Source organism: Fundulus heteroclitus, chromosome 5 (assembly GCF_011125445.2).
Source record: "Fundulus heteroclitus isolate FHET01 chromosome 5, MU-UCD_Fhet_4.1, whole genome shotgun sequence".
Lineage (NCBI taxonomy): Eukaryota > Metazoa > Chordata > Actinopteri > Cyprinodontiformes > Fundulidae > Fundulus > Fundulus heteroclitus.
In genome coordinates this window covers 22,518,721-22,783,589 of record NC_046365.1, presented here as the reverse complement: position 1 = coordinate 22,783,589, position 264,869 = coordinate 22,518,721, and the positions used below count along the sequence as shown (strand labels likewise).

The 264,869-nt window shown below is 40.6% G+C and overlaps 14 protein-coding genes across 28 annotated transcripts; 5 read left to right on the top strand and 9 right to left on the bottom strand.

Annotated features, from left to right (window-relative positions):
- Positions 1-3,481: 3,481 nt before the first annotated feature.
- On the bottom strand, positions 3,482-23,603 carry bmerb1 (bMERB domain containing 1). Its single transcript, XM_012870154.3, has 6 exons — positions 23,301-23,603; positions 17,068-17,188; positions 11,632-11,705; positions 8,210-8,324; positions 5,301-5,383; positions 3,482-5,193 (listed from the first exon to the last, which is right to left on the bottom strand). The coding sequence occupies exons 1-6, from the start codon at positions 23,386-23,388 to the stop codon at positions 5,075-5,077; spliced, it is 600 nt and encodes a 199-aa protein (XP_012725608.1). The 5' UTR covers positions 23,389-23,603; the 3' UTR covers positions 3,482-5,074.
- A 6,925-nt stretch (positions 23,604-30,528) lies between these two features.
- On the bottom strand, positions 30,529-38,786 carry LOC105931475 (mpv17-like protein). The gene is made up of 4 exons (XM_012870153.3): positions 38,150-38,786; positions 33,650-33,720; positions 32,297-32,326; positions 30,529-31,185 (listed from the first exon to the last, which is right to left on the bottom strand). Exons 1-4 carry the CDS (start codon positions 38,451-38,453, stop codon positions 30,955-30,957), a joined length of 636 nt encoding a protein of 211 aa, XP_012725607.2. The 5' UTR covers positions 38,454-38,786; the 3' UTR covers positions 30,529-30,954.
- A 4,108-nt stretch (positions 38,787-42,894) lies between these two features.
- ntan1 (N-terminal asparagine amidase) lies at positions 42,895-48,371 on the bottom strand. Its single transcript, XM_012870152.3, has 10 exons — positions 48,111-48,371; positions 46,653-46,755; positions 45,511-45,576; positions 45,317-45,422; positions 45,166-45,239; positions 45,034-45,087; positions 44,902-44,955; positions 44,724-44,821; positions 43,931-44,044; positions 42,895-43,818 (listed from the first exon to the last, which is right to left on the bottom strand). The coding sequence occupies exons 1-10, from the start codon at positions 48,189-48,191 to the stop codon at positions 43,648-43,650; spliced, it is 921 nt and encodes a 306-aa protein (XP_012725606.2). The 5' UTR covers positions 48,192-48,371; the 3' UTR covers positions 42,895-43,647.
- Positions 48,372-48,610: 239 nt separating this feature from the next.
- On the top strand, positions 48,611-60,731 carry si:dkey-156n14.5 (probable ATP-dependent RNA helicase DDX17). 2 transcript variants are annotated; one of them, XM_036137215.1, is made up of 13 exons: positions 48,611-48,964; positions 51,055-51,217; positions 51,342-51,438; positions 51,595-51,728; positions 52,223-52,288; positions 52,387-52,528; positions 52,609-52,769; positions 52,870-53,042; positions 53,114-53,224; positions 53,327-53,388; positions 54,414-54,473; positions 57,328-57,561; positions 59,514-60,731. In XM_036137215.1, the coding sequence occupies exons 1-13, from the start codon at positions 48,906-48,908 to the stop codon at positions 60,029-60,031; spliced, it is 1,980 nt and encodes a 659-aa protein (XP_035993108.1). In that variant the 5' UTR covers positions 48,611-48,905; the 3' UTR covers positions 60,032-60,731. The 2 variants fall into 2 exon arrangements, with proteins under 2 accessions (XP_035993108.1, XP_035993109.1); XM_036137216.1 differs by lacking the exon at positions 48,611-48,964 and adding an exon at positions 50,582-50,606.
- A 2,704-nt stretch (positions 60,732-63,435) lies between these two features.
- On the bottom strand, positions 63,436-76,180 carry LOC105931510 (ADP-ribosylation factor-binding protein GGA1). Its single transcript, XM_036137214.1, has 17 exons — positions 76,048-76,180; positions 75,536-75,620; positions 73,999-74,074; positions 73,824-73,922; positions 71,647-71,770; positions 70,987-71,087; positions 70,708-70,788; positions 70,121-70,258; positions 67,977-68,058; positions 67,791-67,901; positions 67,555-67,695; positions 67,404-67,447; positions 67,117-67,295; positions 66,023-66,258; positions 65,601-65,770; positions 64,946-65,056; positions 63,436-64,827 (listed from the first exon to the last, which is right to left on the bottom strand). Exons 1-17 carry the CDS (start codon positions 76,091-76,093, stop codon positions 64,549-64,551), a joined length of 2,103 nt encoding a protein of 700 aa, XP_035993107.1. The 5' UTR covers positions 76,094-76,180; the 3' UTR covers positions 63,436-64,548.
- Positions 76,181-77,360: 1,180 nt separating this feature from the next.
- On the top strand, positions 77,361-102,506 carry micall1a (MICAL-like 1a). Of its 3 annotated transcripts, XM_021320280.2 has the most exons (17): positions 77,361-77,431; positions 77,522-78,224; positions 85,283-85,331; positions 87,042-87,183; positions 87,286-87,386; positions 88,490-88,620; positions 90,621-91,183; positions 91,265-91,325; positions 93,511-93,923; positions 96,034-96,398; positions 96,470-96,604; positions 96,723-96,849; positions 97,996-98,086; positions 100,221-100,294; positions 100,623-100,737; positions 100,829-100,875; positions 100,969-102,506. In XM_021320280.2, exons 2-17 carry the CDS (start codon positions 78,082-78,084, stop codon positions 101,100-101,102), a joined length of 2,691 nt encoding a protein of 896 aa, XP_021175955.2. In that variant the 5' UTR covers positions 77,361-77,431; positions 77,522-78,081; the 3' UTR covers positions 101,103-102,506. The 3 variants fall into 3 exon arrangements, with proteins under 3 accessions (XP_021175955.2, XP_012725670.2, XP_012725669.2); XM_012870216.3 differs by lacking the exon at positions 77,361-77,431 and having other exon boundaries at positions 77,469-78,224; positions 96,076-96,398; XM_012870215.3 differs by lacking the exon at positions 77,361-77,431 and having other exon boundaries at positions 77,469-78,224.
- Positions 102,507-102,657: 151 nt separating this feature from the next.
- On the bottom strand, positions 102,658-167,079 carry c5h22orf23 (chromosome 5 C22orf23 homolog). 4 transcript variants are annotated; one of them, XM_036137211.1, is made up of 8 exons: positions 167,030-167,079; positions 115,202-115,339; positions 106,716-106,809; positions 106,389-106,451; positions 105,289-105,447; positions 105,004-105,141; positions 104,738-104,838; positions 102,658-103,669 (listed from the first exon to the last, which is right to left on the bottom strand). In XM_036137211.1, the coding sequence occupies exons 1-8, from the start codon at positions 167,075-167,077 to the stop codon at positions 103,607-103,609; spliced, it is 804 nt and encodes a 267-aa protein (XP_035993104.1). In that variant the 5' UTR covers positions 167,078-167,079; the 3' UTR covers positions 102,658-103,606. The 4 variants fall into 4 exon arrangements, with proteins under 4 accessions (XP_035993104.1, XP_035993106.1, XP_035993105.1 ...); XM_036137213.1 differs by lacking the exon at positions 115,202-115,339 and having other exon boundaries at positions 106,716-106,816; positions 167,030-167,069; XM_036137212.1 differs by lacking the exon at positions 115,202-115,339 and having other exon boundaries at positions 167,030-167,068.
- LOC105931519 (NFIL3 like protein) lies at positions 123,863-127,233 on the top strand. The gene is made up of 2 exons (XM_036137210.1): positions 123,863-123,992; positions 125,786-127,233. The coding sequence occupies exon 2, from the start codon at positions 125,936-125,938 to the stop codon at positions 126,935-126,937; it is 1,002 nt and encodes a 333-aa protein (XP_035993103.1). The 5' UTR covers positions 123,863-123,992; positions 125,786-125,935; the 3' UTR covers positions 126,938-127,233.
- Positions 134,816-147,117, top strand: nfil3-5 (nuclear factor, interleukin 3 regulated, member 5). Of its 3 annotated transcripts, none has more exons than XM_012870172.3 (2): positions 134,816-135,318; positions 141,709-147,117. In XM_012870172.3, exon 2 carries the CDS (start codon positions 142,268-142,270, stop codon positions 144,119-144,121), a length of 1,854 nt encoding a protein of 617 aa, XP_012725626.2. In that variant the 5' UTR covers positions 134,816-135,318; positions 141,709-142,267; the 3' UTR covers positions 144,122-147,117. The 3 variants fall into 3 exon arrangements, with proteins under 3 accessions (XP_012725626.2, XP_035993102.1, XP_035993101.1); XM_036137209.1 differs by lacking the exon at positions 134,816-135,318 and adding an exon at positions 139,342-139,581; XM_036137208.1 differs by lacking the exon at positions 134,816-135,318 and adding an exon at positions 139,601-140,253.
- Positions 167,080-169,641: 2,562 nt separating the features above from the next.
- Positions 169,642-191,499, bottom strand: rgl3a (ral guanine nucleotide dissociation stimulator-like 3a). Of its 5 annotated transcripts, none has more exons than XM_012870227.3 (18): positions 191,289-191,499; positions 190,839-191,035; positions 189,123-189,388; positions 182,508-182,797; positions 179,350-179,394; positions 179,066-179,235; positions 178,657-178,808; positions 178,255-178,566; positions 178,063-178,166; positions 177,862-177,946; positions 174,927-175,013; positions 174,808-174,840; positions 173,819-173,940; positions 173,615-173,710; positions 173,423-173,534; positions 173,053-173,334; positions 172,353-172,467; positions 169,642-171,307 (listed from the first exon to the last, which is right to left on the bottom strand). In XM_012870227.3, exons 3-18 carry the CDS (start codon positions 189,312-189,314, stop codon positions 171,153-171,155), a joined length of 2,352 nt encoding a protein of 783 aa, XP_012725681.2. In that variant the 5' UTR covers positions 189,315-189,388; positions 190,839-191,035; positions 191,289-191,499; the 3' UTR covers positions 169,642-171,152. The 5 variants fall into 5 exon arrangements, with proteins under 5 accessions (XP_012725681.2, XP_021175973.2, XP_021175975.2 ...); XM_021320298.2 differs by having other exon boundaries at positions 190,839-191,030; XM_021320300.2 differs by lacking the exon at positions 190,839-191,035.
- A 4,747-nt stretch (positions 191,500-196,246) lies between these two features.
- Positions 196,247-207,838, bottom strand: ccdc151 (coiled-coil domain containing 151). The gene is made up of 13 exons (XM_036137207.1): positions 207,637-207,838; positions 207,331-207,452; positions 205,950-206,027; positions 205,618-205,809; positions 204,466-204,567; positions 200,810-200,935; positions 200,562-200,684; positions 200,297-200,446; positions 200,049-200,209; positions 199,787-199,943; positions 199,549-199,698; positions 196,531-196,618; positions 196,247-196,429 (listed from the first exon to the last, which is right to left on the bottom strand). The coding sequence occupies exons 1-13, from the start codon at positions 207,713-207,715 to the stop codon at positions 196,314-196,316; spliced, it is 1,644 nt and encodes a 547-aa protein (XP_035993100.1). The 5' UTR covers positions 207,716-207,838; the 3' UTR covers positions 196,247-196,313.
- Positions 207,839-210,203: 2,365 nt separating this feature from the next.
- Positions 210,204-237,230, bottom strand: slc44a2 (solute carrier family 44 member 2). Of its 3 annotated transcripts, none has more exons than XM_036137206.1 (22): positions 237,010-237,230; positions 227,032-227,080; positions 226,839-226,912; positions 226,067-226,151; positions 223,767-223,851; positions 223,558-223,677; positions 223,399-223,459; positions 223,154-223,280; positions 221,964-222,047; positions 221,624-221,736; positions 221,409-221,540; positions 221,233-221,332; positions 219,603-219,695; positions 219,401-219,485; positions 218,998-219,260; positions 218,687-218,781; positions 217,171-217,274; positions 217,016-217,089; positions 216,864-216,934; positions 216,666-216,754; positions 214,636-214,720; positions 210,204-211,041 (listed from the first exon to the last, which is right to left on the bottom strand). In XM_036137206.1, exons 1-22 carry the CDS (start codon positions 237,044-237,046, stop codon positions 210,932-210,934), a joined length of 2,136 nt encoding a protein of 711 aa, XP_035993099.1. In that variant the 5' UTR covers positions 237,047-237,230; the 3' UTR covers positions 210,204-210,931. The 3 variants fall into 3 exon arrangements, with proteins under 3 accessions (XP_035993099.1, XP_035993097.1, XP_035993098.1); XM_036137204.1 differs by lacking the exon at positions 210,204-211,041 and adding an exon at positions 212,828-214,407 and having other exon boundaries at positions 237,010-237,229; XM_036137205.1 differs by lacking the exons at positions 210,204-211,041; positions 237,010-237,230 and adding exons at positions 212,828-214,407; positions 230,393-230,517.
- Positions 237,231-243,438: 6,208 nt separating this feature from the next.
- Positions 243,439-250,997, top strand: LOC105931436 (glutaryl-CoA dehydrogenase, mitochondrial). The gene is made up of 12 exons (XM_021320318.2): positions 243,439-243,544; positions 243,954-244,066; positions 244,203-244,235; positions 244,336-244,476; positions 244,612-244,674; positions 245,671-245,841; positions 245,935-246,064; positions 247,975-248,191; positions 248,283-248,386; positions 248,468-248,593; positions 248,685-248,845; positions 250,579-250,997. Exons 2-12 carry the CDS (start codon positions 243,964-243,966, stop codon positions 250,650-250,652), a joined length of 1,323 nt encoding a protein of 440 aa, XP_021175993.2. The 5' UTR covers positions 243,439-243,544; positions 243,954-243,963; the 3' UTR covers positions 250,653-250,997.
- A 151-nt stretch (positions 250,998-251,148) lies between these two features.
- On the bottom strand, positions 251,149-255,282 carry syce2 (synaptonemal complex central element protein 2). The gene is made up of 5 exons (XM_036137203.1): positions 255,160-255,282; positions 252,232-252,316; positions 251,874-251,953; positions 251,669-251,783; positions 251,149-251,545 (listed from the first exon to the last, which is right to left on the bottom strand). The coding sequence occupies exons 2-5, from the start codon at positions 252,304-252,306 to the stop codon at positions 251,345-251,347; spliced, it is 471 nt and encodes a 156-aa protein (XP_035993096.1). The 5' UTR covers positions 252,307-252,316; positions 255,160-255,282; the 3' UTR covers positions 251,149-251,344.
- Between the last annotated feature and the right edge of the window lie 9,587 nt (positions 255,283-264,869).

Here is a 264,869-nt window from a genome sequence, read left to right as displayed (position 1 = left end):
TGAGTTCTCAGTTATTCTCTGAAGACTTCAGGGGAACTTTATTCATTCGACCCGTTTTCCTTGAAGCTTTACGTTGTTATGAGTGTTTCGTTTACCTGTTCAACAGCTGTCTGAGTGATTCGTTGTCTCTACAGTCGTCTGCCCCTTTGTTCAGTTTTTTTTTTTTTTGTTTTTGTTTTTTAACTGCCTTGCTGCTCCTACGCTGGGTGGCAACAGTCAAATGATGTTGAAGCGACCAAAAAGAAGCGATTTAATAAAATTCACAAGCATCTGTTTGGTTTTGTACGTTTGTGTGTGTGTGTGTGTGTGTTCATGAATCGTATTCCAGGTGCGGCTGAATAAATTAGAATAGCGGCTGAGTTAATTTATTTACAGCGGTTCAATTAGGACGGTGGACTTCACGAGCTCAGCTAGGCTGGTTGTGTTTTCGGTGCTTTATTTCAGTTAATTAGGATGATTACAGCTTACAGATGATTAAAAGCCAACATTGAGTTGGTCAGAAAAGGGAGAATGCTATTTATTACGAGACTTTTAGTGCAGAAATGTGCTGCTGCCAATAATTGGATTCCATTTTGGTTTGGGAGTCCTTCTGCATAAATTACAGCATCAAAGCAGGGTGATATAGATGTCGGCGTGTGGCTCTGCTGGGATTTTCAGGACGCTCGTACTCCGGGTATTCTGAGGTTTCAAACGGACCATATGCAGCCCAGTCAGTCAGGAGATTCAACCAGCTTTTGGTACAGAGTGGGCCGGCACCAGGTCCAGATGGAAAATGAAATCGGCCTGAAGCTCGTCAGCAGAGGGAAGCATGAAGTGCTGTAAACGGTCCTGGTAGACGGTTGTGTTGATTGTAGACTTCAGGAAACCCAGCGGACCAGCAGCTGAGGCGGCGTCCCAAATCATCCTGACTGTGGAGACTTTGCAACTGGACTTAAAGCAACATGTCCTGTGCCTCTCCACTCTTAAATCAGACTCTGGGACACCGATTTCCTAGTGAAATGCAAAGTTTACTGGTACCGCTTTACAATACGGCTGAGGCTCCCCTTATAGTTGGATGTTAGATAGTTTTTTAGATAATTAATCTGTAAACACTTTGTTACGCATTCATACATGTTCATTATGCATTAATTAAAGGCGAGCAAGACACAAGACTAACCAGTTTGAACGTAAAAGGTAGTAACTTAGTCTGAAATGTTTAGTTTTAAGAAACTAGATGAAATGTATAGTTGAACAGATCATGCTCAGTATTTGGCAAGAAACACTCAGTTTTGTTTCTTGATTGCCCTTGATGCATAATAAACATAATAATGCGTTTATAAAGTTTATACAGATTAATAAATATATCTATAAACTACTTATCAGCCATCTATAAGGGGAGCCGTACTGTAAAGTGATACCAATTTGCTTTTCTCTTGACCACTTGGCCACAGTCCACTTCTTTTTCTCCTTGGCCCAGGTCAGACACTTTCAGCGCCTCCAGCTCAGTATTGATTTAACACTATGTGACAGACGTAATGACTGCTGTGTGTTGGTTCTGGAAGCGCTAAGTCCAGCTACAGTCCTCCACTGTGATGGATACCAACACACGATCCACACTCCGCTCAGTGCTGTAGATACTCCTGTTACTTGCTTGTGCAACTTTTCCTGATGCCCTTTTTCCATCCACTAAACTTTCTGTGAATATGCTGGGATATAGACAGCTTCTGTGTGGCTTTCCCTCCTTGTGGGAGACGTGAAACCAGCAGTATTCTCCCTAACCCTTTTTTAAAAAATTTTTTTTTTTTGTCAAGTTTAGAATTTTCCTTAGTAGCTGTGAGCCATAATCTTCAAAATGAAGAGAGTATTTGAAATGTATGATACTAATAAATGTTTAATTCGTTAAACTGAATTAAATGCACATTCTCATTTGTAGATACACTTGAGGACAAAAACGAAGCAGTGCGTTCTTGAAAGATGCTCTTTATTTAAACATATATTTACAAGTAGTTTCAGCTTATTTTCTGCCTGTTTGATTTCATCAGCAGGACTTTCATAGATTCACTACACTAACAGAACGCCAAGTTATCAGAAGAAACAAGTTATAGAGTTCAACAGTTTGCTTGACGCGAGTCACTAAAAGTCCTAAATACACTCGAGCATACACTAGTGGAGGCGTTCACAAGAGCTTCATTCCTTTCCTGGTGTTAATCATACAAATGCAAGATTAAATTTAAAGGATGCAACTTGTTTTGAGTGTTTGATGATCACCACAAATGAGGTTTTAATACCTGGTATCAGCTGGTTGTTGTTGATGGCTTTTACGGGTGACTCTGCAGATTGAGTAAGCGTGACGACAAGTGATTGGAGGCATTTAAAGACGTGGATCTGAATAAACCATAAACAACAAAATATTGACAGCAGACTTCATGCCAGTTAGCATTTCCGACTCGACCTTCCTCTCTGTGTTTAAATCAAATAAAAGCCCGGAGAGCAGGAGGACCCAGCATCATCGGCCGGGTTTTTTGTTTCAGTGGATTTACGTCTTTGAAAGGACGTTCAGGAAATCAGAGCTGCACATCACCTGGAAACTACTGTAGTAACCAGCCATTTGTAGTTATGGCCATGGAAACAAGGTTATTTATTTTATTCTTTTTAAATCTCTAAGAAAAGAAAAATTACCTTGATCACTTCAACAGTAATAAGTTGGTTAATGATTGCTGGTCCTCAAAGTAAAATTTTCATTTGAATCGGCTGCCAGCAAGACTATACTGATGGGGTTAATTAACCAACAATATTGACTTATGACATTAAATTCATATCATGAGATGGGGAGCAACATTATCTCAAGACAGTGACATTGTTCCAACAGGAGTTTCATTATCTTGAGAAAATTAAACTCAAACAAGCTGCACTGGTATCTGGATTCAATTCAAGCTTTCCTGACGAGACGCTCTTCGTTATGTTGAGATATTATTAAAATCAAGTTGAATAAATGAAGTGCACAAAGTGGATCATCAAGTCCATAAAGTTTATCACATTTTATTTATCCCACTGTTGTATAGTATGTGTGTGTTGGGATAAAGGGTGTCAAATTCACTGCATTACTAATATATTCTTTCCATATTTTTTCCATATTTGGGGTTAAATTCACCATTTGGGGCAGAAAGTCCAATATTCTGAGGACCGTGACATCGTAAAATTAATTTAACTGTGTCAATCAGAAAGTAGGTTGGGCTGCTGGAAGGAGGAGCCGCTCCGATCGTTCAGTATACAACGTGAATTTTCAGCAGCGCAGACGGAGCATCTGCATAGCGTAGCATAAGGAGTTACAGCTGCTGCATTTGACAGGCATTTGCGTAAACTTTGTAGCAGTGGAGCAGATGTGGGGTATATGTAGCATCTTCAGGTTAGGGTGTCACAGACTTCAACATTACATTATCAAATGCAAAGATAACCTGATTATACTCAAAATGCAAAGTGTTTATGTGATTATTAAATTTTGAGGGGTAATATTCTGTCCAATCCAGTGGAATGAGTGAATTACTTTGCTAAATCATGAAGTGATTCTCATTAGCCAGTTTTTTTGTAAAGCTGAGTTTCTAAAAATAAAATAAGATGAGGCCTCTTTACCACCAGAACTGTAAGAAATTGCTTAAATGAAACTTGTCTGGCAACACAAAGGAGCCTAATAGGGCTTAAACTGCAACACATCCTCCATTCAATCTATAAGAAAAAAAGTGTCTTGTAAGTGCCTCAAGAAATAACAATGAAGGTTGTGGAGCCTGGTCAAAGTCAGGAATCAATCCAACCAATCCAATGCTGATGGGGTAAAGATGCAAAACTGAAAACACTCCAATGTGGCTGAATTTCAACAATTCTGCAAAGAAGAGTGGACTAAAACTCCTCCACCACTATGATAAAGACTCATTTTTTGCAAATGCATGACGGCTGTAGTTGCTGCAAAGGGTGCAGTGAGTTATTACATTTAGGGGGCATTTGTTTTTCCACATCATTGAGACTTTTTCTCTTAATACAGAAATCATTATATGAAATCTGCTCTTTGTATTTACTCTGGTTAATCGGAAACATTTCAGCAGGACAAAGAAGAACGAAGACAGAAGAGGATTAATCTTTCCTACTGAAACAAGTTGAAACGAAACACTACGGCAAAGGAGCATAGATGATTTCATGACAAAACGAGCTCCGTTATCCTCCAACATTGAGATAAAACAGTTTTTGTGAGGAAAAAAAAAAAGCTCTTTAACAATCGAGACCATGAGATAAATAACTGATTATCTCAAGAGGAAGTTATTGGAATCGACGTTCATAGATGCTTAATAAACTCACCACAATAATTTTTGCAGACTGGCATGAAGTCTGATTGGATCCAGCATTCACACTGATGTATGCATTTTCACCCGGTCAGTTATTCTTACATGTGTTTGAACATTTCTAAGCTCTTTTTTATTTATTTTTTATTTGCTACTGCAGAGAATGTTCGCTTGTAAACTCCTTAATGTACAAAAGTATCCAACGCAAACTGACCTTTTAAACAATGGATAATGGACCAAATTTGCTCTTCAGAACCATTCAGCTTCACACACTGGGATAAATAGTAGGAAAAGAGAGTTTCTGAGCTCCTGAGAAGCAGAGATGCTCCGGATGAATGAAGGCTGATGCCATAAGTGAAGGGAGGCTTTGTGTTCATGTCACAGAACCCCAATTAATTATTGATGCAATGGATATTGTGCTTTTAGGGGTTTGTTTTCTCCAATCGGACACATCCCCACTTTAAGGGAACGCAATCCAGGAATGACCCGGTCTGCCTCTGCGTAAATACATCAACCGTACAGTTATCCGACTTTATTTACAGCTATGTTTAGTTCATGTACAGTCCTGGGAGATGATTATTTCCCCCCCCCCCCCCCTTGAGTACTGATCAGGGATCAGTCCCCCCACGCGCCTGCCGTTAGGAAATGGATCTGATTTCTGAACAGGCTTCAAGGGCGAGTGCCGCTCTCTGTGGGTGTCTGAGAAACAGGAAGTGACTGGTTCATGTGACGTGAGGGTTTGCGGCGGTCGTTACAGAGGTCGGTTACATCACAGCACACTGGGTGGCTCCGCAGCAGTCCTTGATGATGGCCGCTCCCGACTTGGTGATGAACGGCTTGTTGGGAGGCGGCTCTGGGATCTGTCGCTTGGGCTTTGGAGGATCTGTGTTAAAATTTAAGAAAATAGAGGTCATAAGCAGTAGATTTTGGTCTCAATAAGACAGATTTATTTATTTATTTATTTATTTTTTTTTTGAAGCTCCAACTCACTCGCTGTTGCTTTGAGTTTCTGCTCCAGAGGCCTGAGCTTCAGCCGGAGGAACTCCGCCATCTCCTTGTCCTCCTCCTTCTCCCTGTGGAGCGACACGATCACATCTCTGAGAAACGTCAGCGTTTATCCGACCAGGCCGCTTATCTGTGACCCGGTCCGAGCTTTATCAAACATCGCAGAGCAAATCAGCAATTAGCTCTGACAGCAAGAACTCATTTAGCTCTGACAGCGTCTTCCAGAAGCATGTCGTTATGGTCACATAATGACAGTAAAGGTTATTGATTATTTTCTATGAGCAACGTCAAATCAGAATAACATTCTTCATGCAAAAAGTGTTGTGATGCAAAACAACTCCTAGAAGTAATTTTTTTTTTTTATTAATTACTGAACCTTGTTACCAACCTCTGCCACGGCAAGCCTCTGCTGCGTAAAATCAGACGAGTGGACTGCAAAGTCCCACATTTAACTGAAATCAACGCAAAAGCTGGGACACTTTTAGGATGTATCTATTCACGTTTTGGATGCTGACCCAGCATTAGGTGTCCATCTGTTAAAAATTAGTTTCGCCCTCTAATTTCTTTATAATGAAATCAAAAATGGATGTTTGTGGCCATCTGTGTTGTGCAGAGAATCTGGAGACAATCTGTCCGTTGCTGGGCCACAATCTTGCAGTTTTATTTGCCTTTGCTTCTTTTATCCTTGAAATCTTTTATGCAGGAAGACCAAGTGTTTTTTTTTTAACCTGGCTGTATTTATCTTTTGTTACCAAAATGTGTTTTTTGGATGGGGCTTTTGCTGAATTCAAACTCTGACATGCTATTTAAATGTTGACTGTACTAATTTAACTAATTAAAATCTCTGGCATAAATGGATGTGTAAATAATAGGTAAAATAAGGATTTGAGTTTTAAAAAGAGGTTACACCTGGATATCAAAACTTTTCGAGTATTGGAAGAAAATCCAAGAGAAAAAAAACAAGTTTTCTGGAGGTTCTTAAAGATGTCTGACATTTGAGTTATGTTACTGCAAAGGCACGGTCAGCCCTGTGCTTGTGTCTGGTTTGCAAACCAGACTGGTTAGCAGTCATCTAGTCAGGGTATGATGAGATAGAAGATCCTTCAGATGAACAGGGCCGGCCCACGATGGGCTTTAAATGCAATCAATCAATTAGGAAGATGTTTTCTGCAGCGAACCTGAAGCCATAACTGATCTAATAGGTTCATTCTCTCCCTCTCCCCAGTAATTATAGTCAGACAGTGACATTTCGACTTGGGCCGGGGCTTATGGAAGACCATAGGGGCTTGCCATTGAAAAGCATATTAAAATATTGGTTTGTGTTAGAAATGCATTTTTTACATTACATATATTTCTTGTGCTCTAGTGTAAAAATAATATCTAATATCACGTCTAAATAATTTAGTAGGCATTCAGCACACTGCTCTGGACTGGTTTAGGTCCTACCTGGCCAATCGATCTTTCTCTGTCAGCATTTCAAACACTGAATCCTCTTGCGCTCATTTATAATGTGGGGTCCCACAGGGCTCAATTTTAGGACCTCCACACTTTTCTTTATACTTATTGCCTTTAGGCGCCGTTCTCAGGAGAAATTAAACTCCTTCCCATTCCTATGCTGACGATTGTCAGCTCTTACTGCCCCTGAAGCAGGGCGACAGCTTCTGAGTGAAGGCCCCTGATGGACTGCCTGGAAGACATTAAAGTTTGGCTAGCCCTGAACATTTAAAATTTTAACAATAAGAAAACTGACTGTTTGGACCAAGTCGCTCCTGTGACCCTAGCACCGTTGATTTGGGACCCCTGACAGCATATTTTAAATGTAGTGTCACTGACTTGGGTTTTAAGTTAGAGAGTGGTTTTAAATTACATGGTCAGATCACAGCATTTGTCTGTCAGCCTGCACCAGGGCAGCTGTGGCTACTAACATAGCTCACCACCGTCAGGGTGTGAATGGGTGCGCTTTGGAGGTCATCAAGACTAGTTAAAAGCGCTATACAAGTACAAGCCATTTACCATTTGGTTCAAAACGCTGCTGCGCACCTTTAAACAGGTACTCCAACAACAGAGCATATTACCTCTATTCTGGCCTCACTCCATTGGCTCCCAGTACAGTTTAGAGTTCATTTTAAAATTCTTATTTTCGTTTTTTAAGTGTTTGAATGACCTAGCTCCACCATACCTCTCTGAGCTTCCTCATCCCTACTCGCTTATTAAAGAGGCTCCTTCACTGCCTACCTTTAAAACTCGCCTTAAACCCCACGATTATTCTCTGGCCTTTACCACTAGCGAGACGTAGTTTTCATTTTAAATTGATTTTTGATTTCTTTTAAGGGTTTTCGTGCATTATCTTTTTATCTTAAATGCATGGCTGTTTTTAAGTGCTTTATAAATAAAGATTGTATGGTATGGCAAGAACTAATTAAATGTTGGGTATTATTGCATCTCCTGTCACATTAACATATTTTCTTTACTTGTAAATTAGATGTTGTTTTTTTTAACTGTGGCTTGTGTTATTTTTACCTGAATAAACAGATGAATAAAAATCTTTCAACACCATTAAATTTATTGCTTAACAAAACTGGAGACGTGGCTGTAAATTTTTCCGTGCCGTGTGATTTTAAATAAATAAACGAAAACATCAGTTCTCTGCCTGAGCGCCAAAGATGAACAACAAGCACATCATTTCCCATTTTGTGAGAAATGTCCCTCCTATGCAGCTTACATGCACGGCATCTCATCCTGCATGTAATATCCAGACTTATCCATCACATCTCCTCGGTTTCCCCCGCCGTCCCGCCTGTGTGTGTCACCAGCCTGTAAGCCCAGCCGCACCAGCAGCTGTCTCTGAGAGACAAAATCCCGGATATTAACACTGCTCGTCGTCAGGCTTGTACCTTAATCTTTCCACCTCAGCGTCGTCCACCAGGAAATCCCTTTTCTGCACCAGTTTATGGATCTTCAGGATCAGCTCCTCCTCCCGCTGCTTCTGCTTCTTGTTCTTTTCTTTCTCTTTTGACAAACAAGACATTTGTGTCAATGACGGCGTGCAGACTACAGAGACGCCATCAGACAGATCCTCGATCCTCATTGATTATTTATGGCAAATAAGGCAGTAACTTCATTAAGGCAAAAAAAAAACAAGAGCTTGCTTTGTTTTTAGGGGGGAACTTGTTTTTGCCACATCTATTTTGGCCTTGTCTGACCTCCACGCGCCAGAGCAAAAAAATAGGAACACCTACATGCACGTATGCACATTCGCAGCTGAATCGGCAGGTTGTGTCAGGATTTAAAGAAAGAGAAATAAAAAGGAGTCATCTGGAAAGTGACTGCCCAAAGTGGGGCAGTGCAGCTGCAGAAAGCATCCCCACGGGGGCAGAGCGACATGAGGGGGGCACCACGCAGGGTGGGGGAGGCTCTCATTGTCCAGAGCTGAAATAACTGGATGCCAGAAGACCCCCCCCCCCCCCCCCCCCCCCCTCCAGCTCACCCAGCGCAATTCATCATCTGCCACTAAAATACAGCAAGCAAGAGGCCCCAGAGGATCATGGGAATGCCAGGCAAGGAGGAGGACTTCATTGTGTGTGACAGGCTGACCCTACAGGAGCAGCCGTGACAATCTAAAGATCGTTGATGGTAGAAATTTTACTTTAGATCATAAATTCACACTTATTTTTTGGAAGTCGAATATGTTTAAAGCATGACAACCACGAGGAAAATGAAAGGCGGTACAGATTAAACTTTTTTTTATTCATGACATAAAATAAATGAAAACCTGTAGATAGAGTAAAAGTTTGTGCTCTTTAATATTCATTTCTTTATTTAGCACTTTTTTTTTGTTGAAATCAGCAGGGGTTGATTGCCCAGGGTGTTTTTACTTGGAACAAAATCTCAATTCTGAAAAAAACATCTCTCTTTTATTTGCAGTGTGAACTTTTGGTACTTCAACAAAAGAAGAATTTATCACAAGCCAGACGGCATGTGCGCATCTTCACCGGATGCTCCGGTAAACGTGGCCCGCTCTCTCCTCGCTTTGAAGCGCGAACGCTGCATAAATCTGAGGCGCAGCTCTCGACCTTCGGCAGAAGCACAGACGCTCAGGGAAGGCCATGAAATCTTTTTTTTTTTTTTTTCCAGGAGAACAGAGTCATAGCAACTGTGACAGAAATAAAGCTGCGCTGGCCTGCGTACTGGGAGGCAGCTCGAATCAAATCCTGCAGCAGAGAGCGCTGCGTTATGTCGGGCCATCTGCATGAGCGCCTGGGCTGATGAGGATCATCAGAACAAGAGCAGATCCACTGAGAAGCGGGTCGAAAAGAAGAAACAGGGGGTAGAGATTACCTCTGTCTTGATTTCACATGCACACTGCAAAAACGGAACTAAAAATAAGTAAAATTTTCTTGAAATGAGTGTCTCTGTCCTTGATTTGAGCAGGTAAATAAGATTATCTGCCAATTGAAGGAGTCATTTTACCCCTATACTAAGATAATTAGACATAATGCACTTGAAATAAGTTGATGGAGATGAGCTCTTCCTATTTTAAGTGCAAAAATCTTATTCCATTGGCAGATTATCTTATTTACCTGCTCAAATAAAGTACAAATACATTCATTTCAAGAAAATGTTAACTTATTTTTCGTTACGTTTAGTCTGTTTTTTGCCGTGCACGTCTTGAGATTGCTGTAATCACTCATGGTCAGGCTGCTGGTAAACATGAGCATCCCGTCACGAATGCACGTTTTCAGCAGAGACTGTCAGCTGATTGGCCAATCCTCCCCGCCTGCTTTAAAATAAAAATGGACGTCACAAACGCGTGCCGTGGCGTGCGTCCTTGAATGCGGCACACAGGCAGCCTCTGACATGTGACCAGCAGCGCAGTGATGTACGTCCTCTCCCAGGAGACCTGCTCTCCTCCTGTTGCCTGGTTTTATCTCCCCTCGCTGCTTCGTGGACCGCATGTGTTACTATGGGAGATGCTGCTGACGTCAGAGAAGCGCTGCGCCGCGCTCAGGGTGCTCGAGTCCAGAGTTATGCCTATATTTGAGTTTTCTTCTTCTAATTTTAAAGCTATGTGATATTTTCCCCCCTGGATACGTGTTGCTTTTTCCCCTTATGAATATATGTGCTTTGATAATGCTCATCCAGAGAAACCTCCTTTCTCAATCCCTTGCAGAAGTACTTATTACCCTTTTTCACATTGTGCCCCATTACTACAGAGCATTTTACTGTAATTTTGTTTTCATCTGTAGAGCATAGCTGCAAAGGTGAAGAAAAGGGATGCACATTTTTTTTACCAATTAAAACCTGAAAACACGCTCAGCATTAGTACAAAGAATGGAGTCCATCTGTGTGCGAGAAGCGGTCAAGAGACCTGTAACTCTGAGGGAGCAACAGAGATCCACAGCTCAGGTGGAAACATCCAAACATCTGGCTTTTATTTTGCAGCAGCAAGAAGAAAGCCTTGTTGAGACGTCAACAGAAGTCTTGTTTAAATTTGGCTGAAGGCCGGAACTGTTTGACATGATAAACAATATATATATAGAACAATATATATATCCCCCCAACACACCATTGTCAAGCATGGTGGTGGCAGTGTAATGCTACAAGGACGCTTTAAATCAGCAGGGAAACGGATGCTGATCACAGCTCTTTCTCGTCGTCTTTAATTTGGAATTAGCAGCAGTTCCCCTGCAGCTCTACATTTAACAAAAACAACTTAAAAAGTACACGAGAAACGTGAATCACCGCAAAGAGAGTCAATGGGGAAATGGACGCAGCTAAACAGAGGGTGGTCCGGAGATAAAAGCCTGTTAGAGGCTGCAGAAGACCTGAGACTAAGGTGGAGGTTTAACCAGCAGCACATCCAGCCAGAGGATGTTGGTGTGTGAGGATGGCCTAGTCAAAGTCCAGTTCGGACCCTCTGGTTCCAATATGACTGATCTAGAGCTAAACATTTGTGTGGTGGTGCAAAGCCGGTGGAGAAACGGCACCACAAAAGACGTGCAGCTGTGATTTCGATTAAAGGTGGCCCTACAAAATACTCATGCTTTTCAGATTTTATCGGATAGATTATTTTAAAGCAATGTAATATGTATCTTCCACATTAAAATTACACATAAATTTGCACATAAATATGATTCAAGGGGCGTTGATACTTTTACAAGGAGTTGTAACTTTTTCCAGTGTTCACTTCAAATGAATCCTCTGTCCTTTGGTGTAATGTGTACTTCTTTTAAAAAGTATTATTTTGGTTCTGGACGTGATCAGTTCTTGGTTTATCTAAATTTGCTGCCTTTGCAGAAGTGTGCATAAACTGTACCTGATATGGAAACAATTTGTCTCAGCTCCTGCTTCAGGCTCATGATGTCTTTGCAGAGCTGTATGTCATCCATCCTGAGATTAAAAAAGAAAAAAGAAAAGAGAGACAGAACAATGAATCAACGGCTTCCGTCAGACTAAAGGCTCGCTGATATTATTAGCTCGGTATATTTTGGAAATCAGACTGAACTGAGTTCAGAGTGTCTTGTTTTATTCAGAGGATCCTGGAAATGTGCAAAGGAGAAGCTTTAGCAGAGACGATGTGGTCTGCACAATGTTCTGGATTAAAAGAAAAATACGTTTACAGGTTCAACAAGAGGCAAGAAATCATATTTTAAATGAAGGAGCAAAGGTGACTTCTGGATGATTTACTCTTGTCTCAACAGTTTTGTTCTTTTTCACCAAACAGATTTCACCAAGAGAGCATGAACCGATTGACAGAGATTAGTTGTTTTCTCTTTGACATTTAAACAATCTGTCAGGTGTTCCTCAATCGAGTTTGACTCAGCCTCAGGCATCTGTCATAAATCACAACTAAATATGAACGAGGAGAGACGAAGAAAAGAAAAAACAAAAATAAAGAGATCATGCCTTCGGAGAACTCTTTAACGCTCCCGCAGTGCTGACATCTCGCTGTCCCTCGGCTCGCTGACATCCTCCCCAGATTTACTTCATGCTGGGAGATCAGACCTATGACTCATCCTCACCCTCCCTCCTCTTCCTCCTCTTCTTCTTCTTCGACTTCTCACTGTCGCTCTGATTAACACCTCCCTCCCTCCCTTCACTGTTTTCCCTCACTTGCGCTGCCTTGTGTGTTTCACCCTTCAAACGCTATCTGTGGATTCCAGCCGCTTCTGTACGCTGACGCCCACTCAGAGTCATTTTTCCGGGGTTATCTGAAGTCATGCATCCGCAGAGCCGGACGTCAGCGGCTCCAAACAAGCCTTTAAGCAACAAACACGGTGGACAAAGCTCTATAACTTTTGTCCGCCGTTATCTGACATCTTAAGCATCGTGCTGCAGATGTCAGGTATGGTACCAAGTCACAAAAGATAGTTTTCAAGGTGGGGGCTTAGCTCTGAGGGAAAAACGAGTTTCCTCACATTTTCCTCCATGTCAAAAATGAATTCAGCCTTAGTTTAAACCCCATTTCACCTTCTTCATTGCAAAAAGGGAACTAAAAGTAAGACTTAGACTTAGACAACTTTATTGTCATTTTGTATGCACAAAGTGAGTGCTGAACGAAATTTCGTTTGCATACAGCTTGAAAAATCATGGTAAATTGCAGTAGATTTCAGGATAAAGATGCAGCAGTGGTTTATGTAAACACTTGAAATGTAAACAATGTAAAACTAAACAGTGCAAGGGAAAGTTCAGAGTCCCTTTTGTGGCTTCAGCAGTTCTAGCAGTTCAACAGTCTGATGGCAGCAGGGAAAAAGCTTTTGCAGAACCTGGAGGACCTACAGTGGATGCTGCGGAACCTCTTCCCAGATGGCAGTAGGGAGAACAGTCCATGGTGGGGGGGTGAGGGATCCCCGATGATGTTACAGGCTCGGGACACACAGCGCTGTGATGAGATGTCCTTGATGGAGGAAAGAGGAGCCCGGATGATCCCTTCTGCTGTCCTCACCACTCTCCTCACGTTCTTCCAGTCGGCGGCACTGCAGCCTCCACCCCACACAGTTAGACAGCTGGTCAGAATGCTCTCTATGGTGCTTCTGTAGAAGGACTTGAGGATGGGCGGGGGCAGGTGGGCTCCCTCATCCTCCGCAGGAAGTACAGTCTTTTCTGTGCCTTCTTCACCAGTGACGTGGTGTTCACAGACCAGGTGAGGTTATCTGTGATGTGCACCCCAAGGAACTAAGTACATTTTTCTTGAAATTTGTATATTTTTCCTTGATTTAAGCAGCGAAATAAGACTATTTGCCAATGGAAGAAGTATTTTTACCCCTACAATAAGATAATTAGATATCCTGCACTTGAAATAAGATGATAGACATGAATTGTTCTTATTTTAAGTGCAAAAATATCATTCCATTGGCAAATAGTCTTAGTTACCTGCTCAAATTAAGGAAAAAGACACTAATTTCAAGAAATTTTTATCTACTTTTAGTTCCTTTTTTTGCAATGTTGTTGCCTTCCTGTCGGAGCAGACTGGATTTGGGGTGCTATTGCACATTATTGTGGCGTAATTATTACTGTTTTTGTCAGCAGTAACGAATAGCTGTCAGAAACAGAAAGTTGAAGCCGTCTTTGGACAAAGAGGCAGAAGCGCTCGTAACTCTACAGCCATTAGATCGAAATAAATCCGGCTGCCTTGTATATAATATTTGTCTTAAGAGGGCTATTAAGGAAGAGAAGGGTAGAAACCACACTGAACATCTATCTAATGCTGCAATAGGAGACACCTGGCTGCTGGTGCACTTTCAGCCGCATCGCTCTCGTCCTCATCCACATTCTCGCACTTCATCAGTCGCGCTTTCTCCTGGCAATAATTGCTCGTCATCTTCATCTCTGCTTTATTCTCATCCATCTCCACTACGTTCGACTGGGAGTTGGATTTCTGCTGTTTTTCTTCCACAAAGAGGTAGATGAGACGATCAGCTGGGGGATGTCACTCTTCGGGTCTCTGCTGGATTTTCCTGTTTCTGGTTCTTTAAATCAGTCTTTCTACCGTTCTGTCTGTGCAGACAGGAGTTGGCCGGTTTCATCGCTCTCACTTCTTTGGCCTCAACTTGTCAGTTTCACAATTGTTTTTTTTTTTAACAATGGCTGCACATTCTGCTGTGCAACCCTCCAAACACTGGACATCAATAGAGATACTGTATATTCATGGCATTTTAGGGCTTGTTTTTATTTAGCCCAGAAAAAATGTGTTAAAAGCTGGTCAAGAATGTATTCTTAGATAAAAGTCAAGCTTGGTTGGCCCACTTGATCTACCCTAAAAGCTTTCATCTACCGATGACTGCACGGGACGTTTCCTCTCCTTTTTGCTTTTTAGCCACATTTTCATGTTCACGGCATCTCGCCCTTCAAAACCTGTTTAGAAGGCAAACACTTGAAAGCAAACAAGAAAGTCATGAATAGGGGTTTAAAACCTTTGCACGGTACCATTCTTCGTGTTTTGAGGAGGATCTTGAGAAGATGCTGGCTGAAGCTGATAGGAGAGCGTCATCCTCCACAGTGAAACAGATCCTGTACAAATTTGGGCACTACCTCAAAATTAACACAAAAAGCTGCAAATGTGCTCCAGGAAAAATACCTTTTTAGCAATTTCCTGTAGGTTAATGAAACTAATAACATTTTGGGATGTACAGGAACAACATCCTAGCTGCGAAGTACGGGGGTGGCAGCATCATGTTTTCAGGTTATTTTGCTGCAGGAGAGACTGGTGCACTTCACGAACTAGATGGCATCATGAGGAAATGTCAGAGCAACGTCTAACGACATCCGTCAGGAAGTCAAATGGGTCCTCCTAATAGACGTTGACCCAAATCGTGCCACCCAATTAGTTACAAACTGGCTTAAAGACAACAGAGTCCATGTTCTGCAGGAACTGTCATAAATCCCTGATCTTACCCCCAAAATTCATGCAAACTATTTGAGTAAACTGGTCAAGTGAAATGCCAGACGTTTGACCCAAGCCAAACAGTTTTAAAGGCAACTCTAAATACTAAGTATCTAAACTGCTGATGTTGAATAAACTTTTTTTTAAAAATCTGCCAAAACGGTTCTCTCTGTCTCTCTCATCATTCAGACATTTAACAAACAGAACTAATTTTATAGCCTCGTGAGACCATCCTGATCTCGTGAGCTTTCAAGGTTTCACTCGCAGATCAGTCTGGCTACTTTCCGTTAAAGAAAATTTGGAGCCGTTCACCAAACGAACGTCCAATCAGCGTTGGCTTTGAGGCGGGTTGAGGTGTGACGCAACGAGAAGCGCGACAGTTCAGTCTAAAGAACATGGCGGCTTCAGCCCACAGACATCATATACGTAGACGCGTCATAGGGCGCAGGTTCGCACGTCAACGTCACCGCCATATTGTATGTGGCAGAAAAAAGTTGAGTTCTGTTATTGTGAACGTGAATCAGAAAAGATGCCTCACTCCTGTGCTGCAATAAATACACACACACACACACGCATATATATATATATATATATATATATATATATATATATATATATATATATATATATATATATATATATGTGTGAGTGTGTGTGTGTGTGTGTGTGTTATGAATATAAGGATCAATTTGTTAAATCTAAACATTGTGGTCTTCATTGTTTCATAAAACCGTGTCACATGTGAACCTTTAGGAACAGACTTTTTGGGTGAGTATTAAAGAGGTAAAATTAATAATATAAGGAAAAAAAGTCCTAAAGTAAAAATAAACTAGCAAACACAGAAGTGATAATGTTATGATAAAAACATCATATTATGAGAATTAAGGGGGAACATTTCCAGAATAATCACAGTTTGCAGAATTATTTCACTCCTGGAGTAATAGGGCCAGGTTAGATTATTTTAATTATTTTTATTCTTTAGGAGAATAAATTCAGGAGAATGTAGCTAAAGGGATACGAAAATAAACTTGTAATATCACAAAAAAGAAATACTACGAATACAAAGTATATTCAGAGATTAAAGTCCCTCTGATACTGTTTAAGTGACTGAGTAACTGCAGATTTGCCACATTTAAGATGGCGGACGCTCTGACGCATCGCAGCATAGGCAGAACCCGCCCAATGACGCGTCTACTCTTATATTATGTCTATGGCTTCAGCCGATGAAACTAGCGTTAGCGTGGCTATCGAGCAAGTTTTATCGGAATTACAGAGTATTTCTTCACTGAAAGAAGAGCAAAACACTGCTCTGGAGGCTTTTCTCAGAGGAAAAGATGTTTTTGCTCTTCTCCCGACTGGTTTCGGCAAGAGCTTGTGGTTGTGTTTTCGTCGTCGCTGTTAGTACGTCATATGCTTCGTTGATCTGATTGGTTTATTTGGCCCGTCTATCACCAACATAGGCCAATCAGCTAACCAGTATTTTCGCCCCTTCCCAAAATTACTTCAACGGAAGGTTTCCAGATGGACATGCGGAGCAAATCCATCTGGCGGCGTCAGGTTACTAATTTTAAGCTCCCTGCCCTGAAACGGATGAAGGTTTGAGTTTGGTTCGATGTCGGACAGAGAGGAAAACAGCCAGGTATCCTTACCTAGATATTTACATAAAGTCTACCTGGGTTCAACTGTCTGTTACAAAACCCCAGCTCAGACTTGTTTCTGCCGGAGGGAAACATTCTCCTTGCGACAAGACGAAGCTCATTACCCCCCCGCTGAGGAGCACCGCAGGAACCGTTATGCCACTCTGCTGATGAACTGTTGCCACCTTCTGCTTACGGCGGCGTGAAAATAACACGGCGAAGGCGCACTCACATGAAGCGCAGCTCCGACTCCCTGCGCACCAGGACCTCCCGCAGGCGCTGGATGCGAGCCATCTCCACCTCGATCTCCTCCGGAGACATGGTGCTCTCCGCCATGGACACGTCCGAGTGACCTGGGAGGCAGAGACAGCAGCGGGGTGAAAAAAACGGACCGCTTACAGTGGGAATGGAAACAGAGAGGGACGCCATACATTTGGCCCGTTTTCTCGTTACTTTGAATGCAGTGTTATATGGAGGACCAAGTCTTCCATAATTAAAAATAAATACAGAAATAAATAAATGCTCAACAAATAACTAATTGGCACCAAAAATACAATACACAAATAAATGTAGGTAGAAATTAAATTATACAGTCAGACATAAATGTATATATATCTCTTTTAATTAGCTACTTTATTTATTAATTACTCATTTCTTTGTAGTTTTTATTTATTTCTTCCATGCTATTTATTTCTGCCTGTCCGTTTTACATTTCTGTATGCATTTCTGCCTCATTATGCAAATGAGGAAGGGGCGGGTCTTAAGGGGTAAACTTCTGCCCATTGGTTGGTTAGCATTTTACTGCATCCTTCGAATCTACATCACTTTTTCCCCGCCATAAAGCATTCCTCCTTTATTTAGCAATGTCGGACTCAGCAGTGAGACGTTCAGTGTCCGACCTCTTAAGGGAAGCTGCTAATAGATGGGAAGAATTAGAACGCTGTATGTTTGGGATCTGAAATGTTTTTCTGTGGTGCTTTAAATTTTTTTTTTAAATGCATACAGAAATGTAAAAAGGACAGGCAGAAATGTAAAACTGAAGAAGAAATAAATAGGGCAAAAAACTACGAAGAAAGAATAAAACAGACAAAAATATTATAACATGCACATAAATAAATAATAAAAAATAAGTTATTAATAAATAAAGTCGCCAATTAAAAGAGATATATACATTTATGTCTGACTGTATAATTTAATTTCTACTTACATTTATTTGTGTATTGTATTTTTGGTGCCAATTAATCGTGTGCATATCTATTTATTGAGCATTTATTTATTTCTGTATTTATTTTTAATTATGGAAGAATTGGTCCTCCATAATAATAGAGTAATTGCAGGAAAAAAAATAAAAGAAGCTCCAGTGACAGGACAGCAGCGTCTGATTCAGGATGACGTGTTTTTCCCTTCATTTCTGACTTTCACTTCTTGGAAACTTCGCAGTGATTTCAGCGACAGCGCCCTTCTCATGTGACGCGTGTTTTCACACAGCCTGAGAGGGTGAGATTTCTGGAGAGAGCAGCGTGTGTTTGTTTCTAAAGTTTTAATGATTTAGTCTGAAGGCGGGCTGAATAATCGTCCAGAAGTAATTGTTGTTATTGTTGCAGAAGGGGAGGAACCCCCCCTCAGTGCGAGCATCGATTTCACACACCATATCTGCCAATTATGTGCACAAACTGCAGCCTCTGGCGACAATCTTTGCAAACCACTTAATCCGCTGATCAATTTACTGACTTGCTGTAAATGCTCCAGGACCTGCAGCCACGAGCTCAAGCTGTGACCTTTCCAGCACGCAAACAACAGCACGGCTCTCAGGAAGCAGCCCATGTCTCGGTACCTGAGCTACAGCTGTAGCCTACGAAGCTTCCTGCTTTTCACCGGGATTTCATGTAATAGGATAAAAAAAAATAATCCATGATTTTAAGGTGGAGGAAAAAATATAGATGATTTAAAGGTAAACATTTGAAAAATGTGATCTGCATCAATGTTCGCCCCCTTTGCTCCGATACCCCTAAATTAATGGCAGCCAGCTGTCGCCAGAGGTCGCCTTGTTAGTAAAGAGAGTCAATCTCTTTTTAAATTATTCTCAGTGTAGTTGCAGTCGTTCTGTGAAGGTCTCAGAGGGTCGGTTGAGATCATTAGTTAACAAAAGGCTCACTGAAGTCCGTGGAACACAGCAGGCAGGTCAGTGGAGAAGTTTAAAGCAGGCTTAGGTCCTAAAAACAATATCAGTCATCAGAATGTAGACGTGGTTGTCCCCTGACAGGACGGGCAAGGAGAGCATTAATCAGAGAAGAAGCATGTTGTAACTCTGGAGGAGATGCAGAGGTCCACAGCTAGGCTGGGTAAAATGTTGTCAGAACACCAGTTTATTTGTTCTCTACGCCACAAATCAAAGAAATTCATAATAAGTCGTACTTTTCGGTTTGTCACAAACCATTGAAGGGGCCTTGCAAATGAACTGATGTGGAGAAGGTTCCCCCAGTTAGATGAAACCAAAACTGAACTTTTCAGACTACATGCAAAAAGCTGTGCGTGGGAAACCCAACACCCCACATAACCCTGAACACACCATCCTCATAGAGGACCGTTTTGGCTGAACCGTGCCCTGGGGGTGCCGTTCTCTAGCAAGGCCAGGGAGGCTGGTGAGAGTTGATGGGATGCAGCTTAATGCTGGTCTATCCAAGAGGAAAACCTGTCAACAGCAAACACACCCAGAGCTACTAAGGAAAGGTTTAGATTAAAGCAAATTAATTTGTTAGGATGACAAATGAATTCATGAAAATTAATGAAGAGCTAAATCCAGGTGAGAATCGGGAAAAGTATTTCAGAGTGTCCTTGATCTATGTTACAAGGAAGAGTGAACTGCTTCCAGCTGGACGCCCAAAGTCAACCAGACAGACACAAAGGCTGAGGCTTTGGCAGGGTTAGGCAGGGAAAGTCACATTTTTTATTTAAAATGTTTTTTACTATTTTGTTTTAAGGTTTGACTTATTACATTTCCTGGAGCTCATAGGCTAGCTTCCGCTAGCATTCATGGAAACCAAGCTTTGCTGATGTGGTTCGAGTGTGTTTTTACTGTTATAGCAAACTTTATTTCCATGAGGGTTTTATCCATTGATGGGATATTAATGTTTGTGTTTTCTGGTCCGCTCATTACGACCAAATGGAGCTTAAAGTTTTTTTAAATTAGCGCCAAATATACGCTAGCATAACGCTATTAGCTTCCCGGATAACATTAGTGCTACCACCGAGTAAACGCAACTTCGGTTCGTTTTAAACATAATGCTTCGTTTCACTCCGTCATTATTCAATAGTTCTATGAGCATTAATATGGAACATTAATGTTGATTTTAATGCTGTTTTGCATAACTTTAGGGTTAAGTTAACCCATCACTACAGCGCCCCTACCGTCCCAGAGGAATAATCGCATAAATACAATCAAGCGTCCTTAGGGTTACTGATTTTCATTGAGCAAATCATTCTTTTAAATGTAATTTTCTCAAATAATGTTTTGTTTAACTCAGGATCTGCATTGTGAATGGGTTGAAACACATACCAAATGTTGTTCTGAATTAGTTAAGCTAATTTAACCACATTCCACATTCTTTAAGATAAACTTTGGTTCTTTAACTTAGATCTGCAGTGAACCAGGATTGACTGAATTATAATGATGATGGTTTTCACCCATTTTATTTGTCCTTTCTTTTGTGTGTATATAGTTTCTTCCTGTTATCTTAATTTTGCTTAGTAGTTTTGATTAAGCTTCACCAGCCTAGTAGAGAGGATTTGTTGATTGAAATATAGAATTAATTCAGATAAACATAATTCTATAGCAATGTTCTCTGAATGTTCGTTTATTTCTGTTAATAAATTCTTGAACTTGAAGAGAGTTTGCTGTTAAAAGAACGCCAGTGCTCGAATCGTCCTAATATCAGCTGTTCGCAAACTCAGACAGAGACAAGGTTCGTTGGTGGCCCAAGATGGCATCCGAGGACAGCTTTTAGCTTAAATAATTTGCTGAGTTTCCCAGAAGCTGTAAGACCGTGATGATTCACATTACATTGCTGGGAATCCTAAATGACCGATGAGAACTGTAACAGCGGTTATAAAGGTGGTTCTACAAAGCATATGAAGATATGAATGTATGCCACAGAGATTAAACTACACACAGATTGACTCTATTTACATACGTAGTTTAGTGACTCCTGGAGGAAACTGGTTGAACTGGGGTTTATTTGGCTTGCTTCAGAGTAAAGGCAACTAAATACAAATGCATTAACACTTTTCAGACACATACTTACAAATTAATTATTATTCCACCCTTGGCCTACTGTAATCAATATTTCTTGTCGTTTAAGCTGTTTTTTTTTTGTTTTTTTTTGTTACTTCTGGAGTTTAGATGACTGTAAGGAAACCTGGTCAACAACAACACATCCGGACTATGCTGATTTGCGAGATTTTTCAAGTATTAAGGTTCACAAGTTTTGTTTTGTACTATTTCCACTGATAAATCACCTTTACAGAAACATTACATATTCTAGTGCTCTTGGGGGGCCTCTGTTGGTTTGGGGGCACCATAGCTGCTGCTTTGTATAATAATGCCTTGAGCCGGCTATAACTCCTCATGTTATAAAATGTTACATCTTTTTGTATTAAACCTTTAAAAGCATCCACCTGATCATGTGACCATTGCTATCATCGATCCTGGCTGTGAAGAACCCCCCCCACTATAACAGAAATACACTGATAAACAGCAACAGCTTCCATATAACTTAGTGAACAACCCATTTGTCCTGTTTTTCCTGAGTAAACAATCATGGTGGATCCACAGTTCATGCTGTAGCGCTGGAGGACCAGCTGGCCGGGCTCTGGAGTCTGTTTCTGCTCGTAGATGGAGCTGACTCACCACAGAAACGTCTGTGCAGGACGACTCAGTTTGTTTGTCTGTTTATGATCTCAGATCATCATCTGACGTGTCGGTAGATGATAAACACCGATGCCTGGTTAAAGTGAAAGCTAAAGTTTCTTGTTTTCTTTCTTTCCTCTCCCTTGCTAGAGGCCTTTTGTTTATTATCAGACAGACCAAACTGCAGTGAACCTATACTTTACCATTAAAGATGGCCAAACGGCCAATAAATGATACCCCAACAGTTTCCCCTCATATCTACAAAAGCACAAACGTCTATTAACCACCAACGGTTAAAGTAGTCTCATTTCACACTGAATTATTCAGGTTTATTTGTCCCTGTTTAATTAAAAGGGCGTGTTCCTTATCAGAGTCAAACTGCCCTGAAACTCTGCAGCAGCCCCACTGGGCTCCATAACATAGAAATGTCACCCGGCGCACGCCCCACTAACACATCCTGCAGTCACGCTGAATGCTCTGATGCTGCCAGCTGCTGCTGCTGGACCACCCCTCCCTCCATTTGGAGGAAAAAACCTGGTGAGCACAAACTACAATGTGCATTATTATTGTAGGGATAAAGAAACACAAATATAGAGCAACTCAGTTAAGATTTGGGTGAAATAACCACTGCATGGTAAGTGTTCTTCCTAGAATTTAGTATCTGGAAGTTTCCTCACACCTTGGTGAGTGGTCTCCATCAGGACCAACAGGGATCCATCTGAAACAGCATCTTCAGCTGGGATCCGTGTCATCGATCGCTCTTTACAGGTGTGGATTTTAGAGCAGGAGAAAAATCACTGAAACATCTCATGCGGTGTGACCAAACTGTGCATGCCTAAAGCCATTTTTGCTTCTTCTTTTTTTTTTTTTTTTTTCCCTGGTCCAGCTCAGTTCAAACATTCAAGTGACAGAAAAACAATTTAAAAAATTTATATTTCTTGTAGGTTTTAGCAGGGGAATTAAAAAAATAATCACAAAAACAAGTATTTAATCTACAATAAATTGCAGCTCATATCCGTATTTGTTAAATCAAAGCATCATGAGGTTGCATGGGGACGTTTTTTTTATTTTTTATTATTATGTTTTATTTGTAACGTCACGTCAATGAGAGCTGCTGTAAACCCTTGTTTAGTCTGCTGAGCCTGAGTCATCAGCACCATGCAAACTCTCCTCCTCAGCTCACAGTTACCAGCGTATCGATCTGAAACATGCACCGGGGACACGTCAAAGATTAACTGCTGCATGTTTGGTCTGTGCAATCATGAGTTTAAGTTGTAGGGTAGGAAAAAAAAAAACCCGTATGGGCTCTAACTCGTCCACAGCCGCCTATTGCCCGCCGTGGTCATCTGGGTAAGTAATAGGCCTTAATGGCACTAAAGCAGCGTCAGGCTGTCGATACATCAAAACCCTTCTGTGAGTCACGCTTTTAACTATTTCAGCGCTGCTCTCTGAACGCTGCTCATATTAAAACTATGAACTGGTCCAGCATTAAATTAAAGAAAAAAAAAAAAAGGAGCCCCGCGTTAAAACATCGCTCCATCCGGACGCGCGTTGCCCACCTTTGTCCGTCGTCCACGCCGTTTCCGACACGGCGCCGTAGCTCCGGAGCGCTCGCTCGGTGTCCGAGAAAGATTTCTTCATCTCCATGTTGGAGGCGAGAGGAAGGGAGGGGAAAGGAGAAAGATCCGGCGAAGCGAGTGAGAACCTTCGGGTGAAATCTGCCGCCTTCTCCGCTCTGTCTGCGCTCCTCCGGACGAGTCAGTGTGCAGCCGGTGGCAAGCGACCAGCGACCCGATGCGCCCAGAGCATCTTCAGCCGAGGCTTCTAATCCTGCTGGATGGAGGGGATGCAGGGAGCATGCGCAGTGCGGGCAGGGGATGTGGGGACCCGGGAGAGACGAACTAACGCTAGGATGATGGCGAAAGGTGATAAAAATAAAACAACTGGCTGACACGCAGTCACAGTGAAACACATTTGGGTTATTGGACAAAGTGCTTAGCAGATAAGGTTCACATGCAGGTCTGATCTTTTGCTTACGTTTCTCGGTAAACAGACAATATTAAAAAATAAATAAAAAATAAAAAAGAGAGAGAATGCCCCCCAAAAAAACATGGAGTCCAGTTAAACATTTCTGATGTGACCATTCCCCCTTTAGGGGAGGGGTGTCAAACTCATTTTTGTATTGGGCCACTTTGGTATCATGGAGTCATTAAAAGGGCCGGTTGATACTTTTGATTTCATAATTTCATTCCAGTTCACATAAAAGTGCAAAACATTTCACAGTGACGTAATATGAGCACCCTTAGGCGCAATTTAAACAGCTGATCTTCAAAAAAAAAGTTGATATTGGGGCGAGTTACACTTTAAACTCTCATCATTCTGCATCGCTATTTCTCTTTGGACATTTCTGGGTTGTTTTAAGGTGTTGTGGAAAAGCTGACATCTAGTGGCAGAATGATGTTACTACACAATTAAAAACATTCGCCACAAGACACAGTTTTTATCCACTTTAAAAGGATATATGCCTCTACTTTATGACATTATATGCTTTTTTGGCTCTTGAGGGCCGTATAAATTGCCTTGACGGGCCAGATTCGGCCCCCGGACCTTGAGTTTGACACATGTGCTCTAGGGCATGTTTTTCCAAAGCTCTTCAAAAAAACAACTTTAGTGAGCTTAAAAAATATTAGTATGTGCAAGTTGCAAACATTAAGTCTGCACAACTCTTTAAACTTAATCATTTTGAGTAGACTTAACTTCATAGTGACAGTAAGCTCTTTTTCAGGAATCAGCCTTTAGAGGAAGAATCCAGTCTGGGTCCCAAGTTACTTTTCATATTTCCTTACGTTTCCATATTGTTGACCATACAAGTCGGCATTTTTAACTTTACAAGGCCTATTTCTCAAGACACCGGGACTCTTAATCTGTGTGGCGCATTTCAAACAACCAGCAGACCACAGTGTTCAACTTCTTAGGAAGCACTCTATAATTTTGCATACAAATCCCATTAATCGTAACATGAACTTCGCTCATGGTTTTATGTGGTATAAAACGGATATAAACAACAAGTTGATGCGAATTGGGTTCTACTCACTTGAAGGTTTTAGATAAACCGAACGTTGCATTTTACAGTGCATGACACTGTTGATTCATGATAATTAATCTAAAGAATGTGTCTTGTTATCACAACAGACAGGAAGATAGTTTTTCGTGAACAGACCGTATTCAACGACTTGCTGCGTTTGGTACAGTGGTGCATAGAAGGTAAGGCAAGGCAAATTTATTTATATAGCACAATTCAGTACAGAGACAATGCAAAGTGCTTTACATGATTATAATATAGGAATAAAAGTAAGTAGGGATAGAATGTAGAAACAAAAAAGAACATTAAAAACAGTAAAACAGTTTAACTGGAACATTCAAAGGCAATTTTAAACAAATGTGTTTTTAATCTTGATTTAAAGGAACTCAGGCTTTCAGCACTTTTACAATTTTCTGGAAGTTTGTTCCAGATAAGCGGAGCATAGGAACTAAATGATGCTTCTCCTTGTTTAGTTCTGGTTCTAGGTATGCAGAGTAGACTGGAGCCAGAAGACCTTAGTGGTCTGGAGGGTTGATACACTGATAACAAGTCTGTGATGTATTTAGGTGCTAAACCGTTCAGGGATTTATAGACTAACAGAAGTATTTTAAAGTCTATTCTCTGAGATACAGGGAGCCAGTGTAAGGACTTTAGAACTGGGGTGATGTGCTCTACTTTCTTAGTCTTAGTGAGGACGCGGGCAGCAGCGTTCTGGATCAGCTGCAGCTGTCTGATCCACTTTTTAGGAAGACCTGTGAAAACACCGTTGCAGTAATCAATTCTACTAAAAATAAACGCATGGATTAGTTTTTCCAGATCCTTCTGAGTCATTAGTCCTTTAATCCTGGAAATGTTCCTCAGGTGATAGAAGCTGTGGATGTCTGCTTAATCCAACTAGTTTTTGGCCTGTCCTGTTTGTACTGAGGTGTGAAGTTTACCACTCCTCCCCAGGGCATCATGACACATCAGAAGCATAGCGCCGTATTGTCCTGTTAGTAACCTTGGACTTGAACTCTTCTCTGACCTGAGATGTTTGCGCGCCAGAAATTGCTGGCATGTTGTGTCTCGTGTTGCTGTTGAGTCCGGGAAGTGCTGCTCTCCTGTCCAGGTGGAGTGTTTTAGCGGGTCTGTGCGTATCAGTTGCCCTTTCCTCTGTACTGGGCTTTGAAGTTAAATTGCCAACTTGTTGATTGCAACAGTTCTGTTTTCAGGCAGTGAAGCGGTTGTAGCTCCAGAGGACACTGTGCTACTTACAGGTGTTTATCTGTTCCTCTGTTGTTTGGCTTAGCTCACTCAGCGTTGCTTTGAGGACGGGGGCCTTAATCGTTTATTTGTGTATCAAAGATGAGCTTAACTTTGTATTATTTTCATTTGATCAAGCATTGTTTCAACTTTTCTTTTGGATTCTGTGATTCGTTTAGAGCTATTTGGGTTAATGTCAGAGGTTTTACTCAGTTACATTTACTTGAGTAACATTTTGAGCAAAATGCACTTTTAGTAGTTTTACTGCACTGTACTTTTTACTTTTTCTCAAGTATCGCTACTCTTACTTGAGTAGCGTTTCTGGCTACTCTACCTACTGTGAGTAGCTTCACGAATAAAGAACATACTTGTTTTAACCAAAAATGCATCAGCGAGACCAAAACCTACAGTTCATGTTAAAGTGAGACCTCATATTTGTACAACAGCTTTAATATTTAATGTTATTTTCTATCTACTGAGCTCATTGAGCTTTTGGAGGTCAAATGAACCCACAGTAAACAATAGATTTTGTCATTGAAAGTACTTTGCACTGTTCTAACATACTATAAATACATTAACTGCTGTAAGTATGCTTTCAAGTTCAATGTTGAAAAAATTATTAAGAAATTTGTCTTTTGTCTTTAAAGTACCAGAATTTGCACGTAACCTTATGTTTCTGTCTGTCCGATTACATCCTTTTTAAATATTAAACAATCAATTATAATTAGTTACTCAGTACTTGAGTAGCATTCTTAATGAATACTTTTTTACTTACTTGAGTAATTTCTAGGCTGAAATGTGATAAAACACTCTATATGTTGGCCTCATTAGAAAGGATCTTGAAAGAGATGGTGACCCAGGCAAGTCACAGGATGCTTGGTGGATCCTTAACGCCTCCAGTGGTGTGTTGTCACAATAATAACCTCTTCCATTCCATGTGGACAAAGCATTCTGGATGAGATCTGTCTACATAAGACTTGGTGTATTTTCTCAGAACTTGGATTAGTTTCTGAAACTTTCCCTGGAAAATTCAGAACCTTTTTTTTTAGGTCTGTTTAGGTTCCCAAAAGCTTTCCCACAACTTAATGGTTAATTTGCTGGAGTTTAGAGATTACGTTCTGGTTTTTTACCCGAACTTAGCAGGCAGTTCTTAGAACTTTCTCGTAACTTGCATTTTGGTCACCTTTCCCACAACATACTGGTTACTCTTCAGTACTTTCCACAAATCTCGCTGGTTATTTATTGGTTTTCCAGTCATTCTAAGCAGACTTTAACAAAACCTACTTGTTACTTTGCTGGAACTTTTCCAGAACTTAGTGGTAGCTTGTACTGTAATCTTCAGGGCATTTTAAGAAATTTTCTAAAAAGCACTTAAAAATATCATGCAGTATCCAGAAAGTAATCACTAAGCACCAGGAAAGTTTTGGTAAAGGTGAGAAAAGTGGTCCATTCCTGTAACCCTTGTTGCTTTTTTTCCCAGTTGTCGTGGAAATAATTAAAGACTATTATGTGCCTCAGTCTGGCTATGGTCTTAATACATTTCATTCACGTTGCGATCTGCTTAGTTCTAAACTTGGTCGATCTGATATCTCTATATAAACCCGATGAAAATCACAAGTCAAAACAAAGTTTATTTTTATTCACTCCTCGCCCTTTTTAATTAGTGCAACTAATGCAAGACAAGCTCATATATTGTAACTATTTAATAGCACCAGTCTGTTTTCACTAAAGTCCATAAAATAAAATAAAAAGTCAGAGATTTCTGTGCAAACCAAATCTTAAATTAGCTGCTAAAATGACCCAGCAGATATTAACAAAGGGAATATTCAATGCTATGACATCTCATTTCCAGTGTAGCAAAAAAAAAAAAAAATACAAATACTCACTGAAGAAAATATCAAAAGCACAATATACCAATATTACACGGATAATAAATTCATACCTCCAAGGATGCAATTAAAACATAAATAGGACCGTAGCGTTTGTATTGCTTCCTCCACACTCCAAATCATACACCTTTCAAAGCAATACAACCATATCAACTTAATTTAGTTGTGAGAGACACAAGAAATGTTACAATAACATAGTAATGGTGCTGATGTCTTCTCTGCACTTATAAAAACCAGAGATGCAAATGTTTCTGTAATGCAAGCAGGAATAGGAACGGAAATCAAATGTTTGTCGTAGCATAACTTAAAATCAGGATCTAAAGTTGTGTCTCTTTAAAAACAATGCAGGTGAGACCTCCTCATACGCGTAACATTTGAAGGTCGACAGAAAGCATTAGAACGGCTGCGTTGGAGAGTTAAAACGGCAGAAATGCAAAGAAAGCAAAAGAAACGATGATGCGCTCATGTGACGTGGAGGAACGAGTGCGCAGCATTTTTTGAAATTCAAGTAAACTTCTTCAAACGGGTGGAAAAGAATCACAAATCGCCTTTCACATAAGTAGCAGATTTAAAATTTCAATATTTTTCTTCTGCCGGTAAGAGCCTAAAGAAATACTGTTTTCTATTAAAGGGGCCGTGACAAATTTCCTTTTCCTGAGGTTTTGGGGGTATAATATGATCTGCTGTGCACTGATAAAGCGGTGTGAATGTTATAAAAGTGAATACCAAAGGGTTGCTTTGCTCCAAAAGAAAGTACCTGCTAATACAACCCCGTATAAAACATGACAAATCAACAGAGCTCAGTGATTCTCTGCTTTTCTCCGCACACATATTAGGGACATGGCACGCTTTGACACCATGACTGTGCTTCACTGGTTCATCCCTACGTTCCTTCCAGCAATCTTTAAACTGTGTTGAAAAAAATGCCGTTGGTGCTTTTTTTAGGTGCAGAATTTCAACCCCTGCGATTCCAGTCTATGCTGCGCGTGCAGCAAGGATAAACAGAACCCGAATAAATTAACTCGTTAAAGAAGGTCTGCGTGTTTTGGGCGACCCGGGAGAGGCACACTGGGGGACGCCTGTCCTGCTCCGATGTAGCATCCGAGGGCGGGTCCAGATGAGACGGGACGCCGTGGCGTGGAAGATTAATGTGTGGGTGTGGCCAGAGGGAGTGAGCGCGATGCCCCCTATTCATTTATTAAAAAGACATTAACAGGATGTAATCGCATTCACGTGCATCTTTTTCTATCTGCTTTTGTCAAAGGTCAGCAAAACTGCATTTACATTTCTGTTTTTTGATCCTGCTACGTTGGTTTTATTCAATCAATTCTTTTTATCTTTAAATGAAAGCCAAAAAAAGAAGGACAATCTGCTGCATCACCTTTTGCTTAAAAAAAAAACTTTGTTCCAGCTTTTTTCCTTCAGTCAGATGTTATTAAATAATTAAAAAAAAAGTATTTTCAGTTCAGGATCTGGACTTCTCTACTAATCAACGTAATAAAAAGGTAAAACACTCTTCCCTACCCATCATATCCCCTCTGCGTATGCTGTGCTTGCAGCTAAAGAGAGAACTGCAACTCGCTGGAAAAGACGGGGGCCGTGAATTGCTCCGTCTGCTGGACGTGCTGGGTGTGCACTGCAAAAAGAGAACTAAAAATAAGTAAAATTTTCTTGAAATGAATGTATTTGCCCTTGATTTTAGCAGGTAAATAAGATTATTTGCCAATGGAATGAGTATTTTTACCCCTAAAATAAGATAATTAGAAATACTGCACTTGAAATAAGGTGATGGAGATGACTTGTTTCTATTTTAAGTGCAAAAATCTTATTCCATTGGCAAATAGTCCTATTTATCTGCTCAAATCAAGGAAAAATACTTTAATTTCAAGAAAAAAAATCTTATTTTTAGGTCTATTTTTACAGTGTGTCGGCTTCTCCGTGTCTTAGATCTGGCGAGGAAAGCGATTACGACGGATGGGAAGAGATCGCGCTGATTGACGACATCCACCGTTAAAACAGGAGCTGGGGGTCCAAGTAATGCTGACAAATGTGTGAGGCAGTTTTCTGAGCTGATTAAAAACAACACTTCTGTTTAAAAAAAAAAACACAGACTGGATGAGCTCCCCCCTGCAGTACGCAATGCCATCTAGCAGCTGAACGAGTTTGGGGGAATTTCTCTGCAGAAAAGGTGGACGGAGAAAGTCCACGGTGGGAAGCTGTAATTCTTCATCAGCCGGCGGTTTCGGTGCCATAAGCTGTGAGAGGGAAAGGCGACTCCGTAATGCGGTAAAACCGGCCACAGCCCAACCTCTTCTTGGAATGTGTCGCTGCTCCGAAATGCAGGAACCAGAAGATACTGGCGAGGGAAATTAGGCTGATGTGACTAATGGTAATAAACTTCACAACCGGTCCGGTTTTAGCAAACGGAAACTGAAAGAAGTGAAGCCGGTAGAGACTGGCTCTTATCTAAATGTTGACGTTTGCTTTAAGGTTTAAAAGTTCTGATCAAATTAACCGAACCCCACCGGCTCCACACAGTGGCAGTGATGCTTCGTTGGACATTACAGTTTTCGTCCCGACGCCTGAGGGAAACCGAAGACGTGCTCGCGAATGTTTTCAACATTTGTTCAGCTGAGCAAAGCGCTCGCCTGGTTGAGTTAAAGCAGAACAATAATGGATGCCAACCTGATGAAATAAAAAAAAAATTTAAAAAGTGTTATGAGGATAAGTAAGATGTGAACTTGTCTCTGACCTGGTATGTTTTACCACTTTTGCAGTTTGAAGACATTCAACGAGCTGGTGGAGGTTTGCAGCATCAGTGAGGACTCAGCACATGAGTCTGGCAGTAATTGTTTGTTTTTTTTGCTTCTTTTTGCAAAACCAGGCCATGAGACGTGAGAGGACAGCTCTGAGCGTCTGTCCCCTGGACCCAGCGTGCGTCTTTTTCAGACCAGTTTCTAACCCTCTGTCCTCTTCCCTGCAGAACGGCTGCCAGTTCTGCTATTTCCCGTTCCTGGATGCTGCCGCTTGCTCTACCTGGAGCTTCGGCTCCGCTTTCTCTTTGGCTTGTTCGGCCGCGTCGTCTTTGGGTGGGAACATCCACGCCAGAGCGGCTCCGGCTGTGCCGTCGCCAGTCTGACGCGAGAAGCAGAGGAAGGTGGCCCAGACGAAGGCGCAGCAGCCGGTGAAGGTGGTCCGCACGTACAGGGGCACCAAGGCGAAGTTCAGAAACTAGCAGAAACAGACAGACGCCTCTTATGAGATGAACAACACAGCTGCATGGACGTGTATGTGCAGGAGCTGAGAGGTAAGTAAGCACCACTGAATTTCTCTACATTTGTACTTTAATCTGTGTATCTAAAACAAAATAATGAATAAATGTTCTACATAATATTATAACAGTAATAATGAATATTTTAACTCACTTTATCAACAGCTAGAATAACTATTGCTGCTTATATTACACCAACTACATCCTGATTTAATTTCATATAAATAGCATTAAATAATATGCAAGCCCATATCTGGGCACATTTTCACTTTGATAACTGATCCTGACTTTATTTTAGCTTCTATATCTATAGGATAGTTACGTTAATATTATTTTGGGACTCTCTATATTTTTGAACTGGTCTACAATGTATACAGCTTTGCACTATAAGTCCAGCTAACTTGTTTTTTTAGAAATATTGTTATAAGGTAACGTTTGGGAACAGTTTATTCTGAGACTCTGTTTCCAGTTGGTGTTAATCTGCTTGTAGGGTAATCTGATAAGGAGCAGGCAGAGTTAAATACATGTGTGAAAGCGTCCAGGACGCTTTCAGGTCCAAACGCTCATGACCACATTTAGACATGATCCAGAGGATTTATGCAACGCTTACGGTTAAATAAAAAATAAAAAAAGGAACATTTCTTATGTCGATATGTAGAAGAATGGTGGTTGACTGCGATGATGGAAGAGAAGGAGAATAGTGAGAAAAATTCAGGCTATTGTTCCTGTGGAACTAAATCTATAAGTTGTTTTTTAGTTGTTTTTTTTAGAAATGTCAGTACACCTGATTCTTCCAATGCTGACAGTTGATTTAAGAAAGGTTACATGTTCGTTTATATATAGAAGAGGTAACTAGGTACAGTTACAAGGACACATTGTTCTCCTAGATATGTAGACCGATGTTAACCACCTTCTTGCTAGCTGGAATCAACAACATGTTAATTGCAAATGTAAGCTTAACATGAATTTTTCCATTCTGAACCTTGGAGTTCAAGGTTTTGTTTTGTTTCTTACCCACACACACACACACACACAAATACAAAGTCGCTCACACAGGATGTTAATAATTACCTGCATGAAGGGCCAGAACATCAGCCCGGTCTGTAAGGAGAAGATCAGACGCCAGTTTACTTCCAAACAATGAAACAGAGTCACTTCAACACACCTGCAGGGATCGTTCAGCGCGCATCAATATGCCTGTAAGCGTACAGCAGGAGAACGCCCTGCATTTTTGGAAACAAGTGCATGCAGGCAGCTTCCTGGTGTTTTAATGTCCCCACTGGCAAAAAAAACAACCCGTTCCCCTGCGTTCCTCCGGTTACTAATTACAAAGTCTAGACATTTCTGGACCAGCAGCTCCAGATCTCCTGACTGCCGTTTCAATACGTTCCTGAAATCTGAAAGCGAAAGCGTTTGTATGCAAAGGATTGCCCTGTTGCTTTAAAACAGCTTTACTGAAACAAGCTTTTAAAAAAGGAACCCAATGCTGTTTGCACAGGTAAAGGTAAATTTATCTACCAGTTAGTGAATGTTAATTTCCCTCCGACCCTTACATCTCTGGCATACTGATAAGTGTCGCCCTCTCCAAAAGCCATGAAAATACAATGAAAAAACATAACTAGAAATTAGTGAGGTTTTCTTGAAATTGGTGTTTTTTTTCCTTGATTTGAGCAGATAAATAAGATTATCTGCCAATGCAATGAGTATTTTTACCCCTAAAATCAGATAATTAGATAAACTACACTTGAAATGAGATGATGGAGATGACTTGTTCCTATTGTAAGTGTAAAACTCTTATTCCATTAGCAAATAATCTTATTTACCTGCTCAAATCAAGGAATAATACACAAAATTAAAGAAAAAATGTCTTGTTTTTATCTGTATTTTTGCAGTGTACCCACCGCCTTCAAGGGAAGTGGATCCAAAAGCGCTTTAAAGCTTCATTTTTACGCAAAAACAAAGTAGAAATGAACTGCGCAGCTGCAACATTTCCCTGGGATCCTGTAGAAAACATCAGCAGAGGTCCAGCTGTAGAAAAGCGGGTGATGTTTGGTTAACCTGATCCTGTGGAAAGCCAGCGTGCTGAACAGCGACTCTTTTGACGCGTGCAGAAGCTGTGGAATGGAAAGCAAACCGTGCGGCTGTACCGGCCTTTTACCTCCGCTCCAATCACTTCTTCATGTCAGGGGTCCAGAACAACGATGGAGGAAACAGGCTTTAAGGTGGAGGAAGGCGACGTCCTAACAGACGCCACCACCCACAAACCTGAGCAGCAGTCTGCTTTTCCCCTAAGCTAATGAGGGGAAATATTACCCTTCTTCTCTGATAGTCGGAAGTGAACCGAGTACGTTTACATCAGCCATAATTTTCAGCCTGTCTAGGGACAAAAATGATACAAATTCACACCTTTCAGCTCTGACCCACCTTATACGTGTTCAGGAACTTTTCCCTCCAGTCCTCCAAGATGTCTTCTTTGCCCTCCAGAAAGCTGACACCTGGTTGGAGCAGAAGAACAGATAAATCATTGGAACCACTGCTAAAGACAATAACTCACGTCATCGAACAAATCCTAAACAGAAGTATCGATATATTCCTGTAGAATATATTAACGACAGCATGTTTCACGATTTTCCTCAAACTGGCAGGTTTTATATGACAGGCGTTGATGTTTTGACTCCGCAGCTTGAAGAACCGTAACTCGTTCAAGCAAAGAACTTCCCTACCAAGCACGCAGCAGATATCCACATCCATTTATTTTCTTTCTAATAGTGACGCTTCAAATGAGGCAACAGAAAACAAGCTATCGATGCGGCTACAGGTTTAGATGCACTTTGAGGCATCAAAGTCAAATTCAGAGATTTTAATGGTTCGTGTCGGCGCTTCCTCGTCACACAACTAACGACTTAGGCCACGTTCACACTGCAGGTCTTAATGCTCAATTCCGATTTTTTTGTGTAATTTTTTTGCGTGGTCGTTCACATTTCCAAATATATGCGACTTGTATGTGATCTCCTGTGTGAACTGAAAGCGTTCAAGCTTTCCCTCCATTGACTGCTCTTCTCATCGTAGTTGTTTTTCTTCCCGCTTTCTGCATAGCAGGACGCAGAATAGTGACGTTTGTTGAGTATCGGTGACGTACAGGTCGGATAAATGCGACAGACACAGGTCACATTTGAAAAGATCAGATACGTATCGAATTCAGGACCATATATCCAAGTGGCCTGGGTCTCATTTGAAAAAACCCAATCTGTGTTGTTCAGACTGTCATAAAAAGATCAGATCCAGGTCGCATATGGGCAAAAAAATCGGAATTGGGTCACTTCAGACTGCAGTGTGAACGTAGCCTTAGATCGCTTCCAATAAGGAGAACATAATTACGCATTCAGCCACAAACGTGTGCAACATTTTGTCAACATGTATGTTTTCATTTGCAGGACTCTGAGGAGAGTGTAGGGCTAGACGATAGATCGATTTAATCGATTAATTTCGATTCACAATTTATTAAGATGTCATTTTTGGACAATCTGGATTTTATTTTGCCAACAGACTTATTGAGCTTCCATTAAGAGAATAGCAGCAATGATGAATAGATGTTTAGGGAAATATATTGTCAAAACATTGTAAAGCGGAAACTTTCCCCCACCCATAATACAAGACACTTTAATGAATTCCTTTTTAGTTTTGTTTCAGTTAGTTTGAAGTTACACAAGTGAAGTGAAGCCTGTTCTTGGCTCACTGTGTCACACCAGTAGCAGCAAACATTTAATTATATTTTTATCGTTTACTACGGCAGGGACGCCGTCTTGTTTTACAAGCCTGTTTCACAGCTTGCATTTAGTTGCACCTCTGATTCAGGTCAACTCCCGGACAAAATGCTTGAAATAAAAGCAAGTTTTTAAAATAATTTATTTTTGTGAAATGAAAAGAAAAATAAATCAATTCATCTGATTTGATCTAATGAAATCAGAGATTTTATTTTTGAGCCGTATTGCCCAGCCCTAGGTGATTCCCTGCCTCGCCAGTTCAAACGGTCCCGGGTGTGATGGGTCAGAGGAGTTTTTTTTCCCCCCTCAGCTCTTCTCTTTGTCCCTGAAACATGCAGCTCCTAGATGGGGGTTACTGGAACAACTTTGTTTCCTGTAGCGCTCCAGAATGTTTTTTTTACAGAATTGTAATGCCAGATTTAGTGTTCAAAAACTAAGCCAGACTAATACAGAAGGGCAAAGCACAGCCTTGTTGGGAGGCTGAATAGCACAGCACCAACTGGACCAGGAAGTAGAGCTCCAAGTTGTCACTTTAGTGCCGTGTTGCCAGCTGTGCCACCAATGTCCTGTATACAGACACGACTCCTGGACAGATTAAGTTTAAGGAAAAGAAGTTAAGCAGGGTTGTGTGCAGTCGTTGGTGCGAAGGGAGAAGATTAGGGGGGGCGAATACACGCCCCTGAGGAGCACCTGTGCACATTGTCCAGGTTCTGGCTGCAGAGCATCCCCTGTCTCTCTAGGTGTTGTCTGTCTTTCAGAGGGTTCTTGGTCAGGTGGCAGGCAGAGACAGGAACAGCAAGCTTAGAGAGTTTATCATTGAGGAGATCAGGGATGACGATATTTAAAGCACCGCTGTAGTGTAAAGAGGATCTGTACGTATCTACCTGGCAGCTCAAGATGTTGCGAGAAGATGATGCGGCCCCGAGGTAATAGTTTCATCCCCCGACCTTCCGCTGAAGGCATTGGTCCAATGGTCTTATTTAGGTCAGCCAACACTAGTCTCCTAAAGGATTTAATGATTACAGATGTTGCAAAAAACAGGCCTGTAGTCATTTAGTTTGCTGAGCGTGATTTTCATGGAGACACAGAATAGCTACAATGATCTTCTGAAGATCTTGGTCAAGACAGCTGGTCAGAACAAGTGGACGAAACTGAAACACGGTCTGGGGTTTATTAAATGTAATAAACGTTATTATTAGCGCGTTCCGTTTCTCGAAATATTATCGAAATCGTGCGTTAGCCAACCTGGTAAGGACACAGATGTCCTCGAACAAACTTACAAGAAAAGATAGGACTTATATTATTCCTCCCCCAAGAGGGAAACTGAATAGTCACAGCAGCAAGACAAAGCAAAAGGTGTACGTCTAGAAATATAATTTAAAGAAAACTTGATAAAAAAGCAAGCAGTGCAAGCAAACTAATAAAGTAGAAAGGCATGTCTAAAATAAAAAGTCACTATAAAAATGAAGAGTATATACAAAGAAATAACGAGATACAAATCAGGTGAAACACATATGGGCGGTAAGTAACAGTTTCTGTAAATTCCTCAATGTCCCCCCCACTAAGGAGAGGCTATCAGGTCTTGGTCTTGTCCCTTTTAGACACATTCTTGAACCATCAGCATCTCTTGTTAAAAGAATTAAGCTGGGGACACATACGATGATTTTTTTGTTTGTTTGTTTTGACAGATTTTTATCCAAGATTCCCAGTTGAGAGAAGTCTGGATCAGTTTGCAAAAGTTAGGAGAGGTGGCAAGTTAAAAAAAAAAAAAAAAAACTTTGTGACGGGGGTTAAGGGTAGTAGTCTACAAGTGTGTAAGGGGAGCAAACTAGACCTTAGTCACATTCAGTACAATATGTTTGAATATTCAGAACCGAATATATATATATATATATATATATATATATATATAGATAGATAGATAGATAGATAGATAGATAGATAGCTAGATAGAGAGAGAGAGAGACTGTCGCGTGTATCAATATTTCTACATTTAAAAAGTTTTAATGTTAAAGTTTTTGGCCTTTTACGCATGGTTTGTAAACTCTGTTATTCATGTCAACTCTGTTCACATCACTGTCAACTCTGTTTCACCACGTTTTGTTTTAAAAAAAAAAAAAAAAAAATGTATTATTGTTGACAAATTAACCAGAGGCTGTGTCATAACTAACATTCTCACTACATGAAATTTCAAAGCATTTAATTCATTTTTGGAGCTATATTTAGAGAAAATGCAAACTGTTTTGGTAACTTTCCAATTAAATGTGTCAACGTTTTTACTCCTGAAAAAAAAAAGAGTCTTTATCTTAGAAAACTTAAAGTTGAATTAGTGGATGTAAAGACAAAAGTTCTCTTAGGAAAGACATGGTTTTAAAATGTATTACATTTGAGAACTATAAATATTTACCCTAAATTTGTCTGCAACAGAGTTGACAGATTTTACTGTTACTACAATGATTTTCAGATTAAATATTTTAAATCTTAATTACATGTTTAAGCTTGGCAAATGCTGAAAGTATTACATTTTAAGTATTCTCTATGGGAATAAAAAAGGTTTTACTAAAAAAAAAAAATTTAAAAAATCATATTTTATCTAAACTTGAAATGTACCCGCAATTCTGAAATGGGCCTTATATATATATATATATATATATATATATATATATATATATATATATATATATATATATATATATTAATTACACAGTTGGTACCAAATTGGACTGAACTGGAAGAGAAACCAGAGGATGAAAAAGAAGAAGACACCATGATGTTTCATCTGGACCAGCTCTAGCAACCAACAACAATGGGCAATAGAAGCAAGAAATTAATAATAATTATATTACAGTCACATGAGGAAAAAAGCAAGGGATAAATCATGAGAAAGCCTCCTCAGATGTCTCTAAAACAAATAACGAAGGGTTCATTGGGTTCTCCGATCTTCCGCGCAAAAACAAAGCTGGTTGTAAACAGATCTCAGATTTACTTTTAATTCAAGATCAGCGCTGTCAATCACAGCCGAGATTGTCTTCCCTGACCTCAAACTATTCTTATCCGGACGTGCCGGGGCCCAGGAGAGGAGCACGCCGTGTCCTGTGTGTCAGGTTAACCATTAACAGCGCAGGACCCTTCCCGGAGGGGCGGTGGTGCGTTCACTGACCCGTGTAGAAGACGCTGGTGGCCAGCGGCGCCGCCGTCGTCTGGTCCAGGAACAGCTTCCTCATCACCATCCCGGCGGAGTTGCCCGGGAACCTGCGCTCCAGCAGGCGCATCCAGAAGAAATTGAAGTTGCCGTGGAAAGTGAAGGCGACCACCGCGACGTTGCGCGTCTGCCTCCAGTCCATTCGGTCCCTGGCGGAGAACCACTGGTGGACCAGGTCCCCGCCGGCGAACAGGCAGCCGTACAGCGTGACATTGGTGACCCACGGGAAGCGGCGGACGTGCCTCAGAAACGCCTGCAGCATGATTCGGTCTGCGCTGGCGGCGGGTTGCCCAACATGAAGGGGAGTGAAAGGCGTCGTTGTTCGGGCTGGAAGTCAGCTAAAAACGGGACGTTAAACCGTCGTTCTCCCTTCTCTCCTTCTCCCTGGAGGACTTAGCATCAGTAAAGAAAAAAAAAACGTACGCAGCCGTACGCTTCCGCTTTAAGGTTTAACAAATCACTATAATAATCAAAAAATAGCGAACATCTCCCACAGTAATGTCACACAGTACAGGTTCCCTGCTTGTCAAACTCCTTCTAGTGCTCAGAAGAACGGGAGCCACCGCCTGCCTTCCACCGGCTCCAGTTGGCTCCCTCCCTCTGCTGCGTATGCTCCTTACGTGAAAAACCTTACGTAAAGGAAACCTTACGTAAAAAAAATGGAATGGGTGGGACACGCTTCCAGGGCTTTACAGAAATTTCTCCAGTCAGTTTTCGAGTCGGGTGGGCCAAAAAGTGCAATAATCCACCAAATGCATCATTTAATAAATAAAGATATGACGATAAAATTAAGAATAGGCTATATTAAATAAAATAAAATAAAAACATTTCCACAAATATATTTGCGTCAATAATTTCTAATCATATAATTTAACGTCAAATCCTTAATATTTTTGAATCACTGCGTGTCAAAATCAAAAATATTTTACTATTATATATTTGAAGTAGTCTGTCATGAAATAACTTTAAACTGTCAAGTGACTCATCACATCAGGGTTGCCAACTGACCCTTGGGGAAAAAAAGGGACTGACTCATATTTGGAAACAAAAATATATTTAATTAAATAAATTAAATAAACGTTTGGGTAAATGTTTATAAAATCATTTCATACAAAGAAGAAAAGGCAAAAAAAAAAAAAAAAAAAAAACTTTATCATGTCAGTAGGGTGGAAGACAACAGCTGTCCACAAAGTGTCCCCTATTTATTTTTCAAAGGAGTTGGCAACCCTATATAGGCCACTGACTTAGACGGGTAAGGATGACTGATTCCATATATCCATATTAAGCTGATGTGCAGCAACACAAAACAATGAAATAATTAAAGGAAATGTTTTCATTTGATTTTAACGTACAATGTATTGCATTTTTTCCGAAATATTTCCTAGAAAACAGCCAATATGTAAAAGTAAACAATGAGAGTGAGTGAATACAGATGGTCAAGCACACTTTGACTGCATGTACCTCATTTTTTGATAAATGAGACAAAAACTCTTAAATTGTGTGATGAAATGATTACAATATTAACAATCAGAAACTTTGAAAAGAATGCTTTTTTGGGCCTAAATCCACTCCTTTAAACTTTATCTTGGAAACTCTGACAGGGGGCCTTCATATTTCATATGTCCTATTTACAGGTATTTTTCCAAGATGCATAGAAACTTCACAGCTTATACAGGTTACACTTAAAGATGCACCATGCAGTCAGTTGGCCTCAGATGACCTCAGATCTGTGAGCAGCAGGTCAAATACGCCAAAGAATAAGTGTTTTCTTTCTTTTTTAAGTATTACATTCTTTGATTCAAACAATCCCCATAAACTAAAAGACAGCCGTTTTCCCCCCTCACTGTCTGACATTAGACTAAACGTTTCCTGTTTTAGATATGATACCAACAGATTTATGAGCTAAATGGCAAAAATTTAATATTATTTTACTATTTTCTTCTTAGTTTCTTTAAAGTCAGACGTTTATTTGCTGGGAAGGTAAAGTATGGATAAAAAACCTAACCCTTAGCATACAGTAGTAGATTAGTTACAACAAAGCAATGCCTTTGGATCATAAAGCCCCGTTCTCAGTTCCATAGAAAACCTGCTGACAGAGCTAAAAAAAAACAAAAAGGTGTGTGAGAGCAGGGCAGTGAACCTGAGTTAGTTACAATAGTAGTATCAGGAGGAACGGGTCAGAACTGAAACAGACGTGTGGAAGGAAACCCAAAATGTCTGACCAAGTCATACAGTTGGAAATTCTATTTAAACAATTTAAATGTATGCAAACATCTGAATGACCTAAAAACAAAATAAGGTCAACTGAATTTAATGTCAAACAGTAAGAAACCAATGTGTATTTTCATGCAGTGTGTAAACATCTGGTCTCAAATGAAAACACACCGACCAATCATTCAACAGCATGTGCTTTGATCCTATTAACATCGTTTGAAAAAAAAAAAAAAAAAAAAAAAAAAAAAAGCACAAGTAAAGGTTGGGGAGGTAAGCTTTGATGGATAAATGGGGATAATAACTGTAATATAATTTTCTGGGAATATCAAAACTATTAGTACTCCTATCACAGAACGTGTGACACATTTTCCCCTCTTTTTGTATTATAGTCCACAGAAAACGCAAAAAAATACCCCTGAAAATCTGAATTGGTCAGGAAGAGTAGAATCTGTGCGTCTTCAAGATGCACTCAATGCTTAAAGCAGCCTACGATGTTTCAGAAAAAAAACAAATCATCAGAAGGCCGTGTCTTTAGAGTTAAACTCATATTTTTATTGCTTTCAGCCACAACGCGCCTCCCATAATTTTTTAACAGAAGATATTGATGGACATGAACATGTGAACATTTTTAAAACAAAACACATTCATCCCCAAGCGTACATCATGATCAGGAGCACACGATCAACCATAACAGACAACTATATCTGATAAGGAACATTTGAACAGAAAAATATAATCTTTTATTTTTTTAAACCTTTTAACAACATTATTTCGGACACCGTTGTTACAGCAAACAGAACACCTGTAATTAATTCACTTAGCAAAAAGTTACATTTGGTGCACTTTAGAACAGTACATATTGTTAAGGGTTTATGAATGCAGACGTGTTTTTAAATCGACTCTTCTGCTACACAGACGATTGTTAGCTGGCTTTCTGAAAGGATGATCTTACAATGACGCTGTTGGTGGTAATACCTGCGGTTCTCTTCAGAGATCCTGTGTGGTCAACGCTTCTCTCGAGGGTCGGATGTTTTGGCAGCAGAAACGGTCCATTCTCACACTGCGCTAACATAAGCCAAAACTACCACTGGAGCAAGTAGACCCAGTTTCCGTGGAATGGAAAACATGTCTCACGGTTCAGTTAAAATAAAAAACAGTTAAGGAAAAAATAAAAACAAGTTTTATGCACCACAGGAGGCGAGTTAAGGTGCGCTTGTTTTCAGGAAACGTGCCACTCATCACCAAGAGACCACAGCACGCTTCAAAGTTGTGGCAAAAAAGCCCCTCGTTTCAAAGCCTTAACAAAAGCGAGTGCAACAGGCCTCCTGCCTCCTGTTGGGCTGGAGTGTAAAACGAGGACAACGCTGAGGCAAAGTTAAACCAACGTTTATTATTATGATAACCTGACCCTAGCCAGATGAATTTCGTTCAGCTTAGCTCTGCCTAGCTCCACTCGCATCCATCTGGGACCTCTCCCATAGAGAGTGATTTCTCCAAACAACTTTATTGTCCAGCCAATCAGGACGCAGGTCTGGAGTTTCATAGATGTGACGCAGTGGAGAAGCGACCGTGACGTGAGACTGTTTTGATTTAGACAACAATGGCGGCTCGCATCGAGGAAGCAAGCATTAACATTGATGCTGCTATTTCTTCCGTGTTGTCCAATCTACCTAATATTGTTTCATTAAAAGAACATCAGAGAACGGCTCTGAAGGCTTTTGCTGGTGGAAACGATGTTTTCACCCTTCTCCCGACCGGATTTGGCAAGTTTTGTTATCCGGGGCGCGCCCGTGGCGGAGCGGTTAGCGGTTAGCATGAACCATGTTAGGAGGCCTTTAGTCCTCGACGGGTCGGCCCGGGATCGACTCCGACCTGCGGCGCTTTGCCGCCTGTCTTCCCCCCTCTTCCTGTCAGCTCACTGTCAATAAAACGCGTGCCACTAGAGCCGCAAACACATTAAAAAAAAAAGTTTTGTTTTTTCCTGCGTCGCTCTCATCAGCGTCACGGGTTAGCTTCGGTGTGAGTGGTTGAAATAGCACGTCGATAAAGGTGACAGACAAGTGGCTTATCCAATCATATGCAAAGATTTTTGATAAGGCCCAGCCTTCTGAAACGCCATTCCTATGGATCTGTTCCAGATGGATGAGTGGAGCTAGGCGGAGCGAAAGTCATCTGGCTAGGTTCAGGTTATTATTATGACCCCATGCAGCAGAATCGAGCAGATTTGCCTACGTGGATGCGTCGTATCGTCAGCAGAGCCGGTGTCCTGACGGTTCACCGTACCCATGGGAGCGGCACACCCTCCGTTAATGCGCAGGCGCTGCGATGAAACCCGCATAATTGCGCGAATGCGTTAAATTCCATTCACCATTTCAGCTTTCCTCCAACTAAGAGCGGTTCACGTGTATTATATCGCGTATCAATCACACATTACTTGATTGCATGCCTTGTGAGAAAGGTACATTGAAGGTTTTCTATCATTTTTTTTCTTTTTTAGCAAGTGGAGCCGTAACATCGTTTCATTTCCTGTTTAATCGTTCACTGTGGCTTCCATAGGGTGTCGGATCGAGTTGTTAGATCGAAAGTCAACGCGTCAAACTCTGTCAAAACAGCGGTCTCTTTCATAAACCGTATTCTCCAACGAGCACCATCAGCACCGCTTCACAAACGTATGCTGGTTTTACACCGACAGACTGACAGGGTAGGCTACACCGACAGAACACCGGGAGAGCTGACGCGCCGTGTCTTGCTAAAGCAGCTCTGATTCGTTTAGGCAGACAGACCAACATAAAGTACAGCATCACTGTGACGTGGAAGGATAATGATCTGTTTTCTAACACAGGCCAATTATTTTCTAAAACCCAGAGCAACCAAACTTCACCTAATTGATAAAGTCCTCCTATGAGTAAATGGAACCCAGTATACATGTCGCTGTTCGGTGAAGGCCTCGGAGGTTTGTTAGAGAAAACTAGAGGACTAACAGCCTCGCTAAGACCAAGGAACAAAGCAGACTTTAAAACTTTAAAGCAGGGTTAAGTTTTAACACGAAACTTGACTTTATCCACATCAGCCAGCGGCGTTGATGAAATGCTGGTTCATAACTAGGGCTCCTCTGGATAAAATACTTTTGAGTGGAGGGTAAGAAGGGGTCACAGTGTTTCCCTTGAGCTGAGGAGCTAAAATAAAAAAAATAAAAAGTCAGATACACTTGAAAGGTTCAGTTGGAGAAATGAAAAGGCCTCTTATGATTGGACAAGTCTCTCCCAGGCACCGCTCTCCGACCGGCGGTAGAGCTGTGGCTGACCCCCTGGGAACAGGCTGTCAGAGTCTGGGTGTGACAAAAGGAACTGGATGGTGGATTTCATGTGCTGGACAAAGTGTGGCGGTTCAGCCTCTGGAGACGTGGACAGGTACTACAATATGAAAGAAAAAAATAACTTTAAAGATACGTCTTTAAATCACTCATTCTCAAGACTTTGTCCCGATCACCTTCAGAGGCTCCTTACTTCCCAGATATTACATTACCTTTAAAATTGTGTCATCACTTTGTGACAACCAGAAGGCAATGTCCATGTCGGGGGTCCAGTGGCATGGTCCGATTTCAACAAGCCCACGACTTGAGTCGTAAATGCCGGCCATCTGCAAGGAACAAACAGCCGTTTTAAGAAAATTAAATCTAGCTTCGGTCCCTTTAAAATCAGACAATGGCTACAAATACAAGAACACCGGAATCATAAGACAACTACATTTACAACCGAAGTGGGTTTTTAACAATAACCTAAAAGCAAAGATGTGTCCATAAGTAATAAGCTTATAAGACTGTTAATAATCCTTGACTTATCAGAAGTTTTGTCACGTAACAACAATGCAACGTTTTTTGTTGGGATTTTATGTGACAGAACAAAACAACGTGCCGCATAATGGCATAGTGCAAGGACAATAATACAAGTTTTTATTTTTTTATATAATATATATATATATATATATATATATATATATATATATATATATATATATATATATATATATATATATATAAAAAAAAAAATCTGAAAAGGTGTTTTGTGCCTATGTATTCCACCACTCACACACACACACACACACCCTTGTTTAAAGTGCATAGTGAGGACTGTGCCTTGACTTCCATAGACTTCTATTCATCTTCAAGCATTTCCATGGCCTAACCTAATCTTTAGGGGTTTGTCTCTAAGCCTAAACCTAAACCTCTGCATGGGGGGGGGGGGGGGGGGAGTGGGGGGAAAATTGCCGTCTTTATTCTTGATTTGAGGTTGCATTTTCTTTTTTTTGCCCCGGGTACCTCTCCTCCGGTGAAGGTCCGTGCTGACCGCAGCTCCTCCGCAGGTCCTTTGTGAGGGAAGGAGGCAGGAAACACTTCCCCTGTTTTAACATTTACACCTATACGGAATCACACGACAGCGTATTACCAACACGTTCAAATCTGTTTCTTGCGTCTCTGAACCATACGCGCCACTCACCTATCCCATACACCGTCGGTCGATGGATTCCATTCACGACCGCGTCGTTCATCTCTACAACAGAACGAGTTTCATTAGAAAGAACCCTGACCTGGAAACTATGTAACAAACGACATAAAAACGGATACAAACCTGTGATGCAACATGTCTCCAGGTGAATCTCCTCCTCCAGTTTCTGGAACGCCGCTATAAAGTGAAAACGTGAGAAGTCTGAACTCTCGTCTCTGAGCAACGCGCTACAGAGAAGCTCATGGAGGAACATACCCAGTATGCTGAGGCTGAGCTTTTGAGATGTTTTTGCGTCGTCGTTAAACCCGCCAACGAGATGCAGCTCAAATCTAGAAGTGAGAAGTCAAAGACAGTCAAACCATATTGTGAACGGGAAAGTATGGACTCTACATTTGCTCCTGCACACCTTCCATCACAGACGTTACTCAGGGATGTGACGGCTTTCGTAATGAGCTGGATCTCAGACCAGGTGCTGGAGCCGTCGCAGTGAGCGAGGCAGACGGCTCCACTACCTCCAAAAGAAGAGAAAGAACTTAGCGGCTTGTGCGGACCCTTCACTTGAAGGCAGACACAGCGCGACTCCGGCGGAGGAGGCGTTACCAGTGTGTCGCAGCACGACCAAGTGGCAGGTGGTGGCATCATCCGATCCAATGACCGAAACACAGTCTGTGGAAGATTACACCAGAGCGGGAGAAACTATAAGGATCAAGTTCTAAAAAGCACACAAAACGAAAGCGCAGATCTTCAACTACAGAGAGGAAGGAGTAGGTGTGAAATCATTTCATCCATTGGTGAAGAAAATATAGTCAATAGCCCTTAAACCTCTTCACACTTTGACCACTTCCCAACTTAATGGGGGGGGGGGGGGGGGTATAATGAATAGCAATTAAAAGTTGTACAGCTAAAAATTTAAAAAAAAAAGTGTGCTGAAATTTTCTATGCAATTCAATTCTGCTGGCTCGCACTTGAGCAACCTGAAGTTCTCCTGGATTGGTGTCGAAACGTTTTCATACAAACTGAGCGAAAGTCCAGTTGCCTTCGATTTAAGCTTGTTTGCTACTTCCAATTACAGAAGATTATTTTTTGGGAAAATCAGGACTTTCTTTTGCCAATGCACCTCTTGGGTTTTCATGAGTCTTTTCCGATCCCAAAAACAGGAAATTGTTTTAGTTATAGCATGCAATGTTGAATATATGTTTAGAAAAAATATTTTGTCAAACTACTCTAAAGATAAACATCTGGATCATCTGAAAGATGATTCATTTACTTATTTTGTTTTTTTTTTTTTTTCCTAAGTTAGTCGGAAGTTACACAAGTGAAGTCAAACCTGTTTACAGCTGATGAGATTTAAATGTTTGAGCCAAAAGACAGATAGCAGTCACTTTATAGTACAATGTAGATTACAGAGCAATTGCATAAATGTATCAGACAAACAGTCTCTGAGAAGTTAAAAAGTTTGCAAATAGACATTAGCAAAATTTTAATTGTTACTTATTTGCACACTTTTTTAACTTCTCTGGGAATGTTTGTCTGATACATTTATGCAGTTGCACAGTAAAAATGTGAAAAAAAGGTTAAGGGATAGGAGCACCGTATGGTTTATTATTTGGATGATACAGGAACATGGTTTGGATTTCGCTCAGCTGGGATGTTTGTGATTTGATGCGACCATTTTCACAGAGGTCCTCTACTCAGCAATACACAGAGGAAAAGTGGATTCTGCTTCTTGTCGCTGTACTCACTGTCTGCTGGCGTCGTTGCTGCAAACTCTCTCTGCTGAACGTACAGAAGGCACTTTGGATCTACTTCAACGAGTGGCTTGGAGCGAAACGCTTTCGCATTTTCCTGTCAAACAAGATTAAACAGTTTTTTTCCCCCCAAAAAGTAAGCATCCTGAACTTAACTTATTCTAGTCACACCATGCATTTTTTTTATTTTTTTTTATTTGGATGACTCAGAAATAGATTTGTCAAAGAGAAATAGTCTTTCTTGCAATTCTATTTGATTGCTATACGTTTTCATTGTAATTTTGTTTTGGTAATTCCATATTACATCCAAAAATTACTTTTCTTGAACAATTTTAGAAAAATAACAAATAGGTATGGCTTTCCTACATATTTTTTCATGGTTAAAACGTCATGTTTTTCTCTGCTTTGATTCTGTACGTTTTTGATTTCTTTTTACCCATTTTTTAAAAGTACACGAACAGTAGTTGAGTAGCTATATACTTAATATTTTTCTGCAGCAGCTTAGCTTCAAATACAGAATCTGTTAAACCGATCTAATATAAGATTGGTGGAGATATATGATAGACGGACAGATGGCTGGATAGATTGAGCTGGAGGGTTTTTTTTCTGTCAAAATTATTTTTTCTGGGTGGAGTGTGGCATGGCGGTTAAGCAAGAGCCCCATATATGGAGGTTATTTATTTGAGGCAGCCATCCAGGATCTGGTATCCGACCTCAGAGCCTTTGCTTTGCTCATGCTACCCCTGCACTTTTCTCTCTGTGCATTTCCTGTCTGAAACACTATGAATAAAGTCCACTAGTGCCACAAAAAAGGAAAGTTTTTGCATTCTCAGTCACCTCAACCATTTCCAGTATGGGTGATTGCTGCAAAGGCATGTGTGTTTAACAGCCCTAAACTCTTGCAAGAGAAGGGATTGCTGGAAAATCCGTGACTTGCAGCTATTGGCTTTAATTCCTTAAACGGATACCTCTTTATATATATATATATATATATATATATATATATATATATATATATATATATATATATATATAATTGGTGCGATAAACAGAACTTGACTGAACTACATGGAATGCATTTACAAGGTATTTTAGGTTATGGAATTATTTAATGAATGGATAGATAACAGGATGGATAAACAGGTGCAACAGTTAAACAATATTTAAATATTTGTTCAGATCATTTGTAATTAGAAACCTTTTTCTGCATTTTCCCTTCTTTACCATATTTATCCAGACCTAGAGAATACATAAAATCGCTTGAAAACTGATAATAAAACCAGCCAAGCATCTCAATATCTCAAAGAGGCGTTTTGTATATGATCACTTATTTTTAATGGTGCCATGCAAACATTGTCTGTTAGTGTCAAAACAGTTTCATTATAGAGGCGGCAGTAATGTAAGTGTGACCATCAACACCTTGAGTCATGAGCAGGTGGGGAAGAAACAAACCTGTAAATGTGGGTATCTGCCGAACACTTCCGCTGTGGTTCTGAAGCGATCAGTTGCTCTGTCCTGAATAAACAAAGGCATGTCCTTCAACCCGATCTGTCCCAAACCAGCTCAGCAGTGTGCTACAAAAACTTCAAAACGACAGAGTTCATTATAGAATAGAACTTCCTGGAATGCTCTTCTTCTTTTTAATGTGCCGTATCGGGTGTTAATTATTAGCCGTGGCATTATCGCCACCTACTGGCTGCTTATAATATTGTTATGTTTGTTTTTTCCTTTAGATGTGTACAATTTAATTATGTTTAATGAAAGAAATTTTCAGACAAAGTTAGGATGATTTTATTCATGTCGTATATTGCTCACATGCTGCTTTTGAGCCACAGAAGAGGGCCGGATACCGAGATTTACTTTGAAGCGCCGACGTTTTCACGGAGCGCGATTCTCCATTGTTACTTGGTGGAATTGCGTACGTCCGGGCGTTTGTTTTGAAGCGGCGCTACGCAGTTTTACCAGCTGCCAAGGCCGAAGCCGTCGGTTGTCTTTTCGCTGGGAGGAAACGAGCAAGGCGACTGTCAGCTAGCTACGTGACCTCCGTATGCGTTGCTTAACAATTGCCATGTTAATCGTCTTCATCTTCTTGCGGTAGCAAACAGTAAACACGTCATTGGTTTTGCACTCCCTCGGTTTTTTTTGCGCTTCTTTTTCCGTTTGTGTCGTCGAGCCGAACGCGGCTAACCCGTCGTCCTACTAGCTAGCTTGTTATCTACAAAAGGGGCCAACACAGCTTGGTCGAAAATGAGAGGGGGATCCTCGTACGGAGACAGGGACAGGGACAGAGATCGTGGACGAGACAGGTACGTAGTTTAGATTTCGCCAAAAAAATAAAGCTAAACAAAAAACGTGTTGACAAATGTGTGACTGGAGTAAAGCAACACACAAAACAAAAGCGAACGCCTCCAGTTAATGTTTACGTCCCCAGCAAAATGGCCGCTCTGTGGATAAACAAAGCTGGATTCGGTGAAGCTAAAAGCTACTATTAACACCAAGGGGCGTAAATGATCCCAAGAAAGCGCTTGTTGAGCACAAGCAAGTAATCAAATTTGTCCCGACGGTGTTTTTATTTTTTATTTTGTTATTGCACGTCTGGTTTGTAAACCAATTGCCTTAGACGCCAGCTTGCATGGGAATACTCGTGTTTTGATTTAGGTAATCGTAATTTTTGAAGAAATTGCAAGTAGCCTGTGCTTTGTGCGTGATATATGTTTTTATTATTATTTTTTTTTTGGCGTCTGCAGCCGCTTATCTACTTCTACTCCTTCACTATCTGAAATTTTACAGCCACCCCTCCATGGGGCCCGCTGAGGACAAATGCTGTCAAGACACTTGAGACGCGTCAGACGGGCCCAGTTTACATTCAATAAACCTGCAATTCAGTTGAATTGATTGTTGTGGTTTCACTCATTAACAGTCTGGACTTTATACAATTAAATTAAATACAGTTTTATTTACATAGCCCATTTGTTGTGACTTTTTTTGGTCAAAAAGTTAATTGTCTATATTAAAGTACAGTCAAATGTGTCCGTTATATTGTACCTTTATGTTTAATTTTGAATCATTCTGGTCACACACGCACGTACAAATACTATTATTTGTACTTGATTTTGAAATGTGTTGAATGCCATTTAGGGCTGCTTTTGGAAAGAGGGATGTTTCGTAAAATGAACATAATTATCCTCTCTGGTCCTGCGGGGATTACGCAACACCAGCGAGTGTTTTGTCAGGGGCTTCCTCAGGTCATCTGCAACACAGACCACCGCAGGAGATCCGTTCTGCCTGCAGCGATAACCGTCCATAACCGCTGTTTAAATTAAGACGTGTGGATTGAGGGTTGCTCGGTTATCTAATTCCTCTTGTTGGATCGTTGGGAGTTGGAATTTAATTTCAGTTCTTAGGAATGTAATGCAGGCTGTTTGGGGGCCCAGGTGGTGTACCCAGGCCCCAAAACATTAGTAAGGCTGAATTTATTCTATCGATTTAATTTTGAATTTGCTTTTTATGAAGATTTAATATTTGGAAAATCAATTTTTTTTATTTATTTATTTTTTTTTTTTTTTTGCTAATGCTCCCCTTGGGCTTCCATGTAACTTTGCAAAGCTTTGCATCAGCTCTTAAAGAGGAAATTGTTTTGGTAAAAAACGATGCAATGTTGAATATGTGTTTAAGAAAATATATTGTGGAAATACTCTAAAGAGGGAACATTTTACTGTCAGATGAGGCACCTTAATTTATTCATTAATTAAAGTTTGAAGTTAAGTAAAGAATTTTTTTTAGTATACTCAAACTAGCTGATTGTGTTAATAACCTAGAAGCAAACTTTTCTTTTTTTTTTTTCATTGTTTACAATCTACCATCTTGTATGGTAAGCATGTTTCCCAGCTTGTATTTAACTGTGCTCTGAATTTAGGTCAACTCTCAGGCAACATAATTGGAAAAAAAGTAGGTTTAAAAAATGTGTTTTTACAAACAGTAGAGCTATTTTGTTTTATGCTCTCCACTGAAAAGACACAAATTGCAAACACGTTTTATATTCTGTTTTTGTTAAATAACTAGGCCTGAGGGGGAAACAAAGATGACTGTAACCTATTTATTTATTTTTTCTGATGAAAAATCTTTACTTGTGCCCCGATAAACCCTTTCAAGGGTCAGATTTTGATTCTTTGATGTTCAGTAGAACAAAGCATTCACTCAAAACTCACTTTTGAGACGCTGGTTAAAAACACTTATGATTTTAAGTCCTAGTTCTGGAGGGTTATGTGCTTTACTTATAGATTTAAAGCGATGGGTAATGGGCTTGAGCAAATAAAGGACCTCTATAAAGTTAATCTGTGGAATAATTAGCTTACATCTCAGTTTCCCCTTACGTCTTGATGCATTTGTCTATAAGGCCACGGTTTGGAGGGGGCATGGGTGGCCGCGGCGGACCCCCGCCTATGAAGTTTGGAAATCCTGGGGAGCGTCTGCGCAAAAAGAGGTGGAACCTCGATGAGCTGCCAAAATTCGAAAAGAACTTCTACACCGAGCATGTTGAAGTCCAGCACATGGGTCAGGTACGTTTCTTCATTTATTTTTTTCTTGCTCGCATCATCATTAAACCCCAAAACATCTATAATAAGCTGATTGTAATTTGTGTGTGTGTGTTTTTGTGTGTCTCTTCGTTGTTTCCGTATCCAGTTTGAGGTGGAGGAGTTTCGCAGGAAGAAGGAGATCACCATCAGAGGCTCTGGCTGTCCCAAACCCGTCACCGCTTTCCACCACGCTCAGTTTCCTCGTGAGTTGGTTGCGTTTTGCTCAGGCTTTCGTTCGAATGTAAAAAAAACAACAAAATCTCATTTTAGTTAGACGCCGCGCACAAACCAGCAGCATCTTTTTGTGAGACGGAGATTTCAGCCGTCGAGTTAAATCGTCTCCTGCCTCCGCCCTGCAGAGTACGTGATAGATGTCCTGGTGCAGCAGAACTTCAAGGAGCCCACGGCCATCCAAGCTCAAGGTTTCCCCGTGGCCTTGAGCGGCAAAGACATGGTGGGAATCGCACAGACCGGGTCTGGAAAAACTCTGGCGGTGAGGAGTTCTCTCCACCATCCTGTCAATAGCATATTTAAATCTAGATTTTTTTTTTTTTTTTTTTTTTGAAATTGGTCTCCAGTCACTGGAAATCTGACTGGAATATCAAAAAAATTTGTAAAAGAGACAACTTAAAGTAAAGCGTGGTGTATCATAAGTATAACTATGATACACCATAACTATATTTGAGGGAGTGGTGGCCTAGTGGTTAGAGCACAGAGCTTCAGTCCCAGAGGTTCTGAGTTCAACTCCCACAAGCTGCCATTCTGGGTCCCTGAGCAAGACCCTTAACCCCCAGTTGCTCCCCAGGCGCCGCACTGTGGCAGCCCACTGCTCCCCAAGGGGATGTGTTAAGATGCAGAAGTGAATTTCTCCATTGTGAGATCAATAAAGTTCAATTATTATTATTATTATTATTATTTTAGGTTTGGAATCAAGAGATTTTGGAAACAGAGTTTTTAACCACTTATTGCTTCTATTTGTCCTTGCAGTATCTCCTTCCAGCTATTGTACATATTAACCACCAGCCCTATCTGGAGAGAGGGGATGGTCCTATAGTGAGTGGAAATTTACATAACCTTAAAATAAAGAGTCAAATTTAAAGGTTTCATACACAGAGTTCCTGTATCTTATTCCTTCCTCCCTCTGTTTTCAGTGTCTGGTCCTTGCACCGACCAGAGAGCTGGCCCAGCAGGTTCAGCAGGTCGCCTACGACTACGGCAAGTCGTCCCGGATCAAAAGCACCTGCGTTTACGGCGGCGCGCCTAAAGGGCCGCAGATCCGGGACCTCGAGAGGGGTAGGTGTGGTACGGTTGGTTGCTGCCGTGGGTAAAGTTTGATCGTTTTTGACGTGCGGGCTGATCGCGTCTGACTGTAGGGGTGGAGATCTGCATCGCCACGCCCGGTCGCCTCATTGACTTCCTGGAGGCGGGGAAGACCAACCTGCGCCGCTGCACCTACTTAGTCCTGGACGAGGCCGACCGCATGCTGGACATGGGCTTTGAGCCGCAGATTCGCAAGATTGTTGAACAAATCAGAGTAAGGCCGCCGTCTTTGCTGTTTTTTTTAGATGACCGTCGATAAGTGAGCGCGTCGAGGTGCTTTTTAAACATTCATGTCAACCTGCCGCCTCTTTCAGCCGGACAGACAGACCCTGATGTGGAGCGCCACGTGGCCAAAAGAGGTTCGGCAGCTCGCCGAGGACTTCTTGCGGGAGTACATCCAGATTAACATCGGCGCTCTGGAGCTCAGCGCCAACCACAACATTCTTCAGATAGTCGACGTCTGCATGGAGAATGAAAAGGACAACAAGTAAGACGGAGCGGGATTAAATGCGCCTGCTTTTGTCCGTTGCCGCGATCTAAAAGCTTCTCTGCGTTCAGACTCATTCAGCTGATGGAGGAGATAATGGCCGAGAAGGAGAACAAAACCATCATCTTCGTGGAGACCAAAAAACGATGCGACGACTTAACTCGGAGGATGCGGCGCGACGGGTGAGGAGGAATTATTTGACTCCTTGCAATCGGCCACAGTCACAGGGTAGAAAGCTTTCAGCGCGTGCATTTAAACTCCACCAATGTGGCTTTGTTATGCAGGTGGCCGGCCATGTGTATCCATGGAGACAAGAGCCAGCCAGAGAGAGACTGGGTGCTCACTGGTAAGAAGACGTCCCCAGCAGCGTTGTCCCTTCAGGTTTTAGACATCTGAGTGAGTCGGTGTCTCGACAGGTCAGATTTCCAATCAGAGAGTATTAAGATCAACTTAACCCACACAGTCTTCAAAATAGATGAATTTAAATATCTTTCAGCGTTGAATGCGTGAGAAAATGGACAAATATCTGTAGCTCCTGTAGGGCTGGGTGACTATGGACCAAAAACAGTATCTCAATATGTTTAGGCTGAATGGCCTAAAAGTTTTTCTTTTCATAAAGTAATCAGAAAAGGGCATCTCTAAATCAAAGCTTTATCCCAAATGTCTCACAGACACATTTTTTTAACAAACAGCTGTAGATAAATGTGAGAAACAGCTAAAAAAAAATACCTTACTGGAATACATAAAAGTATAATTGTAATTCAACACAGACCATCTGGATATAAACACTAGAGTCTCATCTTATATCTCTTTTTTTTTTTTTTTTTTCAATATTTTTAAGACCTTGATAAATTGCCAAGCCTTCTTTTCCGTATCCCAATTCTCTAAAAGTTATCTCCATCTGTCCGTCAGTAATAGCATGTTTTAATTTGCTCGTTATCCATCTGTCACCATCAATCAATCCATCGTTTAAAACATTTATAGTGATCTTTCTATTTTTACACTTTTTAAATGTCCTTAAGGGAAACTATAAAAGTATTTCATTCTGACATGTTGAATTAGGAGCCCTATTTTAAGTATATTACCTTTTACTGGTTAGAGGAGGAAAAACCATAGATCCAGAGTGCACTTACTGCAATATACTTAAAAAAACACACATCCTAAAGTAATAATTAATTTATCACTTAGAGAAAAACAAAAAGTCACATTCATTCACAGCTAAAATAATTAACTCTTAAACCATATTTGAACCATTTTTTTAAATCCATTCCCTGGAGACGTTTATTTGAAGCTTCGGCTACTTTTGTTCATCAACTATTTAGCAGCTTTCTTCTCTTAGCTGACGTCTTTTCCTTCGGTTTGACTCCACAGAGTTCAGGAGCGGCAAGGCCCCCATCCTGATAGCGACGGACGTGGCGTCTCGGGGTCTGGGTATGTCCATGATCACATTGTCTACATCATAAGATTTCTGGTCTGAGCGTCTTTTTTTTTTTTTTTTTTTTTTTTTTCATCTAATTTGTTCCTCCAATAATAATAATAATAATAATAATAATATTAATGTATGACAACCATAATCACTGTTAATGCACTGAGTTAAATTAAGCAGGTGGTAAGTATGATTAGGTCGGTAAAACGACTCCTGTAGCTTATTAATGAGTCATTTTTGACAAAATAAGAGAAGTCGTGTTTGCTTTTGAATTAGTTTGTTAGGTTTAACGTTGGTAAAATTGGATTTTTCTTGATTTTTTTATATAAAAAAAAACGTGAAACAACTTGAAAGTCCAGGTGTCAGGCAGATGTGTGAAAAATGCACAGAAGATAAAACCAGATTGGGTCTAAATATGACCTCCTGAGCGGGTCAGCGCACATCCAGGGTTCTGCTCAGGCTTCAAGCCTTTTCCGACCCAGCCGGTTCATAGTCTGTTTCTTGTTACCGCAGTGAAAAAGCTTCCTTCATGCGGGGCTCTTTGGCACGCTGCCTGAAAAGGAGGGGTGCGTGGGCCACGACGCCCTGCGCACCTTTCCTCACGTCTCCTAGTGTGGCGTCAGGAAAAAATGCTTTGATGCTGCTCATGTCTCAGTTGTTTTTTTTATTTTATTTTTTTAGAGATCTCTGAACGCTCACTTTCAGGACAGCAGTAGTAGGTTTTAAAGTAGGGCTGAACGATTTTGGAAAATAATCTAATTGCGATTTTTTTTTTCTTAATATTGCGATTTAATGCGATTTTTTTTTTTTAAATTTTTTTTTCAGTTTAATTTATCGTGTCTTTTTAAACATATACAAACAGCAAATAATTTTGTTTCCTCGCTGTGCAGACTAGGTGCTAAAAGACCCACAGCATCTAAACTCAGAAATTATTGTGTTCTGCCTACAATATATTTCAACCAAAATTGCAATTTTGACTTTTCTCTGCATTAACCACAAGCAACAAAAATGGCGTCTAAATAAAGACGTTTGTAAACAAGGGCTATTCAAAACAAGAACTTTTAATGTTTCTATTAATCAGAATATTATTCAAGAGAACAGCTTTTAGTTGATTTGGACATCAATCCTTGTTGAACACAAAGTCCAACCAACAAACAAGTCTATGTATTAAACTGATTGACCTGTACTTGATGCTATGTATGATTATATAAACTCTAAAACAAGTAATAAAATTAGATTATCTCATTGCTGCAACTGTCTTCCCTTCCATGTGGAGCAAACCCACTTTAAACATTTTACCAACACCTAATAGACGCGTCTAATTCCCTGATTGTTACATAGCCAAAAATTGCAGACTCTGCGATTTGGAAATTGCGTTTTTTTTAAATTGCGGTTATATTGAAAATGCGATTAATTGTTCAGCCCTATTTTAAAGGAAGAAAGGAGGGGGAAAAAACGCAGTTTGACATCTTGATCTTTCTGTAGGGTGTTCTGAGAAGGGGGGAAAAGTAGAGTTTTGTATCTTTTGCCAAATTTCGATGACTTTATCCTTGTTTTCTTCTCCCCTCTTCTCCTCTCAGGGTTTGGCAGCACACGGCAGCTGTAACAGTCTGCGCTGCTGTCTCTGCCCCCCTCAGTCACAGTATAAAAGGCACGCTTTGTGAGCTTTAGCGGGATTAAAGCCCCTATTACTCTCCTGAGCTAAAAAAAAAAAAAGAGAAAAGAGAGACCCCGCCCCGTCCCATTAATGTCAGTTTGCAAATCCAACGAGCCTTCCTTGGGAGCATCCTGAGGTTCCTGTATGTCTGCCCGTCGGTCCCAAAAAAAAAGCAGACAGACAGGGGAGAGAGAATTAGACGGGCTCGTCTGGATCCAGTCCTGGCCAGGGTCTGAGGAGGGTTCCCCGCAACGCGACGAGAGAGCAACAGAACCAGCCATTGGGTGTGTGTGTGTGTGTGTGTGTGTGTGTGTGTGTGTGTGTGTGTGTGTGTGTGTGTGTGTGTGTGTGCGCGGTGGGGTGTGTCCTTTGGGTTTAACGGTTCTGCTCCCGTCTGACGTTGCTGGAGTGAGCAGAAGGTGAGGGAGGAACCCAGTCTCCCTCTCCCTCAGCCCTTCCCTGTGAACCAGGACTGATCAGGGGGAACTGTGACAACCTTTGTAAAAACAACTTGCAGGGGGTAAGTACCGCAACACCCCTTTACCTTAACTCCTTCACGGCTCACCCTACAGTCAGCTTCTGCCTTTGTGATCATATATATATATATATAAAAAAAACAAACAGCAACCCAGAATCATAATGCAGTAATCATAGCACACTATTATATCTGTGTAATAGACGATTAAAATGGCTTCCCTCTCGTGATGGAGGGGAGATGGGAGACTTATTGATCAGCAGTGCTGTCAGAGCCCCACGTCTTCTGTAATGAGAAACAGACTTTTTTTTTTTTTTTTTTTTTTTTTTACCTTCCACCCTGTTTGGCCGGTTAACAAAGAGTCCTCTGCAAACCACAGAGGCCTAAAAACGGGTTCTATCACATGCCGGTGCTCCCTATCAAATCAAGTGAGTACACAGCATTGAAAGGCATGTTGAATAGTAAAGCTGTTTTCACTGAAAATGAGTCTTGGGATGTGCGGATTGTTGCACGGTGTCTGATAAAGCAGGTGAGTGCCTCCCATTTGTTTTCAAAGTGAAATAGGTCATTGCATTCATACATGACTGCAGCCCTTCACATGCATAAAGCTCCCAGCTTACCTTAAATCAGACCCCCCCCTGCCCCGCCCCCCCTGTTCTCTCAAAGCCTTTTTCCCCCTTCTTGAATTGTTCAAAATGCTAAAAGTCTTTCGCTGTCTATCCCAAAGACGTGGAAGACGTGAAGTTCGTCATCAACTATGACTATCCCAGCTCCTCTGAGGATTATGTCCACCGTATCGGCCGCACGGCCCGCAGCACCAATAAGGGCACAGCCTACACCTTCTTCACCCCGGGGAACCTGCGGCAGGCCAGAGACCTGGTGCGGGTCCTGGAGGAGGCCCGGCAGGCCATAAACCCCAAGCTGCTTCAGCTCGTGGACTCCAGCCGCGGAGGCGGAGGAGGTAGGAGGAGCCATGTTGTTGACAAATGTGCATTGATTTGACTTCTGTGTTAATTTGCTCTGACATGATGGCATAAGAGTTTTGGGGTGTGAGTTATGCGTTTAAACAGTCGTCAGCAATTTCTAAAAACAAGAACTAGCTGCAAAGGCTTGATTCTGCTTTATCCATTTCAAGACCAGTTTTCATGTATATTTGAGATCACTTCACTGCAAAAACAGTTCTAAAAATAAGTAATATTTTCTTAAAATGAGTGTATCTGTCCTTGATTTGAACAGGTAAATAAGATGATCTGCCAATGGAATAAGATTTTTGCACTTAAAATAGGAACAAATTATCTCCATCTTATTTAAAGTGCGAGATATCTAATTATCTTATTTTAGGGGTCAAAATACTCATTCCATCGGCAGATGATAATATTTACCTGCTCAAATCAAGGACAAAAACAAAAATTTTAAGAACATTTTACTCATTTTTAGATCCGTTTTTGCAGTGTTCTCCCGTTTAAACTCCCAACTGTGTCGGCGTCTCAACCATCTAATCCATTTAATATAAAGTTAAAGAATTTGGAGCTAGCACTCCTAGTTACTATTACACCCACCACTGGAGGCTAAAGCCTGGTTTATGCTTGACGCATCCACGAGGTCTGCGTGTCCGTATTACAAAAAACATAAAGTTTATGCTCCGTGCCACTAGGAATACTACTAATAGTCCCGTGAGCGGAAATACACGGCGGACGAGCAAGCGCTCCTGGCAGAGGTTCCGAAATATAGACATGTTTCTGATTTGGCCCATAAAGATCACGGTGATCAACTAACAAATCGCTCTTGGAAGAAAAGAAGTAGCTTTAAAATGTTGGGAACAACTGTGTCTTCTATTCCTATGTGTATTTGGGTGTGATACGCTTGGCATAAGAGCACAACGCCGCCCTCTAGAGCCTTGGAGAATAATGCTACTTCAGAGGAAAAGCCGCACGGAGCGTAAATGCTGCAGAAGTTGTGTCCGCACATCTCATTCAAGCATAAACCTGCCTTAAGGGACCCCCAGCCATGATGCTGCCTCCACCGTACCTAAAAGTCGGCGCAGTGGATTTTAAAGCCTGACATTGACTCCTCCAAACATTTATCTCATAGTCGTGGCCAAAAAAACGCTCGATCTTTGTTTCGCCTACCGATGACAACCTTTCCAGAAGACGTTTGGCTTGTATATGTTGAGCAGCTTTACATTTCAGTCGTGAAAGGTGCCAGGTCTGGAGCAGCGGCTTCTTTCTGGGTCGTATCCTCTTAGTCCACCTTAGCATTAACCTATAGACAGTGCCACTGGTGTAGAGGTTTATTATAATGGGCTTCTAGGTTATTCTCACTGGGTTGTTTTCTTTCAAGTTTGCTGAAGTTTCAACCATCAGTCCGATGGTTGAAACTTCAGCAAAGAACAAGGATCCAAAAACGCTTCAGAAGCTGGTTTTGGAGGAAATAAAGCAGGCAAACATCAAGCTTCTAGAATGTCTTTAAAATGTATAGATTGGTCCTAAAGCCTGGTTTTTGACAGGTAATTGATTTTAAATAGGCTATGTCGTCTCTGATGGGATGATTGGTGAAATATCCGGCCTGAATTAAGTCAGGATTTTGATGATGATGGTATCTCAACAGCTTGCTAAAGGACTTCTCTACATATTATCATCAGGGTTGTATGCGGATATTAGAGCCTGTATGTGTCATTTTGATTCTGTTTGAGTTTAAAGAAAAAAAAATTACTGCAAATTTAAACTTAGGAACCAAATTATTCTTTTTTTTTTTTTTTTTTTACAGTCCTTGAATTGTAATTCAATCTGTAAAAGAGCAGTTCAAACGCATCAATAAGATCCCCAAAATAACCACGTTCATGTAATTGAGTGGATGCAAATTTTTGGCCAAAGATCAACAGCTCGTTTTAAACGTTTTTATTTTTATATGCAGGTGGCAGAATGCGATACCGTGGCGGCAGCTCCAACAACCCTAACCTGATGTATCAGGATGAGTGCGATCGCCGCATGCGCTCCGGCGGAGGAGGCGGCGGCGGCAGCAAAGACAGCCGCGGGGGCTTCAACCGCGACGGACGCAACAACCGCGAAGAGGAGCGCTCTTCGTCGTCCTCCTACAGAGACAGGAACCGGGACAACAGGAACAACAACAACTACAACTCGGGCTCCGATCAGTACCAGAACTACAACAACAACAACGGGGGGTACAACTCTCGCGGCGCCGGAGGCCAGTCGGCCGGCGGCGCCCAGGATCAAGCCAACCAGCAGCAGAGTCAGTTCGGCCAGGGTCCTCCTCCCCCCCCGCAGCCGACGGGGGCCCCGCAGCCGCTGATGGCGCAGCAGTTCCCCCCGCCGCCGCAGCCCCCACTCATGGGCTTCATGGCGCAGCCGCCCTACCCTCCCTTCCCCAATGCGCCCCCGCCTCCCCCAGGCCAGCAACTCCCCCGAAAGTAGTCACAATAAACATTTACTGAGTTAATTTGTTCAACTGCGTGTTAGTAGCCGTCTTTACTGTCGTGGTCTCCGGCACCCAGGAGTGTAAACAGTGTTTTATCCAAGGAGGTGAGGCCCTGTGCCGTATTTTTCGGGCCTTAAGGCGCACCATCGATTTTTGAGAAGATTTAAGGGATTTTTTTAAGTGCGCCTTATAGTCCGAAAAATACGGTATGTTTTTACATGTGAAAATTTAAGCATCGAATGAGCAATTAAAACACCTGAATAATAAAACTACCCAACCGCGTGTTGAATTGGAGGAAAAAAGGGCGTTTTACTCTTGTTTCTTTTGTTTCACCCGCTCCAGAGTCCATCCAAGAAATCTGAGCCGAGACGTTCTTGGAAAAGAAAATGATGTTCAGAGGATCACATTCCAATCACTTCCTTGATCTTTGTGCTTATTCAACCAGCTTTTTGTTAATAACTTTTAATTTTGGCTTCGCCCGTTTTAATAATGGCCCTTAGATTACTTTTCTCTTACCTTTTATAATCTACTGTGTTAGATTTAGACACATCCAGTCGTGCATGCCTCCACATTCTTTGTGTACCGAGTCAGAAAGTAGTGTTTTATTGAGCTTTGTTAACTAAAAAATATATTTGCTTGTTTTCTCAGCTATGCTCTTTTTACAGTGTTTTCCTAAATAAATAAATGAAATAAAATGTCTTGTTTTGCTAATTATTCTGAAGTCACACCAGGTAACTTAACAGTTGTGTCCAAAATAATACCGGTCCCACATCACTAGCTAGATAAATCGCCGTTTTTAAGAATTTCAACTTCTGCACGGCAAGTAAGTTTCCAGGAGGTTCAGTAAAGGTTATAGAAAACCAACAGGGCGTGACATGTTTGCTGCTGCTCCTGTGAAACTGATTCATTTACTGAAAGGGACATGTTAAAAAAACAGTGCCTACTTCAGTGAGTGAGGTGATTAAGAAATCAATAACAGAGGGGAAAACCTTTAAAGAAGTACAGAAAATGATGAAAATGACATCAAACGCTTTAAAATAGCAGCCAAAACCAGAAAGGCGAGGTAGAAAACGACTGTACAAATGGGTCGTAGAATAACTAAAACGGCAAAGGCTCGGCCAGTGATCAGCTCCAGGAGGATCAGAGGAGATCTAAGATTGGCTGTGAGTGCTGTAACAATCAGATGTCGTCTATGTGAAGCCAATCTCCTATTGTTTAAAAAATAAAAACTACATGTGCTGAAGCGGTTACAATTTGCCAAAGAACACATTGATATTTTCTGCACTGATGAGAGTAAGATTGTTCTTTTTGGGTTTAAGGGTCACTGACAGTTTGTCAGACATCCTGCAAACACTGAATTGGAACCACAGCACACCGTGGAGACGGTGAAGCACGGTGGTGTAAGCATCCTGATATGGGGATGTTTTTCTTATACCATGGTGCTGGTCCTGTTAATGGCATACCAGGGATCGTGGATCAGTTTGAGAGCATCAGAATACTGGAAGACGTCATGTTTTGCGGTAAGCTGAAGAGGAGACGCCCTTGAAACGGACGTTTCAACAAGACGGTGACCCCAAACGCACCAGCAAGCGAGCAAAAAATCATGCTTCCAGGCAGAATTCAAGTAATGGAGTGCATGGCCGGCACAATCCTGGATATTAATCCCAGAGAAAACGCGTGGGCATTAAAAAAAATGAGGCTCATGAGGCAAAACCAAGAAATGCGAAGGAATTGTGAAACGTATTACAATTGTCCTGGGCTGCAGTACCTGTTGACCGGTGCCAGGACCTGGTCCACTCCATGTACCACAGATGTGAAGCAGTTCTCAGAAACCATGGCTATGCAACTAAATATTAGTTTATGATCCTCAGGAAAGTTGCATTTAAGTTTCTTGCACAAGTCACTACCACTTTACTTGGATCTGTAGTTATACACATGTATATATATACATGTATATATATATATATATATATATATACTTATATATATATATATATATAGACTTATATATGTATATATTACCTTGTATGGAATGTTGTAAATATATATAAAAATGTGTGTATATCTGGAGCATGTAACAAAAGTAATTTCCCTCTGGGATTATTAAAGTATGTCTGATTCTGAATCTTCCAGCATTTCTTAGTTTATACAGTACATTTTGTCCACGCTGCTATTCTGTTGAACATTGTATTTCTTTCTAATACTTTTTCCAATTTTCCTGCTTTGAAATAGAATGTGTGCAGTGTTCCCAAAGCCTTTGTGTTAATCAAAATACAATTAATTTGAAGAATTTTGAGGCTTACTCAAAATTCTTCTATTATGAACGTAACTGTATATGATCTGTTTCACACACATTTATAGGACATTGTTGCTTGGAATTAACAAAACGGTATTTTGATTGCAGAAGCAGTGTTTGTTCATTGACCTCGAAAAGTTTGAGTCAAGATCAGACTGAGAATCCTAGACAAAGCCCAACGCAGCAGCCAAAAGCTGGATGAAATGTCACATCCAGCTTGTCCGGTTTGCCGCTTCATACTCTCCCCCTTGCATCAGAAAACCCATCAACATTACAGAAAATAGTTTTAACATCCTTTGTAAAAGTACCAGCTGTTTCATCCCCCGCCCTCAATGAAGGCACTTAGTGTCAGACACTAAAAAACCTGCACAACCCTGAAAAACACTTTGTCCAGCAGCAGTAAATGCATTAAGGGTTTTGGCAGTAGATCCAGTGAGGGCAATGTTTGTAAAGATGTGTAAATAATTGTGTTTTATCCAATTTTTTATTTATTTCCCACTGAATTTGGACTCAACATCGTTATTCCAGATGAGTTACAGTGGCGATATAGGTGTTATTTTCTCTTCATACGGCCCCAGGTTTTGCATCAGGTTTGTCAGCAAAACTCAACATTTTTAGTTAAACTTTTATTTCAGAGTTCAAGATGCTGTGAAGTCTTCAAATTATCGTCTCAGCAGAGTTCAGCTCTAATCTGAAACTGGATCCTATCGCCTGATGGATGTTACGGCCACTCAGTGATGATGGCTTTGCTTTACTGCCGTTTTCTGAATTTATGCCTTTTTTAAACCCCACTTTTAATCCTTGTCGCCTTATTGCCTAGAAGAACCGGGCGTTTCCTGAAAGTCGAGAATGAATCAGAAATTTCTAGAACCGATCAACTTAAAATGTATCAAGTTAATATATTATTAATAAATTGCTTTGATTACATTTATTTCAAAGGGACTTGTAGAGATAGCAACATGTGTAGGATTTTTATTTTCCATCTTAATTTAAAAAATAAATAAATTATATGTTAGATTTCTCAACATTTTTTCCCCTTCACAATTTAAGGCTTTTTAGCCTTAAAATAGGTTTTTCCCACATCTTTTCCAGATCTGAGCCTAATTACTTTCATCTGTTTTTATTGTCATCTTTCTGAACCCCAGAGAAGTTTATAGATTTCTGCTCCCAAACCACACAACATCTAAAAAAAAAAAAGGTAATTTAACACATGATGGATCTTATGCTTAAAAAAAAGAAGAAAAAAAATTCTGGTAAAGACAAACATGAAAAATTCCCCAAGAATACTTAATTTAGACACGTACAAAACAACAAACAAAACTCCATCTTAGGCACATGTGGCAGAATCAAACTCGGCGTGACGTGAACATATATTAGTCCTTCTTTGGGCTGATCAGTAGTAGAAAAACAAAAAGGTGACAACAGATGGAAGAACAAGAATGAGCTCATGTGCAAAATATGAACAAAATAAGTGCGTACACATTTAAATAAAGGAAAAAAGGAAAATAATCCTGAGTGAAAAGGTAAAAAAAAAAAGAAAAAGAAAAAGTGCAGAAATAAAGAGAAGGTACAGTTTTGCTTTTAAGGGGACGGAGGGAGACTCGACGACTTTCCATTACATGAGAAAAAAAAAAAAAACGAGGAGTAAATAACGTTAATGGCTCATTGATTTTCTGGATCAGTGTTAGTGACATTAGTTAGCTGCAGTGAAAAAGCTCGAGATCACCCAGACACAACAAACCCAGCAGCTTTGGTTACAGCCTTCCACATTACTTCCTCCTACTCTGAAGACATTAAACCCAAAAAGTTTCATATGTGGGAGTCCACGCTCAGCTTTAACTCGCTGTTGCCTGAAAAAGTGTGCGAGAGACACACATCACTGCTTTCATTTTAGATTATTTTGGATTAGGGGGGAGGAAACCGATTCTAATTCTCGCAACAACAAAAAAAAAATATTTAACATAACAGAAACCAAGAATATTTTAATCTTATCTTTTGGTTTAACATGCAGCTGATTGTACCGGATGTCGTTTAGGAATGGATCACACTGATGTGTGTGTGTGTGTGTGTGGGGGGGGGGTACATATATCTATATGACTGACAAAATAATGAGAGAAATAATAGGTTGTATGTAAATGAAACAAATTCACATTTCTGAAAACCAACATCCAATCTAGAAACACTGACAGGATCAAATAAGGAGGAGAAGGCACGAGGTCAACTGGTTTCAGCCGCTGCTCTCAGGTCCGTCCGTTTTTGCAACAGCAGAGTCTGAAACCGCTTCGTCGTAACGAGGTCCTTTTCCCCCCTTCCGGAGGAAAACTTTGACCTAAACGTAAAGGACGCTGCAGATCTGATGACAGGAGGCCAAGTTCTCGCCCTCTCTAAAGGTTTCCCCACGCCTCCGGAGGGCGGGAACTCGTCCACGTCGCCGGACTCGTCGTGCGACTCGTCCCCCAAGTTGAAAGTTAGTTTGTAGCGCAGGCGGACCTTTTCCTGAAAGAAGAGCACAAACGACAGTCCACACCACGTTTTTTAGGGGCGAGTCCGATTCTGCTGCGCGCGGCTAAAAAAATGCACGGGCGGATGTTCTCTGAGGGTAAAGGTGGAGCACCTTGTGAGGGTTGGCCAACAGCAGAACCTGTGTGACAGCGGCTGGAGGGAGGATGGGGTTGAAGGCGGGCAGATCGGTGCAGGAGGGAGGCTGCAGCCTCACTCGCATCGCCTAGGAAACACAAACCCAGTGATAAATTTAAAGTTCAGGAATCTCACATTTATAAACATGACACACATGATGTCTATTTGTTCTTCTGAGTTTGTTAAAACTGAGCAGGCAGAGCTGCACATAGAGAGTTAATGGGGTATAATTAGCAGGGATTTCTGGCATTCTTTATGGTTTTGACAAAGTCGGATAATTTTTTTCTAATTTTTTAAAACACATAGGAGGAAAAGGTTTGCTTCAGATCCTTTTAATCCATCAGGAACTGAAAAAATTACAATATTATCCCCATTTCTCCTTTAAAAATATGTCCCTCTCCTTTGGTGTTTATTAAACAACAAAAAGTGCAATTAAACATTAAAAATGGAGGGACTTCCTAGTTTTAATGCATTTAAAAATAAACAACAACAAAAGCTAATTGAGCTTACAATTAGAGCCCATCACAGCAAAACTATCCCGATTTCGGGCCGATTATAATGTAGTCCTCCCTGTTTTTTTTTTCTTGGATTGGTGTCATGAGCAACAAGAGCCCAAAAAAGCCTGAACGTACTCTGGGAACAGCTGCCTGGAAGCGGATGTTGGTGACGGGAACAGGAGCAGAGGACAGCATGGAGATGATCACCACCAGCACGTCGGGCCTCGACGGCGGACAGTCGCGCGCAAACGTGAACAAAACCCGGAGGCTGTGCTTGTCGAATACGGTCACTGGTAACACGGTGCCTGAAATAACAACAAGAAACCATAAGCGTCGCTAACGTTTCAGCTAGCTGGGTCAACCGCAGGTCATACACTTGATTGGGTCAGAGCGTTTACATTCAGTGTCCATAAGACTGAATTTATGGCATTTTACAGCAAAAAAACCCCCAAAAAAACACCTTTATGGAAGGAAACTCTACTTAAAAGGCGTTGCATTCATGTTCCTTCATTTGCATCAACATAAAAGTCCCTCTAGGTTGGAGTTTTGGAGCTTACTGGGTTTGATGGACTCCAGAGGCACTGTGACGTCTGCTAATGAGACGCCGGCGTACGGGTCAGCAGCCGACGACGAGCTTTTGTCTGCGAGACCGGAGAGGGGGACACCATCGGGCTGCTCCGAGTAGACGAGGAGGCCGGGCGTCGGCCCGGCAGCAGGAGGGGGCCTGCAGCTCGCGCCGGACTTTGCTTGGAGATCTCGCAGAGGGACCTTAGAGTGAGGCTGGAGCTTATCCCTGCAGGGAACACAGACAAAGAAGAAACTGAAGGGTGGACAGCTGTGGAGACGGATGGATTAACGATGACTTGATGGGTTAATGCTTAGACAGATTTATCAAATAAAAAAAAAAAAAAAAGGTAGAACAAAAACAGATCTGAACTAGAAAAAGCTGTTCCTGCGTAACAGCGAGTGAGAATGCTAATCTGCCGAATTATTTGAGCAGAAGCTGCAGAAGATCCCTGCAGAAGAGAAAAAGTAGCTGAAAAACATTGAAATCAGATTTAAAGAATTTGAAAAAAAAAAAAAAAAGAATTTGAAGGGATTTGAATAATTTGAAAGAAAGAAAAATGTGAAAAATGTGAAGGAATTTGAAAAATTTGAAGGAGTTTAAAAAATTTGAAGGAATTTGAAGAATTTGAAAAAATTGAAGAATTTGAAAATATTTAAAAAAAAAATTGAAAAATTTGAAGAATGTGAAGGAATTTGTATCAATTTGCATTGATTTCAATGGGAACAGCCAAAAAAAAAAATCGTACAAAAAGTGAAATATTTTAAAAATTGTAAAAGTTAGAATAACCGTGAGCTATAGCAGGCATGCCGGGAACGAGTCGAACATTTTAAAACCAAAATTGTTGAAATCGGTTGAAGTATGCGGGAGTAGTTAGACTTCGACGGAATAATAATAATAATAAAGAAAGACAGGAAAACAATAAGTGAGAATGCTGTATAGCATTCTCACTGATAATGAATAAAGTGTCGGAATACAAAGGTTTTTTGTCTTTAAAAAAACAAACAAATCCAGACCTTCACCTCAGCACAGCGGGACACGGCTCTGCTTACGAACCTTTCAGGGTTGGCGGCCACTTTCACTCACCATTTCACCTGCTTGCTTTCTGGAGGTAGAGACTGTTGCATCAAGGTTTTTCCCAGCAAATCCAGCTCTTCCATGGCTTTCGGTGTGGCAGCGGTGCCCCCTGCTGGTGGAGCCTGGGCCGCCTGGACCGCAGCCGGCTGCAGCGCCGCCGCCGCGCCTGGAGCCGAAGACTCTGAGGACTGACGACAAATCAGAACAATATGGTTTTCTTTGGCTTTTCTGGCTTCATGTTGGTCAATTTTTAAAACTCAAATAAAAATGCGTTGGCTTGGGCATTAATCCCCAACCTGACAGAAGAGTTTGGTGTCACAGTTTTCCGATACATTCAATCCTGAAACAACAGGAACAAAAGAAGATATTTTTAGCGATGGGAAATTTAGAAAAAGAAAAAAGGAGTCCCAGAATGAAAACATCTACAGCCAGTTAAAGGGGGTTTACCCAGAGACATGAGCTCATCATCCAAGAGGCTCAGGCCCAGGTTCTGAGGCCCAGCCTGTGGGTTGGAGGACTTTGTCTTGTCAGAGACGTCCAGACCCGTCAGGTCCAACAGTGCCGAGCTGCCGCCGCCCGCTTTTGAGTCTGTGGAGGATTAAAAAAACAAAAGTAGATTAAACGGACAAGAGACAGAGTAGCTTTGGGGTTTTTAATGGCGACTCCCGAAAAGGAGAAAGCACCTTGCTGCGAGGGCGGAGCCGGTCCCTCTTTTGACACCTCCTCGCCCTTAACCAGCTGCCTGTACAGATTGATGACCTGCGTCAGGCTGTCGTTGGCCTCCAGGATGTCCGCTGCAAGGCGTAAAAACACGTCAGCAACGTCGCGCGCGGGGGGCTTCAAACGCTCGACTTTAAACCCAAACCTACCCAGAGCTTCGTCGTTGTCTTCCGTGTCGCTGGCTAATCTGAATAACGTAGGCCTCATCTTTTCACAGCGCTGGTACAGATCCTGCAACCAAAAACACGTTAGAAGACGCAGATAGCATGGCGGAGCCGGCCTGATAAAACAAACACTGCACAGTTATTGCCATTCACTGTAAATATAAGCAAAAAGCCTTAATGCCCGTTGAGGTGTAGTGATATAATCTCACATGAAACGTTGAGAAAAATCTAACTATTAAATGCATTCCGTTTATTTAATGGGGCTAAAAATACCAAATTATTAATGTGAGTGCAGGAAGAGAGCTTACTCTGTGTGGTGAAGCATTTTGTTTTCATTTGGCCTTAGGAGTTGGATCACTAACCTACTGAAAGACACCGCCCCGTTTTCCCCTCAGTAACATCTGATTTTCCTTTATAACGTTCTGGTATTTTCAGTCTCCATGACTCTGTGGACCATCAAGATCCCCAGAATTAGGCCCACAGGATCACAGGTTCCTCCACTGAACCTCACTGTGGGCACGAGGGGCTTTTCTAAACGCTCAGCCTGCGTTTCAGGCCAGAAAATCTCCACCTTAGTCTCAACTGGCCGAACACGCGGCTCCACAATGAGTCCCTGCAGAGTTTAGCTAACTTCACCGTATGACAGTAAAACAGAACCACCGCTTCACTGGTGCTGACCTAAAACTCCCGTAAGTCGATTCAACAGTTCCAGTTGTCTTAAACCTTTTTATTTATTGCTCCGACTGTAGATCTGGACCACTTCCCTAATTTATATAGATGAAAACAAACAACCGAAACACTTCCAAGGCATTCCTACTGGTCTTTCCGGGGAAATGGACCCCTGCACTGCAAAAACGGATCTAAAAATAAGCAAAATGTTCTTAAACATAGTGTTTTTGTCCTTGATCTGAGCAGGTAAATATGATCATTTGCCAATGGAATGAGTATTTTGACCCCTAAATCAAGATAATTAGACATCCTGCACTTGAAATAAGATGATGGTGATGAATTGTTCCTATTTTAAGTGCAAAAATCTTATTCTATTGGCAGATCATCTTATTTACCTGCTCAAATCAAGGACAGATACACTAATTTTAAGAAAATTTAACTTTTTTTTAGTTCCGTTTTTGCAGTGTGCATTAGATCCTATTCATACCCAAGGGAAACAGTAGGTGATAGAAAACTGCTAAAAGCTATTTAGGAATAAAAGAGCTTAATCTACGTTGGAGGGTTTTTAGATGTTTCAACAAACAGTACCAAAATAAAAATAAAAAAATTGACTTTTTCAACGTTGGATTTTCTTAAAAATATAAATATTCTTAAATCAAAAGGTTCCAATTTATCAGCACGACATTATGGAGCCGCAATACAAGGCGGATTTATTTCAAGGCTTAACTTTTAAAACAAGACACATTATCTAACACTTCTAATGCTAATTTATTTGATCTAGGTAAGAACCAAATAATTTGCAGTGTAGTGAAATGGTGAGGGAATGTCTTGTGGCGTAGTTAAAAAAAACTAAGATAAGCTAATATTTTACACTTAGTAGCTTTACAGAAAGTTTGAAAGTCTACCGAAGCGGGATTTTAATGTTCCATAAAGACGACCCCTTCTCTCAACTGTGTGCGCTGCTTCGTCAACAGTCCTGTCTTTTCTTCCAAAAACTATGAGCAACACCCCCACTGAAGAAAATAATTATAGAATCCAAATAAAAAGCAATTTAGAGCAATCAAAACAAAGTCTGCTGCCACACTTAAACCCCACCACCTGGGCTGCAGGCTCACTGGACAACCAGCAGGCGGCACCCTGTGCATCTGGATGTGGTTTGTGTGAAACGTAAAGCTGCTCTAAGATCATGTGGCCGAAAAAAAAAAAAATGAAAATAAAAGATTTTCTCATGTTAACATTTCATTTGTCCAATCTGAGCCACTCTTGCAACCTTAAAAAGCAGCAGGAACTAAAGCTTCAGAAGAGGACTCACACTGCAGTAATGGACTACAGGTGAACAATTATTAGTCTACACATTTAAAAATGCAAACCCATTAAAGCTGCACTGTAAAAAAAGAAAAAAGAAATAGAAACCCCTCAGGCTGTAAATGAGGGTGAGCTCGTTAATGAGCTCTACGGACCCTAATGAGCTCCTGGTTGCTGTGGGAGCAGCTGTCCCTGCTGTAGCCCTCCAGCAGCTGGCTCAGCAGGCTCACGCTCTCCTTCACCTCCTGGATGGCGTTCACCCGCTTGGAAACTTTCTCCACCCGCTTCTGATCCTGGGGAGACAAAAGGAAATTAAAAAAATAAAAAATAAAAAAAAGAGAGGGGAGGTTTTCATAACAGGACTCCAGTGTCCTTGTGATTATCTTTCGCTCATTACTTACAATAATAAATAAAGTCTGTGCACACAATTAGTTTTACCTCTTAAAAAGAAGACTTTACATTGTACTCTTCCCTCCAGTTACTTTAAAAAAACAGTTTAACAATTATGTGATTCTATTTATCATGTACTTGTCCTGTAAGACACTTCTTAATTTTTCTTAAATCTTGACATCGAACAAAAAAATAAAAGGTTAAGATCATTAAAATCAACGGGATTCGGGTTTTTCTGCATGAGCGACAAACAAAAACCGAGGTAAAACTGGACTTTGGTTTCAGCAGAAATAAAAACGCCTCGACGTGCCGTAGCAGAGATACGCTGCAGCCTGTGACCCGAGCCACTCACTTCTTGAACCATTTCCTTGATGAGCTTGTTTGCCGCTCGTAAATCATCGGGGTGGGTGCTCTTTAACAGGCGGGACAGCGTCTGCAATAACAGGATGAGACGGAGGAGAGGGGGGGAAAAAAGAAAGACGAATGAATGCGTATGCGGCGAGTTCCCAGGAGCTCAGTTTCACATGACCTGATGGATCTTTGGTCCTCTGAGCTTATGCATGGAAAATAAAAATAAAAATAATTCTACATCATCGTGACACACGCGGCTTTCTGATCGCTCGTCACGCACCTTGGATTTCTCCTCATCCTCAAAGACGGCACTTGTGGCCCTGGGTGGAGGCGGTGGGAGGGGCTTGTCACCAGGAAGCGCGGGGTCCTGCTTTACAATGCCTGGAAACGACAGGAGCATCCATTAACCTTCCACCAGACGCACTCCTAGCAGGATTCCTGTTTCAGACATTAACTCAGGGTGTGTTAATGCCTGAAACAGGATCAAATACAGATAAAAAACACCTCCTTTCCCTGCTCTAACACGGTACCTCGCTTCTTCCGGACTGATTAACGGACTAACAAGTGGAAAACGGAGGATTTTGTTCCAAAGTACACATTAAGTCATATGAGACTTCAGCTTTAAGTGGGAAGTCCATTTTTACCATCACACTGGACTCAACTACACATGACCCAGGACATTAGTCTCGTGCTTGTGCTGAAAGCAGAACTGATTCCACCTGCCTGCATGCAGGAGAAAACTAAATATGGAGAACTAAAATTGTCATTATCGCCTCAGGAAGGGAACTAAAAATGCCCACGAGATCCTCTTTGGCTAATTTACAGCATAAAACATTACATATGTAAAGAGGAAGCTGTCAACGTAAAAGAAATATGAATTAGCAAATTAATCAAATGAATTTGCAGTTGAAGAAAAAAAATTAAAATAAATTAAGCTCACCCTGTTTTTTCAGCATCTGATAAGCTTCCGCTATCTTTGGCTCATCTGGATGCCACACGGTCCAGCTGTACATCATCTCTAAAACCTTTGTCTTCACCGGCTCCGGAGCCCGAGACCCTAGATACTACAAGGAGGGAAAATCACTCCTTTTAGAACAAGGTTGGAGACACAATGCATTCAAGTCATATTTTCACAGTTTCCACTCCTTTTGAATCAATTCAATTTGTATGGATAGATGGAACATGCTTTAGACATTGGAATAGGGAAAAAGTATTGATATACATATGAAGAGTTCATTTGCAAAAACAGATGACTCCGTTTTTAGCCAGAAAACTAAAATGTAAGTGGTGGTGGTTGGGGGAGGGGGGGGGGGTCCTTTTAATAAAGGTAGATTTTCGAGATGCCATTATTTTGTTATGTCACTCTTGATCAAATTCACCAACCTTTAGTTTGACTGGTATCACCTTAACTAAATAATAAAAAGTATGTTTTTGTTTTTTTAAAAAATGTATAAAAACGGAGTTCTCTGTTTTTGCAAATGAACTCTTCATATATTATTCTACGCGCTACTTTCCATTTCCATGCTTATACAGAGCTAAAAGGATACTTTAAATACTGAGATAATTGAGATGTTTAGTTATTATTTGTCTAATATATATGTTTTTATTTCTCTCTGGAAAAGAAAGTGATGTAACTTCAGGAAAACAGTAAAACAAAAAATTAACATTACATTTTAACATCATCACACCAAAGAATTCAACAAAAATGTGTTTTAAAGCCATCGCTCTCATCGTGAGCACCAGGTGTGACACGCCCGTGTGTGTTTAAGCGTTTTCAGTTGGAATAAATCTTGTGCTGTTCTGATTTTCTCCCCAACCAAAAATAGCATTTTTTTAAATTAAATTATACAGCCATTTTCAAAATCTCTTTTCTTTAATTTTGTTTATTTATAACTCTGGCTGCACAGTGGCGCATCTGGTAGCACTGCTGCCTTGCATGTTCTCCCTGTGCACATGTGGTTTCTCTCTGGGTACTCCGACTTCTTCCCACAGTCCAAAAACATTTAGGCTGTTGGGTTCTCTCTAAATTGCCATTAGGTGTGAATGAATGGTTGCCTGCTCCGTGTGTCTATAGGTTGCCCTGTGATGGACAGGTGACCTGGCCAGAGTTCACCCCGCCTCTCGCCCAATGACCACCGGAGATGGGCCTACCTCCCGTGATCCTGCATGTATATGTGCGTATAGACAATGGATTGACGGAAGACTGATTTTAAATATCCTTATATCCAAAATACTACAAAAAAAAAAAAAAAAAAACCCACAGGCCTTCAAAGTTCTGTAAAACAGAGGCTACTCCTCTAGACTGAAGGAACCCTGGTATTTGTACTTATGCTGCTATAGGCTAAGACTGCTGGAGGATATCAGGGTCTATTTTATTCACTGCTGTGTTCTCCTACTGTTCTGCAACTTTGCTTTATTTGTTGTTATTTCAACTTTATGTTCTTTCTCTTTTTTTTCTTCATAGAAGGCACACCTGGTCTTGTGTTCTGTTAGCTGTCACCATCCAGGGAAGGCAGATCATCCTCTATTACCATATAACATAGAAAGGATTCCTGGATCAATGTGTGCTTCTGTGCTTTTTTGTGTCTCTGCTCTGTCTTCTCTAACCCCCAGTCGGTCGAGGCAGATGACCGTTCACACTCAGCCTGGTTCTGCTGGAGGTTTTCCTTCCTGTTAATGAGGAGTTTTTCTTTCCACTGTCGCTTCATGCTTGCTCAGTATGAGGGATTGCTGCAAAGCCATGTACAATGCAGACGTCTCTGTGGCTCCAGGAGTGAATGCTGCTTGTCAGGACTTGATGCAATCTACTGGGTTTCCTTAGATAGGAAACTTTTTGACCAATCTGTATGATTTGATTGAATTTGACTTTGTAAAGTGCCTTGAGATGACGTGTGTTGTGAATTAGAGCTATAAAAATAAAATTGAATTGAATTGTTATGAGAACAAAGAGCAATTGTTTTTTTTACATTATAATATCTTTAATGCTTCATCCATACGGAGTCTATCCTACTACATATTGCATGATGAAGTACATAGTCTCTGCTTTCTTATTCTAGCTAAAAATCAAGGTGTATCAAGGTGCTACTAAACTAGTGTGACAAGAGATAAGGACGTTACCTTAGGTGAGACCACCTTGATGAGCTCGTTGAGAAAGCGAAACTTTCCCACTTCACCGTGAAACCTGTTTCCACAGTTCTTCATACATGTCTCGAGCACCTGGGAAAATTGAAATGACCAAAGGCTTAACGCTCATTTTTACTGAAACACTGATGCTTATAGACTAAACTCTTACCAGCAGTGCTTGCATCGCCTCCCACTCCTGAGGAGACTGGATTTTGTGGGCCAGAAGTCTGGTTGCAAGCTGAGGCCTGATATTAATGAAAATAAGAACGATAGGAAGAAGCCATTTAGGAGCTGAGAGCGTCGATGCAACCCTTTAGACCTCAAAATGTGATTTTAAATGAATATACGTTTGAGTTAAACTTCACCTAAGTGAACAAAAAGCAAGAAAACTGTACAGAGTTTACAAAAACTGAAAGACAACAATAAGATGCATTTCTTTACTTCAACATAAAATTGTGTAGTTCATTGTGTGAAGGTTTACGTTGTGCTTCCAATCAGCCAGACTTTTTGTAATTTCTCAACAACTCAAAGCTATGAAAGGTATTTACCCCCTCTCAAGTTTGCTTTTCTTCCACAAATGTCTGTGATGAAACCAATTTTAATACCTGACAAAGATAGCCTGAGTAACACCACAATGCGTTTTTTTTAAACGATTATTTCATTCATTAAAAAGGACCATCCAAATTCTCCTGGCAGTAAGTGGACACATAGTTGCCTCCCTTGTTCAATCCTGAACCAACTCTGATAAGTCAGGTTTTTATGGGTTCTATTTGACCAGGCCTCGAGAAACTCTAAAAAAAAACCTGTCTTGACATCAAAAAGTAGCCTAAAAGAACTCAAAAAGCCATTTCTAAGGCTTTGGTACTCCAGCAAGCCACAGTGACAACCATTATGCACAATTGGAGAAAACGTTGAAAATTGGTTGACCTTCACAGAGTTAGCTGGCCAATCAAACTTACTCCAAAGAGCGGATTGACAATTCAGCCATAAAAGCCCAAGAAAAAAACCCAGAATCACATCAAGCCTCACTGCAGTTTAGACCAGTGTTTATGATTCATCAATAAGAAAAACAGACCGGGCAAAAAGAGGAGCGTTCAAAGGCCATAGTCACTGCTGACAAAAGAAGAACCCAGCCAACATTTGCGGAAAAAAAAAAAAAAAAAAAAAACGCCCAGATGATTCAGAAGACTTTTGGGAAAAATCATTCTGCTGACTGAGGTAGAAGTTGGAACTTCTGGACTGATAAGTAGTTGAGACGTTGTGGAAAGTGGCATGACCTCAAACGGGCCGTTAGAAATAATCATTACAGTTGAGTTAAAGCATTTCTGCAAAGAACAGTTGGTCCTTATTCCTCCACATGAATTTTATGGACGCATTGCCAGTCATCTTAAATTCTTGATGGTACTTGTTGCAGGACGTGATGCCAAGCGTGTCAGGGCTAGTTAATAGGTTTTAGGGGCCGATGAGTCTTTTCCATAGTGTTCCAGATAACTTATTCTCCAAACAAATTAAATCAACATCTAAAAACAGCTTTTTGCATTTACTCAGCTTGTCTTTGTCTGAAGGTAAATTTGTGTCATGGCCTGAAACATGATAGTGTAGCTAAAAAGCAAAACAAACAAACAAACAAACAAAAAAAAAAAAACAGAAGAAATCTTTATAAGGGAGAATAAGTTTTAAGAGCATATCTTGTTTCACCATCTTACCCATCTGGTTCATTGTCGACTTTATCACAAAATCCCTTGATATTGTCCCAGTCAGTCTCTTTATTCAGAGGATTGGTGGCTTTATCTGTGTGTGAGAAAATCACATTCAATTCAAACTCTTGGATCACCTTGTCAGCTGGAAAAAAAAAAATCATCAATCAGGAAAATCTGTGTTTGCAGAAGTTCCTGAAGTTGAGCTCATTGGGGTCTAGTTAGCATCAACTGGACGCTTAATTTACATTTATTAGATTATTCCGAGTATCACGACGGTGTACACATAAAGTAGGGGGGGGGGGGGGCAGCACAGGTTCTACTTGTCTTCCTAGTCACCAACTGCACTTTGCTGATTTGTTATTTTGACAGTGACAGCAACTCATTAGCTTGTAGAAGAGGTTATCTGTGACAACCGGAAATGAGACGCCAGTTCAAACAAATGGATCACTCTAAAGCAGCGTCTTGGTTCGTAATAGCGTTTAAAACCTAATCAGGTGCTGTAGGGTGTGATGACTTACTGATTAGAGACTGAAGGCTGGTCTCATCCGAGAGGGCCGCCGCCATCTTTACAGGACTCTTACCACCTGGCTACTATCGCGTGACTTTTGTAACATCGCGTGGATAGCGGCTGTCGTACGGTCCCGTGGTTCCGTCAACGTCGCCATCATGTTGTGAGTGGCAGTTGTCGCCACTCATTTGAAACAGCAACAACAAAATTATTATTATTAATTATTATTATTATTAATAATAATAATTATTATTATTATAATATAAAAAACGTATCGATAAAATAGAAATTATAGTGATCAATATCAATAATTATTAACAAATTAAAATTTTATGTTGTTGCTTAGTAACCTATTTGTAGATACAGAACACACAGACACTGCATTCATACTCAATTCTTTATTCAACAAAATTTTAACCAAAACTGCAAGTTTTTAAAAAGAAAAAAGAACGCGTGCTCTCTGAACTCTGTGAAGGGGGTGGAGCTTGGTTTTTGAGTCTTTTTGCGTTTGTGATTGGATGGGAGGATGACTGTAATATTAACCTACATGGCTAGAAAGCAAAAGGAAGGGAAACTATTATACTATTGAACTTATTGACCCTTTTTTCTATCATCGATATAGGTCTATCAATCGATATATATTGTTAATGAATTATCGCCCACCCCTAATTCTAACCCTGGTCTCCTCTGTACCAACGTAAAGTCCCATTGTATTATTAAACTGCAATTTTTAATTTTGACACATTGCACTTTATTATTATTTCATTGTTGTTTGAATACATGTAGCCCCAACAAGAATTTTCATGAATATCATAATTATCTTTATTAATTGATGTTTTTAGCAGCAGTTTTTACTTTAGTCATTTGCATTGTATTGTTCATTGTTTCTGTTAGAATTCAACTGTAATCCCAACAAGCGTTCGTATCAGCCTAATAATATTACAAGCAAGTGGATGTGTTATGAGCATGTGTTGGTTGGATTCACATTTATTATGTGTACTTCACTGACCTTACACTTTCTTGCTCCTTGTTTCTGTTCGATTCACTTCAGTTCAGCTAATTCATACAGCAATTCACAACAGAAACGTCATCTCAAGGCATATTACAAGACTTAAATCTAATTTATACAGAATGAATGTAATAGTGTAATCGATCCTATCATTTGGACAAATTTAATGGCACCGCTAGGTCCTACAAGTCATTTTTATTTATAACGTTTACTCCCAACGAGAGTACAATAAAATGAACAAGAAAAACTCATAATATGGCGGACGCGCTGACGTAACTGTTTTACGTCCCTGGTGGTGCAGCGCCCCCCGGTGGCTGAGACGAGGAACAACAGAGTGCTTCAGGGAAGAAAGGTTATAACAGGTGTGCTTCCGCACCCATTTTAGGTAAAATAGACAGCAGCAACGTCACTGGTTTGAATTGTATCACGTGCACAGGGTTTTTTTTCCTTTCTAATTTTCCGTTTCAAACTTTAGGTTCTGACTAAACTTTTGGAGTAAACCCCGCGTCAGCTGCGGTGACTGTAGCAACAACAACAAAAAAAAAGGCGGTGTGGTCCACATCATATAGCCCGTGGCACCAGAAAAGAAGAAGCGTCTGAACGTGGGTGCCTTAAGTTTGTCTGTAAGCCTCCTTTTTACCACGTCCGGGCACCTCCTAAACAACAACAACAACAGACGCCAGGTTACATACAGCCGTCAGTGTCTCGGTGGTTTCGCACGGGAAGCGAACTCGAGCTCGGCGTTTTTTTTTGCAGCAGTTAGCTAACTGGTCGCGCGGCCGCGAGCCACGTTTCTGTGTTTCTAACGTGACTCAGTGGGTGAATGCTACGCCTCGTTTCTGTTCGGGTGTTGCCTGCCTGCCTGTTTGGCTGGCTGGCTGGCTGCCGAGCCTCTGCAGCAGCAACGCCGCGCTCCTGCCGCTCCTGCTGCGGTTTCCTGTCCCTCCTGACGCCGCCGTTCGCCACTGAACGACGTCGACCTTTATTTGCTTTGAGCGCAGATGCCCATGTGCGCCCAGCACCAGCAGTAGCGCGATGGGATCCCTGAAGGCTCTCCAGGAGTGGTGTCGGATACAGTGCGAGAACTACAGCGATGTGGAGGTCAGGGACATGTCCTCGTCCTTTCGCGACGGGCTGGCGTTTTGTGCCATCATCCACCGCCACAGACCAGATCTGATGTAAGTAAACCACAGAGAAAGCTCACCGTGTACATTTCGCCTGTGTCTTTAGACAATTATACATGCTTTAAACCCCATCTAGCCTAAAGGAACCTCAAAATCTAGCTGCTAAAAGTAGGAAAACTGGAAAAAGGGGTCTGCTAGCTACGTTTTACAAACAGCTGCATTTAATTTAGACACAAATTCACTTCCGAGTTTAATCAGATCAGAATTAGAAACACTTTCTCACGTCTGTGGTGAATGGCAAACAACCAGAAAAATACAAACATGAAAAGATGTGGTCGCCAGTGATTATTCTGACAGATTCTTTTTTTTTTTAAGGTTTAATTCTTTTTTGTTGTTGTTGTTGATTTGTAATTTGAATTCACAACTGTGATCTCGGACTAATTAACAAGACAATGTAAATACCATGTAATAATCAAGTCAACTCAATCATAAAGACGGATTCACTTACATTCCGTTTTGAGCCTATTTATGACACAAAGCAGTCATAATAAGTTTATAACACCAACAGGTTTAATTAAAAGCAGCCAATTAGTGCTGGTTCTGTTTATGTCCAGTCTTTAATCAATCCGATGAGCTGGTTAACATGTGGTGGGACAAGCCTTACTGTCTGTGATAAACATCGCTCTTCTCTACATTTCAAACCCACACAAGCTACCACAACATCGTCTGAGGCATTTAGGTGGGCTTTTTTTTATAGGGAAGGGGCAGGAACCACTTGTCTGTGCTTTAGTCGGGATTTAGAACAGGAATTTCTCTCACATCTGAGTTTTTTTATTTTATTTTATTTTTTAAAACCTTTTCTGTGTAGCAGTTGTTGTTGTTTTTTCTTCTCTCTCTCCCAAAACGTTTGATTCCTAGAATAAATAGCCATGACCAGGTTATATAGAGATGAACTATTGAATAGGGATCTTTCTTCCCTATTAAGTAAATGCATTAAAAGTGCTGGAAGTACTAAAAGGAGTGCATCACTACTAAAAGTACTACTAAAAGACAACGCACAGAAATAACCTTGATATATTCCTTCATATTTCAGTTAAGCTCAAAAACGCTACCATTGTTCTGAAACCATCAGCTTTTTTTTGGAGCTGGAGCTCCTCATTGACCAGGAAAAGCCTGATTTCTGCGCCTCTAGTCGCATGTTTAAAACCTTGCCGGGCTTTTTCTTGGTTTTTAAACGTCACTGCGTTTGCTAGAAATACGAGAACTGTTAAGTGACGATACTTTGCACCGTGGTCCACTATTGTCGATTCAAATTCCAAGATAATTCAAGGAAACCTTTTGAAACAGCTGGTAGGACAGAAAATAATTTCTCAAATCAAATAAGTCTTCTAAATACTTAAGATGTTGTAATCCGCTAGACAGCTTTCTATGCATGGCCTATCTGTTATTGTCATCATTATTAAGCATGTTTTCATCTGAAACTCGTCTGATTATGTTTTTTTTAATAGTGCTTTAGTGCAACACTGACCTTTTTACTCTTGCACACTGAAAGCAAAAGCTGCCACCAAACCCAACATCGTCTTAGTAATTTGGTTTGTTATACGGAAGAGGTTTGGGACGACTCACCGTTGGTTTGGTTGAGGTCCACAGCAAGAGATTTTTCCCACAATTCAATTTCGTTTTGTAGCAATAATTGACTGCAGTTGTCGTCTCGAGGCCATTTACAAGACATGTCGGTTTAATTTCCAGCAATGTGTAAATATATGTAGATAAATGTATTCATACCAGTGCAATTCAAGCATATAGACAGATTCAGAATCAACCAGCATGCAGTCCTCTTCCATCATAACTCTAAAAATCCAACAGATTTTAGGTGGTGGCAATTGGTAAGACGTTTTCTTTGCAGCAATCCCCCATCGTGACCCAGACTGTGGTGGCAGAGGACAGGGGAGGGACGTTTTGGTGGAACCACTTGAATGTCTCTTCGTCTTTCAGTCACACATGGACTGATCATGACCCGGTTGCTCGTCTGTGGGGATCAGATTAGTTGCCTGTTTTCGGGTTGATAGAGATCCAGATTAAAACACATGATTGGTTCTGGCAGGCAGCTCATTTGCGGTCTTCTAGTTTACACTGTCACCTCTAACGCGTGTAATCAAGCCAGAAATCGACAGTAAGCTTTAGAAAAATGATGTGCCTGAAAACAAAACCTGGAGGCATCAAATTAGAGATGCAACGATAAGGCTGCTTGTCGCCTAATTCCTCCTTTTGTTCAGGTCTGACCTGCGGATTCTTATTTTTAACATTTTTCTTAGCACTATAACATACAAAATATACACTAGTTGAGCTTCAGTTTTTTATATAGTTTGCATGTTTGGCATCCAACAGAAAACGAAGGAATTGGAGCTTTATCCCCTTCTCAGTTGCTCACCTCTTTAACCTTTAGATTATGCCATTTAATAACTGTAGAGTATTTTGTTGTTAGATTGTAAATGCGCTTTTACTTCAGTCTCCTATTCTTATTTTTTGTCTTTATAATTTTAACGTTGTGTTTATCCACATGCTTCCATTTACGTTTCACGTTGCTGCTGGGACACAGGACTATCCCCTGTGGGACCATAAATGGATATTTCTGTCTTAATTCTATTCATCCCAGTTATTCTACCAAAAACATTTTCTCTGATTTTTATTAAACTCCTAAAAGTGCACAGCATTTAGGCTGTTGGTTTATGTTATCACAGGCCAAAAAGCAGTCTCCATGCTCCTAGTTGGTCTTCATTTAATAAGCAGGACAGAAATCAGATTTTTCCATTTCTGACCTGCAGATGATGGGAAAATTGACCAATGACAACCGTTTGGTGCATCTCTACAACAAACGCAACATAACTGCTACAGAGCCGGCATGTCTCTTTAAAAACACTATTTTAAGATGCCCATTGTCCGTGCTGAGCTGCCTAATAGCCAAAGGAATGAGGGGCTTGGAACAGCTGCTGGTTCTTGCTTTGTGTAACATCAGCCTTAGCTCTGCTCAGATTAGCATAGCAGCGACATTCCTGCGTTGGCGTGCCCACGTGATGCAGTTTCATGCAAACACATCGTGCCGCAAAGCTGGTTCTACCCAGATCATTGATAATTGGTGACCAAAAAAAAAAAAAGAAACCAGAGCAGTGTGTGGTGGCGGATATAAAAAAAAATGCATCACGGATCACGTGATGCATAACAATGTTTTGTTTGATGAGAGCAAAAGTAAAACTAGATTCCATCTAAAACAGAAAGCCTTCCCCCATCAGCAGCAATCTCACATCAGAACCCAGGTGACACCGCTCTGAGTTTCACACTAGAGGCATTTTCTCCTTAAATTAAAATAGTTTTATATGTCACTGTTAATTCATTTGTATGTCCCTAAAAAGTATCAGATATTTATTCTAATCTGTTTCTGCCATCTTTTTACATTGTCGCACAGCTGAAAATGTAAATATTGTATTTGCGCCCATCCGCCGTTGCTTCAACAATCCCCTTTCTTTGCTCGGTGACAGCGAACCATTGACAGAAAATCTGCGCAGCACACCGCTCACTTCAGAAGTCCTTTCTGTGTCGCATAATGCTGCTCTGTCGGTACGGCCAGCGCTGGACAGCGTTAGGATTTCCTGCCGGAGCAAGTCAACGGCCTCCATTGTTGTGGCTGGATTGTACGCAGGCCTTCTGTAAATCATACGTTTGTGTCCTTCCCCTGGTCCTTGGAGACAAACAGAAAACATCTGGTGGGCTGAGTGTTTCTTTTTTTTTTTTTGGACCGTCAGCGTCTTGCCTCTTTTCTGGGTGCAAACTAGACTCTGCATGAATTCAACAGAGTAAATATTGTCTGATCAGATCTCCGACAAGCCAGCGGAGAGGAATATAACTAGCCAAGGAGGCCGGCTGATAGGGCTTAGACAGGAATCCATGAATCCTAAATATTTCTCTTTCTGTGTCCCTGAAAGCCTCGCTGTTTAACTTTCTGATTTGCTGCAGCCGATCAGCCAGATTCACGCTGATCCAGACCGACAGCCCCGTTAGTCTAATCCGCGCAGGAGACCTCTCCCTCCCGCCTCTCGGACTGGATTTGTGTCTCCAGGCCATTGTTGCCCTGCGCTGTACGCCGCAGCCCGACCGTGTTCATCCAAATGAAGCGGCAGCGATGCGAAGGAGAGGAGGCGGCGGCGTCATTCCTGCGGCACAGGCCGACCGTTACTGCTGCAGAGGGAGCAGCGGCGTGTACGGCCAAACTCTAAGCTACAGTGCCCTGCAGAAAGTATGGATGACCCTTGTGTTTTGTCGCTTTGAAACCTCGAATGTGTTTTTGTTGGGATTTTATGTGATGGGTAGATGCAAGAGAAGTGGAACATGTTTTTTTTTTTTACTTTTAAAGTGTGGCTGCTTGCATCGCATTCGGCTCTTTATGCCGTGCAGAGCCACCATTCACTGCAGGTAGCTGCCAGCGTTTGCTACATGGACGCAATATTTGAGTGTTTGCATATTCAGGGTGATGTGCTGCTGTAAGGGTCGGCAACAAAAAGCGTTTTTTTGTTTGTTTGTTTTTCTGACCAGAGCACTTTCCTCCACATGGTTGCTTCAATGATGTCTTGTCTTTGCTGCCCTTGCACAAAGGCCAGACTTACGGAGTGCACAACTAATAGTCACCGCTTATACTAAATTTTCCCACCTGAGCTGTGGCTCTTTGCAGCTCCTCCAGAGTTACGCACTGCAAAAATGGAACTAAAAATAAGTCAAATGTTCTTAAAATTAGTGTATTTTCCCTTGATTTTAACAGGTAAATAAGATGATCTGCCAATAGAATAAGATTTTTGCACTTAAAATGGGAACAATTCATCTCGATCCTCTTATTTCAAGTGCAGTCTAATAATTTTATTTTAGGGGTCAAAATACTCATTCCATTGGCAGATAATCTTATTTACCTGCTCAAATCTAGGACAAAAACACAAATTTTAAGAACATTTTACTTATATTTAGATCCGTTTTTTCAGTGCGATGCCTCCAATCACCTTCTCACTAAGTCAAGCTGTGCAGAGACCTGGTTGTACACCATTCGTGTTGCTTCAGTCAAACGTCTCAAACACCAGCAGGTGAGGACGGTAGTCTGACATCCCTGGGATTCCTATGAGCCTCGTTGGCCGCTGCCACAAAGTCCTGCTGCAGGGTTTTCCAGGCGTCGGTCGAACTTAGCTTCATCCTCCTGCCACACTTCCAAGTGGTGTAGCCTCTTATCATTTAACTTTGAGCCCGTGAAATGTGCTTCCAGCGGGATCTCCAGGAGCATTCAGGGCATTTGTTGAGTTTGCTTCCTTTGCAAGGCAATGATATCTGGTTTTCTTTTTGGGTTGACTTGAGCATAAACTTAGATTTTCAGACAGCTGTAGATGTCGGTACTAGTGTGTGGTGTTGAATAATTATCGGCGCTATTTAAATGGCTCGTTATTTCTATCATAACTTGAGCCCAAGTTTTCCTTTTTCTGTGTGTAAATCTTTTTTTTTTTTCTCCACTGAACTGAATTTAACAGATGTTCTGACACAGCCAGGTTCGCATCATGAGGATTTTAAACGGCCAACACAGTCAAAGACAACACTGTTCCTCAGCATTACTCAATCCCAAAATAAACCCCGTGAGACTGAGTCGCAGGAGATTAGGGCTGCTTCTCCAGTCGCACGCCTCGCCTCGCCTCGTCGTATACGTCTGTATCAGCTGGGCCGGTTGTGAGGATCTAGAACATGAACCCTGCCCAACGGTCTCTGGGAGTGTTTGAGGCCACTCTTGATCCATTCTGCCGCGTTGCAGGAGTTCAACACCGCCTTGATATTAGAGCTGCTGTGCGTTCGCGGCCTTGGGAGCCAGATTAGAGAGAACAGAGGTCGCTCTGTGAGCCTCCAACACGCAGCTCATTCAGAGGATTTTGCCTTCTCGAAAGAACCACATGGTTTCCACAAGGCTGCGCCAAGTTTTTACGCAGACAGTCATCCCAGAGCTGCTCAGGCGTTTTTACCAGTTTTACTGCAGGAAGTTTGCTGGCAGGAGACCGGCTGTTCTTCAATGCACTTCAAAGCCCAGCCCTGTAATTATCAGCCCCCTCGCTAGTTAGCTGCTGCTGTTTCTTTCCTTTTGTTCAGGCAGTTTATCAGCCTCACATGGCGTTCATGTGGCGATTGGGCAGCCGTGGTGTTTGTGAAGGAGACCAACTCATCATTGCTGTATGCCTAGCTGTCCGGCCAATTATAGAAAGTTGATGAGTACGACTTTGTCAGCAGGCTAAATGCAGCCTGACTGCAAAGATTCTTTAACCTTCAGGGGTTTCTTAATCTTTATCTTCCCATATCTGCACTGCAAAAACGGAACTAGAAATAAGTAAAATGTTCTCAAAATCTGTGTATTTGTCCTTGATTTGAGCAGGTAAATAAGATGATTTGCCAATGGAATAAGAATTTTGCACTTAAAATAGGAACAATTCATCTCAATCATCTTATTTCAAGTGCAGTATGTCTAATTATCTTCTTTTAGGGGTCAAAATACTCATTCAATTGGCAGATAATCTTATTTACCCGCTCAAATTAAGGATACATACACTAACTTTAAGAACATTTTACTTATTTTTAGATCCGTTTTTGCAGTGTGTGGCCCTGGGATAGGAAGAAAAATATCTGAGCCTAGAAGGGTGAAAACGTTAGCAGTAATGGGATCGTGTTTTTTTTTTTTTTTTTTTTTTTTTTTTTTTTCAAAATCAATGCTTTAAAAAAGTTTAGCAGAACTTTTCTTTGCACCGACCCGTTTATCCAAGTTGTTAGACTTATAAGGCGTGAAAAATATCTTCACCCAGCATAAGTTTTAAATGGATTTCAATACCAGGGAAGGAAGGAAAAGAAATCAAATAGCAATGGTAGTATTGAAATTCTGTGCAAAATACACAATGGTATGAAATTTGAATCAATACCACCATAATTCTGCTTAAATTAAGCAAGGTACCCAGAAGGGTTAACTTACAACTTGTAATATTTTTTAAAAAGGGCTATAATTACAGTGGCGAAATGTTAATTTTGCATCTCTTTTCTTTTTTATATTTCAGAGACTTTGACTCACTTTCTAAAGAAAACGTCTATGAGAACAACCGACTGGTGAGTCACATAAAGTTTCATCTCATGATGTCATTTTTTTTGCAGAATAGTTTTACTGTTGGTGGAATTGGCTAATTTCTAGCTAGCTTGCTGCTAGGCGTTGTGCCTGTTAGCCGCCTCTTCCCCCTGGGTGCATGCAGTCACTGCTGGCACGACTTTGATTTGTCTAAGCGCTTACGTACGGTGAACGTTGCTTAATCCTGGTGGAGCCTGACTAAGGCTCAGACTGTGAGGGAGAAGGGCGGTGCAGTCAAGGTCAGAAGCAAACGCTCTTCACACAGGCCTAGAGAAGTCATGAAGAGAGCAAATAAGCGCAATTTGCAACTCGTTTGGTCTTTATCTGTCCAGCTGTTTGTAAATTAGTTACAGGGAGACTAAAGTTGACCCTCCTCTGAAGACTCCGGTTGTCAGTAGTTCTTGTATAGAAATTATTACTAATCTTTAAAATCAGTCAAGATGTCTCGTCCAACATCTTCTTTATCCCTAATGCTGATTCAAATCAATAAAGATTAGACATTTTCTGATACCTAGTCCACATCTACCCGTCTTCCCATCTTCCCTACTGAGGATTTTGCATAACAACCATAATGTGCTGCCTTCACACAGGAATAACTAGGAAAGTTATAACGTTCTAATGACATGAACGTTAGCCATCCATAACATTATGATGGGGTTATATATCTGACTGGACACACGGCTACAGTGGATAAAGACGCACAAGGTTTCCACGCGTTTTCTGAAGTGCTAGGCTAATGTTAGCATGCTTACTCCATGTTTTCATATGACCTGTTGATTATCTACAGTAGCTCATAACGTATTTCAATGCAGTTCCGGGTAAAAGTTAGGCGATACGGCTTACAGAAAAGTTTCTTTTTCTGCTTCATAAACTTGCTGCTTTGGGTTGAACATCGTAGCATTTAACAACTTCTGCTGTTAAATGGGAAGGCGTCTGCAGTTAGCCTCAAAATTATTCACACCCCTTGTAGATTTAGATTTACAATTATTTTTTATTTAATTTATTCAACCTGAATCAGATTCTTAGAGGAAATTGGTAACGATGTAAAATAAGTCAAAATTAAAAATTAAACAGGAAGCAGAAAATCATTCACATCCTTTACACTCTGTGGAAAAATCTTTAATGGCATGATGACAATTATTTGAATTGCTTGTCAGCTTTTTACTGGTTGACGTTGGTATTTTGAAAACGTATCTTTTGCAACGAGATCCAGGTTTTTGAGGCTGAAAGGCCTCAAAAGCTTTGGTACAGACATGACTCCTCATGTGTGTAGCTTGATGCTTTAAAGGTCATGTGAGACCTCAGCCAAAACTTTCCAGGGAGAGTCAGATCACTGACAAGCGTGGCCAAAAAACAGGAAATGAGAAAAGAAATTGGGGGCCCTAACTCTATCACACGAACCTTTAGTTCCCTCCACAAATTGGATTAAAGTTGCTATTCTGGCCCGGCCGCTCCAAAATATTGACATCACATCCAGCCAGAAGAAACGTGTTGGTAAAATGAAAAGATGGCGTTAATCTTACCTATGCCAAGGGGATGGTTAATTTTGGCTTTAAATGTAGACAACATTAGCTCACATGACCCGGACAGGCTGCGGCAGCCAACGCTGTCTCTCTTTCACCTGCCGTTCCTCAGGTACTCGGCTATCAGATAATTTCCCGTCTCTTCCCTCCCATTTAAATGTTTTGCCGCAGGCGTTCGAGGTGGCAGAGACGGAGCTGGGAATCCCAGCCCTACTGGACCCAGAGGACATGGTGTCCATGAAAGTGCCCGACCGGCTGAGCGTCATCACATACGTGTCTCAGTACTACAACTTCTTTAACAACAAGTCACAAGGTGAGTTCGCTTCATCCTCCTTGCCTCTGCCATGAGACTGAGCTTTTTAGCGCCGGGGATCCTGAAGACTGATGCCGACTCCTTTTGCTTTCTCTTCCACAGCAAACCCCCCTTCTATGAAGAGGCTAGGTACAGGTGCTCATGATGAACCAGCCCAGAAAAGGCCGGCGACTCCTTCAGAAGACAAAGAGCTCGATCCTGAGGTAAGCGTATATAATAATGACGGGAAAGCACATTAAGATTTACTCGTTTCTGTGTACTTGTTGCTTTTTTACTCCACCCTGGACTGTTGCTATCGATGGGGACCAAATTCCATCTATTAGAAATGCATGATGGCAACAAGTATTTTTCAGTTAAATTTTTTAAAAGTTCACGTTTGCTTTTTTTCAAAATATAAATGTTTATTTCTATTAAATAATGTTAATTTATATCAAATTTGGCACGTTTTGCATGAAATGTTTGGTATTAATTGTAAAAGCCAACACTACACCAATCCTGTACTTCCCTGTGTGGGTGTTGTTATCTCAGCATGGCGTTCGGGGGGGGATTGGGCTGAACCTTAGCGATAGAATAAGTCTATAAAGATAGCCTCTGTATCCTGTCTTTCTTTTTTCTCGCATGGCTCCAACCTCTTTCCTCCGCCCCATACTGGCATCATTACCCTCCCACCCCCTCCTCGTGTCTATAGATGGAAATTAATTCCTCTTCCTGTTCTTCATCCTCACATCTGGCCCCCCCTTCACTCTCTGGTCCTAAGCCTAGGCAGTAGTGTGGGGGGGTTGGGGTTGGGTTAGTAAGTAAAGGAAAACCTTTTAGGTCAGTGTTTTCTAATCATCTTTTGTACATAAAAACGACTAACAGTGTTACTGGCCTAACAGCCTGTGTGGCAGGCATGCAGTGTGTTGCTTTTTTGAGCTCTTTTACATAACAGGTAACTCTCCTGGAAGGCCTACAAATATTATAACAAACATAAATTTCAGTCGTACCAAAAGTATTCGGGTACTAATCTCTTTTTTTTTTTTTTTTTTTTTTTACTAATAATTACTTTAAATCCTTCTTTTTGTAACTAAACGCCGTTTTAAGCCGTGCAGACATGAATCAGCGAGCTGTAGATGTAGCCAGATAACGCAGAATGAATAATCCACACCCTCAAATCCTGACTCCATGTATGATCTGATCTCCCCTTCCCTCATCCATCATGCCCCTTCCCCTGATGTCTTTCCCTTGTCTACACACCCCCTCCGCCCCTCCACCTCCTGCGGACAACATCCTGGATCTGCCGCGCCGTTGGGTGCCGCCTGCGCAGACGCGTGCAGAGGTGGTCGCAGCCGCCAAGCGCAGCTCTCTGAGCAGCACTTGCGCTGCTTGTCAGAAGCACGTTCACCTGGTGCAGAGGTTTCTCATCGACGGCAAGCTTTACCATCGGAGCTGCTTCAGGTGAGTCCCGTGACCATGACTGCTGGACGTTAGTGGAATCGACCCAATTCTGGCGTAAAAACCAACTCTTCAATTAATGAAAAATCCACTTATGCTGATTACTGAAGATGCCATTTAACACGAATCTCGTACATTGCTGTTAGGAACATTTTATTCCAGTCCTGGATGTAAATGCTGGACTTATAAACCAAAAAGAGTGATTCATAACCACAGCAAAGCCGTGATTCATAAAAAAAAAAATATATATATATATATATATATATATATATATATATATATATATATATAGATATATTATATATATATATATATAGATATATATATATATATATATATATATAATAGATAGATAGAACAGGTCACCAGAAAGGCCGCCGTAGTCCGACATTTATGTTTAGCAGTGCAACTGCACGACATCATTGGATTCAATCATATTTTTAAATGTAAACAAGCAATTACTCATAAAAACCTGTGAAAAATGGTTTCACAGCTGATCAAATATCCTGCCTCATCACTAGTTTTTTGGATTATAACAATATATGTTTCTCTTTTCAAGATGACCATAAACAGAAGGAGTCATATTTGATATCATAGTTGAGTTAAGCAGGAAGTGATGCGTTTTTAAAAGCCATCATCATTAATATTTATAGATTATTCCACTGGCTTAATTAAGCTAGTCATATATATAATTTATAAATGTCTGTCATAGGCGTAGTAGGTGTGCACCATTTGTCACCCAGCAAGGCAAATATGCAGAATATTTCAAACAGAGCTGTGGATGCCAGCTTCAACCATAAATAAATAATAAATAAAGTCTGTAAATCTGCAGGATATGATTCATTCATGGCTGTGTTTTAACTGTTATTCTGTGTGAGGTAGTTTTTAAATGACATCATTTCACATTTGTGTTTTTGCTGAGTTAATAGACGCAGATTATTGCGGCAGATTAATTTGTTGTAAGAACTGACACGGCCGCGTTGCACAAAGCAGTTTCTCGTGATTGTTTAAACTCACAAGAGGAAAAAGTAAATGTTTGACAGCAGTCTGAGTGATGAAAGCTGTGCAGTTACGGTGATTTTATTTTGAATGTCTGGCTCGTCCTGCGAGCCTCTCGAATCCTCTGAAGAAGACATTTTCACCTCTGTTCGTCTGCACCGATTCCCCAGCCACTGCCATCTTATTAAGACTTAAAAACGTTCACATTGTAACAATAAAACCTTTTTAAAACCTTCTTTCTAATATATATTACTGCTTTTTTATTATTTTCAATCCAAATATACAGTAATGTCAAAAGGTATTTTCAGGATGTGCTTTGTGTGAATTATAACATGATGATGCATAAGATTAACCTGACGCCGCCAGATAGATTTGCTTCGCATATCCATCTGGAAACCTTCCGTTGAAGTAATTTTGGGAAGGGGCGAAAATACTGGTTAGCTAATTGGCCTATGTTTGTGATAGACGGGCCAAATAAACCAATCAGATCAACGAAGCATATGACGTACTCGTCAACATGCTTCGTCGTCGCTCTGTTACGAGCGACGACGAAAACACAACCACAAGCCAAGCTACTCTTGCTGCTGCAGGTAAAGGCTCGTTAGCTCAGCAAAGAAATACTCTGTAATTCCGATAAAACTTGTTCGATAGCCACGCTAACGCTAGTTTCATCGGCTGAAACCGCCATGTTCTTTAGACTGAACTGTTGCGCGTCTCGTTGCGTCACACCTCAACCCGCCTCAAAGCCAACGCTGATTGGACGTTCGTTTGGTGAATGGCTCCAAATTTTCTTTAACGGAAAGTAGCCAGACTGATCTGCGAGTGAAACCTTGAAAGCTCGCGAGATCCGGATGGTCTCACGAGGCTAGCATAAGATATACTGTAAAAGGTATACTGTTCAAACCAGAAGATTTAATAATATGATGCAGTTTTTTTGTTACATTTTTAAAGCGACGGCTCTTTCCTTCTGTAAGAAAATCTTTAAGTTGTTTTTCTTGTCTCAGGTGCACAGAGTGTCGCAGCACCCTGCTTCCTGGGTCCTACAAAGGAAACGAGTCGGGGGCCTTGGTTTGTACGCGCCATCTTTCACGCCACACTTCAGCCAATCAGAACGGTCGTCCAGACCTCAGTAAAAAACCCGAGCAGCTTCGGTCTGCTAGGACCGGTCGCAGCGCAGCTCTTCAGCCCGTTCTTCCCGAGAGGGATGAGACAAAGAGCCCGTCTCCATCGCGCTCGACAAACACTCCAGCTGACGACTCCGCCTCAGCGCCTGCTGCAATGACGACTACGGAGGAGTCCTTGGACCAGGACAAAGAGGAGGAAGCACGTCCTTCCTCTCCTCCTAACCCTTTTGATGAGAGTGATGAAGAGGAGGATGAGGGGGAAAAAGAGGAAGAAGGGCAGACTGTAGCAACATCAAATGGGGATCTTCCTCCTGCCTCTGACGGTAAGGCTGCTGAAGTCAGTCGACCTGTGCCTGCACCCAGAAGGGTGTCAGAAGCCGCCCCCCCACCTCGCCCAGCCCCTCGTGTTCGGCCACCCGGCACCGCAAACAGCTCTCCAGCCGGTAAGTTCCTTCCCCAGGACACGAATGTACTCCTATAGATTCATGGACGTCTGTTGAGATGCATTTATTTTGGAATGACAGGTGAACATCTGAAGCCTCCAACTCCCCCCAAGCCCAGAGAGAGATCACAGTCTCCTGGAAGGTGGGCAACGTTTCTGTCATTCACCCGCTCCTCCTGGCACCATTTTTACATTCCTGAATCGTGTCATCAGCAGTCGGTTGTCACAGTTCTTGAATACATTTTGTCTCAGCGTGAACCACCACTGTTTGTGCCTTGCAAAAGTATTCTTACCCGCACGGCTGTTGCTTCTTTTGTCAAGTTACAACCACAAACTTTAGTCTATTTTAGGTGACAGACCAACACAAAGTGTTGCATGATTCTTAAGTTGAAGGAATAGGATACACAGATCCATTTTTTACTAATAAAACGGTGTGATGCTCGTTCTCCCTGAATCAATACTTTGAAACATCACCTTTTGTTGCAGTTCCAGCTGTTAATTTCTGGGGGTATTTCTCTACCAAGTCCCCATTCCACTTTTTAAACTAGTTTAAGGTCTGTCAGCTGAGATGAAGAGTGTCTCAAAACATCAACCATAGTCTCTTGGCACAGATTCTCAATTGGATTCAGGTCTAAACTTTGTCCTGACCGTTTCAAGACATCCTGAGACATCTCTGCACTAGGGCTGCACAATTAATCGCATTTGCAATATAATATGCAGAGGTCTGCAATTTTTGGCTACGTAACAATTTGTGAATCAGACGCATCCTTTAGGAGTCAGTAATATGTTTAAAGTGGGTTTGCCTCCTCATGGAAGGGAAGAGAGCTGCAGCAGTGAGGTAATCTAATTTTATTACTTGTTTTAGAGTTTATATAATCATACAGTTTTAACATAAACTTTCAGGAATCTCACCATAGCATTAAGTTCTGGTCAATCAGTTTAATACATAAACTTGCTTGTTGGTTGCACTTTATGTTCAACAAGGATTGATGTCCAAATAAATTAAAAGCTGTTTTCTTGAATAATATTCTGATTAATAAAAACATTAAATGTTCTTGTTTTAAATATTCCTTGTTTACAATCATCTTTATTTAGAGGCCATTTTGTTGCTTATGGTTAATGCAGAGAAAAGTCTAAATCAAATCGCAGTTTTGGTTGAAATATATTGTAGTCAGACGCAGCGGCTCTTTTAGCACCTGATCTGCACAGCGATGAAACAGATTGATTTGTTGTTTGTATGTTTAAAAAGACATGATAAATTAAACTGAAAAAAAATAATAATCGTATTAAATCGCAATATTAAGATTGAATAAAGCGCAATTAGATTATTTTCCAAAATCGTTCAGTCCTACTCTGCACACCCCAAACAGACCTGGACACAAGCTGCTTAGACGTTTACTTTCATGTCGGCGCTGTTTGATAAAACCAGCAACCAGGTTTTTTGTTTGTTTGTCCCCCCCCCCCCCCCCCCCCCGGCTGTCACGCTAATGAACACTTGACGGGCAGAGTATCCGGATCGATACCATGCTTACTTTCCAACATTTCCAATACCCTTTTGTTAAAATGTATATATTCATATTTACAATAAACACATTTCTTTTTATCATTTTAGTATATTGTACTTAAAACCTCTTTATTGAGAGCAACGTGAAATCAAACTCAAATTCCTTGTTGTATGAAGCAACTTGCCGATTAAACCTGATAACGATATTCTGTTTGAATGTAAAACTTTGCATTGTAGCTCTGTTGATATGGTTCAGGTTTTTGTCCCACCATAAGGTGAACGTCTACCTCTCAAGTTTTTAGCACCCTCTAAAAACAAATGTTCTTTCAGGTCCTATATTTAGCTCAGTTTATCGTCCCGGTCGGCTCTGACCACCTTGCCTGTTCCTGCTGAAGGAAAGGACACCCGTGGCATTTTGTTACCACCACGTGTTTCACCGTCGTATTCGGGTTGTGTTCAGGGGGATGTGTGGAGTTTTCCTCCACAGACTGCATGCAGCTGGTTTGGGCAGCTTCTTCTATACGTGTTTACCGTGTTCCTGACGTGGCTTGTGGCGAAACTGCAAACAGGATTTCTTCTTTTTTCCAATGAGGCTAGATGTGGACTGTGTATCATTTTCCTTCCACTTGCAATTTATGCAAAAAAAAAAAAAATTGGTGTATTTTGTTTGCGGTTGTTGCGTGACAAGAACAAGTTCACAAAGTGCAGAAAGGTCTGGAGGTGTTTATACTTTTATAAGGTACTGTGATTGTCTATATGGGTGTTGTTGTTTTTTTCCTCTGTGTGACCCCCCACTCCATCACTGTCTGTGTCTCATGGTTCAGTGGCACCCATAAACCTAAAGACCCACCTTGGCTTGCCCTGGTCCAATCAGAATCTAAGAGGAAGAAAGCCCCTCCCCCACCCCCTCCTGGAATGGCAACACCTCCAGACACGGGCTCTCTGTCTTCTCTCCAAGCGGATGCCCCGGAGCGCACGTCCCCTCAGCCCCCCAACCCATTTGAGGATGAGGAGGATGATGAAGTGAACGAAGAAGAGGGTAGCGAGGGAGGGGCGGTTCCACCCGCAGTGGCGGCCACCCACCCGTGGTACAAAATCACTCAGACGTCCGATGCAGCAGGTGCAGACGTCACGCCCACAAAGGGAAGTTCGTCCCGTTCTGCCAGCCCAGGGAGCGCTAAGAGCAAGAAACGGCCAGCGCCTCGTGCTCCACCCCAGCCGCCCGCTGGTAACCAAGGTGTGTTTGATCACAGCTGGAAACTCCACCCAGCTGGATATTAGGGCTGGGATATAAATGCATTTAATCGATTCATCCAAATTTACAACTTTGGGCGTCCGTGAAGAGAGTAGCAGCAATCCTGAGTATATGTTTAGGAAATGATGTTGTCAAAATATTGTAAAGAGGAAACTTTTACCATAATACGATGCACTTTAATCTACTCATTTACTTTATTAGTAAATAAGTAGATAGTTTGAAGTTACACAAGTGCAGTGAAGCCTGTTCTAGGCTCATTGTGTAACACCACTAGCAGCAAACATTTAATTATATTTTCTTTGTTTAGAAACGGCAGGGCCGCCATCTTGTTTTACAAGTATGTTTCACAGCTTGTATTTAGCTGCAGTTTGAATTCAGCTCCCAGATGAAATACTTGACATAAAAGCAGGTTTTAAAAGAATTTATTTTGTGAAGCAAGAGGGAATATACCATATCGCCCAACCCTACTGGATATTTACAGACTCGTATCATCAAACCCATAGCAGCTTTATGTCTTTTGTGCTGAATGTCAATACTGATTATAGCATAAAGATTGCTGTTTTTCTAGAGGGTTTTTACCCCCAAATTTTGGGCTTTACTTTAATACTGTTTTAAACTTTTATAGTTTACGCATGTGCAGGTGCCATGTTTCAGTCAAGTGCTGGGACCTCCCTCGTTTGCTTTTGTTGATTGCAAGATTATTTTGTCTAGAGAAGGGGTTCCCCGTGGGACTTTTCCATGACCACTGTCTTACCCGCACCGCTCTACTCCTGATCTCTGCTCCACTCTACCGCAGCAGACCCGGTAACACGGTGGCTTTAAGCCTGGGTTTTGCGCCTTGCTGCTATTAAGTACTACTGTGCGGCAATAACTCTGAAGAAATATGTGACAAAACAGTAGAATAAATATTCAAGAAATCACAAACAAAAACATAAATAAAACAACAAATTCAAAAAAATGTAAATGCAAGGATTTCTTGAATGCATTTTAAGGATAAAACGGTGAATCCAGTGTTTTCCTCTCCCTAGCATTGAGCGGGCAAATCATGCTTGATTTTTAATTTATTTATCCCCCCACACTCCACTGTCCGCTCCTTTTGCATAGAGCACTTATGGTATGAGAGCTCTACTCTACTCGATAACCACCGTACTACCTGTTGAGTGGGTTAGAAAAAAAACAGCCGGGTAGAAAAACTCTCAAAGCGTGCGATGTGGAGTAGAGTACGGTCCAGTGGGGTCCATGGAAAAGTCCCAGAAGTCTCCTCCTAAAAGACCTATTCTCAGTATCTATTAGGTCTTTTTGAAATGATGTCTGAGGAAGCACAGAGGTGAAGTCATTAAAAAGGTGTTTTTATGACACAGAGACGAGTGTTCAGTTCCTGCAGGCTGAGAGAAAGGCCGAGGCTTTGAGCAGATAACAGAAAGGCTTAACTGTTTTTATCTTTTGAGCCTTAAATCTCTGTTGTGGAACAAAAGAGGATTTGGGAATGATGGCAAGCTTTTCTCTAGCTCGTAGAAATCGGTCTTCTCAAAGGAATGCGTACGGAAGCTGCTGATTTTTGTAATTCTTGTGGAGCTAACTATGCTAATTTCTAAGATGCTAAAGCAAGGGGACCCTCTACTCCAGTCTTTGGGAGACGCTTTAAAATGTATCCCTGCTGCGGCACACCTGAATAAAATGGCTGAAATGTTTCCTTATCATGTGATCAAGTACTGCAGAGGCTTGGTACTGAGCCATTACTTGGATTCATGTGTGCTGGAACACAGATTCGTCTAAAAGCTGCAGGACAGCAGATCTCAAGGAAGTTAATGTCACCTGGCTACAGGCTGTTTAGAATATGATATAAATTGTGTTTAACAAGTATTAATGAACTTCAGATGTGTATGGTTCCTGTGTCCAGCGGTCTGATCTTTGAAATGCTGAACCAAAACAACAAAAATGGCCCACGGCCGAACAAAGACCAACTAAAGACAATGTGCCGCAAATGGATATTAACTTTAACCTTTTGCTTCTATTTTATCCCCCTTGCTTCTTTTATTACTATTTCATTTATGCTTTCTTGCCTTTCTTTTTGCAAAACTACCCTCTTCAGCTCTGTCTCACTCGCAGCCCTCCTCCTGTTCTCCCTCTCCAGCTCTCAGCATAGAGAGTTTGTCCTCCGCCTCAGACCACAGCTCCTCCCAGCTCCCCCTGGGGGCCAGTGCCAGCAGCGACCAGGAACAGAGCTTCACCAAGAGCGTCTCCGAGCCTTCCATCTCTTCGCCCGCCGACAACCCGTCTTCCTCGTCCTCCTCGACAGATTTCCTAAACCACGCCTCCCAAAGCTCTTCCCCCTCTCCCATGCCTCCAAATGCCAGCTCCGCTCCGGCCACTCCGCAGACCAGCCGCAACTCGGCGGCCAAGCCACCGCGACCGGCCACCACTCCCAGCCCACTGGCCACGCAGTCACACAACAAAGTAATGATATCACATGGAGAATTAGGTCCCTCTGTGTTATGTCAAAGCACTAATGCCTTCTGTTTCTTCAGCGGTTCTGTAAGGAGAATCCATTTAACCGGAAAGCATCGTCGCCCAGCGCTACGTCTGAACCCCGGCCTTCAAGAGGTCCTCGTCCTGCCAGACCCCCGGCACCAGGACACGGCTTCCCACTTATCAAACGCAAGGTATAGAAAAGCTTGGCTGATAATGTGTTTTTTTTGTTTTTTAAGTGTTACCCACAGATGATGCGACTTTGGGTCCAACACAGACCAGTTCTCACCGGGCTCTGAACCACCCTTGCAGGTGCAGTCGGATGAGTACATCCCCGTAGAGGACATCAACGCCGAGCTGCTGCAGCTGGAGAAACATCTGGATGAGTTGGAGCATAGAGGAGTGGAACTGGAGAAGAAGCTGAGGGACAACCCTAACGGTATCACACGTGTCATTTTTAGTTCATTTCATGTGACGTTTCAACGTCATACGTAGAATATAAAAAGCCTGCACACCTTTTGAAACCTAAAGTTTTTAGTGAGGTAAAAAAAAAAAGATAAATAATTTCAGAACATATATCACCTTTATTGAGACCTTTATCCTGTACAATTCAACAAAAACGACAAGGCGCACAAAAGAAAAAGTAGTCCAGTTGCATAAATTTGCTCACCCTTAAAGTAATACTGTTGAAACATAATTTGATTCGATTCCAGTCTCTAATGTCTTCTCTGACTTTTGTAGTTGGATTTTTCTCTACATTTGCATCATTTTGCTAAACCAATAATTTGTAGAGAGCTTGCAAAGGATCAGAAATATCTAAATGTGCAAAACTTTTCAATCAGGAAATAACAGGAAAAAACCCACAGCATTATACATATGCACTGTAAAGACAGTGATCAGAAATAATCACTAAAGCTGTATGCTTCGTGTAGGTGGAGAACACCAGATCCCTGTTGAGATGCACGGTGATGGCAGCGTCATGCTGGGGGGGATAGCTTACCTTCACAAGGAAACGAGTATTTCTCAAAGTTGATGAAATATTTGAATATTTCTAAACAGTAGTTGATTTTGCACAATGACTGTAAAAATGGCGATACAAAGCTGAAGATTAGGAGAGATTTTAGTTTTCAGCATCACTCTGGAGTCAAGAGGTGTTGAAATCAAAATTACGACTCCAGCAGAGGAAAATCTTTGGCGTTTCCAAACCAGAATTCAGATCCAAGTTTTACAAAATCTGTGCGTTCACCTGAAAACTACCATGCTCACAGTGTGATAGATGAACTCCTACCAAAGATGACTGAATGCTGAATCGAATCAAATGTCGGGTCAAAAAAAGTCTTAGTTTGATTGTTTACACACATACGACCAGCTCTTCTCTACATTTCCCCTTCAATTTTACCAGATACATGTCACATTAATGGCAGAATAAAAAGTCTGAAATTATCATGGTGTCAATTTTTTTTCCTCTCGTCACAAAAACCTTTCAGCTGGTGTGCGGAGAACATTTCTATTCAATGCAAGTGTTCAAAGATGTGGTCATTTCACAATGTAACAACCTGCTGAAGCGTTTCTTTGTTCTGTGAAGATGAGGACGAGGAGCGCCTCCTGGTGGACTGGTTCACTCTGATCCACGATAAACATCATTTAGTGCGACGTGAAGCCGAGCTGGTCTACACGTAAGTCTCACACTGCAGCCCGACACAAATGTTACGAAAATAAAACCTCAAACGTTTTCGCTTTTATCATCAGACCTGAAAGGAAAACCGAGTGAGACTCACAGGTGTGACAGCAGAAACAAAAATAACCTCAGCCGTCAGCTGCAAGGCTAAGAATACTTTAGAAATGCATAAAGATAGAGCAGCAGGAGCTTTTGCAATTTCCTTTTATTGTCAGAGTTGCATGAATTACACAAAAGCACCATTTCTTTTCCGATCAGTGTTTTTTTTTTTTTCTTAACTTCATCTACATAAAAATTCCTGAAACAGGTTAAGCTTGATGCAGGAACTAAAATACAATAATTGTAAAACGGCGCTCAGAATCAATCTGTTCAGACTTGGATTATTATTAAAACCCTGGGCAGATTTTGACTTAAAACTCTTTGTATATTCAACAAGATGTTTGTTTCTGGTAGAAAATGAGACTTTAATGAGATTTTAATAAAAAAAATGTCATGTGTGAAAACTATTTACATTCTTTACTGGAAATACAGCGATCCAGCTCTCCTTGTAGTTGCTGAGCAGCTTTCTGCAGGTTTCAATAGATATTTTAACACTTTTTCTTTGGCAATTAGCTACAATTTTTTTATTTATTTTTTTTATTTTTATTATTATTTTTTTTATTTAGATTTGAAGGCTTCCTCGCGATCATCCTAATCTTCACCTAAGATCCTGTTTAAGATTAGAGCCAGAATCTGGCTGGGCCGCTCTATAATAAATAATTTTTAGCTTCACGGTAATATTAACAGGCCCAAACTGTTGATCGTTGTAGATTTGGAGGTAAAGCTTTTTTTTATATAACTTTCAGCAAATGAAGATCTCAAAGAGCTTCACAATCGGCATTAACAACAAAAGCAGATTTGAAAAGATGAGTTGCTGCCACTGAACTCGGTGAAAAGACAGAAAAACCTACAGTGTCTGAAGTAGCATCTCCAGTTCAGACACAATGGGGCTGAGTTAGGCAGTATTTCTTCACTGATGAAAGGAGCCTGAAGCCAAGTTGGTTATGCTTTTATTTCTAGCTGGACAGAATGTCTATTTTATTTGGGTGGATTTGTTTCTCCTATTTCTGTGGTTTTTAATAGTTTAACAGTTTTCTAAGTTACTCTTTGTAAAGCCCTGTGGTCAGTGAAGAGTGTGCCGCTGACGGAGCACTTCATTCAGATCTCACTACGTGTCAAATCCCAGCCATGAACCTGTTTGGATATTTACTGATAAAAACTGCTAATGAACTGAATGAACTTATGTTAAGGCTAAAGCTAGAAACAGCCAAATACCGCCATGGTAGCAGTGTCGCAATATAAACCTATGAATGAAACATTTTATATTTTGCTGTCCAGCTCTGAGTAACACATGACAACAGTTTTAAAGTGATTAGTCTAGAAATTGCCTGTATTCTATTGTTTCAAATAATCAGTGGTATATCTTACCTTGTTACTATGAAGAGGGACATTTAACCCTAATTACTAGGACAATAGAAACATTCTGTAGTGTAACTGTGACACATAATCACCTTCAATTGGGTTATAAAGAGTATAACAATTATTGATGCTCTCGTTAAGTCAACACTGGGGAAAACGGTTGAAAAAGGCTAATATAACTGTTCCAGTCGTACTTTCAGCTTTCCTGGGTTTGCTGATGCTATCAGTTGGAGTTATTATTGCAGGATGGCCCACCTTTACCTAAATATATATTTTTCAATAATAGGTTGACTGCCCATCCATAACTGGCAGCGTTCTGAGCGCGGTCTCAGTCGACCTGGAAAATAAACTCAACAGGAGGAGGCAGAGATAATGGTGGACTTGGACAGATGCAGAAACCATCCGCAAGCTTTTAATTGGCACACGTTGATTCATATAAATTTACCCGGATTGTTGATACTTCTCTAAATCAACCTTTCAAAAGTCGTTTTATCTTGTTTTTTCTGTAACAACAGAAACATTCCAATGGATAACCCTAGAAGGAGACGAGGTTACTGTGCAACTAATAAAAATGTTTTCTCTACTGCAGCTTCTTCACTGCACTGACCTTCCAGTAAAGGGTTAGAACGAAGCGTTTTTTTTGTTTTGTTTCTGACACCATGTTCTCCACGCAGGGCAAAGCAGCAGAACCTGGAGGAGAGGCAAGCTGACGTGGAGTATGAGCTGAGGTGTCTCCTCAACAAACCAGGTCTTTATAGTCTCATTATCCCCTCTCTCGTCTACAGCTACCCGTTTCATTCACAAGATTTGTGCAAATGAAACGGCTCAAGATTGACTAAAAATCTAAATAAAAAACCCCAGTGCTTTTAGAAAGTATAATTAAAACCTTGTTTTTATTTCTGCTCTTAAAATTTGGAAAATGGCTGCATCTAATGTTTGTTGAAACTATTATTCACAACCCTACTGTGTACCAGGAAGTCAAAAATATCCTGGAATTACTGCAATAGGGACGAGAGGGTAAAGTGTGAAATATTAAACTGGTTACTCTCTTTTCTTTTTTTTTTTTTTTAAACCAGAGAAAGACTGGACTGAGGAGGACAAGAGTCGGGAGCAGGACCTAATGGCTGAGCTGGTCACCATCATCGAACAGCGCAACCAAATAGTTAACAACATGGATCAGGAGCGGCAGAGGTAGCCGGCAGCATCCTTTCTCTGGCAGCACATAAGTGCCTGCTGTAATAGTCGGTACTGATTAGTCGTATTTATGGTCACCTCTCTACAGGGAAGAAGAGGAAGACAAACTAATGGAGGCCATGCTGAAGAAAAAAGGTTGGATGACGATGATTATTAGGCGCTGAGCTTCTAAATCCTTTCCTGATTATTTGCAATTGACCTTTTTCTTTTCTTTCCTCCCCTGGCCAGACTTTCACAAGGATCCAGACGGCGACCACCAGAAGAAAAAAGGGAAAAAGTTTAAGCCCATCAAGGTGCTGAAGAGGCTGAGCCATAAAGGAGAAGCAGGAAAGAGCCACAGCCCTCATAAGGAGAAGAGCTGAGGCGCATCAAGAGGATGCTAGACTTTTTTAACAAGACTAAAGGAGTTTTTATTAAGAGGGATTATGAAACTAATCAGGTCAAGAAGAGCACCTTCACATGCAACATTGCATCTGCTCGCGCTCCTAAAACCTCTGCAGTGACTTTTTCCATCTGCCTCAGTGTATTTTAAAGTGAAAGTCTAACAAGCAAGTGCTTTATGAGCTTCTAGCTCCGAGTATTGAACACGGTAAGGACATTTTTATCGTGCTGCACTGATTTGTTTTACGTCCAAGCTTTACTCTTCCAGTGTTGCTCAGTGACCACGCTTCATGAAGGCTGAAAGGACCAGGCATTAAGCTTGCTCTTAGTTTTAAACCTGAGATCCAGGTTTATTTTAGAGATCTGAACTTTGTAGTCCGAGCTCATGTTCCCGTGGAGCTTTGACCTGCTAAACCCGTTTTTAACAAAATTCAGTTTCACTTTGGGAAAAAAATATATAAGAAAATATAAGAACTGCGTTCAAATGATTATTTTCCACCTTTCTTTTCCCTGAGCGGTCAGTGACGGTTAATCTTAGGAGCAGAGGTCATTTCAGGCTGTATGTGAGAAAGCAGTTGCTGTAAAACAGGGTAATACTTGTCTTAAAATTATTATAAAGTTGACATTTAAGTTGTATTTAGTTGTTTTATAGCATTTAGCATGGTTGTGTGTGTGGCTGGAATTACAAAAACAGTTTTTAATTTTTTAGAAAATGTCAATCTGTTCTTGAATGTTGGGATTTCCAGCAATTCCAACTCCTGCATATTCAATAACGGATCGATATTTAAAGCTACAATAGAGCAGAACAACTATGATGTGTTCAGCCTTCCTGTTATCTGCTGAATGTGTCACTCTCTCTCGATCTCTGTCAACCTGTATGCTGTGGGAAAAGGTTTTCGTTTTGAATATTTTCTCAGATGATTCAATCTTCCTCTAATTGCACACCTCAGCGATGAGGAAAATGGTCTGCATACAGTAACAGTTTCCACGCCTGAGCTTGTTGTAACCGAGACATGATGGTGCCGAAGGACGGTACATCTCTGTTTTACACAATTTGATTTAACTTGCACTTCCTCAGTATCACCTGGACTCACCTTATCTTTTTCATCCTGTCTGGTTTGAACTTGTTCAATTAAAATGTAATGTATTTTTTTTTGTAGGATTTATTTTTGTTCTTTTTACTTTAAACTACCATATTTTTTCAAACCATAAGGCGTACCGGATTATAAGACGCACTGTGAATTAACGTGTCTATGTGCGTCTTTATCCACACATAAGGTGCACCAGATTTATAAGGCGCATTAAATATTCTTCCCAAGTGTGTAATATCACTGCTCCACGAACACGGCTTTCTCCTGAGAGGGAGAGTTATACGTCTCTGCCGGTAGGACCGAGTAGTTGCACTATACTGCTCTGTTTCTAACAGAAGGCCAAAATAAACGTAAACTTTTATCTTTTAATTAACTTACTAGTTTTATTGTTGCTAGCGCGTACTCCGGGTACGGGCTGCCTTACATGAATGCACTTCTAGTTTAGACATTACAGTCAGGCAGTCTTGTAGACAGCTCAGGGGTCCTACCAGGCAGTGACACAGCGTACCGTAATCCTCTGAATATCTGTTGAGCGGAGCAGCTTTATTGCAAAAGTCGTACTTACAGATTTTAACAGCTTTTTGAGCGCATTGTACCACATGCAATCGGTCGGTAACCATATATTGGGTGCACCATCCATTTTTGAGAAATATTTAAGGGATTTTAAGTGCGCCTTATAGTCTGAAAAATACGGTACAGCATTTTCCATTGCAAAGCTCAGGCAGCGAGGTATACCAAAAGAAGTCCAGCTGCTACACTGCGTCTGAAATCCTAGTGTCAGCTGTGTCTCTGCCAGCTGCGCTGACCCTCAGTATTTATGAGAAGTGTTTGAAGAACATGAAAGAAAGAAAATGTGTTTTTAAATAACCTGTAGATTTATTGTAGCTTTTATAACTGTGCGTCACCCATGCAATAATTAGAAGAGGAAAGCGTATTAGTGAACAAAATACCATTTCACAGAAGCTTTAGCCATCAGGGCTAGCTTGGCTTGTATATGCAATGGTTAACGTTCACATTAAAAAGCCTTTTGTCTGTTTATTGCCTTAAGAATGATAGGAAACTGTATTTATGATCATGTTGTTTCAGTGCAATTTATTTAACTGAGCATGTGGATAATGGTCTGTAGAGTTCATGTAAATGTGGTTGTAGTCGCTCTGTTCACGTTTTGCCATTTAGCATCACACCTGTGTTATCTCTGTACCTGCCTTCATGTCCGGCTTAAACCAAGAGCTCTGTAGCTCCACGTTTCTCATCTGTTCTGTGTTCAGCAACAGCAGCAGGATTATTTAAAGTACTGACAGGTGCAGAGAGAATAAACTAAGTTTATTACATATCACGTTTGTTTGTTTTTTTTCACTGATGTATAAACTTGGAGCATGAGGCAGACGTGATCTTCAGTCGTCTGCTCCCTGCTTGGAGGCGTCGGCCTGATCCAGAATGTCCAGCTCACGAAGCCTCTGTTGGTAGCAGAGGAGAGAAAACGAGCCGTTAGCTTAATGCTATTTACATGCGCTCCTCTGGAACTGAGATCAATGAAGAGTTCAATTACTAAAACTCAGTTATTGTAGAGATGTTGATATATTTTAAACATTTCTGTTAATTTAGTGCTTCTCAAATAGAGGTTTTTAATAGAAATGTTGACTTGTTCAAAGGTATTGAAGTCATTATGACGGAAAGGTTTTGTGAAAGAGGCCATGACTGTAGAAACGTCATACTAGACTAACCTGGATTCTGTGAAAATTTACTTTCACTGATAATATAATTTAGGACCACTGAGCAATAGTCCACCCCTGTTTTTTTTTTTGTTTTTGTTTTTTTCCTGTGCCCAGGACAGACGTGTCTGGTAGTACGGAAAGCAACAGTTCGAGCTCATGTCCTGGACAGTCGCAGTGTGTGCAGTGGCTCTTTAAGCATTGAATCCAAACCCTCTTGCCCCGAACACTTGAACGCACTTTTCTTCCCCACAGTTTTTTCTTCAACTCAACTTTCCATTGATATCTTTGGATGCAGCACTGTAATCAGCCATAATCTTTCACTATAACGTTTTACAGGTTATCCTCTTACAGGATGTCAATTGCTGCAAAGCCATGGACAATGCAGACGACTCTCCCTGTGGCTCTACGCTCCTTCAGGAGGAGTTAAAGCTGCTTGTCAAGACTTGATGCAATCTACTGGGTTTCCTCAATAGGACAATTTTTTTTTTTTGTATAATCTGATTGAATTTGACTTTGGAAAGTGCCTTGAGATGACATGTTTCATGAATTGGAGCTTTATAAATAACATTTTATTGAAAACTTAATTGAATTGACCATAACCATAACATTTCTGTATTAAAAATCAGTTTCTATTGCTCTTTTATTATTCAAATTTTCTGAGACGTTGTATTGATGTTTCATTAGCCTTGAATAAATCATCCAACTGAACAAAAATAAACACTTAAAATATACTGATAAGCAACTTATGTGTTCGCTAGCACACGTGTACAAATCCATAATTACTTTTAAAAGCATGAGCTACTTGCTTACCTGCGATATCTCTGCATTGATGATGCCGATGTACTGGTGCTCCTGGCCCAAAGCTGCCATATCTGCTAGAAACTGTCTCCTTTCTTCGATTTCATTTAAAACTACAGAAAAGGGAAAGGCTTCATGTGTGGCGCACAGGAACGGCATAGAGAAATGCAAAGGCTCCTAGAGAATATGGAGACTAATTCACTACAACCATGACTCAGCCTCAGTTGATTGTTCTCGTAACATTCCTGCCACATCTGGATCTGTGCGCCAAGCGTTACCTTCCTGATAGCGCTCCATCTCCTCTGATTCATCTGGTGTGCAACATTCAGACGTTTCTCCAGGCGATCCAGCTGCAGGCTCTTCTTCTCCTGTTGCCAAGATATTCTGAAGCCTCCTCTTCTCCTTCTCCAAATCTCCTGTGAGTGCAAGCCGAGAACAGGGATCAGCATGACCAGAACTGATCTGGATGTAGAGAGATCACTTAACATCTTTTCCCCCCACTGCATACACAGGAGAATTTGAGAAGTAATATTCTTAGGTAAATCATAACTTCAGTTCCGTACGTGTGGGACCAGGGTGAAACTTTTCCCTCACGTAGCTGTCCCCAGCCCGACAAGATTCAGCACTGCGTCTACAAGGCTTTACAGGCGTCAGTCGCTGAGCACATTTACTCAGAGGAAAAGACGGTCCAGAAGCCGGAGTCTGAGACGAAACCGCTCCACCTTAGGGGGGAAAAGATTTAATTTAGACACAAATGAGTAGCAATACTAGGTTAAGATAAGAGATAAGATAGGCTTTATTGATCTCACATTGGAGAAATTCACTTGCCACATCGGCTCATTAGTCAATAATCAGAAGAAGGTGCAAAAGTAGGAAAGGTGCATCAGTTATATACAGTGTATCTTCATATATACAGTGGATCAAAGAAAAAGAGAAAAATAAGAATAAAAATACAAAAAGAAATAGGAATGGGCAGATGATGTCTTATGATGATGTTCTGAGGTAAATTTTGTTTATATGGAATCTTTCACAGGATTAAAAACCGGTGCGCGGCAAAATAAAATAAAAGAATCATAAAACATACAGAACACACTGTATTTTCAGCAATGCAGACGTTATAATTAAAATATGTGAACATTTCACGGCAAATACATTAAGTATCCCCGCTATGTATAAAAACATAATTTAACAACCAAACAGTGTATCATTATGAGTTGAAAATAAATCCACATAAAACTTAAAGATTTTTTTTTTTTTTTACGTTTTTCATTTGTGCCATACTCTTTCCGTTTTCCAATTACTAAGCGGATGATTTCTGAAGGTAATTGTTTGTTGCATCAGAGTAAAGGGAGCTTAGTAGAACTATTATTTTCAGATTAGTATTTGTAAAAAGTCTAATAAGAAATGTGTATTTGTATATGATTACTGAGGTGATGTGATATGTGAACTTCTCCAATGTGAGATCAATAAAGCCTATCTTATTTTATCTTATCTTATTTCCCCTTCAACATTACAATTATGCACTGTTGGTCTGTCACATAAGATCTGAAGAATCTACAGAACATTGTTGGTTTGTAATGTAACAAAATGTGAAAAAAGTCAATGCCTAGTAATACTTTTCTGTGGTACTGTTTTACTGCGTCTGACTTTGAAAGAGACTTACGCTTTGTGCGTCTGTTGATCTGTTTTCTCTGGAGGCATGCAAGCTTTGATTCCTCTTTCATCACTGAACAAATCAAACAAACAGAAAAGCACAAGCGAGATCAAGGAGGACTGACTTTACAGCACAATAACCCAATCTCAGCTTCCCTGAGGCCAGACAGACAAAGCCAAGTGGTTGTTTTTAAATGAATTGTCTATGAAGGTCTAATCAACTTGCACTGTCCAACTTTGTGCATCTGATATCAAATAGAGATTTTTCTAACAAATGTTCTATCATATAGTTTTTATTTCATCATCATTGAAATATAAACAAAGTCCATCTACTCACATTTCAGCATTTCCTGTGTCTCCTTACTGCACTGTGTGGGTCTGGGGTTATTCCACAGTCCCCTGGCTCCTGGAGTTTTGAAGGAGGACTGCATCTGTAAACTCAACACACAAGACTTAAAATGCCAGGCTTCAACAGGAAACCACCAACCCTAGTATTAACTATGGGGGACCGTGCTGACAGAATTAAAAACAAAACCAGAAATACGATAAAAGGGACAGTAAATTAAGCAATACACTTAATGAAGACATATCATTCTTAGAATACAGGAAACTAAAAAGGCTTGTCTGAAAAAAAAATACAAGGTAAAGAAAATTCAAGGGGTAAATAAAAGAGAAGGCATCTATAAATCAAAAACATTAAAAACTGTTAAATTAAAATCCAGTGCTTTACTAAATGGAATGGAAATAAATAAAGAGAAAAAATGTGACGGTTAAATAAATCATTAAACATGTAGTAAAGTAATTACATTGAATATCTTAAACAAAGACATATTAATGGATGTAAAGTAATTGCTCTTATTTTCTTTTTTTCTTTTTTTTCCCCCCTTAATAATAATAATTACGAAAATTGCTCATTTTTAAATTACTTGGTACATTTTGGTTTATTTTATGGATCAGTTCATTTATTTCTGCTTTGATCAATTCTGTCACTTTCAGGCCTCCGTATACACACAACAACCCCCAAAGGATCATGGTGTTTTTATTGGTACATATATGGTACAGATGTGTAGGTAAGTGTGCCAGGATGCTAATGATATTTAAATAACTTCTAATAATCTTTATCAATATCTAGCTCGTTTTACTAGTGGTTGTCTAACACCTGATACCTGTTGCTGCATACCATTAAATGGCACAAGAGAACTAATAATAAGCTATACTGGCTGAAGTTGCCAAACTTGCGATAAATACAGCTAAATCTCACCTTCTTTTATGGTTGAAACTCTTGTGGTTGAAGTTTTTATGCTTTAAAACACGCGAGTCCCTCACGACGCTCAGGAAGTTGTCGAATACATGTTGCCACGGCAACAGCGTCACGCCACGAGCGTCTGCTCACGTCGGACGTTAAAATGGCTGCTCAGTTTCACTTTTTAAATTATTTTATTCAAGCCTGTTTAGTTGTTGAAGCCAATGTTCACTGTAAAAAAAAAAAAAGAAAAAAAAAAAAGAAAAGTAGTCATTTTGGACTTCTTAATTTCATGAGATTTAAAATCGTATCTGTTACTGTCTGTGTCTTAAATCATGGTTAAGATTCAAAGTCAAAAAAGCTTTAAAAGTCGTAATTTTTATTTTTAGTCATAATTGTAAGTTTCAAAGTAATTATCAGATAAAATGTCAAAGTAATGAGTTACAAAGTCATAACTGTTTTTTAAAGTTATGATCAGATGTCTAGTCTTAATTATGAGGCACAAAATTGTAATAATAGGTTTCAAAATCATGATTATGATATACAAAGTCGCCTTTATAATAAATAAGAGTAGTTGGGTCAGAGTAGTTGGGTCTTTGAATCCCATATTTATGAGTCTAAATCTGATCATTTGGAACCTATATTTATTACTTTGAAACGATTTTGCCTTTCAGCTGTTGAAAAAGGCCTTCCATATTGAACATCACAAGTATGAAAAGTGTGAAATAGGCGCAAAAATAAACATGTGTACTGCAATACAGTTTGTCAACTTATGCAGTCAAGCAATAACTTTTTAAATTTTTAAAACTTAAAAAAAGCAATTGAAATTATAGTAGCTGTACAGTAAACGACATGTAAGATAACAAATGGTTTGTCTTAATAAATTGCCCTATAAAAATTTTCACTTGATTTTTTTGCAGTTAATAGGACTTTTATGATACATATTTTAACAATTTTCTTCCTACATTTAAAAGCACTACTGTGTATATTTTTTTTTTTAGCAGACCATTTACTCGCATCCTGGTAGTTTTAAAGTATGAAGTTATCTAACATATTTTCTATGTTCAAATTAAATGTTAGCATTTTTAAAAGTTTTCACATTTTTCAACTACATGCAGTTTTTAAACTTTGGCTTTCAGAGGGACACAATGTTGTTGTTTTTTTTAGTCCTTGTTGATTGTCCCTTATTTGAATAAGGAAATTAAACACTAAATAAATCTTTCTGTTGTATACCTCAAAACATGTTTCAGGTGTTTCTAGTTGTATGATTAAAAACCAGATGTCAGACTTACGCATACCATCAGCTGAATATTAGTTATAAGAAAGGAGAGAAACCCTAAAGGGTTATGGTCCAGTAACCTCTTCACTGTGTTTAATTTCTAAAAACATCTGTATAACAGGCATTTATACACCTCAAAGTAATTCAAGCATCTGCCTTTATGCAGGCAGGTGTTTTGCGATCCATAGAGACTTGTTCCCTTAAAGTGTTTTTCAGTGAACCTCCTTGTATCAAACAAGCTTTTAGCTCTCATCATAAATGTGTGCTGTAATCATCTTTCGAATGGAAAGAGAGTCTTTATCAGTGGCGGGCTCGTCATCAGGGATCAGCAGCAGCCTTTATCTGCGAGGAGGCAGCAGGCTGCCTTAAGCCCGCGTCCACAGATAAACAGCCGCCAGAATATAATCACCTTTCACACACAGGTCTTCTCAGAAGCTGCACGTCCGCACCAAGAATATACAGACGGGCCTGCGTAAATTACTGGGCTGAACTTTTAGCAAAAAAAAACAAAAGAAGCCGCCATTGTACAGAAAACATACAGCTTTAAGGTGTTAAAATTTAGTTGTTTTCTTTTTTTTGTTGTTTACTTTTCCATATTTTTTTATTTTGTTTATGATATTTTTTACTTATCAAGTAAATGTACTCTTTCAAAAAAATAAAAATAAAAAAATAAATAAAAATAGGCCAACAGGAAATTTATGGATTTTCATTTTTTAATGACTTCACATTCAGATTTTATCTACATTATGGACTCTGTTTCCAGTCTTTTTGACTCAGACTCAACCATACTTTAATGATCCCAGGGGGAAATTACTTTTGTTACATGCTCCAGAATACACACATTGTTATATATATATATTTACAACATTCCATACAAGGTATTACCATATCACAATAGTCATATCACTTCCCTTTGGAATCCCAGTGAAGTGATGGTGACTTGTGCAATAATTGGATATAATCTAAAGGAAATCTACTTGTAAAACGCAGATAACATAACAACACAAATGAATAAAAACAAGGTAAATTTTATCAACTTTTTTTTTTTTTGGTAATTGTTAATTTATTTATTCTTGATTTCCCCAATTTTCTCTAACATATATTCTCTTCAATCGTTCAGTTTCAAGGATGGACTTCTTACAAACATACAGCAATTAAAATCATTTAAAAAGCTTCCCCTACGACTTTTGTGATCATAACCATTTAATGCGATTTAATTTTCAAACATGCTGCAGGATCAGAGAAAAACTGATGCATTTTGAATTTATTTTAATTATATTTTGACAACAGATCCCTTGCTTTTTTCTTTTTTTTCTCTTTGCTCTAAATTCTTCAGAACAGGAAGACAGAGAGTTGAGTAAAGGAAAGGACAAAGTAATTCACACTAGTGCTCCTCCTCCTTCTAACGGTCCAAAGCGACATGAAAAAGAGAGATTTGAAGTTAGACTACCAGCTGACAGAGACAGACAAGAGACATGAGGAAAGATAGTGATGAGCACTGAGGAGACCTCACTTCTCTGAGGCCCTCAGGCTCTGAGGGGACCAGGACAGAGTCGAGAGGCCTCATAATATTAAATAGAAGAAGAGATAGTCATGAGAAATTAAAAAAAAAAAAATTTTTTTTTTTTTAGAACCCCCCCCCACCAGATGTAAGTTTTTCTGAATTGTTTTAGTTTTATGTTCCTGCTATCTGCTTCATCAAAGAGCTTGATGGCTGTTACTCGGGCTGCTCTCCCTTCCTTCAGCTCTTTCTCCAGCCTTTCTCACTCCACCGACACAATGAAAGTGAGTATTATAATGACTTTACATGTTTTAATTACACTCATTGGCGAAACAACATAAAAAAAGCATTAAATATGCACATTTGGGGGGTGGGGAGAAGATGACAGTTGGAGCCAAAACAAAAGAAAAATGCAAAAGTTATTTTGTGCTTTGTGTGAGTGTGCATTCAGTACTATAAATGAAATGTATTTTACATGTAGCATTTTTATTAGTCTTCTTAAATTCTGTCGGTCATTGTGTTGCTTTGTTTGGAAAAAGTTACAAAATTGTGATTATTTCAGTAAAAATAATCTTGCCCTTTTTTTTTTAGTTTTTCCTTCTAATTGTAAACGGCTTTTGATTGAGATGATATTTACTGTCATGAGTTTAACGTCTTTTTTTCAAATGTTGGGATTAGATTGAATTTTTCTTTTAAAAAATAAACGTGCGCAAAGCTGCTCAAGGTATGTGCAAGCTAAGTTATTGCCACATAGTTTTATTAAAGTTGTTTTCAAACTAGGAGATTCTAAAGGTTCTAATGTTTTTACTAATTGAAATGTATTAGTATAACGTTATCCTGCATATGAAATGTAAAATAACTCACAGTTATACTCTTTTTAAACATAAAATAAAAAAATATGTATTCTGATAATTTTTTTTGTGAAATTATAATTAAATGTTATTATAAATTTCATAATTACTTCTAATGTATGAACTGGGTTCACATTTTTTCTTTTTGCGAGTGAATCAATCAGTCACGTTACAGCCACATGATTCAATACATTTTATTCATCACAAGGAAATGTATAGTCACCAGTTAAAAAGAGAATGATGTGTAATTTTCAGATTATTTACCAAAAAGAATCTGAAACTTTTGGTGCATATATGTAGGTGTGCATTTTTTATTTATTTGTTTTGCTATAATGGAGTCACTGGATTTTATTCAGGGGTATCCTAGCAAATTGAGCTGAATGCAAACGCACACCATGCTTTCCAGATAATTATTTAAAACGTAAAAATCAAAACAAAATAAAACAAAAGGAAAAAGTTGTGCTTCTCCTTCAAATTCACAGTTATACCCCTTTGTTTAGTCTCTCACAAAAAAAATCTGAATAAATTACGAGACTTTTTTGTTTTTTTTAATTAACAAAATGTGAAAAAGTCAGGGCCTCTTAATTAAATGAATGGACAAAAGAGAAGTTATTAGTGATCATAACTTCAATTAACTTTGATCCTCGTTTCCAGACTTCACAGCACATAGATGGGACAACTATGTCCAAACATGAAGTCAGTATAGTAATGAAACATTATCATTGGTCACAATGAAATGGTGTGGGAAAATGAAACACTACTAGCAACGAATTTGTATACATTTATTTCACAACAAAAAGTTTGTTGTGCAAAATGACCCATAAGGAGAACATATAATAAATGAGTCTGCAGTCAGAATGACAAGTTTTGCACACTTGTATTTAAATATTTATGTTTCTTGTAACCATGCTCTGTATTCTGACCACCTAATGCAATCACAAATAATACTTTTTTGATTTGTTTTTTTTACTCATTGATTTTATTAGAAAAATAAAATTAAAATAAATAGGCAACTCAAACTGACTGGCCTGATTGTCATACGTATTGTCATTTCCTTGTATGACGAGGAAATTATTGTTAGCAAACTTTAAAACATGTTGTTTTAACTCCATTATGTTCAAACAATTATAGAGGGTTTTTCTTGCGGTCTCTGATGGGCACCCAGACCAAATTCTACTTCGGTCCCAACAGATTCTTTGACCGGCCCTGAGAAGGCAAATTGTGCACTTTAATTATTTTAGTTTCACCCTCAACTGCAATCAATAAGGATCAGATGCATAACCAGATAAAGTTTAAAACCCCTTTTCAATACTGACTTGGGTGTTTGTGAAATGCAAAAACAGAAGCGAGGAATCTTCTTGTGGTCTTAACTTCTGAATACCCTCGATCTAGGTGTGGAAGTCCAGCGATGGGTCTCTCCCGCTAAACTCTCCAAGCAACAAACTGTCCCCGAGCGGCTCTGAGCAGGTCCAGGTCAGCCAGCAGATGTCAGAGGAGCTCCTGGAGGACGAGAGCCAGACATCCTGGGACATCGAATTCCTGCTGTCTGAGTGGAGCGCCCACTCTCCTGATCTCAACCCCCGTTTAGACGGTCAAGAACTTGCCCAGCCTGAACCAAACCTGCCGTACCAAGACGTGGACATGTTCAAAGAGCAGCCTGGGCAAGAGAGCCTGCAGGTGAGCGGCGGTGGCCTCATGGCGGAGCTTATCTCTCCCGCTGAAACCACATCAGTGCCGCCGGAGGTATTCCACCATGGCTACACCAGTGACCAGCCAGGCCGGGTCGTATTACCCGAGTTACAGAACATAAACCACTTTGATGTCCCTCAAGGGTGTAGTGTAGACAGACACAGCAGGGTAGGTCTCAATAAGTTCACCCCCTGGGACTTTAACCATTACTACACCCAGCAACACCACCCAATGCTCCCCATTCCAGACAGCAGGTTCATCCAACCGCAGGTGATGACGCCCGACCCTCGACATTACGCCTACGTGCCCCACTTCAATCTAAACTCCAACCTTTGTGGTGAAAACTCCCACTCCCACTCCCACAGCCAGGCCACTGCTCATATGCTCCATCACCAGCACAACATGGTGGTCAGGCCACATGTGCCCCATGCCGCAGTGGAAGGTAAGCGTGGCAGGAGACCCACGGCGAAAAAAAAGCCCGCCATCCACAGCTGTGAGTACCCAGGCTGCACCAAGACCTACACCAAGAGCTCGCACCTCAAAGCTCACCTCCGGACCCATACAGGTAATCACAGAAACATCCACCAGAAAAAAAAAAAACACCTAAATAAAGCCAGAACGATAATTAATCATGCAGATCCGAAAGTGCCACAAATCAACAGATAATGTGTTAAATAAAAGGTGAATTATATGATAATTTACATAAACTACATTAAGTAAGTTAATACACTTCTATAAATATTAAGATGTTTCAAGTATGCACGAAATATATAAATGATAATTAAATACAAAGCTGATTCATTTGAAATATTTGCATTTTTAAAATTATAAATAATTATTTAAGTATTTCTTGATACCATGGTCCTATGTTTTGTGGAAGTTCAAAATAACAATGCATTAAATACAATTATCATAGAAATACGCCATTAAAGCTTCAGTAGGTAATTTTTGTTTAAAAAAATGTAAAGATTTTTTTTACATATTTGTTAAAACTGTCCCTATGTCCTGACAGATAATCTGTGAAAAAGTTCAAGCTCCTCTGGCTCCTCCTAGTGGTCCTACTGCCTCTTGCAGAACTGCACCGCTGCCGGTCTGGTACAACCAATCAAAGCCAGGAATATTCTCTGGCTCTGATTGGTTGTTAGCAGAGTCAGTCGCTCTCATGTAAGCGCTGTTCACACCGTTCCCGGTGAAACAACCTAACTTTACAGGGAAAACCACCGATTTCTCGAGTGGCACCTGCTCAAAAAAACAAAAAAACAAAGACGAAAAGTAAGCTCGAAAGAAACAATTAGATAGAGCCTGAAATAAAATGAGGGTGAACATAGAGCGGCACAGCAGGCTCCGCTGTGGGGGAGGAGCTGTGAAGGGAGTGCAGCAGATAGTAAGGGGGCGGGACCTATAAGGTGAGCTTGTCCAAGTTTTCAGGCTAAATCCACGATTTTCTCAGAAATCCCCACTGCAACTTTAATCAATATAATGATTTATAAATATTATACTTTAATAACGTCAATAATACATATTTGTATAATATTAACTACATATTTTGAATATTTATTTTGCTTTGCATTCACTTATTCTAAGGTTGTGTGCTAAACGAGGGCCCAAAGTGCTACAATTTAGGACCTACATAATTGTCAGTTAAATGTTAAAATGTTAAATGTTAAACAAAACTGTTAAACTTGTAAACCGTTCTCCTGGGGTGCATATATAGTTGAAAGCAACGTTACTTTGCGCAATATGAACCTGGATTCAAAATCCCAGCCTGAGGTCCGTATCAAGCTAGCATGTTTTCATGTGTTGTTGTGCGTCTGGCTTTGTGTCTGTTGTGTTTCTCTGTCGAAGCTGCCCAGGATATACCCCGCATCAATAGATTAATGTCACAATTATATAAATACTAATACAGCTCTTAGGTTTAAGACTGGAGAATTATTTTACAAATAGTTTTAATTTAATAAACGTGTTAATTGCAGTTTAATTTAAACAGTTTTATATTAAATAATTAGACTGTGAAATAACTATAAATGCCTCATGTGAATAATGTAAACAGGTTTATTAACCACATTTTTTAGGAAAATGATGCACTTTACGCACGTGATTCTGTCTTAATTTAAAATCCTACAGGTTATATAGATATATATAAAAACTGAGACTTTTTATTTCACTTTTTTCCCCCTCCACATTTATCATTGAATTGTGGTCCTTTTGAACCTCCACAGAAAACTTCTGTCTCAATCATTTTACAGGAGAGAAGCCTTACCGCTGTCCGTGGGAAGGGTGCAACTGGAAATTCGCCCGCTCCGATGAGCTGACGCGTCACTACCGGAAGCACACGGGTCAGAAACCTTACGAGTGCATGCTGTGTAAGAGGGCCTTCTCCCGCTCGGACCACCTGGCTCTGCACATGAAGAGACACGCTTGACTAATCAGAACCTCATATCAAGGTCTTCAGTCGTTTTTCCTGTTAAACCACTGTTTAAGCAGCCCCCCCCTCAGATAAATACTGCCTTACAAAGCAGTATTTAACACGTAACGTCTTTATCTTTAATCTTTTTTTTTTCCTTTGTACCACACGTTCTTACTTAAAGGACATTCAGAAGTTCTCCTGGTTGAACAGCACCTCTACATGCCTGGCCCCCAATCATCAGTCCTAATTGAAAATAAAAGTCAGATAAAATAAATAAAGCAACATTTGCTTTTCAGTCAAATACAAAATAGAGGACCGGGCACCTTTAAAGCCTCAATAAAGTAAATAAGGACCAGTAAAAGCCTGTTAAACTAACACTGTATATACCACGGGCATGTAGATAGCTTAACACTAACAAACCATCAGCAAAAAAAAAAAAAAAAAAAAAAAAAAAGGAGTGCATCTTGGATTAGAAAGAAGTACATCCACTCAGCAAATAGTAGAAAGAAAAAGGGTTGATATCTTTTGAATTTATCCCAGTTGTAAAATCAGTTTCATGCAAATGTGCCATAAACTGCTGTTATTATAGGTTAAGAATGACATCATTCTCTGCTTTTTTTCACCCCTTTCTGTTCTGAAGCTGTAAATATGTAATCCTTTCAGCTCTTTATTACCAACTGAGTATGATTATTTATATTTATGATCTTTTCTATTGACAGAAAGTGCTATATTATTGGGCAATGTTTTATTTTTTTTAAGTTTTAAAGTTGTATAAGTATTGTTTATGTCGTCATAAATCAAGAAATAAAGGCTCATAATGTTACATTTCAGAGCGCCTTGAATTATTATCATATTATTATTGAAACGTTAGCTTCTCCTGTAGGTGGCGGTCTTCTCCTGCCATCTCTGCAGGCCAATGTCAGCAGCAGGCTGCTGGGAGCTGAGTCTGCTGTGTTTCTAATCTGGGCAAGGGTGAGGTGAGGACGACGATCTGCTTATGTAACCGAGCGCCCGCTGATTCATCCTGATTATGTCATGATGGAAATCTACAGGATGTTATGGAGCAAACTCTCTGCCAGTGTCACAACAACAAGCACGTAACGCACAAGCAGACCCTGATGTATGTGCCCATTTAGCCAAATTTGCAGGACATGTCGGAGAGAGTTTTAGGCTGCGTAAAATGGCCTCTGGCTTTTATGCAGAACATGTTTAGCGAATCTAAAAAGGAGCACAAAAAATAAATGGATCTTTTATTGCAGTTGTATATTCTCACACTGAAAGGGTGAAAATAAACCTGCATGGAGAACTTTTAGGTTTTATTAAAATTACCAATGCCACAATTATTGCTACCCCTCAAAATGTATATAAAATAAATGTAAATTGTTTTTTTCACATAGATGCACCCTCTCATCCTTCACAATGTTAGAGGAAAGAATTACAGCAGGTGCTAAAAAAAACATAAACGCTACCATCAACACTTGCCAACATCTGCCGGTGCCTTAATTTAACATGGGTCATCTGGGCAATATTATGAGAAGGGAGGATCAAAGAAGTATTGAATATTAAAAAAATAATATATATATATTTTTTTATCTATCAGTTGTGCCCTGAACATAGTTTCTATTACTTTACTTAATTTCTATTAGGGTACCATTGTGTGTTGTAGAGGTGTTTCCTGCTTGCTGAATAAAAATTTCAGATAATTTCATTCATTTTACTTGCTTGGAGGGTGGCAGGAGAAGGGTTTCATCTATTAGAAAAATCCCCTGCTGATGTCTAGTTTTATGGCAACATGTTGAGGCCTGATGAGGTCACTATGTACAATGAGGAGGATGACAGCGGAGGAAATGTTAGAGAACTGCATCGGGCATCTTGAGGTCCCCAGGTCTCCACAAGAACCATCATTTTACCTACACGTCTGCTTTGGAGGCACGATAGAAGACAAATTTTGATTAACAAGCAAAAAGAAAGAGTGAATACATGGAAGGGCACTTCATGATCCAGATTTTAAATACAGGGGAAGATTTGTGATGCTGTGGGGGTTGCTTCTCTTTCACAGGCACGGAGAACGGGTGCATATTAGCTTTGAAATACCAGGACATTGTAAATCAAAACCTAAACGTTTTTGCCTGATCGACACAGAAAATGGCTCACCAGACACAACGCATCCTTCTTCTGCGGCCGTCTCAGACTCCGGACCTAAACCCTGTAGAAAATCTGTAAGGCAAGCGCTGGAGAAGACCGAGGAGGACTCTGGAAGGTCAAGATATTCAACCTCATGAAATCATGAAATGATGAAGGAGGAAAAGTGTTGTCTTTCAAGCAAAAGGGGTAATTGCCGGTTATATGATACGAAAACAATTATTTTCTGTGTTTTTCCCTTTCCAGTAAATAAATGCACAAAAATTAAAGGTTGTATTTTTCTGAATATTTCTGTGGGAGATTATGCCACTGCAATAAAAGTAATTTATCTTAAAATGTCCTTATATAACCAGGAAAAATAACCTCTCATCAACATAACCGGACATGCTGTCCAGTTATATATATATATATATATATATATATATATATATATATATATATATATATATTTAGCCATTTTTGAAAGCTTTCATTTTAATGAAGCAATGGTCTTGCTGATAATAATTCAGCTTGCTAAAATTTTTTATACGACAACTAGATCAGCATTTCAGGATAGAGTCATTGTCATAAAACCTTTTACCTCCAGTTTCCTCCATAAACTTTAAGTGTCAACTATCTGGCTGCTGTTTAATTTGACCTATATATCAGCTGAACAGATAATCGTTTGAAAAACCAGGACGAGGAAACTGAACGCAGAAAGAGGAATTGGTAGAGATTTACTTTGAGTTTCCTCGAAGGCACAAAGCGTTATTAAACAATTCTTGTAATCTGGATGAATGTCATTGTTTAAAGGTCAGGGGTCCACACTTAAAGCTGATAAACGTGATCTGCAATCCCTCATTTGGCTTTGCATAAAGAACAGCCATTCATCAATGTCTGATAAAAAAAAAAAACAGTAAGTAGATTACTTTGGAAAAACCTTAAAAAATACTTGAAAAAAAAAACAGAAAAAATTTACATTTTACCTGCTTCCCTGTGCTTGGACGGGTCCGAAATTGATAATCATGAAGTAGTAAGTCTTATTTAGTTTCTTAAAGGCCAAAATGACTGCCACGTGTTAGAAGGTGTGATGAGGACATCAAAAACTGGCAAAATCCTCCTGTTCCCTTTTCTCTTTGGTTCATGCTGCAAGGCTGAAATGCAGTAATGGATGCACTTCAACCAATTATAAAATGTAAACATCCTCATGTACTTTGTTGTGATTGGTAAGAGAGCTCTTGCACAGGTCAAGACTCCCTGTAACTCCTCTGTGTGTTTATAAGCAGTCTAAGAGATCTCCCTTCTGGTTGCTTTAACTGCAGCAATAATAACACGCCTCAGTGCTTTCAGACTGAGAAATACATTTACATTCCTGCTGTGTTTTAGGACTAAATTTAACCTGTTCTGAGTGTTTGTTCTCACTTTTTGAGTCAAGGTCTGTTTTGCTTGCCGTTGTGTAACCTCACACCGTTTGAGTCGACTGTTTGGGGATTAGAGAAGTAAAGCTGCTGCAGACACAGGCTGGGTCCAAGGGGATTGTGAGCAGATTCGAACATCAGTGAATGTGGACAGAGTCAATCAAGGTCACTGCCCCTCTGAGCTCTGAAGATCTGACGAAACTTCACATACAAATAGAGACGATTTGTATTGTACATTACCATCTAATGTAGAACAGATTACTGGATCAATGTGGGCTTCTGTGCTTTTTTGTCTCTCTTGTTGTGTCTCTGCTCTGTCTTCTCTAACCCCCAGTCAGTCGAGGCAGATGACCGTTCATACTGAACCTGGTTCTGCTGGAGGTTTTTCTTCCCGTTAATGGGGAGTTTTTCTTTCCACTGTCGCTTTATGCTTGGTCAGTATGAGGGATTGCTGCAAAGCCATGTACAATGCAGACGACTCTCCCTGTAGCTTCTCCAGGAGTGAATGCTGCTTGTCGGGACTTTGATGCAATCAACTGGTTCCCTTATTTAGGACATTTTTTTTACCAATCTGTATAATATGATTGATTTTGACTTTGTAAAGTGCCTCGAGATGACATGTTTCATGAATTGGCGCTATATAAATAAAATTTAATTGAATTGAATATTGCCTTAGCAGCACTTTGGTTGAACAGGATTACTCTTAAAAGTGAGACTGATTCAGATCCACTATTTAAGTTAGTTTTAGTAGTAATTTCTTTTCAGTTTGGTTTTAGAAAACTCCACTCCACTGACACAGCTCTTTTAAAGGTTTATATTGATGTTTTAATGGTTTCTGATTTAGGACTTGATACCGCTGGCAATAACATTTTATTAAATAGGTTGAGGGTTTTAGCTGCTATCTCTGGATCTGCACTTGGTTGGTTTTCCTCTTATTTATCAGGGAGGATGTTTTCTGTTTTGGTGAAAAAGTACACCTCCAGATCTGCCTCTCTAACCTGTGGTGTTCCACAGGGGTCGCTTTTGGGTCCTTTGTTGTTTGCTCTTTTTTTTATATACTCTTCCATCAGCTGGTGTCATTAAACATTTTAATGATGATTCTCATCGATTTTATGTAGAAGACATTCAACTGTATATGTCTTTTGAGCCTCTTCAGCTGGACAGGATGCCTCGTCCACTGTTTATCCATGGTCAGTGATTGGCTTTCCAGCCAGTTCCCTCGTTTTAAACAACAGAAAAACCTGAGACAACGATTATAGGGGGTCGGACTTCTGATTGGATGAAGACTGTCACAAAAAGCATTGGTTGGCCACAGGAGCAGAGAGATACCCCCTAAGAGTGATAATAATATAATATAATATAATATAATATAATATAATATAATATAATATAATATAATATAATAAGTAATACCTAATTAGAGGCCAGCATGAAAAGGTTACAACTAGCATACCGACACACTAATTTTCCCATCACTCCATGACATTGACACAAATAACATAAATAAATAAATAAACACAGTAGGTCTACATAATAAAATAGTCCCAAATGGAATGGGAATGCTGAGAAACAAAAAGTCAGACAAGTTGTATGAAATGTGATAATTACATTTTATTTTGTAATTTATGCTCTTTCTTCATGCAATTTTGATGGGGGCAAGGTCCGAGCGCCCCCTGTGGCCACTGGCGGCAACAACAACGAAGAAATAACCAATTTCTTATTATTTTATTGATAAACGAAACGAAATAGCCTCATTCAAGCCACCTTGCATTTAAACAGTGAAAACCATGAAATTTGTTTAATATTTGATACTTTTGATTAGGACTATTGTTAATTTGAAATATGTATCCCTAAAAAGCAGAAAAATATAGTAATTCACATGTTAATTTTGCTTTGGAAGTGGAAAGATGTTGTCCCTCAATGTCAGTTTGGATAATATTTCTAATATTCAACACCCAGCCACAAAATATTTGATACATGGAAAGCAACTCTTTTCCTGTGTTTATTCATAAATAGAGCATAGACATAAAGTAATCAAACAGGCATTTAAAAGCGGGTTCTGGTAGGGAGAAAGTTGTTTGAAAAACCTACGTGGCAAAAAAAAAGACAAAAACAAGTTTATTAAGTTTATATGTCATTTTTTTAAGTGAACTTTTTTTATCTAATGACTAAAAAGGGTAGTAAATAATGTGATGGCTGAGGGTTAAAGGCTTTTTTACACATCTTAGACGTTTCCTTGAAACTTTAGTTAATACCTAAATAAATGGTAATCCACCTATTGCTGGTGTGTTTAAGTACGGGTGAGGAAACTCGCACTGCAACACGTTCCCAGGAGCTTATTTATTAATCCAGCAGTGATTCTGTAGTTCTGGCTTTCCAACATGTGTCACAGTCAGAGAGAAAGGATTATTATTTCCCAATAGTCAAGAGGATTTTGAGGAATAAAAGGACAGAACTATAAACTAATGAGACTGACACAAAGAGGCTGAATGTGAACTATTTCTCTGTTTTGGGGGGGGGGAGTGTTGTTGTCCAGCAGCGCGCTTGTGGGACAATGCTGCCGTTGTCCGTTTAACTCGTGTGACCCCAGCTGAACTTCCAGAACTGTGCCGTCCTCAGATGCCCTTTCTTTTTGTCTATTACGCAACAGCCTGTCTTTCTATTGAAGACGAGGCGTTGAATCGGCCTGATTGATTCTCAGTGTGGATGCCAGGTCTGGTAATGTTACTTGCACCGCATTGTCCAGAACCACTGAGCCGTCCCTCGTTTCCTCACATTTTACCTACACCAGGCAAAATGTATTAAAGTCGTAGGAAGTGTTTTGGGTTTTTATATCAATGCAGCTTTATTTCTCACTTTCAGTTCAAAATTCAACGGTCAAAACTCAATGGGAGGAACTTTATCTGATGAAACTTGTGTTCGGTGTCTGTCAGACAACAAGCATTTTTTTTGTGGTAGAACTAGAAAGATAAATAAAAACAAAGTTTGCTTTTCATTGCCACCTGATAAAAACCGACTCATATTCAAAATAATTTAAAGCCTGGATGAGAAATGGCAAATAAATAAATGAATCCACTAAATAATTGAAAACCTGTGAAAGACATTAACAAACACTTGCTCTTTTAAGGTAAAACCTAATAAATGATGATGATTTTTGGCACATTTAGATGAAATACTAATTAAATGAAAGTGTCTAATGTTTTGAAATAAAATCATGTTTGTTTTAGAGGCAAAAAGAAGAGTGCAGTATTTTACTGTAGATTAAAGTGATAGACCAACCTATGGCATAACTGTAAAGTAAAAGTTGATCGTCTCCATCGTCAACAACAATAGGAACAGTGTGACTTTTTGGTTAAACCACCTGGGTCAACATTTGCAGAAACCAGGATCAACAACCTTTCTGAAACTGATCTGTCCTGCTTCTTCATACTTTTATGAATTTTAATTTTAATTTTAGCTGTTTGCATGGTTGTTTTGTCCTGTTTGACACAGTGCTGCCCTCTGATAGACTTATGACCTGTCCCTCTGTCTCTGTAATGTTTTCTTTACTTTGTAATGCTTTTATTTATTTATTCATGTACAGCACTTTGAATGGTCTTGTTACTAAAAAAGTGCTTTACAAATAAAAAACTTGTCTTGCCTTGTCCAGGGTGTACCTGCCTCTCACACAATGACCGCTGCAAGGATAAATTATTATAAACAGTGGATGTTCACTCCTTTCCAGTCCAGTAACCTACCATATGATTTTCACAAATCGTTTTTTTTTTTTTTTTTTTTTTTATATGTTTGTTTGGAAACAGCTGTAAGCTTCAACTCTGGTCCTGAATCAATCATCCTTACCACAGTTGTGTCTATTCAACTCAATCGACTTTATTAATCCCACAAGGGGCGTTAAGTTAAGAGCAGCATGTTTGCAACAATCACACACAGTACTCACAACGAGCAGTCAGTATGTGCACATTTAAAAACCTGCAAAGAACCCTCCACAGAGTTTAAAAGCTTTGATTGCGGAAGGGATGAAAGATTCGGAGTGGCGGTCTTCCATACATGACAAACAACTTAATGAAAATTATACTGGACCTTTAAAAATGTTCTCACCAGCTATCTATGAGAGAAGCACAAATTGCACATTTATTTCCTGTTGAATGTCATAAATAGGGCAACTAAACATCTAAAACTGAGATGATGTTAAAGAACTGCCTGTCTAAATGAGAGGAAAATAGCAATTATAGCTGCTGTGTGACGTAGCGAGGCATGAATGAGACCAGGAGGTATAAATACAGAGAGGGGCGATTATCGGACTGGCAGGAGGTGAACCTATGGACTGACCCAAAACACAAGAGGAACGCCAGCAAAAAAATCCCAGACAGAAAACAAATAGACACCAGAATCGTCTCACGATATTGATGCTCCGCTGTACGCAATATGAAAACTAGGCAATGTCTGTAGTTTGGCTTAAAATAGACTGAAACTTGTTGGATTTTTTTTTTCCATCTTCCTGCTCTCTCTTTCTCGTGAAAAAGAGGTTTGTTGCCTACAGGCAAAACTGGGCCATTGTGGAACACCAATTTAAATAAACGCCTCGAGGAGTCTGAGCTTCAGTTTTTAAACTTCTCACAGAAAAAGCAAAGCATAACGTGTACAAAAAAAAATGTGAATTTCAGCATTGCATTATCTCTGCTTTTTCTCAGTGTCTTTCCTAACATCTGTAGCCATCATCTCTGATGATGGCAAAGGATGAAGTGCAATTAAAGTGTGCCGGGGTGAGGGACATTCAACAAGCAAAGATCTCTTTACAATAAAAGCATTTTCCCCCTCTTTCAGCCCATTTTCACACTCTGTTGTCACAAAAACATAACGCAGCATTTTGCCTGCAGGAGTTCTCTTTTGGTCCGGCCGGCTTCCCGTCACAAAGAGGAGGAGGAGGAGGAGCGGTTTACTCGGGGTGAGGATCCGACCCCAGATGAACCAGTGAGCTGCTGCTGCTGCTGCTGCTGGGGGAGGAGATGCCAGAGAGATGCAGGGGTCTGAGGGGCTCAAGCAGCCACACGACGGCATCGCTCCACGCTTCATCTCTCCACTCCGCACAAAGTCTGACAGAAGCCGTGAGTCTCCTTTACTCCTTTAAATCTTTCTCTTATTGTCACCGAGTTCATTTGGATGTATTCTTCTTTTTTTTGTCTGAAAAGAAATAGGATGGGTCACACACAACTGACCCAGCACTGTCAGCTGTGTGTGAAGAGCTCAGGGTTTTTTTTTTATTGTGGATTTATACAAACTAATCTAGATAGTTATGAACCAACCTAAAAGATTTACTGATGGGGTGCTTTCATCCTACGTCGTTACCTGCAATTTAACTTTTATTATTTCTGTAGCATGGCAAAGATGTTAGCAGGGGCCAAAAATGAACAAAATGCTTGTTGTTAAGATTTTAATGCGTTTAATTGTGTTATTTTTACTACTATCATTAAAGGGGCCTAAGAGGTAAAACCTTATAAATGACGAATTAAATCCTTGGAGGAATATTATCAAAATAAAAATAGATTCATGAAGTGAACAAATAGGTTCAAAAACGTTTTATTTTGAGTCATATTCAATAATTTAGAATATGCATTTTGAAGAGGCTTTCTTGTCCGATTAAAAGTACCTTTTGAGAAATAAACACACACTCTATAAGCTGGTATTAAACATACTTTTCATTAAGCCGCCATTTTTGCACAAACAATTTTGCCTTTTTTTGTTGATCTGATGCAATGTTTAAATCTTAAATGCGGTGAGTTTATATTGCCAGGAGAAAAAAAACCCCACAATTAACAGAAATAAAGGCTGTTAAAATCAGAAATCATTCTGTGTTAATCTATATAATGTGTTTCCTTTTGTGAACGGAGTTACTGAAAAAAGTACTTCTAAGTAATTATAATGTAGTAAATGTGACTATGGGAAAATCGTTCACCAAAATTTGTATTAACGGTATGTTAAAAATCAAAAATACCAATAATTTCCGCATTAATTTATTGTTTTTACAGTTTTGCATCAGAACAAATTTGTATTTATTTGATGCATCAGTTCGCTAAATCAGAGTCCATCAGAGGGTCAAGGGACTGGGCTGCAGTTTACCTGCTCTGTAGGTTAACCAATAAAATGTTAATTATGTGTTCGATAAATTGACTCATTTATATATTTTCTGTTAATTTAAGGTATTCATAGCAATTCATTTCAATTAAGTGATTAGTTGTTGTCTGGTGCTTTAATCAATGGCAATTTTGGCCCTCAGTATACTTCTAACTAGGGGTGGGTATTGCCAAAGTCACGATTCGATTCACGATTCACATGCCACGATCCAATTCTATGAAGATGCATTATGATACTTGAATTATTACGATGTATTGCGATGCATTGCAATATTTTCACTGAACACTGTTAGAAAAAAATACAGCCATTACCAGAGGCTGACTGGCTGTGTATGATCTGGATAGTGTCTTCAATTGATACATAACTGAAAGCAACTGAATTCGTACATAGCTGTATTTATTGAAAGGACTTATGGAGGTATTGCCATGAAAACAAATATTACTATTACTGGAGTGGACACACTGACAAAAAGTGCTTAGGATTTATAAAACTTAAATTAACAAAATAAGGATAATCAGTGACGTTTACATGGCCTCAGTGGTCCTTTAAACCAATGAAGTTGTATTCCACTCGTCTTTGGCTGATGTTCGGCAATCATTCATGCAATTTTATTTATTCATTTTTTTAAATTAATAATCGATACTTGGCGTCAAGAATTAATGCAGTAGATCGCGAAAATTTGAATTGCGATGCATCGTCATGACGATTATTTTGCACACCCCTACTTCTAACATGACTGCATTTATGTTTTTTACCACTGCTGCAGGTGGAGCCGTAACAGAGGGTGTAGCTCCAACATGACAGCTCAGACCCTCTTCCGTGTGACCCCCTCTCCGCACCGGGCAGTCTGCAGCTCCTGAAGGACCATGTTCTGGTCCCGGTTCCTGGCTTGACGAAAGCGCTTCCATCCTGAAACATGCAGATGTATGAGGCTCGCTCCTTTGGCCTCGGTTTCAGGGAGAGCCTTGGCGTTCCAGAGGATGTGGCCGCAGCAGGTTTTGATGAGAGCGGCGGCGGCGACGGTGGTGGGCGTCGCAAGCGCGAGTTCACCCCCAGCGAGAGAAAAGACGAAAACTACTGGGACAAGAGAAGGAAAAACAACGAGGCGGCCAAGAGATCCAGGGAGAAGAGGCGAGCGAACGACATGGTGCTGGAGAGGAAGGTCCTGGGTCTGCTGGAGGAGAACGCGCGCCTGAAGGCCGAGGTGCTGGCCCTCAAGTTTCACTTCGGGATGATCAAGGACCTGTCTGACATGTCCATTCTGCCACTGCCCACACCACCCAGTTTAACCCAAAGTAACAGCGATGGTCCTTCATGCTACAACACCCATCAGCCCCGGCCTGTGCAGCAGGGTGCCGTCAGGACAGCGGTGTCTCCACAGACCGCCTGTGGAGACTCCAGCGACGGTGCATGCCCCCCACAGGCAGACAGTACTAACCTTTACGACGACCCACTGGATGAGTGCGGCAGGCCTCCTCCAACAGAGGATCCACAGCTCTGTGAGGCAGGGAGTACCAGATGGGACTCTCCCAAAGCTCTGAGGAGCCTCCCGCACAAGCTGCGGTTCAAAAGTCCACCTGGTGGGGAGATGTCTTCACCACCTGATAGTAGACCTGCTGGCCCACCCGTAGCCTTGGTGGAGCCAAGCATCCAGGTAAAAAACATCCCACAGGTGGGATGGGATGGTCAGGCAGGGGGCCAGGCTCCTTGCCCCATTGAGGGGGCCTTCGGTAGGTACGAGCAGCAGCAGATCCAGGCATCATCCTGCGGACGCCAGGACTCCTCCTTTCTCCCCAAGTCAAAGGAGAAGTTCTCAGGAGGAGATGGGAGTCTGAGGTCACACATCAGCAGTTTGTCCCAGGAGGTGGCTCAGCTCAGGAGGCTTCTCTCTGAACAGCTGCTCCATAAAATCCCCTGAACAGCTCGAATCCAGACGTTGGCAGAGACCTCCTCCGCTCAGGCATTCAGTTTCTGACCACCTACCTCTGAAGCTCCAACATGAATCAGAACTCCTCTTCGTTTCTATACCTGGATAAACTAACAGGCCTGACAGTGACTTTTAGATCATAGTGACATACAGAGAAAATACATTATTTAACGCTTATTGTCACTGTTTTCAGTATAATTTAACTACATGGTTTATTAGATAGCTGTTCTTTTCTTTTTGATTTTAAAATTTGTAATCATTGTCATTAAAATGCAATATTTGTGTTTTATTCTCTTCAATGTCTATCATTAACAAAGGTTATTCTTAGTTTCAGTGAGATTATTTGAGGTCTAAACATAAATATATACACATACACACACACCTATCTATCTATCTATCTATCTATCTATCTATCTATCTATCTATCTATCTATATATATATATATATATATATATATATATATATATATATATATATATATATATATATATATATATATATATATATACACAGTGCTGTGGAAATAGTTTACTACCCCCTTATAGATTTGTCTTATTTTCCTCTTTTCTGTCACAACTAAATGGTTCAGATCATGAAATAAATGGTCAGATTAGACAACGATTATCTGGCTGAACATAAAAAGCTGTTTTTCAAGTATGATTTCATTTACTGAGGGGAAAACGCTACCCAAACCAACCAGGTTGTGTGTGAAAAAGTAATTGCTGCCCTTGTTGAACTGTGGATTCAACAAAGTCCTTCACCTCTAACAATCTACAATCTTACAAAGCAGTTTCTTTTTGAACCCAATGCACCACAGTGAAACAATTTCTCCACAAATGGAGACAACATGGAACAGTGGAGAACCTTACTAGGAGTAAGATACCTGACAACTTTTACAAAGGCCTCAGACATTAATCCTTCTTATTCTGGGGGGCTGAGGCAGGCATATATATCGAAGGGCAGGCTGATGCAAATGTCAACTTTTATGAGTTCTCTGCCACCTTTAGCAGTTATTGGTTCTTTTAATGAGCGGTCCATATCCCTGCCACTCTGCAAGACCCTATGAGAAGAACACCAAGCAATTTCAGTCCCACTTTCACATGTATTCGCACAGCGCATTTAAAAATGAACTGACCAAAGGTGCCTTCTATTCATTTCATGAGTTTGTTGTCAATTGAAAGGTCGGCTTGAGTGTTGAAAGATCCAGTTTGATCAAACAGATTTTCATAAGTTGAATTCATAGGGAACATTTTTACTGCAATAACAAAAATATTGTTTGGATGTTTTGCAGTGTGTCTAACAAGGCAGAGGCTTTTTGCAATGGCTTTAGTTAGATAACCAGCCTGTACCATGTCATATAAAACATCTCTGAACTAGTTATAAAGAGCAGCGCAACGTAAACTAAGACTGTAGGAAGACAAAAACGAGAAAGATTTGCAGCAGCCGGAAGAATGCGTGTTAATATTTACCAAAAACTGTACTCCTTTGGTCTGATTACGGTGTTGAGATAAAAAGGAAATCATTTTGTTTGTATTTTCTTTGCATTTTGGAAACTGGGTATTTATTCTTGTTTCTGATAATTTGACAGTCAATGAAAAACCAAACTTCCACGTTTAAAATTTAGAACAACAGAATATTGCATAAGACCAAATAAATGGGATTTTAATTCAAGGCTCCTTTTGAATGAATTAAAGTGGTTGTGCTGCCGAGGCGTTAACCAAACCCAGGTTGCATCAATAGCAACCTGTTCAGCTCGTCGTTGTTGATTCTTTGTGGGCTTTAGGTGAGCTCCAGCTGCTGGTCAGACAAGCACAGACACCCGATCAGTCCCCCGTGCCAACGTTTAAGTGCGTCCACACCTGAACCAGGCAGCGGTCGTTTTGACAAAGTGGGCCGGTTTGTCAGCAGATGAGAGTTGCTGGTTCCCATCTCCAGCAGTCACATAGAGACCCAACAGTCATGTTATGGGACTGTGGGAGGAAGCCGGAGTACCCGGAGAGAACCCACGCATGCACAGGGAGAACATGCAAACTCCATGCAGAAAGACCGCGGGTCGGGGATCGAACCAAGAACCTTCAGGGCTACCAACTGTGCCTCTGTGCAGCCGTAGGAGGCTTCCTGCTTTCAGTAAAATATATCATTTTTATTCCATTTATCCAATTAAATACTAGGTTTTTTTTCTATGGTGACATTATTTCCCATTTGAGTACTTGATGGCAGTTTGCTCAGTCAGAAAATCTACTGCTGATTTCGTGGCACTAGAGATGTTTATTAACAATGTCCAGAGAAGAACCAGACAGAGAAGGAAGGAGGTACAACATGCAGCGAAGATCCTGAATTGAACCTTGGATGACCGTACCAAGGACTAAAAAGGGTTCCTTACTCCACTGAGAGAGACCGATATAAGCAGCTTGTTAATGCAACAGAACGCGAGTGTTTGGCCCAACAGACAACACCGCTGGCGAAGCCCAAACGTGGTCGCAACACATTGGTCAGACCTGTGTTGTAATGTAAAATATAAAAGCATTTCTAATAATTTCACCTTCATCCACAGAGTTCCTTTTTGAGCATCTTTTACCCATTTGCATTCTCCCTTTTTTCCACCAGTACCTTTTTACCAAACACAAGAAGCCTCATTCTTAAGAAGTCAGGCTCACCTGAAAGCACTAAAAGCCACCTATGCGAGCACATTACAAGGACCCAGCTATCCGTCCAAATCCAAACTTTTTCCCTCCACTCAATGTACCATCAATATGCTTGGATACAGCTCTCCGTAAACAGCCAGCTTCTTTTTAGCAATGACCTTTTGTGACAAGGTTGAAGGACTGTCTGCTGGACTCAGCCGTCTTCCTCATGAGTGTGTAGATGGTAAAGTAGCCCTGACAGAACATTTCTGTATTAAAATGTTCTGTTTTCTTCTGGAAAAGAAAAAAAATCAACATTTTAGTTTTCATTACTTATAACATTATTACTTATAACACACGGACACCAAAAATAACCATTTTCTTGAACTGTATTACTTGAAGTGTAATGAATCTATATTGAGTGTAGTTTTTCTGGTTTCGGTTTCTGAATGAAAATTAAATCACTTTCCATTGATGTTCTAGTTTATTGAGATGCACTTTTACCTACAGGGGTTTTTGGTCCGATGCATCTGTTGTGTGCACACAGTGCAGCGCTGTCCTTGTCCTGAAGGTCATGCTTTATCGCAAACGCGTTCAAGTCGGCGTTCACCACATTGCAATGACATCTAGCTAACTTCTTCTCAGATGCACAAAAAAAACTGCTCACAATTTTCATTCAGAGCTACAGCAAACAATTCATTTATGTCCATGATTTCTTTATTAAATGCCGTAAAACTGCAGGCACCGCATTGGTGTGGACCCAGTCGCTCTCAGTAAAGGTGATCCACTCACAGGGGACAGTGAGGGGGGGGGGGGAATGCAGAGGAAAATAGCGAGGCCCTGAATGAGTCATCGATCACGTCAGATGGAAAAACAGAAAAAAAAATAGGCTATTTTTAGCCTTAAAGGAGCTGAGCTGGAAACAGATTGTCCCATGTGAGTCTAAAGCCGGCATGATCAGCACACATACTATATATCAGCCCAGTCAGACGTGCACACAACCAGAAAGCTGCAGCAAAAAATAAATAAAAATAAACAACAACACAGAATTACTCCATTTTCCCTCAAAACGTGTTGAAGTCTAATCACGTCTTGGGTCATTCACTGAACATTTTCTATTTATGGTAACACTAGAGGGCGCCGAGTGCCTTCGTGTGCATGAATTTCATTCATTCATTCATTCATTGACAGCAGTCTATTGTGTTTACTACACCACCACCACCACCACATGCTGCACATGCAGAAAGAGCAGAGGGTGAAAGGAGGAAGCTTTCTAAGGATAACGATTCTTTTCTGCAGGGGAACACAGAGCAAGCTCGTTTGAGTCTTAATGGCGTGAACAAATACGCTTCAGTGTCAGGCATTTGGGCATATGGGTTAAATGTGCAGCAACGTCTCTCTCTCCTCACCCCAACAACAACACAGACACCAGGTCCTTTGTCTGTGATCCAGTCTGATAACCCCCCCGCCTCCTCCTCCTTAAATAAATATGAGAGGCAGTGAAAGCCTTGTGGTTGCTAAGCAGGCAGTGCCACACCACAGCTGGAGCTGCAACTGGAGAAATGGTGGAGATTGTTGGGGGTTGGTGCTCCTGACAGAGGACTAGCTGAGAGGAAGGAGGAGCCAGACAAGTTCAAGGCTGCTGTTTCCCTCCGTAATGGTGGTAATGATGTGTGTGTGTGTGGTTGCAGACAGAGAGGGGGGAAGGGATGGATCTGAAGCAGCACTGATGTAAGACTAAAGGAAACAGGGAATACAGGGAACAACAGGCTTTGTGGGATGACGAAAAAGCTCCCCTAAGACACCTTGATATGATTAGGTAAACAGAAATATGAAAGAAACAACCCCCTGTCTGCTGTTAAACAACAGCAGCATGAAAACAGATTATTTAAAATTAATTTCTAGCAAGAAAATAAATAAACAGTAACTATGGTAATAAAAAAAAAATGATGTGGTGCTGTGATTATAAAGGAAGTTGATTTAAAGCTTTTAAGCAGGCTACAAAAAAACAAAAAAAAAAAATCAATCACAGACGTGTGTGAGGGAGACAAAGAGCGAGAAAAGGGAAACAACTGCGAAGCACAAGATATTTCCTCACCACAACACCTGAATTTACTTCGTAACGTTTGCAACAAGAGAAAGAGTTTGACATGTGGGGCTTTTCTGTCTAAACAATACATGCCTCCACCTGCTGAAGACTTCATCTTGTTTCTGCAGACCATGGTTGAATGACAAAAAAGCTGATTTTTGGGGGGCATTCCAATGCACTGCAGCTCAGCTAATATCTACTGCACATAATCCACGTTTGAATGTTTGTGCGACATACAATTAAATGTTAGGAGCAATAACACGTTAAAACATCGACTGACTGTCCAGCTGGATCTGTGTTGCACGCTTCTCTCTGGTTGCTGAGCCACGATCAGTCTGAATAAACAGGAACAGGTCAGCTGGCCTCATGCATTTCATGAAAGCTGTAAAAGATCTCAGGATTTTGTACCAAAGAGTCTTTTTTTTTTATCTTCCATTTCCTTTAGTTAACCTTGGTTTAGTTTATGTGTCCTGGTTGATGAAATCTTAACTACATGCAAAACTAGCGTTGCACATTTCATCCTGGACAAATTATTCCCCCATCTTGCAGCATGGTGGTGGCAGCATCATGCTGTGGGGATTCTTTTTCAGCAGACACAGGGAAACTGGGCGGAGTTGATGAGAAGAAGGAGGGAGGTACACCTTCTAGCAAGACTACGGCCTTAAACATACAATCAGAGCTTTCATATAGCGGTTTAACTAAAGGCACATTCATCTGTCAGAACGGCCTAGTCAAAGTCCAGACTAAAAAACAACTGAGAAGCTGAAAAGAAAAATGAGAAAATGTCTCAAGACTTGAGATGTTGATCTTCCCAGACGCTCTCCATCTAAGCTTGAACTATCCTACAAAAACGAATGGGAAAGAAATTCACACTTTTGATGTGGGACCCATCATCTAACACACTTAGGTGTGTTGGAAAAATAATTATATAAGACAAGATATTTTCTCTTGAGAAGAGACATTTGACTCAGGTCAAATGTTTTGAGTTTCCTTCCTGAACTCATTTGCCTTTCCTCCTGACATAACTACTACTACTACTACTACTACTACTACTACTACTACTACTAATAATAATAATAATAATAATAATACATTTTATTTATAATGCACTTTACATTTCAAATAAAATCTCAAAGTGCTACAATAGCAGGGGGTTGAAAACAGTTCCCAAAGTATAATAAAAACAAAAACACAATAAAACACCTTAAAAGCAAAATTGAAATCATAATTATTAAAAGGCCGTTTGAAATATAAATGTCTTCAGGTGCTTTTTGAACACCTCCACGGTTTGTGGGGCCCTCAGGGTCTCTGGGAGGGCATTCCATATATGTGGGGCGACTGCCTGGAAGACCCCGTCTCCCATAGTGGAGAGTTTAGTCCTAGGTTGGTGCAGGCAGTAGGTAGAGGTGGAGGAGCGCAGGTTTTGTGGGGCCATGTGCGGGTTGAGGAGATCACTGAGAACCGGTGTAACCGAACCAGGTACACTTTCTCAGCTCTGACCACAAATCTTCTGTGGGACAGAGATCAGGGCTTTCTTTGGGCCGCTCCCAAACACTGACTTAACATTAACATATTTGATGGTTCTAAGCTCTAAGGATCTTTGCCCATTTGGCGCCAGCTCCTCGTGCAAAGATCCTGATGCTGGCACCTTGTTGGGAAACCTCCAAGCTCTTTATAATTGGGCTTGAAGGTTTTCCTCCCTTTTTTACTGTAAATGTAACAGTGATTATTATTGTTGACACTAACATTTTTTCTTTCATGAACCAACAGGACAGGTCACCACAATCCAAGGACTTTGTCACTAGCTGCATTTACAAACTGAGATGGCTTTCCCCCCATGGAGTGGTTTCACACCCTCTTACCATCATCTTCATAAGACGTTTGGTTTGTTCTGGCTTTGACGCACACCCAAAAAAAACTGAACCTGTCTCCTTCCTAATCTGTACGATGACCGGCTATTCCCATGTTGTTCATGCCTGTGCGTACAATTGTTTAAACAGATGAACGCGGCACCGTAGGGTCCAGCTTTGCACAGGGATAAACCGGTCTTTTTTCGTTACCTCCCCCAAGGAGCAGGTTTATAGGTTTATAGGGTGACCTTCAAATAGATCCACAGGTGTGCCTTCCGTCAGCTCAAATGTATTTGTTTAATCAGAAGCCATGATTTCAACTTTCCCGTATTGATTAAAGGCACTATACACAATTTATGTAAAATGATTAATCTGAAAGGAACAATAGCAAATTTCCTCTTTTATTAAGCAAATAGACATAATTTTGGCCTAAAATAGGTCAAGTTAAGTCTGTTTTAATGTTAACTGTGAGTGGGGGAAAAGGATGTTTTTCCATATGTAGACATTTCTCTTGTAAAAGCTGCTGCAGGTGGCGTATAAACAGGATGATCCTGCTACCGGTCAGAAAAGGAAACCATGGTTTATAGGGATGAGAAGGGAAATATATATATATATATATATATATATATATATATATATATATATATATATATATATATATATATATATATATATATATATATATATATATATAATTTAAATCCTCTGCTTTGATTTTAAATGTTATTTCATCTCAACAAGTTTTCTGTATTTAACATTAGTTCCTGTACTTCCAATAAACACAGATAGCCCTAGTAAATTAGAATTTATTGTACCAAGTAAAGCCAAACTTTTAAGAGGAAGATTGTTCACAACACATAATCAAACGAATAACAAGACATAAACTTGGGCATATAAAACCTTCTATTGTTAGACATTCACTGAATGCACAAAGCAAAAATACTAACCTTTCCCTTAAAACCACTTGCTAAAAGCTCAACCCCATAGTTGTAACATATTAACATTTCTCGGCCATTTTTGTTGTGCTCAGATGTTACAAACATTTTATGTTTCCAAAGGATTTAGTGGCAAGTTCCCCACAGCTGATTTGTTTATTTATATGGTGTTGTCATTCGAGGAGAAATCCAGCAGTGGCACAACGAACACACCCAACAACAACAATGTTCATAATAATAATAAGCAGAAGAAAATTATTATTCTCATTCTTATTATCAATAATAATAATAATAATTATTATTATTATAATTACTATTACTACTACTACAGGTGTTATTGCGCATCCACACCCCATTTTTAACCGGAGCCACTCCCGCATGTGGAGGGGCCGAGCGGAGATGGGGCGCAGATCGGGAGCCTGAAGCCAGGGGCCAGTAGCGCTCCTGCGGAGAGAGACGGGGACCGTAAAGAACGTGACTCGGCAGCGTAAGAGCTGTTATGCAACCGCTGACCTACTAACACATATCTGTAGCAGGGGAGCCGGAGAAACTGGAGCAAAGTGTCCGGCAGCGCACAGCCGACGCGCAGGCAGCCCGAGCCAAAAAGGACAGAAACAGCATCCAGCCGAGCCAGTGACTCATCCGACACCGAGCCGAGCGGCGGCACTCGCTCAAACTTAGTTTTATTTCACAGCTCCGCGCGCTCTCTCTCTCTCTTTTTTCCTCTCCTGGAGGTTTCCTCCTCTGAAGGGACAATACGGGAAGGAGGAAGCAGGAGCGAGACAGCTTTTGTGTCGGGGGAAGCCTGAAGCTTTTTTTTTTGTCCTCCCTCTTCCCTCACCAGCCACCGATCCACCTCCGGGACGCTGAAAGGTACGTTTTTAGTCTGCTTATCGTGGGCTCCTAATGTTTTACCTGCGCGTCCGCGCGCGCGTTTTAAGCCCACCGCGGCTTCACGTGAAGCCGTTTTTTCGGCGACGGGAGGCTCGAGATGCTCGTGGCCGGGTATTGTTCACATGGCGACTCGCTGCTGCTGCTGCGCCGGGTCGATCCCGCGTCCGTGCGTGACTTTCGGGGCGTTTTTTTTGCGGCTTCCCTCTTGGTCACGTAACGCACGACTCGTACAGGGAGCCGAAATGGACACGTTGGTCGAAGAGTCTCTGTTTTTAGACCTGGATTTTCCACCCAGCCGGGAATATGTGGTCAATGTCAAGGCGAGGTAGAAGCCCTCATGGTGGTGCGCTGCAGCTGCCGGGCTCTGTTGTCCGCTTAATTCCCATACTATAATAGGTCCTACACGTGGCACGCTGCTTCTCCTGCGCCTTTGCTGCCTATTAAACAACCGCTGAGGTATTAATTCGTCTCTTTATTTATTTTTTTATTAATTGATGCAAACCGAGATAAAACGTAGCCTGTTTGGTTGCGGTTTCATTCGAAACGTGTTGTTTCTGGGACGTCTCCAGTTAAATCATACATTTGCAATATTCATCTTTATTTGTGACACATAAGCTGTTTTTAACAACATTTGGAATCACTGTACAATAGGCAAGAGGTAATCATTGATAACCTTGAGCAAAAACACGGCCTTACGCAAACATTTAAAGTAAAAGTATAGATAACTTAATCTAATGGCTTTAATTTAAAACAGGGAAACCTTCTTAGGGCAGCTATAAAGATAAAGCTTATTCATTGCTACAGTAATAAAAAAAATGCTTGAGCATTTGTGACGTGAACCAAAGCAATAATATACAATTATCTGTAAATTCAGTTGCAGTTTTAAAGCGTAAGGTGTAAAAATTCAGTCATCTAATGAGGTAGGAACAAATTACCTTTCTTTTAAAACAAACAAAAAAACAAAAGCAAGTGAAATGTTAAAATAACAAAGGTTTGAAATAAATCAAGGGGCTATTTTTGCACGGGATATTAGAGCTTTTCTTAAAGTGACACACACCTAACAAGCTGATAGTAGGTGGCTAATTAGTCAGGCTGTCTGCTCTGGTAGCCACAAACACATTGTAGCTCGCTAACTGGTTTCAACGCATAAATACCTCGATTGCAATGGCAGATCTCGCCCCCTAAGCTGCAACGTTGTGACTGTCCGTGTTTTTCTGACCATAAATATTTCCTAACATCCGATAGCAGACCTCTTTTGGCCAGCTGACCGACAGTGCACAGGAATGTGGGGGGCAGAGCGGAGAGCGGTCTTGTAAAAGCTCCATACAGCTGGGTGGTGGGGTTGATCCTATTAATTGACATTTCTGATTTAAAAAGATTTAATACTATGGGAACAGTATGGCAATTAAAATGTGTGCTTTTGAAACTATTTAGAAAAAAAATGTATACCAGTAATTGCCCTGTGTCTACACTATAGAAGTGGCGCTTTAGTTCTGTTCACATTTGTGGATATGTTGTTTTTGGTTTCTGGTTCCTGTTCTAGGGTGTTTACTAAAGCACACAGTTTTCCTTTAAGGCAAGTCAGAGGGTATGACATAACCGGCAGCACACTGCAGGGAGAAGCAATAAGCAGCAGCTCGCTCCGGGCATACAGGGGCCAGTAATTGACTCGTTGTTTCTACGCCGGCTCAAAAAGTCTTCAAATTTATTCAATTGGATTTTAATATTTATAAATCTGGATAGGTATGGAGAGAGAGAAAAATAAAGTTGAGTATATAAAAATGTTTTGGTTTCCAGACTTTATTTCTTTTTCTTTATTTTTTTTGTTAACCAGCTCAAAGATAAAACTCTTAACATGTGGAAAATAAACCGCTTATTTACACCCGTTTATAATACATCCTTCATCTTTGATACGCCACATCATAACTTTAAGTTGAACTCATAGGTCGTTTTGTTTTTTGAGATAATGAAACTACAGATCAATCCAGACTCTAAAAAGATGTAATAAAAATTACAATTTGATAGATTTTCTTAATTTCTAGACCCCAAAAAATGTTCAGTTAAGATGCCAATTAAAGCTCTGGACAAAATGTGATTTAAATAATCTGTATTTAATGTAGAATGATGCATATTTCACTCCACATTTCTTTCCTTTTTATAGATTTTGAAATGGAGCTGAGTTAAGTTTGTTGACCTGGATAAGAGGAGTGGAGCAGCCCTTTATCGAACTGTCACAGCTGAAGCTGTCTTTATTTAGGACTTGCGCACTTTATAAAAACCCTAGTAGGTCATTTTCTTTTAATTCAAAAGGTCCAGACTGTTTGAAAACGGCCATAAATTGTTAGTACTTTGGTGTAAGAAGTTTGGGAAATTTCTAGGACCCCTGTTGCTTCCTGCACACACCCCTACAATATTTTGTTTTTAATTTCCAAAGCAGACACAGCGTACATCTTCACAGTGGGAGCTGTGTTTTCAGAAAAAAAAAACGCTTTTAGAGGTGATGTAACACAGCTGCTTACTGTCTGCCGCTGCTATTTTTAACCTGATTACCTCTGTTCTTCCACCAGAAAAAAAAAAAAAAACATATAGCAACAGGCCGAACCCCACGCGAGCTTTTCTTTTCATCTCTTCCTGTCTTGAGGCAGACCTCGCCGAGGGTTTGATGTAAGGCTAGCAGAGGGACGTCCAGGCTTGTGATGCAACGCTTTGGAAACCCCTGTCTGGCGAGGGCAGGCGCGGCTTTGGTGAATCCGGCTGCTGCCAGTTGGTCTGGTTTTCACAGCGGGTGCATCGCTCGCTCTGTCCCAGCCGCCTCTCCAAATGTAGGTCAGACCTGAATCCCGGTGAGCAGGAGACAGACAGGACTACTCTTTTTGCTGATTTGGCTCTGAAAAGCACTGTACTAAAGATCCAAAGCTTCTATATCTTCATTCGATATATCTACAACTGAGCGTATTAATAAAATGCTTTAGAAATCTGCATCCTTTTCCAGTTACGTGTCACCGGCTCTTGAAAGGCACATTGTCATAACCGCCTCAGTCTCAGTCCGGGAATTCTCGTCTCCTACTTTTGTTTGACACAAAAGCCGTGGGGCAAACAGAAAGGGAAAAAAAAAAAATGGAGGCTCCTAGCAGGGGCCTCCTCCACGTGTGTGGCGTCGGATCGTTTTAAGCACGGAGGAGGAGGAGGGGGAAGAGGACGTTGTGCGTTTTTATTCAGGGGGTCAGAGGTGCCGCATTCCTCCACCGAGTGGCAAGTGGCTGTGAACTACCTCTGGGGGCGGGCATGTGAAAACACACAGAAACCAGCCTACAGCGGATAGCTCTATTTTTATTTTTTTTTACTTTTTGGGCACACAAAGAGCAAATTACACAATGCGCCATGCCCGAGCTCCCTACCTCTCTGAGTCTGCAGAGGTATCTGAGGTCAGCCTGTAAAACCTGTGGCGTCTCTGCCGCCTTTGCAACATGAACGCGTTACACAAGCTCTTCTCGCTCCTTACCGGGAGAAAATTCAGAGCACGTAGGCGACGAGCAACAACGGCAGCCCCTCCCCGACCACTCCTGAGAGGGAGCCTGGGAGCTGAATTTGGCCGCAGAGATGGGTGTGTGCCATGACGTCAATGCCGTCGCACTATCTCTGGTTATTAATTTCCCCATCTGCCATTGACTTCTGCTGGGAATGTGTCCGGGGTAAAGGTGGAACATGCTCTCTTTCTCTCTCCGGCTATCGGGACTTAGCTTTGCACAAGGACAAAGAAAAAAAAAATCCACCTCGTGTCAATGCAGATGACGCGTTTGAGTGCACCTTGTTTCGTCCTGCTGCAGCAGAGTCTGTAATATTCCCCTCATGTCCACTAACCGAATTCCTTCTGTCACCAGATCTCTCCCTCTGCGCCCCCCCCCCCTCCCTTACCTCTTTCACTATTTTTAGCGTACACCCTAATACTCTCCTGCTTCTCCCCTCCCTTGCAGTCCCACTGACCTATTTAGTGGCGCACCGTCAAAGACAGGCGGAGTGTTTACTGCTTTGCGTTGTTTCTAGGTCAGTGGGACAGCGCAGAGACGTGTGCGTGCGTGCTTTTCTTCCCGCCCGCCTTTGTTTTCGCGCCGCCTCGCTCTTAATGAAAATTATCCAACATCAGGGAGGGCGGAGGCTTTCAGCCTACTTTTTTTTTTTTTTTTTTTCTCCACGTCGTTTTTGTGCGATCTGGTTCAGATCCCTTTGTGTTGCATGCAGAAGGTATAAAGGATGCTTCCGGGTTCCGACGACGCAGCAAAGCAGCTTTGTGTTCAGTGCCGTTTTTAAGCTGTTCAAGGTCAAAATGTGTTGGTTTTTTTGTTTGTTTTTTTATAAACGAGGGGTTATGTAACAGGGTCGCTGACTCTGGAGGAAGCCCAGAAAGCCTGGATAACATGAATTATTTTAAAACACTGTGGTGTTATATCTGTTACTTAAAATCAAAGAGAAACTATGCATTTAAGTCAGTTTTGTTGAAAAGCTGCGCTATACATAAACTCCCCACCTTCATAGCAATAAAACACGTGCAATGTTGACTGTTTGGATGCAATATTTGGTAGGATATTATATTTCAAGTGCCATGCGCGTTATTTCTTGCATGCTAATAATATATGTGGCCTGCTTTACTTTCACTGAGTTGTGGAGAAATTTTCTTTTTAAAGGTGTGTGAAAAATGTGGAACAATCGCAATCAATATGATTATTGCCGCGTTTCAGCAGTAGCATGAAAGTAAAGTTTTCCTGACGTTCATTCGGGGCGTAGCAAAGGACGACTGTTTTGACCCTCATGTCATGTCGTCACTATGTGGGTAACCAGAGTGGTTCTAGGAGATCCTTTGTTCAGCTCTATTTACAGTCTCGTCTCATCGTCTGGAGAGACTGCAACCTCTCAAAGGTGCCTGCAGTTTCTTCGACAAAATTGGACCTTCTTTTTTATATCTAGGCCTAACAATTTCAACCCTTTTCTGTCTGAATTTCTTCACATTTGTACAAAAAAAATACATTATCTGTATTTTTCCTGTTAGGAACACTTTTTAGCTTTTAAAAAGTGCCGCAAATTACAACCTTTTGGTTTCTGTGCTTATAGGCTGTAATTTACGCTAGTTCTTAAATTTTATGCACTTAATGAACCAGAAGCAAAAGTCAAATTTTTAGTTTTTGACCAGATGTTGGGAGAAAATTGCCCAATTCCAGTCTCTGCATAATTAGTCAATTTCTGAACTTGTCACAAGTTCTTCTGAAAGCACAGAAACAAAACAGCGATAAAGGTGTTTTTTTGGATTTACTCTTTGATTTCTTGAAAAGATTTAAGGAGGTCACCTGCGCTAACGTTACGTTTCTCTTTCTGTTTGTGTCCATTGTGTGGAAATTAGGCCTTGTTGTACCGGGCTTTCCAGTGGGTAATACAGTATCTCATCTTCAAAAAAACATAATGACAAAAGCCTTCTTTATGCTAGAATTTCTCTCATAAGCTCCAGTTTAATTCCAGTGCAGTAAATGAAAACCAAAGCCACAGTCATTGTTATCAGAGGCACATTGACCTAGATTACATTGACTCTCCATGTCATAAAAGGATGTTTTCATGCTGCTGAGGCACTGCGGGGCTCAGTTCTGTGGTGTGCGATTAATTGTATGAACCGTGTAACGTTGTGCAGTGAGAGAACTAAAGGAACCAGAGCAGGTCTTGCTGTTACATAACACAGGCCTGCTGTCAACATCGGTTTCTGGTGCATTGTTTTTGATTTTGTGGTGCAACACACGATGGGTGGGAAAGGCTTCCTGTTTAGCTGCAAAGTTGAGATGACACGAGGAAGCTCAGTTTGCAGTGTTGTGTAATTTTAGAAACTGCGATGACTATCAGAGAGGCTGAGATCTAGTTGTTGTTTTTTGTGAGAGAACCTCCTGCCGGCTAAAAAAAAAAAAAAAATCAGAAATTAGAGCAGAAACTGTTTCTTTCTTCGCGTGAAACACTAAACCATCAGCACTACAAAAATCAAGTTGCTCCCCACTCAGCTCTTTATTAGCTCGTCTGTGCAGAGCTTGCACTAGGTCAGCCAATTTCACTCCGTAGTCGCTTAACAGAGTTCTGCAGATGCAGCAGCATCTGCACATGTTTAACCACAACCTTGTCTGCTTTTCTGGGTTCCGCACGTACCTTTTCTTTATCTCTTAAGACAAATAGGCTAATTTCTATACCCAGTGAAGCACAATAAGCAGCTTTGTGCTACTGTTAAAACATATACCCTTCATTTTTATTTTTTTCAACTAAATGTCACATAAGACTGTTTTAATTGTGGAGCCTATCTAACTTTTTCTCTCTTTTGTTTCCTTCTCTTTCCTGCTGCTTCAGTAACCCAGTTGGAGGACAATATCTCCAAAGCCGAGTTCTCAAAGAGCCCTGGAGAAGACGTACTGACCTACATCCTGCGTAACACACAGCGAGAATCAGAGCGGCGACCTGAAACGGTCCACAGTTCTGCTGAAGACGGACGAAGAGGCCGATAAACTCAAAGTCACCTCCTGCAAGACTCCCTGGAGCTTTGAACCGTTTGAAGAATCAGCTTAAATAACCCCCACACTCGACCCTGAACCTCGCTTCCTGTTTTTTTTCACGGTCGTTTTTCAGAACACTACTTCAATGTCTGAAGTTTTTGTTGAGTTCCACCTCTTTTTAATCTTTTTGGCTAATTTAGACACTTGAACATTTTGACCTTGGAGGACAAATAAGAGAAATCAATGAGGCAATCGTTTCAACAAGTCCAAATAACTCATCCAGAAGTTTTTACTGATCCAGCGACATAGGTCAGACGTCATACCGACAAAGTAGAAGGCTCGTATAAGTTTTACATCCTCTTCATCCCCCTTTACCCTTTGCTAGGGTCATATTCCGGCCCCCTGGTCAGGAAAAAATGGAAAGTCTCAGTCTGCACATCCCATCTAACACCAACAATAGCACCATGGAAATTGAACCATTTTCGCCCTACAATGGGAGCCCCCCTTCCCCCGATCCGGAGGGTTCAGGGCGGATCAGTCGGCAGCCCAAAGGCTCCAAACCAACTGTGACCTCACGTCGCAAGCGAGAGTTTATTTCTGATGAGAAGAAAGATGCTTCATATTGGGAAAAACGGAGGAAGAACAATGAGGCGGCTAAGCGTTCGAGGGAGAAGCGTCGCCTCAATGACATGGTGTTGGAGAATCGCGTCATGGCATTAAATGAGGAGAACGTTCGTCTGAAGACTGAACTCCTTCAGCTCAAGTTGCGCTTTGGTCTAATCAGTGCATCGTCCTACATGGAAAAGAGTCAGCAGATGTCCAACAGTGCTGCCGATGGCAACCAAGGTAGAGATGGGAGCAGCTCCGGCGGCACCGCTAACAGTAACTCCTACCACTCGAGCAGCGGCTACTCCAGCGCGTCCCAGGTGATGCTGAATTCTGACTCGTCTGAAGCTGAGCAGTCCAGCCGGAGTGAACGCCACACCATGCTCCACAAGTACTCCCCTTTGGGCTCTGTGTCTGACATGTCTGACGGTTCCTCCAGAGATAGCCCTGACCCCATCGGCTACAACATAAAGAAGGAGCCCTTAGGCATGGAGATGGGTGGACTGGAAAGCAGCGGGATTCCCAATGGAATCACCAATGGGATATCGAATGGAGCCTACAGTGACAACACCCCTCTGGTTTCCCATCACCAGCAAAACACCACATTAGCCGAAACTGCCAGAGACTACCAGCATCATCAGCAGGAGCAACAGCAGTGCCACATGGAGACCACTGGTCCTGCTCCTCAGGCCACCTCTGCACATAGGAGTGTCATCTTGTACCGTTCCAGCAGCGGCTGTTACCCCATGGAGAACCAGAAGCTGGAGGACCAGCAGACGCAACAGAGCGCACCACCACAGCACATCCAGCACAGCTCTCCCTCGGAGTTCTCCGACTGCTCAGTAACCGTCTCTGAGGTTGCAGAGAAGCTAGAGAGGACAAAGACCATGGACTCACCACAGTATGACTACACCAACGATCACACTGAGACCTCAGAGGAGCTCCAGCAAAGGTACAATCACGGTGCCCAACTGCCACACGACAACTTCCCCTGCTACGGCTACCAGGCTCAGGAGAACCGTCTTCAGCACACCGAGAGTCACCAGAACTCCTTTGCCCCGGAGCTTATTAGCAGCGAGGAGAGCAATTCCTACATACAGCACAATGGCTACCTCGGCACACTGGATGAAGAGCCCCCAGTGCTCACCTATGAAGGAGGGCCCCAACCTGACGGTTTCTATCAGGAAAACTCCTCCGCTAAAGACACCTCCTCGAGTGACGGAGACCCTCGTAGCTCTGATAAAGAGGGCTCCACAGATGACGAATCCCCCTCATCGTCGTCCTCGGACATAAGTAGCTACCACCAGAAGACAGAGGGAGCTGGCGGTTTGCACGGTGAATACCAAGCTGAGGTCAAAGCCACTGCCCTGCCCCACAAGCTCCGCCTCAAGTACAGAGCCTTGTCCAACAGGGCAGCTGGAGCTCAGGTGGAGGGACTGGTCTCCAACTCTACGTCCCCTTCCCCCACTCTTCCCCAGCACCCCTACTTAGCCCTGCCCAGCAACTCTTCCAATGGCCACGCCAACGGAGAGGGCAAAGAGACTGAGACTGAGTACGTGGAAGAAAGCAAGCCAGAGGCGAATGACAGAGCCGAGGCTAAAAAGGACGGAGGGAAAAAGGGATCTGGTGGTGGAAGAGGTGGACGGAATAAGAGGCGAGATTAAGAACAAACATAAGCAGCTTGTGTATTTTCCTGTCACCTCTCTGTCATCTGCCGAAGATAGACAGTTACAACTCACACTGGCACTTTGCAGGACAAAAAAAAAAAAAAAAAATCAGCCAGTGATCTGTGTGAGGTGTATTTAGCACTGCGTGAAAACATCAGTATCTGGATATGGGAGTTCTCAGATCCGTGCTCTAGAGGATCTTTGCCCAGAGTATGTTGTATTTCCAACGGTGAAGGAGAATTTCGCACAGCCGGATAGTGATGTTTTCTTTCATATTTCACCATCAAATTCACTGTGTCAACTGTAACCCCTTCCTTTACTCTCTCCTACCTCCCAACGAGCCCTCAAAATTAAAATAACAGAATAAAGAGGGATGGATGAAACTCCAGAGTTGGATTTTGTGACATTTCCCTTGAGGAAAATTTAATTATTCATTTATATTAATTGCCTTATTGGCTGGTCAGTCTGTATTGTGGCATTATGGGAGCATTCCTTTTACCAAAGATTCGCATATTTCCTTTACCGTGTCAGTTTTTGGCAGTTCTTCCCCTCTCATTTAAGTTTTATCACCAATAGCCTGGTCAACCGAACTGGATTTTAATCAACCATCAGCATACAACTCCCCTTCACTCCCAAAGGCACTTAGATTGTATATTACTGTGAAATAAATTTGCAGATATCAAATATATATTTTAAGAAAAAAAGTGTGGCAAAAAAACAACAAAAAAATGAGTTAAGCAGCGGGAGGTGAAATATGTAGACTTACAAGTAATTTGTGTTGTTTTGAAATCCTTGTAAAGTCCTGTTTTTTATCTAATAAATGCCTCAAAAACTTTATTTTACTAAAACTGTGAGCTACTACTCATAAAAAAAAGACATGTACAGTTTTCTCAAACTGTGTTCAGATTGTCCACTCGTTCACGAAACATGAGCCAGTCATTTTTGTTGCGGGTTGTAGATTCCAACTGTTAGCTTTAATTTAAATATGTGGTTCTCTAGAAATTTGTTTCATGTGATACAGATAAGGTCAATTAAAATAGACCATAGAACTAGGGACAAAATTGACCTTGCATGGCAATGTTAGCATTAGCACGCTAACCTTGTTTTCTGTTAGCTTGCCATTGTTAGCTTTGGCATGCTAATGTTTGTACTGTACCAGTGTTAGCATTTGAGTGCTTACATTTATACACTGTAGAGTTTGTGTGACAATGTTAGTAATAATAGCGCAATAACTGTAGTATGGTTAGTGTCCTAATGTCAGCATTAGTGTTTGCATTAGAATGCTAATGCTAATATCAGTAGCTAATAATTGCAAAGACTCTGGAAATGTCTAATTCCAGCAATTCCCAGGCATTCTGAGCTGAAGTATTTCTGAAAATTTAGGTTGAAACATCAAGGTAAAGATGTCAAAGACACACTATAAATACATGTAAAAACATAAAAAGTGAGTCTCATTTCAACAATGTGCTCATTTATTTGCACACCTACTATAAATTTTAAAAGTTTTTTTTAGTTTTGTTTGAGCTATTTAATAGCTTTCCTTGGGTAGTATCCTCTTTTTTAAAAGATTTAAAGCATTCTTAATGCTGCTTGAGTGGATATAGTAAAGAAATGAGAAACAAATTTGTATCATGGCATTTAATGTCTATATTATCAATACAGCAGATGATGTTAATGATGTGTTTTCAGCCAATACATCATCTCATGATGCCCATTGTCTCATATGTAGATGTGGTCCGTGGTTTGTCCTGCAGGTGTTTTTTTAAACATGGAATAGGTAGGAAATACACTGCCAATTCATGAGTTTTCAAATTAAAAAACAAGCACCTGCAAATCCTATATAATACTTAGTTTTAGAGATGCACCAATCAGATTTTAACTGGCTGATACCAGTTTGTGGTTTTCTTGAGGTCTGATCGACGAATAAAATTTTTAAGGACTGTAAAACATACAAGCTTTTTGTACAGGCTGTTTTAATTGTATTTGATGATAATCCCAATGTTTGCATTAAAAGCACTAACCATCAGATTTTTACCAAACTAAAAAAATGCCTAAAAGAACATGCTGTTAGCTGATGTGTTTACAGACTTAAAAAAAAGTAAGAACTTTAAATCTTAATGCAATATGAACCTGTAAAATTCGTATGACAGTCAGATGGGGGAAAACCTGTTAATTTGGATCACTGGTTGATTTGTTGGTGCATCAGTACTTGGACATTTATATACTGAGACTGAGTGAACGAGTAGACATTTTGAACACAGGTTCAGAGTGGGATCCATGCTCAGGCCATCTGCGCTCTGACCAGTTTTGTCCATATCAATTAAGGCTACTCAGTCCCACTTGGCCTTTACCCGAACCTGACGAGCACAAGCCTTGTTAGCCGTTCATCCAGCAAAATCCACGAATAAACGTCTTTCCAGTCACAACCAGCAAAGCTGCTCTCTTTTGGATAAGGTGCCTCTTTATTGTGTTGTTCCTCATCCCCACGTTGGCCAACGTCCTAGACCCTTCTCAACTCCGCACTGATTTGTTTTAGCTGCAGTAGATGATACAGTATTTAAACTGTTTTACTTCCTGGTGCCTGCCTCTGGCCACTATGTATAAATGTAAAGTTGTCTCTATCTCTTGTATACTGCTGTCTTTGTTATTTTTATTAATATTTTATCAATATTGTTTTTTTTTTCTATTCTATTATGTGTGTATTTTTGTCAGCCACTTGTTTTATTATGCTCTAAGCTCTTCCTTGTTGTGCTGTGTGTTTACCCATTGCTACCCTTTGCTGCAGTTACCATTTGTATTCTGTGTTACTGTATAATCTTTGTCTTTTGCCTAAAGGCTTCCTGAAAGAAAAAGAAAAAAAGATTTGTCCAGAAGTAATAATGTATTGTTATAATTCACGTTGATATGCAAATGGCTACAAGAGAAAACACTCAATTTCAGTTGTGAAAGTTTCAAAATGGGGATAAAAAAAAATTAAAGGTTGTTGAATTGAAGAATGTCTCCTTTGATCTTTTTGAGTCTGTCTTAAAGAATGCTTTATTGAAAGTGACACATGTACACAGTTTGCCTAACCCCAGTGATAAACGTGTATCTCAATAATTTTGAAGATCATATTTCTGTAATCAAATTTCAAGTGAAACTAATATATTCTACCCAGTTATTATAACAGATTGATATATATAGCAAACGTTTATTTTCGTTAGGCGTTGATGATTATGGATTTCACCTAATAGAGAATTGTATAGTATCAGATATAGGGGTTTAAGAATAGAAATATGGCATACACAACAACGGGTAACACTGCTGACTTGAAACTTGTCTGCAGACAGTCACTGATCACAAAAGATCATTGCTAAACAAGGTTGCTGTTCCAAGAGTGTTGTATGCAAGTTGAAAGTTGAGTGGAAGGAAAAAATGTGGCAGAAAAAGGTACACAAGCAACAGGGAACACTGTACCCTTAAAAGGACTTGAAAGAATTTCAACAATTTGGGGAAGAATCAAATGATGTGAACTTAATTTTGAGTTTCTTTCTTAGCAGTAAAAAACAAAAGCAGAGACAAACTTTCTCCTCACCTGAGCTAAGGAGAAAAATCACTGGACTGTTGCTCAAAGGTCCAACATCCTCTATGCATGTAAAAACAAACATTCATTACATTTGGAAATAAACCCCCCGGAACCACCGCTTTCACTGTGGTGGTCTCGGAAAGGGAGTCATTATGAGACAATCCTTCTGTTTCAAGTTTGTCTACAGAAACTGAAGCAAACATATCAGATTCAGATATGTCAAAACTACAAAAACTAAAATGATTGGAACTCCACATACTGTGAACCCTGTGAAGTTTAGATGATTCCTGAGCATAATTTTTGCAGCAAGGCAAGAATATGCACGTTTCACTCTGCTGATTTTTGCCACATCTAGCAGGAAATGCCTTTACCACGGCGTTAGTAGGTGCAAGTGACCCTTGATTTCAGTTAAGTAGCTTCGTGCCACCTCCCCTGAGCATTCCTCTGTGTGTACGCACAGACTTCCAGCAACAAGACATGATTCATCAGAGCAGGATCTGTTCTTTCATTGCTCCATCCCTCCTTTCAGATGCTTGACTCATGTTGTTCGATAACTGCCTTCCTAATGTATACTTACCCTTCCACCAATGCCAGCTTCAAGGCAACTCGTCTGCGCTGCCTTTTACCTTCCAAACACATCAATGAGCCTCGAGTCACACATTGACCTGGCTGTTACGTAATCACACGCCGCCCTGTACTTTGAGCCCTGCTTACAGCATACATCAGTTTGTGCTGTAGTGCTGCAAACCTTGCTACCACTCGGCAAAGCTATCTCAGGTCCTAAAACCTAAAATGTCTTGGAGCTTAGCCACTGTGGAAGCAGTTTGTAGAGGTGATTACAGTGAAGTGCAAAGGTATTCATATCCCTTGAGCTTTTTTAGTCATGTTCCAATGTCGACTTTGGCAGGTATCATGTAGATTTGATGTGGTAAAAACATCTGAAAATCTGAAAAGTGCAACATGCTTTTTTGTTTAATCTCAAACCACATTATGCAAGAGGAACGTCTGCACCAGCTTAGTGCAGTTAGAAGCAGGCATGTTTACCCATTCTTCTTAGCAAAATGGCATAAGCTCAGTCAGATTTGGACTCAGGTCTGGCGATTGAAAGATTCAAATACATAAACAAGGTTCACACTAAACAAAGCATCATCCAGCATTGTTTAGATGTGAATCTACTTTAGCAAGTACGTTTATTATTTATATAGCACATTTACAACAACCTCAGCTGACCAAGTGCTTCACTACAATCACGTCACAGGTAGATCAGAGATAAAACAATGAATGAATCTAAGTTTGATGGAAAAAAATAAATAAAACAATAACAGAATTGGCAATAAGATACCAAAAAGTAACAATACAAATAAAAACCAAAACCAAATTAATTAATTTGGTTGTAGCCATTTCCAAGCACTCAAATCAGGCCATGGAAAATAGATGTATTTTCAGTCTGTGACCTACTGACACAGAGCTTAACAGACATAGAGAGACAGGGTGGGTGCTGCCACAGAGAAGGCTTTGTCACCTCTGGTCTTTAACCTTAGCACACCTGATTCAAACAATTAGGTCATCGTCGGGACTCTTTGTGAGTCCTGTACTGTGCTGAGGAGGTAATTCAGTCAATGTGTTGGACCAGTGGCACATCAAAAAGTTTCAGAAGACCTGCAATTTGAGACCCCCAGATCTAAACTATTTTATTGCAGCTCAGGCTGTACATTTGGAGTCATTGCCATGCTGGAAGGTGAAACTTCACCCCAGCTTTAGATGTGTAGACTGGACAACTAGTCTACAGCTGCCAGGTCTGCACACTCTCCCACCTGAGCTGTGGCTCTATGCAGCTGCTCCAGAGTTACCACGGACCTCTTTACCTGCCTTCTGACCAATCCTCGACAGCTCGATGCATTTTGTTTTCCCAAGGTTCTCCATCAAATCCGTAAGGCTATTACAGAACTGCTGTATGTATATTGAGAATAAATAACATAATTACTGGGTTCCTGTGATGAAAAACCTCTGGAAAACTGGGGATTTGGTTTTATCACCTTCCAAGTCTGGTTTAATATGTAAGACTGAAAACTGAAAGGTCATATTCTTTTACTTCATCTAAACGATAAGCTTTTCACACTAGTTTATATGTAGATGACCTTTAATTGAAAATACCGTTATCACAGATTGTAGTTAATTTAAATCATTGATTGCAAAAACACTGAAATTTAAAAGAAAAACTCACTGTAATTCATTGCTTTTTTGGTAATAAGATACTTTTACTTTGGTTTAAAACACGAGTTCTTGAGCTGGATACGTATTAGATGCCAAAAATAACAAAAAAATACATTATAATTCATGTTTTTAGGGGATCTTTGGGGAATTGATGTATTCCTGTTTTGATCCAGGATAATCTCATCCAGATTCTTTGAAATATTGTAAATTTTAACTGATTAAAATTATTAACCGGGTTTGTTCAGATGCCAAATAATAGCAAAAATGCTCTTTAACCTCATTGCTGAATTGGGAGGCAGCTTCAAAACTGTGTTGTTTCATGAATTGTGGGGGACAAAATGTAATAATTTAATAAAAACAGCTGGAAAAATAATAAATTAAATGAACAAAATGTAATTTTGTTATCTTAAGACAGCTGGTTGCATTGGGCTTTAGACATTTATATTTAGGGGCATGAGTACAAATTTTTTTTCTTCTTCGTCACAATTATGCACCACTCCATATTGATCAGTCAGATAAAATCCCACTAAGATACACTGAATTTTGGAGTCGTAACCCGACAAAATGAGAAAAAGTTCAAGGGGTAAACACTTCATCAAGACACCATGTGCCCCATGATTGCATGAGCAATGCTTGTTGAACTACCTGATAATATCAAAACTAAATTTAGCACAATTGTAAACAACACAAAGACCTCTTAAATCTTCAAGAAATTGTTTAAGCCAGGAGCAAATAAAAAAAAAAAAAAAAGGAAGTTCATGATGGAAAGTTCAACCCTCGAGTGATCCTGTGTTACATGACAAACTGCTTCCACGCAAGCAAAATTATTTGCTCAAATTCTCTTGTGTTGCTCGGAGTTGCACAACATCTATTGGTTGCCCGGTGCCGCGCAGGGCAAGTTACACAAGAGCAGCCTCAAGAGAAGAAGCGCATCGGCCTGTGAGCGCAGGGCGGCCGGCCCCCATCCGAGCATGTCGGTAACGCAACGATTGCTGTCCGGAACAGCAGGCTGGCATGAAAGGAGCAGGAGTTACATAAGAACAAAAGGGACAGGAAGGGGAGCCTATCAGACGCTGTGGTGACGCAATCTTAGAAGACACACCCAAATTTTCCTCTGAATCTGATGACGGCAGCTCTGGCTGGAAAATGTCAACACGTGGGGAGGGAGGGGGGGGGCTCTCTCAGGAACTTCAGACAATGTTTTCACCCTCTGAGAGTTACATGTTCAGAAACTTTGCCAAGTAAATCAAACGTGCGGCTCCTCGTCTTTGGTTCTCGCTTTCAGAATGCTGAGTGAAGGGTGTGTGGTGGCGGCTGACCACAAACGGATCTGGTGCTTCCCACCAGTAATATGAAACTCCTTTGTGTCTTAACTTCTGCTCTCTGAGCCAGCCAGCAGCAACAAGGTGACGGTCCTGAGAAACACCCCCCCCCCCCCCCCCCCCCCCGCTACAGACCACACCATCCTCCCCTGGTCTACTCTCCAATTGTCCTCTTCCTTTCCTCCTGACCATTTACCTCCTCTTCCTCACCCACTTCTCCCCCCTCCAAGCTGTACAAGCTGCTTTGTGTTGTGCAGAGGCCCGTGAAAACAGGCCAGGGGAGAGAAAAAAAAAAAAGTAGGTCAGAGAGGAGGGATGGGAGTGGATGGAGGAGAGGGGAGAGCAGCAATGTAGAAGAGAGGGGTTATTCAAAGTGGAGAGAATGAGAGACGGGGAAGGAGCGGGGGGAGGGAAGGTTACATCACATCCCTCCACAGAGTAAACTTCGGCAAAGTAAGTCAGAAAGAAGCTTTCTCTGTTTCAGGGGAGCAGGTCAGCGGCAAGCAATGGCCGCGGCGACACTTTTTATATGTAGGAATGCTGCAGGAGGAAACGGCAGATCATCGGATGGATCAGAGGAGACCCAGTTTTTTTTTCTAGTTGCCTTTTTGGTTAATCACACACCAGATGAATGTATGTGTTTGTATTTATGTAGACTGGACTTTAAGGGTTTCTTCTCAGATTCCCCAAAACAAATTAATCTGCATTGGAGACGACAATCATTTTACCTGAAGAGGTATAGTTTGTTTCTTCAAATAGGCTTCTGTGGAGAGGGCATGAGCAGTCGGTATCTTACGTTAACAATAATCAGCTGCAGGTCTTTGCTGATGAAAGTCATGTAGGTCAGTGGGCAGTTATTTACTTAAATGTTTATAATGATCTAAGTTGAAAGCTCCATTTTAAACACATACTCCAAAAATTGTACATCTGCCCAGCAACGTATGAAAAATGACTGTCAATTTAAAAGCTTTGCTGTTTTCTGTCATATAGTGCTCTTTTTGAAAGCCCATTAAATGTTTTTTTTTTAATACCGTATTTTATGTGTCATTTACACCGGCCAGTTTCTCTACATGTCTTGCTTTGTAAATGTGTTATGCATGGTAGGTTGCTAGGAAGGTAATAAATTCAAAGTTTAAAATTATATAGAATTTGAATTAAGTTCGGATCAGCTTGGTTTAATTCAGTTCAGTTCATTGACTTCGAGAAAATTCAGTTCGGTTCAAAGTGGTTCACTTAAATATTACTTCAGTTTTCAATTTTATTAAATTCAGTAACTAAAAACGCTTGTCTCAGTTCACCTTACGTACGTTCAGTAATTAATTTCAGTTCCATTCAATTGATTTCAATTCAATTGAATTTAACTTAGATTTGATCAGTTCAACTAAATTCATTTTAAACAATTTGATTATGTAGGTGAGTTTTCAGTTCAAGTCACCTCAGTTTAATTTAATTCAACGTAAGTCATTCTAAGCAGATCGCTAGTCCATCCCAGGGCGACACAGAACAAACAAGTAGTTAACCCAACATGCATGCTTTTAGACCGTGGGAGGAAGCCGGAGTGACGGGGGGGGGGGGCAGCCCACATGCATGGGGAGAACATGCAAACTTCATGCAGAAAGACCACAGAGGGTGGTTGTCAGGCAATGGTGGCAAAGACTGCATCACCCTGCAGCCCTATATTTGATTCAGTTCAGGAGAATTCACTTCAGCTCAATTATATTAAATTTAATTTAATTTCATCCAACTTGGTTAAACCTAGGGTTGGCGATTTTTCCTGAGGTTTCCCTAAATCACTTTGACTGTGCATGCACAAGACCACCTTACCTTGCTCTTCCACTCCTCAGGTGGATTGCATGAAAAAAAATCTCCAAAATCCACTCTGGTCTTATTTCTTTCTACTGAGGCCTTCCTTTTCTTCTCATAAACTTGAATGCGGTTTTCTTCTTGTGACTCTCAGCCATGTTCAAAGTCTACGGTGAGAACAGCAGCGCTACAATGAACGGCTAACACCTAAGCTAACCGCTAACCTAGCCGCTAAGCTAACCCTCAGACTCAGACTTACTTTAATGATCCCAGGGGGAAATTATTTTTGTTACATGCTCCAGAATACACACATTGTTTTATATATATATAACATTCCACACAAGGAATGTCCACACATGTTCACATTCCACACAACCAGATACATAAACACTAAAATGTGCGCATGCGCAGCCAGCAAGCAGAAACTAACAAGGAACGACCACGCACACTGGCGTTATGTGAGCAGAACGATTGGCAAGTGAGACAACAACCAATAACCAATATTACAATTTAGACTAATTTTATGGCTTCACTTAGCGGTAAATATAATCTCAAGGTGAATCAAACCGGTTACTTGCAACCTAGTCCAGTTATTTGTCCAAAATAACTGTAAAACACCTCTAATACAAAAATGTATTGAAGGAGTAAATAATTATGAAACATTATGAATTTTTTTTAGAGGTGTTTTAAGATGGCAGGAATCTGCTTTTGGTCACACCGTCACCATGACTCAGCTATCAGCTCTGCTTTCCATCTTTCCCTATGAGGAAGCTGGAGAGCTGTTCAGTGAAGGTAAGAAACTGATTGATGATAACAACACAGAGAACCTCACCTTAAAAAAACATACTGTCCCTTTAAAGAAAGTTAAGCTGTATAGTGTTGTGTTTGGGAAAGAAGTTAGAGACTGAGAAGGGGGGTGTTGGCCTTGTGCTGCCTGCGGTGATCAACAGCTCTGGCTGGTTATGTAACTGGGATGTTGCAGTATGTAGGTCAGCGGCACACAGAGGCAGGGATCGGGTAAGAAGGATGAGGCTTAGGAGTGCGTGTCGGGCTGTACAAATGTCCGTCCACTCACAGGACGTGCAGTTTAAACCGTGGTGAGCCGACGTCAGAAAACATCAGTCGCTGGTTGAAAATCTCTGCTTAATGACCTAAAAACCTTAAAAGCGGGGAGAGGTTGGACATCATCAGAGGAGGGTTGCTGCAGGAGTCTGTTGTGCAATGAAGCCAAATGTATTCAAATATCAACTTGGTCGTCAACGTTGCAGTAATTGCAGACAAAGTAGATCGCATCAAACTGTCCTGCAATATTTTTAGGTCGTTTTGCATGAAATTTTGGAGGATTACAGTTCAACTCGGTTTCTGCTGCAAACAATCAACTAGAATCCCCCCCAAAAAAAAATCTAAGTTTGGGGAAAACATGTCTGGTTGGACACTGTGACGCAAATATTCATTCCCCACACTTTTTTCATATAAGACATTTCATAACGTCTCCATGTTTTCCAGTTTGCCTGAATTTCCTGTAACATGACTCAGTGACGTGAATAAAAAATCTGGCTCGGTGGATCACCCTGACCCACTTTGCTCATACGTAACCACCCGAAAGCCTTTCAGTGTCCTGCTGAAAACAAAAAAACCTTTCACCTGAGAGGACTACCGGTGTAAGATTTGGCCCGGGGCCTGCAGGAAATCGGGGAGACGAAACACAGAGCTGACTAAAAACAAGTCCCAGACTGGCTGACGTTCAGGAGAGAGCTCTGCTGCCCGTAACAACCCATTGACTCGCCCCTCTCCCTCCGTCCGACACGGGGCTGTAAAATAGGTCAGTGTGCAATTCTACAGATGTGCATGCGAAGGGCTTCCAGCGTCACAAACGCACACAAACACATGCATAGTACCAACACATTCATATCAAAGTGTTCAAATAGGTCACAAGGAAGTTGTGTGCTTCAGAAATGAAAGTAGGCCACCGGGAATAACTGTGTGTGTGTGTGTGTGTGTGTGTGTGTGTGTGTGTGTGTGTGTTGGTGAGCGCATGTGTGAGAGATGAATCAGCTCCATGTTATGCAACCATAAACCGCACTTCAGCCTCCTCGCCAGATCTTGTGCCCTTGTGGTAAAACAAGTTGCCTGCAGGTGTGCATGTGAGCGTGGATGTGATAAAAGCCGACGCTACTGGCGGCGATAATAACCTTTTAATGTGGGACTTTAGTGAAGCAACTGAAACTTGAAATTGTACTTTCGCTGCGCCTTTTTGCTCTCTTTCAAACATTGTACTCTCGTTTTGGAGTAAAATCTGCTATCCATGTTTGCAGCCATGAATTGTTTTGTGGAAAAAACTTTCTAACACAATTTATGTTCAGCTTCTGGATACTACCCAAAACACATTAATTAGACTGGCTTTTTGCACTGTTTTGACAAATCTTTTAAAGAATCTTGTCGTTTCCCAGCTTATAACACATAGTCTTTTACTTAAACGGTATGTGTGATGGAAATTTGCTTTATTTGTGCAGAGCACCTAACCTGACGAGCCAGATGGATTTCGCTCCGCCTAGCTTCCCTAATATCCATCTGGGACCTCTCCCATAGAAAGAGATTTCTCCAACCAATTTTATTGTCCAGCCAATCAGGACGCAGGGCTGGAGTTTCATAGATGTGACGTAGTGGAGAAGCGACCGTGACGTGAGACTGTTTTGATAGCAATGGCGGTTCGCATCGAGGAAGCAAGCGTTAACATTGATGCTGCTATTTCTTCCGTGTTGTCCAATCTACCTAATATTGTTTCATTAAAAGAACATCAGAGAACGGCTCTGAAGGCTTTTGTTGGTGGAAACGATGTTTTCGCCCTTCTCCCGACCGGATTTGGCAAGTTTTGTTTTCCTGCGTCGCTCTCATCAGCGTCACGGGTTAGCTTCGGTGTGAGTGGTTGAAATAGCACGTCGATAAAGATGACAGACAAGTGGCTTATCCAATCATATGCAAGGATTTTTAATAAGGCCCAGCCTTCTGAAACGCCATTCCTATGGATCTGTCCCAGATGGATGAGTGGAGCTAGGCGGAGCGATATCCATCTGGCTAGGGTCAGGTTACAGAGCACCACCTACAGTCTCAGAAGAACAGGATCTGACAGGTCTTTGTTCTCTGTAGACCATCACAGGGACCAGGCAGAAGGTCCTGGTGGTCCAGACAGCTCACCTGTTTCAGCTGAGGAACCCACCACACGAAAGTTCGACTAATTCAAGCACAAAGCAAAGTTTCCAGGATGTAGAGGCAGTGAGGAACTGATGAAGAACTACAGTGGGGACCTGGACTAAGACGTAAGCTAGAAACTCAAAATGATCTCTAATATTGTTGGCAGGAGGAAATTCCTTTACATCTTATCCTGGACAACTCCACTGAAGAGGCCATTTTGACAACTCTGCATCATCCCCACAGACTTTAACACTGCCTCACAGCTTATCTGTTTGGCTGCACTAAAAGAGCCACCGCTGTCAAACTCTTTAATATAGAAAGTACTCCTGGATCAGTTCTTCTGTGCATGTCTGCTCCGATTCCTCAGACACCCGGTCTGTCTGCTGGAGGTTCCTTTCAACTCTCACAACTCTCACAACAGGCATGCTCAGTGCATCCAGGTGATGCAAAGTTAACACTCACTGCAGTTTAACAGTTTAACAAACCATTGTTGCCACTTGTCTGTTCAGGAAGAGAGATTGCTGCGAGAAGAGTGATTGGATGCGGTCGGCTGGGTTTTCTTACACGGAAAGCTTTCCGGAAATTAACCGTGATAATTAACCATAAATTGGGTCTGTTTGTTCATTAAAGTGCATTAAGACATTTGTAGTGAACCGGATATAAGTAGATAAATATTAATAATTAAACAAATACCATTTCCCTTTCTAGTCCCAGAGAGAGTAAATCTGTCTCTGCGTTTTGTATGTTGTCGATTATAGATCTTAGACGAACACCAAAATTAATATCTGAATCGAAGCTTCACAAATATATTCCAAAACCAGAACTTTTCTTATTGGCACATCATTACCTTGCCCATTAATCCCCCAGGAGGAAACCAAAAACAGTTTCTTCTTGTGTCGAAGAACAGCAACTTTAATTAATCACCTGCATTTTTAAAACATGCAGTCTTTAGAGAATCCGTATAAAGTCTTAGATGAAGATTTACTGTTATCTGTAACTACACTTTATCACTAACTGCGAATCCTCAGCAGAGTTTCCTCCTCTCTTTTCCAAGTTGCTGTTGTTGAAGTAGTTGCTGTCGTTGAAGAAGAAAAAAAACCTAACCAGTTTGTCTTTCTGTACTGAAAAAGTGAAACTATTTTAACACCTCTCTCTGTCAGATGACCTCAGCATGTGTCAACAAAACTCCACAAGTCACTAGACCAAACCAAGACATAATAACCTCTATTGAACCGCAAACAAACTCAGTTTATTATCTGTTACCGGTAGAACTGGATCTGTTTCTGCTTATGAACTGCTCTGTGTGTTTAGTGAAAAGAATGCAACCCTGCAGGCATCCACTGTGTTACAAACTATCATAGGTGCCGTTCTCACAGTTTCCCAGCTGGCGACAGGTTTTTGTCACCTCCAAAAGTAGAACAAAAATTCAAGATATAAAAACAAAGTAGAGCTGTACAGTGTGAAGCAAAGGCAAATATTTATATACACAACAGATTTATGGACAATCTCATTGTTTTGGTTTGAATTAGTCAAGTCGCCTGTAGTGCACACAACAGCTGAAATGTACAGTGGCTTATAAAAGTATTCATACCCTTCTACCTTTTCCACACTATATTTAATTGGAATCTTATGTGGGGGTGGGGGGGGGGGCATCCAGGCTAGGTGTCTATCTATGTCTGTGGTGTTGGAGTTGTTTGAATGTTAGTGTTGGGGTGGGTTTCATTTAGGACTGGGGGAGAGTTGCTTGGATGGCTCTGTGTCCGGCTGCATGTCTCGGTCCTGGTTGTGTCTGTGGAACAGGGGTCGACATGGTTCAGCTGGGCTGGCTGACTAGAGATTTTTTTGTTTTGTCTACTTTTCTTCCCCCCCTAAAGGTCTGGCGGGTAGGGCGGGTGACTTGGGAAGTGATGGTGTTGGTCTCGGTTTGTGGTTGGCTCTCGGACCCTGCCGTCCATCTCTAGCCCTGCGGACTATGTAGCCTCCCTCTCCGGGTGGGTTTTTGGAGAACGGGGGTGCCTATTGGAGTCAACGGGGGAGCTTCCTGTGAGGGCATGTTACTCCCCAGTCATTCCGCCCCATCCCCGGATACCTCCCTCTGCCTGCTCCTTCACGCTGCCACACATGAGGGCTTTGGGGGCTGGGGGGGGCTTAGGTATGGAGGGCAGGGTGTGGGGGAGGTAGCACCTCAGGGTTTGTGGGGTGGGCTCTGGTTGGTTGGCGCGTTCAGTTCATGTTGGTTCATCTCCAGGTGGAGGGGCCTGTGGGTCATCTGGGCTGGGATCGAGGTGGGAGGTTAGGACAGGAGTATGGAGCAGGTTCTGGTTCCCCTGGCGTCTGCCTCAGTGGTCTCACAAACACCAACAGGTGCTTGGATTCAGGTACTTACAGATTCACTTCTATACAAGAAACCCTTATTATTACCTTTAGCTGTCAGTTTACACATTTCGTATTAAATAATACTGTATATTCTTCAGTGATTGTATCAAGGTGTTGGTTGTTTGTACCTGTAATACTTTATCGGTTGGTTTTGCTGTTCTTTTATCTCTCTTTGCAGGTGTAGAAGCAGACTCAGAGGATGTTATATTGTTCTCTCCCTCTCCTCTTTCTCTTTCACCTTTTCTCCCTTGTCTCATCCGTTTCTGTCCCTTTTTTTCCTCTCTTCTACCTTCCCGTTTCTGTGTCCATTGAACATGAAATAGTCCCAGCATAAAATCTAATAAAGCTTCTTGCATATATAAATCAAGCGGAGCACTGTGGAGAAAGCAGTGAGTGACTCTTTTTGGCATTAAGACAACAATAATTAATGCTACATAGCCAGACAGGACACAAAAAAAGAAAGAAAAAAAAGGAATCTTATGTGAAAGACCAACACAAACTGGAATACAATTGGGAGGCATAAAGAAAATTATACAAATAAACTGAAAAGGGCGTTGTGCAAAAGTATTCACCCCCCATGAGTCAATATTTAGTGAAACCACCTTTTGCTACAATTACAGCTTCAAGTTTTTTGATGATGGCTTTCTTCTTGTCACTCTTCCATAAAGGCCACATTTGTGGAGTACACAACTGATAGTTGACCTGTGGACAGATTCCCTCTCCTGATCTCTGCAGTTCGTCCAGAGTCGCCATGGGCCTCTTGGCTGCATCTCTGATCAGTGCTCTCTGCAGTTCATCCTGTATGTTTAGGTGGACGCGGCCTTGTCTTAGTAGGTTTACGGTTGTGCCGTACTCTTTCCACTTCCAGATGATGGATTGAACAGAGCTCCGTCAGATGTTCAAAATTTGGGACATTTTTCATAGCCTAAGCCTGCTTTAAACCTCTCCACAACCTCATCCCTGATCCTGGTGTGTTCCTTGGACTTCATGATGTTGCTTGCTCCCCAATATTCACTAAACCAACCTCTGAGGCGGTCACAGAACAGCTGTCTTTGTACTGAGATTAGACTACACACAGGTGGGCTCTATTCAGTCATTAGCAACCATCAGGCAGCTTCTGAAGACAATTGGTTTCACTCAGAGAAAAGGAGGCTTTTTCTATTCATAAAAAATGTTTTAGATGATGCATCATTTTCTTTCTGCTTTACCAGTTTGTGTTGGTCTTTCACATAAGATTCCAACAAAATCTATTTATGTTTGTGACAACATGTGGAAAGGTTCAAGGGGTATGAATACTTTGGCAATCCACCGCACAGAAATGTGTAATATTATTGCTGAAGCTTGGAGAGCGATTCAGCTGACTTCAGAGCCGCACTGCATTAGTCTTTGCAGTGTGCTCTCTGCTTTCAGCCCATATTCACTTGGAATTGCTTATTAAAACAATCTCCCATTACATAACAAAATCCAGCTTCGGACTCAGTTCAGACAACGGCTACGTGGGAATCTTAAGTTTCCCACGTAGCTGCTGGAAGGCTGTGACTCAGCCGTCATTAATGCCTCCTCTCTGTCTCCAGATGAAAACATCCGTATTTGGGCCATGCATGTGGACAGCAGAAATGTGCCGACACCAGAGCGCCGCTAATGGCTCCCCAAGCACATGAGCTCAAGTGCACGCCGTTGAATCCAAGCTTCCTCGACACTGTATAAATATTTCAACACGGGGCATCATAGATCAATAAAGGTAATTAAACACAGGAAGGAGACTCAGGAGCGGCATATTTAATGCATCACGGTGCGGGATTTGCTCAGAGTTAATGCTTTCTATCAAGCACTACTTTTGTTTTATTTTTATTTTTTTAATGATCTGCAACAGTGCAATAAAATGCATAAATGAAAAGGCTCACACTAAATCAGCCTTCAAAGAGGGAACTCGGATGAAACCTTGAGTTTTCATGACACAATGGGGGTTTCTTGAATAGATTTATTTGTCTCCTTCTACAGAGTCAGACTTGCTCTGAAAGAGTTGCTATTAAAAGGTGTTTTTTCTTTTCTGCTGAAACAAGCACAACCAAGCAACCTGCAAGGCTACAAGGCAGCGTACCATTTTAGAGAGACGCGATAACCCATTAGCCTCAGAGGATGTGTCACTTTTTTCTGAAACCGTTTATGTGTTTTATTGTCTGAGCAGCAGGAAAGAAACAATATCCACGTCCGGATGGGAACGATAAAGGAAAACGTGAACCGTGCCAATCAACATTGTATTTAACCTGGCAAGCCAGATTGATCATGTGTAGCACTCTCCGTTCTGCACATTTGTGTGTTTGTGAACGCGCAAATACCGCGAGAAATCAGCTTGCAGGCGAGGTCACATTGTATTAGCTTAGTGTGACATCATTTTCTTATTGAGTTGCATAAACTACCGTCACTTATACTCCACATCAATGTGGGCGCTAGATAACTCCTCTGGCCTCTTCATTTAGGAGAAATCCAGATAAGTTGGTCCTGATGGCTGAAGCTAACAGCTAATTGAGAGGGGCCAAGACCAAAGGAGATTTCCACTGTCTTAAAACAACATCGTAGCGGGTTTATGAGAAAGCTATTTCAACATTTAAACCATCGTGACATTCGCATTTCCCGCCATTTACAAAGAATTTAACCAATTGTTTACAGAAATATAGGAAATGGTGACAGGAGGAGGTGCGCCACAAATGATCTTCCTGTGTGAAACAGATCAGGAAAACAAAATACGTAAAGTTTTTCTGGTTAAAATAACTGGCTTATAAAGAAAAAAAAAATAAGGCATTGTAAAAATCAACACAATAGTGTTTCTATAAAATACTATCAGTACTGTTTGCATTGTATGTGGCTCTACCTTCATTTCTGCTACTCTGGTCAGAAATACTTTATACTCCGTTCTCAGTTTGTCGCCGAGTTCCTTTCAACTTTTTTAATGAGCATTTTGAACTATCGCATTAGAAAAGGTTGATGGAAAAGACTAAATTTAAAACACCTTCCTCAATTTTGCAAGAAAAAGTTTTCACTCTCACCTGAGGTGAGGGAAACGGAAGTACATTTGGCGAATAAGCTCTAAAGTAGCAAACATTTACCTCACATGACTGAGCTGTTTCCGTTGTACTCAGTGTACCATTGGTAATATCATATGACAGAACAATTACAACTTGCCCAATAGCAACACATTCCTGAAAACCTCTTCATTTTCCTCCATGCTAGTCTGCAACCTCTACTTCCTGTTTATTACAGTCATGCATAACGTCAACTTCTGACGATGTTACAAACCAGCAGATGGAGACACGCCTTGATCGCGTTTTCTATTTTTTGCGACATTTTAAACGTTCGCTCAAAATTCACAGGGAAACTGGATGGAAACGTGTCTTGTGTTTCACACGGCAATGTTTTTTTTGTTTTGTTTTTTTTGCAATTTTGTTTATGATTTTTGACAGCACATGACATTGATAAATACAATATGTATTCTTGGCTGTACATCTTATCAAAACCCCAATAAGCAAAACAATAACCAAATAGATAGACAAAACAAATTACATAAAAAAATAAAAATAAATAAACAAAAGTATATAACTTGAATAATAGCAGTTAAATAATTACATTAGTAATTTTAGTTCCTATGCTCCACTTATCTGTAACAAACTTCCAGAAAACTGTAAAAGTGTGGAAAGCCTGAGTTTCTTTAAATCGAGATTAAAAACACATTTGCTTAAAATTGCCTTTGAATGTTCAAGTTAAACTGTTTTACTGTTATTAAATGTTCTTTTTTTTGTTTCTACATTCTATCCCTACTTGCTTTTATTCCTATATTTTAATCATGTAAAGCACTTTGCATTGTCTCTGTACTGAATTGTGCTATATAAATAAACTTGCCTTGCCTATTAGAGTCGTGGCTGGCGTATCTAACTATGGCATGGTGCACATTTTAAAAGTTTCCATATATTTCAAAACTGGCTGCCATGATTTGTTAAATTTAGTCAATGAGCCCGTTAGTGTACTTCTCATTTTTTCCATGTATAAAAACCTCATAAAGGTCAGCTATCCACTGATCATGAGTAGGCAGAGTTTCTTTTTTCCAATTCACAAGTATTAAACGTCGCGCAAGTAAAGAGGCAAAAGCAATATCATTTGAATACTGTTTAAAAATAAAAGTGCCTGGAGGTATCACCCCAAAGAGTGCAATCAAAGCCGAGGGAGCAGGTTTGATTTTATATGTCTCAGAAAGTGTCTTAAATATAGCCGTCCAATAGTTGTTCGGTCACACGGGAATGTTAATGGTGACACACCACCTTCAACATTCCTCCTGTAGATTGTTATGAGCTTCTCTGTGGATAAACCTAAAAAGCAAAGGTTACGACGACTTAAAGTTTGTATCGGTTCGCTTTGACCGTTTTGGAGATTAGAGAGAAGAAGGTAGAAGTCTGTTTTGTTCTTGGGGCCTTTTTTTTTTTTTTTTTGGACCAGCCCTTAGTTCCCTCCAGAACCAGCTAATTTGGACTTACATGAAGATGATTCACAGCAGGCGAAATATAATCTTTATTTAACATATAAAGAGGAGCCAGCAGTGTTAATGCTGAACATTTTGCAGGGAAGTGAAAGTATAGAACAATCTATGCTGACCAGGGACTCAAAGCACGCAGCACTGAGGATATATCAGCGTAAACAAGTCCATCAAGCTCAGCCAGTGTTAGAAATGTGTTGTGGGTCAGGTGGCGGTTCAGTCTGACAGTTGCTCCTCCTTTCCCAATCTAAATATAAAATCTACCACGAACGCAGGCTTAGAAACGATGGACAGGAGGAAGCCGCGTGTTGAGAAGTTACCCCAAAATGCATCCTCAGGAGCGCATCCATTTAACTCAAATTAACTAATGACAAGCTTACATGGTCAAATATAGACAAATGGAAAAAAAAAGATCAGCTTAATGTTTTGAGAAATTATTTAGAAGAGTTCAGTTTGTTTAAATGATTGCATCCAGCTGGTTTGCTGTGTTACGAGTTGAAAATTTTAAATCCAAGGGTTGGTTCATTCTGCCAGATCCTTTTTTTTTTTTTGTGTGTGCATGTTTCTGATTTAGGATTTCACAAAACTCCCAACGCACAAAATTCCCTTTCAAAACTAGTGCAAAACATAAAGGTATTTGCAATTCCCTTTAAAAAAAATCTGCATCATTTGCAGCTAAACACGCCTTCATAGCAGTACAGCGACCTGAAATATGCAACAGGTTTGGAAACAGGATCAAGCTGTTTGCTTTTCAGTCTTGGAGAATAAAGCCAGAAGGCAAACACTCTGCTGACTTTGTGTGAGAAAAGCTTTTCGATCCATACAGTCGTCAATACTGCTGGGCTTTTATGTTCTGGTCCCAGATCAGTCCCAGTGCCCAGAAACCTTCTTCAGATGCTATCATCTGAAGTTTATTCTTCTACTGCGAGAATCCATTCAAAGGTGGATATTAGGCCTTATACTCGTCACGATGGGGTGTCTTCTGCCTGCAGGGATGACCTGAGTAATAACCCCGGAGCTTTGACTGGATTGCACAAGCCTGCAGGGTCATTCTGAGACCTGCACCTTTGAGCAGTGACACCATGTTTTTTCCCCTTTCACCTGATTACCACCGCTGCTGCTGCTGCTGCCATTTTAATTGGTTTTCACCTGTTCTCCGAGTCCACAGGTTCTTTTTCTAAAGGCTCATGTTTCAATTTTTAGCAATTTTCAGATAAACACAAGCCAAACTGGGCAGTATTTAATTTGTTTAAACGATATCAACCCTTTTATGAATGTTAAAAAGAAAGTAGACCCTTTTCAAATTACAAAGGCAATGATCCAAGACTTTCAGGTTTGATTATTTTACAGATTTTTACCTTTAGCTTCTTCCTTTTTCACATAAATACCAATAATGCCAAATCTGATGTGTGGTTTTGTACACTTGAAGTTATGAATGTGAAGTAGAAGAACAATATTTGGCTCTTCTTTTTTTTTAAAAAACAAAAAGTGTGGTGTGAATTTGCTTTGGTTGAGAAACCGAGTCTTTTGAGACATTTCTATGACAGTTTTGCACATCTAGAGACCGAAGGTTCTGAACCATTCTTTGCCAAAAGAATGTTTTTTTCATCTTTTTACAGTCAGACCAGTGCGCCTCCTTCCAGGTCTTTGCTGGTTCCTCGTCTTAGCTCGTCACAAGCTGGAATGGAGACTTCCTGTGGTTTTCTTGCAGCAATGGACAACTTGCAACTTGCAGCAATGGACAACTTTTCCACATTTCATCTTGTTGAAATGTTCTCCCACCTGAGCTGTGGATCTCTGCAGCTCCTCCAGAGTTACTTGGGGTCTCTTGGCTGCTCTGGTTAATTATCTCCTTTGATCGGTTTAGGTGGATGTTCTTGTCTTGGTGGGTTCTTAGCTGTGCCATAGGCTTTATAGGTTTTTTACATGACACCTTGAATGGCACTCTGTGAGATGTGGAACGCTTTGACTTTTGTTTTATAACCAAACCCTGCTTTAAATGTCTCCACGGCTTTATCCCTGACCTGTCTGCTGTGCTCCCTGGTCTTAATAATGCTGGTTGTTCTCTAATAAACCTCTGAGGCTTTCCTAGAGATTAAATTGCACACAGGTGAACTCTGTTTGCTTATCAGGGGACTTCTGAAGACAAATGGGCACACTTTATTATTATTCAGCGGTATCAGAGTAAAGCGGACAGAATTTAAAATCATTCCTCACTTCTCAGATATTTTCATTTGTGAACATTTAAAAAAAAAAAAACTAGCATCATATTCCTCCTAGTTTACATTTATGAACGACTTTGAGTTGGACTGTCAGATAAAATCCCCATAAAACACATTGAGGCCTGTGGCTGTGAGGCGGCGGAGCGCACACGGCTGATACCGTGATATTTTTATCTGAAAGATGTCGGCATTCCTGAAGCTCCGGTGGCCCCGACGAACAACATGTTTGTCGGTGAGATGACCTGCTGTCGTTCTTGGTGGTTATTAAGTGGATTAACCCCTTCAGATTAGTCTCGGCCATTTCTCCCATCTGTCCACTGGTGGACCCAAGATATGGTTCTGCACGAACATCCATGGGATCTCACACACACACAGCATGAGAGCTAGCCTCATGTTTACATGCACAAATCCTTTCTATCCTATGGTAAAGAAATAAAAAAAGTCAGGGCATGATCAACACACACTGATCTAACCAGATTATATTATATCTATGTATACAGCAGCCTTGATCACGTGTAAAAAAAAATGTAATCTGTAAATGGTTAACGACTTTAAATCTCAGCTGAGAAGATTTTACATGCAGCTCATGAATGCTGTTCACACATTAAGGTGGAGTTAGTGACTCTGGGCTGTGAACGCAGCGTCTGTGGGTCCGTGGAGTAAATGGGTTTTATGTCACTGTGTAAACGTCTGGGCGTGTTTTATTTGCATTATATAACCGAAGTTTGATTAGAAATACCCAAAACATAGAAAGAAAAGCACCAAAAGAAAAATTCTGCATAAATAAAATGCTATTAAATTAGACTAAATTCAAATTAATTATTCTTTTTGAGAAAATTGCACATAATGTTGTCCTCGGGTATTTATCTTTTAACTCAAACATACAAAACATTTTCCTTCACATTAATCAAATAGAATTACATGATGCATGACCTACTTAATCAACTTAACCCAACAGTCAAAATACGATCGTTTTCTCTCCAACAGCGCCCCCGTGTGGCTATTTGTGGACCCTGTCTGTTATTTGCAGCCTTTTCAAGCAGTTTGCGTCACTTTTATAAAAAAATAAAAAATAAAGTACTTTTTTTAACCCAGTCTGGATTCAACATGTGGCGATATTGAAAATGTATTTTTGTGTACAAATAATGGATAAAAATTCACAGTTAGCTGCTGCTTTTAAGACTGCATGCAGCCCTTTATTATAATTTCTGTCCTTTACAGAAAACAACTTGTATTATTCTCTTTTAAACATTCCTGCACAGAAGAAGATGCAGCTTCACGTCTGAATTAAGAAAATAAACCAAAGAAGGGTGATCTGACCACAACCCTATGAATTCAAACTATCTTAATAGAAAAATAAAAATAAAATAAAGAACTTAATCCATAAATAGATGTAGAAAAACTGTGAATCTGACAGTAGAGCGGGGTAATTAGATGTAGACTTAATTAGGATTAAGCATTTTATTTTGACAACAAATTCAGGAAAATACCTTGGGGCCTAAGATTAAATTCAGTGTTGCTTCACGCATTATCCCAGGTTTGTTTGTGGTAGCGTTATGTTACAGTTTACACCCAAGCATACGTTTAAGGTAAGCTTTATTGAACCTTTAGTGATTTTTTACATTTTCCTTATCTTAGAGATACATTTGAGGTGAATCATTTTAAGGTTTCTCTGGATAAACTCACCATCGTTTGTCCATTTTCGTTCAGATCCCACATCCAGGACAGGTGCATGGGAGGGGCCGGCCCAGCACTTCCTGTTTGTATAGGGACGTCAGTAATGACGTCACCGGGTAAAACCAAATGAAACATTTTCTTTACCTTTTTTAGCATACCATTGCACATTATCTTTAATGTAACATTTTTGAGCTCCACTGTATGGATTTCTGTATTTTGCAAACCATTTACTTGTGTACAAGAGCTTTATTATCTTAATAATGTTAATTTTTTGTTGTTCTTTGTTCTGATGGTGCAGACTGATGAGTTTCAGGTGTGTTTCAGTTCTCTGTAAAAGTTTTACTTTTTTTTTTTTTTGGCAGTCAGCAGCTTAAGATGGAAACTTGTGTTATAAAATTGATCGAGATGCAACCAAAGTGATCCACTGACGCTGTGTGCCTACCACCATGCTTGATACTTGCTCCACACCACCTTACATTAGTCAGCTCATTAAAATCCAATAAAGCACATGATCACAAAAAAACAAATCAGTTAAAACGGCGTGCTAAAAAATGTAAAAAGTCTTTCTGAACAAACGTGTCTTTAACTTGTTTTCAAAAGGTCAGTTAGGGCACGAGGGCCAAAAGGAGCTGGTTCTGTTTGGGTGCCACGATCTAAAAGGCCTGGTGAGAGGTGATCTTTGTCAGAAGACTCTGCTGATTTTAAAATATTGATCCCAGAAAGATGGAACGTAGATTCCGATGATGGAGTTATTTTCCTTCTGAACTTTTATAAAGCCTTCAGTGTGGTTTTGAAAGCATTATGCATATTTTGGATTTGGGGAAAGGGTTATGAAACAGATTGAGCTGTCAGTGGTTCAGCATCTTTACTATCTGGAACGTCTGAACGTTTTTGATACAAAAAGAGAAATCCATCGAGGTTGTCCAGCCTCGCCTCTACCATTGTGACAAAACTGCAATTTGTATTACAAAATAATTCACCTATTGAACCTTTAAATGTGACGAGAAACTCACTGGTAATTGGTCAAATGGCAGATAAATTGACTCTTATAAAAAAAAAAAAAAAAAGAAAAAAAAAGTTAAAACACAAATCTCAAACTTGCCGAAAGAGATACAACCGTTTTCTAAAGCCTCTGGGCTGCATTTAAATCTGGAAAAAACAATTTATCTTCTCTTTTTATATTTCTCTTCACACCATGTTTGTACTTTTGATAGCTTGTTCTTTATTTTCTTTTTCTGCCCAGAGAAACAAGTTAACACAGACTTTTTTTTTCTTTTTTTTTTGTTCTGAAGTGGGCCTTGTTGTATTGTTCTGTTCTTTTGGCTGTATCTAGCTCCATCTAGTGGTCAGATACAGCTAAACCACTCATCGGTGAAGATCTTCACAGTAACTTAAGCTTTTTCTAATACATTTTCCTGATTATGTGATGAGCTTTAGTAGTAAGTAAAAAAAAAAAAAACACACTTTGAACTTCAACTCTATTAACAAATAAGAATAAGCAACAAATCTTTCTGGTGTATCCCAAACTTAACCAAAATGAGAACAATGTTGCTGAAACCAGGCTCAGAGGTGCCTGTTCAGGGTTCCTTACAAAATGCAAAAATGTCAACAATTACCAGGGGAAAGAGATATCAGTCTTATTTTAGGATTCAAAGTAATCAACACATTACTTTAAATTAGGATTATTATATTGCTGCTGATGTTAAAACTTCCTGTCAAACATAAGTTCAGTTTCATGTAAAATAAAGAATAAAACAAAGAAACAAAGAAACAACAAACAAACCACCTTTTTATTTACTCCAGCTTTAAAACTGGGTAAACATTTTATGAAGTATGTTTTTAAATTCCCCAAATTTAATTGATTGCTTTTAACATAGAGCTGTCCACATCCCTGTTAAAAGCCAGTTTCTTTTAGATAAACCCATAATACACTGCAAAACCTTTATAAACATTTAAAAGAGACATCGGTCCTTCATCATTCAACTGGAAATTAAATAAAATGGAAAGACTACCATCCCGCCCACAAAGCTCCTACGTAAACTGGTTGTACAGGTGTGCACACCCTTAAATACTTAAAGAAGCAACTTTTGATTTAATTACAGCCTTTAGCCTGCTTTGTTACAAAGGACTGGAAACAAAAGGTACACAGTCAGGAGAAGAGTACAAAATGTTCCCCAGCACTGTACATTTTTTATAAGGCATTAATAAATGGAGAAATCGTTGGGGAAAAATGGAGATAATACCAAAACTGGATGTTTCTCTGAAATGAATGAAAAGACTAAAGGGTTTTCTGGAAAGTACAGGTTGAGTTCTTCATGCAACAGCTTAAAAAAAATCTCAGAAATCCATGAGCCAGGATGTGTCGCGGCCTAGAGACGAGGTTGAACCTGAACAGAATCCAGTACAGTTCTGGCCCAGAAGATGCAGGGTGTGTTTCTAGAAAGCTGAAGAGGGATGTCAATAAAAAACACACAAAAATAAATGACTTGACCAGGAGAAAATGTGTTTGAATGACGAGAGATGTTCTCATAATCAGATGGATTTGGAGAGCTTTGGCCCCATAGTCATGAAGAGAGTCAGAGCTGAAGAGCTTCGGCCAAATATCAAAACAAAGACAAAAGTGGAAAATTGTAGATTTGCTTTATTAGTGAATATTTAATACTAAATATATACATAATGTGCTTAGATTAAACAAAAATAAAACATCTCTTTAAAAAAAACAAATAAAATATGTTAATAAAGTGACATTATTGGTAAGTCGTAGGCATAAAAATAATACTGCACGACGGATGGAGGAGCAGACGGCTGCAGTCGTCCTGTAATTCCTGCTTGGCTGCAGATTTCAGCTCTTTTGCTGTTAAACCTTCACTTCAACCTTCAGACGGCTGCAGCTTTTAAAAACCCGAGCCAGCGATGCAAACACATGCGGAAACGCGTCTTCCCACATTCCAGAAACCTCCTTCGGATCAGTCGCTGTGCGTCCTTCAAAATGACCAGAAGCTGCTTATACGACCGAGTCAGCAAAACAATAAAACGAGAACGATCTTTAAACAAAAATGGAATGGCACAATGCACACCGGCTTAGATGGTATAAATCCACTTGAAATCTGCAGGAAGTTCCTTCATTTCACAACAGTGCATTAAAAAAAATGCTTTCTTCATTTAAACTGAAACAAACTTGTGCTGAGCTCATGAGAACTGACGTAAATCAAAGGCTTTATGCCACATTTAAGCAGAGAAACTGAAACAAAACTCCTTCATTAACCGTCTATACACGGCAGCAGTAGTTTTAGCTGATCCAATATTGAACAACAAACGTCCACAGCTGGCTGCAGTCCGACTGAAAGCCGCAGCTCAACGCGCTAGCACACGTTTACAGGCTTTAACTCTGCTTTTTGCAAGAATCATTTCAAAAAGCCCAGGGAAGCTGTAACAGATCTTATAGCTCATCATCGGCGAGAACTTTTACCTTTTGGAAAAGCGAGTCCAAGGAATAAGAACACAGGCTGAACACAAACGTTTTTCTCTGACACATGAATACTGAAGTGCATTAAATAATTTAAGCAGTTAAAAATTACATTTAGCTTTTATAAAAACGGTTACATATTTAACTCGAAGACGTGTGCGTTTCTCTTAAGTGACTCTCAGGACAATGTTTCTGTATCGAGGACGAGACGGCGGGATCCACGGAGTGCTTTGAACGTCCTCCAGCAAGCTCTTGTTTTGTTATATTTGATCTGTGAGAGCTCCTTTCAGCAAAAACGCTTCTGCAGCCACACTGCAGCACCGAGCAGTTTCCACTGATGAGTCAAACTCAGGGCTGTGCAGGAACACCGGCGGGGACGGCAGACCATTTCCTCCAGAGGAGATCCGCGTCCCGCTCCAGTCCGACGTCCCACTAGCATGCCAGATAAAAAAAGGACTCTGGGTTGTCCTCGACGCCCGTCTCCTTTCAGCACCTTCTAGCGCTGCGGGGGAACTGAGAACTCCTAGAAGTCGTTCTTCGTTCGCAGTCGGCTGCTGGCGAGGAGCAGAAATGAGGAGGAGCCACTGTTGGGTTGAGGGGCCTCTGACACAGACGAGGAGGGGGCAGTTCGTCAGCAGGCGACGGCGCCGTGCAGAAACGGGCTCTTCACTTGATGTGGCGCCCCCTGGGCCGAGCTCCGGGGCTGGAGAAGGAGCCGAACTGCCTGCTGTGGCTCCTCCAGCGCTGCCGCAGGACAAAGTCGTAGTTGGCCGAGGTGCACATGGCGTAGAAAACGTTGGCGTTGTCCGGAATGTGAAGCTCTGAGGAAAACCGAACACGGGCATTTAAAAAAAACGCTCAGCAGGTTCTATCTGCGTTATTTACTGTAGTTTCACAAAATCTATTCTGTTATTTTGGCATCAACAACTTAACCTGACCCTAGCCATATGGATTATGCTCCGCCTAGCTTCATTCACATCCATCTGGGACCTCTCCATAGGAATTGCCTTTATTGAAGGCTGGGCCTTATCAAAAATCCTTGCATATGATTGGATAAGCCACTTGTCTGTCATCTTTATCGACGTGCTATTTCAACCACTCACACCGAAGCTAACCCGTGACGCTGATGAGACCAACGCGGAAAAAACAAAACCTTTTTTTTTTTTTTTTTTTAAATGTGTTTGCAGCTCTAGTGGCGTTTTATTGACAGTGAGCTGACAGGAAGAGGGGGGAAGGCCTCCTAACATGGTTCGTGCTAACCGCTCCGCCACGAGCGAAAAAACATGGTTTCCACCAACAAAAGCCTTCAGAGCCGTTCTCTGATGTTCTTTTAATGAAACAATATTAGGTAGATTGGACAACACGGAAGAAATAGCAGCATCAATGTTAACGCTTGCTTCCTCGATGCGAGCCGCCATTGCTGTCTGAATCAAAACAGTCTCACGTCACGGTCGTGTCTCCACTACGTCACATCTATGAAACTCCAGCCCTGCGTCCTGATTGGCTAGACAATAAAATGGGTTGAAGAAATCACTCTCTATGGGAGATGTCCCAGATGGATGTGAGTGAAGCTAGGCGGAGCGACATCCATCTGGCTAGGGTCAGGTTAGCAACAACTAAACATTGGCAAGAATTGTTTCAACATCCAGATAAAAAAAAAAAAACATATCGAGCTAAGTTTTGGGCTTTTAGTCTAGTTTGCAGGAAAATACTGAAGATCAGTAGTTTAACAACAGACTATTTTAGAAGGGTTCCACGAGAAATCCCTGTCCAGATGGGAACCTCTCTGATTATTAATGAGCTCAGCAGAAATATCCTTTAAAATGTCCAGGCTGACTGAATGGGCAGCGACGTGCAGCTATTCACCTCTTCCATGGTTGAGCAGCTGGTAGAGGCCAAAGTCGCTGCTCCTGAAGTCCTCCATGTTGTGCTTCTCCAGAGCTCTGTGGATGACCTGCGGCGTGTGGTCCTGGCTGGTCAGCTGCAGGCAAAACACAAATGTTCTTACAATTATGTGACAGAACCATCATTCTTTATATTATATTAGCTAAACTGTCCTTATATTTTATTTCAAACCACTACAGAATAAATTAAAATAAAAAAGGACAATTTCTAATACCATAAATAATGTTTATAAAGTAAAGAACTGCAATACTAATTATTTTCTATTATTCACTACAACAATACCAATAATACAGTTAACTTAATTATTAATAATTTGCCCTCATTCTATAGTTCTTTTGCATTTACTTCCAAAAAATATGACATCCCTAAATTAAAACTGTTTTATTCCTTTATTCTATTCTTCTAGCAAACATGGTATTTCATAATTTCAAAATAAATTAAAAAACCAGGAGTCTACATAATTTGCAACCACAACAGGATAAATGAAAACAATTATTATTATTATTATTATTATTATTATTATTATTATTATTATTATTAAATAATAATAATAATAATAATAATAATAATAATAATAATAATAATATCAATAATAGGCCAATTAAGCATCATTCTCTCCTCTGGCTTGACTTTTTAGGTGGATCTGCCGTGGACGACATACCAGAATGCTCTTGTAAACGTTTCCATTGCTGACGCACTCCACTGTGACCCTGATGATACACGAGTCTGCGATCTGTTTGTTGTAGAGCGGCAGCACAGCCTGAGGCGAGCAGGTGGACCGCGATGAAGAAGAAGACGAAGACGACGACTCTGGGCTGAGCGTCAGAGAAGAGCAGGAGAGGTCTGGCTGCGAGGAGCTGCAGGACGAGCTGGAGAGGCTGGGTGAGGAGGAGGAGGACATGGAGAAGTCCTCCGTCACGTTGTGTAGAGAGCCCGGGAGAGACTGTGGGGAAGGGAGCGGAGAACACATGAGTATTATGACACAACGGGACTCCACAGCAGGAGTCTGGACACTTCAGTGGCTCTTATACCTTGAGTTTGAGCCTGAGGGGGGAAAGATGAGGGATTGAGAGGTCCTCCAGGTCCGAACCACTGGATCCAGATGATGACACGCTAATCTGATCAGAGTGGGAGGTTCGCAACCTGCACATAAAAATAAATAAATAACTCAGGAAAACAGTTGGCCATAAGTTGATAAATTCAGATTTTCTTTAAAAACTTACGAAGCGAGCTTATTGGCCAGGAGACGGCGGCTCCAGGAGTTGGGAGAGTTGGGGCAGGGATCAACAGGAGGCTCCAGTTCACGAGACATCTCATAGCTATGAAATAAAATAAAAACAAACCACATGAGCCATGGTAGGGTTTGGTGAAACCCTTCATCTAAAAACTGTTTTTTTTTGTTTTTTGTTTTTATCTTTGGCCTTTACCTCTCCTGGTCTGTGAGCAGAGTTTGAGCCTGGAGCCAGGCGGTGATGGAAGAGTTCACCGAGAGGCTGTAACGGGAGCAGAAAGCCTGCAGCTGTCGAATCTGAGAGAGGATCTCATACTCCTGATGGGGGGAAAAAAAAAAAAAAAGTAAAACACTGAATAATAGAATAAATAAAACAACAATGAATGTCATAAATAAAATGCTGTACAAAGAGTTCCTACACGTTTCATCAGGAAAATCCAATAATTTCCAGACTCAAAGCTTGGAGAGCTGGAAGTCCTTTTTGGCCCATTTTTACAAATATAAATACAGCGTTTCTATTAATTACAGCAGTTATTTCTGCAGAGGACAGGTTTTAAATATGGAACCCACCCAAAAAAAACAAACTACAGACTGGGAAGGAGGGAGTGGGAATGGATGGGTGGACTAATAAATGACTAGATAAATGCACAAAGAGATGGAAGAGTGGATAAATTCAAATAATTATAGACAGGCATGGATGGATGAAAAGATGGACGCTCAAACTGAGCGAATGGACAGGGGGACGGGCGTGGAGACGAATTCTACACAGACGGACATTTAGCGGTACGTATTGATAAATAATGGAGCGATGGATTTAAACGGATGAAAACATAATGAGTAATATTATAATTAACTTCCAGTCATTCCCAAACCGTGGAGGAACCCTGTGCATACATCTTTTTAAAATAGTGAGTGCAGTCCCCCCCCCCCCCCCCCCCCCTGCATCCTGCAGGTTTTAGATGCAGCCCTGCTCCAACACACCTGATCTAAGTGATTTATCTTTCTATTCAGCATATAAACGTTCTGCCAGTCTGGTAAATACCTATTAAACCAGGAGCACTGAACCAAGGGGAAAAACAACATCTAAAACCTGCAGGACACTGGACCTAAAAGAGAACCGCACTGCTTTAAATTGAGTTCAGAAACAGGTATTCTCATAAAGCGCCACTAGGTGGCAGTACCTACCCGTCTCCGTTTCTCAAAGTTGATGAGCCGGCCCTGTAAGCAATTTAAAATAACCAAAGTTATAATGGGATCAGACAGCCCTGAAATAGACCATGAGGGAGAACAGATGAAGAACCGACCTCCACCGTGTCAGTCAGCGCCGTGTCCAACATGGTGAGGACCGTCAGGTATGTTCCCAGGTATGGCACAACACCGCAGCCGAAGCTCTGAGGAGGAAAAGAAAAAAGAAAATCCATCATCCATGATCCGCCTATTAAAAAACAAAAACTATATCCTTGGCAGAGGTTTTCTTTTCCTCACAAAACTCAAACATCAGCTGCACCCTCTAAACCTGTCCCTAAAAAGGAACATTTTCCATATTCAACAGGCATTGAATGCTAAAAAACACATTTCACAAACCAATCAACCTCAGTAATAAACGTGGGAAGCATTTTCTACTTCTTTTAGCCTTGCCTGTACAAAGTAGATAACCATGTTGTGCTGAAGGTGTAAAGATCTTCAGTTTTCAGACTAAAAAAAGAAGAGGAAACTTAAAATACGAAATGAGCTTAAGGGAAGTGGAACTGATGATTCAGGGAGAAAATTAGGGACGTAGGCCACACGTTTCTCTACCAGCTGCCACCAAATGACACATTTACTCTATTCAAGTGGTAAAAACAGCAAAGAGGGAAGCGAAAGGCGATTTCAGAGCAAATTGCTGGTTTTCCTCTCACTGTGTGTCTGGACTCTGACTCATGATTTACAGTTTTGCGCGGCGCAGCTTTCGTGCCGCCTCCCATCTTGCAGAGAGAGGATAGGAGTCGTGCCAGCGCTCGTGAATCAAGCTCAGGGTGTTAAAGCGAGGCGACAACAAGTGGACGCGTTATATAACTGCTGTCTGCGGGTCTGAGCAGCGCGCATCCATATATCAGCTGCTGCTACCCGTAACAGAAAATTAATAAAAGTGCATCGTCCAGCTGGCTAACCAACAAAGAAAGGTCTGCCTGCTCTGTTTTACCCCTGCAGAGTTGTGTAGGAAACATGCAGGACAGGCAGATGCATGCATGCATGCAACTAGGAGTCTGTTTACTTTTTACTGCATGCACCGAGATTACCCATGAATCTCCTCAAGGCAGAGCAGTTTCAGCCAATTCTTTCCTGTTTAGCACTTGTTGACATGACCCTGCTCCTCGATACTCTTTTGTTGCTTTCCTCTCATCCAGACCAGCCAAGGGAGTTGGGTCCTGTTGCAGGGACCGGTTCTACTGGAAGTTCCCTCGCATTAAACAGCTGCTGGCCCGCAAGGTTTCTAGAAACACCTCGAGTTGGTGAAAAACTCTGGGATTTTTCAATACGGACCCTTTTAAATTGGTGTAAAACATAAATAATCTAAAAAAAAAATAAAATCTATTGAATAGAACCTAATTTATAAGTATATAAAGTAAAAGGTGTTGCAACACAACAAAACATAAGCCGGTGGGGGGTTAAATTATTGATAAAACTATATCAAAATTAAAGCTTTGTTCCTAAAAGCCTTAAGGTGAAGAGGTGTTTAAAAGTAGAGTAAATGCCTGCACGAAAATAAAGGAGTTCTAAAAGGTAACTTAGCTTACTAAAGACGCGACTTGTGTTTCCAAGGTTTTTTTCTGCCAAAACAGCAAAAAATAATAAATATTTAAAAAAAAATTGTCCCGAGCCATTTCTTTAATATCTTTGTCAGACAACCTTTAGAGGGAAACAGGATAGGTTGACCCTGCAGACCTTTGTGCCCGTAATGAATATTTGACCAGATGAACAGAATAAACTAATTCTGAAGAGGAAAACAATGTTTGACTGGAGCTGAGAAGGTGTGGTGGTTACTTTAATACTCTGCAGCTTAAGTTATCAACATCAATGTTTTTATTAGAGGTGACCAGAATCGGACAGGTTTCAGCTTGATCTGAGACCAGTGCTGGCTCATGCTAGCAACACTCTTCAGTGTAGATGTTGTTACTGAGGCAAAGTGACACAAAACTGGCTATTTTCAGCATCAGTGAGGTAAAGTCATGGGAAGCACTTGATGTAAGAAGCTATTAAAAAGAAAACCTGATTTCTACAACATATGGAGACATGTCTGCAGTTAATTCAGGCAGCAAGAAATGAAGAGAGAGCAACATTCTCAACAGATAACAGGACGGCTGGATGTATTAGGGAAAAGTTGCTCCGTTTTATCATTTTGAGCTTTCAACCTGGATTTTAAAATATTTCAGCCTTTTGGAAAACTAATTTATGGTAAGGATCTACATTCCCAAGAGAACACGCACAGGAACAAGTCCTTTTTAAATGCTAGCTGTGTTAAATGTGCAAATAGCCAAGATAACATGCTAACAGCTTTGTAATCATTTTGGAAACATTAGTGAAACAGATATGCGGGCAGCCATTCTGACACATGCAGCTTGATCTCGACTCTGAAAATATTCTATTCTCTATTCTCAATGCTACTTTTGTATTTTTTTTTACTGTGATTCTTTGAACAGAAATCAAAAATCAACCAAAAACATCGGAATTAAAAAGATTAAAACTTTACAAAAACCCAGAGGTCCTAAACTGGCACCGAAATTGCGATCATTGTATGTTTAACTTTTGTAATTATAAGAAGCTGGCTATCTGCATTTCCTCGTTCAAACAAACAGGGCAGCAAAATCAAACGCTTAACTATAGAAGTCAGCCGTGATGTGCTGAATCAAGCTACCAACCTCTGGTAGGCCTCATTTCCCTTTAGTAGTCAGAAGAATTGGGACTTTCTGCTCTAGATAACTGCAAACACAAGCACTTTTACTTCACCATGGATGTTTAAGCCGGGTTATTACAGTGCAACGTTTCAGTGGTTATCGCCAACCCCTGATAAGGGTTTGATAATTGCAGCAAACAGTCCAGCTGTTATTCTTTTACACACGAATGTAAGGGCAAAGGGGCTCGTTTTAAAATAATATTCCAGATTTCCCTTTTTCATTGTTGTACCATATTTGTTATTTATTTATTTATAATTTAATATTCGCCGTTTCAGTGTTGTAAGGATGGAAAATGTTCATTTACCTCAACTGGAATCTCCCCGTTGGTGAGGACGCAGTTCTCGTCGGGAAACGTCTCACACAGCTGATCAAAGACGATTGTACTTTCCCTACAAGAAATAATCAATACAAATGTGTTTTTTTTTTCCTCCTTTAATTTGTCGATTCTGAATCTCAATTTTAGGAGCCATTATTTTGAAGCTCCCTAAAAAAAATGTCAGCACACCTGCTCACAGCAGCCCAGGTCCTCTTGAGGCGATACACGGCGTTGGACTGCAGGGCCGACAGGATGGCTTTCAAAGACGAGAAGTTCTTCAGCTCTCTGCACTCCTGTGGGGAGACACGCGGTGACGCATTTAGCCTGCGAGCCGAGACACCAACGCGCAAAGATGTCGTGGCGATGCGTTCGGATCCCTACCTGCGCGACGGCGATCCACCACTCGATGACGCGCGCCCTGTGAACTGGGCTGGTGTGCGAGCAGCGAGGCGAGCCAGGCGCCGAAGGCGGGTAGAGGAAGGTGGAGGCCGGGGCTGGAGACGAGACGGGGGAGGACGTGGACGGGCCGGGCGAGGACGGGCAGAGGAGGGAGGAGATGACGCGGTTGGTGACGGCGTTAAACTGGGATATGGTGGCCCGGACGGTCGGCGCCAGATTGCGGTTTTCCTTCTTGTCGCGCTGCGACCAGACGCAGCCCAGGCAGTGGAACGGCACCACTTTCACAAACAGCTCCTGACGGGTTGGTAGAAAAGTGGACCGTTATATAAAGAGAAAACTGTGACATTCCACCAGACGGCGGGGATCTGCGCGCGTGCCACCTACAGCGTCCAGTCTGGTGAGCTGCTCCGCCACGTCTCTGACGGGGAAGTCCAGGAAGTTGTGTTTGTCTTGTTTGGACGACGGCTCTCCTCCGTGGCTCTGATCGCTGCACTGCAGTGATTCGCCGAGGTGCTGCGATGAACTGCGGCTGCCGTCTGTCGGAAAACAACACAGATGATGTGAGGACCTGATGCTCGGCAGGTAGTTACAGTCACAAGTATTCCTGCACCTCAGTTTTTACCAAACACTTTACAAAACACAAACCCCAGTCTATTTATTAGGACTTCATGGGACTGACCAACACAAAGCAGGGGGATAAGAGTGAAGATTATCTGCCATGAAGCAAACTTTTAAACTAAGGGAGCCTTTAGTTTTCTCCCAAAATGCCAGCCTTTCCTCGTTCCTTCTGTACCTTGCTCCTGGAGTCTCTTGAGCAAAGCTTCGGCAGACTGAAACAAACGTCTGAAGCAGAGGCGACGGCGCAGGTGGGTGCACAGGAGCCGGAGGGTCTGGTACTGAGGCGGCTCCTGGAAGTCGTTGCTGTACTCCTCCAACCACAGCCGGACCACCGGGAGAGCGGGACTGAAGAGAGCGCAGCGGAGGACGTTAGTCGACATGCGAGGTTAAGGAATTAAATCGAAACTGCTTGTGCTGCAAAACAAGAACTTCCAGCCCTGCTGCTGGGACTGACCTCACCTGTGCCGGCTGACGGCGTTATCCAGCTTGGTGAGTGATTCATCTCTACAGGAAAAAGGGAAACAGAACTACTTATCAGCTGGACTATAAATCAAGACATTATCATCAGGTGTTTTTTTTTTTTTTTTAAGTACATGGCAGCTAAGTGGCAACAGAAATGATCCGGTAAACAGCCCTGACTGCTCATCCTGTGGAAATGTCCTGCAACACTCCCCCGTCCCCACAGAGACGGTGGCCTTGGCCCGGAGAGCAAACAGACAGAGACACGTCTTCCTCTGGTTTCAACGTCATAAAACATACATGCAGTAAAAAAAAAAATATATATATATATATATATTATATATATATATATATATATATATTATATATATATATATATATATATATATATATATATATATATATATATATATATATATATATATATATATATAAATTTTTTATCTGTGTTGCAGTTTTACAACAAGACGCTGATGTTTATGGCGCCAACAACTTGATTTGAAAGATCAACAAAAGCGGGGCGTTGAGAGAGCCGATGAAATATTGCTTTCGGGGAGCTACAGTTTAATATTTGGTGTCACTCAGAAGTTTACAAACGGTCATTAACTTTGCTATTTTATTGGTGTATTTGAACCATTATCTTTCTACAGTGGAATACCCATCAGCTGCTGGCCATGACTAAAAACATCCAGGCTCAGACGTATACATACACCCCAACAAACACTTGGATAAACGTCCCTTAGCAAGTTGCAGACTTTCAGCCTCCAACAAGCTTCTGGCAGTCATGGGTGGATAGCTCTCAAAAATAGCTTTAGTGCTCATTAAAATTCACGTTTAAGTATATTAAAAACTGCTTTCAACTGGGTTCAGGCTGGGGACATTCAGTCTGCTTTATACCAAAACCAGTTCGGATGTCTGTTTGGGATCATCTTCACTATTAAAACACCCACCAAACGTTTGAAATAAGCCCAACATAAACCGTGAGATGCAGGAAAACCAGTCGGACCGATCAGTGAAGCTAGTTTTTTTTTTTTTTTTTGTAGGAGGCCCACTTAGAAAGATGCACCGGATCCAAAATCAAAACCTTCAAGCACAAACAGATGAAGTTTGTTTGTTGTATCATCAGTTCACTGTTTAAAAAAAAAAAAAAAAAGGTTCAAATGTGTCTTTAAGAGGCCAGAACTATTATAAGATCCACACCTGTGGTGAGGGTATGCACAGTAACAGCAGCAGAGTTGTATAATATAATAAAGGCAGTGACAGACATGGAACATCCTGTATAAAGTCTTGTTGGGGTAACACCTTTTCCAGTTTGCCCCGACCTCTTCCACCGAAGCTTGCAGGGAAACTTGCCGCTGCCGGCACAGCTCTTACGATGAATAATAAAAAACGTATCTGAGCTCCAATTAACAGCTGCTGGAAGCCTACGGAGAGGCTGCAGCCGACGCGAGACGCTCCAGAACAAGGCGTACCGCAGCTAACCCTGGAACACATCGCGTCCTTTCTCAAAACATTCCTGCAGGTAATTCCTGGGTGAAATTAAATCAGGTACGCCGCCGCTGGGCGTGGAGGGCGTGGTCACGAAGCCGTCACAATGCAAACAAAGCTTTGTTGAGCCCGCGGCGATAAAGCCTGCCATGGAAACCGACCCCTCGTCGGCAGAGGGGGTTTGTGCTGAGAACGGCCGATGTGCGACAGACGTGAGGAAGCTGTTAAAGTGCTGAAAACTGATTTGTGCGTCTGGCCCGTCATAAACCCTTCTGACGCATACGCTAAAAGGTGACAACTGATGGCCGTGACGACCTTCCTGAAAGGTAGGACGGGCTGGGAAAAACATAAATCAGTGCCAGAGACGTTTTAAAAGCAAATATCAGAGGGTGCATTTCTGCGTAAGTGGCTTTAGATAAGAGGAGGTGCTATTATGGAGAGTTTCACTGACTGCACTTTTTTTTTTTTTAAACGAGGATATATTTTACAAGCTGTATTCTTGCACAAATGCCCTTTGCAAAATCAATTCTGCACATACAAATGGTTTTTAAAAACACTCACTTGTACACTGTGGCTTCTCCTGCATTGTCTACATTTAATTTTTTTACTTTTAAATCACTGCTGCACCTCATACTGTAATTTAATTTTACTGCAATTTTACAAGCTGTATGCGACGAAATTTCGTTCTGTACGCACTCTGTGCATTAACCTGACTCCGCCAGATGGATTTGCTCCGCATATCCATCTGGAAACCGTTGAAGTAATTTTGGGAAGGGGGGAAAATACTGGTTAGCTGATTGGCCTATGTTGGTGATAGACGGGCCAAATAAACCAATCAGATCAACGAAGCATATGACAACAGCGACGACGAAAACACAACCACAAGCTCTTGCCGAAACCAGTCGGGAGAAGAGCAAAAACATCTTTTCCTCTGAGAAAAGCCTCCAGAGCAGTGTTTTGCTCTTCTTTCAGTGAAGAAATACTCTGTAATGCCGATAAAACTTGCTCGATAGCCACGCTAACGCTAGTTTCATCGGCTGAAGCCGCCATGTTCTTTAGACTGAACTGTCGCGCTTCTCGTTGCGTCACACCTCAACCCGCCTCAAAGCCAACGCTGATTGGACGTTCGTTTGGTGAACGGCTCCAAATTTTCTTTAACGGAAACGTAGCCAGACTGATCTGCGAGTGAAACCTTGAAAGCTCGCGAGATCAGGATGGTCTCACGAGGCTACTCTGTGCATACAAAATGACAAATAAAGTTGTCTAAGTCTATTTTACCGTGCCTGCATGGGAACCTTTAAAACAAGATATAAATTTACCAGGTGCAAACTTTAAGTCATTTGTCAAGTATAAATTCTACTAGTTTCCGGGCACTGATTTCCTTTTAGAATAACATTAAATACTAAAAAACACACCAAAACCTCAACGCTGATATATTAAAATCTCTGCATAATACCGACTGCGTGGGAAATAAAGTGACTGCTTGCTCAAAATGTCAAACTATTGTCCCCCCCCCCCTCATGCAGACTGAATGTTTTGCGTTAAACAGATCACACTAAATCGAGCAGCAACAATGAGCTCACATGGAGGCTGGAGGAGCAGCTGACTGGGCCCGCATGATTTCTCTTAGCACCCGGCCCGGTTCGTCGCTAGACCCGCAACAAGCTCACCTCTGAAACAGCAGCTCGATGAAGGCGCCCGTGGAGGTGAAGGCCCGGTGCATGGACAGGAAGACGTGGATGAAGTCGGCCTCCTGGCGCTCGGGGTCCAGCAGGTGGGAGACCAGCCGCTCCAGGGTGGCGGCCTTCAGCCTCCGGACCTTCACCGTGTGGTACTGGACGCAGCCAAACGCCGGGGAGAGGTCCGGGGAGTCCGAGCCCGGCGGGGTGGGCTCCCTTCGCAGGGTGACGCCGAAAATGGCCCCGTCCTCCTCCTCCTCGCCCCACTCCTGCACCGGATCCTGCGAGAGGGGAAGCCAAGAGTCACCGGGTTGATTCGAGACGTGCAGACAAAAAAAAATCCCTGAAAGTCTGCACAGCGTAGAAACCTCTTCCATAAACGTGGAGCTGCTGTAAAGCTGCACTTTGAACCCGCATTCAGGTGAAACAGAACGTGGATAGTTCTCATTATATTTATTTCAGACACAAGTATGTAATAAATGACAGTATATGTCCATGTAACATAAATTAAAACAGTCTGAAAAGGGTGTATTGGCAGAAGCTTATAATGCCCACCCGCCAAAGCCAATTTACGTTGGACTAGAAAGAAAAAGATACAAGAAAAAAGATGGCTACCTTTTATAACACATACCAAATATGATTTTAGGAAATTATTCTACAATAATAACATTTTGAAAAAAAAAAAAAAAAGGTAATGCACCCAATATCTTACTGCTCTTAATTGCATTCACATGATTCATAATTTTAAACCATTATTCTTAAATGTGTTTTTAAACCTTATTAATGTTGTACAGTCTTTTAGCTCCTGATCTAATTTGTTCCATACATCAACCCCAACAAAAGAAATACAATGTTGTTTTACATTTGTTCTTGCTTTTCTGTACATTTTATACCTTCTAAGATCATAAGCACTGTCCCTGATCAAAAACAGACGCTGAATATTTTCTGGCAACAAATTATTCTCCACTTTGTACATGAATTAAGCAGTTTTAAAGTCAACCAAATCTTTACATCTTAATGTTTTTAAATTAACAAAAAGCTGGTTTGTATGTTCTCCATAATTTGCTTTAATTACAATTCGAATAGCTCCATTTTGAATTATGAACAAAGGGTTTAAATCTGTTTTATAGGCGTTTCCCCACACTTCAATACAGTACATCTGGTACATCAGGCTGATTCTCACATTAACACAATACTCTGAAGTCACAGAAGTCACCGGAAAAAGAAAAAGCCGCAAAGCTTTAGCCATCGGAGTCGAGCGAATTAAGACTGGAAACGAAAAAGGATAAAAAGGTTAAATGAGACCAACATTAGAGCTGTGGGCCCAAACGCGACGCCATCAATGCACATGGTGACATCATCTCCTCAATGAAACAGGGTGGTGGCAGAATCATGCTGCGGGAAAACGAAATGAGCTTCAATGCAGAGAAACAGCTGGAAGAAAGTCGTTTGGAAAGCCGTGTTGCGAGTCCAGACACGCTCGACTTTGTGTTGGCTAATCACAGAAAAGCCACAGTTTGTGGCTGCAACCTGAGAAAGTCACTCTTAGGTTGCATTGGACCGAAACTTATTCGATTCTTTCAGAGACAGCTAGAGAATAGCCGCAGATTGTAAACAACTAGTTCTAAGATAAACAAAATCCTCTCTTTTTTTGCCTAAATGTTGTTGTTTCAGATCTACAGTAGCTTATGAAACACACAAACCTTTACACAGTTCAATCTTCACATTTTCTTCGACAAACACCAATAAAAAAAAAAAAATCTAAAATATTTGTGTAACAACATATGAGGCTGGTTGACCAACTCAACCCATGAGCAGCGCTGGCTGCTCGGAAACATGTTGCTGTCCCCGCAGATTTATTTTTGCACACAGTAACGGAGAAGCAAAGGGGGGGGGGGGGGGGGTCATGTCGGGGCCAGAGCGTCAAACACCGTGTTGCAGTGATTTTATAAACCCCTGCAGTCAATAAACGCGTTTAACAGCAACAAAGAGTCAGGTTCACATGAAGCAACATCCGCAAGTCAGAGCCGAAATGCAAAAAAAAAAAAAACGAAAACAAGAAAAACAACAACAAACAAACACTGAAGGTTCAGTGTGTTCAGGCTTACAGGTCAACCTACCATCGATAGCTGCCATCTCCCCATGGTTTCCCACTAGGTGAGGTGAATAAATCCTCCTTGGTCTTGGGTCGCAGCGTTAAAACGCGGGTATTTATGAATAAAGCAGCTTCTTCCGAGTCTTGGCTCGACTCTGAAGTGAGCCTAGAGCGTCCATGATGCTTTCATGCCTCACGAAAAAATATTTAAAAAGTTAACCCGACGCGCTGAGCTCTTCGCCAAACAGTGTTGTCGATCTGGGGCGATACCGGGGAGCCGGCGGAGAACTACACTGAAGCGGAGAGGGTGGGCGGGGTCAGAACGTAGGTGTGGGCGGGGCAACCCGCAGACTGACCAATGAGCGGGCAGGAGAAGGTAACAGTAGGTGCATGGCTTTGAGAACAGGGCAGGAACATTGTTGCTGCTCAAGATACTGGTATTGTTTGGTGTACTGTTGTCACGCTGTCGTCACAGCACGATCAGAGTCTAAACCCACTCAACTCATAACTGCCTAAAGGTATGTGTCTAATTAAGAATAAAGCAAAATAAACAAATAAATACTGAATTAATTCAAGTTTTAAAGTAAAGGAGCACTAATTTCCTTGAACTATGGTGTATATTGGGCTAAATCCTATACTACAGCCTATTCAGACCAACAAACATAAAAAAAAAAAAAAAAACAGGAACACAGGAAACTTGAGAAATACCATGGATTCATGGCAAAATAATAGAAAAAAAGGCATTGGTTGTGTTGGTGGTCGTAGGAGAACTCTGCTCTATGAACCCCAACGTTGGGAACAGGTGCTGAGATGTAGGAGCAGCTTGAAGAGCCTTTAAGCTCCCAGGCAAGATGGAGAGCTTTTATTAAATATATAATGTTTTAAAATCACTGCTGTGTGATTCTGGCCGGAATAAAGTTCTGTAAAGACCAGGAATCTCTGTGAAAATATCTATATATAAAAAAAAACTTTCACAAACTCAACACATTTTCAGATTTATCTATTTTGTTCCATTTCTAACTTAAAAAAAAATACTTAATCTACTTTGTTTTTTTAAAATCACTGTTTTCTTTTTAAGAGGGAAAAACACAAAATGAACTCGGCATGGCTGACTCTAGATTGTTTGGGGCCTTGAGCAGAATTTGATTTGGGGGCCCCTCTTCCTGTAAAGAACATCACCACTAACAGCATTTGAATAGAGATTTGGTTGAAATTGAGTAGAGGGAGCCAACCTTGGCCAAGCTTAAAAGTGATCAGGGACAATAGGTTATTATTTGCTGTGATGCATTTGTGAACAAACCATACTCAAACACAAATTCTTAAACGATTAAAGAATATTAATTACAGTTTTACAAAGTACACTTGCCAATTCCTTTAAATCTTGAATTTTAAACAGTTTAATATATATATATATATATATATATATATATATATATATATATATATATATATATATATATATATATATATATATATATATATATATATATATATATATACACATACATACACATACATACACATACATACATACATACACATACATACATACACACACACACACATAAAAAGCCTGCCACTGAAAATGGGAAGTGTCACAATTTCCCACCATTCCCTCCCATTTATGTGACAGATTTTGCAACGGCATTGATAAACATGATTCTCTGCTGTACAGACACTGCAGTGGCAATCATTATTTCCTTTTTTGAGCATAAATCCCTAGAGAGCTGTGTCTTTTTTGTGTGTGTGGAAAACCTATGATTTAAAAAAACAAAACAATCATCAGACTCTTGTTGACATTCCTGCCAATGACCTTAAGAGCTCAGGGTAAAGTAACGTGTAAAACAGGTCTGTTCTGATGCTAAAAATAAAAAATCTCACACGCCAAGGATGGCATCATGGGGAAACCTTTAAACTTAGTGCCTTTTATAAAACTGCAAACACTGACGTCATAGATTTGCAGATGTACTCATGATAAAAGAAAAGTCCCCGTAAAGCTTCAGCAGATATGTAGTCGGTGGGGCCGGGGCTTTGCTGCTCATTAAGTCAAAACATGAATAATGAGAGTTTTGTTTGTCTAATGAGTTTCTGTCTCTCACGTTTCCCTGAACCTCACAGCGATTCACTAAAGGCCCAAACAATAGAGCGGCTGGAGGACGTCAATTAGTTCCAATTAGACACATGAACGGTTGATGGGGTGGCAGGGCAAGACGTGGGGGCATGGCTGCAGAAAGACGTCAAACTGTTGCTTCTCTGCTTAGGAGTGTGGGCGCTCATTTCTGGAGATCAACTTCTCAAAAACCAAAGAAATGTTGACTGGTTTATCTGTGGAGAGGCTGCTGAGGTTGTATTACAGATACATCGCTGCACTTATTGACAACCGCTGGACCTTTAAAAGGCCAATACGGCTGCTAGGCTCACCAGTGTGCGTATTTTCTTAAACAGAAATAAAGACGTTTAAATTTTGACGCCGTTTTTATGAAAACTTTTTACGTTTTTAAGTTTTAACATTCAAAATCATGAGGGATCCGTCTTGTAGAAGTATTCCTCTGCTCTACAGAACCACAAGGAAAGCCAAATGTGTTATTTTCTGCCCCAAACCGCCCTCTTTATCAGAATTACCATCTGCTCACAGATAAATGGTAAATGCAGTGGAAAATAAAGATTAGAACATTTATCTTGAACCTACACTGGTTTAGGTTTTCTGGAAAAAATATTTTCAGGTTTTTTCCCCCCCGGCTAAAAGAAAACAGAAAGGCAAAGAACTTCCTGGAATATCTTCTAGATTGTACTTTCTTACTGGTTTCCCTCAACAGGGAAGGAAAATTACCCAACAGTGGAGAAGTCCCGTGACAAACACCAGAGAAAAGAAAGAATAAGCACTACAAACCAGCCGTCAAGTCCCTCAGTATATTTTACATTGAGTCAAGAATCAAAGGAAACTTCAGGATGAAAGGAACATTAAAATAACATACAATACGATTCCCGATATAGTTCCGCTTGATTTGACTCCAAAAATCGATGTTTATTACTTTTAAATTAATGCTCAAAGTCATTTAATGAACATAACCAGCCAAATATTATATTTATGTTCAATTTATTTAACACTGATATATTTAACAGAAAAATAAAGTGCATCTGGATCAATGCATTTAACATATCGCATCTGATTTTAGTGACGAAGGCGCTTCTAAAATCCTGTCTCCCAATCCGCAAATTTGTCTCGCTTGCACTTCTACGCTATGAACATTAATGGCACGCCGTAATCACGCCCCCTAGGGATTGGGAGGTATATCGATATTAAAATCGTTTTTAAAAACATCGATATCAATCTTTGTATAGATTTTTATGCACAGCCCTACTGGTCAGGTACCCAAATGGAGTCCTTTTAGTGTTGACTTTACTCTGAGCTCTCCCTCAATAACACACCTCCTCAGTCTAAGTCCAAATCTAGCAACTCTTTCAGCTGCTTGTATCACGGATCTCATTCCATCATGATCCAGATCAGACGTTCATGCCTAAGATCTTTTGTTTCCCCCCCTCATCATGACACACCAGACCTTGCACCCTCTCCTTGAGGCCCAGACTGACCGTGACCTAGTGGAAACAATCCACAGCACACGGTTTCAGCCTTGGTGGAGTCCAACCTGCAACTGTGAACACGTTGGAGTTGTGCAGGGATGTGGACACAACTTGAAATAGAACAACCTGATCACCATTTAAAACTCCACTGGTACCCTGTACCCCCCAAAACAAATACTTTGAGCCACAAAACACACGTGGACCCCCCAGATGATCCCCTCCCATCATCTCCCCGAGGATTAAAGATCTGGGCCACTGATCCTCCTGGATCAGAAGCTCAACAATCGGTATGCCACTTTGTCCATTGCCAGCGACTCAAACTAACCTTTGTGAATTTTGTGGATGGGATTTATGAAAGGTTGCCATAAAACACAACCAAAGCACTGCAAAAACGGATCTAAAAATAAGTAAAATGTTCTTAAAATTAGTGTTTTTGTCCTAGATTTGAGTAGGTAAATAACATTATCTGCCCATGGAATGAGTATTTTTACCCCTAAAATAAGATAATTAGATAAACTGCACTTGAAATAAGATGATGGGGATGAGTTGTTCCTATTTTAAGTGCAAAAAATGTATTCTATTGGCAGATCATCTTATTTACCTGCTCAAATCAAGAAAAAATACATTAATTTTAGGAACATTTTTACTTATTTTTAGTTCCATTTTTTCAGTGGACCAGTATAATAAACTTTAATCAGATTCTCAAACGCATCATAAAATAGATTTGTGTTAAAATATCTAAATAACCCAAAGAAAGCAAAGAAATATTAAAAAAAAATTTTATGAAAGAGAGTTTTTAATCCCTTTCTGGGTAATAAATGTTTATCAAGTCAAGAAGCAAGACATTACGTCCACATTTGGTGTTTCCCTAAAATTATGATCTTGATTTTAAAATGTAAGAGAAATAATGTGCTTTTATGCAGCCTTACCTCATGTTGTCCATCCGTGTCCAGCAGCTGGAAGCTCCTCAGCCACACTCCGGGCTCCGTGTCCGTGTGGACGCCCCCGCTGGGACTGGCTCTGAGCCACAGCAGCCTCTTCATCCAGCCCACCCTGCCGATGCTTCGCTGCTGACCGCAGGCTTCATCATCGCCCCTGCAGAAAGCGAGAGTGGTCCGCATTTCCCGCTCCGAGTCGGTCACGCTCACAGGCCCACGCACCTCTCATCGGAGATCTCCCACACCTGCTGCCTCATCTGTGTTTGGGAGGAAAAGTGTGAAAACTGATCTCAGTTCAGCCAGCCAGAGCCATATCACAGTCTGTAGGTGTTCAAGGCGACCAAATCATAAACTGTCCACTGCTCCCTGATATAAACGATGCAGTTAGGGAATCAGCCATCTTTTGGTAAAATGAAGCATTATACGAAATATAACCAGCTTTACTCATCTAGTTTAGATGCAGTGATTGCACACTGGATGTACAGCTCAAAAAGTTGAAAATATCAAACACTTTTACTTTAAAGATTTAGCTTCATTTGCACACATTGGAGTTTCGATTATTATGACGCACAGCTAATGAAAACCCATAATTCAGTTTCCTAGAAAATAAGAACATATAAATCAAAGGAGGATCATTTTTGCTACATAAACATTAACCTAAAAATTATAAAACATGGACGATGCAGCCAACCACCCAGAATGTCATTTTATGAAAGGCAGGTATCATATGGTTTTTCTATTGCCTTTTCTGCATGTCTAGAAATATGTTCGCCCAATGCAGGAGGCTAAAGACAACGATGTTTCAATCTCTTTTGTAGATCTGTGTTTGGCAAAAAGTTGAAAGGGTGTTTAAATCTTTTTTGAAGAGTCCAGGCTTTTTTGTTTTAAACTTCTCCAGCTCAAACTGTTAATGATTAAATCTGAACGAAATAAATATAACTTTCAGAGTTTCAGTTCTATATGTGATAAAAAAAGGACCACAAAGCAATAATCCTGTCCTTTTTCTTCTTGAGCCAGGTAAGACCATTGTCATCTTGGTACGGAGTGATTTAAGACCAGAAAAGCAACAGCTATTGTCAGCGTCGTCGATACGTCTCCAGGCACTTTGTGAATCTCCACCAAACTCTTCGTTGGGCTCCACAAACCTCTCAAGTCTGTGTTTATCTCTGTTGCTTTTCTTTAACAACAGCTTTTCCTTCCATCAAACCATCCCGTAGTAGGTGACAATGACTTTCAATGACTAATTATCTGAGCAACTGAATTAGGAGTTTTCATTCGCTGCAAGTCACATAAAAGCTGAACGGAACAAAGAAATGGCTGAAATACAAGAAATCTGCATAAGCTTTACTGTTTTCTTAAATGCAAAACAATTTACTTTTCCAATGATTCCGTAATCGATCAAAAAAGGCACAAGTAAAACATATATAGAAGTTATTTTCTTTTCAGTTTGTGTGCAAAGATTGCAATATAGTGTGTATATATACACACATTTGATACAAGCTCTTCTTGAGTACAATCATTTACCATCGCGATGGACATAAATCACTTTCAGTAGCAAAAATAATCACTTAAAATTCATGAAAACATTTTTAAAAAAGTTGCGAATTTAAAAAAAAAAGCCGATCTAAAAGCGAAACATATGAATTAATATAAGCATAAAACGAGTGCAGACACGGATAAAAATCAGAAAACATGCAGTCACTCAACTGTATTCTTGCTTTCTTCTGGCTGGTTGTCCACGTTCAGAGCTGCGTGTCTTCAGAGACGAGAGTGAAGCTCGGAGGGAGAGAATCTGGCATTTATCTCTGAGGGCTGATTGTTCTCGGGAGTCAGTGGGTGGATGATGCCCTGCGCGCATGAGTGTGCGGCAAAAGGGCCTCCTCCTTGTTTAGCTGCTGCCTACTCTGCAACGTGTAAAGTTGCAGTGTGCGTTTTATAATTGCGCCTCAGAAATTAAAAATCATTCCAGCTCACTGCCCTGCTCATCAAAACAACGCGCAAACTCGCTGCCCTCGTTTGTTCCACTTTGGCCCGTGCGTAAAAAAAAAACACGCGCGGCTATACAGTGGATGCGTCGTGGCCGGGGCGGAGGAATGCGCAAATTTGTTTGGCTCTCAGTACAGTCACAGCTTGGAAACGATTAAATGAATGTCTTACCTGGCGATGACGGTCAGGTGTGTTTACGGGACGTAGGAGCGCACAAAGTGATGACAAGCCGGAGCATTTACACCGAAACCAACAGGGACAACTCAAGCATGTTTAGAAACCTGTTTACATGCCATTTCCATGAAACATCCACATCCACACACACACACCACGTTTCACGCTGCGCTGCAGGAAGGTCGGGAACTCTCCACCCGACTGATTGGCTGATCAGGAGCAGCATGACAGGCCACACGTACCCTGAGGATTCACAGAAGATACAATAATCCTCCATTTAGTTAACAGGGGCGTCTCAGGAAATAAGGAATATCATAAAAAAAACGTGATTTATTTAAGAAATTCAACTTTTAAAGGGAAACTTTATTGATTCATTCCGCACAGACTGATATGTAAGCGTTTTTTTTTTTCTTTTAATGTTGATGATTTTTATGAATTATGAATATTAAATTGGACCAATCACGTTTAAAATAGCCTAGTAGCTGTTGAGACCTACCTACCATGTGGGAATCCATCGTGGCAGTGTCCAGCAGACAGTCACTGATGAGCGGTGGGAGGTCTTCCCTAGCGAAGCTCATTAAAAGTTGAGTGGAAGGAAAAACTGGCAGAAAAAGGTGCACACACAACAGTGATAACTGCGAGAGATTCACTTTTTGAATTAAAATGACTGTAATAACTTACCTTTTCACTGATATTCTTGTTTATTAATATGCACCTATATGCTTTAGGGTTCTTTCTCTCATCTGTGTGATTATTTGAAGCACCGTACCCTTATGCCAAAACTGCCCAATTCAATTAATAAATTAACTGTAAAATAAATATAAATGATATATATATATATATATATATATATATATATATATATATATAACTTGAAATTAGAAATATAATGAAAAAATACATTTATGATTATGTAAATGTCCATTTAAATAAAAAAAATGCAGAATTTAGTGATGAGTTTGGTCAACTTTAATAAGAATTTGAATTGCTCATGTGGTCACAATTTTTTTTTTGATATGCGTAAATTAACAAATTTCGTTTTTTCTGTAGATTTTTATACATGTGATCATTCTAAACTGGGAGAGATGCATGCATTAAGTAAATGAACATCCATTGCTAATTCTTTCAAAGTTTGAACAATTCATAAAAATGAAACGGAATAATTAAATTGCAAACAGTTCATCCACATTTGTATTAATTACACACATTCTGAAAGTATATAATCTCATGCATGTCTTTCACAAAGTGGTTGAGGCCAAATATATATATATATATGCATGCATGCAACCAAACGATTACCTGGCCATGATCTAATATTGTTATTTATGAAGCTTAGTAGCTCAGATTACCTTTTATCTGGATAACTGTAGGTGAATGCAGGGTTATAAAGGAAACAAACACAAAAGAAGAAAGAAACAAAAAACTCTAGAGAAACAGACTTTCGAGAAAGAAAAAGGAAGAGAAGAACAGGACTCCCACTGGAGCTAACATTACGCCACAGCTGCTTTCATTCTCTTCTCCTTGCCTCACAGACACGCAGACTCTCATGCAGAAAACCCGGCACCTGTCCAACTACACGGATCGAAGCTTTTTTTGGCTGCAGCCGATTGCCGTCGGCGGGCTTGCCCCAAAATCCCTGCAGCAGCAGCTGCTGCTGGGTCTACGTGTAAGAAAGGTTTGCTTTGCAACTAAAAGCTGAAAATCTCTCTGACAAAGGCCGAACACTGGAAGATTGCAGGTTCAGAGAACAAAGGCAAACACCTGACGTTCAAGGGCCATAAACAAAGGTTGAATAAATGTTCAGAACAAAGATTGAGCTGCTTTACATTACAGAAATAGCTCTTGTGGCGCTTGGTTCTTTCAAAGGTACAATGCACTGTAACTATACACCATACCAGGAGGTTGTGACGCATCTTAATGAAGGATTCCTTTAGTCTGAATATGTCATAGGTGTTGATTTTCATAATATCTGCAACATGAAACCTTCAGCTTTTACAATGAGCTGGTTTCGATCAGTAGAATCAAAATCATGACAACAGAAAAAAAAAACCTTCAGGGAGAAGTTATTTAATTCTCCCAGAAACCCGACACTGTTCCCTGTAAAGAGAATGAAAAGTTAGCACACTCTTGTGATTGTTTTTTTTTGGTTCCCTGGCTGAAATGTTGCCTGAGAAGAATAGTTGGAAATAGTTGTGTTGGTGCAACACCCTGAGAAGCACACTGCTGTTGTCAAAATAAAACGCACACCAGAAGACACGCACGGATCAGCTGACAAGCTATGACTTTCTGTGATGTTGCAGCATGTTCGTAGAAATAGTGACATTTTTACCTGTTTTTTTTAATTTATTTGTAACAAACATATCTAATATATTTAATTGCACTTACCATACCTTCCAAAAGATATTCATACTCTGAACTTTTTCACTTGTTCTGACGTTATAACCATAAACCTTAATGCAATCTACGGGGATTTAATATGATAGAGCAACACAGATTAGCACATACCTGGTAAATAGAGGGAAATTAATCGATTTCAAAAATATTCATTTGCTGCAAAGCCCCGAACAATGCAGACAACTCTCCCTGTGACTCTAGGCTTCTTCAGGAGGAGTGAATGCTGCTTGTCAGGACTTTGATGCAATCAACTGGTTCCATTATATAGGACATTTTTTAACCAATCTGTATAATCTGATTTAATTTGACTTTGGAAAGTGCCTTGAGATGACATGTTTCATGAATTGGCGCTATATAAATAAAGTTGAATTGAAAATGTTCATTAATAAAAATCTTTAAATTGTGGCACACGTCTGTAATCAGCCTCCCTGAGTCAATTCTTTGTAGAAGCACATTTTGCTGTATATTCAGCAGCAGGTCTTTTGAGGTATGTCTTTACCAGCGTTGTACGTCTAGAGCAGGGGTTCCCAAACTTTTCAACCCGCGACCCCCAAAATTACAATGCCGGAGACTGCCGACCCTCGTTTGCCAGGTGGGATTTTTTTTTAATTCTTCATAGGGGAGATGGATTATGAGAATAAAGTATAACTCTTTGAAAAGAAGTGCAACCTTCCCGCTGCACTACAATTATGAATGTTGAGCTTCTTGTCATACTTTGGTATCGGTTTCAGAAATAAAGAAATACTAAATCTTTTCAGTTCATCTGCAACAAATCATGTAAGAACCCCCAAGAGGTGTATCGCGAGCCCCCGGGGGTCCCCACCCCCCACTTTGGGAACCCCTGGTCTAGAGTCTGACTTTTCTGGCCGTTCTTTACCAAATAGCTCAGGTTCAGACAGATTCCAGGTGGAGGATCGGTGACCATCAATGATCAAGTATAGTTGTGCTGTGATAGGCCTAGGCTACTGGAGGACATCAGGGTCTAATTTTCTCACTCTACTGATTTCTACTGTTCTCCAGTTTTGCATTGTATTACATTGAAATGACTGTCGTCATTTCAGCTTTTAACTTTCTGTTCTCTCTCTTTTTTCTTCATAGTAGGTACACCTGGTCTGGCGTTCTGTTAACTGTGACATCATCCAGAGAAGATAGATCACCCGCTATTACCATCTAATGTAGAACAGATTACTAGATCAATGTGTGCTTCTGTGCTTTTTGTCTGTCTTGTTGTGTCTCTGCTCTGTCTTCTGTAACCCCCAGGTGGTTGAGGCAGATGACCGTTCATACTGAGCCCGGTTCTGCTGGAGGTTTTTCCTTCCCGTTTATGGGGAGGTTTTCTTTCCACTGTCGCTTCATGCTTGCTCAGTATGAGGGATTGCTGCAAAGCCATGGACAATGCAGACGACTCTCCCTGTAGCTCTACGCTTCTTCAGGAGTGAATGCTGCTTGTCGGGACTTTGAAGCAATCAACAGGTTCCCTTATATAGGACATTTTTGACCAATCTATATAATCTGACTGATTTTGACTTTGTAAAGTGCCTCGACATGACATGTTTCATGAATTGGCGCTATATAAATAAAATTTAATTGAATTGAATTGAAAGTCTTGCAACAGATTAGCAAAGGATCCAAATGTCCCTGCTCTAGATAATGGTGCGGACCCAAACATCACAGCATTTCACTGTGGGGGTTGTTTGTTTGGGGTGATGTGCAGTGTTAGTTTTCCTTCCCACCAGTGGGGGTTCTAGACCAAATTTAGCAGGGGGGCCAGGGTGGGGCCAGTGTTTTTCACAGGGGCAAAGAACAAAAGATAGGGGGGAACTTAACAGGTCAACATTTCATTGTTTAATATATTAAGCCAAAGAGCCAATTGTGGCTCTGGAACTGCAGGATGCAGACCCCTGATCTTTTCTCAATACAGCAGGAGCTTAACGTGAAACAGCATAATTTTTTTTTTGTATTTATTTTTTAATTATTCTGTTATTTTATTATTGGGTAAAATCATAAACGAAAAAAAATACAACTGATCCAAATGATCAGTCAGTCACGGTATCTTTGTCAGCACTTATCATCCTAAAAAATTTAATATTGTGTTTTTAGTATAGGGGCCAAGAACAGTTCTACAGGGGCACAGGCCCCTGTTGGCCCCTGTCTAGAACAGCCCCTGCTTCCCACATAGCGTTTTGCATGTTGGTTCAGTTTAGGCCTCACCTGACCTCCATCCCTTCTCCTATACATGTTTGCAGCGTCCCCTACATGGATTGTAGCAGACGGGACTTATTATATCCTTTCAGCAATTGAACCATCTCGCCACCCTTACATCTAGGACATACTTGTGGAGAGCGCCACTAATTGTTGACAGGTCCTCCCACCTGTTTTCAGGTGATCGATTAAACAGCCTAAATCTGCTTCAAACTGCTTTTAACTTTTCCACAATGTTCTTCCTTTGTAGATGTCTGTCAAAAGGGTTCCTGGGAGATGAAAACCATTGCAAATCATTACAATAGCCAGGTACCTCCTGGGAGGTCACTGCAGATTGATTCCACCAGTAAAAATCATGGTTATGTCTTAAGTCTTTATTGTCCTCCACTCTAAAATCTGCTCCTGTCTCTAGACAGTTACTTTGGGTCAGATCTTGCTTTTCCAAGCCTTCTTGGTGGAGTTGGAGTCAACGATCAGCTGAGACTGACGCTTCAGGGCCTCTCGTGACATGATGTCAGTCTCCTCCTCTTTGGTCTCACCCTCTGTGACATAAGCACGGACACAAAGATGCATTCACATGCTGCGATTGTGTGTATGTGTGCGCGCGCATGTGTGTGTGACTGTGTGGAGGGTTTAAACTCACCGTCCCTGCCGAGGTCCTCTGTTTGGTCCTCTGGGAGTTTGACCTTGGTGTTGTAGTTGGGAAGCTTCCCTTCAATCCTGGTGTAGAACTGTTCAGAGGACCAAGATACGAGCAAATAAAGTTAAAGTGTTTCAGTTTGTCTTCTCATTTAAAAATAAGCCTTTTACTCTCTTTTACTCTCTTTTGTTTTCTTCAAACAAAACTGACTTTGATCATAAAGGGAAACTGATTTGCAGTAGAGGTAGGTGGCATACGTGTTTTGATAGCTTTCAGATTGACATTATGTTCCCGCTGCCTTTGGCAGACGTTTTTAATCCAAAGCGACTTACAAATGAGGACGTAACAATGCAGGTAATTTCAAATTCAACAGTTAGCTTATTAGAAGGAAGACCACATATCAGGGTCTGTCACTCAAAGAGACAGATGGGCTTCCCTCACGACGTCAGCCTGGGTTCAGCGAACCATAACGCAGGGATACCGGTAGCAGCTAGCGCTCGATGTCAGAGAGTTAGCTTAAACTCCCCGACCTGTGGACAGTTAAACTAGTCTGCTCTTAGAGATATGCCTCGAAACGAGAAGAGGTTTTCGAAAGACGTTGCGTGGTAGCGCAAGCTATTTATAGGAGGGGTGACGCAGACGTCGCGATCACCAGCCAATCAGGATTGGCGTAATGAGATAAATCCAAATAGAGCTCGACAGATTTACTTTCACAAGTGGAGCAAACAGCTTTCGCCATAATGCTCCGCTTGATTTGTGCGTGTAAATAGCTTTATTGTGATTCCTGCAGGGAGAATTTCAAATTATATGGACACTACAATGGGAAAGTAGGAGAGTAAAAGAAAAACAAGAAGAGAAAAAAAAAAGAGAAAGAAGAGGTGAAAGAAAGAAGAGATAAAAGGAAGAGAATGATAAAACTTCCTCTGTCTGCTCCATCACCTGGAAAGAGACACAAAAAGAACAGCACAACCAACAGACATAAAGCAACAGATACAATCGTGTAACACCTTGATACCATTGCTAAATCATATGTATTATTATTTAAGCTGACATGTGTAATGTGATGCCTAAAAAAAAAAGTAAAAGAAAGTAAATAAATTATAGCCTTTCTATATATAAGTGAACATTTAATACCTGGGACCCAGCACCTGTGGGAGATTGTGAGAGTGCACTAATTTAGGTGAAAATTATCCAGAAGGAAATGGCTTGATAGTGATTGTGGAGAACCGAAGACATAAAGAGATAAATGCTTCTGAGGAATACGGCAAGGGGCGTATCCCATAGTGAGACATCGAAACGAATCCTCTGAATGAGAACTAGTGCAGCAGAGAGCAAGAGAGAGGTAGGAGATGTTTTCAGAAGAGCTGGGTCTTTCTGCAAAATCCACAGGGACGCCCCACCTCTGGTAGCCCTAGCTAGCTAACCGGAGTAATCGAGTCGTGACATGAAGCTTTACGAGAGCATTCCAGTGGAACGGCATCCATGCAAACTTTAACGTATGTTGCAGCCCTCGGACGACTGTTTACCGATCTCAAGTCTTATAAGAGGGATTACCTTCACCTTTATATGGTATTTTTGGTAATGTTGAACCCTGGGTGACATCTGTGACTTATTGTGAAAAAAACATTACGTTGTACCTTAGATTAACAATATCATTCAAGAAAAACGATCAGCCGAACATTTTATAAATGACACTCCGACGTCTCCTATAATGATCAAAACTCAAGAAAATGAAATTAAATGAGGCTTGATGTTATACATCCAGCAGAACTAGAGTTTGGTTAAATGTAACGCAGCAAGCTTCACCATTTACTAAAAACCAGCTCTGATGCTTACGTTTGGACCACTGACGGGGTTTGACCATCCAGGCTTCAACCCTCTGAACCAAACCGTCACCATCAGAGGAAGGTCCTGACTGAAGGCCCTGCTCTGATTAACGGGCCTTTCAACAGGACAACGCAGCATTGGACCATCATTATGAACCATCCTGCACGTTCCACTGATCCAGATTTCACTGAAAATGTCTGGAAGCAAGGTTTATGAATACAGGGGTTGGTTCCTATGTGAAGCTGCCTTCACCACATGGAGCAACGTTCCCACCAGCCGACTGGGAAAACTAAAATCAAGCATGTCTAGATAGTTTTTGAAATGCTGAACAATAACAACCGGTCTTCTCACTACCAATTCCTGGTTTTGATATGTTTAGTTCAGTTTTTATTTTAACTTGTTCTACCAATGCTTCACTGAAAGCTGCAATTTAACTGGAGAGCCACGGCTGGGACAAGTGTATTTAGGCTGGAAACAACGCTCACAGCTTTTTTTACTCCACTCTTCTAATCCTAATCTACAGAAAATTGAAAAGAAAAAACAAAAAGCTAGTAAGCAAACCACCTACTACACAATTTGGTGGATGAAACGGCCTACTGCCTCAGACGAAGCTGTGACTTGAGAAGAAATTACTGTAAATATCTCCATGACAATGGCTCTAAGAACAACAGCCTTGATATTGATCCTGAATGCCCATTTCCTGAAAATAGACCAATGCTTCCTGTTCATTGCTGTAATTGATACATTTCATACAGTTCATAAAGCACCATTCACAATAACTAAACGACAAATAAAGCAACAGAACTGTTCTGGTACCACAATCTTCTTGTTCAGCTACAGATTCTTGGACATAACTCGCTGAGCGGCCTCATCTGGAACATGTGACGGCGACTGCGTTGAGGCTATTGTCTAAAAAACAGCTAATTCGATTGAACTGGACACTAAACTTTAGGAAACCTGGAGGAAAATAACCAGTGAGAGCTGACAGACCCTCCGGATGAGTCAACATTACCACAGCATCACCATCAGCAGCTCTGATCAGAGAGCCTCTGTCATCGCGTTATCTGATCTTCCTCCCAGACGCTTGTCTGGGACAGGGTTAATAACTGCCACACGGGTTTTTTCTGTAGATGGAAATCGGTTTTCCATGTGCCAAAGGTTTCCAGCAACGTAGTCATACAAACTATATCTCACCTCATACTCCTCGATCTCCTTCGCGATAGAAGCCAGGTCCTTCCCTTCAAGTTCCTTCAGTAACATCTGTAACTTCAGCTCACACTGGCTCAGAATCTCCAGCACAAACTCGTCTGAGCCCGGTCGGACCGTGCCGGCGCTGTCCTCCGTCTGAAAGAGGCGCAGCATCAGACGACACGTGAGCCCGACCGTTAACGGACGCGTCGACGTAAAAAGGGGAATGGCGACTGGGATTTACGAGCAGGATGTGCTGGAGTTTCCCCGCCAGGTGCTCCACTCCCGCTCTGACGGTGCCGAGGGTCTTGACCTGCCAGCCCAGGCGCTCCGCGGCCGCGACGCACCTCAGCTGCTGAAGCTGCAGCTGATGCTCGCACTCCTCCAGCATCTGTTGCTCACTGATAAAACAAGATAAAAACAACACTTAACAAACACACGGGTCTGTCTGCGCAGGTTCTCCAGACGAGGAGAAACATAGACGCTCTCCTGTGGATGGGCGGCACCTGGACAGTTTAGCCTCCCCAGAGTATTTAATGTCCTCGAACTGCTTGCCAAGGAGCTCCTTCTGCTCCTTCAGCTGCAACAGGACCTCCTCGTTCTCCTGCTTTAGCTTCTCTAAATGTTGATGATTCTCCGTCTGAAAGATAAAGTGCTCCACGACCTCCTGCGGGGACGGCACACAGGATCACGAGAACAGCATGCGTCAAGGTTTTTTGTCACATTTACTTATTATTTTTTTTGACATTTATACCTGGATATCTGTGACACCCGTCGCATCTTTGATTCTCCTGAAGGCTTCCTCAAAGGTGGAGATGGCCTTCTCCTCTTCAGCTGCCATCCTGGTGGTGCTGTGCTGGGCCTCGCTGCTCAATTCGTCTGGCTGCATTATTGTTCTCTGAACCTGCAGGAGGCAACCGGTTGTAAAAAGTTACTAATTGGTACTTCAATTTGTAATTGAAATTAATTTAGTCTTGGATAGACCATTGTCCCCAAGGTGAAGAATATTTCCACCTGACCTTTTTCTCGGCCTTTTCAGACTGACTCTTGCGCTCTTCGGTTTTCTGCTTTGACCTCGCTATGTTACTCTCCCTCTCCTTTTGTTCTTTGGACAGCTGTTCCTCCAGCTGCTGTAACTCGGCCTGACGGACACCAGACGGAGACACAAGGTTAGAGGGATCAAACACAACAAGGAGAACCGGAGAGAAACGCAAAGCTTCAGCCTGTGACTCTAGCAAAAAAATGCAGAGAACAGTCAGCCGTTCACCTTAGCAGCTTTTTTGGAGAGCTGAGCCTCGTTATACAGGATCTGCAGGTTGTGAAGCTCCTCTCTGTATTTCAGGATTTCTGCCTCCAAACTGTTGATCTGGTCTCCGTAAGTCAGACTCTCGTCCTGATTGACAGCGATGGAAAAGAGAAGTGAAAACGGGCGATGAAAGGTGGCAGAAAGGAATCCCACAATGGAAGTGGCTGAATGGTAACAGGTGAGAGGCATAATTTTGGCTTCAAAGGTGAAGATTGAGAGGATTTGATGTGCATCAAGAAGCACGTGTAGGTCTGATTCTAAAATGACCCGTTATCAAGTCAGTGAAATATTAACAAAGCTGAAGGAGATCTTAACAGAAGAATCAGTTCCTTTGTTTGTTTCTTGGCACGACATCCTCTGTGACAAACATAAAAGGGATAATCCGGTCTGTCTTTGATTATATACACTTCTCACTGCAAAAACGGAACTAAAAATAAGTAAAATGTTCTTAAAATTAGTGGTTTTCCTTGATTTGAGCAGGTAAATAAGATGATCTGCCAATAGAATAAGATTTTTGCACTTAAAATAGGAACAACTCATCTCTATCATCTTATTTCAAGTACAGTTTATGTATTTATCTTATTTTAGGGGTAAAAAATACTCATTCCCTTGGCAGATAATCTTATTTACCTACTCAAATTTAGGACAAAAACACTAATTTTAAGAAGATTTTACTTATTTCTAGATACGTTTTTGCAGTGCTTTGGTTGTGTTTTATGGCAACCTTTCATAAATCCTGCTTCCTTGTGTGCCATCACGGAAAAATTAAAAGACAGAAGGAAAAAAATAAAGCTTGGAAATGTTGAAGCAACGTCTCAAAAAACCTCATAAAGCTTGGGTACAAATACTGCAGGTCTTCTGAACGATCAGTCGCCCTAATCATACCACCTAATCAGCGGCACAGTGACTGAAGGAGCGTCGGGGTTCTGCTGCACTGCAAAAACGGAACTAAAAACAGGTAAAATGTTCTTAAAGTTAGTGTATTTGTCCTTGATTTGAGCAGGTAAATAAGATTATCTGCCAATGGAATGAGTATTTTGACCCCTAAAATAAGTTAATTAGATTAGATTGAAATAAGATGATGGGGATGAGTTGTTCCTATTTTAAGTGCAAAAATCTTATTCCAATGGCAAATCATCTTATTTACCTGCTCAAATAAAGGACAAATACACTAACTTTAAAAACATCTTACTTATTTTAGATCTGTTTTTGCAGTGTGTGGCCATCGCGTTGTCCTGATCTCAGTCCAGCTGAAAAGTTGAGCCAGTTCAGCTCGTGGAAAGCTGCCCAAAGCTTTTCCTGCTGGACCTTCCAGACTGGTCCACCGACAGCAGCAGTATACCTGGGACTTCATTTACAGGTGGAGGGTTTGTTTGACCAGCTAGTTGAGGTAAAACAAAAGTGTGTATCACAACAGACAATCACCCTTGTGAAGACCAAGCTTGGTCAAAACTGTTTTAACTGGAATTCTCATCTCAAATGAAAGGCTTTTAATCATTTTCACTTCATCCCATAGTGTTTCATCTTTTAAAGACTTTTACCTCTTTCCCCCCCCCCCCCCCCCCCCCACTGGGACATTTTATTAGGAGCGAAAAGACTCATGCATGAGGAATACTTTGGTAGCTCTGAAGGACCTAAAACAGGAAACATTTAGTCAGATTAAATGTCAGAAATTGAAGGAAATAAAGTAAATATCTGCTTTTAGCTGTAGATTGCATGCATATCGGCACAATTTGAACAGAAATTATTTATTTTTTCACATTGTTTTGAACATAAATGAAAAGAACAAAATGAAATAATCAAATTAATCACATCCAATCACGAGCAGAACTTCAAACCTCGGTCTCTGCAGGTCATAAACCCTTCAGAGTGTGCTTAGCAAAAGGTGACAAAACCTCCTGCTGGCATCAGATAAATGTGTTAATATCAAGCACAGGAGTTCACCCCTCCTACCCCGGACGTATCCGTTTCTCATGTATTGTGGTGCTGACAAAGCGGCTCTGGGAGTGTAGGCGTTGTTATTTACAGAACACCGTGTTGCCGTGGTGACCGCGCGATTCTATTAATCAAACACATAATCAGCAAAAACTGGGTCAGAAAGTACTGCACTATTGTGGTCGTCCTTTGTTGTGGTGATTAAAGCCTGAATGTGAACCACAGACCCAACCATGAGAGCGTTGCTACTGTCCTGCAGGTACGTTATCTCATAAGGGAGTATTTGTCGCACCCTACAGATTTCCTGTCTCTTTTTCTTTCCCCTCACAATTAAATGGATCAAAGACAACAACATGAATAAAGACAAAATGCCACTTTTAAATGTTCGTTTCATGTAATTTGGTGGGAAAAGCTGTCAAAACCAACGTATGGGAATTGAATGGGGTTAATCACAGATGTTGGTTTGAATTCAACAGCTAAGCATTAGTGACTGACCCGCAGAACCAAGAAATCACTTAAAAAGAACCTGTGTGACAGCTTGAAGTAGGCGAAAAGATCTCACAAAGTAACCCGCCTCATGCTCTGATCTAAAGGAATTCCTGAACAAATCAGAAACAAAGTTGTTAAATTGACGTTTCTATGGCTTTGTAAGTCCAGGATTTCAGCTAGAGCCACTTCCTACAATTACAAAAACACAACAACATGGAGCAGAGGTAAACCTTTGCAGGAGTGAGTGACTTATCGTCATTACTCCAGGAAGGGGAGTTGATGACTTATCAAGAAAACAAGAACTTTTGAAGGACTGCAGGCCTCGCTTGGTTCAGTTAAAGGTCAGCGCTGAGCGTACAACAATTCAATTCAATTCAATTCAATTCAATTTTATTTATATAGCGCCAATTCATGAAACATGTCATCTCGAGGCACTTTACGAAGTCAAATCAATCAGATTATACAGATTGGTAAAAAAAATGTCCTAAATAAGGGAACCAGTTGATTGCATCAAAGTCCCGACAAGCAGCATTCACTCCTGGGGAACCGTAGAGCCACAGGGAGAGTCGTCTGCATTGTCCATGGCTTTGCTGCAATCCCTCATACTGAGCAAGCATGAAGCGACAGTGGGAAGAAAAACCACCCATTAACAGGAAGGAAAACCTCCAGCAGAACCGGGCTCAGTATGAACGGTCATCTGCCTCGACCGACTGGGGTTACAGAAGACAGAACAGAGACACAACAAGAGAGACAAAAAAGCACAGAAGCTCACGTTGATCTAGTAATCTGTTCTACGTTAGATGGTAGTAGCGGGTGAGCTATGAGAAAGAGACTGGACAAAACTGGCACCTTTGTAAACAAAACAACAGAAAAAACACTCCTGACCAAAACAATAAAAACACAAACGCATAGCTCACATTTCATTAAAAAAAACATCTTCATAATCCCCAAGACTTTAGAGAAAATATTATGTGAACTGAAGAGAGGCACTTTTGTTACCAAGTTATTGTCGCCAAGGGTGCAATTACTGAGGGCAATCAGTTTTCCACACATACGGTCAGGTTGGATGGATAGCTTTTTTCCCCTGCAGTGTGTTTTTCAAATATTGCAGAACGGTGACATAAATGATCAAATGCAGCTAATCGGGGGCGAAAAAGAAAGTGTGCTGTCGAGCAGGCGTACCGTCTACCTACCTGCAGGTGACTTTTCAGCTTCAGATGGATTAACGTGCATTTTTCAGCCTCCTTGCACTTGAACTGAGCTTTCTCCAGACGGTTCCCCAGCGCTCGCAGGTTCTGAGGACAAATAACAGTACGGCTCATACGTCCGAAAATGATATTGAACATATACAGTAATAGCAATATGACTCTATTCAAAAATGATTCCTGCAGAGCGCGTTCATAGTGTCAGGAAATCCTGCCTTGCATGGCAAAAAATAAATAAAATAGAAACATTTTCAGCCTGTTGGACTGAGTCTCGGTGTGGTGGGCTCAGCCCTGACACAGAATATAGTGCCCAGGACACTAAAGGCCATGGACAGAGTAGTTACACTGCAAAAAGGGAACTAAAAGTAAGTCAAATTATCTTGAAATTAGTGTATTTTTCCTTGATTTAAGCAGGTAAATAAGACTATTTGCCAATGGAATAAGATTTCTGCGCTTAAAATAGGATAATTCATCTCTATCATCTTATTTCAAGTGCAGGATATCTACACTGCAAAAATGGAACTTAAAATAAGTCAAATTTTCTTTAAGTTAGTGTATTTGTCCTTGATTTGAGCAGGTAAATAAGATTATTTGCCAATGGAATAAGATTTTTGCACTTAAAATAGGAACAACTCATCTCCATCATCTTATTTTAAGTGCAAGATGTCTAATTATCTTATTTTAGGGGTAAAAATACTCATTCCATTGGCAAATAATCTTTTTTACCTGCTCAAATCAAGGACCAATACACTAACTTTAGGAACATTTTACTTATTTTTAGATCTGTTTTTGCAGTGTAATTCTCTTATTTTAGGAGTAAAAATACTCTATCCATTGGCAAATAGTCTTATTTACCTGCTTAAATCAAGGAAAAATACATTAATTTCAAGAAAATATAACTTACTTTTAGTTCCCTTTTTGCAGTGTATGCAAGCATTGGATTGACAAATTACAACATGAAGAAAGAGAAATAAATGTGGATTTATGACAAATGATCTTGTAATCGCACTGTTCAACAGTAATCTCGCCGTTGCTCTATTTCCTAATGGTGTGGAGTCAATTCGGCTGATTAAAAATCAACCACCACTGCTACAGCGTTCACAGCTTGACACATTTTTTAGAGACCAGGAGGCGAACTACCATGGCGTCTTCCTCTTTCTCACAACTCCAAGCATCGGAGGATGCTGCTCGACCGCTGCGCTCGTGCTTCCTTCTCTCTTCTTCCGTGTTCAGCTCTTCGAGGCGCTGCTGGCAGTTCTGGGTGGTGTGCTTCAGGGCGTTCAGACGCTTTGTTTTGGACAGCACCTTTTGGTCCAGTGTCGTGATAGCTTCCTGAGAAAACAGGGCAAATATAAGGCAGACAAACAATGTTTCAAACATTTAACAGCTTTTAGATAAAGAAAATAAATACAGCAGTATCACCTATCATAAATATTTACTTATTGATGAAAAAAAAAAACCCTGCTTCTCACCTTTTCTGTCATGTTGCGGAAGGCATCTTTTTCCAATCCCCTGTTATGAAAAGCCACTTTGATGATGCGTTCATCCCCCTAATTTAAAACACACAGGAATTGCTTTCATTCAGATTGTTTTCTTGTCAACATTTTGGAATTTTCACAAGTAGTCACACTTCTTGAACCCTTTTCGCTTTTTGACTATTTACAACAGCACACTGGAGTATTTCACGCGACAGAAGAACAAAACACGTTGCAGAATCATCTTACCCTGTGACTGCAGTTGGGAGTATTATTAATATAGCAAGTCTGTGCCGGCCTTTGGGCGCGTAGAGGCGTGCAGACATCGCTGAACATTACTCTTCGCGAAAACAACTCGCGCTCAGTCAAAATGAGTGGAGAGCATCCGTAATCTGAGCATCAGGCCGTTGTCCTGTTGGAAGGTCAAGCCCCACCCCAGTCCAGAGCCTTTTGCTGCCCCTGATAATTTATTTTTGAGGATTTGTCTTTATTTAGCGCCGACCGTCCTCCCATCAAATCTGACCGGTGTGAACTGTGCTAGTTAAGGTCGAGGCATCCCCACAGCGTGAGGCTGCCACAATCATTTCATATGAAGGGATGGGATGGTCAGAGCGATTACGCAGAGTTAGTTTTCCTCCAAATAGTGTTTTGCATGTTCTCAACAAAGTTACATTTTTGACCCGAGCCACTTCTTCCAGATGTTTGCTATCTCTCCTGCATGACTTATGGATGGCCATGTCCTGGCAGGCTTACAGTTGGGGTCAAATGCTGTTTTAACGTCAAAGGAACGTCCGAACAGTGCTCTGAGAGATGATGAATATTGTGTTATGACCTAACCCTGCTTTAAACGTCTCCACAGCTTTCACCCTGACATGTCCGCTGTGTTCGGCTGTCTTTATGAAGCTGTTTGTTCACTGTTCTCTAAAAATCTTCTATAGGCTTTCACAGAACCACTGGAAATATGCTGACGTTAAGCACACAGATGGTCTCTCTTAATTATGTATACAGCTTCTGAAAGGCAGCAGATAGTTATTTGCAAACACCTTTTGCATCAGTTTCTTTTTTTTTTTATCATAATTGTGTTGGTCTATCTGATAGACTCTATCACATGAAACACCATGAATTCTCTTGAAAATAAAATTGAAATCAAACGGCTGATGTTGCATTTCTCGGTAACTAGACATCAGACAAAGGAATACAACACAATCAGTCAATTATTAAGATGCAGGGTCTCTTAGAGGTGCAACATAGCATTTACTAAAACAATAATTGCATTTATTCAGACAGTGTACTTATGTCTGGAATGAAAATAAATAATAAAAAAAGGCTGATGGGTAGGTGGCACATCTCAGCAAAGTGTCGACCTCTGCAGACTCACAGCATTAGCCTCTGCCAGCTGCTTGTACAGCTTCTTGCTCTCCTGCCTCAGCTGGAGGATGGACTCTCGGTTCTTCTTGATGGTGACCTGGGAGCGCTGGTAAAACGCCGTCCTTTCGCCCTCTAGTGGACATACCCAATGATCGCAACAACAAAGAAAAACAAGTAGTCAGGCAAGTTTTGCTGAATTTACGCTAACTTAAAGCTCCGCTAAAAAAAAAAAAGCAACAGACCAACTGAAGCTGTATAAGTAATACTAAACACGAATACCACCTCAACCTTTATTTTTTTAGAGTCACAAACTTACCCAGAAGCTGAAGTTTACGCTGAAGCTCTGTTATGTGGTCGTGCAGCGACGGTTTTCCTCTGTAAACGGTGAGCGGCATTGTTTTGCTGTTGCTGGACGCAGTGAGTAGAAACGGTGCAAGCTTTTCTCTGCCCGAGTCCGGCTACGCTGTTGCTTAGCAACGTGTACACCGAAGTCTGCGCGCGTTGCCTCGGAAGACGGAGCCAACGGTGACGTCACATCCGACGCGGGTGTTTGTGGGATCTGTAGTAGACAGTGACCTGGCTGTCTGTAACGTCTTTCTGAGAATTTCGGACAAGCCATCTCCGAGTTTTTCGTCAATGCCAAGCAAACTTTATTTATAAGCCCTTTTAAAAACAGCTCAGGTGACCAGAATGCCGAACAAGTATGTTGCGTCGAGTAAATTACAATATGCAACACGCAAAAGATGTTATGAACTTGATTAAAATGGATAAAGTGAGCTCTGCCACGCCAAAATCTATTAAGAAAAGGTGGGTTTTTAGAGCCGAATTAAAAATGGAATTTGAAGAGGCCTGTCTGATGTTTAATAGCAGTAAGTTTACAAGGTGAGAAAACCTACTCGCAACAACGCATTCTGATTTACAAGCGCAAAAATATATTTGACTGGAATTTGTGGCCATACTGGTCCGCTCACCTGAGTACACTGGCAAAAGCTCAGAGAGGTAGGGCAGACCCAGACCGTTTGAAGATAGAAAATAAAATTAAAGACTCTTAAAGTGAACCCTAAACCGAACAGGCAACCAGTGCAATGAGGCTAAAGCGGGGAGTGCAGTGCTCTCTCTTTTGTGCAGGTAAAAGGCAGGCAGCTGCATTCTGCACCAGCTAGACGAGACAATATCTTCCATGCCTCGGAAAACAAAAAATAGGAGCTGGGAATCGGGTAAATCCAAGTAAAAAGTGTTCCAGTTAATATAAATATAAAAGTCCAGATTCCAAAAAACAAAAACAAAGAAACAACAGGTTAGGGTTCCAATAGGGTTGTCAACCCATTATTAGAGCCAAATTGAAGTATCCTGTATTTAACACTTTGAGCCGTATTTTGACTGAACACTAGATGGCGCTCCACACCTTACTTTCCTAGGAAGTCACATTGAAGCAGGCAGGGACCGTCAGACCGGAGCATGCTGGATCTATGGTGTGATCTTGCATTTATATCTCAGTTGCCGAATGTTGTCCAAAACTCCTGTTCGCTGGTTATTTTTCAGCCCTACTCTATTTTTGCATAACTTGTTAGGGAGGCATACTTTTTGATGTCCTATCCTGAAAGTTTTACATATGTGACGTAGTCGTATGTACATGTTATGTTCTTTGTCTGTTAGTATGTGTGCTTTAATATTGTTTGCTTAAAAAAAGTTGATTTCAGGGATTTCCAGCTGGGTACTTCAGAGTTCCTACTTGGATTGGGATGCAACATCTGTGAGACTCCATAGTATAGAGCAGTAGTCCCTAAACTGTTCTTGATGGGCTCCCCTGTGATTTAAAAGAAATTATTTGCGCCCCCCTCCAACCAATCTAGTTGGACAGAATAAGGTTTCACAAGTGTTTCCTTTCTTCACAGCTGCCTGATAATGACGGCAACAATCATTTTTATTTTAAAATGACACTTGAAGCTTATCCATCTTTCACTTCTTTCTGCTTTCTGACACTCGTGTCTAATGGAACGCGTTGATTCATCCATCCATGACTCAGACTTAGTTTTAGGCAGCCTGGGTTTCAGTGGAGCCACAGCGTTTATTACAGTCTGGCAGGTGGAATGTAACCAAGAGCTGAGGTAATTTGTATCGTGACATTTGATCTCAGGCATGACATATTTTTGACTGAAGACGTTAGTGAACCCAGCAGCATGGGAAGAAAAGCAACATTATTTTCGTGCTGACCGAAAATGGCTTCTTATTCACTTATCTAATCACTAAGCCGCACCCCAATCTTTATTTTGTAATTTGCAAAATAAACCTTCACCAAGAGGCTCTCTTAAAGTTAAATAACAACAATCATTAAAGCTATTCAACTTAAATATCACAAAATAACCCCACAAACCCTGATTCCTAGGCTGAAAACACTATATGTGCCATAGAGTGAACAATTAAAGTGCAACATCAACTTACAATGAACCACACCAGCCTAGAAGGTTCATGCCTGTTCATATTTATATTGATGTGATTTTTATGAGATTATAAGTTGGCTGTTTTGTTTATTGTGATTTCAAGATAACTTCTGATTATCTTTAGAGAACAATCTTTTCTATATTCCAATAACTATATATACAGTATATCGGTCCACTGCCCAAAATGACACAATTTTTTTTGTTAAAGTCAAGATAATTAGATAAATAACTCATGATAATGTATTCAAAAATATTGTTTAACCATGTGCTCTCTTGTGAAACCAAGGAAACACCCAATAAGCTGTTTCATAGTTAGACTCTCTGTAAACGATTTGTCTCCAAACAACTTAATGACACTTTCTGTTTTCAAGTTTCATGAGTTTTAATAAGTTCTTGATGTTTTCACTTTTCCATCTACATTTTTTCATCCGACAAAAACAAAATAGTTTAACATTTTTATTATTTTTCACTGTTATCAAAAAAAAAAAAAAACACACGAGCTAGACAACAGCTTATAAGAGTAGACAATTATTTTTCAACACACGTCTTAAAAACAGCATTCTTTACCTTTCTGAAACTTAGAATTAAAAGACAATAATTTCTTGACAAAAGTTCAAGCAATGTTAAACTTATACAAAATTAAAGTTATCACAATAAGAACGTTGCATAGTCAGTGAGGCATCAAAAAATGCCATTTCTATTAAAAAAAACAGTAGGTATAAATCAAGCCTAAAGCAGTTCGGCTATTTATAATCTCTTAATGGCTTTTCTACCACTTTGGTGAGTTCATTTCAAACTGTGCAATTTAGTTAAACTTGGAAACATAAAGTTTTCTGTGTCTGACAAACCAAAGTTTCCATACTGACTGAATGTCGGAATAAAATACATAGGAAAGTTTAAATAAAGCACGTGACATGATGTATAAAACAAAGCCTTTCAGCAATCTGTTGCCTTAAATGAGCAAACAGAAATTACATCCAAAACTTCTGTACTTCAAGTTTCCCTTTGTGCCCAACGTCTCATTAACATCGAGTTTTCAACATGATAAAGGGAAGCAATAGTCTTGTGTTACATGTTGACGCAAAAAAAATACTGTACATACGTAAAATGAAATGGCACAGTTAATTATCTGTTCACACACAGAACAGATAACAACAACACACACTGATTTTAGTCGACAGATTTAGGAGACTGGTTGGACTTATTCATGAGACTGAGGAGATGTTCTGACATGAAGTACGGCCTCTCGGCTGATCCATCGTTGCGTTCCAGGTCCTCCACTGTGACACAGAGAAGCAGAAGTTACGAAATTATTTACCAACACTGTTTAGAGTCTGGGTCTCATGTTGACATGCATTCATTTTGGGTTTCTAATTAAATTTTTTGAACCATTTTCTATGGGGTCTAGCCAAGGTTAAGGCGACTTGCTGAGTGTCGGGGTAGGAGGATAAAGGGGCTTTATTGACTTTGGATGGGGCGTGGTTTTTGGTGCCAGAAAACCAAGTCTGGACATACAGCATCAGTCCTCAGCCAATGAGTCCTAAATTCAGCTGTGATGCTCAGCTGGTTGGCATAAACAACAGGAACTAATTGGTCCATCCTGCCTTGTATCTACGGATACCAAGAGAGCATCGTTGAAACCCCACGGCCTACCTGAGTCTTGTTGCTCACCACGTTCATCGCTTTCTGACCACAATGTGCCCATCTTCTGTTGGCGACCTTCGGCAGGATGATGCACATCATCTCATATGAGTTTCATGCACATGGATATGACTTCACTGCACTCCAATGGGCTCCACAGACAACAGGTCTCAGTCCAGTGGAGCAACTTTGGGTTGTGATGGAACGGGAAATTTGCATCATGGATGTACATATGAACACATGTGCAGGAACGGTGTGATGCCATGAGGTTATTATTCTCTCGGGAATATTTCTGACACATTCCTGAAACTATGCCACGAACAATGAAGGCAGTTCAGAAGACTTGACAGCACAAGTTTGCATTTATTGTGGATTTTGTCTAATTTACACGCGGTCAAAATATTTATACAGGAAAGCCCAAAACTACAAATACACCATCGGTTATTATTTGGTTCAATTTACTTTTGCAAATTGCACCTGGACCTCAATCAACAAGCTTCTGGTAAAATCCAGGCTGGATATTTGACCACTCGTCTTGGCAGAACGGATAGCAGAGTTTATTCAAAATGTGGTGGTTTCCTCCCACAGACCCAGCTTTTAAGTGTGGTACACACATTTTTTTAGGATTGCAGCTTTGGGAAGACCTTTTCTGAAGCTTAGCATTAGCCTCCGCTATTCATCCCAAAGCCAGTGTTGTGTGTTCTGGATCGTTGTCCTGTAAAACAGACCCTAAGCAGGACGCCGCCGCCGCCGCCATACTGGACAGCTCGTAACTCTGCTAAACTAAGTCCAGCCTGAACTGTGCCAGAAAGTTGTGGATGGCTACAAAAATTGATTGCTTCTAGCATTAATTGCAGCTGTAACATAATCATTTGAGCCCGGAAACAGGATGCTTCAAATAAGAAGTTAAGGTTCTTCCAAAAAAAGTAAAAAACAAAGCAACTGGACTTGTTTTCCGTAGTTGAACTTCAACTACGGAAAACAAGTCCAGTTGCTTTGTTTTGGAATGACCATGACCTGGATGACTGAGAATCTTCACCAAGTTAAAGGTTTGAATTATCAAGTCGTTTATAAGAGGATTCTGGTACAGAACATTTCACTGAAACAAAGAGATTTCTCTAATATCGGGCAGTAAAAAATTAAATTAGGGGTGGTGGACTTTTAGTTTCAAATAGTTGTTTATTTTGTTGCTCTATTCTCAAACGTTTCTTCAGAGGTTTCAAAGAGCTTTTCACAAAGTACGAGCACACAAAGTCCAGTATATATATATATATATATATATATATATATATATATATATATATATATATATATATATATATATATATATATATATATATATATATACACCTTATATTCTGTCGGGGGGTCAGGTTACAAGTCAAAAATAATCAAACAATTCAGCTGACTTCTATAAAATTGTCAGTCGTTCCGTTTGTAGACAAATAAATTCACCTTTTCGTCTCCGATCCGAGAACTCACCTGTTTCCGAACATGAGACCACCTCGCCATGTCACACGCTTACCCATAACAGAGCTACATTGATTAAATACGACCACTTGTCATCAGGAATTACACCCAGTAACTATGGAATGTCATCAGAGATTTCACTGGTGGGGGGAAAAAAAAAGCATAACAGGCAAGAAGAAGAAGAAGAAGTACAAAAGCTTCCAGACACCTAAGATGTTAGTTGCGAGCATTCAGAAGGCCTTGTTAATACCATGCAGCACTTTAGACAGACAGAGAGATTCAGGGAAGGGTCAGAGCAAGGCAAGAGGAGTCTGTAAACGACCGAGAGAGCCCGGGAGGTCATGATTTCTGCACCATGGCCGGACAGTCACAGCACTTAATGCCAGTTCAAATACCAAGGCATGTAGGTGGCGGTACAATATGTGAAAATCCCATCGTAGTGAGAGTCTCAACTAGACTAAAGCCAAAATATACGTAACAAACATACACCAAGGCATATTTATATATACACAAGTTTTCATATCAACAACAAGAAAAAAAGAAAGGTCCAGTATTCGTAGCGTATCAAATATTCGTGAAAGGGTTTTGGCATCAGCTGGTATTTTTGTAAACGGTGAAACAGATTCACGCTTGATTGAGATGTTTGTTCTGACTGTAAACGTGGTTCCGGTTCTGCGGTGATTTTCCAGTGAATGGGATTGAGAAAACGACCACTGACAAGCAATCAGGCACATGTTCAGCACGCACGACGTTTTACAGACCGTCACGATTTAAAAAAACCCAACACTGTTCTAAAAACCAACACAAAGGAGTGTTTTTTTGTTTTTTGTTTTTTTTTTTCAGGCTACAGAGATGCACTGGGCTTTGGACCTCCTCCAGCCTTCGCTCTGCGCTGCCTACCTCAGGTGGAACATCAGTCCTCTCACACAGCTAAGCCGGACGACACTTTAGCTTGGATGCTGTACATTTAACAGGTCCATATCACAAAGCCGAGGGACACAACTTGCATTCTTTATGCTTTATGAGGTCTAGCGAGCCTCCTTTGCTTTGCAGCATCTACTCGTGTGGTGCAGATGGAGGATTATCATCCTTAGACGGCTCTTTTCCCTCCTCCTTCTCTTTCCCAGCTTCTCCAGCTGCATCTGACTCCTCCTCTGGTTTTTCCCCTACTTTCACCTCCTGCTTCTCTGCAGCCTCCTTCACATCCGGCTCTTCTTTTTTCTCCGTGTCCTCCGCCTGACTGACTCGTTTTTCCTCATCCTTCTCCGCTTTCGCCTCTCCGTTCTCCGTCTTGGACTCAAGAGGCTGCTTCTCCTCGTTTTCCTCCCTCAGCACGGCTTGCTGCTTCAGCGGGACCTCTCCATCTTGCTGCTGCAGGGGCGTTTCCTCCTCCACCTTTACCTCGTCCACGTCCGCCGGCTCGACGCCGTCGCACTCCTCCTCCACCTTCCTCGTCTTGGAGAGGATCTCGTGCAGCTCGGGATTCATGAAGTAAGGTCTCTCGGACGACCCGTCGTTCCTTTCCAAGTCCTCGCCTTTTTGCATTGGGTGTGTGTGTGCATGTGTGTTGGTTTTTAATGGTTTTTAACGGGGTAGGGTGGGAAAACGTAAAAAGCAGAGGGAATGTATGAAAATGAAAATGAAAGCGAAATTGACAGGAGACAAAGAGGAGAAAAGTGAGAAACATGGCAGCAAGGAGGCACAACAAGCAGCTTGTCGATAAGAAGGGAAGATGTGGTTTTATCTTTGAAAAAACGACTCACAGAAACAGAGGAAGAGCGTGTCCACACACATAGCGTACACGCTGAAGAAGCCGTGGGCAATCAGGTACGATCCCACTACCACTGTCTGAAAAAGAGAAAATCATGAAGAAAAAGAACAACCTTAATCATCAGCATTATGTCTCTCTTAAATATGGCACTCTTTACACTTACTGACCCCTGTGGTAACGATATATATATATATATATAGAAAAGCCTTAAAATAAATGAATCCAAAGATTCAGTTTGTGCTCTGATGCAAAAATTAGGATAATCCTATAATTATAATCAGTATAATAGTTTTTTTTAAGTTCAAGAGTCAGTATTGGACAGAAACATCCTGATCGCTGCATCTCTCCAAAAGATACAGATCATTAATTTTTGGTGTTTTCACAAAGAGAAAAAAAAGTTTCAAAATAATCTCAGCCTGTTTTTTTTTTTTTTTTTTTTTTTAATAACGTCTGTGAGGTGCATCTTGTTGAGCTTTAACCAGGCTAGGGAATAGAGAGATGATGAAATGCTGCCCGAATTCCTTAAATAAAAAGCCTTTACTGAAGCGCCGAATCAGAAGCTGCAACAACTTTAGCAACCTAACTGAGGTTCTCACTGCACATCGATAGGAAATGCAAATAAACAATAAGAAAATATAAGTTTGTGCAGTGAGCTCTGTCAACCTTATGACAAACCTCCATTAATAAATAATTGTTTTCAACTAAATCACTGCTAGCACAAATATCGGTTCCTCTGCTGTCCGTACTTTGCGCCACCCCCTTATCGCTTACACAACTACACCTAACTATTATTTTCTAAAAATAAGTGACAGGTTTTGAGCCTACAGAGAGCAGGGTCTCTGACCATTCCTCCTTGTAAAATCCTTGTAGACCATGTCGGATCTTCTCCTCTGCTCTCCTCCCTTCGGCTCATCCCACAGGTTTTCTGTGAGATTTAGGTATGGATAGTATCCGGTGAACCAGTTCTGTGGCCATATGTCTGTTATCCAGCTGAAAGACCCAGCAATGACTTGTTCCAGTTTAATAGGTGACCGTATCATATCTAGTTAAAATCTCATTTCAAAGAAGTTCAGGAAGCCACACATTCTAAACAGAAAAACAGCACTGCGGAGCCGCCATGCGTGCCTCCCTATCAATCTGCTGCCAGGTAGATACACTGCAAAAACAGAACTAAAAATAAGTCAAATTTTCTTGAAATGAGTGTATTTGTCCTTGATTTAAGCAGGTAAATAAGATGATTTCCCAATGGAATGAGATGTTTGCACTTAAAATAGGAACAATTCATCTCCATAGTCTTATTTAGAGGGCAGAATATCTAAATATCTTATTTTAGGGGTCGAAATACTCATTCCATTGGCAGATAATCTTATTTACCTGCTCAAATCAAGGACAAATACACTCATTTAAAAAAAAAAAATTGACTTATTTTTAGTTCCGTTTTTGCAGTGTAGCGACTCAGTCAGGATACCGCTCTGCGCTGCAGCCTTTTTAAACTTTTATTTCCACACCCTCACTGAGCAAGGCGACTTGTTTGTAGCAGTCTGAGCTGTTCTTAATAATTTAGTCTTTGTTTTTTACTGTACCTATGGACAGATTAAGAGGAAAAACAATTTTCTTGTACCATTTCCTGACTTACAAAAGTCACGTAACACAAGAACGGCATGTGTTCTTGCTTTTCCGATTGTGAAGAGCAGCGAAGTCATAATTGTACCTCAGGTTAACACGAAGTTATAGTTTACTAATCATACGTTCCTCCACATGCTGAACAACCTACAGATTCAAAGTATAAATAAGTTAAAAATACGTCATAAATACATTTATTCCCAGGGAATTGTTGAGTTTCCAATGAGTGTGGCACAGATAATCTAACTAAAAAATACATACTTCTTAAAAGACAAGCTAAATGCAGTCAGGCTTAATGTGGCAGTGAGATTTTGCTACTTTAATGCTAATTTGTTTATTTTAAAGCTTTTTACACATCGTTACCAAGGGTGTCAACAAGGGCGACGCGACCGCTCTTACCATAATCGGCACCCAGTAGTAGTTGAGTGACGGAGCAGCCTCCTCTGCAGCTTTGATTCTTCCAGAGAAGAAGAAGAAAGAGAAAATCCCTACGCAGAGATAAAAAAAAAAAAAAAGCAAACCTTGTCTGTTTGAACTGTGGAAAAATACATGGATCCCACCGGAGTGTTTGCGTCTATTAATAAAAACCTCCCTTACCCACGATGCCAACAATAAGGAGCTTCCCAAGAAACAGCAGGAAGTCAGTCACTTTGTCCAGAACAGCCACCCTGTGTAGAGTCTGACAGTGTTAGCGTCTTGCCCAGGACGGAATGACTGTGATGTGACTTTATTCTGAATACAAAACGAACCTGATGATGTTCCTCATGAGAAGGAAGAAGGCATCTCGAGCCGAGGCGCAGAAATTCTTCCCGTAGATCGCGATCTGAAAAGAGAGAGAGAAAGAACTGACGAGACGTGGACTTCTTGAGCCGTCGGTCAGCAGTATGCATTCACAGCAGCTCACCATGATGTAGGCGTTCCGGTTCAGGAACTTGATGCATTTCTCCAGACACCAGAAGCAGCACTTCATGCAGCTCAGAAGAAACTTGGCAAACTTGTTCTGAGCACCTGGAGGACAGGAGGGCAAATGTTACAACAAAAAGCTTAATGATGAACAAGTGGCCCATGTTTACCTCGAGAAAAACGTTCATCAAGATACAACAGTGTGAGAGAGGAGATAACTGATGTGCATGTGTGATGCACTTTTAATTCAACCCCCTTTAGTTTGACGCCCATAAACAACGCCCGGTGAAACTAGCTGTCCGATCAATAAGTAGAGTCATGCTGTGTGAAATTTAATCTGAGCATGAATCCAGCGGTCCTGTGAAGGATGTTTGTTAGAGGACGTTAGGGAAGATACAGCATCCTGAAGTACATGGAAAGATTTGTGGAGATAAAGACAAGGTAGCTCTGAAAAAAAAAAAACTTTTAGATGCTGGAAAAGACTTGAAACAAGGTTTTTAGGTTCACCTACTGGCAGGAGAACAACCCTAAAGTACACTCAGGATTAGATCAAAGCATATTCATGTTCTTCTTTTACTTCACAATTACGCCACTAAAATGCATAGACAACTGAGGCGGTAAAGTGTCAAAATGTGAAAAAGTTAATGTGATGCAAATACTTTATCTTTGTCCGGGTGTGTCAAGATGACACACCTAGACATATCTATATCTATCTATCTATCTATCTATCTATCTATCTATCTATCTATCTATCTATCTATCTATCTATCTATCTCTCTCTCTCTCTCTCTCTCTCTCTCTCTCTCTCTCTCTCTCTATATATATATATATATATATATATATATATATATATATATATATATATATATATATATATATATATATATATATACACACATATATATAAACGTCATATATGCCAGCTAGGGTAAGGGTGTAATTATTCAAAGACGTGTATCGACGAGCTAAAATACTTTGTAACCTGCCAGGTACACTTTCGCAATTTACAAAAACAGACATAAAATCTCTGCTACATCTGTACTATCTACATTATCATATGGTTTGTTCATTGTTGCAATACATCCATGCAGCTATGTATATATATATATATATATATATATATATATATATATATATATATATATATATATATATCACTATTCATATGGTTTCTAATTTTTCTGTACCTATAATTGTCTTTTTTCTGTTTCCTGCTACATTGCTGACAAATGAGAAATAGTTCGAATGTTTCTCTTTTGTCTTCTGTTTTTCACTCGGAGCCTTGCAAGCAAATATATAAATTCCTTTTTTTTCCCAGAGCATCAACAAAATCAACACTTCTCACGCTTTCAATAGAATAATAATACTGTTTCCAAAACGAGTAGTATCTATTAGCCTGCAGTATTATAATTTGCAGCTTTGGATCTGAGAATTACAGTCAATCACTTTTAAAAATATATTTAATGCATATCACTGTAATCATTGTTAAACATAATTAAAAATTAATAATTTCCAACCTTTCAACTTGTGATCCAGATACTCTAGGATGACCCTGATGACCTGGACCAGAGACAGGATGAGGGAGCCAAAAGCCAGGGAGCCTGTGTGGTATCTACACAGAAGGAGGCCAAATGTGAGAATTAGTCACTATTTTCCATGTCGCATGAACCAGGGCACCACCTGCTGCCCTCAACATATGCCTGATTAGGACAGAATAACCATCTTTCATTAAAGTAATGTCAGCTTTATTATTAACGGTAGACAGCATTCAGTTTGTCTTCAAATATTTCCACATATAATGATTACAATAAACATATTTTTCAACAACCTAAGAGCCCGTCCCAGTGAGGAGAAGATGGGATAAGCAGGGATATCGTCCGGCTTCTTGAAGGCCCAGTAATACGAAGCAAAAGCCCCCGCCAGCGTCACCTGGCCCAGCGCCGTCACAAAGTTTGCGCACCAGAAGAAGAGGAAGACGTTATAAAACTGGAACAGGATGAGGTATCTGTGGTACAGCGTCTCACCACCGTAGAAAGCAAACAGGCACTCCGCATCCGGACAAAGGGCCGAAACATTGGAGGTGTTGAATGTCTGCGGGGAAAAGGAGAAGAGGCAGATCAGTGTAGTTTTTTTTTCAAACTAAAAGGCGACCTGTTCACCGTATTAGTACAGTTATATCTGCTATTAAAATATAAATCGGATGGAAGAGTGACAGAAGGTTTTGGGATCACCTTGGGATCGCAGGTGTCCCGAGAGAACTGGCACTCGGAGTTGTTAAACACTTTGTAAATCTGGTCATTGGACGTAGACAGGAATCTGGACGGAGGCGTCAAGGTGACAAAGTGACTAGTGTCGTGGAAAAGATCGCGTTACACCGGCGGCAGAGGCACACAACGAGGGGCCAGGCTTCTTAGAAGGCAAATGAAAGGATACACTGCAGTGACGGCCCAGTAAGCGATCACCACGGCCAAGAGAGCGAAGGTCAGAAGTGGGTAGAACAGCGCTGACATAACATGGCCAACAGCCCTGAGAAATGAAACGTTTCATTAGTCTTCAGAATGCCCTTACCGTGAAGTCTGTACACAGAATATACTTTTTAGCCCAATAAAACAACTTGTAAACATTATGTTGCTTCACATCAAACTCTCCCTATAGTTATGCTGCTCTGGGCTTAGATTACTGGAGGACTTACTGACTGCTTTTTCTCACACCAATATGTTCTCACTGCAAAAATGGAACTAAAAATAAGTAAAATCTTCTTAAAATGAGTGTATCTGTCCTTGATTTGAATGGGTAAATAAGATGATTTGCCAATGGAATAAGATTTTTGCACTTAAAATAGGAATAATCCATCTCCATCATCTTATTTCAAGTGCAGGATATCTAATTATCTTATTTTAGGGGTCAAAATACTAATTCCATTGGCAGATAATCTTATTTACCTGCTCAGATCCAGGACAAAAACACAAATTTTAAGAACATTTTACTCATTTTTAGGTCCGTTTTTGCAGTGCTCCTGCTAATGCTTTTTTATACATGGTTTGTAGTTATTGATGCCATATTTCTCACTGTCTTTGTTCAATAGAAGCTGTCCCTGACCTGTTGATTCCATGTTTAGCTGAGTCTCTGTCTCCTAGATGCATCATTGATAGAGCTACTGCTGCCAAATAATGTTGTGTATTCTCCTAAATGTATTGCTGTCTACTCCATAGAAAGTACTCCTGGCTCAATGACTCTGTGTTTAGTGTGTCTCTTCCCTGGACGGAGTAGCTGTCACAGCTATTTCTAGCATTAACTGTGTGCTTTGAGTTTCTTTCCTGTAGAAATGACTCCCAGCTCCCGTCATTCTGTGCTCAGCCATGTCTCTTTGCTTGATGAAGCCGTTGGCAGGATTAATGCTGCTATTAACTCTGTGTTCTCTTTGTTCTTCTTTCCGATGGAAACAAAACCCAGTGCAGCACAGTTCTGCCCTCTCAACCCCGCAGCTAGTCAGGGTATATAGCTGCTCATTCTGATTCCTGTTAAAAGGGAGTAGTTCCTTTCCACTGTCGCCACATGCTTGCTCAGGCGGACATATTGCTGCAGAGTTGACAGCTCCAGGCAGTACCATGGGCTTAGTTAGATAACATTTTAATAACTTGCTTTAAATGACCCACTGTCTTTGATTTTTTTTTGTATTATAATTATTGCTTGAATAGGAGGTTCTCAATTTATTCTCTTGAATAAATGGTTCTCAATCGGACTATGCCTTTTGTTCATTTAGGCTTGAATTGGATTTATTTGTTTATTTCCATATAGTGGGATATAAAATGGACCTCCTTTTCATGTAAAGCGATTAAAGATAAAATTTTGATGAGAACCTGTGATATACTAAGTGAACGGCACTAAATAAAACAATAAATCAATGTAAGGCCCTCTTTACACAACATTCTGTGGTGAAAATGAAAACATTTTGTCGTGTTATAATGTTCGTCAACATTATTTAACTACTTTGCGTCTTCAATTAAGAAAAAAACAATGAAGCAAAAAATGTAAAAATTGGTCTAAATGAATCTGGACTGACCTGCTGGCCTCTTTGATGAGAGCGATGGCAATCAGGATTCTTTTCCTCAGGAAGATGAGGAGCAGGATGATGATGAACTCCACGATGGCCAGGATGATCACTGCAAAAGGAGCGATTAAAAGGATGACGATGGAGCAGTTTATCTAAAGCAATAAACCACAGTGAAAATGTCTCACTGAAGGCCAGCCAGGTCTGCCTGATCTGCAGGTAGACGGAGAAGTCTGTCTGCAGGCCCAGGTCACGGATGGTGACGTCTGCGCCCGGTTCTCCCCTCAGGTTGGCGTACTCCATGTAGCAGTGGAAAATCCCTGAAAACAGTCAAGCTGGTGAGTTAAACCAATCATCTCTAAAGACCACCTTTAATTTTATTCTCAGAGTTTGGAGGATTTACCATATCCAATGACGAGAATGACCAAAACAATCATGACCCAGACCATGATGGCAGCCAAGAATCGCAGCAGGACAATGAAAATCAAGCTGACAACCATGGCGATCACCAGACCGCTGCAGGGCGAGGACAAATTATTGAGTGACTGGCATATCATCAACCAATCAGAAGCCAGTATTAACCTCTCAAGATGCCTTTTCAAATTTTTCAGACACATGAAACTGAATTTAACCTATCTGCCGGTCTCTGTTCATCATGAAATAAATCACTCGAGAAAAGTGTTCAATGCTCTAACATTTAATGCTAAACCTTTTATTGGAACAGTAAAGTCATGCAGACTTACAGTAATATCCAGTGCCAGGACTGGGTGTAGTCTTCAAAGATTCTCATGGCCACCTGACGAGCTTCTAAAACAACATTTGACTTCCTTTCAAAAGAAAAAAAAAACAAATACATCTATCAATATACTCCACCGATAAATGTAAGGCCCTCTTTACACAACATTTTGTGGTGAAAATGAAAACATTTTGTCGTGTTATAATGTTATAATGTTCGTGTAGTGGGTACTCTAGGTGGTGTCAGCAGGATGTAGCAAGTAAAGGAATCAAAGTGATTTATTTGCTTGATAAAGGACTATACTTTGATAATATAGTCCTTTATCAAGCAAACAAATCACTTTAATAAGAGTTTGTGTGTTTAGTTTTTACCAGGATTCACTTTGTATCAGTTAAAAGCTAGGTTTCTTAATAACCTGTGTGTGTGTGTGGCTGTGTGACCTGCTGGTGGTAAAAAAACAATAACTTTTACATAGTAAATAAATAAACTAAGGAAAGATGTGTTGTACGTAATTACAATTCTTAATAATTTTGTCTGTAGCTGTGAAAACATTGGAATCTGTGCAAGTCATTCAGAAAGGACTGTGATGTTGTGTCCCAGAGATTAGGACTGTACAATTGTGCCAAAAATCAAAACTATTTCAACCAAAATTGCGATTGTGATTTAATTTGGACAAAAATGGCCTGTAGATAAAGATGGTTGCAAACAAGGACTGTTTTAAACAAGAAATGAAACTGTTTTTATTAATCAGAATATTATTATTCAAAAGAATAGCTTTTAATTGAGTTGGGCATCGATCCTTGTTGAACATAAAGTGCAAAATGCAACCAACAAACAAGTCTATGTATTAAACAGATTGACCAGTACTTAATGCTGTGGTGAGATTCCTAAAGGTTTCTGGTAAAAAAAGTGTTGATTATGTAAACTCTAAAACACATAATAAAATTAGATTATCTCACTGCTGCAACTCTCTTTCCTTCCATGTGGAGCCAAACCCACTAAACCTTACCGACACCTAAAAGGTGTCTTTTACCTCACATGAATGGTTTTGATTTTAAGCCTTGTTGTGGGATTCTATATCGACGAATGCTTATCCATTAAAGACTTGTATCAGGGACAAGAAAGTCCAGATCATCTCTGTGTAATTCTTAATGATAAATAGCTCAAACGCTTCATTAATTGTACTTTTAGACTCACTTGGATGCCTCCAGGACGTCCGTGGCATTGACTCTGTTGTTCTCGTCATCAACAAAAGTGGTCTCGTTGCCCACCACCACCACTCCGCCTTTCAGCTTTCCCAGGGCAGGCAGGCAGCGCCGTGTGACTGTGGAGGCAGAAATTCAATCATTTTGTTGTTGTTGTTTTTGTTTCTCTCCAACTCTTGGCAACAAAAACTGATTAACAGAGACGGGAGCATCAGAAGAGAAAGCGTTGTCACTTACAAGCTTTGCTGGGCAGCAGCATGGCAGGGCACAGGCCGTCTTTCAGGATCTCAGGAGGGCTCTGGATCATGCAAAGTGGGCTTTAGTTAAATGTTTAACTTTTACGCCTCTGACGCATTATGAAGTGAACAATAACCTCCTTATGTGAACAAAATTTACCAGTTTGGTGAAGTTGGTCCCTTCCTTGCAGTATCTTGTGTAGTATTCGCGATCCTCTTTGCTGCCTAACTTGGCCTTCACCAAAGTCATGTGCCTGTCAGGACACTTTTCCACACATAGCTGGGAAACAAAACACAGCAGGCGGTCATGAAGAGCTGAGCGATGCTTCGGAGCAGCTGCAGTAACAGGGTGTAGCCGGGCTTTCTAACCTGTGTGGTGGGACACTGGAACTCCAGCAGCACCAGCGGACTGGCACATTTCAGGATGTTGAAGTAGAACAGGAGAGGTTTCTTCCTGGTGTGTGACAGGATTAATGAAACAGATCCCATCCACACATTTTAATGGGATTTTATTGATAGACAAAAGATTAGTACTTCTATGTTCATGGAGTATGGAAAATGATGCATGGCTTTCAATATGTTTTTTTAAAAAAACAAATTAAATTTCGCCCTGCCTTGTTCTGAGACCCCTAAAAATCTGGAATGCCTAATATCCTTCAGAACAACAGGGAAGAAAATCAGTCTCTAAGAAAGAGCAAAAAGAGCAAAGCCATTCGTGAGAGGAAACCTTTAAGAGGTCCAGTTCTAAGTTTGCCACATGCCAGGGACGCAGCTGACATGTGGAAGGAGATGCCCTTATCTGCTTTACTGTTTTTAAATGTTCTTTTTTGTTTCTACATTCTATCCCTACTTGCTTTTATTCCTATATTTTAATAATGTAAAGCACTTTGCATTGTCTCTGTACTGAATTGTGCTATATAAATAAATTTGCCTTGCCTTGCCTTATCAGATGAGACCAAAATAAAAACTTTTTTCCCTGTATAAAAATGTAAATCTCCCTCAACAATATGCCCCGTATGAATCGCAGCGTTAATGGCTACCGCCCATCTGCGCCCTGCCTGGTCCTTTTACCCTGGAGAAGCGGTCACACACTGAATAAATAAATTACTTCTTTAGTAGGAAATGGCTCTCGAAACAGGAGCTATACTTTGACCCTTTTAATCTAAACAAGCCAGAGAAATGGCACAGACCAGTACGGAGGCTCTAAACAGGTTTGACACGGGAAAAAGGAACGAGGAAGAGTGAGCCCTGAATGATGGTAACATAAGCGTCTTATAGATCAGCAGGGACACACCCTGCAGGAGCAGCACACCCCTCACATCTCGTCAGTAGAAACTAGTCACCACCGGGCATCATCTGCCAGACTGTGGAATAACAAGTTTATCCATGTGTACATGCTGCCACGAGATAATTTCTCCTTTATCAGTCCTATTATCCATATCTATGTAAGTCCCATTTCTGACGTCCAAAATCCCTGTGAATCATCTGTTATTCTCCCAGCAACTGCTTTCAATAGCCTCAACAACCTGTAGCCTCATGTAATATCTAGTAATAGTATTGGCAGCATGATGCTGTGGACACTCTTGTTTGCAGCAGCTACAGGGAAGCTGGTGAGAGCTGAACAGGAACACGGATAAAGCTTCATACAGGTAACCTGACGCCGCCAGATAGATTTGCTCCGCATATCCATCTGGAAACCTTCCGTTGAAGTAATTTTGGGAAGGGGCGAAAATACTGGTTAGCTGATTGGCCTATGTTGGTGATAGACGGGCCAAATAAACCAATCAGATCAACGAAGCATATGACGTACTCGTCAACATGCTTCGTCGTCACTTGTAACAGAGCGACGACGAAAATACAACCACAAGCCAAGCTACCCTTGCTGCTGCAGGTAAAGGCTCGTTAGCTCAGCAAAGAAATACTCTGTAATTCCGATAAAACTTGCTCGATAGCCACGCTAACGCTAGTTTCATCGGCTGAAGCCGCCATGTTCTTTAGACTGAACTGTCGCGCTTCTCGTTGCGTCACACCTCAACCTGCCTCAAAGCCAACGCTGATTGGACGTTCGTTTGGTGAACGGCTTCAAATTTTCTTTAACGGAGAGTAGCCAGACTGATCTGCGAGTGAAACTTTGAAAGCTCGCGAGATCAGGATGGTCTCACGAGGCTATAATACAGGGCCACACCAGAGGAAAACTGTTAGAGGCCGCAAGAGACCGGGGCAGAGGGCTCACCGTCCAACAGGACAACAACCTGCAGCAATAGTTTAGTTCAAAGCAAAGACCTAAATTAATCGGATGATCTGTGGAAAGACTAGAAAACAGACGTTCACACACACTCTCCATCTAATCTGACTGAGCTTGAGCTGTTTTACACAGAACAGGCAGAAACCTCACTCTCCAGATGTGCAGAGTTGATAGAGACATACCTCAAAGACTGACTCAGACAAGATCAATACAAATGTGCGCTACACTTTGTAAAAAATGAAAAAAAAAAACATACGAATCATTTTCCTTTCGCAGCACAGTTAAAATGTCAACAAGTCACAATGAATTTTGTAGTTGTACCGCGATAAAATGCCAAAAAAAATTCAAGAAGTGTGGAAAAAAAAAACGTATTTAGAAATTACACAACATCATCTGCAAAGCTTCAGTGTTTTAGGGGACTTACTCCAGTGAGGTCCCGGCCTGCCCACAGAACTGCCCTCTGCTGTCTGTGGGATAAATCACTTTTCTGGGGTCCCCCTGGGACCAAGCTGCAGAGAGATTAAATGCTTCAGTTTGGATGTTTTTCATATTCTCTTCAGGTTTTAGAACAAATTAACTAAATCTCAGGTTAAAAAAAATGACAACATATTACAACAAAATCAAGCCAAGAAGAAGAAACAGGGTGCAGGAAAACAGAAAAAAAACTAAACAAAACGAGAAAACACACAACCTGATTGTTCTAAACGAGGGTAAGCAACAGTCCTGCACTGCTAATCAATCACATTGATTAACTGATCATCAGCAAGTGGAACCGCCTCGATAAAAGCAGGTCTTAAAAGTTGCTGAAAACAGAAAAGACTGATGTGATGTCGTCTGTCTTTAACATCAACAAACCAACGGTCAAGCAAAGTAAGGAGTGTTTTACTGAGGTGGAAGCTAAGAAAGAGAAAGAAGAGTTGACCGAAGTTCGTCCCCAGTCAGGTGAGACCAAGATAAGGTCGGTCAACAGAAAGCGACTTTAAGTTAGCGCAGCTAATCGTGGTTCTGCACCCTGAGTTTTCAAAGCAATGCTTCTGAATTTTTGTTTGTTCGTTACTATTTGTTACACAAGGAAAACGCATTGCATAATTTATCATGTCGGAAGCCTTCGTGAATAACACTTAAGGTTGAGTGTATAGGTTTTTTATTAAATCTTAGAATAAAACAAGATAACAGTGATCTGGGATGATTCTCACCGAGGATGCCAACGGCGAAGTAACCCAACAGGGCGACGATGAAGAGGATACAGCAGAGGATGTCGGTGCAACCCCTGAAAAAAACAAAACATGAGACCCATAATATTGCTCTTTTGGTTTTGAAAGAGATCAAAACAATAATAATAATAACAGTAAAAACCCCACAATGAATGATAAAAACAGATGATCTCACCTGTTCTGGATTGGCCCTTTGAAATTTGCATCAAACTTCCTGGACTCCCCTGAAAAAACCCAAAACAATAACAATAATTACAAAAGAAAAAGAGACAGAAGCGCTTTAATTGTTCTGAATGTACTTTTAATCCAGCGAGACAGGCAGCAAAACCAGCAGCAGAGAAGCAGAACCAAAACCTGTTGTTTCAGAGTCTGCCTTTCGTCTGACCACATAACCACTAAAACACAGAATCAACATGAAACATGGAAACATTTCTGGGTCAGAGATCACGCTCTCTACTGTTTGTTGTTACTTTACATCTGAAATTAGTATTAGGGTAAAATAATACTTTTTAACAATACAGTATAAATAGATCAATACAATAAAAATAATGCTTTCCTGTTGTCTTTTTTTATCAAACTGTTGCAAGAAAGTAGTTGAGAGAAGGAAGTGGTTAGATAGTTTAGGCCTAATATTGCTCTAGGAAACATTCACTTATTTATCACATGTTAATGCTTTGATGGCATGAATATTTAATTTAATTATAGTTGATGTTTCCAACATCCTTTGGAGACCTTGCGTGTATTTCTTTAAATGAGGGCAGCTCAGAAGTTTACATACAGCCATCTTGGGCATAAATGCGATTACTTTCAGGATCTATTGGTTCATCTGAACTGCTCTTTTTTCAGGATGTGATGAATTTATTTCATTCTGAATTTTCTCTGATACACATTGGCTCAGATATATACATAAAACTGAAATACTAATCAGGATCAATGTCCCTCGGCAGATTTACATGACAACCATGGGTTTTTTATTTGATCATCAACAAACATTTGACCACTCTTTTAATCGGGTTGCATTCTGTTGCTTTCCCTGGAACGCATCGGGTTTTTAATCAAAGTCCATTTTATGTTCAAATGTGCTGAAGTCAGATCCCTTTCAGAGGTGAGGAGGTAATCCTCTTGATTCTCCCATTAACCTCGTGCAAATCACCACCAGAGCTGGCATCTAAGCAGACGGTCGGCATGATGCAACCTCCACCGTGCTTGACAGCTGGCGCAGTGAAATCCTCGCCTTAACATGACCAAATCTGACATTTGGTCATGTCAGATTGTCCAAATGACCCCATTTGTGTTTCTTTTGACCCAAACGTTTCTCTCCAGAAGACCTATGACGTGTCCACATGGGCCGCTGCAAAGCTAAGCTGAGCTTGAAGGTTTTGGAGCTTGTGCTTCTTCCTTGGTCTGTGGACAGCGACGTCTGTCTTCCAGCATCTTCCAGTTTCAGATGAGCTTTTGGAAACCAGTTTTTGGAAAGGATAAAGGAAGCTGAACTAGAGATTCTGGACTGGCCCCAATTTCAACCCTGTTGACAGTTTATGGGTTTTACGGCTAAGGTCTGTTGTGAAAAGTAGCTTTCAAATATCCCGCCACTATAACGCTAGAGGCTACATCGTGGTAGAGGTGCACTGCAAAAACAGACCAAAAAATAAGTCAAATGTTCTTAAAATGTGGGTTTTTGTCCTTGATTTGAGCAGGTAAATAAGATTATCTGCCAGTGGTATGAGTATTTTGACCCCTAAAATAAGATAATTAGATAATCGTGCACCTGAAATAAGACGATGGAGATGAGTTGTTCCTGTTTTAAGTGCTAAAAATCTTATTCCATTGGCAGATCATCTTATTTATCTGCTCAAATCAAGGACAAATACACTCATTTTAAGAAAATATTACTTATTTTTAGTTCCGTTTTTGCAATGTGCAACCTGCTAAGGGGCATTTAATCAAATACTACTGTGGTAGTATGTGTATAGTTCAGCCAATATGCATAATTTTGCACTAGAAATGCAGCCTCTGGTGGTTTTTGGTGGAAACATTCAACAATCATACAGACCTGATTTATTTGGATTTAGAGAACTATGATTTGTACTCGTCACATTTAGTTGTTGACGTGGTGCTTTTGTTCAGACAATACATGAAACAACACTCTGGGTAGTCGTACACAAGATCTACGATTACTTTGAATTGAGCTGCAGCATGCGGCTCTATAAATTAAGAGTCTTCACACAGCTGGTGTCTTTTGATGGTGTGGTACAGGCTTTCAAAGTCAGTTGTTCAAAACCATCGTGGTATAACACGTACAACCACACACTGCCAGACAGACCAGTTTTGAACATAAACCTCTCCACCTTCAACTTTGCCAACACTGCAACTGACTGCGCCACACTCGGGGGGGGGCTCCGTGCCCCTTAAGAAGCCCAAAAGCAGCCTAACGTCACTGAAAAACTTAGCCCCTCGCCCTCCGATGCCCACCCTCACCACAGCTTTCAGGAGAGGAGAGAGGAAACTGATATTGCCATTCGCAATCAGGACTGCACGATCTGTGGAAAAGACGTAATTGTGATACCGTTGCTGAATATGAACCCCTGTTTTCTTGCAGGTTCCCAAACATTTTGTGCAACCTCAGCCAATAAAAATATACATAGCTATATAAAGTGCACCAGGAGCAGTTATATTACTAGGAGACGGACTGTAAATGCGTCGCACTTGAAATATGACTAAATATTGCGTCCAAGCAGTCCTTCATGATAGGGAAAGATTTATATTGATGTTTTACTAGTCCACGGTGGTGCATGTAATATACACCAGGAGAGTGTACCTACAGGACACAATGGCTAATAAGAGTCAGGCCAAGCGCTGATAAAGGCTCCTGCAGAACAAAGGGTTTCTTCTGCCTGACCATAATTCCTCACAACCCACAAAATGGCTCCCCAGCGACGCTGGAGGGCTCCCTGTGGGCATCGCCAGCCGCCATGGAAACGCTTCAGACGAGGAAGAGAGAAGAAAGCTCCAGCCGAGCCCACGCCGAACCACAGAGGCGTCACGGTGCAGCCATGGTTTTTCAGAGAAAAATGAACCAGAACCTGCTGAGAAAACGACACCGTCCGATTGCTCTGTAGCGGGATGCCAGCTCGACGGAGAAGTTCTGTCTCCAGCGAGATTTTCTGGAGTCTCTCTGAAATATTAAACGCTCTGCTCCGTTCCTGTAAGTCACACTGCTTCTGGTGTTCGGCCGCTCTGTTGCATGTGTCGAAGGAGCAGCAAGAGAGGCGAGGCAAGCCGTCTGCCGTGAGGGGCCTTCCACCCCAAAAAATGGTTCTCTCACACCAGAACAGAGACTTACACAGGATACCAGAACGTTTCCTGCCAATATGCTGCAGACACAGCTGAAAAGCCGCACTGCTCAAAGGCAAAACTGTGACCCGAGCACGACGATCACCAAAATAGCCTGAAACCAAAAGCCACAGTTCTCATAACCCCTGGGTTCTGTCGGCAGAACCTCCAGTGACCAATCAAAGCTAAAAGGCAGACAGTACCTGTTTTTTTATACATGCTGGTTCTGCTGTGGGTTTCCCTTCCAGTTTGTCTCCAAAGATCAGTCGTCCTCCGTTTACCATCCGCTTCTTGTCGTCTCCTTCCTCTAAGAGCTCTGCGGCGACCGACCTTTTCACTTCCTTCTTTCACTGTTTTGAAGCCTTTACCAACTTTTTTTTTTTTTTTTTTTTTTTTTTAGTTACTGCTTATTTCCCCGAAGCCTCTCACTCTGAAGCTATGGGGGAACCTTGCAGCAGCAGCGGCGGCTTGTCTGTGTGGTGGTACCCTAATGTGAAGCTGTAACCCATCCGACAAGAGACAAAGTCAGCTTATGTTTGTTTTTTTTTACTTTCATTTCACTGAATCAACAATATGAAATGTTGACGTAACAGGATCCAGAACATGGACTCTAAATGACCGAACACCTTCCGAGCTTTGAAGAAAAACAGCTATTTCTCAGCTTTAGATGGACAGCCTTCCTCCCCAGAGTCTCTCCAGCTCACTGTTGTGAGTTTAAATGGCATCATTCAGCTTTTTACAGTATTTTGACAGCAGGTTGGTTTTAAAAAAAAAAAACTTTTTCTGCATGTCTGAGGCAGAGATTTTGGTCCTTAACCATTATTGCTACACAGAGAACAGTCCGTCTGAGATAAGGCCGTCCTACGTACTCACGGGTGCACGTGACCCCCTCCGCTGACATGTGACCGCCAAACAATACACTAACTAATGATTTTATCTGACAAATCAGCACATCTCTTACTGAGCATTTCTGCTGAGAAACCTTCACAAGCTCTGTTGTTGGGTTACAAAATAGAGGATTGTGCTGTTAAATCAGCTCCTCGGTTGAAAAAGTAGGAATTGATTGAGCATTTTTGCTGAATGATGTGAAACCCATTTATTTATTTTCAAAATAAAAGCTCACATGACATTGACATCTAAATCAAAGCTTCCAAATAGTAGGTGATTTCACCGCTTTACTAATGCAGCTATATTCAAATTTTGTATATTGTGTTGAGTATGTTTGGAAGATTCAGAAAGAGTTGCGTGCAAACAAACGGTTTCGGTGATAAAAGAGCTTTTAAATGACATCAGCAGGATGTAAAGTCGAGCACTTAATTATTCATAATTCATGTCCAATTGAAACTGAAACATATAGCAACTCAAATTAAACATTTGTTTCTGAGAGGAAATGAACACGGCATCTCTCAATAGATAATAAAACGACGTAAAGGAGTATTAGTATCATTTGAATTTGAAAAAGCAATTCTTGTGTTTTTATTTATATTCTAATAAAAATGGCTTATTGAAAATAGCCACTGTAAAAATCATTACAGGTATTACAGTAGTCAAACCTTTGCTACAATTGCTGACCAGCTTATTGCACGGTTCCACAGGAATTTGGAGAAATTCTATCCAAGTATGCTGTTTTATTTGAAGAACAACAAATGTTTTTTATGCTTTTTTAGTCAAAATATGTAACTAGGCCCCTTTAATGATGAGCTCCAGCTCTTTGAGATCGGAAGGCCATCTCTTTACAAATCCTCTGTCAGATTCAAGTCAGACTTCCAGCTGGGTCACTCCAAAACATTTTTAGACTACATCTAGTCAGAGGAGACATGTTGAAATGGTCAAACTGAGAGATTACTGAGAGTAAAGTTAACATGCTAGAGGTATGCATACATTTAGGATTATCTCTATGTAGACAGTTGCAGAAACCAAACCAAAAATCACAGAAAAATGGCGTAATATCTTTAATTTCTTCAGATAATATTATGCTTAACAACCAATCTTTGACGAATGTCTCATCATTGTAGTGGTTTAAATACATTGCAGTGAACTGACTTGTTACAGTCCTTTTATTTAGCCCAAAGGTCTCACGTTATCATAGTTGTGCTTTCATGAAGAAAATCAGCTGAAAATAATATTCTGCCTTCGCACACAGATACATTTCTCTAACATAATTTTTCAAATGAAACATTGTACGGTAGTTTAATTCTGAACTGAGATAAAAATATATATATATGCTTGTTTGATGAAATTCCAACCATGCGATGTGTAATCAGGCATGTGTTTATGAGTTTTGATATCAATGTAAACATTAATTATATAGCTATTTGGGTGATTTAAAAAAAAAAAAAAGAAACTCTTTATCTTCAAGTCTATCATATAATTTTATATTAGACTGATCCTATCAACAGGAAATCTGAACTGCAACCCAAAATAAAAGCTGTTTTTGAGATGCTGCAGCTAGTGGCGTAGTCGCCAAGACTGCGGCTCAAACGTCAGCTGGAAGGTGTTGGAAATGTGCTTATTAAAGCATTAAAGTCATCTGCGAACCCCTGACGTCTGCAGATGACACCGACGCCATTGGTCTGATCCAGGACAATGCAACAACGCTCCTTCCAGTACGTTTACAGAACGAGGACGAGGAAAAGGACAGCGAATGTATCTGCAGACCCCACATATGCTGGACACAAACCGTTCAGGCTTTTACCTTCAGGTCTGTGCTACATAGCACTAGTTACAAAAACTGCTGCAGAGTCAGTTTCCTCCCCCAGGCTATCAATTTGGTTACCTCTTAACAGTCAGAGTACCCAGATGATTAAAACCATGCATATTTGGACGATTTTCACCTTATCTTCCTCTTTTTTGGGGAAAAAAAAAACAAGGTAAATATTTATTCATCAGATGCAAAGTAAAACTGAAGTCAAATTCCTGGTTTGTGTGCACAAACCTGACAAACAGAACCGATACTGACCATTGTTATTATATCAGTAGAAATGATGGTTGCTCATGTTATGGATTTTTGCTCAAGGCTACCTCACACACACACACACACACACACACACGAGAATCTCATACTGGCCAATGCAAAGTCGTCACTTATGCCATAACATCAGTAATCGAGCAAGTTGTGGGGGGAAAAAAACTTTATTGTCTTTGAAAGCCATAAAAACATAATGTTTAAAACGTTTATCAGCGATAGGACGTTGTTTTAGGCTTCTCTGCGTCAAGAAATGATTATCAGAGGCAAAGATGTCAAGAAAAGTTGCATTAAAGAGACGGTCTTGTGTACCGGCTGCTGTAACGGCTACAGTTTAAGACCTTGTGTTTGTTAAACCTCTTCTATATAGTGAAAAGGGTAAAGACTAAAGGCTGCTTTTCCATCATCCTTTCATGTGAAGGACATAATGAATTAGCGCTGGAGGACCAGGCGGCTCTGCTATTCAGGAAAATAGATCTGTGACTGCGCTGGAAAGCGGGCAAACCGCTACAGGAGATCTTTCCCGCCCACACTATAATAACTCCTGGTCAAAATTAATTACATCAACATTTAATTTGCCTTTGGGATAAATAAAGTATTTTTTTTTAATTGAATTGAATTGAACTGAAACAGACACTTTATCCTGCTGGTCTCCCCCACCCCAAAAAAAAAAAAAAAAAAAAAAAAAATCTACAAGCTCCGATGTGTTTGTGGATTAGTTCAAATAAACGTGGCAGCAGTTTACTGACGTGTCTGCCTCGGTGGATTTATTTATTCGTATGTGAAGCAGCCTATTATCTTCAGGCACAACATTACTCACCCTGCAGGTCTGTACGGGATTAAAGCTGGATCAAGACCACCCACCCCTTCAGCTGTGTTCAGTATTAGGAAGAATCGTGAAATAATTTATGAGGGGTGTGAATGTTAGGGCTGGGGTAATTGAACTGTATGTGTGTGTCTGTGTGTGTGTGTGTGTGTGTGTGTGTGTGTGTGTGTGTGTGTGTGTGTGTGTGTGTGTGTGTGTGTGTAATTTGTACAGGGTGTGATGATGTCATGGCTGATGTGCTCCACTAATGGGCTCTGAGGGGTTATCAGATGAACCTTTTCCTGCCCGCCTTAATGGATTCTTGGCTACTGTCCGCACGTGCATATAGGAGGGAGGGGACACATTTGTCTTTTGATGCTCTTGTTCCCGACAGTTTATCTCTCTTTTCAAAGGATGAAGATTAATATTAATTTATTAATTAGAACAAGAGAACACGACAGGCTCAGAAAAGCGGCCGCGTGTACTAATAGGAAGTGTTTTAAACGCAGGGGATGAACTCAAAAACTCTATTTTCAGACACTATTCAGGACACCGGCCTGGAAAGGGAGTAAATTAAAACGTTCTTTACAGACGGTGGCATAAAAAAAAAAAAGTCTGAGATAACAACTTGTGCTTCCAGCGACGCCTGAGTGACTGGGTCGAATCGAACAGGGCAGTTTGTCTCGGTTTCCCCTAAAACTTCCCCTAATGATCAGCACAAAGACATTTAGCAACGCTACTGAACAATCTCTGTGAGAAGAATCCATGCAGTGTGTGCCAATAAAGCGGAGGTTGCAGGGCCTAATATTGACTGGAGGTCTCCTGACTCGTGTCTGATGTGTGGGTCGAGCAGACAAGGCTGAACATAGTCCGGGTGGTGCAGGCTGCAGCCTGCCTTCAAGCAGCTTAGCACCAGCTTAGAGGATTACACTGCAGCTCGCTGGTAAAACTATGTTATAAGAGTGCTAAGAAGGAGTTTTCTCTGTGTAAACTAATATGCTAAATGTTCCAGTTTAATAGGACCCCCTTTCAGCCTTGTCTAAGCGTCTAAAGAATGACAAGAGATAGGAATCTGGAACAACTTAAGCATAATAGTTTAGTATATGTATTTTTTTTCTTCAAATGTGGGCATGTGTGTGTTTCACATTTAAAATGCTATAAAGAGAAGGCATTGTTTGGTATGACACTCTCTGGGTATATATATATATATATATATACAGCGGTTTCATGGTATTAATGCAAGTATGGAAAAAAAATGTATCATATGTGTGGACTGCTTTCTTTTTAAAATGCAAAAGCAACAATAACTAAAACAGTCCAGCATCTTTGTGCAGCGATAATAAAATCAGCCTAATATTAACATATCATCATGTCGATTTTTTTTAAACATAGACTAAAACGCAAAAACACCCAGTGAACAAGCACTTAAAGCAGTCATAACTTTCCTTGAATATTGCACAGAATATTCTACCTCTTTCTTCGTTCTGCTCTTTATACGGAAACGTATCAGACAAAGTATGTAACAACTAAATATTAGCTGGTTAATTAGTCAGGCCGTCTGCTCCGGTAGAGGCTGCAGTCTGCTAATCAGCAGATGTGCTCAGGCCTCCAGGTCAGTTCGCAGCCCCACTTTGAACCAATGAAATCCCGTCCTACCAGTAAACCATCCATTTTCTTTACTTCTACTTAAACCATCCCATTTAATCTAATTAACGTTCATAGTATTACCCTGAAAACTTTCCATTCTACAAATTTTATTACCAGTTTAGGATCCATGGTTGCTGACTCTTACTACATATGAACCACGTGACAGACTAGGGCTGTCCAAAGATGGGGAAAAAAACCCTCATAATTACATTTACTGTGGTTATAATTGAAATCATGAATACCGATCACAGTTATTCATTGAGCTCTGCATGCATGGCACATAAAGCGTACGTCTTTTTGTTATTTTAAACCCAGTTACCGGCCCATGTCAATGGAAAAATTAAGCTTTGGCACGTCTGAGCTGGTTAATCATTTTACAGTCAGGCTAAAAACCCGAAGGCGGGGTTAATTTCTACCAATACAGACTACTTAGTTCCCGGATGATGACATCGCATTATGGACAGCGCTTGTGTTCTCTTCCCAGTGAACCACCAGCTTGAGGATTGTGGCTTCCTATGACTATCATCACATGCTGCAACCCTCGACTTAGGGTTATTGCAGCAAGGCTGGCAATTATAACTTGGTGACTCAACAGCCTGCGTGAGCAACAACCCAGCTCCGACACAAGGAGATCAGGACGGGGCGATGTGGGCTGAAACTTTGGAGAATAAATAAGAAACTTAGCAGTGAGTCATACGCTTGTCTGATATAGATGGTGGATGTCTCACACACACACACACACACACACACACACACACACACACACACACACACACACACTAGGCGCAGGTAAAGAGAATCCATCTTTGGAGGAAAAAAAGAAAAAAAAGCAGCACATCTGTCAAGTCCAGATGTTTCTCTGTTTTTTTGGGGGAAGGTGTGTGCATCTGAGAATGAAATGAACATATGCTGAGACACAGGGAGAGAGAGAGAGAGAGAGAGAGAGAGAGAGAGAGAGAGAGAGAGAGAGAAACAACAAACCAAATAATAAGTCACTCATAATAAAAGCTTCCAAGAGCAGTTTTCATTTTGAAAGTCTAGTGAAACAATTATCCATTAAGGGGGATAAAAGTGGAGTTGTGTTGTTATCCAGTTGGTTGTAAAGACTTAGGACACATGATAGTAAGCCATCTCTTTTTTTTCTTTTTTTTTTACAGCATGAAATATTCATTTTTCTCATATTAAATTAAAATAAACTTATTTTCTAGAAACAGCAGTGGAAGAAAAAAAACCGTCCAAGCTACTGCTACCGATCAACACAACACGCCTGAGGTCCACGCCCATCCATCCATTGCAGTCATTGTTTCCGTTTTTCTTCGCCCCGGTTTGGAGAGACGGGAGGGGGGGCGGACAGTCAGAAATCGAGGAGAAGGCTGTGACAGATTAGGCGTTTTTGTTCTTACCGTATTTAGGGTCCGGGGTTTTCTCGTCCAGCTCCATTCTCACACTAAAAGCTCGTCTCCTCGCTGATGATCACACCGCAGACAGCACAGTTACCATGGAAATGTCCAGGCGGAAGGAGGGAGAGAAAAAAACACACACACGAAGAAGCGGCCGACCGCTCGCAGAGGGAGAGGCAGCGCGAGAGACCATCCCAAAACACACGGATTCACGTCGCATTCCGCGAATAACGGAAAGCAGACGTAGCCAATCAGAGAGCGGTGTTTTTACGACTGGCAGCTTCTCCAGCCAATCGCAGTGTCGTTGAGCGGGCAAGCCCCGCCTTTTGACTCACTGCTGTGGAATGTTGATGATGGGAAAACTCATGTGTTTAAATGGACATAAATAACAGTATATTTGGAAAGTCTGAATAACGAAATGATTTATGTTAAAGTGTATTATTATTTTTAATCATGTTTTGTGTTTCACAATAAAATAAAAAGCCTGCAAAAGAGAGAGTGGTGGCAGAAATAAAGGAAAAATGTTTTAACCAATTTCCTTTTATACTCAGGTAAGTCGACTGCATACAGTAAAATATACATTTATATTTTATATACATGAAAAACTTTTATACCATTGTAACAAAAACAAATCTGAATTTTTAATTATTTTATGCTATACACCACACATAGTAGTGCACAACTGTGTTGTGGAAGGAAATTTATATTTTCAAAATTAATTAATTAAAATGTAAAAGTGCAAGACGGAAATGTATTCAATACCTCGGTTTCAATACGGAACCACTATTGCCTGCAAATACAGCTGCAAGTCTTTCATGGTGTGTCTCTGCCAGCTTTGCACATCTTTGACAAATTTTGCACATTCTTTTTTAAGATTTTCCCACCTGAGTTTTAGATTTCTGGAGCTCCCAGAAAGTTACCATGGACCTCTTGACTGGATTTCAAAGTTATTGTTCTTCTAGCTTGGCTTGTCACTTTTGGCGGAGTACCATGCCATGTTAGGTTTGCAGTTGTGCCATCCTCTGTTTTTTCAGACAATGGACCGAACAATGCTCTGTGGGATGTTCAAAGCGTGGGATATTGCCTTTTGCCTATTGCTTAAAATAACTTGACAAACTTATCTCTGACCTACCCAGAGTGTTCCTTGGTATCTGTTTTTTAGCTAGTGTTCTCTAAGGAACACTCCGAGGATCTTAATGAACACATTACAGCCTGGTTAGTGAGCCAAATCAGTATATTGCACTTTCATAACTCCCTACTTCCTGTTTTGTCTTGTCTCTACATCAGGGGTGTCCAACATACGGCCCGCCAAACAATTTAGTCCGGCCCGGTGGCTAAATGCATTATCATTATTCAACAATGATTTATTTTATTTATTTATTAAATTTTCCAGTGTCCTGTCTGGCAATGTTGTCTTAATGCTAAAAAGAGCTCATCAGCTTTGACTTTCACAAGTGGAGCAGTACTGCTTTTGCCATAGTGCTCCGCTTGATTTATGAATGTGAATAGTTTTATTATGATTCATGCGGGGAATATCTCAAATGATATGGACACTACAATGGGAAAGTAGGAGAGGAAAGGAAGAACAAGAAGAAAAAAACAAAAGGTGAAAGAAAGAGGAGATAAAAGGAAGAGAATCTGCATCTGTATAATCTGACCCAATCTGTATAATATGATTGAACTTGACTTTGTAAAGTGCCTTGAGATGACATGTTTCATGATTTGGCGCTATATAAATAAAATTGAATTGAATTGAATTGAATTGAATGATAAAACAATTATTGAAAAAAACATGTACTTCGTTTAATTGAAAAGCTGCAGTTCCTATATTGTCCACGAGGGGCGCTGTGCTTTAATCAGCAGATGGTAGCACTGAGCTTCAGATGTGGAAAATTTATTTTAAATCATTTCTTAATTTTTATCTATTGGATGTATTTTGTCATGCAGGACAGTGTTTTTAAGTTCCAAAAAATGTGAATAAATGTTTTTCAACATTGTACAATCACTGTGATCAGTTCTCATGCATACTGCACAAGTAAATGTTTAACTGAGTAAAAGTATTGTTGAAATTGCACATACTTTCTTATAAACGCTGAGGTTATTCATAATATATTGTGTAAAAGTGAAATTAATTTAATATAAAAATCAACAACAAGTCCACTTTTATTAGTTCTATATAATCTTGCAATGAGTTTACTCGTGTGGCCCTCTTGAGATCAGATTAAGCTGTATGCGGCCCCTCAACCAAAATGAGTTTGACACCCCTGCTATACATAAAAAAAAAAAAATCTAAACATATTGCTTTTATATTGTGGACCAAATGTCTGTACGTTGAGAGGACTGTAACCAAAGTCTTATTCCTTGGTTGTGCACAAAATCATGGCCAAATAAAGCTGATTCTGAGAAATGTAATCTTTAGTATGTGGCTAACCTGCTACATTATTCCAGAATATATCGCTAAAAATAAATGTAAGAAATGTCAGACTTCACAATGTGCATCTCACAGTAATACTAGTGATTGTCAAGGAAATACGGTATAATAGTAATAGTAATATTACATGTTAATTGAGAGCCTTTGGCTTGTATAAAGTTGGAGATAGGTAAAAAACAAAAACAAAAAAAAAACACAAAATCATTGTAGGTACGTCTGTGTATGCATTCAGAGCATTTTCAGATGGGAGATTTGCTGGCCTAATAATCTTTGTGTTGTTTTTCAGACTCACGTACATTAAAGTAACACAGCTCTTTAAACGAATTCATGACCTTCCTACAAATGGCAAAACTTTGGGAGACACTCTCACGTTTCTTTACATAACTGTATTCGCTGAAAGCATCAGAGACAAAAGTGTCATGTGCAGTTTTGCCGGGAAAGGAATAAAAAATTCATAAGAATGAGACGTAATCAGGTTTCCTCGGAAAACCACGAGGCTCCATCTTCTGTGCCAATAAAGCCAAAGCATGCAGCTGAATACATGCTACAGAGCTGCAAAGCTTTCTTTTAATTCTGCGGTTTGAGTTTTAAATAGCATACTAATGTTGGATTTACCAGGAAATACCAATTACTACTGAGATTACACAGAATACAAGATAGTGTATGTTTACCTCAAAATTAAATGTGTTATACTTGTCATGGATTCCAGCAACATTCCAACAGGAAGTTGTAAAATTAAAGCTTGTCCAGCTTTGCCAATATACAGTCACATCTCATGATGCTAAAAAGGCATTCTGGCAGAATATTCCTCCATTTATGAAAAAATTTCAGAGTTTGTATCACATATAAGGTTTTTGTCTTGTCTGTAGGTCCAGAGCAACACTGTCTAAATCCTCCAAAACGAATTGGAGTACCAACTAATCTAAACCACACTGCAGTTTTTCTGTTCAGTTTTAGGATTTTTCAGGTAAAATTTTCAAACAAAAGCTGGCCCAATTTTGTTAATTATGACGTAACTTCAACATGTACTGATATGCAACCAGCTCCTTGTTAAATTTCAGAACTTCCCTGAATAGGAGAGGGATGTAACTTCAACTCAGGCTGCATGATATTAATATCTGAGTGTTTCTCCAAAAGTTATATAATGAACTCAAGTAATGGTTGTTGATGCTGTAGTGAGGTGCTAGCATAGTGGGAAGGAATCGCTCAGCCTCGGGACCTCTTGGTTGCACCAGGAGGGTTAGTTAGTTAGTCCCTCTGGATAAAACAACCGGCCAATCAGAAACTATTAAACAATGTGATGAAATTAATTCTCTGAAGCAGACAGGTGGTAAAATCAATAACATCTGTATCCATTTATACGACCAGAAACACATTAAATCTGAGAAAACCTTTAATAATGAGCCGAAATGACACGCAGCCACTTAGCTTAAAATATGCACGTCTAGCCAAGGAAGAAAAAGACAGGGCTCATAAATGACAGAAATGGAAAGTCAGAGATAATAATAAATGATGAAGAAAGCATGAATGAAGTTGTGTTTTTAACACAGCTTCCCCTCAACCACAACCAAACCTTTGGGTTTTTTGCTTACATCATCAGAGTAAATAATCCCTCTTTTTAAGTATGGCTGAGATACGATTCTTCAGTCTAACATGGTTATTTCCATCTATGGAAAGTAGACATTTGTTGTTTAGGTTCTTCTGTCTCAGTGTTTCAGATCTCAATCTATGAGGGATCATAGTTTTACAGCATGAATCAGCATCTTATCAACAGTCTCAGAAATCTGATGAAGAATGACTTCCAAATTTCTTTTATTTTACCACATAAAGTAGTGGTATTATCAACAAAAAAAAAAAAAAACACAACAGTCACTCTTACAGAAATGACCTGCCTACATGTAGCAGTGTGATCATCCAACATGGACAGGGCTTACGGCGGAGGGTAATTCATTTTCTCACTGTTGAGAAGGGCTCTGCTAATAGGTTAAATTCAATTACTAAGTGTGAATTTGATAATAAACAGAAAATGTGATATTTATCTGCTTCCGATATTGCAACCATTTAACATAGAGAATAAAACATGACCACTCAGGCTGACAAGTGAAACCTTTTTATGAGCAGTTAAAGTTGTGTAAAATATTCATGTTCTTGTGTTTTGTTGTATGCTTAATCTGATATTGATTGTGCAATAAAGATCTAAAACAGTCATGTTGGGAAGCAAAACAGATATGAAATTAGATCTGATGTGAATTTATAACATTTATGAAATCAATTGAGGAAAAACGTGAAACGTTTTAAACAATAAAGCCTCAAATAAGCGTGTCCTATAACTACTCCTCAAGGTCTTGGGTTTATCTGTGGGCCGGGTCTGATGTTGATTGGGCAATAGAAATATGAGTCATGTTTTAAAGTGAGGCAGAACTGAATTTACATTTATTGTTAATACAGAACATTTAGTTAAATTAGCAATTAAAAAAAATTCTGCTTTTACACTAAGACCTCAAGGCAACATGCCTGATCCTCACTGGTCGGTGATATTGATGCCCTTGCAGAGCTGGTGATGGACCTTCACAGGTGCATACCCTTCACACTGACACAGGTGAACATTCAGGGAAGTTATATTGAGATAATGGACTCTTATAAGTACCTGGATGTTCACCTGAACAACAAACTGGACTGGGGTCATAATACTGATGTTCTTTAAAGGAAGAGTCAGAGGAGACTCCACCTGCTGAGGAGGCTGAGGTCTTTTGGCGTGCAAGGGGCGCTCCTGAAGACCTTCTTTGACTCTGTGGTGGCATCAGCTATCTTCTGTGTTGTAGTTTGCTGGAGCAGCAGTTTATCTGTAGCTGAGAGGATGCTCTGTCCTGGGATGCCCCCTGGACCCATTGTAGGTAGTGGGAGACAGAAGGACTAAGCGAAAAATGCCATCATTACCAAAAACATGCTGGTCAGGTCGGCCATTAGTGGCGGCGCGTTTAGTCGCAGCGGCTCAGGCTAACCCGCCATCTGATCTATAAAATTACGTTGTATGCACCTTGTATATATAATGACAAATAAAGCACCTTATCCCTTATCATTGATAGACCATGTGTCCCACCAAATACAGGGAACTGTTGCAGAGCTGGAGAGCTCTTTCAGTGACACACTGCTGCATCCTAGAGGCTCAAAGGAGCATTTTTCCTGTTTACATTGAATATGGTATTTTTATCTGAATGTGCCGTATTATCAATAATTGAACTGTACTTTCTTTTTTTTTGTCTTTCTGATAAGTTCCCTTTCTGTTGCTTTAGAACTTAACTTTAGATTAGATTGTTTTTTATTTCTGGTCTAGTGAGTAACTCTGTGTTTTTGCCACTGTCATGCCAGAATTTCACCTTTGAGGGACAACAAAAGTATTTCTTATCTTATCTTATCCTATCTTATTCTATCTTAGCTTATCTTAGTTTATCTTATCTTAGTTTAGTTTATCTTATTTGTTGCACCTATAACAAATTTCAGTGCAACATGATAAACCATATACAGTTTTTTTAAGACAAGGTACGTATATGCATTGATGCAAATGTGGTGTGGTGGTCACTAGTTTTAAACTCAGAAATTTCCTCTGGATTAATATTTGTATATTATATATATATATTTATATATATATACTGTTTGTATATTTCAATAGCGTCGCTTACAAAACTTATTAATAGAACTGAAATTGTGTTCCATGCCTTATTTACCAGCCAATGAGCTGGGAGCTTGTAAAGTGGCCCCCTGCACCCCCACCCCTCACACCCAGTATGGACTCATTGACTCGCTTTTGGTAGTGGGGAAAAGGGACAAATAATAATGACCTGTCCTATTGGAAATTTGAATAATCACACATGCGCAATAAATAAACAGCTAGCTATTGCTTTACCTGCGCTAAAAACTCCAGACGAGTTCCTTGTGTAACGTCAAAGTTGCGCAACTTTGTGCCCATGCTCAGTGCGCGTCTCCTGATTCACGTTGCGTAAAGCCGTGACGTCTCACCGGCTGAAACATTACTTAAGCGACTTTCACAGCTCGCGTACGCTGAAAGGTTACCGCATCAACAGATAACCCCAAGTAAAGGAAAAAAAGGTACTGTTTGGACAAATGTTTAACTTTTTTATGTCGAGTTTGTCGCGTTTTGCTCTGCATGAAAACCCCGGCGGCAGGGCGTGATACTCAGTGTTTGAGGCATTTTATTAAGGTATTCTTATAAGGTTCCTGCTTAGAAATTTTTTGTTGGGCCACATTAGGAAACAAAAAAATCTGTACCTTAGCTCTTGATTTTGGTAACTTTGAGTGAATTAGGCTCATGTGAATTTGTTAACACAGTTTAAGTGTTTTTTTCTCTCATTATTATTATTATTATTATTATTATTATTATTATTATTATTATTATTATTATTATTATTATTAATTAATTAATTAATTAATTAATTAATTAATTAATTTATTTATTTATTTATTTATTTATTTATTTATTTATTCTTCCTGTGCCTAGTAAAAGCATCATGGCTCTCAGAAGTGCCCTGACGCGTCTGCTCACCAGCAGCCAAAAGTGTGTGGTGGTCACTGCAGGCAGAGCCCAGAGCACAGCTGCTGCAGCTGCAAAAGGTACATTCAGTAGCTGTTGTTTAATGAGGGCTTTATGTTACAAATGGGGCAAATTCAAGGCAAAATCAAATAAAAATAAGAGTATCTTGAGAAATTAGAAAAACTTTGCATAATGCAATACTACTGTGTGTTTTAGATGCTGAAGAGGTCAAAAAGGCTCCCAAGGCAGGTAAGTGCAGTATATATTAAGATCGTCAAGACTTTATTTTCTGTTACTGTTTATAAGAGTAACCTAATCGATGTGCCCACATTTTTTCCCTTACCTTCAGCTAAGGTGGCATTCAGCTGGCAGGACCCTCTTGATCTCGAGGGTCAGCTGACAGAGGAAGAAATCATGATCCGTGACACCTTCCGCAACTACTGCCAAGAAAAACTGATGCCTCGCATCCTGATGGCCAACAGGCACGAACGTGGGTGAAGCAGGAATGATTATTTGTCACAGGAAACTCAATGCAAAAGTTTTGTTACTTTACTCACACCTTGATTTGCTCATATACTGTAAAAGGAGTTAAAAACTGTTCCAAAAACATGTTACAATCCCACAGATTTTCACCGTGAGATTGTCTCAGAAATGGGGGAGCTGGGCGTCCTTGGCCCAACAATTAAAGGTAAACAAAGTACAATTTAGTTAACTTATGCACATCTTAAAGTTTTAATTACACTATATAAATGGATCTTGACAGGGCTTTGGTAGAGTATTCTTACCCACTGAACGTTTTCATCTGTATTTGTGGGGATTATATTTGATAAATTGACACAAAATGTCACTAAGTTTTGAAACGGAAGAAAAATACCTGGTTTTCATAGATTTTTAACAAGCAAGTACACTGAGTGTGGCATGCATTTGTACTTAGCCCACTTTGCTCTGATACCACTACATAAAATCCCGTGCAAACAACTGCCTTCTGGAATCACCTAATTAGTAAATAGAGTACATCTATATGTGAATTGTTTTCAGCATAAATCCACCTGTTCTGTGAAAAACAAGGGACACATAAGACAGCCCTGGGAGATAGAGATGTTTACAGCACTGCTTGATTGTAAAACAATGTCATAAATATTAAACATTTCAGTGACACCGGATATAGCCATGTAAATATCATTCTGTATTGGTGGCAGCATGATGCTGTGGCGAGTTTTTTTTCTCCCATAAACGACATGGAAGCAGGTCAGGAGTTGATTGGAAGATGGATGGAGTTAAATACAGGACAATTATGGAAGAAAACCTGATAGAGACTTGAGACTGGGCTGGAGGTTCACCCTCTAGAAAGACTGATAGTAGATAGCCAGAGCCAGAGTAGAATTGGTACAAATTTAAGTTTAAAAACCTGTATCAGGATGGTCCACTTAAAGTCCAGACCTAAATCTGCAGGAGAATCTGTGGCATGATTGAAAATGCATATTCAAGGATGCTCTCAATCCAATCTGACTGTGGTTGTGGTATTTTGCGAAGAAGATAGGACCAAAAAAAAAATCTGCCTCTATGTGGAAGGCTGGTAGAGACATACCCCAAAAAAAAAAAATAGTTGTAGCTGTAAATGCAGTGAAATGCGGTTCTTTTGAGATGTTCGTTAAAGATCATCCGCGCTCTGTTTACACTCCAGGGTATGGCTGCGCTGGAACCAGTTACGTTGCCTATGGGTTGATTGCCAGAGAGGTCGAGAGAGTGGACAGTGGCTATCGGTCTGTCATGAGTGTCCAGTCTTCACTCGTCATGCACCCCATCTATGCTTACGGCACCGAGGCCCAGAAGGAGAAGTACCTGCCCCGACTTGGTGAGCGGCACCCTTTTTATCAACCAGTTTTGGCTGCAGAAGGATGACAATGGGGTCATTTAACCCGTTGGCATGTGCTTATTTGTTCTGCAGCTCGGGGAGAAATCCTGGGCTGCTTTGGCTTGACAGAACCGAACCACGGCAGTGACCCAAGTAGCATGGAGACGAGGGCCAAGTACAATCCATCCAGCGGTACATTTTCCATCAGCGGAGCCAAGACATGGTATGCAGGCTCATTAGCAGCAAGACGTGGATTAATAGAAAGTTAAATAGTTAAGGGATATATACATGCATGTTATGTCTTTGAAAGTTTATTACCTTGGATAATTATGTGCTTATACGGCGGTAGAAATTCTGCTAAAATCGACTATAGACACGTGGCTCGGTGCTTTACTGAATTTTTACCTTCAGTCCGGCTGGATGACATAAGAGCTGGAGCGACGCCAGCAGCATGGCAATATTGCCAAAGGGCCAATAAAATGTCACAGTACAACGCAAACAGACACAATAACTGTTATAATATCTTCTAAAAGTTTCATTTTTTTCTGTTGCTGTAATAATGACATAAACATTTAAAGGGCATTTAAAGGTAGGAGCAGGATCTAAATTATATATTGTATATACTGGGAAGCCAAAGAATTTCTTCAAGGAGAGAGCTATTATGGTTTCCAGAAAGGGCTATTGTAACAGTATGGACAACAGAGAGCTGAACCAGCTAGGCAGACCAAAGAGAAGAGCGTTGCAACGTGAGAGGGGATCAGGGAGTAAACAAGCATGGTGGTGGAGATGGTTTTCAGAAAGGGACGAAGGACATTTATGTTATGGAGGCAGAAATAAGCAGCTGGGTGACATCATTTATGTGAGTTAAACATGGTCAAACTTTCAGAACAGAGTGGTAGGGGGGTGTGATTGCCTCTGCTCTATACCTATGAAGGCTTATTGAGTTGAACCAAAATTTAAATCATGTAAACAGGGTGGCAGGTAAGTGTGACAAAAAATGTGGTCTTAGAGGAAAGGTAGACCTGAGTGTCATCCATGGACCGCGGAACGCATTTCAAATTGGTCGGGCCCATCAGGCAAAACTCACAATACCACTACCCATCACATACGCACCCGCATACACGTAAAACACCAGCATCCCCTTGATCACGCAACTGATTTGCGTCACATGACACAAGACAAGCCAATCCATTTTTAGACACCAGAATGTATTGATTTCTCATAGGCTGTGGTCCCTGAGCATGATAAATGTGTCTGCCATGTTATAATTAAAATCGGCACCGAATTTTTATTTCACTTTTTTTCTGACGATCCAGCACACACGCCCCGGATTTATTTCCACTTACAATCATTATATTACAGCTAACACAATATTTACAGAATAAAAATACTTAAAAAAGAAAAGTCAAACTCACCCCTGCTCTAAATATTCTTGAAAAAGTGTCTCCGTCTGTCATTATGCTGGATGAAGTCCTATCCTCCAAGCATCCACTGTGGTCAAAAGATCCCTGTGTGTGTGGGCGCACATCAAGCTATTTAGTCTTTTCTGGGTCATTGTTGATCTCAGATAGGTCTTGATACGACGGAGGGACGAGAAACACCTCTCAGCACTTGCAGTGGACACAGCCTTAAAGCTAGCTAAGCTAACTAAGCTAACTAAGCTAACGAAGCAAACGAAGTAGCGGTCATAAGCAGCGCAGATGTGGGAAAACGTTTGTTTACATCACATGACACAATCAGCCAATACATTTTTAGATGGGATGATTTATCGCTTTCTCATTGGAGAATGATGCTGCTGCCATAGACTACTGTGCATTTGAAAAAATAGCTATTGAATAATTAAATTTTATTTATATATATTATTTTACATGTTTGATCATCAAAAGTAGGTAGGGCCGCGGCCCTACCGGCCCTACCGGTTCCGCGGTCCGTGGCGTCATCTGCATAGAAATAGAAATTAATTCCGAATTGCCATGAAGAAGGCGATATGCAATGAGCAGAAGGGGTCCAGGGATAGGACCTTGATGAACGCCGGTGGTAACTAGAAAATGATGCAGCTTTAAAACGTTTTGAGTTGAATCTGCTGAGTGCATCCAGAGAGATGATATTGTCCCATGCTCTTGTCTCTGCTAGGATCACAAACTCTCCTGTGGCGGACATCGCGGTGGTCTGGGCCCGGTGTGAGGACGGCAAAGTTAGGGGCTTCATCCTGGAGCGTGGAATGAAAGGTTTTACAACACCAAAGATTGAGGGCAAGTTCTCTCTGAGGGCATCTGCCACTGGTATGATCCTGATGGATGAAGTGGAAGTTCCCAACGAGAACCTGTTGCCCCATGTCTCAGGTCTTGGCGTAAGTGATAAATCTTACTCAGGTGATTTATCATGGCAGTTTTTGTGCAGTAGTAGGATACAAGATTCCTTTTTCCCCCCACTGTGATCAGGGTCCGTTTGGCTGTCTGAATAATGCCCGTTATGGCATCGCCTGGGGAGCTCTAGGGGCTGCAGAGTTCTGCTTCCACGCTGCCCGGCAGTACACTCTGGACAGGTACACAAACATTTAGGGGTTTACAAGCAGGAAGCCAGTTTTAAAGTGATCATGTTTCATCATTCAGTATCTCCCGATCAGAATCCAGTTTGGTGTGCCACTGGCCAGGAACCAGCTAATGCAGAAGAAGATGGCAGACATGCTCACGGAGATCACGATTGGCCTGCAGTCATGTCTCACCCTGGGAAGGCTTATTGATCAGAAGAAGTGAGGGAACTCTGTCACTCCTGTGTTTTGGCCCTTTTTTTTTTTTTTTTTTTTTACTGTCGACTGGTAATATATTTGTTAATCTCTATAGAGCGGCACCAGAGATGATCTCCATGCTGAAGAGGAACAGCTGCGGCAAGGCCCTAGATATCGCCAGACAAGCCAGAGACATGCTAGGAGGAAACGGCATTGCAGACGAGTACCACATCATCCGTCACGTCATGAACCTGGAGGCTGTCAACACTTATGAGGGTGAGTGAGAGGAGTGACCAAAACCACAGGTTCAATTTATCCAGGTTTCTTAAAGAGATCAGAGTGAACTAAATCTAACGCGGGAGATTGAAGTGGTACAACAAAAGCAGTTCTCTTCTTGGTAAAACAGCTTGCTCTCATTAAGTCATACCCACGTTATTAAAGCATGAGTACATGTAACATTTAGTTTGTGTTCATTGTATTGTATTATAACATTGCAGGTGTTACCTGTTGGAAATAAGAGAAAGTCCAATATGTTTATTCTCTGTGCAACAATCTCGATCGCTTAAAATCTTTGCATTAATTGATCTATAAAGATAAAAAGGGTTCAATCCACTAGTGGGAGATATTTTAAATGTCTAAAAGTCATGTAATTTTCTGACATGCAGACTCTATAGGATTACATTAAATATGCTGGGCTTTAAAACAGCATTTTAAAAAACATTAAACATACCCTGCATGAATATATGTACAGACACAATACACGTCGATTTAAAGATTATGTTGCACTCTTTTTTCTCATACACTCTTGCTAAGCGATCTTTTCCGAGGTAGGCATTTTGATTAATATCAGTTTCTAATCTTCCCCTTCTAACAGGGGCGGTTCTAGACAGGGGCCAACAGGGGCCTATGCCCCTGTAGAAATGGTCCTGGCCCCTGTTATGGCCCCTGTACTAAAGACATGATATTAAATACACTTCTCATAATTATTTGCAATGGCAAAGAAACCATAACTGATTGGTCACTTTGATCAATATTATTATTATTTTTTTACCTATACAGTTTTACTCTACTTAAAAGGAATTTAAAACTTAAGATGTTTCACGTTTAGCTTTAGCTGTATTGAGCTGGGGGCAAAGTATTCAACTGCTGGATCAGGGGTCTGAAAACTGCAGTTCCAGACCCACAAGTGGCTCACTTAATATTATTCCACAGTTAAATGTTGCCATTTTATTGTTGTTTTTTTATTTTTTTGTTCTGTGCCCCTGTGAAAAAACACTGGCCCCACCTTGGCCCCCCTGGTAAATTTGGTCTAGAACCGCCACTGCCTTCTAACATTAACAAACTTTAGAGTGATCAATCTCAGTATGACGTACTTAAGGATCAGTTATGCAGATATATATATAAAAGATTTTCAGGTGAAAGTAACACAAACCAATAACAGGATAATTATGAGATGACCAAAGGAGATACTGTTAATTTTTCTAACCCTTAGGTTTCCATCTTAGGTTACCATGTTGATAGGTCCAGGTAGAGGGGAACCAGCCTTCTGGGGCTAAAACTACACCTAAAGTTACCTTAAAGGTCTTATTTTACCACTATGGAGATTTTGTGTATTTCTGGCCTTGGGATAAGATTTTGATGAAGAGAGAGGACAATGAAAGACGGCTAAAACAATTAACTTGTGTAAAAAGATTTTAGTTATAAAAAAAATGTGATTTTAACACACATTTATGTTGAAACTCATGTGAATTTTAGATATGGGATCATTTCATTTTTTTCTCTTCATTTATACTCGTTTTGTGGTGGAAAAAATAGCTACTAATCATTCTTTTTAAAGCAGTCTTCTGAAGTGAAAAAAAAACGGTCTCTAAAGTTTTATCTTCTAGTTACATACAAACACCACAAGAGGGCAGCACCGTCCAGAACAATGCAGCTCGAACTCTCAACCACCTCTGTTATATTATCTGAACACCTTGTTAAAGAAGTTTTCTGTCGTCTTCCTTCTGCAGGGACCCATGACATTCATGCCTTGATCCTGGGCAGAGCCATCACTGGGCTGCAGTCGTTCACCGTGGACAAGTAGATGGACTTTAAGCATCACGATAAAACTGATGATCTGAATAATGTGGGAAGAGCAGTTTCATCCTAGGAGACTCTCCGCTGGGATACGTCATAACGATCACACTTGTGTTTTTTTAACTACTGGGACAAGATATTATATTTGTGTCTTAGTCTTATCCTTACTTTCCAGTCATATTGGAGCCAAACGTTGGATCCATCTTTTTACTGCTTTTTTAATTATTTAACCTGTCTTTGAACTGTAGTTAACAGTAACTTAACACTGTGACACTTTTGTAAGTCGCTACATATTCATCTGGTATATTTTGCGATACTTGAGCATTTAAATAAATTGATTTGAATGATCATAGTTGAAATGCTGTATATGCAGACGTTGATAGAGCATCACATTGAGATCTTTGTACTGTACATACCACGACAGCACTTTGGTTTGTTCAATTTTTATTGTGAATGTATTTATTAAAACAACAGTTGCTGAAACTGAACATGTAGAAAACGTGAGTTTAGCTTTAGTTAGTCTGTTTTTCAGCTGTAGTCAGAAAATGGTTAATTGAAACCTGAGGGAAATCAGTTGTTTAGTACTGGCGAAGAAAGGAAGAACAAACAGTGTAACAATAAAAGCACCACCAAAACCATTAAACTCGTCTTCATGTTAAACAAAACCACAAGCTCGTTAGAACATAAAAAAAAACGTAGTTATTGCTCTGATCTCTGATTAATGTCTAGCCCGTGTCTAAGGCTAGCCAGGGCCTGACTGGCCTCCAGGAGCTCATGGTTCAGCTTAGAGCAGTTTTCCAGCACCTCAGACAGCTCCTGCAGCTTCACCTGGATTTCATTACTGTTCTTCTCATAGATGATGTACATGTGCTCTTTCATCAGTTGGCACATCTCTGTCACCTGGAGGAGGGAGGAGAGAGAAATAAGGCCCAAACCTCAGTTTAAAACGGGAGAGCAAAGTAAAAACAACCCAGTTTTAAAAAAGAATCAGTTCCTGGAGAGATTTCTCGCCAAAATTCACACCTTCTCTGTTAGCTTCTCCTGAAAACCGTCCATCATCTCCTGGTCTCTGGTTCGTCCGTGGTTTATTTTTTCGATCATTTCTTGTGCTTTTTTGCTGATGTTATCAATGTATGAGCTGCAACCGACGTTAAGATAAAAAACATCCGTAAAAGGTTTCTTAAAAACAATAGTTAAATGTTTGCAGCCTGCAAGGGAGTTTATGTACCTGCTGTGCTGCTCTTCAATCTCAGTCATGCTCACACTTGAGGACTTCTTTCTTGACAAATCGTGATCTGTATCTTCCAGCTGCAAGAGAAGAAATTCTTTCATTGTTAGAAGAAAAATTACAGGCCCACATATTAGTGCTCAGAGCATAAATTTGCACTTTGACGAAACTATGTTTTAATTCTTGAACCTTGAGAGAGTCTGAGAAGTAATTTGGTAACTTACAATGTTTACGTTTTATGCAAAGAAATGCTGGGGTTCACGTCACTTACTTAATGTGAGGATTTAAAGTAATTTACAAAATTACATTCAATATTACGTAAGTATAATTTATTTTTAATTCTATGGTTGTATATTACCATCAGCGAATCGTCATGTCCTTTCTTAGGAGTGGACATGGAGGTGGATGGAAGGTCATCAAGGAAGAAATCCATTTTGGCCTGTCTGGCCGTATGGTTAAAGGGAAACAAAGTATAAGGTATTAATATATAGAATATAATAGAAATGCCTTTATTGTTCCACAGTGGAGAAATTCAGGCATGACAGTGGCAAAAACAAGTAGACAGAAATCACCAGACTTACACACAGGACTAATTACGTTTAAAGTTAGGCTGTACAACAGAAGAGAAAGACTTATATACGAACATTTGTGTGCAAATATCAATAGGACATATAAAGATAAATATGAAATGTTCAAGTTAACAAAATAAGAAAAAAAATAACGAAGCAGTCAATTTATAGAACAATGTAAAAAAAATCTGCAATTTGCAAACAAACACTCCTCGAGAAGCTAAAAATTGTGCAAACGGACCTTCAACTGAGAGACAGTGTAAACTGAAACACAATGTAAATAATTCATGACGAGATCAGACCCTGTGCAACTATTGGCATGATGTAAACCCTTATTGAGTTTGTTGTAAGCAGCAGAGATTATAAAGTCTAACAGCAGCTGGGATGAAGGATCTGGGGAAGCGCTCCTTTGAGCATCTGGGATGCAGCAGTCTGTCACTGAAAGAGCTTTCCAGCTCTGCACCAGCTCCAAGCATGGGGAGGGAGACATTGTCCATAAATGATGGTATTTTCCTTACGGTCCTTCTGTCTCCCACCACCTGCACTGGGTCCAGGGGGCATCCCAGGACAGAGCTGGTCCTCCTAATGAGCTTAACCAGCCACTTCCTCTCAGCTACAGATAAGCTGCTGCGCCAACAAACCACACCATAGAAGATGGCTGGTGCTACCACAGAGTCAAGGAAGGTCTTCAGGAGCGCCCCTTGCACTCCAAAAGATCCCAGCCTCCTCAGCAGGTAGAGTCTGCTCTGACCCTTCCTATAAAGAATATCAGTATTATGATTTCAGTCTAGTTTATTGTTCAGGTGAACATCCAGGTACTTAGAGGAGTCCACTATCTCAACATCACTTCGCTGGATGTTAACCGGTATAAACGAGGTGGGTCTGTGCATATGACAGTCAACCACCAGCTTCCTTACACTAAAAATATTGTATTGCATGTAAAAATATTACCATTACAACAACTTTTGTGCTCAAGTTAAAAAAAAAATGTTAGGTGGAGCCCTGCCTTTGGATATCAGACTAAAGCGTTTACTATTTTTATTATGAATACATTTCGGATCAATCCAATGAATGCTATCTCAAGTAACAGATCAGCTAAAAAGAATTTTATGTTCATGCCGTCTGTTTGCCAGTGCCAGATGTCCTACGTTTTTGAGTTGATTAATTTCTATTTTCCTGAGCTGATCCAAGTCAGCTGTTGAGTGGCTGTAGTTAAACATCAGGTTAGGAGGGTCACAAAATACTTACAAGGTTGTGAAAAAGATCTGTCAAATGAATACCTGTCAGTGACTGGATGTTGGTGGTTCTATTTTACAATATAATCTAAATAGAAAGGTTTTATCTGAATCAATTGTCTGGGCTGAAGGGTCAAATTTGTGTACTATTCCTGAATTACAGTCACGGCTGCACAAAAAACATCCAGAGGGCCGCACATGGCACCGGGGCCACAGTTTGGACATAAACAAAAACAGATTATACAACCCCAGGTTATATTAAAATAAGATTTCAATATATATATATATATATATATATATATATATATATATATATATATATATATATATATATTTTTTTAATCTAGTTATATACATTTTTAAATCTTTTAATCGTGATAGAAAGTATTTCATCATCTCTTTTTTTTGTCTTTTATTCCAAATTGTTTTATTACTCCAGACATGTAAAGCACTTTGAGTATTGTCTGGATTGTTGAAGAGAGCTATATAAATAAACTTTGATTGATTAATTGATTGATTGTAATTAAAGCTATTGCAAAATACTCAGTCATAAGTAATTAATAATCAGTCATAACTAATCATAACTAATTAATCATCTACCCATAAAAAGAAAGAGACCTAAACAAAATAAACTAGGAGATATACTCTTATAAGTACGGCTAACATGTGAAAATCTCATTCTGGATTAAATTTAACATATTCTTGTTATTATTATTATTATATTATATTGTTATATATTAAGTGCAACTCATAATTATTCTGAATTAAGATTATTTTTTTTTTAAATACAAGCTGATTCTTATTGCACCTGGCGACATGTTTCTGAAGACTGCATTATGATTTAGTTTGGGAAAACATTTCAATGCTTTAAAATATTGTTTGTCAAAAATACAAATACCTCTTTCAATAAACCAGTTTGGTAAAAATGCTTTATCAGCTAATTCACATTGTCAACTGATCCAATCAATAAGTTATATGTCCTAGCTCAAGCTAACTTTTATTAGTTTAAGTGTTAATTGGTATTAAAATTCACAGTTTGGTACAATTTACAGCAAGTCAAAAACAAATGGCCAACATAATCCTGCAGTGAACATTAAATCCAGTCCGTTTTTCAGGCATTTCAGGATAAATGTAGCTAACTGTTTTCTGCTAGCTAGACGTTAGCATGTAAAACGTAGCTAGCATGCTAACGTGTGCTAGCTTAATACAGTATAGTGAGGTTTTCTCTTGTTAATAAAGATTAAAAAATGCACAACTTTGTCACGTAGTTTATAAATCCGCGCACTTTATAACCCCTTATAATTTATATTGCAGTCGTTTCTTAAATACATTGGTCTCAATTGGCAAACTTTAAAGAAATTAATTTGCAGCATCAAGCATAGTACTGTTCAAAGTGCTCTCCTTTATAGATCATATCATCATTTTTTCCCCATTCATAATAACTACTAGAACATCAGGTTAGGAGGGTTGCAAAATACTCACAAGACTGGATTTAGTTGTGAAAAAAATCTGTTAAATGAAAACCTGTCAGCTTCAGGTTATGTAAATCTCAGATAAAACAAGCAGAAATGTACTCTGATTATGATGGGCTCTGAGTTCTGTGTTGTTGCTCAGTTCAGGTGCTCAGTAAATACAGCACCTTATTCATTCCTCCTTCACCTTTTTTTTTTTTTTGTAATAGTTTGCACTATGACTGTATAAAGCGTTTTCTGAGATTAATCTTAATTAATTCAGTATGATTACACTAAAATACTGCTGTTAGAAAATCCCCAAGCTGTTCATAAAATACTCAATTGCTTCTATTAATCAGGGGTTCCCAAAGTGGGTGTGAGACCCCCACTTTGGAGGGTCGCGAGAAACCTTTTGGGGTCACAAGATGATTTGATGCTAATGTGATAAAAAAAAAAAAAATTAGTATTTCCTTATTTGTGAAACTGATATCAAAGTGTCACTTTACAAGATGCTCCACAATCCTCATTTTAATGCATGGGGATGACTTAACTGGGAAGTGTTCTTACAGAAATATTACTTTATCCTAGTAATTTCATGGCTTTATTCTCATAATATAATAATAATAATAATAATAATAATAATAATAATAATAATAATAATAATAATAATAATAATAATAATAATAATAAAACATCCTGCTTATCAAAATGGGGTCCCCAGTCTCTGACACTGTTATTCTGGGGGTTGCAGGCTGAAAAGTGTGGGAACCCCTGTATTAAGACATACACTCTTTTTTAAACCACTTATATTATTTCTTCTGTTTATTTCAGAATGGTAAAACATAGCAAAACAAAACCATTTGTGTCGTAATTGCACATTTATAGGTATAGGTCTACAGTAACTGTATGCTGGGATGGCCGTCTTGTGTAAAGCGGTACATCACTTGCAAGATTTGTTGTGGATTAAATGCTCTCCAGTTCTGTGAGCTTGGATAGGGTTGGGATGGTTGCTGATTGATCAGCACTGTGATCTGATGTAATCCCCTCCCTTCCCTTCCTTTCCCCTCTGTCACTGCCCGCAGTCTGGATTATGTCAGGACAGAGGAAACAGCAGACGGAAGCGCACAGCCTGGTGGAAATGCCATGATGCCTCTTCAATTTACAGGACATAATCTTGATCATTACGGGAAACTGTGTAGAGCGGGATTTAGTTAGGTCAAATAGCAAGAATCCAAATGTTTTTTACGCTGGAATTTACAAAAACTTGGTAGCTAACAGGTCAAGAGACTTTATTGATTGACTGATTTTTTTTTTTTTATTCTTAAAGTTTTGTGCTCAAATGTACTATTTTTTACTTCAGGAAGAGACTCTTCTGCAGGACAAAAACTTCACACCAGGAGCTGTTTTTCTCTGAATGCGCTGGAGAAACCGCTCTTCAGTTGAGGAATCTCCTATTCTGGAAATATGGACGGCTTTAACTACACAGACCCAGCGGGACAGTCCTTCCAGTATTTGGTGCAAAATGTGGAACCTTTGTATAAGCAGTACAAGCCGCCGCCTAGGGACCTCATTCAGCTCCCCAAATCGGTGCTGTACCTTCTCATGGCTGCCCTGGTCGTCGTTGCTGTGGCGTACGCCATCGTCGGTCACCTCATTAAAGACCTCATGCTGGATATAACAGGTACCCGACACAGTCAGGGGCAACACATAAGCTCCGCAGCATAATTCTTCTTGACCTTAAGCATGAGCTAATCAGGCTTTTAGTTGTGTGCCGTCTGCTCTCAAATATCAGCGCGTTAAGTGATGCTGTCAGCTTTCTTCTTTGCACTTTCTTGAGAAAAAGATCCAATTTCAGATGTTATTCTATAACAGATAGAGGTAGTCAATAAAAATCAAACACTTTAATTCGATTTCTGTCTTCAGTTTGCTGCATTCTAAGGAGAAAAGAGGCAAACTGGTGAAAGGGCAGTGACGGTTTCCTAGGGTCTGTGCAGATTCACTGGCTTCTTTCAGACCAAAACGGAGTTTGGTTAACAAATATTTTGGATATAATCGTGGCTTTTCCAAATTCAGATCTTAACAATCCCCCACATCCCTTCCCCTGACCTCCAGCATTGGACCCACAACCGCAGAAAGGATAAAACAGGGCTGAAAGACTAGAAATTGAGTCATAGAGTGTTGTACGAAGCGTGTTGCTTTTTGCTTTTCTTTCCAGTTTTGAGTTTTGTGCCCTGAAGCTGGACATTTCTTTCTTCTGTTTTCACTATCTTTAGAGCAAATTATAAAGAGAAAGAATTTCTTATACTTAAGAGCGGATCATGAGTCAATGGCACACCCTTCTGTAGCTTAGTAAAAGAGTAGATTTAGCGTAATGACCGTGGAGTGAGACTCTTTAAATACAAAATGGTGCAGAATCTCCATGTTGATACTGTAGCACAGAAACCCTTACACACGTCTCCTCCAGTTTTTTTGCTTTGGATGTGTGTTCAGCGTACAACATTATCTCACAAAACATAGATAATATGCTACATAGTTGTCCAGAAAGTGGAGGTTGTGCCCTTTCATCGGGCGCAACCCTCCACAGGTATGTAAATATGAATGTTTAAGACTCATGGACCGCAGGAAATATCTTAATCCTTCATGACGCTCTATAATCAGGGGTGTCCAAACTTTTCGGTACGTGGGCCGAAATTGTCAAGTCAAAGGAACTCAAGGGCCAAAAAATGAATAAAAACATTTTTTAAACCAAATAAATATGTTAATTTGCTTGCGCTACAAAATATGATAATTTTAAATACATAAATTAGTCCATTGTAGGAAATTAATTTGTAAATCACTGTATATCGAAGGTTTAAAAAAAGATTTTTGCTTATTTGTCGTATTAAAAGATGGTCGTCCAGTTTGCAAATTATTTAGAATAATTTAATTTGACTCTTTAACAACAATGAACTGTTTTTGGTCTAGCAATATCAGAACAGCGTTTGGGTCGGTTGTTCTTTGAAAACACTCGCTGTAATTAGCCAATTTTAATGATTTAGTTCAAAGCAGATTTTAATGCACCAAAGTCTGAATTTGCGTCATTAAATGTCATTGGATAGATGTTACTATGAAATTAAAGAGAATGACAGAAGGGTGTTTATTAAAAGATGAAAACTTTAACATTTTCAATTGTAGGATTCTGACTTTTCTAGAATAATTTTGCCCTAATTAAAAACTAAAATCTTCCATCTGCATCAGCCCGTGCTGGTGGACCAAATCTTTTTTGAAATGCAGTTAGAGGGCCACTCCAAATCAGCACAGGGGCCACAAATGGCCCCCGGGCCGCACTTTGGACATGCCTGCTCTATATGCTCTTCTGTAGTTTCCTAAAACTGCGCATGGCGCGTCCTCACAGAGGGCACAGAGCAGTGTTGGACTGAGACTTAAAGGTCTGAGGGTTGTGAAAGATTAGCTTGCAAATCAGCAACCACCTACTAGTTACACAAACACTGATGCTGGCACCCTATTGGTCCTGCATTTTGTATCCACCATTAAAAAAAATTAACTTCATTAAGGATCCTGAGCACGTTTGATCACTTTATATATGCAAAATAATGCATATTAAGCTAATTTCTTCTTCTGTTTGTCAGTGTTTTTATCTGCTATAGTTGATTGCATTTTATGACGTCGTTTCTCACGTTTGCTCACAGACTGTTTGCTGGGCCCGGTTGAAGAGGAGCTGAAAAAGGACTCAGAGGTGGGGGGTGTCGAACCTCATCACATGCCGCCCGCCCTGAGTCACTCCCACCCGAACGCCTTCCACGTGTGGGACCAGGACGACATAATCATCCCCATGAGCCCCGTCCACGAGAGCCCGTTGGCCAGCCCGCTGATGTCCGTCATCCCGTACATCCCCTCCTTCATCCCCGGGCCCAGCCCCACATCCAGTCACCCGCTGCCGAGGGAGAGTGAAGCGTGAGGGGGGGGGGGGGGGGGGGAAACTCACCAGTTTCCAAAGTAGTTGGGAAACTCATTCATTGGAAAATGTGCAGAAAACTCTGGGATTTAACCCGAAAAGTCGTTTTAAATTCGAAGGCGGTTCTTCCTTTTTGACATCTTTCTGGGAACATAAAAGCAACGACAATTTCGTCAATTTCGGCTCGGCTTTTTTTGTTTTGGAGACTCTGTTGTTTGTTGTCCAGCAAGACAAGGAGCGATACCAGATGTGTTTGTTCGCTCAGAAGCTGGAGTACTCTGGATGTTCGCCTTCATTTGTTGCTTTTTTTTTTTGTCCAGTAGCCGATTCTGTGCCAATGACAATGCAGTGATCATATTTCGCCTGCCAAACCAAGAGATCATATCAACTGAACTGTCAGATTTATTTAAAACTAATCTTTTTATCTCCAGTAAAGAGAATAATTCCATGTGACTCAAATTGAACAAAGTTGTTTTTTTTTTTTCTGGCTGGGGGAAAAAGTCAGGACAACCTACTCCTTAACCACTTGTGTAACCCCATTTGGCCGAAGTAACTTTAGCGAGACGCTTCTTTTAGCTAGCTGCCAGTCTGTGGTACGCTGTGAAAGTCTGAGGAAAGTTTACCCCACTCCTTACTGTCAGCTGAGGTGTTTGAGGCGATTCTTGCCTGTTTCAAATCACAGCGCAACAAGATCTGGATCTGGGATTTGACTAGGCCATTTCAGGACACTCCGCTACTAAATTCCCCTCCAGTCCTTGGTGGATTTATTGGTATGTTTTGGGTAATTTTCATGTTGTAGGATCAATTCTGCTTAGGCCGTTGCTATGTTATTTACAAAGGGTCTCACAAATTTCCTCAGACACATTTGATTAGCTGAGCTGCACAGTGCATCATCTAAACCACGACCCTTCCACCTCCATGCTTCCCAGTTATGCTGTATTTGCTTTATGTCCAATGTGTCCTCTGATCTGGTGTTTTAATAAATCAACATCAAACTCTTCTCTTCTGAGAACATTAGCACAGTTCGCCTGCTATTTCTCTGCTTTCTCTCTGGCAAACCTTATAGTCAGGCCTTCATGCATTTCTGAAGGATGAAGAATGTTTTGCACCTTGCAAACTTTCTATGAAAGCTTAACTTGTGGCAGATAAATTCCCATCAACAGCAGCAAAAATCCATCATCAGTAACCATGAGAACATTGTAGAGTCTTTGGAGACTTCTTTCAGCATCTTGCGGTCTGCTTTCTAGCTAAACTTGTATAGAGGGCTAGACCTGGGCTTATTAACAGGTTAAATGTCCTTCAGATTGTTTTGCGCACGGTGGAACGGCAGATTTTGATTCTTCCGAGACCTCTTTAAAATGCCTTACCATACTCATGATGAGATGATTGAATCTTCTTTCTGAAAGCTTGGCTGTATACTTTGTCATTTTTAGTTGGGAATGAATGTAAGGGAGGATCAAATGTCTCCATGACAAGAACAGCTTTCTTTAAAATTGCATTTAACAGTTTTTATTGTGTCATTTTATTATTTAAATTTCTATTTTCTTTCCATGTGACTGTACATATACTTAGCTCATGTTTGGGGTGGATCAGTAATCTCAATGAACAGCATGTCAGCTTGAAATCGGCTCTTAAACATTCAACTCCATTATTATAATTTTTTTTACTGTACCATAAGCTATAAAAAATAGAAAACAAAAACCAACTTCAAGTCTCAAATGTCTGATTTGTTTATGAAATAAAGGCAAGTAATGGTGTAAACGGCAACATATGCTGACCCAGTCCTACTCTAATGCCAAAAATAACTGCGGGCCTCAAGGAGATTTGCCTTCGGGATGAAGTTAATTCAATTAGTTAAGGCGACCACTTTAAGGTGACTGTGTGATACAGTTTAAAGACTCAGAGATTAATTGGAAAAAACGGAAACCTCAAAAATAGAGTGCAAATCTCCTCCTTTATATAAAAACAAAGTAAAAAATAACCACTGAATAAAGCACTTTTACACTATGTCTATTTTATTTTCAGTTTTGCTCTATTTTTAAACTGTTTAATTCAAATGTATGTGCTATTTAAACATGAGGAAAGGTTTGGTTTTGTTTAATTTTTTTTTCTTTGTTAAGGAAGGGCCTTTAGTCTTGTTTTTTAAAGAAAGTTTTACACCAGCCCTGAGTGGAGCGCTGTCTCAATTAGACGGCAGAACAAAATGAAACAGGCATGTAATGCTCTTTGCTGTGTCAGCACCACAGGAACCTTAATATAAAAGACAAAAGTACATTTTAGGGTGTAAATTTAGACAGACAACGTCTAAAGTGGAAAAATGTGCACCGGTATATAGATACAAGCCTGTGTCAGCACCGTGTCATTGTTTTTTTTATATAAAAATAAAAGGTACCGACCCATCCTCTCTTAAATTCTGGTGCCTTGGTGGCGTTCTCATTAAGCTGGCAATGCTCATCCCATCTGTGAAAAGCAGAGTGCCTGTATTTAGTGATGGACGGAGATTAGGGTGAGCAGATTAGATGAGCAAGCTTGACATCGGAAATGCCCTTTTATTACTTTGAGCTGCAGAATTAGATGACTGGACCGGCGTAGCTAAATCCGGCAAGATGAAGCTAAGAATCTGAATGCATTGCTACCGCTGCACGTCACAACATCAACCGGAAGTCAGAAGAGCGTACCGATCGAGCATTAAACAGATGGAGGAAGTCAGAAATCTGTGACAAACCTGTGTGACCCGTGGTATATAAGATAAGATAAGATAAGATAAGATAAGATAAGATAAGATAGGCTTTATTGATCTCACAATGGAGAAATTCACTTGCCACATCGGTTCATACAAGAAGGTGCAGAGTAGGGAAGGTGCATTCAGTTATATACAGTGAATCTTCATATATACAATGGATCAAAAAGGATACAAAAAAATACAAAGAGAAATAGGAATGGGCATATGATGTCTTATTTACATACATAGTGATCTATATGTATATTAACATATATACATACTTACATATATATATATATATATATATATATATATATATATATATATATATATATATATATATATATATATACTTACATATATATATATACTTACATATATATATATATATATATATATATATATATATATATATATATATATATATATACGCCTACATACATACGTACCTACACGTATATATGTGCATATACATTTGTGTATACATTTGTACATACATACATACATGTGTACTGACATATGTTCAGGTGTTGATAGCAGCAGAAGTCACTACATCAGGATTATTGCACGGGTTGTGGCCCAGTGTATTAATTAGATTATTGCACATTAGTCATTGCACATTAGTTATTACTATTGTGGTTACAGTTACAGTGCAGCATTGTATAGTCTGGTAGCAGCAGGAATGAATGACCTGCGGTAGCGCTCCTTTTTACAGAGGAGGATGTGATTTTAAATGCTGAAAAAGTAGATTTAGAGTGAGACGTTATATTTTTTTTTTTAACATAGAGCGACTGAACACGAGAGCAACAATACTAGACAATAAAAACTTTGGGTCATCGTATAGACTGACAAACAGCTCTGATTCTGCAGTGCAGGGCGGTTCTCCAACGACCCTCGAATCTTTTCCCATTTTGTCTTGTCAGTGTTTTTCACTAGGATTTTATGTGACGGACCAACACGAAGCAGCACTTAACTGTGATGGGGACACAGCCTCTGACAGGTTTTCCTCCAGGACTGCCCTGTACTTAAGCTTCAGACCAACTTTGACCGGCTTCCTTGTCCTTGATTTGCATGCAGGGCAGGAACTTTAATTTTGGTCGCATCTCAGCAGAGAACCAGCTTGCGCATGTTTGCTAGAGGCCGTGTGGCAAACTGCAAATGGGATTTGATTACTTTAAATTTGCACCTCTTCAATTATGGTCAGAATTATGGGATGCATGTCTAATAGTTGTCTGGTCAACAGAAACTGCCACTTGAGCTGTGGATCTCTGCAGCTCCTCCTCTGATTAATGCTCTCCTTCCCCGGTCTGTCACGTTATGTGGGCAATGTCTTGGGATATTGTTTCACGATCTAAACCTGCTTTAAACTTTGCCAACATCTTCTCCCTGACCTGTCTACTGTGTGCCTCAGTCTTCATGATGCTGTTTGTTCACTAATGTTCTCCAACAATCCTCTCAAGCCTTCAGAGAAGGGCTAAATTCATTCTGAGATCACAATACACAAAGATGAGCTCTACTAATAAGATGACTTCTGAAGGGGAACTTGTGCTGGACTTTATTTGTGTCATAGTGAAGATGGCAGCATTCCCTGGACTTATATGCTATATTGTGTGTTTTTGTATCTCATAAAATCCCAATAAAATACAGAGGGTTGTTGTAAGGTGACAAAAAAGTGATGAAGTCCAGGATGTATGAATGCTTTTTTCAGAGCGCTTTATCAGGCGTAAGAAAAGTGTTCTGCTTAGCTCTATGTACAATACAGCAGCCAGTGCTGCAAACAACGATAACATACATTTTTCTAAGCAACAAATGTGGATGTAACGTCACTCTACATCGGCCTGTAAGCTCAGCTTTTCAGATGACTTAATTCACAGATGTGATGCAGGATCTCTGATCTGGCAAACGAGGTCAAAGAAAGCACTCTATTTGAATTGGACCAGAAATTGGGTGACGTAAAAGATCATTAAATGCTTTTAAAAGACAGGCAACCTTTCTGGTCTGCCACTTTCCTCAAAAACAGTTTGCAACTGGAAGAGAAGTTTTTTTCTGTGGAAAGGATTCAATTATTTATGAATAATTGTAATTGTAATTGTAAGACGGCTCACCCGCTACTATCATCTAATGTAGAACAGATTACTGGATCAATGTGTGCTTCTGTGCTTTTTTGTCTCTGTTGTGTCTCTGTTCTGTCTTCTGTAACCCCCAGTCGGTCGAGGCAGATGACCGTTCATACTGAGCCCGGTTCTGCTGGAGGTTTTTCCTTCCCTTTAATGGGGAGTTTTTCTTCCCACTGTCGCTTCATGCTTGCTCAGTATGAGGGATTGCTGCAAAGCCATGTACAATGCAGATGACTCTCCCTGTGGCTCTACGCTTCTCCAGGAGTGAATGCTGCTTGTTGGGACTTTGAAGCAATTAACTGGTTTCCTTATATAAGAAAATTTTTGACCAATCTGTATAATATGATTGAACTTGACTTTGTAAAGTGCCTTGAGATGACATGCTTCATGAATTGGTGCTATAAAAATAAAATTGAATTGAATTGAACTATTTAAGTTTAAAAGTGGAGGCAAATCAGCCTCCTTGAACGGACCTGGTCTCGTACTATGACTTTTTGAATTTCTGCGCCAGTAGCTAAATTATCGAGCCTTGTTGGCTTTCTATTTTATGCCTGTGTTTTAAATTTAGTTTGGGCTCCATTTGTTAATAATCAAAGAGCTTCTGTGCATAGGACCGCATGCGTGCGATGAGTAAACAGGGAGAAGTAATGGAGCCGAGTCAGGAACGCCCAGCGGCGGTACGAAAAGCAAGAGGTCAAGTAACCCTAACCCTGTTGGTCGGGCAATTGCCGCCATCTTGCTTTCTGATAGTTCCTCGGTACTGCCGACAGACGACACAACAATGTTTATGTCTGATGATCACGGCAGGTGCAAACTTCTTTTTCAGGCTCAAAAAGGACAAAGAAAACACGATTGTGACAAACGCTTGCCGTATTTTGTTTTATTTGAAGATGAATATACTTTTTTTGTGTTTTCTTTTTATGGTCAACATATGTGAATAGGCCCTC

Coding starts and splice junctions, on each gene's coding strand:
- bmerb1 (XM_012870154.3), bottom strand. CDS start 23,388: ATGGAGATGAAGAAATCTTTCTCGGACACCGAGCGAGCGCTCCGGAGC. Junction 11,706..17,067: donor GAGTCGGAGCTGCGCTTCAT/GTGAGTGCGCCT, acceptor TTTTAATCTCAG/GATGGATGACATACAGCTCT. Junction 5,384..8,209: donor GCTGAGGTGGAAAGATTAAG/GTACAAGCCTGA, acceptor GTCGCTCCACAG/GGAGAAGGAGGAGGACAAGG.
- LOC105931475 (XM_012870153.3), bottom strand. CDS start 38,453: ATGCTGCAGGCGTTTCTGAGGCACGTCCGCCGCTTCCCGTGGGTCACC. Junction 33,721..38,149: donor CACCAGCGTCTTCTACACGG/GTCAGTGAACGC, acceptor TGCTCCAACCAG/GTGTCAGCTTTCTGGAGGGC. Junction 31,186..32,296: donor TGTTCTGGCCCTTCATGCAG/GTAATTATTAAC, acceptor TGTTTCTGCTAG/TTTCTGAACTTCGCCTTGGT.
- ntan1 (XM_012870152.3), bottom strand. CDS start 48,191: ATGCCTTTGTTTATTCAGGACAGAGCAACTGATCGCTTCAGAACCACA. Junction 45,577..46,652: donor AGCAACGACGCCAGCAGACA/GTGAGTACAGCG, acceptor AATCTTCCACAG/ACTGTGTTTCGGTCATTGGA. Junction 45,088..45,165: donor GCTCAGCCTCAGCATACTGG/GTATGTTCCTCC, acceptor TTCACTTTATAG/CGGCGTTCCAGAAACTGGAG.
- si:dkey-156n14.5 (XM_036137215.1), top strand. CDS start 48,906: ATGAGAGGGGGATCCTCGTACGGAGACAGGGACAGGGACAGAGATCGT. Junction 54,474..57,327: donor CGTGGCGTCTCGGGGTCTGG/GTATGTCCATGA, acceptor TCTATCCCAAAG/ACGTGGAAGACGTGAAGTTC. Junction 57,562..59,513: donor CAGCCGCGGAGGCGGAGGAG/GTAGGAGGAGCC, acceptor TTTTATATGCAG/GTGGCAGAATGCGATACCGT.
- LOC105931510 (XM_036137214.1), bottom strand. CDS start 76,093: ATGGCGGCGGCCCTCTCGGATGAGACCAGCCTTCAGTCTCTAATCA. Junction 71,088..71,646: donor TCAGATGCTGAAAAAACAGG/GTGAGCTTAATT, acceptor TGTCGTTTCCAG/GCATTGTAAAGCAGGACCCC. Junction 65,057..65,600: donor TCCAGGCAGCTGTTCCCAGA/GTACGTTCAGGC, acceptor TGTGTTTCCTAG/GCGATGCGAGTGAGGCTGCA.
- micall1a (XM_021320280.2), top strand. CDS start 78,082: ATGGGATCCCTGAAGGCTCTCCAGGAGTGGTGTCGGATACAGTGCGAG. Junction 98,087..100,220: donor GAAGCCGAGCTGGTCTACAC/GTAAGTCTCACA, acceptor TTCTCCACGCAG/GGCAAAGCAGCAGAACCTGG. Junction 100,738..100,828: donor ATGGATCAGGAGCGGCAGAG/GTAGCCGGCAGC, acceptor ACCTCTCTACAG/GGAAGAAGAGGAAGACAAAC.
- LOC105931519 (XM_036137210.1), top strand. CDS start 125,936: ATGCAGATGTATGAGGCTCGCTCCTTTGGCCTCGGTTTCAGGGAGAGC.
- nfil3-5 (XM_012870172.3), top strand. CDS start 142,268: ATGGAAAGTCTCAGTCTGCACATCCCATCTAACACCAACAATAGCACC.
- c5h22orf23 (XM_036137211.1), bottom strand. CDS start 167,077: ATGCACCTGTCCTGGATGTGGGATCTGAACGAAAATGGACAAACGATG. Junction 105,142..105,288: donor GTTTCACCCTGGTCCCACAC/GTACGGAACTGA, acceptor TTGCACTCACAG/GAGATTTGGAGAAGGAGAAG. Junction 103,670..104,737: donor TCAATGCAGAGATATCGCAG/GTAAGCAAGTAG, acceptor TGCTACCAACAG/AGGCTTCGTGAGCTGGACAT.
- rgl3a (XM_012870227.3), bottom strand. CDS start 189,314: ATGCGGACCACTCTCGCTTTCTGCAGGGGCGATGATGAAGCCTGCGGT. Junction 182,798..189,122: donor ACACGGATGGACAACATGAG/GTAAGGCTGCAT, acceptor CCCCTCTCGCAG/GATCCGGTGCAGGAGTGGGG. Junction 173,535..173,614: donor CTGGCCAATAAGCTCGCTTC/GTAAGTTTTTAA, acceptor TTTTATGTGCAG/GTTGCGAACCTCCCACTCTG.
- ccdc151 (XM_036137207.1), bottom strand. CDS start 207,715: ATGCCGCTCACCGTTTACAGAGGAAAACCGTCGCTGCACGACCACATA. Junction 200,685..200,809: donor TCTCCAAAAAAGCTGCTAAG/GTGAACGGCTGA, acceptor GGTGTCCGTCAG/GCCGAGTTACAGCAGCTGGA. Junction 199,944..200,048: donor GGGGAGGCTAAACTGTCCAG/GTGCCGCCCATC, acceptor TTGTTTTATCAG/TGAGCAACAGATGCTGGAGG.
- slc44a2 (XM_036137204.1), bottom strand. CDS start 237,046: ATGGAGCTGGACGAGAAAACCCCGGACCCTAAATACG. Junction 223,678..223,766: donor TCCAGTGTCCCACCACACAG/GTTAGAAAGCCC, acceptor TTTGTTTCCCAG/CTATGTGTGGAAAAGTGTCC. Junction 219,261..219,400: donor GGGACACCTGCGATCCCAAG/GTGATCCCAAAA, acceptor TTTTCCCCGCAG/ACATTCAACACCTCCAATGT.
- LOC105931436 (XM_021320318.2), top strand. CDS start 243,964: ATGGCTCTCAGAAGTGCCCTGACGCGTCTGCTCACCAGCAGCCAAAAG. Junction 245,842..245,934: donor GAAGTACCTGCCCCGACTTG/GTGAGCGGCACC, acceptor TTTGTTCTGCAG/CTCGGGGAGAAATCCTGGGC. Junction 248,387..248,467: donor CGGCAGTACACTCTGGACAG/GTACACAAACAT, acceptor TCTCCCGATCAG/AATCCAGTTTGGTGTGCCAC.
- syce2 (XM_036137203.1), bottom strand. CDS start 252,306: ATGGATTTCTTCCTTGATGACCTTCCATCCACCTCCATGTCCACTCCT. Junction 251,954..252,231: donor GACATGACGATTCGCTGATG/GTAATATACAAC, acceptor CTTCTCTTGCAG/CTGGAAGATACAGATCACGA. Junction 251,784..251,873: donor ATTGAAGAGCAGCACAGCAG/GTACATAAACTC, acceptor CGTCGGTTGCAG/CTCATACATTGATAACATCA.